We start from the raw sequence: 276,591 nt of genomic DNA, 5'->3' as shown, positions 1-276,591 counted from the left end.
TTTTTTTTTTTTTGAGACAGAGTCTTGATCTATCACCCAGGCTGGAGTGCATTGGTGCGATCTTGGCTCACTGCAAGCTCTGCCTCCCAGGTTCACGCCATTCTCCTGCCTCAGCCTCCCGAGTAGCTGGGACTACAGGCACCCGCCACCACGCCTGGTTAATTTTTTTGTATTTTTAGTAGAGACGGAGTTTCACCGTGTTAGCCAGATGGTCTTGATCTCCTGACCTCATGGTCCGCCCACCTCGGCCTCCCAAAGTGCTGGGATTGCAGGTGTGAGCCACTGTGCCCAGCCGTCAACCAGTACGTGCCTGTGGTCCCACCTACTCGGGAAGCTGAGGCACAAGAATTGCTTGAACCTAGGAGGTGGAGATTGCAATAAGCCAACATTACACCACTGCACTCAAGCCTGGGCAACAGCCTGAGACTGTCTCAAAAAAAAAAAAAAAAAAGAATTTTACTATATCAATTGTTTCTAAAATTGGTCTTGTCTATATAACCTTCCCCTACTTTCTGCATTCTCTTTAATTAAACTGATAGCAGGTCACCTATCAGCAAAGGACACATATATATACACACACATATATATACATATATACACACATATATATACATATATACGCACACATATATATACACATATATACATATATATACATACACACACACATATATACACACACACATATATACACACACATATATACACATATATACACATAGATACACACACACATATATACACAATACACATATACATATACATACACACACATATATACACACACAACACACACACACACACACACACACACACACATATATATATATATTTTCTTTTGAGACGAACTCTCGCTCTTGTCCCCCAGGCTGGAGTGAGATGGTGCCATCTCAGCTCGCTGCAACCTCTGCCTCCTGGGTTCAAGCGATTCTTCTGCCTCAGCCTCCCAAGTAGCTGGGATTATAGGCGCCTGCCACCACACCTGGCTAATTTTTGTATTTTTAGTAGATACAGGGTCTCACCATGTTGGCCAGGCTGGTCTCAAACTCTTGACCTCAGGTGATCTGCCCGCCTCGGCCTCCCAAAGTGCTGGGATTACAGGCATGAGCCACCATGCCCAGCCACAAAATACATATTTTATGCAAAGTTTATCTAATGAGTGATGAGAAATGGGGAAGGGAGAAGAATTAAAATCCTGTTCATAATCTGAGTTTTCAAATTTCAGAAAAATTTTGAGTCTTCGGAAGGGGCTGAACGGAAGTAGACTGTAAAGGGGCCCTACAGTCGCTCACAGAAAGGCAAGGATGGTTCCACTGATGGTCTCTGCTCTCCTTGCACACTTGTCTGTGGGCATCGCAGGAGGGAACAGCATCCACTTTATTCTCCGCTATATCCCTTTAACACCACCGCACAGGAGTTATTCAAGTCTCTGAGCAGTGACTGACTTCGTACAAAATTAATATTGTAAAACTGTCTTGAATTTAAAACGTACATGCTAGGCACGGTGGCTCACGCCGGTAATCCCAGCACTTTGGGAGTGCTGAGGCAGGAGGAGCACTTGAGGCCAGGAGTTCAAGACCAGCCTGGCCAACATAGTGAGACTCCATCTCTAATAAAAAATTAAATTAAAAAAAAAACATGCAGATAAAGAGAAAGGAAATAAGGCCATTCCAAAACGTCATCAATGTATGTAATCATGGCTCATAGCTTCATTTGTGTCTGTATTACTCTACATTTTTCTTCTGCCCAATTTTTCTCTCTACAGTAGAATTATACTGTATTTACTATTTTCAAATGTGGTTTTTGACTGAACAATATATTACGGACATCTTTCTAAATTCATGCACACTTTTCATCATAAAACCCTATGCTATTTATTAAACATTTTTTTTTGAGACAGAGTCTCATTACTCTGTGGCCCAGACTAAAGTGCAGTGGTGTGATCTTGGCTCACTGCAACTTCTGCCTCCCAGGTTCTAGTGATTCTCGTGCCTCAGCCTCCTGAGCAGCTGGGATTACAGGCGTGCACCACCACACCTGGGTAATTTTTGTACTTTTAGTAGATAGAATGTCTCACCATGTTGGCCAGGCTGGTCTCGAACTCTTGACCTTAGGTGATCCGCCCACCTTAGCCTCCCAAAGTGCTGGGATTACAGGCGTGAGCCACCACACCTGGCAAAACCCTATGCTATTTAATTGAATGGATTTATCATTATATTATTCACTTTCTATATTTGCCCATAGTAAACATTTGCTGACATCCAAGGTTTTTTGAGACAAAATTCATAAGCAAGGTTATTTAAAACTGATGATTCATGCCTGTAATCCCAGCACTTTGGGAGGCCGAGGTGGGCAGATCATGAGGTCAAGAGATCAAAACCATCCTGCCCAAAATGGTGAAACCCCATCTGTACTAAAAATAGAAAAATTAGCTGGGTGTGGTGGCGGGCGCCTGTAGTCCCAGCTACTCAGGAGGCTGAGGCAGGAGAATGACGGGAACCCGGGAGTTGGAGGTTGCAGTGAGCTGAGATTGTGCCGCGGCACTCCAGCCTGGGCGACAGAGTGAGACTCCATCTCAAAAGAATAGAAAAAACAAAACAAAAAACCCTGATGATTTGTCATTATTCATGGTACATCTACTATGTACCAGAAATGTAGGCACCAAAGATACAATAATTAATAAAAGATAAAATCTATGCGTTAAAGGTTTTTTATTAAAGGCAAGAGAAATGAAGCCTTTGACCCCTATTTCCAGCAACTCAGCTGACAGTGCTCAGTGGCTGGCTCTCATTCTCTTACAAACAATGAAAAGGTCACCTTAAAAATATTCATGTCGGCGGGGTGCGATGGCTCAAGCCTGTAATCCCAGCACTTTGGGAGGCTGAGGCGGGCGGATCACGAGGTCAGAAGATCGAGACCATCCTGGCTAATACGGTGAAACCTCATCTCTATTAAAAATACAAAAAATTAGCCGGGCGTGGTGGCAGGTGCCTGTAGTCCCAGCTACTCAGGAGGCTGAGGCAGGAGAATGGCGTGAACCCGGGAGGTGGAGCTTTCAGTGAGCCGAGATCGTGCCACTGCACTCCAGCCTGGGCGACAGAGCAAGACTCCATCTCAAAAAAAAAAAAAAAAAAATCATGTCCTATCTTAGAGATGAAATATAACATTTAGGACCTCAGTGTCTGAAGTGAGAAACTCTCAGTTCAGACACTGACTCGGTCATTTTTTTCATCTGCCAACACAGAACATTAATCAGCAGAAAAGTCAAAGACACAAACCACACAGATAAAGAAAACTGCCAGGTGTGGTGGCTCACACCTGTAATCTCAGCACTTTGGGAAGCCCAGGCAGAAGGATCATCTGAGGTCAGGAGTTTGAGACCAGCCTGACCAACATCGGGATACCCCATCTCCACTAAAAATACAAAAATTAGCTGGGTGTGGTGGTGCATGCCCGTAATCCCAGCTACTCGGGAGGCTGAGGCAGGAGAATCACTTGAACCCGGGAGGCAGAGGTTGCAGTGAACCGAGATCACGCCACTGCACTCCAACCTGGGCAATAGAGCAAGACTCCATCTCAAAAAACCAAAAACAAAACAAAACAAAAAAGCAAAAAAAAAAAAAAAAAGTCCCCAGAAACAACAAACTAACACAGCAAGCAACTCCAAAGCAAATAAAATACCCTCAAGCATGTGGGGATATGAAATAAGGTCTCAAATTAGAATTACCAACACAAAGAAGAAACATGAACAAAACAGAAATTAATGTAATAGAAGCTGATTGAACTCAAAAGTAAAGGGAGAAGATAGCAATCATCAGAAACAAATGCTAATTACTAGATGCCTAATAGGGAATATATTTAGTTTTTCCTAAGTATCCCCCCAGAGGAGGGTGTAGACCCCATCAATGAGTCCAGCAGAACTGGTTTGGAGTCAGATCTGCCACTTTTGGGAAAGTCATGGAACACATGGGAACACGGTTTTGTCCAGTTTTCTCACTTGTAAACCTTTCCTGGGTTGTGATGAGAATGAAAAGACATTATGCAGAAAGAGTGCTTCCAGGACGTGAGGGCAACCTGGCTGTGATGTCTGGCACCCCACTGATCACCAGGGCTATTGGCTGATCTGGCCAGCTGGGTGGGTGTCTACTTCCTCCCTCACTGCTCCATGTGCATCCGTCCTGAAGGTCTGCCCTGGGTCAAAGACGATGACAACCTTCCCCCATAGAGGAAGGTCCTTCCATCACGGGCAGAAGAGAAGCTATGCTCCCCTACTAGAACCTCCAAACAAGCCCGCAAGAATGCTTCCTGTAGTACCCGGGACATACGCTGTCTGTGATTGTCTTAAGATTCTGCTTACTCCTTGGCACACATCTGGTCAGAAAGGACAGGCAGTTAGGCATGGTGGCTCACTGCTGTAATCTCAGCACTTTGGGAGGCCTAGGCAGGTGGATCACTTGAGCCTGGGAGTTCAAGACCAGCCTGAGCAACATGGCAAGACCCTGTCTTAAAAAAAAGAAAAGATAGGCAACTACCATACTAGAATTCCATCTCAGTAGACCTGGCAATGCAGACACTAACTGGTCACTCATCTCCCATAACAACGACTCTACTTGGGGTGGAAGAATGGGAAGACACTCCTTAGGTGAACGGTTGCTATCAGGACGCCATCTGTCCCCGGTTCATCACTGGCCCACATATGAACAGCCCTGGCCTGCAACTCTTTTCCTACCTCCAACTCTCACCTTGACCCACACACATTCTCATCTGATGGAGGGGGTGGCCACTCATTCAACAACGATATCACCTCGTTCCCAGTACACCAGGCTTCCCCCATGGGTCCCCACCCCTTCATCCAGCACTTACTTCTCATCTCTTCCTGAGCCTTTGTCCAGAGATCTTTCCTATTGATCTGTAGAAACAGGTTCAGTGTCACCTCCCATGCCTGCTTTCCTGGGTAATGTTTGTCCAATAGCTTTGCTACATCTTCTTTGGAAGCCTTCTTCAGCTCAGCCCAGGGGATAGGCTTGAGTTCAAATTTCTCCAAAGGTTGTTTGAGGAGCTCCTTAAACTTCCAAAACTCTTCCTTTCTGAGCTCCTTCAGATACCACAACAAGCCAAAATCCGAAAAAAAAGATTCCGCCATATCGCCCCAGGATTGTGAGCTCAGGTGTCTCCAGAGGGAAAAGAAAGATCCTCAAACATAAAGAATAAATGATACCTGGAGAAGAATGATATGATTACAGAGTTAAGTTTCAGCAGCTGAAAGCAGCTCAAAATTATTGATATCATCATGCGTAGCTTGCATCAAACATCTAGGGAAGAAGCTTCATCTTTTTCCAAAGAAATGCATGTGAATGGTAGAGTTGGCTGCCACTTATGTGTCTTGTTTTTGTCTGACATAAATGATGCTTCCATGAACAAGCGTTTCTGTGTGGTTTGGTGCATATAAGCACACATTTCTCTAGATTTATAAATTATAGGTCAAACAGCAAACACAGGTCACCATGTTTGCTGCGTAACACTGAACGGTTTTCCCTTGTGGATAAAATAACTGACATTCCTACCAGCATTCTATGAGTCTGTTTGCTCTATAGACCTTCCCATAGTTAGTATAGTGTAACCCGATTTTGATAATGAAAAGAATGAACTGATATTAAAATTACAGATGCTCACATTCAGGAAGATGAAAATAAAGGAAGAGGATATAAAAGCAAATTTAGATTTTTTTTGTCTTGTTTGGTGGTATAAGCCTTTTCATTACAGTATATAAGGAAAAAGTTAGATTTACTATAGGTTAGCATCTGCAGACTAACAGCTCGGGCAGAAACAGAGCAGTGAACTTTCCCACTGTTAGAAACCCTTCAGATAATCATTGCAATTCAGCAAAAGACAGGAAATGAAGTAGAAATATATGCTAGACAAAAGAAGACAGGTGGCAAAAATAATACCATATATATATATACATTTTGAGACGGAGTTTCACTCTTGTTGCCCAGACTAGAGTGCAATGGTATGACCTCGGCTCACTGCAACCTCTGCCTCCCAGGTTCAAGTGATTCTCCTGCCTCTTCCTCCTGAGTAGCTGGGATTACAGGCACCTGCCACCATGCCCGGCTAATTTTTTTTTTTTTTTGTATTTTTAGCAGAGACAGGGTTTCACCATGTTGGCCAGGCTGGTCTTGAACTCCTGACCTCAGGTGATCCACCCGCCTCGGCCTCCCAAAGTGCTGGGATTACAGGCATGAGCCACTGCGCCCGGCCTAAATATAATTTTAACACATATGAATGAAATAAAATTGCTCACTAATAGACTCACATTGGATAAATAAAAATCCTGCTATATGTTGTTTATAAGAGAATCCTAGAAAATACACAGAAAAGTAAAACAGAAGAAGGAAAAGCCTAGCAAATTCTTACCCAACAAAGTATTAATAATATAAAATATCAGCATTGAAAAACGCTCAAGCTAGAAAGCACTAAATGGACTAAGAATTTTTGAACACCAAGATTCAGTTCCCCAAGATCTAGAACTCACGAGCGTATGTGCACCTGGCAATATCACTTCACACACAAGGAGATGATGACAAATACAGTATCATTGTATCTGAGCTAATATACCTTTCAGATAATTACAAACGATTAGCAAAGGTCACACACCATCTATGGCCACATGCCAAAGAATAAATTTAGACCCTTAATACCATAAACAAAAATTAATGCAAAATGGATTGAAGATCTAAATGGAAGGCCCAAAATATAAAACTCCTAGAAGAAAATGTAGGGCAAAAGCTTCCAGACACAGATTTGGTGATTATTTCTTGAATATGACATGACACAGACAAAAGAAAAAAATAGACAAACTGGACTTTATAAAAATTTTTAAATTTTGTGCATCAAAAGACAATATCGAAAAAAAAAAAAAGACAGTATCGGCCAGATGCGGTGGTTCATGCCTGTAATCCCAGCATTTTGGGAGGCCAAAGCAGGTGGATCACTTGAGGCCAGGAGTTTGAGACCCCTGGCCCACATGGTGAAACCCTGTCTCTACTAAAAATACAAAAATTAGCCAGGCGTGGTGGCATGCACCTGTAATCCCAGCTGCTCAGGAGGCAGAGGCTGCAGCAAGCTGAGATCACACCACTACACTCCAGCCTGGGTGACAGAGTGAGACTCTCTCTCAAAAACAAAGATGATATCAAAAGAGTAAAAAGTCAACCGACAGAATGGGAGAAAATACTTGCAAAGCATATACCTCACAGGGATTAAAATCCAGATTACAGGGAATGCCTAAAACTCAATAACAAAACAATCTTATTAACAATGAGAAAAGGACCAGAATAGACATTTCTCCAAAGATATACAAATGGTCCCTAGCCAATAAGCACATAAAAAAAGGCTCAACACTAACCACTAGGGAAACACAAATCACAACTACAATGAGATAATACCTCACATCCACTAAGAAAAAAAAATCAAAACAAGTGTTGATGAGAAGGTAGAGAAACTGGAACCCTTGTATCCTAGTGATGTATAAATGTTAAATGGTTCAACCATTGTGGAAAACTGTATCGTATTTTCTGAAAAATATAAAAACAGAATTACTGTAGGATCCAGCAACCCAAAAGAATTGAAAGCAGCGTCTCTCAAACAGTTATCTGGACACTCATGTTTAACAGGAACATCAGTGACCCAAGTGTTCATCAACAGATGAATGGAAAAGCGAAATGTGGTCTATAAATAGTGTTATACAGCCTTAAAAAGGAAGGAAGCCATGCGCAATGGCTCACGCCTGTAATCCCAGCACTTTGGGAGGCTGAGGGGGGTGGATCACCTGAGGTCAGGAGTTCGAGACCAGCATGGTCAACGTGGTGAAACCACATCTCTACTAAAAATTAAAAAAAAAATTAGCTGGATGTGGTGGCGGACGCCTGTAATCCCAGCTACTTGGGAGGCTGAGGCAGGAGAATCGCTTGAACCTGGGAGTCGGGAGGTTGTAGTGAGTGGAGATTGTGTCACTGAACTCCACTCTGGGTGACAGAGGGAGACTGTGTCTCAAAAAAAAAAAAAAAAAAAAAGGAAGGAGATTTTTTTTTTGAGATGGAATCTCACTCTGTCCCCAGGCTGGAGTGCAGTGGTACAATCTCGGCTCACTGCAAGCTCCACCTACTGGGTTCACACCATTCTCCTGCCTCAGCCTCCTGAGTAGCTGGGACTACAGGCACCTGCCACCAGGCCCAGCTAATTTTTTGTATTTTTAGTAGAGATGGGGTTTCACCGTGTTAGCCAGGATGGTCTCGATCTCCTGACCTCATGATCCACCCATCTCGGCCTCCCAAAGTGCTGGGATTACAGGCGTGAGCCACCGTGCCCGGCCTAGGAAGGAGATTCTGACATATGCTGTGACACGAATAAACCTTGAGGACATTATGCCAAGTGATAGAAACCAGTCACGCGGCGCGGGCTACGAATCCAGATGAGCCGAGGCGGACAAGAGAGACAAATAACCCGTCTACAAAAATACAAAAATAGGGCGTGGGGGGCGTGAGTATCGGAGGGGAGGAGGGGGGGGGGGGAGCTGCAGTGAGGATGAGCATACAGTGGTACAGAGATACTAAAAAAAAAAAAAAAAAAAAAAAAAAAAAAAATACTGCTCAATTAAACGTATATGAGGTACTTAAAGTGGTCAGAATCATAGAGACAAAGTAGAAATGATGGTTGCCAGGGGCTGAAGAAGAAAACGGAGAGCGATTGTTTAATGAGGACAGTTTCAGTTTTACAAGATAAACAGTTATGGGATGGATGTGACGATGCTCGTACAACATTATAAGTGTATTTAGTACCACTGAACTATACACTTAAAACGGTTAAGATGGTACGTTGGGTATTATATATATTTTACCACAATGAATTTTTTGAGACAAGGTCTTGCTCTGTGCCCAGGTTGAGTGCAGTGGCCCAATCACAGCTCCCTGCAGCCTCGACCGGTCCCCCACCCACACCCACCGGGGCTCAAGGACCTCCTCAACCTCCCCACCTCCGCCTCCCGAGTAGATGGGACTACAGGCACACACCACCAGGCCCAGCTAATTTTTTTAGATTTTTGTAGAGATGATGTCTCACTATGTTGCCCAGGCTGGTCTCAAACTCCTGGCCTCAAGTAATCCTCCCACCTCGGCCTTCCAAAGTGCTGAGATTATAGGCAAGAGCCACCACACCCAGCAAAAATAATAATAATAATAATATACCATTTAGTTATTGCACAAGAAAGAGTTTGTGGCATATGTATGTGAAATATATGTATATATTTTTTTTAAAGGGAAAGTGCTTTGATTCCAAATCAAATATGTACATTCCATTCAAACACACATGGGACATTTACTAAACTTGACCTTATCTTGGGCATAAATAAAAACTAAAAGAGAAACAGGCATTCTAAATCAGAGATCACTGGTCTCATTCAACAATCACAATAAAATTAGAAAATAAAGGCAAAAGCATGGAAATCCATTTTTTTTTTTTTTTTTTTTTGAGACGGAGTCTTGCTCTGTCACCCAGGCTGGAGTGCAGTGGCATGACCTCAGCTCACTGCAAGCTCCGCCTCCCAGGTTCAAGCAATTCTCTGCCTCAGCCTCCTGAGTAGCTGGGATTACAGGCACCTACCACCACACCCGGCTAATTTTTTTGTATTTTTAGTAGAGATGGGGTTTCACCATCTTGGCCAGGATGGTCTCGAACTCCTGACCTTGTGATCCACCCACCTTGGCCTCCCAAAGTGCTGGGATTATAGGCATGAGCCACCACGCCCGGCCTCCATTGTTAAATTTTAAGTGTACATTTTAATATAACAAGCAAGTAAGAAGCTAATTTAACTTACTGAGAACGGAATGGACGAACTTCATGAAATAAACTACAACGGCTGTTAAAAATAGGAAAAATTTTCTAGAAGCTCATTTTCCATCCAGATTTGAAATATATAGGGTGGGTACGGTGGCTCATGCCTGTAATCCCAGCACTTTGGGAGGCTGAGGTGGGTGGATCACCTGAGGTCGGGAGTTCGACACCAGCCTGCCCAATATGGTGAAACTCCAACTCTACTAAAAATACAAAAAATTAGCGGGGCGTGGTGGCAGGCGCCTGTAATCCCAGCTACTTGGGAGGCTGAGGCAGGAGAATCGCTTGAACCCAGGAGGCGGAGGTTGTAGTGAGCCGAGATCACACCATTGCACTCCAGCCTGGGTGACAAGAGCAAAACTCAGTTTCAAAAAATAAATAAATAATATACGTAATTTTCATCATAATATATGGGGAAATGGATGTTAAACACTGGTGGAATAGAAATGCATGTAATTTTGGAGGAAAATGTGGCAACCTCTATTAAAATGGAAAAGGAAGATTTTTTTCAACCCCACAATTTTACTCCCTCGTATCCATTCCAAAGTAGCATTTGCAAATGTGCCCAGAGTTTTGTGTGCACAAATGGTCACTGCAGGTTTTAAATAATTGTTGAAAGCAAAAATCTAAATATTCATAAGTAAGAGAACAGTTAAGTAATGGCACGATATTATGGTACAATCGGACCATTATATGGAGTCAGAGGGAGGCTAGAGGGGCTGGAGAAGATACGGGGAGTTGTGTGGACATTGCGTAGAGTTTCAGTTTGGTATGAACAGGTTCTGGGGATGGTGGTGATGATTGCACAGCAATGTAAATGTACTTAATGCCACTGAATTGTACTCTTAAAAATAGTTAAGATGGTAAGTTTTATGTATATTTCACCAAAGCTTTTTTTTAAGAAAACCCTCACACCCCTTCAATCTCTTCTCCGAACATTCCTTTCTCCTCCCTGCTCTAGGGGAAGCGTTCCGCTGCAGATACTGAGTCTCCCGCGGCTCTCCCATGCCGACGGTTTCACCAGCCCCATTCTTCATGCTGCAGAGTCCAGATAAGGGATAGATACCCTCACTGGTGCTCCCTAACACTTCACGGACTTTAGGCCGACACTAGGCTCCACCACCCATTACCACTTCGTGTTGTTGCCATCCAAGGTCCCTGGCACGATCTCCTCATTCCTCCCAGATTCTACCCCCTGGCTCACCCCTACTCTCACGCTATTCTTGTGGGCATGCAAAGCAAACATTACTGACAACGTGATGAATATGTCATTTAGCATAAGATTAGGACATTTTAGAACTGGCTGATAAAAGATTACTTCAAAACCAGCCAGCCAAGTCATCAGATCAACAGGTCTCAGACTTCCTTCTCTCCACTTCACTCTTTCTCACTGCCAGAGATTTGGTGTTTTATTATTTGTCTCCCCAGGTTACATGAATCCCCCAATCAGGACCAATAGACCAAGTCTGGAAAATGGACCTTCAGTTTTCGATATTTTCACCATTTCTCCTCAGCTCTGCAAGACCTCCAATTTTCTGTATCTCTAATTCAATTTCAGAAAAAAAAAAAAAAAATGAGGAGACGATGCCTTCTGGAAGATTCCTGTTCTCTCACCCAATTTAGAGTTGGGAAACACAAAAGTTAACAAGTGAAAGTGCCGGGTACACAACCTCTCTGCAAATTTATCTGGTTTTCATTACAGGCCGGGAACAGTGACTCTCACCTGTAATCTCAGCACACTGGGAGGTCGAGGCGGGCGGATCACTTGAGGTCAGGAGTTTGAGACCAGCCTGGCCAACATGGCGAAACCCCGTCTCTACTAAAAATACAAAAATTAGCCGGGAGGGGTGGCGGGCGCCTGGAGTCCCAGCTACTCAGGAGGCTGAGGCAGGAGAATCGCTTGAACCCGGGAGGCAGAGGTTGTGGTGAGCCGAGGTCGCGCCATTGCACTCCAGCCTGGGTGACAAAGCAAAACTCCATCTTAAAACAATAAATAAATAAATGGTTTTCACTACAACGCATCTTGCCAAAACAAAAGGTCAAGACTTGATCATTTCTGGTGCCCTCTTACCTGTTCCTTCTGCACTCCAGACCTTCACGAAGCACTGAGACTTTAGGGAAATGAAGAAGAAAGAAAGGTCGGGGGAAGACTTACCCAACCCAGCCCCTGGTCCTCCTGGCTGGAACTCAACAAACAACAGCTGTGGAAACTTAGAATAAAAGGCCCTGGCTGCTCTGTGACTGGCCACAGAATCTCTCCTTTTCATTGGCTGTCATGGATATTGATGACTAGACCCAGAGGGCAATTGTTTAGGTTCTTTTTTAACTCCTCAGGTGTGACTGCTTTTCCCCCAGCTGGATAGTTCCATGCTGCTGTTAGTATCATCTCCCTACGTAATATAATATGATCACAGGGCTTTTGCGAACTATCTTCTCCTGACCAATAAGAGCTGGTTTGGAGACTAGTAATGGGAACCACTCTGCTCATAATCTGAGTATCTGACTCCTCCTGTGAACTTCCTAAGGGAACCTATTTTGTGCATGTCTCAACTTCCGCTTTAAAAGTTGAGCACTTAAAAAGGAGCATTTGTATATAAGGAAATCAATGAATATGCTTGAATAACTGGCTTTGGATATAAAGAGCAGAAGTCAGAATCTGCAGGTGTCTCCAAATGCCCTGTTACCCTCATCATTGACTCCTGTGCGAATGCTGCCCCGTCTTCATGCTCATCCCCATTATCCCCCCCCCGCAGCTGCCGTTCTTGTCTCCACCCTCTTTAACATTAATTGAATGCTAATGGTGTAAAAGCCCTACCGCTAAGTGCATTTTACGCAAGATCTTTCTCTTCACAGCCCTCTGAAGTAGATAGCATTATTATTCCCATTGTCAAAGATACTTGAGGCCATCAGGGTGGAGGCTAGGGTTGAGAACATTCCTACTTGGTCAGCCCAAATTTTAACCACAGCATTGTGCTGCCTCCCAGGCATCATTGATCCCAGTGAGGCTTAGAAAGGTCTGTGTTGGATTTACGGGAAGATGTGGCTCAGTTCTGCCTAATGAGACTGAGCTAAGAGACTCAAAGAATCTTTCCTCTCCAGGATCTTGGCCTTTCTTTAACCAGCTACTCACCATTAAAATTCTGACCTGACCTCTTTATCCTGACTGATGAAACCATCCTTAGCTGGCCCGGGGTGCATCCATTAGAGGGCTGTGTCTTGATCTCCCTTTTTTCAGTTTTTCTGATAGCCGCCACAGGATCTGGCATAGAAGGTTAGAAGTGGTTAAGCACTTGAGCTGGAACAGCAACCTCTGTTCTAGATTGTTGGTGTGGCTATGGGCAAGTATTTATTAACTTCACTTTTTTTTCCTCCTCTGTGAAATGAAGAGGATGATGATGGTGATGATATTGATGATGATGGTGATGACGATGATGATGATGACGGTGATGGTGAAGATGAAGATTATGATGATGGTGATGGTGATGATAGTGATGATGATGATGATAGTGATGGTGAAGATGAAGATGATGATGATGGTGATGGTGAAGATGAAGATAATGATAATGGTGATGATGGTGATGATGACGGTGATGGTGAAGATGAAGATGATGATGGTGATGATGGTGATGATGACGGTGATGGTGAAGATGAAGATTATGATGATGGGGGGCAGAAAGGGTCGCCAGGCTGTCACTTGGTTTCTCTTTTGTGAATTGCCTGTTTTTTTCCTTAAAGATTTACCTGACTTTATGTATTTTTTTGTGTATATTTATGCAAAATACAATTTGCTGGTTAACACAAAATCATAAATCTTTCTAAAATTTGGGATTTTCTATTTATTGTTTATGGTATTTTAGGGGTAGAGTTGTTTTAAAATGTATTAATGTCTATTTTTATTAATCTTATCATCTGTGGGTGATATAAATACTTCCTATCCTGAAAGCCAACTATTTCCCTATATTCTCTTTCACACATTAATATCTCTTTTTACATTTTCAACTCGCTTATACATAATAAATCTTCATAATGTGATGTAGTGGTTCAGTTTTATCTATTGATACCAGTTACTTCAACACATATATTGCATAGCCTATCTTCCCATACCAATTTTCTGGCACCATCCACTAGATGTGAAACATCTACCTGTTGCCTTGGTCTCTTTCTGTAACTTTTGTTGTACTTTGTCTATTTTCTGTTACTGCTACAATATCATACCACTTTACAAATATTGAATATTGGCTGGGCGCAGTAGCTGATGCCTGTAATACCAGCACTTTGGGAGGCTGAGGTGGGCAGATCACCTGAGGTCAGGAGTTCGAGATGAGCCTGGCCAACATGGAGATACCCCGCGTCTACTAAAAATACAAAAATTAGCCAGGTGTGGTGGCACATGCCTGTAATCCCAGCTACTCAGGAGGCTGAGGCAGGAGAATCCCTTGAACCTGGGAGGTGGAGGTTGTGGTGAGCTGAGATTGTGCTATTGCACTCCAGCCTGGGCAACAAGAGCGAAACTCTGTCTCAAAAAAAAAAAAAATGAATATTTCTGTATTACGTGGGTTTATAGTAATATATTTCCATATGCATTTTTATAGTTTTATCATGCATACCATTTTAATAATATTAAAGTTATTGCAGAGTGCCTTTTAGAGTGTTGAGTATCGGGACACACATTCTCACGTTGTGTCACTGATTCTTGCTCATGGGAAATTGTTTCCAAGTGTGTCTTGTAGTTATTTTGAAGCAATGAATAAGGAATATTTTCAATTTGGTATGACCATATGGCTTCACTTGCAAAAGGTAACCAAAAGTGTTCAATTCTGCTTCTGGTAGGTTCATCCAAGTAGCGCTTGTCTCGGATAAGTGCGAGGGTTAATGTGTTGGTTTCGTATTTTTTCTTTTTTACTATCCTTCCAGGAAATTCCTGGGACTGCCTTTGGCTTTCAATTCCTAATATTTTGAAATTGCTGAGAAACAATTGTCCTCTGGGGGAAGTGATTGGCTTACTTTCTCTACTGGCATAGAGGTAAGGATTCTGTTGCTGAATCGCTAGAATTTCAGCACTGCAAGAATCTCCTGTGAGTGAAGAGCTCAGTTTCTGCGCCTCACTTCGCCAGTGGCAATGCTTACACCCGTCCCTCCCTGCCAGTGGCAATGCTTACACCCGTCCCTCCCTGCCAGTGGCAATGCTTACACCCGTCCCTCCCTGCCAGTGGCAATGCTTACACCCGTCCCTCCCTGCCAGTGGCAATGCTTACACCCGTCCCTCCCTGCCAGTGGCAATGCTTACACCCGTCCCTCCCTGCCAGTGGCAATGCTTACACCTGTCCCTCCCTGAGTGTTGAGTCTCTGGGCCTCAAAGGAATCCAACTCATTTCTAACTCTGACCCTCCGACCGTGCCCAAAGCTCATAGTGGCATGGACTTGAGAGGGAACGCTCAGAATTCCATTTCACTTTCGTATACACGTCCTGGAGATTTCCTTAGTTTTGTTGAAAGTTCGCCTTTCATTATTATATTGATGAAATTAGAGTTAATCGTGTTAGACATCGTTATGCCAATTATAATGAAGGTGAAATTTTTCTTTTAATTTCAGGAAATTCTGCAGGCAGTTATCTCTTTCTCTTTTGGAAATATATGAGTTCTTCAATGAATCGCATTATGCCTTATTTCGTTCTGGCTGAAACTGAATTTCCCATCCTGGCTGAATATTATATTAGTTAGACCATGCCTATGAAGAAGTCCCTTGGTGTCTGGGCACCGTGGCTCACACTTGTAATCCCAGCAGTTTGAGAGGCCGAGGTAGGTGGATCACCTGAGATCAGGAGTTCGAGGCCATCCTGGCCAGCATGGTGAAACCCCATCTCTATTAAAACTACAAAAATTAGCTGGGCGTGTTGGTGGGTGCCCGTAATCCCAGCTGAGGCACGAGAATTGCTTGAACCCAGGAGGCGGAGGTTCTAATGAGCCGAGATTGTGCCACTGCACTCCAGCCTGGGTGACAGAGTGAGACTGTCTCAAAAAAAAAAAAAAGTCTGTTGGCAAAAAGTTAGAAGTTGCATCTTATCCACATGTAACAAATATGTAGTTAGAGACCCTTTTGATAAAGCCTATTCACAAGTATTCCCTAAAAGCTCACTCAGAAGATAAAATTGTCTCTTCAGATATATTTTTCTAATTTCAGGGATTTATTTTCAGAAGTCTTTTTTTTTTTAGATGGAGTCTCGCTCTGTCGCCCAGGCTGGAGTGCAGTGGCGCAATCTTGGCTCACTGCAAGCTCCGCCTCCCGGGTTCACGTCATTCTCCTGCCTCAGCCTCCCGAGTAGCTGGGACTACAGGTGCCCACCAACACGCCCGGCTAATTTTTTTGTATTTTTAGTACAGACGGGGTTTCACCGTGTCAGCCAGGATGGTCTCGATCTCCTGACCTCGTGATCCGCCCGCCTCGGCCTCCCAAAGTGCTGGGATTACAGGCGTGAGTCACCACACCCGGCCTATTTTCAGAAGTTTTTTAAACAAACTGGAAATTGTCTTGAAATGACTTGTAAACTAAACAAGAACCTTTTTGAACATTTTTTTTTTTTTTTTTTGAGACGGAGTCTTGCTTTGTCGCCCAGGCTGGAGTGCAGTGGCGCAATCTCGGCTCACTGCAAGCTCCGCCTCCCGGGTTCACGCCATTCTCCTGCCTCAGCCTGTCCGAGTAGCTGGGACCACAGGCGCCCGCCACCACGCCCGGCTAATTTTTTTGTATTTTTAGTAGAGACGGGGTTTCACCGTGGTCTCGATCTCCTGACCTCGTGATCCGCCCGCCTCAGCCTCCCAAAGTGCTGGGATTACAAGCGTGAGCCACTGCGCCTGGCCCCTTTTTGAACATTTTATTTGCCAAAAATAGTAACCAAAATAAATGATATTTTAATTTCTTTTTTATTAACAGATTTTCCCCTAGCTTTATTGAAATATAATTGACAGGTAAAAATTGTATATAGTCAGTGTGTTTGAAATGATAATTTGATGATACATAGGCGTTGTGAAATGATTACCACAACCACATCAACACATCGTCACAATTACTTAACTTTTTGTACTTGCGTGGGATAAGAACACTTAAAATCTACTTTCTTCACAAATTGTAAGTAAACTGTACAGTAATATTAACTATGGTCATCTCATTGTACATCAGGGCTTCAGAATTTATTCATCTTATTGTTAAGAGTTTGTACCCATTGACCAGCATCTTTTCATTTCCTCTTCTCCCAGCCCCAGGCAGCCACCTCTCTAGTCTCTGCTTCTATGAGTTTGGCTTTAAAAAAAAAAAATTCCACATACAAGTGAGATCATACAATATTTGCCTTTTCGTATCTGGCTTATTTCACTGAGCACCACGTCCTCCAGACTCATCCATGCTGTCACAAATAGCAGAATTTTCTTGTTTCTTATGGTTGAGTAATATTCAAATGACAGTTTTATAACTTCATCATTTCTTCTATATTTATTAGCTGACATTTTAATAGAGGGAAGAATTTTATTCACTTGTTCGTTTAATTTTTTCTGTCAGAATTTTAAAATTTTTCCTTTAAGTTATTGGGGTACAGGTGGTATTAGGTTGCATGAGTAAGTTCTTCGGTGGTGATTTGTGAGATTTTGGTGCATCCATCATCTGAGCAGTGTACACTGCACCATATTTGTAGTCTTTTGTCCCTCGCCCCCCTCCCACCCTTCCCCCCAAGTCCCCAAAGTCCATTGTATCATTCTTATGCCTTTGCATCCTCACAGCTTAGCTCCCACACATCAGTGAGAACATACGATGTTTGGTTTTCCATTCCTGAGTTACTTCACTTAGAATAATAGTCTCCAATCTCATCCAGGTCGCTGCAAATGCTGTTGATTCATTCCTTTTTGTGGCCGAGGAGTATTCCACCGTATAAATAAAAGTAGAACTACCATTTGATCCAGCAACCCCACTCCTGGGTATCTACCCAGAGGAAAAGAAGTCATTATATGAAAAAGACACTTGCACATGCCTGTTTATAGCTGCACCATTCGCCATTGCAAAATCGTGGAACCAACCCAGATGCCCAGCAATCAACGAGTGGATGAAGAAACTGTGGTATATTTCACTTGTTCATTTCGCCAGTATTGATTCATTGATTCTCATTTCATTCTCAAGGTTATGTTATTGTAATTATTTAGTTTGGTATTCAAATTCGTCCACGTTCGGCAAGTGAGACCCACTTCAATTTCATTTTCATTTCAAGATCCGGTGACACGTCCCCATCACTGATCCTTTTCTTTTTTCTTTCTTTTCTTTTTTTTTTTGAGACGGAGTCTCACTCTGTCGCCCAGGCTGGAGTGCAGTGGCACAATCTCTGCTCACTGCAAGCTCCGCCTCCCGGGTTCACACCATTCTCCTGCCTCAGCCTCCCAAGTAGCTGGGACTACAGCTGCACACCACTGCCCCTGGCTACTTTTTGTATTTTTAGTAGAGACGGGGTTTCACCATGTTGGCCAGGCCGGTCTTGAACTCCTGACCTCAGGTGATCCGCCTGCCTCAGCCTCCCAAAATGCTGGGATTACAGGTGTGAGCCACTGCACCCAGCCTCTTTTAGTTATTTTTTAAATGTACGTTAAATTACTTTTTACTATAGTCACCTGGTTGTGCTAGCAAATCCTAAGTCCTATTCTATTTTTTAATACCAATTAACCATCCCCACTTCCACCCCAAGTCCCCTCCACTACACTTCCCAGCCTCTGGTAATCACCCTTTTACTCTGTCTCCGTAAGTTAAATCACTTTAATTTTTAGCTCCCACAAATAAGTGGGAAGTTGGTCTTTCTGTGCCTGGCTTATTTCACTTAACGACTGGAGGACATTATGTTAGATGGAATAAATCAGGCACAGAAAGACAAATATCACATGGTCTCACTTCTATGTGAAATCTAAAAAAAAATTTGATCTCAGAAGTAAACAGTAGAGTAGTGGTTATTAGAGGCTGAGGAAAGTAGGAGGAAGTAAGGAAATAAGAAGGGGTGAGTTAATCACTTGAGGTCAAGAGTTCGAGACCATCCTGGCCAACATGGCGAAACCTCTTCTCTACTAAAAATACAAAAATTAGCCGGACGTGGTGGTGGGAGCCTGTAATCCCAGATACTCGGGAGGCTGAGGCAGGAGAATCACTTAAACCCGGGAGGTGAAGGTTGCAGTGAGCCGAGATAGCACCACTGCCCTCCAGCCTGGGCAGCAGAGTGAGACCCTATCTCAAAAAAAAAGAATTGACAGAAGGAAGGAATTCATAATAAATGTGGGTTTCCATGTTAAGCAAAAACATTTGTGGTAACCTCTCTATATATCATTAGTAAAACTCTTATTTCTGCCTAAATTAAAATATGATTGGATTAAGAAGGTGTGGCCTGATGTGATTAAGGTGGGAAGAGGTACCTCTTCGATAAAGGCCTCTTGCCCATGGATGTCACTCCAAAACCAAGTTATTTCAGAAGGTTCGAGGCCAAAAAAAAAAGCCAAAGCAAAAAAAGTCATAATGGAAGAAAGGTAAATCCAATTTTATATAATTTACATTTCTACAAAGGGCAGAGAGAGCAAAGTCCAGGGAATTGGGTAATTTATTAATTCAGCAAGTGCTGTGTGAAGCCGTGAAGCCAGCTCCGTGCCAGGTACGGTGTGTGCACGTGGGGACACTGAGCCCTCTGCCCTGGCAGGTATTGGCAGGACTTCAATTTCAAAACCCAGGCTGGTGAACTGACAAGGGCCTTCATTTTCCCTAATCAAATCACAGATTCACAGACTCTGCAGGATGGTGGTGAGTTGAGTTTTAGCCATTAACTTACTCCGTTTCTCAGGTCTCGTTAGTTTTTCGCACAGTCATATTAGACCAGCTGGGGGAGTCAGAGGGTCTTTGAGAATAGACCAGCGCTGTTCATAAGAAATATACTGTGACCCATATATGTAATGATAAATTTTCTAGATACACTAAATAAAATGGAAACATGCTGAATTAATTTTAATATCCAAAATATTTGTCATTTTAACATGGAACCAATATTACACAGCTATGAATGAGGACTTTTTTCATCTAACATCATCACAATCTAGTGTGTATTTTATACTCACAGTATGTCTCCATCCAGATAAGCTCCATTTCAGGGGGTTGCTAGCCACATGCTGTTGATGGCCACCATACTGGACAGCCCGGGTCTAGACGCTTTTACCACTTCACCTCTATGTCGAATAATGAACGATATTCTTCATTCCAGCTAGCATTTGAAATTCAGAAGTCAGCAGCCATGACTCTTCATGTCTGTATCTGTATTGCCTGGTACAAGGGATGTTACATAGCAGGTACGCAATCCCTAAAGAACCCCAGTTCATTCGTCTCGTGAAATCTCCACGAAGAGGCACATTTTCCCCCCAAGGCAGCAGCCACGGCTGAACATTTGTGAGAAGCGAGATATCTTAACTGTCTGGCCTGTCTTGAGAAACCTGTATTCTTGAGATGTAGATACACCAGCTGCGTCAATTCACTGGAGATGGAGCCCCAAGCGGAGGGTGTATGGTGCCCTTTCTGTACCATGGTCACTCAGAAGAATGAGATCAAGATCAATTGTCAACCGGGGAAGCCAGCTTCCAAGATCAAGGAACTGGAGCCACACCTGAGATCTGTTCTACAGCTGAACCAAGGATGCTGAAGTTCCAAGGTAAAGTATCTGCCCCACCTAGACCCTCCCTACAAAGGGCCTAGGGAAAAGCAACTGGGCAAAGGCCTCTTCACTTAATATTAGCAGGATTCTGGCTCCTAACATTGTATGCACCTTTGAGCATCAGTGGTTCTTGCCTCTGAGTACCACCTGGAGATTTTTAAGCAAATGTAATATTCAGGTCATGCCCTAGCCCTGTGCTGTCCAACAGGGTAGGCACTAGTGGCTCTGGACCACGAGAAATGCAGCTGGTACCTAGTGGAAAGGATGCTATTCTGTACATATCGGGTTCAATGAAATATATTACTGAAGTTAATCTCACCAGATCTCTTTGATGTTTTTGAATGCAGCTACTAGTACATTTACAACCAGACATGCGGGTCATGTTACATTTCTTCAGGCAGCACTGGCCTACAACTTGAATATTTGTTAAATTATCTGAGAATCTTATTAAAATGTGTATTTTGGTACCACAGCTCTGGGATTTCCGGAGACTCTGGATTTCTGACAAGAGCCCAGAAATTTCTGACAAGAGCAGCTGATGCTGCTGGTTCCTGAACCATATGTTGTTTTGTCCCCCCACCCCCCCCACTTTTACTAAGTTCTTTTTTTTGTTCCTTCCAACTTGTATTTTAGGTTCATGGGGGTACATGTGCAGGTTTGTGACATGATAAACTGCATGCCTCAGGGGTTTGGTGTACAGACAGTTTCATCAGCCAGGTAATGAGCACAGTACCTGATAGGTAGTTTTTTGATTCTCGCCCTCCTCCCACCCTCTACCCTCGAGTTGCCCCCAGTGTCTCTTGTTCCCTTCTTTGTGTCCATGTGACCTCAATGCTTAGCTCTCAGTCCTAAGTGAGAACACATGATACTTGCTTTCCTGTTCCCGTCTTATTTCACTTAGGACAGTGGCCTCCACCTGGATCCATGCTACTGCGGAAGACATGGTTTCATTCTTTGACTGTGTAGTATTGCATGCTATATGGGGCCACATTTTCTTTATCCAGTCCACCACTCATGGCCATCTAGGTTGATTCCACGTCTTTGCTAGCGTGGATGGTGTTGTGACGAACATTTAAGTGCATGTGTCTTCATAATATAAAAATAACAATCAAAATTTACACATTACATTGGTGCAGATTGTTTTACTCTAATTAGATTTTTTTTTTCAAGTTGGAGTCTCTGTCACTCTGTCATCCAGGCTGGAGTACAGTGGCACAATCTTGGCTCACTGCAACCTCTGCTTCCTGGATTCATGTGATTCTCCTGCCTCCGCCTCCCAAGTAGCTGGAATTACAGGTGTGAACCACCATGCTGGGCTAATTTTTTTATGTTTAGTAGAGACGAGCTTTCTCCATGTTGGCCAGGTTGGTGTTGAACTCCTGACCTCAAGTGATTCACCCGCCTCATCTCCCCGAAATGCTAGGATTACAGGCAAGATCCGCCGTGCCTAGCCTTGAATTAGATTTTAATAACATTTGTAAAAAAAAAAAAAAATTGAAAAACTTCTGTCGAACCTCTGTAGTGAGTTTTCATTTCAGTTATTTTACTTTATGCCCCTCAATTTCTAATTAGTTCATTTTTAAAATTTCTATTTGGTTACTGATATTTTCTATTTTGTGAGGTGTTATTCTTCTAATTTACTTCAGTTCTTTGCCCGTTGTTTTCTTTAGTTCTTTTGGTCCTATTTAGACAAGAAATTTAGTCTGTGGAGAGGAAGCCCAATGTCTTGACTTCTCATAGATATTTATTTCATTTTGTGACTTGTAGACATTCTGTTTTCTTTATGTGCCTCAATTTGTTTTTGTTGAAAATTGGAAGTTTTATGTGGCAAACGCAGGAGATCAGATTCTCAAACTTCACAGGTTTTTTTGTTATACTTGTGGGCTGTAGTTTTTTTGTTTTGTTTTGTTCAGACTTAATGAAACTATTTTGCAGAAATTCTGTTTTTTTCTCCTCTGCGGTCTCAGCTCATCCTGACTGATGCTTCTCCTCACAGAACTTGGTGACAAGACGACTCAGGGGAGTGCTTCCTTATATTCTGGGGAAAACACAGAACTTAAGGAATCGTGAACAAAAGAATTCAGAGCCATGCTTGAGCAATAATATGCCCTGCCTGGTTCTGAGCCACCTCATCCATGCCCGGGCTGGACTGACAGTGGGGCCACGTGCTGGGCAGTGGCTCAGGGTCAGACCACAATGTCCAGGTTCACCTCAAATCCCTTTGCTGTACCGACACTGACAGTGAGAGAAAGGAAGACAGTTTCCTTTAGAAACTGAGCCAAGCCCTGGGTTGTCAGAAACTCTGAGCTTGTCTTCATTGTTAAAGAAGAAAATGTGGCACATATACACCAAGGAATACTATGCAGCCACAAAAAAGGATGGCTTCATGTCGTTTGCAGGGACATGGATGAAGCTGGAAACCATCATTCTCAGCAAACTATCACAAGATTGGAAAACCAACCACCGCATGTTCTCACTCATCAGTGGGAGTCGAACAGCGAGAACGCATGGACACAGGGAGACGAACATCACACACCGGGACCTGGCAGGACGTGGGGGGTTAGGGGAGGGACAGCATTGGGGAGAAATACCTAATGGAGGTGACGGGTCGATGGGTGCAGCAAACCACCAGGGCACGTGTCTAGCTATGTAAGCAACCTGCACGTTCTGCACATGTACCCCAGAACTTAAAGTATAATTAAAAAAAAAAAAAGAAAAGAAAAGTGGGCTTGTGACAGTGAACAGGGCCTGGGGATCAGAAGCCACCGACGCCAACCATTTACGTCAGGTTCTGTGACCCGCCTGCAGGGACAGAGGAATGGAGAATACAGTCCTCGCTGACCAGGATGTTGAAAGACAGGTTTATTCAAACTCGGAAGACCCTTAAAGTACCGAATTGTACATGAGAGCAGGTACGGAAAAGTTTACCACTGTCTTAATAGAAGCCAGCGGAGCTTCTTTCTGTGAAAAGACGCAACTGGAAAAGACGTGGAAAGTATCTGACACCCAAACCAACCCCACGAGTGTGCTGGCGATCCTAGTACCCTATCCCCTAATTCTGAATGGAAAAGTTCCTCTCCCAAGACATGAGCATGAATGCAATTCCAGGCCGAAAGATATTCTGGGAGAATATTCCAGAGGCAAATCAACACGCTGGGCTCGGTGGTTTCCACAACTGAGGCCACCTGGTATTCCCAAAGAGAACATCAATTGTGTTCATGATTCACTCAAAGCAGATAAAATGTTTAAAAATGTTAGGGATCAGTGCTCCATGAACATGGGTCAGTAAAATTACAAGCTGGAGAATAAACACTCCCACAAATGTGAGGAGAATTGAAAAGGATTTACGTAAGAAAACAAACAAATTAGAATGATGCAAGAAGAGATAAGCATTTTCTCTCTGCATGTACGTGTGTAGATAAGGTATGCGTGTATACACAGACATACACGTGGCGGATCCTATTACAGATCCCAATCAACGAAGAAATGTAATGTGCAAGGATTTGAAATACTATATGCATCACAACGTAGAGTTTTGTGTTTCTCAATTTGCCTTCAGGAGACGAAAGCAATTGAGAACTGCCTTGGCTTTGAATGTGAAAGAAGAGAATCTAGCAACCACCAGAGAATGATTACTGTGGAGATGATTAAATTAAAGACCATTAACCTAATCACATTAATGTAATCAAGTCCTTTTCCACCCTACCTCCAGTCTCCCACTTTCACATTCTTATCCATGAACTCTGATCACCTATAATATATTTAATACACGAGGAACCCATTTTGTACATTTTTAAAAAAGAAATGAATCTGATTTGATTTACGTTGTGATGTAAGGGAAATAGTAAGATTGTCACAATATCTTTTACCTTTAATTTCAGATGCTATCACTAAAAAGAAAAACAGGACTTTCACTGGCTGACTGATTGTCTGGAAACAGTTTTGGGATTTCTTTTCTAAGCTTCTTAAGTGAAATCTTTACATTGTAGAGAAAATGTTTTTGAGAGTTGAGTGTGGTCCCTGGAGTGTGCTATTAGTAACAACTTCTGAGTAGGTTTAATTCAACTCTTTATCGAAATGTGAAAAGGTGTTCCATTTATAATAAACAACTATCTGAAAGTAGCACCATTCATTTTAGAGGAATTTTAAATGGCACCCCAATTTTTAAAATTCTAATTAAATTTAATTAATTTCCAAATTTTAATCAATAGGCATCATATTCAAGATCGCATCAAAAATTATTAAATGGCAATACTTTGTCCTTGTTAATGAAAAAATAACACTGTGAAAACAATTGTCTTCCTTTATCGTAAAAGCCTATCCAACAGTAACAATCTCAACGACGCCGGAATTCAATCAAAATCTGATTGGATTAAAAAGGAGGGCAAGGGTGTGGCTAAGGTGGGTGGAGAGACCCTCTCCTCTAAAAGCCCCTGGCAGCCAGCTCTCACTCCAGATCTGAGCTGTCCGCAGAAGCAGGTGGAGGCCAGGGGAGAAACTCCGGAAGGAGAGGTGAGTTCAATCTTCTGGAATTCATTTTTACAAAGGGCGTATGAGAGTCTAGGGGAAGGCAATAATTTCTTGACTCCACAAGTGTTGTGTGAGGCCAACCCCATGACAGACACACTGTATTTCTGGAGGATAACGGGGCCTCTGCCCTGGTAGCAGTTAGGTGAGTCTTAGATTCTCAATACCAAGGCTGGAGAAATGACAATGTCCATTTTCTAGAATTTCACCAGAATTTGGTAGACTTTCTGAAATGATGGACAGAGGTTCGGTGGCTGGGTTATTCAGTGTCAGGTTTTCCTACGGGTTGGGTAATGTTTTCCTATTCTCCGCTTCCCACAACCCCTGGCAACCATCATTCCTCTCTTACTTTTTGATTTTTTGTTTTCAGTTTTCTGTTTCTTTTAATTCAGAAAGAGAAAGGGAAGGAATAAAAAGCCAAGTTTGTTTCAATTACTATTGCAGAAAAGATCTGGCTGGATGCTGGGACCCACCTCTCAAAGGATGGGGATTCACTATTTACTTAATTATTTTGAGACGGGGTCTCGCTCTGTCGCCCAAGCTGGAGGGCAGTGGCTATTTTCCGATTCTGTGAGATCAGTCAACTCAGATTGCACAGAAGTGAGATGATACCCTATTTACTTCCCTCAGCCTCACTTCCGTCACTTCCCATAACGCCCTCAGCCTTCATCCATGTTGGTGCTAATGCCAGGATTTCCTTCTTTTTTGTGGTGGCATAGTTCATGTGTATACCACCATTTCCTCATCCATTTCTCTCCCACAGACTCTGGGGTTGTTTCCATGGCTATTGTAAATCACGCTGCACAGAACCTAAGAGTGCAGATATCTCTTTGACACGCTGACCTCTTTCTTTCACAGAAGTAGGGTTGCTGGCACATAGGCGGTTCTATTCTTAATATTTTCAGAAAACTCCCTACTGTTTTCGGTAGTGGTTGTATCAGTTTCCTTTCCCATCGACAGTGTACAAGTGTTCCCCTTTCTCCACATCCTTTCCCAAACGTGTCTTTTGTCCTTTTGATCATAGCCATCCTAGCAGAGGGGAGGTAATATGTCATCGTGGTTTTGTTGCTGGAGGGCTCAGGAGGGTCTCTGGATGCCAGAGGGACCCCGGTCCCAGCCAGTTTCCAGGTTCTTGATGCTGTCAGGAGAACGAATTCAGGGATGAGCCAGAATGAAGTGAAAGGCAAGAAGCTTCTATTCCAGAGCAAAAGTACACAGTTAGGAGAGAAGTGTGGGTGTGATTCTGAGAGCTGGTGGCGTGCAAAGGAGTTCGGGTTTTCTATTTTTACGAGCTCTGCTAATTAGGAGGTGAACTAATCATTAGGTTTTCTAGGAAAAAAGTGGAGATTTTGTAGAATTGGGGAGGCACTCATTTTTATACTACATAGGGGCATCCTGGGGTCAGCCGTGACGCTGGAGAGTGTGTGATTTAGTGTGGTAACGACCACGGCAATTACTGTGGTAACGGTTTCAACCAGCTGAACTCCCTCCTGTATTTTTTTAGCACCTCATCAGTCCAGGGTCCTCCTTGTCCTTGTAATTTTAGTGACAAGTGGCTAATTTTAACAGCCACTGTTTTGGTCTTATATGAAATTGTCACTGGATACGTTCTCGGATGCCTTGTGACCACACAGTGTTCCCGTCTCAGTTGAAATTGCATTTCTCTGATGGTGAGTGAAGTTGAGCTTGTTCTTCAGTACTTGCTGGTCATTGGTGTGTGTTTTTCAGAGAAATGTCTATTCAGGTTTTTGCACATTGGAAATTGGATTATTTTGGCTTTTCTTTTCTTTTTGCTATTCCCTTGAAAATATTCCTTATATATTTTGGATATCAATCCATTGTCATATACATGGCTGCTTGTTTGTTTCTTTCAGTTCCGTTTTTTGCTTTTTCTTTTTTTTCTGCTATGCAGAAGATTCAGTTTGACCTGGTCCTACTTATTTGTATTTTGTGTCTTGTCCTTTTGGTGTGCTATCAGGTTTTTCACCACATCCAGTTTGCACAGCTGGGGAAGTAGAAGGTCTTCAAATGGACTCCAGCACTGTCCAATAGAAACACAAGATAACCCATATATGTAACTGTGAATTTATTTTCTGGTAGTCACATAAAATGTCACAAAACAAGCCTAATGAATTTTAACTCAAAATATAATCATTTAACACGTGAGCAACTTTAAACTTTCTCAAGCAGGTACTTTACATTCTGTTTTCCCCATTATGTCTTCAAAAAGAAGAGTGTGTTTGGCTCACGGCACATCTCCATCCGGATGAGCCCCATTTCAGGTGTCAATAGCTATTTGTGACTGCCGGCTACCATCTCAAACGGCTCAGGTGTCGTCTCCTTTACTATTTCCACTCAAAGTCTTTCGGTGAATCATGCCCTTTATTCCAATGAGTATGACAGATACGAGAATTTCAGGGCCTCGAGTCATTTACATTTGTATTCATGTTGTGTCTTCATCGCTAGCAGTAGTGATTTTCAGTATCGTGCCATGATAGCTCTATGCACGTCAAGATAAAAGTCTCAAGCACTCTCAGCTGTTCATTCAGCTCATGGAAATTCTAATACCACGTTCATTTTTTTTTCTACAGACATTTGCCATGGCTCAACACTTCAAACAAGTCATTAGATGTCCAGTCTGTCTAAAAGATCTTGAAGACGCCGTGCAACTGAAATGTGGATATGTCTGCTGCCTCCCGTGCCTCAATTCACTCCAGAAGGAGCCCGATGGGGAAGGTTTACTGTGCCGCTGCTGCTCTGTGGTCTCTCAGAAGAATGACATCAAGCCCAAGTACAAGCTGAGGGCGATGGTTTCCATCATCAAGGAACTAGAGCCCAAGCTGAAACGTATTCTAACGATGAACCCAAGGATGAGGAAGTTTCAAGGTAAGGAATCTATATGACCTGCCACAAGCCAGCAAAGGCCCTGGGAAAACGACTTTCAAACATTTCTTCATAGACACTAGCAGATCTCTAGCATCTAAAACTTCTATGCTTCACCAACAACAGCGGTTCTCACCTTTGCGTATAGATTTTCATGGAATCTGTGCAAGTTTGTACAATACTCTGGAGAGCAAGCTACTGTCTCCTTTCATGTATCATACGTGCTAAATGGAAAAATAATTTTAATCAAATTATCCGCTAACTTAGTTCGAAAGGAATTTCTGATATGAATAAGGTGGACTGGTGAACAATTATTCTATTCATGGAATCTAGAGATAAAATTTAGCCTCAACAGGCGGTGAAACAAGTTTCCCCGGGAAATTTGGATTTGGGAAAGAAAGCAGAATAAAAGTAAAAGTGAATAGTGTACGTAAGCGTTTGCAGTCAAAGGGCAGAGGGAGTCTGTAGCGTGTGTCTTTGCTCAACTACTGGTTCTTATTTCCACAGTGGATATGACCTTGGATGTGGACACAGCCAACAACTATCTCATCATTTCTGAAGACCTGAGGAGTGTCCGAAGTGGGGATTCCAGCCAGAACAGGAAGGAGCAAGCTGAGAGATTCGACACTGCACTCTGCGTCCTGGGCGCCCCTCGCTTCACTTCCGGCCGCCATTACTGGGAGGTGGACGTGGGCACCAGCAAAATATGGGATGTGGGCATTTGTAAGGAGTCTGTGAACCGACAGGGGCAGATCGTGCTTTCTTCAGAACAGGGCTTCTTGACTGTGGGTTGCAGAAACGGAAACATCTTTGCTGCCAGCACTATGCCTATGACCCCTCTCTGGGTGAGTCCCCAGTTGCACAGAGTGGGGATCTTCCTGGATGTAGGTATGAGGTCCATCTCCTTTTTCCATGTTGGTGATGGGAGCCATATCTATACATTCAGCAAAATTCCTGATTGCGAGCCATGGCGTCCATTTTTTGCTCAGAAACGTGGAACTCAAGATGATCAGAGCATCCTGAGTATCTGTTCTGTGAGCAACGCAGCCAGCGCCGGTGCCCCAGTTGATTCTGGGGAAAGGAAATAAACACTTGAACATAATCATCTTTAGGAAGTTTCTGTGCACCCATAGCCATAGCTGAGAACTTTTCTGCTAGAGACACACAGGTGGTACAAAGGGATAGAAGGCAAAGATCCATCATCATTCTGTAAACCATGAACAGAAAGCAATTATAGGAATTAGGGGAAAATTACATTTTACTGAAAGTTTGTCATGTTATTTTCTTTGGGGCTTATGTTTACATTTCTGTTGAATAAATACTTTGAAAATTCAGATTCATTTGCCAATGTTTTCTATTTTCTGCAAGATGAGTGGACTGTGTGGTACGGAAGTTATGAACTAAATACTAATTTGAATGTGACCCAACACAGTAACTGAATTTCAAATGATTTAAGGACCTATGAACACAGCAAAATTATATATGCCTGTGTATTCAGTTTCACCCAACAACTGAACACTGACATCCATTTCAAGTGCACACTGAGTGTTTGCCACAAATATGTGTGGTCTTAGAGAGAACTCATTAGCTTTAAAACGGAAAAACTATACACCCTCTTGTATGATGGCGACAGAGTCCAATTAGAAATAAATAACAGGAAGAAATCCATAAATTCCTGCATACATTGAAATGAAATAACCACCTCCTAATACAACGATCAAATATGAAATTACAATGGAAATTACAGCTCTCCTGAGTTGAATGAAAAGCAGACATTTACAAAATTTGTAGATGCGGTTGAAGCTTAGTGAGAAACTCATAATAGGAAGGAAATACCATAATCAGTCATCTTAATTTCTCCATTAAGTTACTTCACTAAGAGCGATCCAATCGTCAGCATTTTGGTCAGAGCCACCTCATCCATGCCCGGGCTGGACTGACAGTGGGGCCACGTGCTGGGCACTGGCTCAGGGTCAGACCACAATGTCAAGGTTCACCTCAAATCCCTTTGCCGCACCGACACTGACAGTGAGAGAAAGGAAGACAGTTTCCTTTAGAAACTGAGCCAAGCCCTGGGTTGTCAGAAACTCTGAGCTTCTCATCGTTGTTAGAGAAGCAAATGTGGCACATACACACCATGGAATACTATGCAGCCACAAAAAAGGATGACTTCATGTCGTTTGCAGGGACATGGATGAAGCTGGAAACCATCATTCTCAGTGATAACAAGATTGGAAAACCAAACACTGCATGTTCTCACTCATCAGTGGGAGTCCAACAGCGAGAACGCATAGACACAGGGAGGGGAACATCACACACCGGGACCTGGCGGGGCGTGGGGGGTTAGGGGAGGGACAGCGTTAGGGAGAAATACCTAATGGAGGTGACGGGTCGATGGGTGCAGCAAACCACCAGGGCACGTGTCTAGCTATGTAAGCAACCTGCACGTTCTGCACATGTACCCCAGAACTTAAAGTATAATAAAAAAAAAAAAAAAAAAGAAAAGAAAAGTCTGCTTGTGACAGTGAACAGGGCCTGGGGATCAGAAGCCACCGACGCCAACCATTTACGTCAGGTTCTGTGACCCGCCTGCAGGGACAGAGGAATGGAGAATACAGTCCTCGCTGACTGGGATGTTGAAGGACAGGTTTATTCAAACTCGGAAGACCCTTAAAGTACCGAATTGTACATGAGAGCAGGTACGGAAAAGTTTACCACTGTCTTAATAGAAGCCAGCGGAGCTTCTTTCTGTGAAAAGACGCAATTGGAAAAGACGTGGAAAGTATCTGACACCCAAACCAACCCCACGAGTGTGGTGGCGATCCTGGTACCCTATCCCTTAATTCTGAATGGAAAAATTCCTCTCCCAAGACATGAGCATGAATGCAATTCCAGGCCGAAAGTTACTTTGGGAGAATATTCCAGAGGAAAATCAACACGCTGGGCTCGGTGGTTTCCACAACTGAGGCCACCTGGTATTCCCAAAGAGAACATCAATTGTGTTCATGATTCACTCAAAGCAGATAAAATGTTTAAAAATGTTAGGGATCGGTGCTCCATGAACATGGGTCAGTAAAATTACAAGCTGGAGAATAACCACTCCCACAAATGTGAGGAGAATTGAAAAGGATTTACGTAAGAAAACAAACAAATTAGAATGATGCAAGAAGAGATAAGCATTTTCTCTCTGCATGTGTGTGTGTAGATATGGTATGTGTGTATACACGGACATACACGTGGCGGATCCTATTACAGATCCCAATCAACGAAGAAATGTAATGTGCAAGGATTTGAAATACTATATGCATCACAACGTAGAGATTTGTGTTTCTCAATTTGCCTTCAGGAGACGAAAGCAATTGAGAACTGCCTTGGCTTTGAATGTGAAAGGAGAGAATCTAGCAATCACCAGAGAATGATTACTGTGGAGATGATTAAATTAAAGACCATTAATTTAATCACATTAATGTAATCAAGTCCTTTTCCACCTTACCTCCAGTCTCCCACTTTCACATTCTTATCCATGAACTCTGATCACCCATAATATATTAATACACGAGGAACCCATTTTGTACATTTTTAAAAAAGAAATGAATCTGATTTGATTTACGTTGTGATGTAAGGGAAATAGTAAGATTGTCACAATATCTTTTACCTTTAATTTCAGATGCTATCACTAAAAAGAAAAACAGGACTTTCACTGGCTGACTGATTGTCTGGAAACAGTTTTGGGATTTCTTTTCTAAGCTTCTTAAGTGAAATCTTTACATTGTAGAGAAAATGTTTTTGAGAGTTGAGTGTGGTCCCTGGAGTGTGCTATTAGTAACAACTTCTGAGTAGGTTTAATTCAACTCTTTATCGAAATGTGAAAAGGTGTTCCATTTATAATAAACAACTATCTGAAAGTAGCACCATTCATTTTAGAGGAATTTTAAATGGCACCCCAATTTTTAAAATTCTAATTAAATTTAATTAATTTCCAAATTTTAATCAATAGGCATCATATTCAAGATCGCATCAAAAATTATTAAATGGCAATACTTTGTCCTTGTTAATGAAAAAATAACACTGTGAAAACAATTGTCTTCCTTTATCGTAAAAGCCTATCCAACAGTAACAATCTCAACGACGCCGGAATTCAATCAAAATCTGATTGGATTAAAAAGGAGGGCAAGGGTGTGGCTAAGGTGGGTGGAGAGACCCTCTCCTCTAAAAGCCCCTGGCAGCCAGCTCTCACTCCAGATCTGAGCTGTCCGCAGAAGCAGGTGGAGGCCAGGGGAGAAACTCCGGAAGGAGAGGTGAGTTCAATCTTCTGGAATTCATTTTTACAAAGGGCGTATGAGAGTCTAGGGGAAGGCAATAATTTCTTGACTCCACAAGTGTTGTGTGAGGCCAACCCCATGACAGACACACTGTATTTCTGGAGGATAACGGGGCCTCTGCCCTGGTAGCAGTTAGGTGAGTCTTAGATTCTCAATACCAAGGCTGGAGAAATGACAATGTCCATTTTCTAGAATTTCACCAGAATTTGGTAGACTTTCTGAAATGATGGACAGAGGTTCGGTGGCTGGGTTATTCAGTGTCAGGTTTTCCTACGGGTTGGGTAATGTTTTCCTATTCTCCGCTTCCCACAACCCCTGGCAACCATCATTCCTCTCTTACTTTTTGATTTTTTGTTTTCAGTTTTCTGTTTCTTTTAATTCAGAAAGAGAAAGGGAAGGAATAAAAAGCCAAGTTTGTTTCAATTACTATTGCAGAAAAGATCTGGCTGGATGCTGGGACCCACCTCTCAAAGGATGGGGATTCACTATTTACTTAATTATTTTGAGACGGGGTCTCGCTCTGTCGCCCAAGCTGGAGGGCAGTGGCTATTTTCCGATTCTGTGAGATCAGTCAACTCAGATTGCACAGAAGTGAGATGATACCCTATTTACTTCCCTCAGCCTCACTTCCGTCACTTCCCATAACGCCCTCAGCCTTCATCCATGTTGGTGCTAATGCCAGGATTTCCTTCTTTTTTGTGGTGGCATAGTTCATTGTGTATACCACCATTTCCTCATCCATTTCTCTCCCACAGACTCTGGGGTTGTTTCCATGGCTATTGTAAATCACGCTGCACAGAACCTAAGAGTGCAGATATCTCTTTGACACGCTGACCTCTTTCTTTCACAGAAGTAGGGTTGCTGGCACATAGGCGGTTCTATTCTTAATATTTTCAGAAAACTCCCTACTGTTTTCGGTAGTGGTTGTATCAGTTTCCTTTCCCATCGACAGTGTACAAGTGTTCCCCTTTCTCCACATCCTTTCCCAAACGTGTCTTTTGTCCTTTTGATCATAGCCATCCTAGCAGAGGGGAGGTAATATGTCATCGTGGTTTTGTTGCTGGAGGGCTCAGGAGGGTCTCTGGATGCCAGAGGGACCCCGGTCCCAGCCAGTTTCCAGGTTCTTGATGCTGTCAGGAGAACGAATTCAGGGATGAGCCAGAATGAAGTGAAAGGCAAGAAGCTTCTATTCCAGAGCAAAAGTACACAGTTAGGAGAGAAGTGTGGGTGTGATTCTGAGAGCTGGTGGCGTGCAAAGGAGTTCGGGTTTTCTATTTTTACGAGCTCTGCTAATTAGGAGGTGAACTAATCATTAGGTTTTCTAGGAAAAAAGTGGAGATTTTGTAGAATTGGGGAGGCACTCATTTTTATACTACATAGGGGCATCCTGGGGTCAGCCGTGACGCTGGAGAGTGTGTGATTTAGTGTGGTAACGACCACGGCAATTACTGTGGTAACGGTTTCAACCAGCTGAACTCCCTCCTGTATTTTTTTAGCACCTCATCAGTCCAGGGTCCTCCTTGTCCTTGTAATTTTAGTGACAAGTGGCTAATTTTAACAGCCACTGTTTTGGTCTTATATGAAATTGTCACTGGATACGTTCTCGGATGCCTTGTGACCACACAGTGTTCCCGTCTCAGTTGAAATTGCATTTCTCTGATGGTGAGTGAAGTTGAGCTTGTTCTTCAGTACTTGCTGGTCATTGGTGTGTGTTTTTCAGAGAAATGTCTATTCAGGTTTTTGCACATTGGAAATTGGATTATTTTGGCTTTTCTTTTCTTTTTGCTATTCCCTTGAAAATATTCCTTATATATTTTGGATATCAATCCATTGTCATATACATGGCTGCTTGTTTGTTTCTTTCAGTTCCGTTTTTTGCTTTTTCTTTTTTTTCTGCTATGCAGAAGATTCAGTTTGACCTGGTCCTACTTATTTGTATTTTGTGTCTTGTCCTTTTGGTGTGCTATCAGGTTTTTCACCACATCCAGTTTGCACAGCTGGGGAAGTAGAAGGTCTTCAAATGGACTCCAGCACTGTCCAATAGAAACACAAGATAACCCATATATGTAACTGTGAATTTATTTTCTGGTAGTCACATAAAATGTCACAAAACAAGCCTAATGAATTTTAACTCAAAATATAATCATTTAACACGTGAGCAACTTTAAACTTTCTCAAGCAGGTACTTTACATTCTGTTTTCCCCATTATGTCTTCAAAAAGAAGAGTGTGTTTGGCTCACGGCACATCTCCATCCGGATGAGCCCCATTTCAGGTGTCAATAGCTATTTGTGACTGCCGGCTACCATCTCAAACGGCTCAGGTGTCGTCTCCTTTACTATTTCCACTCAAAGTCTTTCGGTGAATCATGCCCTTTATTCCAATGAGTATGACAGATACGAGAATTTCAGGGCCTCGAGTCATTTACATTTGTATTCATGTTGTGTCTTCATCGCTAGCAGTAGTGATTTTCAGTATCGTGCCATGATAGCTCTATGCACGTCAAGATAAAAGTCTCAAGCACTCTCAGCTGTTCATTCAGCTCATGGAAATTCTAATACCACGTTCATTTTTTTTTCTACAGACATTTGCCATGGCTCAACACTTCAAACAAGTCATTAGATGTCCAGTCTGTCTAAAAGATCTTGAAGACGCCGTGCAACTGAAATGTGGATATGTCTGCTGCCTCCCGTGCCTCAATTCACTCCAGAAGGAGCCCGATGGGGAAGGTTTACTGTGCCGCTGCTGCTCTGTGGTCTCTCAGAAGAATGACATCAAGCCCAAGTACAAGCTGAGGGCGATGGTTTCCATCATCAAGGAACTAGAGCCCAAGCTGAAACGTATTCTAACGATGAACCCAAGGATGAGGAAGTTTCAAGGTAAGGAATCTATATGACCTGCCACAAGCCAGCAAAGGCCCTGGGAAAACGACTTTCAAACATTTCTTCATGAAACATAGACACTAGCAGATCTCTAGCATCTAAAACTTCTATGCTTCACCAACAACAGCGGTTCTCACCTTTGCGTATAGATTTTCATGGAATCTGTGCAAGTTTGTACAATACTCTGGAGAGCAAGCTACTGTCTCCTTTCATGTATCATACGTGCTAAATGGAAAAATAATTTTAATCAAATTATCCGCTAACTTAGTTCGAAAGGAATTTCTGATATGAATAAGGTGGACTGGTGAACAATTATTCTATTCATGGAATCTAGAGATAAAATTTAGCCTCAACAGGCGGTGAAACAAGTTTCCCCGGGAAATTTGGATTTGGGAAAGAAAGCAGAATAAAAGTAAAAGTGAATAGTGTACGTAAGCGTTTGCAGTCAAAGGGCAGAGGGAGTCTGTAGCGTGTGTCTTTGCTCAACTACTGGTTCTTATTTCCACAGTGGATATGACCTTGGATGTGGACACAGCCAACAACTATCTCATCATTTCTGAAGACCTGAGGAGTGTCCGAAGTGGGGATTCCAGCCAGAACAGGAAGGAGCAAGCTGAGAGATTCGACACTGCACTCTGCGTCCTGGGCGCCCCTCGCTTCACTTCCGGCCGCCATTACTGGGAGGTGGACGTGGGCACCAGCAAAATATGGGATGTGGGCATTTGTAAGGAGTCTGTGAACCGACAGGGGCAGATCGTGCTTTCTTCAGAACAGGGCTTCTTGACTGTGGGTTGCAGAAACGGAAACATCTTTGCTGCCAGCACTATGCCTATGACCCCTCTCTGGGTGAGTCCCCAGTTGCACAGAGTGGGGATCTTCCTGGATGTAGGTATGAGGTCCATCTCCTTTTTCCATGTTGGTGATGGGAGCCATATCTATACATTCAGCAAAATTCCTGATTGCGAGCCATGGCGTCCATTTTTTGCTCAGAAACGTGGAACTCAAGATGATCAGAGCATCCTGAGTATCTGTTCTGTGAGCAACGCAGCCAGCGCCGGTGCCCCAGTTGATTCTGGGGAAAGGAAATAAACACTTGAACATAATCATCTTTAGGAAGTTTCTGTGCACCCATAGCCATAGCTGAGAACTTTTCTGCTAGAGACACACAGGTGGTACAAAGGGATAGAAGGCAAAGATCCATCATCATTCTGTAAACCATGAACAGAAAGCAATTATAGGAATTAGGGGAAAATTACATTTTACTGAAAGTTTGTCATGTTATTTTCTTTGGGGCTTATGTTTACATTTCTGTTGAATAAATACTTTGAAAATTCAGATTCATTTGCCAATGTTTTCTATTTTCTGCAAGATGAGTGGACTGTGTGGTACGGAAGTTATGAACTAAATACTAATTTGAATGTGACCCAACACAGTAACTGAATTTCAAATGATTTAAGGACCTATGAACACAGCAAAATTATATATGCCTGTGTATTCAGTTTCACCCAACAACTGAACACTGACATCCATTTCAAGTGCACACTGAGTGTTTGCCACAAATATGTGTGGTCTTAGAGAGAACTCATTAGCTTTAAAACGGAAAAACTATACACCCTCTTGTATGATGGCGACAGAGTCCAATTAGAAATAAATAACAGGAAGAAATCCATAAATTCCTGCATACATTGAAATGAAATAACCACCTCCTAATACAACGATCAAATATGAAATTACAATGGAAATTACAGCTCTCCTGAGTTGAATGAAAAGCAGACATTTACAAAATTTGTAGATGCGGTTGAAGCTTAGTGAGAAACTCATAATAGGAAGGAAATACCATAATCAGTCATCTTAATTTCTCCATTAAGTTACTTCACTAAGAGCGATCCAATCGTCAGCATTTTGGTCAGAGCCACCTCATCCATGCCCGGGCTGGACTGACAGTGGGGCCACGTGCTGGGCACTGGCTCAGGGTCAGACCACAATGTCAAGGTTCACCTCAAATCCCTTTGCCGCACCGACACTGACAGTGAGAGAAAGGAAGACAGTTTCCTTTAGAAACTGAGCCAAGCCCTGGGTTGTCAGAAACTCTGAGCTTCTCATCGTTGTTAGAGAAGCAAATGTGGCACATACACACCATGGAATACTATGCAGCCACAAAAAAGGATGACTTCATGTCGTTTGCAGGGACATGGATGAAGCTGGAAACCATCATTCTCAGTGATAACAAGATTGGAAAACCAAACACTGCATGTTCTCACTCATCAGTGGGAGTCCAACAGCGAGAACGCATAGACACAGGGAGGGGAACATCACACACCGGGACCTGGCGGGGCGTGGGGGGTTAGGGGAGGGACAGCGTTAGGGAGAAATACCTAATGGAGGTGACGGGTCGATGGGTGCAGCAAACCACCAGGGCACGTGTCTAGCTATGTAAGCAACCTGCACGTTCTGCACATGTACCCCAGAACTTAAAGTATAATAAAAAAAAAAAAAAAAAAGAAAAGAAAAGTCTGCTTGTGACAGTGAACAGGGCCTGGGGATCAGAAGCCACCGACGCCAACCATTTACGTCAGGTTCTGTGACCCGCCTGCAGGGACAGAGGAATGGAGAATACAGTCCTCGCTGACTGGGATGTTGAAGGACAGGTTTATTCAAACTCGGAAGACCCTTAAAGTACCGAATTGTACATGAGAGCAGGTACGGAAAAGTTTACCACTGTCTTAATAGAAGCCAGCGGAGCTTCTTTCTGTGAAAAGACGCAATTGGAAAAGACGTGGAAAGTATCTGACACCCAAACCAACCCCACGAGTGTGGTGGCGATCCTGGTACCCTATCCCTTAATTCTGAATGGAAAAATTCCTCTCCCAAGACATGAGCATGAATGCAATTCCAGGCCGAAAGTTACTTTGGGAGAATATTCCAGAGGAAAATCAACACGCTGGGCTCGGTGGTTTCCACAACTGAGGCCACCTGGTATTCCCAAAGAGAACATCAATTGTGTTCATGATTCACTCAAAGCAGATAAAATGTTTAAAAATGTTAGGGATCGGTGCTCCATGAACATGGGTCAGTAAAATTACAAGCTGGAGAATAACCACTCCCACAAATGTGAGGAGAATTGAAAAGGATTTACGTAAGAAAACAAACAAATTAGAATGATGCAAGAAGAGATAAGCATTTTCTCTCTGCATGTGTGTGTGTAGATATGGTATGTGTGTATACACGGACATACACGTGGCGGATCCTATTACAGATCCCAATCAACGAAGAAATGTAATGTGCAAGGATTTGAAATACTATATGCATCACAACGTAGAGATTTGTGTTTCTCAATTTGCCTTCAGGAGACGAAAGCAATTGAGAACTGCCTTGGCTTTGAATGTGAAAGGAGAGAATCTAGCAATCACCAGAGAATGATTACTGTGGAGATGATTAAATTAAAGACCATTAATTTAATCACATTAATGTAATCAAGTCCTTTTCCACCTTACCTCCAGTCTCCCACTTTCACATTCTTATCCATGAACTCTGATCACCCATAATATATTAATACACGAGGAACCCATTTTGTACATTTTTAAAAAAGAAATGAATCTGATTTGATTTACGTTGTGATGTAAGGGAAATAGTAAGATTGTCACAATATCTTTTACCTTTAATTTCAGATGCTATCACTAAAAAGAAAAACAGGACTTTCACTGGCTGACTGATTGTCTGGAAACAGTTTTGGGATTTCTTTTCTAAGCTTCTTAAGTGAAATCTTTACATTGTAGAGAAAATGTTTTTGAGAGTTGAGTGTGGTCCCTGGAGTGTGCTATTAGTAACAACTTCTGAGTAGGTTTAATTCAACTCTTTATCGAAATGTGAAAAGGTGTTCCATTTATAATAAACAACTATCTGAAAGTAGCACCATTCATTTTAGAGGAATTTTAAATGGCACCCCAATTTTTAAAATTCTAATTAAATTTAATTAATTTCCAAATTTTAATCAATAGGCATCATATTCAAGATCGCATCAAAAATTATTAAATGGCAATACTTTGTCCTTGTTAATGAAAAAATAACACTGTGAAAACAATTGTCTTCCTTTATCGTAAAAGCCTATCCAACAGTAACAATCTCAACGACGCCGGAATTCAATCAAAATCTGATTGGATTAAAAAGGAGGGCAAGGGTGTGGCTAAGGTGGGTGGAGAGACCCTCTCCTCTAAAAGCCCCTGGCAGCCAGCTCTCACTCCAGATCTGAGCTGTCCGCAGAAGCAGGTGGAGGCCAGGGGAGAAACTCCGGAAGGAGAGGTGAGTTCAATCTTCTGGAATTCATTTTTACAAAGGGCGTATGAGAGTCTAGGGGAAGGCAATAATTTCTTGACTCCACAAGTGTTGTGTGAGGCCAACCCCATGACAGACACACTGTATTTCTGGAGGATAACGGGGCCTCTGCCCTGGTAGCAGTTAGGTGAGTCTTAGATTCTCAATACCAAGGCTGGAGAAATGACAATGTCCATTTTCTAGAATTTCACCAGAATTTGGTAGACTTTCTGAAATGATGGACAGAGGTTCGGTGGCTGGGTTATTCAGTGTCAGGTTTTCCTACGGGTTGGGTAATGTTTTCCTATTCTCCGCTTCCCACAACCCCTGGCAACCATCATTCCTCTCTTACTTTTTGATTTTTTGTTTTCAGTTTTCTGTTTCTTTTAATTCAGAAAGAGAAAGGGAAGGAATAAAAAGCCAAGTTTGTTTCAATTACTATTGCAGAAAAGATCTGGCTGGATGCTGGGACCCACCTCTCAAAGGATGGGGATTCACTATTTACTTAATTATTTTGAGACGGGGTCTCGCTCTGTCGCCCAAGCTGGAGGGCAGTGGCTATTTTCCGATTCTGTGAGATCAGTCAACTCAGATTGCACAGAAGTGAGATGATACCCTATTTACTTCCCTCAGCCTCACTTCCGTCACTTCCCATAACGCCCTCAGCCTTCATCCATGTTGGTGCTAATGCCAGGATTTCCTTCTTTTTTGTGGTGGCATAGTTCATTGTGTATACCACCATTTCCTCATCCATTTCTCTCCCACAGACTCTGGGGTTGTTTCCATGGCTATTGTAAATCACGCTGCACAGAACCTAAGAGTGCAGATATCTCTTTGACACGCTGACCTCTTTCTTTCACAGAAGTAGGGTTGCTGGCACATAGGCGGTTCTATTCTTAATATTTTCAGAAAACTCCCTACTGTTTTCGGTAGTGGTTGTATCAGTTTCCTTTCCCATCGACAGTGTACAAGTGTTCCCCTTTCTCCACATCCTTTCCCAAACGTGTCTTTTGTCCTTTTGATCATAGCCATCCTAGCAGAGGGGAGGTAATATGTCATCGTGGTTTTGTTGCTGGAGGGCTCAGGAGGGTCTCTGGATGCCAGAGGGACCCCGGTCCCAGCCAGTTTCCAGGTTCTTGATGCTGTCAGGAGAACGAATTCAGGGATGAGCCAGAATGAAGTGAAAGGCAAGAAGCTTCTATTCCAGAGCAAAAGTACACAGTTAGGAGAGAAGTGTGGGTGTGATTCTGAGAGCTGGTGGCGTGCAAAGGAGTTCGGGTTTTCTATTTTTACGAGCTCTGCTAATTAGGAGGTGAACTAATCATTAGGTTTTCTAGGAAAAAAGTGGAGATTTTGTAGAATTGGGGAGGCACTCATTTTTATACTACATAGGGGCATCCTGGGGTCAGCCGTGACGCTGGAGAGTGTGTGATTTAGTGTGGTAACGACCACGGCAATTACTGTGGTAACGGTTTCAACCAGCTGAACTCCCTCCTGTATTTTTTTAGCACCTCATCAGTCCAGGGTCCTCCTTGTCCTTGTAATTTTAGTGACAAGTGGCTAATTTTAACAGCCACTGTTTTGGTCTTATATGAAATTGTCACTGGATACGTTCTCGGATGCCTTGTGACCACACAGTGTTCCCGTCTCAGTTGAAATTGCATTTCTCTGATGGTGAGTGAAGTTGAGCTTGTTCTTCAGTACTTGCTGGTCATTGGTGTGTGTTTTTCAGAGAAATGTCTATTCAGGTTTTTGCACATTGGAAATTGGATTATTTTGGCTTTTCTTTTCTTTTTGCTATTCCCTTGAAAATATTCCTTATATATTTTGGATATCAATCCATTGTCATATACATGGCTGCTTGTTTGTTTCTTTCAGTTCCGTTTTTTGCTTTTTCTTTTTTTTCTGCTATGCAGAAGATTCAGTTTGACCTGGTCCTACTTATTTGTATTTTGTGTCTTGTCCTTTTGGTGTGCTATCAGGTTTTTCACCACATCCAGTTTGCACAGCTGGGGAAGTAGAAGGTCTTCAAATGGACTCCAGCACTGTCCAATAGAAACACAAGATAACCCATATATGTAACTGTGAATTTATTTTCTGGTAGTCACATAAAATGTCACAAAACAAGCCTAATGAATTTTAACTCAAAATATAATCATTTAACACGTGAGCAACTTTAAACTTTCTCAAGCAGGTACTTTACATTCTGTTTTCCCCATTATGTCTTCAAAAAGAAGAGTGTGTTTGGCTCACGGCACATCTCCATCCGGATGAGCCCCATTTCAGGTGTCAATAGCTATTTGTGACTGCCGGCTACCATCTCAAACGGCTCAGGTGTCGTCTCCTTTACTATTTCCACTCAAAGTCTTTCGGTGAATCATGCCCTTTATTCCAATGAGTATGACAGATACGAGAATTTCAGGGCCTCGAGTCATTTACATTTGTATTCATGTTGTGTCTTCATCGCTAGCAGTAGTGATTTTCAGTATCGTGCCATGATAGCTCTATGCACGTCAAGATAAAAGTCTCAAGCACTCTCAGCTGTTCATTCAGCTCATGGAAATTCTAATACCACGTTCATTTTTTTTTCTACAGACATTTGCCATGGCTCAACACTTCAAACAAGTCATTAGATGTCCAGTCTGTCTAAAAGATCTTGAAGACGCCGTGCAACTGAAATGTGGATATGTCTGCTGCCTCCCGTGCCTCAATTCACTCCAGAAGGAGCCCGATGGGGAAGGTTTACTGTGCCGCTGCTGCTCTGTGGTCTCTCAGAAGAATGACATCAAGCCCAAGTACAAGCTGAGGGCGATGGTTTCCATCATCAAGGAACTAGAGCCCAAGCTGAAACGTATTCTAACGATGAACCCAAGGATGAGGAAGTTTCAAGGTAAGGAATCTATATGACCTGCCACAAGCCAGCAAAGGCCCTGGGAAAACGACTTTCAAACATTTCTTCATGAAACATAGACACTAGCAGATCTCTAGCATCTAAAACTTCTATGCTTCACCAACAACAGCGGTTCTCACCTTTGCGTATAGATTTTCATGGAATCTGTGCAAGTTTGTACAATACTCTGGAGAGCAAGCTACTGTCTCCTTTCATGTATCATACGTGCTAAATGGAAAAATAATTTTAATCAAATTATCCGCTAACTTAGTTCGAAAGGAATTTCTGATATGAATAAGGTGGACTGGTGAACAATTATTCTATTCATGGAATCTAGAGATAAAATTTAGCCTCAACAGGCGGTGAAACAAGTTTCCCCGGGAAATTTGGATTTGGGAAAGAAAGCAGAATAAAAGTAAAAGTGAATAGTGTACGTAAGCGTTTGCAGTCAAAGGGCAGAGGGAGTCTGTAGCGTGTGTCTTTGCTCAACTACTGGTTCTTATTTCCACAGTGGATATGACCTTGGATGTGGACACAGCCAACAACTATCTCATCATTTCTGAAGACCTGAGGAGTGTCCGAAGTGGGGATTCCAGCCAGAACAGGAAGGAGCAAGCTGAGAGATTCGACACTGCACTCTGCGTCCTGGGCGCCCCTCGCTTCACTTCCGGCCGCCATTACTGGGAGGTGGACGTGGGCACCAGCAAAATATGGGATGTGGGCATTTGTAAGGAGTCTGTGAACCGACAGGGGCAGATCGTGCTTTCTTCAGAACAGGGCTTCTTGACTGTGGGTTGCAGAAACGGAAACATCTTTGCTGCCAGCACTATGCCTATGACCCCTCTCTGGGTGAGTCCCCAGTTGCACAGAGTGGGGATCTTCCTGGATGTAGGTATGAGGTCCATCTCCTTTTTCCATGTTGGTGATGGGAGCCATATCTATACATTCAGCAAAATTCCTGATTGCGAGCCATGGCGTCCATTTTTTGCTCAGAAACGTGGAACTCAAGATGATCAGAGCATCCTGAGTATCTGTTCTGTGAGCAACGCAGCCAGCGCCGGTGCCCCAGTTGATTCTGGGGAAAGGAAATAAACACTTGAACATAATCATCTTTAGGAAGTTTCTGTGCACCCATAGCCATAGCTGAGAACTTTTCTGCTAGAGACACACAGGTGGTACAAAGGGATAGAAGGCAAAGATCCATCATCATTCTGTAAACCATGAACAGAAAGCAATTATAGGAATTAGGGGAAAATTACATTTTACTGAAAGTTTGTCATGTTATTTTCTTTGGGGCTTATGTTTACATTTCTGTTGAATAAATACTTTGAAAATTCAGATTCATTTGCCAATGTTTTCTATTTTCTGCAAGATGAGTGGACTGTGTGGTACGGAAGTTATGAACTAAATACTAATTTGAATGTGACCCAACACAGTAACTGAATTTCAAATGATTTAAGGACCTATGAACACAGCAAAATTATATATGCCTGTGTATTCAGTTTCACCCAACAACTGAACACTGACATCCATTTCAAGTGCACACTGAGTGTTTGCCACAAATATGTGTGGTCTTAGAGAGAACTCATTAGCTTTAAAACGGAAAAACTATACACCCTCTTGTATGATGGCGACAGAGTCCAATTAGAAATAAATAACAGGAAGAAATCCATAAATTCCTGCATACATTGAAATGAAATAACCACCTCCTAATACAACGATCAAATATGAAATTACAATGGAAATTACAGCTCTCCTGAGTTGAATGAAAAGCAGACATTTACAAAATTTGTAGATGCGGTTGAAGCTTAGTGAGAAACTCATAATAGGAAGGAAATACCATAATCAGTCATCTTAATTTCTCCATTAAGTTACTTCACTAAGAGCGATCCAATCGTCAGCATTTTGGTCAGAGCCACCTCATCCATGCCCGGGCTGGACTGACAGTGGGGCCACGTGCTGGGCACTGGCTCAGGGTCAGACCACAATGTCAAGGTTCACCTCAAATCCCTTTGCCGCACCGACACTGACAGTGAGAGAAAGGAAGACAGTTTCCTTTAGAAACTGAGCCAAGCCCTGGGTTGTCAGAAACTCTGAGCTTCTCATCGTTGTTAGAGAAGCAAATGTGGCACATACACACCATGGAATACTATGCAGCCACAAAAAAGGATGACTTCATGTCGTTTGCAGGGACATGGATGAAGCTGGAAACCATCATTCTCAGTGATAACAAGATTGGAAAACCAAACACTGCATGTTCTCACTCATCAGTGGGAGTCCAACAGCGAGAACGCATAGACACAGGGAGGGGAACATCACACACCGGGACCTGGCGGGGCGTGGGGGGTTAGGGGAGGGACAGCGTTAGGGAGAAATACCTAATGGAGGTGACGGGTCGATGGGTGCAGCAAACCACCAGGGCACGTGTCTAGCTATGTAAGCAACCTGCACGTTCTGCACATGTACCCCAGAACTTAAAGTATAATAAAAAAAAAAAAAAAAAAGAAAAGAAAAGTCTGCTTGTGACAGTGAACAGGGCCTGGGGATCAGAAGCCACCGACGCCAACCATTTACGTCAGGTTCTGTGACCCGCCTGCAGGGACAGAGGAATGGAGAATACAGTCCTCGCTGACTGGGATGTTGAAGGACAGGTTTATTCAAACTCGGAAGACCCTTAAAGTACCGAATTGTACATGAGAGCAGGTACGGAAAAGTTTACCACTGTCTTAATAGAAGCCAGCGGAGCTTCTTTCTGTGAAAAGACGCAATTGGAAAAGACGTGGAAAGTATCTGACACCCAAACCAACCCCACGAGTGTGGTGGCGATCCTGGTACCCTATCCCTTAATTCTGAATGGAAAAATTCCTCTCCCAAGACATGAGCATGAATGCAATTCCAGGCCGAAAGTTACTTTGGGAGAATATTCCAGAGGAAAATCAACACGCTGGGCTCGGTGGTTTCCACAACTGAGGCCACCTGGTATTCCCAAAGAGAACATCAATTGTGTTCATGATTCACTCAAAGCAGATAAAATGTTTAAAAATGTTAGGGATCGGTGCTCCATGAACATGGGTCAGTAAAATTACAAGCTGGAGAATAACCACTCCCACAAATGTGAGGAGAATTGAAAAGGATTTACGTAAGAAAACAAACAAATTAGAATGATGCAAGAAGAGATAAGCATTTTCTCTCTGCATGTGTGTGTGTAGATATGGTATGTGTGTATACACGGACATACACGTGGCGGATCCTATTACAGATCCCAATCAACGAAGAAATGTAATGTGCAAGGATTTGAAATACTATATGCATCACAACGTAGAGATTTGTGTTTCTCAATTTGCCTTCAGGAGACGAAAGCAATTGAGAACTGCCTTGGCTTTGAATGTGAAAGGAGAGAATCTAGCAATCACCAGAGAATGATTACTGTGGAGATGATTAAATTAAAGACCATTAATTTAATCACATTAATGTAATCAAGTCCTTTTCCACCTTACCTCCAGTCTCCCACTTTCACATTCTTATCCATGAACTCTGATCACCCATAATATATTAATACACGAGGAACCCATTTTGTACATTTTTAAAAAAGAAATGAATCTGATTTGATTTACGTTGTGATGTAAGGGAAATAGTAAGATTGTCACAATATCTTTTACCTTTAATTTCAGATGCTATCACTAAAAAGAAAAACAGGACTTTCACTGGCTGACTGATTGTCTGGAAACAGTTTTGGGATTTCTTTTCTAAGCTTCTTAAGTGAAATCTTTACATTGTAGAGAAAATGTTTTTGAGAGTTGAGTGTGGTCCCTGGAGTGTGCTATTAGTAACAACTTCTGAGTAGGTTTAATTCAACTCTTTATCGAAATGTGAAAAGGTGTTCCATTTATAATAAACAACTATCTGAAAGTAGCACCATTCATTTTAGAGGAATTTTAAATGGCACCCCAATTTTTAAAATTCTAATTAAATTTAATTAATTTCCAAATTTTAATCAATAGGCATCATATTCAAGATCGCATCAAAAATTATTAAATGGCAATACTTTGTCCTTGTTAATGAAAAAATAACACTGTGAAAACAATTGTCTTCCTTTATCGTAAAAGCCTATCCAACAGTAACAATCTCAACGACGCCGGAATTCAATCAAAATCTGATTGGATTAAAAAGGAGGGCAAGGGTGTGGCTAAGGTGGGTGGAGAGACCCTCTCCTCTAAAAGCCCCTGGCAGCCAGCTCTCACTCCAGATCTGAGCTGTCCGCAGAAGCAGGTGGAGGCCAGGGGAGAAACTCCGGAAGGAGAGGTGAGTTCAATCTTCTGGAATTCATTTTTACAAAGGGCGTATGAGAGTCTAGGGGAAGGCAATAATTTCTTGACTCCACAAGTGTTGTGTGAGGCCAACCCCATGACAGACACACTGTATTTCTGGAGGATAACGGGGCCTCTGCCCTGGTAGCAGTTAGGTGAGTCTTAGATTCTCAATACCAAGGCTGGAGAAATGACAATGTCCATTTTCTAGAATTTCACCAGAATTTGGTAGACTTTCTGAAATGATGGACAGAGGTTCGGTGGCTGGGTTATTCAGTGTCAGGTTTTCCTACGGGTTGGGTAATGTTTTCCTATTCTCCGCTTCCCACAACCCCTGGCAACCATCATTCCTCTCTTACTTTTTGATTTTTTGTTTTCAGTTTTCTGTTTCTTTTAATTCAGAAAGAGAAAGGGAAGGAATAAAAAGCCAAGTTTGTTTCAATTACTATTGCAGAAAAGATCTGGCTGGATGCTGGGACCCACCTCTCAAAGGATGGGGATTCACTATTTACTTAATTATTTTGAGACGGGGTCTCGCTCTGTCGCCCAAGCTGGAGGGCAGTGGCTATTTTCCGATTCTGTGAGATCAGTCAACTCAGATTGCACAGAAGTGAGATGATACCCTATTTACTTCCCTCAGCCTCACTTCCGTCACTTCCCATAACGCCCTCAGCCTTCATCCATGTTGGTGCTAATGCCAGGATTTCCTTCTTTTTTGTGGTGGCATAGTTCATTGTGTATACCACCATTTCCTCATCCATTTCTCTCCCACAGACTCTGGGGTTGTTTCCATGGCTATTGTAAATCACGCTGCACAGAACCTAAGAGTGCAGATATCTCTTTGACACGCTGACCTCTTTCTTTCACAGAAGTAGGGTTGCTGGCACATAGGCGGTTCTATTCTTAATATTTTCAGAAAACTCCCTACTGTTTTCGGTAGTGGTTGTATCAGTTTCCTTTCCCATCGACAGTGTACAAGTGTTCCCCTTTCTCCACATCCTTTCCCAAACGTGTCTTTTGTCCTTTTGATCATAGCCATCCTAGCAGAGGGGAGGTAATATGTCATCGTGGTTTTGTTGCTGGAGGGCTCAGGAGGGTCTCTGGATGCCAGAGGGACCCCGGTCCCAGCCAGTTTCCAGGTTCTTGATGCTGTCAGGAGAACGAATTCAGGGATGAGCCAGAATGAAGTGAAAGGCAAGAAGCTTCTATTCCAGAGCAAAAGTACACAGTTAGGAGAGAAGTGTGGGTGTGATTCTGAGAGCTGGTGGCGTGCAAAGGAGTTCGGGTTTTCTATTTTTACGAGCTCTGCTAATTAGGAGGTGAACTAATCATTAGGTTTTCTAGGAAAAAAGTGGAGATTTTGTAGAATTGGGGAGGCACTCATTTTTATACTACATAGGGGCATCCTGGGGTCAGCCGTGACGCTGGAGAGTGTGTGATTTAGTGTGGTAACGACCACGGCAATTACTGTGGTAACGGTTTCAACCAGCTGAACTCCCTCCTGTATTTTTTTAGCACCTCATCAGTCCAGGGTCCTCCTTGTCCTTGTAATTTTAGTGACAAGTGGCTAATTTTAACAGCCACTGTTTTGGTCTTATATGAAATTGTCACTGGATACGTTCTCGGATGCCTTGTGACCACACAGTGTTCCCGTCTCAGTTGAAATTGCATTTCTCTGATGGTGAGTGAAGTTGAGCTTGTTCTTCAGTACTTGCTGGTCATTGGTGTGTGTTTTTCAGAGAAATGTCTATTCAGGTTTTTGCACATTGGAAATTGGATTATTTTGGCTTTTCTTTTCTTTTTGCTATTCCCTTGAAAATATTCCTTATATATTTTGGATATCAATCCATTGTCATATACATGGCTGCTTGTTTGTTTCTTTCAGTTCCGTTTTTTGCTTTTTCTTTTTTTTCTGCTATGCAGAAGATTCAGTTTGACCTGGTCCTACTTATTTGTATTTTGTGTCTTGTCCTTTTGGTGTGCTATCAGGTTTTTCACCACATCCAGTTTGCACAGCTGGGGAAGTAGAAGGTCTTCAAATGGACTCCAGCACTGTCCAATAGAAACACAAGATAACCCATATATGTAACTGTGAATTTATTTTCTGGTAGTCACATAAAATGTCACAAAACAAGCCTAATGAATTTTAACTCAAAATATAATCATTTAACACGTGAGCAACTTTAAACTTTCTCAAGCAGGTACTTTACATTCTGTTTTCCCCATTATGTCTTCAAAAAGAAGAGTGTGTTTGGCTCACGGCACATCTCCATCCGGATGAGCCCCATTTCAGGTGTCAATAGCTATTTGTGACTGCCGGCTACCATCTCAAACGGCTCAGGTGTCGTCTCCTTTACTATTTCCACTCAAAGTCTTTCGGTGAATCATGCCCTTTATTCCAATGAGTATGACAGATACGAGAATTTCAGGGCCTCGAGTCATTTACATTTGTATTCATGTTGTGTCTTCATCGCTAGCAGTAGTGATTTTCAGTATCGTGCCATGATAGCTCTATGCACGTCAAGATAAAAGTCTCAAGCACTCTCAGCTGTTCATTCAGCTCATGGAAATTCTAATACCACGTTCATTTTTTTTTCTACAGACATTTGCCATGGCTCAACACTTCAAACAAGTCATTAGATGTCCAGTCTGTCTAAAAGATCTTGAAGACGCCGTGCAACTGAAATGTGGATATGTCTGCTGCCTCCCGTGCCTCAATTCACTCCAGAAGGAGCCCGATGGGGAAGGTTTACTGTGCCGCTGCTGCTCTGTGGTCTCTCAGAAGAATGACATCAAGCCCAAGTACAAGCTGAGGGCGATGGTTTCCATCATCAAGGAACTAGAGCCCAAGCTGAAACGTATTCTAACGATGAACCCAAGGATGAGGAAGTTTCAAGGTAAGGAATCTATATGACCTGCCACAAGCCAGCAAAGGCCCTGGGAAAACGACTTTCAAACATTTCTTCATGAACATAGACACTAGCAGATCTCTAGCATCTAAAACTTCTATGCTTCACCAACAACAGCGGTTCTCACCTTTGCGTATAGATTTTCATGGAATCTGTGCAAGTTTGTACAATACTCTGGAGAGCAAGCTACTGTCTCCTTTCATGTATCATACGTGCTAAATGGAAAAATAATTTTAATCAAATTATCCGCTAACTTAGTTCGAAAGGAATTTCTGATATGAATAAGGTGGACTGGTGAACAATTATTCTATTCATGGAATCTAGAGATAAAATTTAGCCTCAACAGGCGGTGAAACAAGTTTCCCCGGGAAATTTGGATTTGGGAAAGAAAGCAGAATAAAAGTAAAAGTGAATAGTGTACGTAAGCGTTTGCAGTCAAAGGGCAGAGGGAGTCTGTAGCGTGTGTCTTTGCTCAACTACTGGTTCTTATTTCCACAGTGGATATGACCTTGGATGTGGACACAGCCAACAACTATCTCATCATTTCTGAAGACCTGAGGAGTGTCCGAAGTGGGGATTCCAGCCAGAACAGGAAGGAGCAAGCTGAGAGATTCGACACTGCACTCTGCGTCCTGGGCGCCCCTCGCTTCACTTCCGGCCGCCATTACTGGGAGGTGGACGTGGGCACCAGCAAAATATGGGATGTGGGCATTTGTAAGGAGTCTGTGAACCGACAGGGGCAGATCGTGCTTTCTTCAGAACAGGGCTTCTTGACTGTGGGTTGCAGAAACGGAAACATCTTTGCTGCCAGCACTATGCCTATGACCCTCTCTGGGTGAGTCCCCAGTTGCACAGAGTGGGGATCTTCCTGGATGTAGGTATGAGGTCCATCTCCTTTTTCCATGTTGGTGATGGGAGCCATATCTATACATTCAGCAAAATTCCTGATTGCGAGCCATGGCGTCCATTTTTTGCTCAGAAACGTGGAACTCAAGATGATCAGAGCATCCTGAGTATCTGTTCTGTGAGCAACGCAGCCAGCGCCGGTGCCCCAGTTGATTCTGGGGAAAGGAAATAAACACTTGAACATAATCATCTTTAGGAAGTTTCTGTGCACCCATAGCCATAGCTGAGAACTTTTCTGCTAGAGACACACAGGTGGTACAAAGGGATAGAAGGCAAAGATCCATCATCATTCTGTAAACCATGAACAGAAAGCAATTATAGGAATTAGGGGAAAATTACATTTTACTGAAAGTTTGTCATGTTATTTTCTTTGGGGCTTATGTTTACATTTCTGTTGAATAAATACTTTGAAAATTCAGATTCATTTGCCAATGTTTTCTATTTTCTGCAAGATGAGTGGACTGTGTGGTACGGAAGTTATGAACTAAATACTAATTTGAATGTGACCCAACACAGTAACTGAATTTCAAATGATTTAAGGACCTATGAACACAGCAAAATTATATATGCCTGTGTATTCAGTTTCACCCAACAACTGAACACTGACATCCATTTCAAGTGCACACTGAGTGTTTGCCACAAATATGTGTGGTCTTAGAGAGAACTCATTAGCTTTAAAACGGAAAAACTATACATCCTCTTGTATGATGGCGACAGAGTCCAATTAGAAATAAATAACAGGAAGAAATCCATAAATTCCTGCATACATTGAAATGAAATAACCACCTCCTAATACAACGATCAAATATGAAATTACAATGGAAATTACAGCTCTCCTGAGTTGAATGAAAAGCAGACATTTACAAAATTTGTAGATGCGGTTGAAGCTTAGTGAGAAACTCATAATAGGAAGGAAATACCATAATCAGTCATCTTAATTTCTCCATTAAGTTACTTCACTAAGAGCGATCCAATCGTCAGCATTTTGGTCAGAGCCACCTCATCCATGCCCGGGCTGGACTGACAGTGGGGCCACGTGCTGGGCAGTGGCTCAGGGTCAGACCACAATGTCCAGGTTCACCTCAAATCCCTTTGCCGCACCGACACTGACAGTGAGAGAAAGGAAGACAGTTTCCTTTAGAAACTGAGCCAAGCCCTGGGTTGTCAGAAACTCTGAGCTTCTCATCGTTGTTAGAGAAGCAAATGTGGCACATACACACCATGGAATACTATGCAGCCACAAAAAAGGGTGACTTCATGTTGTTTGCAGGGACATGGATGAAGCTGGAAACCATCATTCTCAGTGATAACAAGATTGGAAAACCAAACACCGCATGTTCTCACTCATCAGTGGGAGTCGAACAGCGAGAACACATGGACACAGGGAGGGGAACATCACACACCGGGACCTGGCGGGGCGTGGGGGGTTAGGGGAGGGACAGCATTAGGGAGAAATACCTAATGGAGGTGACGGGTCGATGGGTGCAGCAAACCACCAGGGCACGTGTCTAGCTATGTAAGCAACCTGCACGTTCTGCACATGTACCCCAGAACTTAAAGTATATGTAAAAAAAAAAAAAAAAAAGAAAAGTCTGCTTGTGACAGTGAACAGGGCCTGGAGATCAGAAGCCACCGACGCCAACCATTTACGTCAGGTTCTGTGACCCGCCTGCAGGGACAGAGGAAGGGAGAATACAGTCCTCGCTGACTGGGATGTTGAAGGACAGGTTTATTCAAACTCGGAAGACCCTTAAAGTACCGAATTGTACATGAGAGCAGGTACGGAAAAGTTTACCACTGTCTTAATAGAAGCCTGCGGAGCTACTTTCTGTGAAAAGACGCAACTGGAAAAGACGTGGAAAGTATCTGACACCCAAACCAACCCCACGAGTGTGCTGGCGATCCTAGTACCCTATCCCCGAATTCTGAATGGAAAAATTCCTCTCCGAAGACATGAGCATGAATGCAATTCCAGGCCGAAAGTGATTTTGGGAGAATATTCCAGAGGCAAATCCACACGCTGGGCTCGGTGGTTTCCACAACTGAGGCCACCTGGTTTTCCCAAAGAGAACATCAATTGTGTTCATGATTCACTCAAAGCAGATAAAATGTTTAAAAATGTTAGGGATCAGTGCTCCGTGAACATGGGTCAGTAAAATTACAAGCTGGAGAATAACCGCTCCCATAAATGTGAGGAGAATTGAAAAGGATTTACGTAAGAAAACAAACAAATTAGAATGATGCAAGAAGAGATAAGCATTTTCTCTCTGCATGTATGTGTGTAGATATGGTATGTGTGTATACACGGACATACACGTGGCGGGTCCTATTATAGATCGCAATCAACGAAGAAATGTAATGTGCAAGGATTTGAAATACTGTATGCATCACAACGTAGAGATTTGTGTTTCTCAATTTGCCTTCATGAGACGAAAGCAATTGAGAACTGCCTTGGCTTTGAATGTGCAAGGAGAGAATTTAGCAACCACCAGAGAATGATTACTATGGAGATGATTAAATTAAAGACCATTAATTTAATCACATTAATGTAAACAAGTCCTTTTCCACCCTACCTCCAGTCTCCCACTTTCACATTCTTATCCATGAACTCTGATCATCTATAATATATTTAATACACGAGGAACCCATTTTCAACATTTTAAAAAAAGAAATGAATCTCATTTTATTTACGTTGCAATGTAAGGGAAACAGCAAGATTGTCACAATATCTTTTACCTTTAATTTTAGATGCTATCACTAAAAAGAAAAACAGGACTTTCACTGGCTGACTGATTGTCTGGAAACAGTTTTGGGATTTCTTTTCTAAGCTTCTTAAGTGAAATCTTTACATTGTAGAGAAAATGTTTTTGAGAGTTGAGTGTGGTCTGTGGAGCGTTCTATTAGTAACACCTTCTGAGTAGGTTTAATTCAACCCTTTGTTGAAATGTGAAAAGGTGTTCCATTTATAATAAACGACTATCTGAAAGTAGCACCATTCATTTTACAGGAATTTTAAATGGCACCTCAATTTTTAAAATTCTAATTAAATTTAATTTATTTCCAAATCTTAATCAATAGGCATCATATTCAAGATCGCATCAAAAAATTATTAAATGGCAATACTTTGTCCTTGTTAATGAAAAAATAACACTGTGAAAACAATTGTCTTCCTTTATCGTAAAAGCCTATCCAACAGTAACAATCTCAATGACGCCGGAATTCAATCAAAATCTGATTGGATTCAAAAGGAGGCAAGGTGTGGCTAAGGTGGGTGGAGAGACCCTCTCCTCTAAAAGCCCCGGGCAGCCAGCTCTCACTCCAGATCTGAGCTGTCCGCAGAAGCAGGTGGAGGCCAGGGGAGAAACTCCGGAAGGAGAGGTGAGTTCAATCTTCTGGAATTCATTTTTACAAAGGGCGTATGAGAGTCTAGGGGAAGGCAATAATTTCTTGATTCCACAAGTGTTGTGTGAGGCCAACCCCATGACAGACACACTGTATTTCTGGAGGATAACGGGGCCTCTGCCCTGGTAGCAGTTAGATAAGTCTTAGATTCTCAATGCCAAGGCTACAGAAATGACAATGTCCATTTTCTAGAATTTCACCAGAATTTGGTAGACTTTCTGAAATGATGGACAGAGGTTCAATGGCTGGGTTATTCAGTGTCAGGTTTTCCTACGGGTTGGGTAATGTTTTCCTATTCTCCGCTTCCCAGAACCCGTGGAAACCATCATTCTTCTCTTACTTTCTGATTTTTTTTTCAGTTTTTTCTTCCTTTTAATTCAGAAAGAGAAAGGGAAGGAATAAAAAGCAAAGTTTGTTTAAATTACTATTGCAGAAATGATCTGACTGGATGCTGGGACCCACCTCTCAAAGGATGGGGATTCACTATTTACTTAATTTTTTTGAGACGGGGTCTCGCTCTGTCACCCAGGCTGGAGTGCAGTGGCTATTTTCCGATTCTGTGAGATCAGTCAACTCAGCTTGCACAGAAGTGAGATGATACCCTATTTACTTCCCTCAGCCTCACTTATTTCACTTCCCATAACGCCCTCAACCTTCATCCACGTTGGTGCCATTTCCAGGATTTCCTTCTTTTTTGTGGTGGCATAGTTCATTGTGTATACCACCATTTCCTCATCCATTTTTCTCCCACAGACTCTGGGGTTGTTTCCATGGCTATTGGGAATAACGCTGCATAGAACCTAAGAGTGCAGATATCTCTTTGACACGCTGACCTCTTTCTTTCATGTATAAACACAGAAGTAGGGTTGCAGGAACATAGGCGATTCTATTCTTAATGTTTTCAGAAACCTCCCTGCGATTTTCTGTAGTGGTTGTACCAATTTTCTTTCCCACCAACAGTGTACAAGTGTTCCCCTTTCTCCACATCCTTACCAACACTTATCTTTTGTCTTTTTGATCATAGCCATCCTAGCAGAGGGGAGGTAATATCTCATCGCAGTTGTGTTGCTGGAGGCCTCAGGAGGGTCTCTGGATGCCAGAGAGACCCTCGTCCCAGCCAGTTTCCAGGTTCTTGATGCTGTCAGGAGAACGAATTCAGGGATGAGCCAGAATGAAGTGAAAGGCAAGAAGCTTCTATCCCAGAGCAAAAGTACACAGTTAGGAGAGAAGTGTGGGCATGATTCTGAGAGCTGGTGGTGTGCAAAGGAGTTCCAGTTTTCTATTTTTATGAGGTCTTCTAATTTGGAGTGGAGCTATCAGTCGTACCTGGAAGAATTTGGAAGCCAGAAGGGACCCTATAGGGGAAAGGTGAGTTCACGCCTATGGAATTTAATATTACGACTCAGATTTCTGCAAGGGCAGAAAGAAGAGAGTAGTCTGGGAATGGAGCCATTTCCTAATTAAGCAAGTGTTGTCTGAGGCCAGTGGCAGGCCATGAACATTGTATAAACCTGGGGACACTGGGACCTCTATTCCTACCGCAGTAGGTAGGATGTGGATTTTCTCTACCCAGGCTCAAGGAAATGACAATTTTTCTTGAATATAATCAGAACTTGGCCGACTTCATGAGATGGTGCATAGAGTTTCTGCCACTGACTCATCGAACCCCTCAGATTCTGCTATGGGTTTCGCTTTGTTTTATTTTCCAAATGTCCCCTCCCTCTTGCGCCTGGTCAGCACCATTTTAATTCCACTCTCTAATTTTATGACTTCAGTGTTTTAGGTTCCTATTAAGTTAGATCATTCAGTATTTATCGCTTTCTATCTGACTTATTCCACTTAGCAAAATGCCCTCAAGTTTCATCCATTTTTTTTAGGGTTTACAATATTTCATTGTATATATAGCACAATTTCTTGATCTATTCTTCTGCCAACATTATCGAGTAAAAGGGATTCGCTGTCCAATGCTCTGGGAGTGAATAGAATGACATGGGGATGTTTGAGAAAAGAAAAGCATTGCATTGAAATTCGAACCGTAGGGAGACAGGAGTCCACCTCTAATCTGTCATCTCACACTGGCTTCAAGTTAGCATTTATTAGAAAAGGTTCAGAGGGCCTGGCATGATGGCTCATGCCTGAAATCCCAGCAATTTGGGAGGCTGAGGCAGGTGGATCACTTGAGCTTAGGAGCAGGAGACCAGCCTGGGCAACATAGTGAGACCCCATCTCTCCAAAATCACAAAAATTAGCTGCGCATGGTGGTGCAGGCCTGTGGTTCCAGCTACTCGCGGAGGCTGAGACAGGAGGATCATCTGAGCCCAGGAGTTTCAGGCTGCAGTGAACCGAGATTGAACCACTGCACTCCAGCCGGGCTGATTAGAAAAAAAAGGTTCAGGGGATGGATTCTGAGATCAGTAAGTAATTGATGGAAGGAAAGGGAGGTCTGGAAAGTCCATGGGCATGGGCAGTTATCTTTTCATGCTTCCTCATGGGTCGACTGTGCAAATTCAAAGGCTGTTAATGTACAACACGCAGTGGAAATTCGGGCTGTGACCTCAGCAAGCTTGTTCTGCACAGACTCCAGCTGGCCATATTGGTTCCAGCCAATTTCAGCCAGTTCTTTTGTTTCCTGAACAGAGGGAGTTTCAGTGTTTCAGCAAAGTTGCTTCTTTTCTTTGTTTTCTTTTTCTTTTTTTTTGTGAGACAGGGTCTTGCTGTTGCCTGGGCTGGAGTGCAGTGGTGCGGTCTTGGCTCACTGCAGCCTCTATCTCCTGGGCTCACGTGATCATCCCGTATCAGCCTTCTGAGTAGCTGGGACCACAGGTATGGGCCACCACACCCAGCTAATTTTTAAAATTATTTGAAGAGACAGGTCTCACGATGTTGCGCTGGCTGGTCTCGAACACCTGGGCCCAAGCAATCCTCCTTACTCAGCCTCATGAAGTGCTGGAATTTACAAGTGTGAGCCACCGGCACCAGCCAAGTTGTTTCCCTTCTTATCTGCCATCCCGTACACTCAAAAATTTCTGTTAGTTACTGGTTTATCTCTTTTATTTTTATTTATTTATTTTTAGATGAAGTCTCACTCTGTCACTAGGCTGGAGTACAGTGGCACGATCTCGCCTTTGCCCATTTTATAATCAGTTTGTTAGTTTTAGGGTTTTTTTTCTATTGAGTTATGAGTTCCTTATATATTTTGGATATTAATATCAGATACATAATTTGCAAACATTTTTTCCATTCTGTAGGTTTTCTTGTCATCGTCTCCCTTGTTTCCTTCACTATGCAGAACATTTTTTGTTTGACGTAGTCCAACTTATTTATTTTTGCTTTTTGTGTAATATAATGCTATAAGTTTCATGCCACATCCGGGTGGAACAAATACTATGCCATGGGAGTTTTTGAGAAAAGAAAAGCTTTATGTTGAAATTGAACTCCCAGGGAGACAGAAGTCCAGCTCTAATCTGTCTCTTCATACTGGCTTCAAATCACCATTTATCAGAAAAGGTTCAGAGGACCTGGCATAGTGGCACCTGCCTGAAATCCCAGCATTTTGGGAGGCTGAGGCAGGTGGATCACTTGAAGTCAGTAGTAGGAGATCAGCCTGGGCAATATAGTGAGACCCCATCTCTCCAAAACACAAAAATCGACCAGGCTTATTATGGAGGTTGAGGGTCTCCAGTGCTGTCCAATATAAACATAATGTGATCAACATATGTAAGGATAAATTTACTGTCTAATAGCCACACAAATCAAGCAAAACGAAATAAGCCTAAGTAAGTTTAACAAAATATAAGCATTTCACGTATAATACATTTTTAAGATTCTCTAACAGATAGTTTACATCTCCTTTAGGTCTTCAAAATTTAGTGTATATTTTATACTCACAACACATCTTAATTTAGATAAGCCCCATTTCAGGTGCTCAGTAGCCACATGTGGCTGGTGGCTACCATATTGGATAGCTCAGCTGTAGACCCTTTTGCCACTCAACTCAAAGCCTCATACCAAGCCATGGCCTTCATTCTAGCCAGTATTTCCAATATTGGAAGGTCAGGGCCCTGATCAGTTATCTTTGTACTTATATTGTATCTTCATTTCCTAGTACTAGTGCTTTACAAAGAGTAGGCGATGATGTCTTTATCCAGGTAAAGATGAAAGTGTCCCAAGAACTTTACATGAGTCCCATTCCACTCATGTAAAATCTAATACCCGTGTCCACTTATTCCCAGACAGTGGCCATGGCTGAACACTTTAAAGAAGCAAGCAGTTGTCCTATCTGCCTGGATTATCTTGAAAACCCTATGCACCTGAAATGTGGATACATCTGTTGCCTCCGATGCATGAACTCACTGCGGAAGGGGCCCCATGGGAAGGGGGTCCTGTGCCCTTTCTGCCCTGTGGTCTCTCAGAAGAATGACATCAGGCCCGCTGCCCAGCTGGGGGCGCTGTTGTCCAAGAGCAAGGAACTAGAGCCCAAACTGAGAGCTGCTCTGCAGATGAATCCAAGGATGAGAAAGTTCCAAGGTAAGGAATCTGTACTACCTGCTCCAAGCCCATAAAGGGCCTTGGAAAAAGCAGCTTTTAAATGTCTTTCCGTTCAATACGGGCATTAGCTGAAGTCTGCAACCTAAAAGTTTTGTGATCCCAAACATCAGCTGTTATCAGCACGCAGTATAGATTTTCACAGGATCTGTGCCAATTTATAATTATGAGAGCAAACTATCATCTCCTCCTTCATCCATCCTATGCACTAAGAGGGAGAAAAACCTTTAATCAAAATATTGAATAACTTAAACAAGAATTTTTACTATGACAAAGGTGGGCTTGTTGCAATTATATTCATACATTCTATACATAAAATTTGACTTAATCGGGGGGCCAGGGAAATTCCTAAAGAAAGTTCGGATCTGAGAATGAACGTGGAATAAAAGAAGTGACAGTGAATAAAATATTTGGGTCTGTGCAGTAGAAAGGCAGAGGGAGTCTTTAGTGTGTGTCTTTGCTGAACTACTGGTTCTTCTCTGCACAGTGGATATGACCTTGGATGTGGACACAGCCAACAACTATCTCATCATTTCTGAAGACCTGAGGCGTGTCTGATGTGGGAATTTCAGACAGAATAGGAAGGAGCAAGCTGAGAGATTCGACTCCGCACTGTGCGTCCTGGGCGCCCCTCGCTTCACTTCCGGCCGCCATTATTGGGAGGTGGATGTGGGCACCAGCAAAGTGTGGGATGTGGGCGTGTGCAAGGAATCTGTGAACCGACAGGGGAACGTTGTACTCTCTTCGGAACTCGGCTTCTGGACTGTGGGTTTGAGAGAAGGACAGATCTACTTTGCCAGCACTAAGCCTGTGACGGGTCTCTGGGTGAGCCCAGGTCTACACCGAGTGGGGATTTACCTGGACACAAAAATGAGGATCATTTCCTTCTATAATGTCAGTGATAGGTCACATATCTTCACATTCACGAAAATTTCTGCTACCGAGCCACTGCGTCCATGTTTTGCTCATGCAGATACAAGTCGCGATGATCACGGATACTTGAGTGTGTGTGTGTAATGAATAATGGCATTGCCAGTTCCCCAGTTTATCCTGGGCAAGGCAACTATACACTTGAACACAGAAAACATCCACAGTAAGTGGCTGTGTGCTCGTGACCAAAGGCGAGAACTTCTCTGCTTGGTCCACTTATGGTTCAAAGGTATGGAAGAAAAATGTGGGTCTTTCAATGAATTCTGAGCTCTACTTGTATTGCTGATGAAAAGTTGCATATGAAATATAGTGTCTTTTTTTGTAACTCATGCTTATGTTTCTTTTACAATAAACGTATAACATTTTCAGATGAATTTGCAAATGTTTTTCTTTTGCTTTGCTGTAAGATCAAGTAAATGTGTTATGGAGGTTATAAACTATAATAATATAAATATGACCCCCAAAATTAATTCACTTTCTAAATGACAAGGAAACACTGCCTGTTAAACTGGTAAAAGTATGTGCCTGTATGTGTTCAGTTTTACCCAACAACTGGAAACCACACATTCATCTCCAGTATACATTGAACATTCGCTAGCATAGACAGATGTGGCCATAAGACAAATCACATTGACATGAAAATTGAAATAATATACACGCTGTTCTCAAATGCCAACAGAATTAAATTATAAATCAGTAACAAGAAGAAATCTGTAAAATCTCCACATACATGAAAATTAAACAACCACTTCAAAATAAAATACAAATCAAAGGTGAACTTGTAAAGGAAATTATAAAACACCTTAAGCTGAGTGAAAGTAAATGCACAATATCACAACATTTGTAGATGTAGTTGAGGCTTAGAGGGAAATTTATAGAAATAGACACTTACAGAATCAAGGAAAATACCCTCATCCGTGATCTAGCTTCCTTTTTTTTTTTTTTTTTTTTTTTGAGGCGGAGTCTTGCTCTGTCGCCCAGGATAGAGTGCAGTGGCCTGATCTCTGCTCACTGCAAGCTCCGCCTCCCGGGTTCACACCATTCTCCTGCCTCAGCCTCCCAAGTAGCTGGGACCACAGGCGCCTGCCACTACATCCGGCTAATTTTGTGTATTTTTTTTTTTTTTTTAGTAGAGACAGGGTTTCACCATGTTAGCCAGGATGGTCTCGATCTGACCTTGTGATCTGCCCGCCTCAGCCTCCCAAAGTGCTGGGATTACAGGAGTGAGCCACCGTGCCCGGCCGATCTAGCTTCCATTTTTAAGTGAGCAAATGCAGTGGCAAATTAGGTAAAAAACAAAACAAAACAAAGACTACAGTAGTAGTCAATGAAATAGAAAATGGATAAATGTTATATAGAATTTTAAAAATTCAAGACACATTTTTTCAGGATCAAAGTAGTAAATCTTCAGCTAGAGTGAAGGAGTGAGGAAGGGATGAATTAAAACAATGAGTAAGCAAGAGAAAAGGAAGACAGGGCAAAATCAAGAGAGGTAGAGAAAGAAGAGACAGAGCCCATTGTGATGGCTCAAGCCTGTAATCCCAGCACTTCGGAAGGCCGAGAAGGGAGGATTGCTTGAACTCAGGAGTTTGAGACCAGCCTGGGCAACATAGCAAAACCCCATCTCTACAAAAATAATTAAAAAAAAAATTAGCTGGGTGTGTTGGTTTGCACTTGTGGTTTCAGCCACTTAGGAGGCTGAGTTGGGAGGATTGCTTGAGCCCCAGGAAGTTGAGGCTGCAGGGAGCCATGAGCCATGATCATGCCACTGCACTCCAGCCTGGGCTACAGAGTGAGACCCTATCTTCAAAAACAGAAAAGAAAATGTGACATATATACACAATGGAATAGTATTATCCATAGAAAAGAAGAAAGTTGTCATTTGCATCTACAGAAATGAACCTGGAATACACTATGCTTAGTGAAACATACAGCCACAGAAAGAGAGTTATCACATGATCTCATTCACATGGAGAATCTTAAAAAGTGATCTCACAGAACTAGAGAGCAAGACCGGGTGCAGTGGCTGACGCCTGTAATCCCAGCACTTTGGGAGGCCGAGGCGGGCGGGTCACCTGAGGTCAGGAGTTCAAGACCAGCCCGGCCAACACGGTGAAACCCTGTCTCTACTAAAAATACAAGAACTAGCCATGCATGGTGGTGCACACCTGTAATCCCAGCTACTCGGGAGGCTGAGGCAAGAGAATCACTTGAACCCGGGAGGTGGAGGTTGCAGTGAGCTGAGATTACACCATTGCACTCCCGCCTGGGGGACAGCGTGAAATTCCGTCTCAAAAAAAAAGAAGGGAAAAAAAGAGCTAGAGAGCAAAATGGGGTTGCCAGGGGCCGGGGCCGGGACTGGGGCTGGGGCTGGGGCTGGGGCTGGGGCTGGGGCAGTGAGGAGGGAGGGTTAGGGAATGGTTGGCCAAGATACATACAATTTCAGCTAGACAGGAGAAATAAATACAACATGGCAACAATAGTTAATAGTATAATATTCTTGAAAAATACTAAGGGAGGCAATTTTCAGTGTTTTCATAAAAAAGATGACAACTTTTCGAGGAAATGCATATATTGCATAACTAGATTTACCCATTTGGCAATGCATCTACATTGCAAAACACCATGATGTACACAACCATTACATACAATTATTCTGACAATTTAAATAAGAATCAAACTTTACGTGTTCAAGATGTTCCATTTTACCTTAGTGAGATCTCAAAAAATTTTTTTAATAAAAAATAGTTCTGTTGAAACTCTCTCGTGAATTTTCCTTTCAGTTATTGTACTTTAATGCCCTTAAATTGCTTACTGGTTCCTTCTTAAACTTCCTCTTTATTCATGTTCTCTATTTGATGAGGAGTTATTCCTCTGGTTTATTTTCGTTCTTCTGCCCTTGGTTTTCTTGAGTTCTTTGTGCATATTTAATTTAGCATTTGGAGAGGAAGCCCAATGTCTTGGCTTGCTCACAGCGTTATTTTTTCTTACGACTATTATACTTTCTTGTGTGCGTGCCTCCTATTTTGTTGTACGAAAAAGTGGACGTTTTGTGTGGCAAACCCTGGAAATCAAATTTTCAACCCTGAGCAGGCTTTTCTGTTGCTGCCGGTTGTGAGTTGGAGTCTTCTGTTTTTGTTTTCATTTTTTGTTTTGTCTGAACCTTTGTAAACTGTGAAAAGGTTTTACTTTTTCCTGTGTGCCCACTGAAGTCTCTGCCTTCTGGTCTACTAACAATTTGATGGAAATGAAAAAAAAAAAATGCCCGAGCCCAAACACAAAATTCTCTCAAGCTCTTTGCCATGGGATCCCTCTAGGGGGTTAGCTAGGATTTTTTTTTTTTTTTTTTTTTTTTTTAGATGGAGTCTAGCTCTGTCGCCCAGGCTGGAGGGCAGTGGCGCGATCTTCGCTCACTGCAACCTCCGCCTCCAAGTTCACTAGCCAGGATTTTTACAACTCTCATTTCAGCCTTCATTTCCTGCTTGCATGGAGCCTCAGGATCATCAGAGGTAAAATATACGGTTTCTCAGATTTTTATAACCTTGCATGGGCATGTATGATTGGACTCAATCCTTGGTATACCTCAGTGCTATTCAAAGCCCTCATTATCTCATGTAATTCTTCCCCCCGACTCTTCCTTAATAGGCTTTTCATTCTGTCATCTGTTTTCCCTGTTATCCCTTACCCAGGCCACTTCAGCAAGTATATTTGTCTTTGTGTGCTTTTAATGACACTGGCACCCCCAAGAAATCGGCTTTAGTCTGTGTAGATCTAAAAAGGGTGAAATAAAGGCAAGCCCTTGAGCCAACCCTTCAAGGAAACACTAAGATAGATGGAGGCACACAACCACAATTCTTTGAGAACAAAGATTCTTCATCCTGTGGCATCAGCACCCTGGCCTGAGAGTGAGGGACGCCATGTTCTCAGTAGCCTGATCAAGCTGCAGAGTGGGTAAGAGTAGGTGGGTGAGTTAAAATGCCACAACTCAGCCAGGCACGGTGGCTCATGCCTGTAATCCCAGCACTTTAGGAGGCCGAGGCGGGCGGATCACCAGGTCAGGAGATCCAGACCACCCTGGCCAACATGGTGAAACCCCATCTCCACTAAAGATACAAAAATTAGCTGGGCGTGGTGGCGGGCACCTGTATTCCCAGCTACTTGGGAGGCTGAGGCAGGAGAATCGCTTGAACCCGGGAGGAGGAGCTTGCAGTGAGTTGAGATCGTGCCACTGCGCTCCAGCCTGAAGACAAAGCGAGATTCCGTCAAAAAAAAAAAAAAAAGCCACAACTCTCTTCCTGAAATTAAGCAGCTTCCTTCTTCACTCATGGTTCCCCTGGAGGTTGTAAATTATTAGATTCAAATTTTCCACAAAGGTTGATTTTGACAGTTATTTCCCAGTTTAATTCCTGCTTTACCAAAGACTACTTTTAAAATTCCCTACCTTGAAACTTACAGTGGAATCACTCCATTAATTTTAAACCAAATTTTGAAATTCTGATATTATTGCTCTATATGCTCTAAATAGGGCTTTTCTCTATTTGTAGGAATGCTTCCTCTTAGTGCAAATTATCTAGAGTAAAGAAGGGAAGTCTGTTTCTCCAAGGAGAGGCACAGGAGGCAGGGCTATACAGGTAACCTAGATGACCAATTACAATATGCCATGGAGTATGGAGACATTAAGGATACACAATACTGAGGTGGGAAGATGGCTTCAATGACTTCAGAATTTTCAGTCATGGGAAAACAAGAGGTTTCCTTAAATTGTGATAGTCTGGCCGGGCGCAGTGGCCCACACCTGTAATCCCAGCATTTTCAGAGGCCGAGTTGGACGGATCGCTCAAGACCAGCCTGGGCAATATGGTGAGACCCCTTCTCTACTAAAAGTACAAAAAATTAGGGGGGCATGGTTGCGTGCATCTGTGGTCTCAGCTACTAGGGAGGTTGAGGTGGGAGGATCACTTGAGCTCAGGAAGTCAAGGCCGCAGTGAGTTGTGATCGTGCCACTGCACATCAGCCTGGGCGACAGAGTGAGACCCTGTCTCAAAAAAAAAAAAAAAATGTGATGATCTTATTTTAAAAACACGTCAGAAAAATCGAAGAACATGTCCAGTTGAAACTACAGTAAGAGATACTTTGATTCACCTTCAAGGTTTCCTTCCACAGCTCATTATGACTTGATTCTGAAGTCAGAGTTTTGTAAAGGAACATAGAAAACACTTTTAGCCAGTTATTTTGCTACTCATCAGGATCTTCACATCATTTCCAGAAGCTGCATTTATCAGAAGTGGCTGAGGAGGTTTTGCATTGGGAATAAAATGTTCTCATCAGAGAAGCCCCAGACTCACTGCGCCAATGTCACTGAGAGATACTACAGATGACATGATCATGACATCTCTGTGGGGAGATCAGGTCCAGGAGCCTGTCTCTAACTAGGGACTCAGGTGCCCCAGCTTATGGTGACTGACACTTCCCTGTACAGAGCCTGTTGCCAAGACCACCCCAGTGAGTGCTTCTGTACATTTAGAGCAAAAGGCAGAACACAAAGATCTCAAACAGGAGAAGAGCTCAGAGCTGAGGGTGAGCAATAGCATTGGGCAAAATAGGTTTACCCCTGCCTGGCTCTGAGCCACACCATCCATGCCCCGGCTGGACCAAGACAGTGGCACATTGAGCCAGGTGCTTGGCTTGAGCTCCTGGCTCAGTGTGGGACCAGAATGCTCAGGTTTACTGTGGGCGGCAAGCCACCCAGGCGCCGAGGCAAGAGACCGAGGACACGAGCTGTTCCAGTATAATAAAATATAAAACAAGAATAGTCATACCAGATATAGATCTTAGATATGATTATATATGAATATCATTAATCATTAGTTTGTAGCAATTACTCTTTATTCCAAGATTATAATAATCCTCGCTCTATAATCATAACCTAGGAAAAACCAGGCCATACAGGGATAGGAGCTGAGGGGACATAGTGAGGTGTGACCAGAAGACAAGAGTGCGAGCCTTCTGTTATGCCCAGACAGGGCCACCAGAAGGGCTCCTTGGTCTAGTGGTAACACCAGCGTCTGGGAAGACGCCCGTTGCCAGGTGGACCGTGGTCTAGTGGTAGCGTTAGTGTCACGGAAAAACACCGGCTACTTAGCGGACCGGGAAAGGGAGTCTCCTTTTCCCCGGGGGAGTTTAGAGAAGACTCTGCTCCTCCACCTCTTGTGGAGGGCCTGACATCGGTCAGGCTCGTGCACGGTTATCCAGAGGCCTAACCGTCTCCCTGTGATGCTGTGCTTCAGTGGTCACGCTCCTAGTCCGCCTTCATGTTCCATCCTGTACACCTGGCTCTGCTTTCTAGATAGTAGTAGTAAATTAGTGAAAGTACTAAAAGTCTGATATGCACAAATAATGGCGTAAGCTGTCTTTCTCTTTGTCTCCTCTCTCTCTGCCTCAGCTGCCAGGCAGGGAAGGGCCCCCTGTCCAGTAGACACATGACCCACGTGACCTTACCTATCATTGGAGATGACTCACACTCTTTACCCTGCCCCTTTTGCTTTGTATCCAATAAATAACAGCGCAGCCAGACATTCGGGGCCACTACCGGTCTCCACACATTGGTGGTAGTGGGCCCTCGGGCCCAACTGTCTTTTATCTCTTTGTCTTGTGTCTTTATTTCTACACTCTCTTGTCGCCGCACACAGGGAGAAGGCCACCGACCCTGTGGGGCTGGACCCTACAGTTTACTGTATACCCCTGTGTCCTAGAAACACTGTCAAAGGGAGAAATTAGGACAGTTCTCCTTAGAAACCGAGGCAAGGATCACTTGAGGTCAGGCGATCCAGACCACCCTGGCCAACATGGTGAAACCCCATCTCCACTAAAAATATAAAAATTAGCTGGGTGTGGTGGGGGGTGCCTGTAATCCCAGCTACTCAGGAGGCTGAGGCAGGAGAATCGCTTGAACCCGGGAGGCGGAGGCTGCAGTGAGCTGAGATCACACCACTGCACTCCAGCCTGGGCAGCAGAGCGAGACTCCACCTCAAAAAAAAAAAAAAAAAAAAAAAAAAAGAAAAAAAATTTTCAGCACATAAAGACCCTAAAACCTACCCAACTTGAGTATGTTCCCCTCACCTATGGAGGCCTATCAGGTACAGCAACCAGATGCTTAGCAATGGGGCATTGTAAATACAGTCAGGGTTGGAAACATTATCAGAGGATGCCCAGTTCAACTCCCTCTTCTGAAAGAAGGTGAAAAGGAGAGGCTTTTTCTGAGGCCACACATCTCTGACATTTCTCCACAGCTTAGAGAAGTCACCCTTCATCCCATGGAACACGCACAAGTTTGTGAGCAGAGCTGGCTAAGAGAGGGGGAGATACGGAAATGAATGCCAGTTACGGTGTTAGGTAGATCCGGGATGAACAGGGTGCAGCAGGAATACAAAGTCAGGAGGGAAGGTGAGATGAGGATCTCATTTCAAAGGATTCCTAGGGTTACCTTCTAACAACTCTCCCTACTTCTAACAACTCTCCCTAGACCAAAACAAAAACAAAAACAAAAAACAAAACTCAGAAAAAACAAAAACAAGAAACAAACCATGAAAGGATCATAGTTTTTTCAGTGTTACTCCACAACGCCCACTGATGCATCATGCTTCACAGCTTTTTCCAATGCATTTTATCCTTTATTACTTCATATAATCCTTTTAATACTCTTGAGACAGTGTAGGAATTTGAAGTGGTTGACTGGATCAAGCTTACGCGCGCGCACACACACACACACACACACACACACACACATCAAATAGGAAAATTATAGTCCTCATTCTCTTGCATTCCAGTCACGGTAGTAATTTATAACAAATACTGTTTACGTAGAACATGATCAAAGGGGTTGCCTAGATGCTGTATTTGACGTTCTCATGGCTGCAGACATTCTGGGAAATTTGAAAAACATGTAATCTAAATTAGAATTAGGTATTATTGAACCTGGCTGAGAAGCAGGTGTCACACCAATTTCTCTGCCTTCCTTTAAAGACCAAGTTTCAGACAGAAAGATCAAATTGGGTTTTCTTTCCTTTACAGTCATCAGCAACTGCTGGGTTTGTGTGCTCAGGCCAGTTAATGGAAGCCTGAAGGAAAACAGAGAGAGAACTCCGTTAATGCTACATGTGAGGCCTCAGCTTTGTTGCATCAATGACTAATTCCCCATATGGCATCCTTTGGGCATTCTTGGGAGTATCTCAAGCCATCTCTGAGGAAACAAAAATCTGTTCCAGACTGAAAACCCTGAGATAGCGATTTCTCCATTAAGTATTAGAATGTAAGACAAGATTTCCACTGGGAGAACTGTTTGAAGTAATATTAGTAGTAACCAACACTACTATGCACTCAATGCTTTCCATGCATCTCACATTACATCCTCACAATGGGTGATGCCATTCAAGACTTTATAGGTTCCAATACTGAGGGTCAAAGTTTCCAACTAAAATATGTTTACAGGCTGGACGCAGTGACCCATGTCTAATCCCAGCAATTTGGGAGGCTGAGGCAGGCAGATTACCTGAGCTCAGGAGTTTGAGACCAGCCTGGGCAACATGCCAAAGCCCCATCTCTACCAAAGATACAAAAACTTAGCCAGGTGTGGTGGTGCTTGCCTGTGGTCCCAGCTATTTGGGAGGCTGAGGTGGATTACTTGCACCTGGGAGGTCAAGGCTGCAGTGAGCCATGATCACACCACTGCTCTCCAGCCTGAGTGACAGAGCAAGACCCTATCTCAAAAAAAAAAAAAAAAAAAATTTACATAGCTAGAGAACACAGGCACACTTACACCACAGCCCATGCTCACGTTTCTTTCTCCAAATCAAAGAGGGGAATTCAGCCACTTATTTTGTGCCCTCTTTGCATGTGAGTGTCCCAATTAGCATGTAGGCACAAATACCTTTATAACCTGAAATATGGTCATTTCTGCAGTTTACTTTTTTTTGAGCACCTATAATACTGAAGGAAAAATATCCCTGGCATCATGGAGCTCATGTTCTAGTGGAAGGAATTAGATAATAGAATAAATACATTATATATTTGAAGGTGAAAAGAGCCCTGGGGTGGGGGGGAAATAAAGAGAATAAGCAATTTGGAAAATTTGTGATGTTTATGGGTTTTTCTATGCATCTGAAAGTTTGACTCAATATCCATATTGATGAAAAAATTATTTAGAGATGACAAGAGAAAATAACTCATAGTAGGGTCTCCAGCATATTGAGTCTGTGATCTCATTTAATCTTTAAGAGTTCTGAGATAATTATCCCCATTTTCCATTTGAGGAAAATTGGACATGACTGGGAAATGAGTTGCCCCGCCTGCATTTTTCAATGGGTCACCAGGATGCTTATACTTAGTCTCTAATTGAATGCTCAGTAACCTGAATGATTTTCCTTTAAATGAGGCAGGTAGAAACGGAATGCTAGATATTGCCAGACCTTTCTACATATGTGACAGTCTGAATGGAAGCTGACAGGCAGCTTCTAAATGGCTTCTAACAATCCTCACCTTGTATCAATCACACCCTTGTATCATCTTCGCCTCTAGCGTAGGCAAGGCCTGTGATTTGCTTCCTTTGAGACGGAGTCTTGCTCTGTCGCCCAGGCTGGAGTGCAGTGGTACAATCTCGGCTCACTGCAAACTCCGCCTCCCGGGTTCAAGTGATTCCCGTGCCTCAGCCTCCTGAGTAGCTGGGATCACAGGAATGCACCACCACGCCGGGCTAACTTTTGTATTTTTAGTAGAGATGGGTTTTCACCATGTTGGCCAGGCTGTTCTCAAACTTCCGACCTCAAGTGATCCACCCGCCTTAGCCTTCCAAAGTGCTGGAATTACAGGCATGAGCCAGAGCACCTGGCCAAATTTGCTTCTATCCAATAGGCAAATATGGTAAGATGTCACTTTTTTGGTGAGCCTACATAGAATTGCTACTTCTGCCTTGCTAACAACTCTATTGCCTTGAAAAACCTGACAAAGAGTTGCTGTTCGAGAGTTGGAGAGCGAGTCTTTTCAGTGTTTCTTGCCGATAACTGAGCCAATAGCTGTCAAGGTACTAAGACCCTTAGCCCAACAGCACTACAGGAACTGAATTCTGCCAACAACCACATGATTTTACAAGCAGGCTGATTTTTCCTTTCCCAGATAGACCTTCAGATTTGACCCTAGCCCTGGATGACATCTTGGCTGCAGCCTCATGAGAGATCTCAAGGATGACCAACTAAGCTGGAGTCCTGACACTCACAGACTGTGAGATAATGTGTCATTTAATCCAAGTTGGTGGTGACATACTTGGCAACAGTTAGCTAACACAGAAAGGAAGAGAACTTTTGCTTTATGAGAGGAATCTAATGGATTTGGGAACATGAAATAGACTGAGAATTGCCTATTTTTATTCTCTACTAATGAGGGGCACATCCAAATGGAGGAAAGAAAATAGAAAATATTCAAACATAGAACTCTTTTTGTCTATATCAAGTATAATATCAACTGTCATCTTTTACTCACCATTGAGTACATCCTCTGCTTTAAGAACTAGGCATACATTTTCAATCTCCCAAGAGGAACGACTTTTTTTTTTTTTGTATTTGAAACTGGCAAGAGGGTTTCTCATCATCTCATAGGTCCTAGATCATCTTAACACAGAATTTTCCCCATCATAGCCAGGCACGGTGGCTCACGCCTGTAATCCCAGCACTTTTGGAGGCCAAGGTGGACGGATCATGAGGTCAGGAGATTGAGACCATCCTGGCCAACATGGTGAAACCCCATTTCTACTAAAAATAGAAAAAATTAGCCGGGTGTAGTGGCGGGCACCTGTAGTCCCAGCTACTCAGGAGGCTGAGGCAGGAGAATCGCTTGAAGCTGGGAGGCAGATGTTGCAATAAGCCAAGATCACGCCACTGCACTCCAGCCTGGGCGACAGAGTGAGACTCTGTCTCTCAAAAAAAAAAAAAAAAAAAAAAAAAAAAAAATTCCCCATCACCAAGGAAAATAAGCAACTTACCCAACTACCTTTAGTACACAATCTGGGCGGATCAAGCTCTCAAGAAGTTTTACAACTCCTTCATTGCCCAAGTGATTTTGAAGCAAGTTGAGTCTTTCTAATGTTTTGTTGGTGGTAAGAACAGAGGCAAGAGATCGACAGCAGGCGCTGGTTAACATGCACTCCTCTAGCCTGCAACGAATATGCACAGGTAAGATAGGGCCAAATCCTTGAGGAAAAATGGCAGCTGAGATGGGTGAGAACTGGACATCTACTAGATCCCTCCAAGTTTTGGGCAAAAGAACTAACTGTGCAATAAAAGCCCCATTTCAAACACTAGACCATTATGTCCGAGGTATTGTATTTCCCAATCCACTTCCTCTTGTGCTTTTCTTCAGCTGTTCCTAGCTAAAGGCAGGGATCTTTCTCCACCAGGCACCTACCCAATATTCACCAACATGCAGTTGGGGTGTCTCAAACCACCACATAGCAGCTGCATTCCTGCATCTTCTATGCTGTTGCTCCCAATCTCCAGGCTTCTCAGTTTTTCATTAGTAGCAATAACTATGGCAATATATTGACAGATATCGCTGCTGAAGAAACAGCCAGACAGACTGCAAAACAGAAACATGAGCTAGAGTCATGACCACCTGTCTCCAAAGGTTTATTTCACAGAGCATTAAGCATTCTTGGACCCGTCTTGTGACATTCATGAATAAGGGACTGGTTACAGAAGCAAGAGCGGTGTTAACATCTACAGGTCACTTACAACATACCAGGTATTGTTCAAAACTCCTAATGCACATTAAACTCAGTGATCACAGGGCTCTTATCCTGGTTTTACAAACAAGGAAACTGAGGCCAGAATGTTTTAAGCATTTTTGTCCCGGGAAGCCACATACATTCAACCTACACCTTTGCGATCCTGAGCTTGGATTCTGAAGAATTATGTTAGGCAACATCCTCTGACATTCACGTTTCTGCCTTTCAGTACTCATGTCAAAAGCCAACATTGAGAAGGGCTGAATACATTCTTTCTATAAAGAAAATTTTACCAAATAGTCCTTCTTCTCAAAGCAAGCAAAGTACTCACGATTGTCCATGTTCTCCCACGTGACCTGCCATCTTGTTTTTCCATTCACATCTCCCCCATTATCTACTCCTACAATCCTACTTCGTTGCCTCACCACGTTGGCCTTCATGCTGATTCTCGAGCATAGTTGGCCGTTTCTATGTTAACGGCTCTGCACCGACTATTCATTCTGCTTGCAAGCCCCATTCTAGTGATCTGTATGACGCCATCCACAACCTTCTCCAAGTCTTTGCTCAAATGTCCCCTTGTCAATGAGGTGACATTGACCTTGTTTAGAGATGGCCATACCCTATCCTCAGCACTCCTGATTATGTGCCCTTAGTATTGAATTAAAAAAGTTTCCATAGCACTTTTTACTGCCTGATACAGGAGTTGACAGCCTTTTTCTATAAGGGGCCAGATAATAGTTTAGGCTTCACTGGCCATGGTGCCTCTGTCACAACTACTCAATTTTGCCACTGCAGCACAAATGCATGCATGAAACACGTGTAGATGAATGTCTACGTTCCAGTAAGATCTTTATAAAAAACAGGCAGAGGGCCAGATTTGGCCCCTGGGTAATATAGTTTGCTGACCTCTGGTCTAACAATACATAAGTTTCTCATGTTTTATTTCCCATCTCCCCCAGTGCCAATACAAGATCCATTAATACATGGATATTTATTCTGTTCATTGATGCATCCCAGCGGCCTAGAGGAGTGCCTGACATTTAACATACATTCTACCTTTGTTACAGAATGTATATTAAATACTGAATAATCAGATATTAAAGCAGATTCCAGAAAATCCTATTTTTCATTTAGTAGTTATAAAAGCTGGGTGGTGCATGCCTGTAGTCCTAGCCACTCAGGAGGCTGAGACAGAAGGATCACTCGAGCCCAGCAGTCTGAGACTGGGCCGGGCAGTACAGCAAACCTCTGTCTGTGAAATATATAGAGCATTAATGATGTGCCAACCACATCCATGCTTTCAAACTTAGAGGAAAATAAAGGGTGACAAATAATGCGGGGTTTCACATGCCCTATGGGAGCTCAGAGAGGGGGTCCCTACCCAGGTTTGGGTAGGTAATAGACAAAATGGACAGTTATACTTGAGAAAATTTTTGAAGGATGACAGAAGAATGTGTTTGGAGCCTACAGCAAGGTTCAAACTGTGGTCTGGGAGCCAAATCTAGACAACTTTGTTTTCTATTTCTAAAGTTGTATTCGAACATAGCCACACCCATTCGACATCTTTCATGGCCTCTCTTGAGCTATGGGAGAGTTAAAAATAGTTGTGACAGGGGCCGGGCGCGGTGGCTCACGCTTGTAATCCCAGCGCTTTGGGAGGCCGAGGCGGGCAGATCATGAGGTCAGGAGACCGAGACCACGGTGAAACCCTGTCTCTACTAAAAATACAAAAAATTAGCCGGGCGTGGTGGCGGGCGCCTGTAGTCCCAGCTACTCGGAGGGGCTGAGGCAGGAGAATGGCGTGAACCCGGGAGGCGGAGCTTGCAGTGAGCCGAGATCGCGCCACCGCACTCCAGCCTGGGCGACAGAGCGAGACTCCATCTCAAAAAAAAAAAAAAAAAAAAAAAAAAAAAAAAAAAAAAAGTTGTGACAGGGACATTATGGCCCACAAAGCCCAGAGTATTTACTGTCTAGTCCATTATAGAAAAAGGTTTCTAACCCCTGTTCTACAGCATGAGTGAATTTGTCTCAACCTAGTAAGTACAAACTAAGGGCCATGAGAAAAAAGGGAGGGTGGGTTATATTATTTTCCCCAAGGCAGTTTTCCCTAAACTGCCTTGTCAAAGGAGCAAGATTCTAGAAAGAAAAGATATCCCTACAATTTCCTATTTTACCTGCCCATTTGTACCGAATTACAACGGTAGCATGGATTTAACTTATAACTACAAGACGGAAATAAACTTAAGATACCATAGGGCTGAGCATATTCTTATACAGTCTAGTAAGCACTTCAGTTCAGGAGCTCACAAGCCACAGTGTTGCCATTTTATAAACAGGAGATGCTTTTAGGTTATCAGTTTCTCGTATTTCTGAGCCAAAAAAAAAAAAAGACATTTGAGGTAGAACATTTTCAAGAGAGTTCAAAAATTAAACAACTCCAAGGAATTTTTTAAACTTTTTTTTTTTCAGGCAAGTGGGAGAGTCATTACTTCTGAGAAAATACGAGAAGTTTGATTATTCAGCATTATTGATGAGGCACACTCAGAAAGCTGTAGTGGCTTGTTACCTATTTTTTCCTGGAAGTTCAGTCAGAGGCCATTGCATCATGCCTAAATTGGACGTCTCTGGCCGGTACCAGTGGCTTGGATATGGCCACCTCCCCCAATGCATCCCTTTTCCAATAAAGCTATTTCCCAACAGAAAGATGCCCCTATGATCATCCACCCCAAAAGATATTCACTGCCTCAGAAACTGTAAGCCAGGCCAGGGCGGGATCTTTGAGTCCCTTCTCTGTGGCATTTTCCCATGCTACGTCCACCCGGGGGCAGGGGGAGGGGCCCGGCCCAGGCACCCTTCTCCGTGTGATAAGGATCTGAGGGATTTTGTGAACTCTGCTCCTTCTGAGCTAAAAGGTTTTGCCAATGAATCTTACCATGCTTTCATGTCGCCTACTCTGGGGAGCCCATGCTCCCATACCCCTGTCACCCATGATGCCATCACTGGAATCTTATCCCTGTCACCAACCCCACCACCCAAGCCCTTATGCAGTAGAAACACGGTCATCCAGGACAACTGTGGGAGACTTACTGCAGCTCCTCTAACTGACAGGTTGGAAATATCAAGGGAAACGTCACATGCAACACGCCGTAATTTTTTAAGTGATTCACACACAGGTCTAGTTGTTTTAGAGTTGGGCTGAGCAGAAGCACTCTTCCAAGGGAGCTGCAGCAATTTTCAGTGAGACAGCAGAAGACTAACCTGCACGGGGACCACACACACAGAGAGAAGAATGAGTCAGTAACACAGTGTGAGCGCCAGGAGGGGAGCACCTGAGACCACCCACCCCACGCCCACAAGCGCCTCGATGCCTTCTACCGCCATTGCCCCAGATCTCTACCAATGACTTTCTTATTTGGAAAAGGACATTAGAAGTACCCCAAATAGTGCAGAGGGCGAAATATAGAACGGATGATGCAGAACAGGGCATGAGAAAAATCTAACTCCAACTTCCACTAACGGAATCATCTTATAGAAGTTATTTCTGGAACATGGTTTCTCCCATCATTTGATGAAGTATATGTGGCTAAATTAAATCTTAAGATTTTCAGTTTAAAAACTCACTTTGAAAGAGTTACTTTGTTATTTATAAGTGAATATAGGAATTGTTGAAGATTTTATAAACTGGGAAAAAGTGAAGACAGACGGCACACCAGAAGCCCATTTTGTGGTATCCCGTTTTGTCTGTCCAGGTTTAGCTCATTGCCAGTAGGTGGAAGTTTACTCAGTCCTAATCTGGATTTCCAGCCTCTATCTTTTTTTCCATTATTTATTTTTAAATAATTTTTTAAATAGAGATAGGGGTCTGTGTTGCCCAGGCTGGTCTTGAACTCCTGGGCTCAAGTGATCCGCCTGCCTTGGCCTCCCAAAGTGCTGGAATTACAGGCGTGAGCCACCACACCCGGCCAAACCTCTATTTTTTTTTAACCCATTTTCTGTTTGCCCTGGGAATACTGCACTGGCAGTGAGCTGCACTTTTTTCCAAAACAGGGAATGGGTTAAAAAGTTGGAAATAGGCCGGGCATGGTGGTTCATGCCTGTAATCCTGGCACCTTGGGAGGGGGAGACGGGAGGATCACCTGAGTTCAGGACTCCGAGACTAGCCTGGTCAACACGGTGAAACCCCGTCTCTGCTAAAAATACAAAACTTAGCCAGCATGGTGGTGTGCACCTGTAGTCCCAACTACTTGGGAGGCTGAGGCAGGAGAACTGCCTGAACTGGAGAGGCGGAGGTTGAAGTGAGCCGAGATTGCACCACTGCACTCCAGCCTGGGCAACTGTCTCAAAAAAAAAAAAAAAAAAAAAAAAAAAAGGTTGAAAATAACCAATTTATTGGTTGGAAATACTGAATCCTGGCTCTGGTATGGGAAAAGGGTAGGCTAAACCAGAGGTTGGCAGCAGACCAAACCTGGCCCCTCCTTGCTTTTGCATAGCTGCAAGCTTAGAATGGTTTTTGTGCTTTAAAATGATCAGAAAATGTATATGTAGTTATTTTAATTTGGGTTTGACAAGTGAAATGGGCTATGTTTTCCTTTGTGTACTAATGCGTGCTTATTTTAAATTATATGTATAAGTAACAGTTAAGACTGAGAATGAGTTAGAGAAGTTCCCTGTTGTCCTCACAGAAACCAGCGCTATCAACTCATTTGCATACTATTTTCCAGCTGTCAGATTTGGTCACGACCATAAATTTGGCCTTCTACAGGTGTTTTCCTCAGACTACTGGGATTTCTTTCATGTTCTTAGGCTTAGAAATTCCTTGCCTACTTAAGTTACCAAAACAAACATTTTTTGCTTAGTATATCTGGATTATTTTAAATACAGGTATGAGCTATGAAAAGCTCCATGCCAACAATCTAAGGTGATAAAAATGTCCTAAAATTATATTGTAGTATTGTACAACTCTAAATATGCATTAAAAAACATCGAATGTACACCTTAAGTGGATGAATTTTCTGATATGTAAATTATACTTGGAACCAGTGGAAAAAAAAAAAAAGAAAAAATCTAGCAGGAAACAAAAAACTTGTAGATATGAGATGAAAAAAATACGTATTTGGAGTCTGATTATTGAACCAATGGTCTGTCCCTTTTTTCGTGAGACCTTCTTTTACAACAAAATCAGCTCATATTGACAATTACTTACTGGATTTATCTGGGGCCAGATAGATCCTAGAACAAGTTGAGATTTTAAAAACATGGCCGGGCACAGTGGCTCACGCCTGTAATCCCAGCACCTTGGGAAGCTGAAGCGGGTGGATCACGAGGTCAGGAGATCGAGACCACCCTGGCTGACATGGTGAAACCCCGTCTCTACTAAAAATACAAAAAATTAGCCGGGCGTGGTGGCGGGCGCCTGTAGTCCCAGCTACTCGGAGAGGCTGAGGCAGGAGAACGGGGTGAACCTGGGAGGTGGAGCTTGCAGTGAGCTGAGATCATGCCACTGCACTCTAGGCTGGGTGACAGAGCGAGATTCCATCTCAAAAAATAAATAAATAAATAAAAACAGATAATGCGATATTATATAATATGAACAGGAGTTTGTGGTGTTACCCTGCAATCAAACAAGTATTTTTACAGAAAATATATAGAGAATATAAACAATATTATATCGGTTTGTATTATGCTTTGGAATCTAGCAAGTCCTAAAAAGGGGGTAAAAAGGGCTAAAGGGGGCCAAAAAAGGGCAAAACAAAAGCAAAAGATGACCTACTGCATTCTTTTGTCTTTTTGGAATTTGGAATTGTGAACGGGGAATCGCGTCCTTAAATACACCGAACTACTTACTGTTTTGTTTTCTGACCATGTTTTACAGATCCCCACGCTTCGTTTTTGTACCTTTTTGCCTCACTTTTGCCACTTTTTTGCCGTCTTTCATCGTGTTTGTCACGCCCCAACCTTCCAGAAGTCTGCCTTTCTAGCCACTTTCCCAGAGCAGACAGAGCTTACCTACAAGTAACCCACAGGAGGTACACCTGCAGGGAGAACCCATCTTCCACCTTCTTGAAAGGAGACTCGGGGAAAAAATCCGATCTCAAGGCAACCTAGCACCAAACCTTTCCTTTGCTTTCGTCTTTGTGTTCTCAGTTACATCTCATCCTACACGACACCCAGTCACGTGTTCACTGTGAGAACAATGTAAGTTACCTGTTCTTAGAAAGTCAGTTGCTATGGCCTAGGTGTTGTGTTCGGAATGTTGTGACCACCATTTTTTCTTTTTTTTTTGAGACAGAGTCTTGATCTGTCACCCATGCTGGAGTGCAGTGGCGCAGTCTCGGCTCACTGCAAGCTCCGCCTCCTGGGTTCAAGCAAGTCTCCTGCCTCAGCCTCTCAAGTAGCTTGGACTACAGGCGCCCGCCACCACGCCCGGCTAATTTTTGTATTTTTAGTAGAGACGGGGTTTCACTGTGTTGGCCGGGCTGGTCTTGAACTCCTGACCTCGTGATCTGCCCGCCTCGGCCTCCCAAAGTGCTGGGATTACAGGCGTGAGCCAATGCGCCCGGCCGTGACCACCACTTTTAACTCTCTCTCCTAAGATGTATGTTTGGTCGTGTTATGACCCCACTGCCCAGCTTGAGAAATACAAGTTGAAAAAAAATCCAGAAACATTTTTGCCAACGTTTCGCAAATCAGCTGTCAACCCAGAGTATTAACCCAGACCTACTGAACTCCAAAGCCTGTGCTTTCGGCTGCTTTGCTTTGCTTTGCTGTCCCTTTCCCCGCCACTGCTCTTTGATCGTGTGCTTAGATATTCAAGTCAGTCTGAGCTTCTACGTGGTGAGCTCGCCTAAGCCAACTTACACCAGTGATATAAGAGTGCAGTTGGGATGAAGCAAGGCATCGCACAGTATGTTCACCCCGTCACTCCTCAGCGGATTGTTGGATAAGGTCAGTTTTCTCAGACTCCCGCCGTTGACAAGGAGAGAGGCGATTTCTTCGCATTCGCTGGCTCGCAAATCACATTTCATCAAGCTGGAAGAGGAATTCAGAAATGAAAAGAGGCTCCCCCGTTTAAGCTATCCCCTCTTTTAAATTAAAAAAAAAAAAAAATCAGACCCAACCAAGTGAGATGATGTCTACTTGGAGATAAATAGATGCCTCTGCTTCTAACCTTTCTCTCCCTACGCCACTTCTCAGAGTTCAAATTTGGGCAAGCTTACAGATTCAAGAAGGGCTGTGCGCAGGCAGTTCCTTCCTCTTCTGCATTCATCTCCATGTGGCTTCCAGGGTGATGGTTCAGAACAGTAAGTCAGGTATCAAGCAGCCCACCTGACCACAGGATGTGGGTACGATCATATTTATAAATCTGATCAAGACGCTCAACTTACCATCACATTTACAAGGATGTCTGATGTTTTTTCTGCATAGCCTTGGGTGCCCCACAGGCTCTGGCTCTCAAGTATCTCTGTCTACTTTTTTTTTTTTTTTTTTTTGAGATGGAGTCTTGCTCTGTCGCCCAGGCTGGAGTGCAATGGCGTGATCTTGGCACACTGCAACCTCTCCCTCCCGGGTTTAAGTGATTCTCCTGCCTCAGCCTCCCGAGTAGCCAGGATTACAGGCATGCGTTACCATACCCGGCTACTTTTTGTATTTTTAGTAGAGACCAGGTTTCACCACGTTGGCCAGGCTTGTCTCGAACTCCCGGCCTCAGGGGATCCACCCGCCTCGGCCTCCCAAAGTGCTGCGATTACAGGCGGGAGCCACTGCATCCGGTCTAACTTTCTATTCATTACTCATTCTGTACCATCCTCCCTGGTCTCCTCACTCTCCCTCAAGTCCACAAGCACATTTTTGCTTTAGTGTCTAGTACCTTCATCTCCACTTAGTGATTTTCTCCGTGGGACCCTATTTCAAAAAAAAAAAAAAATTTTTTTTTCCTTAAACTATCCAGGAGTGGTGGTGCACGACTGTAGTCCCAGCTACTTGGGAGACTGAGGTGGGAGGATCACTTGAACTCAGGAGTTCGAGGCTGCAGTGAGCTATGATCATACCAGTGCACTTCAGCCTGGACAATACAGCAAGACCCAGCTCTAAAAAAAGAATAAGCAAAATAAAAATAAGTGATCTTTCCCCAGATAGCTGCATGGTTTGCTGTCTCACTTCCTTCAGCTTGTCACTCAATATTCTCTTCTTCAATGAGGATTTTGCTAACCACCTTTCAACTAACAAATATTGTTATTTTCAGGCATTGTATGAAGTTCCTGGGATACAGCAGAGAACTGGAAGAAATATGATGGAATTCTAGCATTGTAAAGACAGGGCTGAACGTATAATGTGCCTAGTGGATGATCAGTTCTTTATAGAAAGTGAATCAGAGTAGGTCATAGAGAAAGAAAAGGATGTATTCTACTTCCTTACGGGGCAGCCACTGAGAGAAGTCTCTCTCACTGAGCCATCATTCTTGGCCTGTGTATTCTATTTGGAATGAAAGTGAAAGCCATTGAGGGTCTGAAGATTAAAGGACAGAGTCACAAGATCTGACTTAGATTGTCATTATCCTTAGCAAACTAACATAAGGGCAGAAAACCAGATACCACATGTTCTCACTTATAGATGGGAGCTAAATGATGAGAATACATGGACACACAGAGGGGAACAATACACACTGGGGCCAACTTGAGGGCTGAGATTCAGAGGAGAGGATCAGAAAAAATAAAAATATCTGTGAGGTACTAGGCTTAGTACGTGGGTGATGAAATAATCTGCACAAACTCCCATGACACAAGTTTACCTGTGTATCAAATCTGAACACGTATCCCTGAAGCTAAAAGTTAAGTAAACTAAAAAGAGTTAAGTCTACCCTTGTAGTAAAAGTGATATATCAAAAAATAAAGCTATGTTTTGCTTCAAACACACACACACACACACACACACGAAAACAAAACAATCCAAACTAGATGAAAGTTGCCCTTCTACACTCTTTTCCATGTAGCAAGCGAAGGTGTGGACAGGTAGGAAGATGCTGAAGGACTGCAGGTAGGTGGGAGATGGGTTGGTCTATCATGCTTAGCAGTAAAGGAAGCAGGAAGGAGTCAGATGGATCCACTCTAACAACAGACCTAGAAATTTGTTTAAGCCAAGCCACAAGAAAATCTGTATTTGAAATGCCTATTTAAATATCAAAGTAAGCGTTGGGATTCCAGGCATGAGCCGAGATATCAAAGTAAGAGGTTGAGGTTGGCAGATCACGTGATGTCAGGAGTTTGAGACCAGCCTGGCTGACGTGGCAAAACCCTGTCTCTTCCAAAAATATAAAAGTTAGCTGGGTGTGGTGGTACACCCCTGTGGTCCCAGCTACTTGGGAGGGTGAGGCACGAAAATTGCTTGAACCCGGGAGGCAGAGGTTGAAGTGGCAACAGAGTTGGATTTAGCTGAGAGAATGTGATAAGGAGAAAGGATGCTGAGTGAGGTGGAAGGCAATGACGCTCAAGAACCATGGAATTTGAACTACGTCAGAAAGAAAGTGAGGGGCTGGGTGCGGTGGCTTCCAGCACTTTGGGAGTCTGAGGTGGGTGGGAGATCAGCCTGGCCAACATGGTGAAACCCCATCTCTACTAAAAACACAAAAATTAGCTATACGTGGTGGCAAGCTCTTGTAATGCCAGCTACTCAGGAGGCTGAGGCAGAAGAATCGCTTAAACCTGGGAGGTGGAGGTTGCAGTGAGCTGAGATCACACCACTGCACTCCAGCCAGGGCAAAAAGAGTGAAACTCTGTCTCAAAACAAAAATGAAAACAAGAACAAAACAAAACAAAAAACAAAAAGAAAGGGATGAAGGGGGTGAAAGGGTGGGAAGCTGCTGCTCAAATGGCTGAAGGACGCAGCAGGATTAAAGGGTGGGAAGATTTGCTTACAAGACAAAGTAGCTTGAGAATACAGGAGGTGCCATTAGAGCATGAGGTACTTGAAATTGAGAGTACAAGCGAAATGCACTTATTGGAGATGAAGTCTAGCAAATAGCATTATCCAATATTGAGTCACTACCAAATAGAGCTACTGAGCACTCAAAGCGTGGCTAGCATGACTGAGGCACTGGATTGTTAGTTTTACTACATTTACATTGGAATTTATTATTTATTTATTTATTGAGATGGAGTTTTGCTCTTGTTGCCCAGGCTGGAATGCAGTGGCACCATCTCAGCTCACTGCAACCTCTGCCTCCCGGGTTCAAGCGATTCTCTTGCCTCACCCTCTCGAGTAGCTGGGATTACAGGCACCTGCCGCCATGCCTGGCTAATTTTTGTATTTTTAGTAGAGGTGGAGTTTCACTATGTTGGCCAGGCTGGTCTCGAACTCTCGAATTCCTGACCTCAAGTGATCCACATCCTCTGTCTCCCAAAGCGCTGGGATTACAGGCATGAGCTACCAGGCTTGGCTAGTTTAAATTTAAAGGTTGATTCCAAATTATTGGAAGATTTAAGTATGTTTAGGACGTGGGCATGTGAATTAGTTCTCTCAATTGTAAATTTTATGAAATCAATATGGAGGTCAAACATTTTTGATGAAAATGTGCCTGAGTGGCGATGTTCTGTGTGAAATACTGGGTTCTGCAGTCTTTATACAAAAAAGGGACTACAAAATCACATCAATAGCTTTTTGCATTAATGACATATGGATATAATTTGATATGCTGGGTTAAATACTGTTAAAATTAGTTTCAAGGCTAGGCACGGTGGCTCACGCCTATAATCTCAGCACTTTGGGAGGCTGAGGCCTGTGGATCACCTGAGGTTGGGAGTTCGAGACCAGCCTGACCAACATGGAGAAACCCTGTCTCTACTAAATATACAAAATTAGCTGCGCATGGTGGCGCATACCTGCAATCCCATCTACTTGGGAGGCTGAGGCAGAAGAATCACTTGAACCTGGAAGTCGGAGGTTGCGGTGAGCTGAGATCGTGCCATTGCACTCTAGCCTGGGCAACAAGGGTGAAACTCCATCTCAAAAAAAAAAAAATTAGTTTCACTTGCTTCCTTTTACTTTTTAATGTGGCTACTGGAAAATTTCAGTTTGTGGCTTGAATGATTTCCACTGGACAGTGTTTTAGGGTTTGACCAGCAGTCTACTTCAGAAAGACCAGAGGAATTAGATCATTAGAGAAATATCAGTCAAGGGAGGGAGAAGCCATGTTATATGAAATATCAATGTAGAAATTGAAATCAAAAGGCAGGAATAATGTTGGTGAAAGAGAAACAAACCACATGCTAAAAAAATCGAGGAATGAGTGACATCAAAAGGTAGGAGCAGGTAGTGTTATTGAAGGGGCACCTCTATCCACCAACATCCAGCCATTCCCCTCACATGCACTAAGCTTTCAGCCGAGCAACAACTCACCTCAGATGACTTATCTGGCACGTGGGCTCATCCAGGATCTCATGCAGAAGTGAAAACATATTTACGGAAATGGACGTACAGTTGAGACTCAGGTATGTCAGGCTCCGGTTATGAGCCAAAGCCTTGAGTAACTCTTCAAAACCAGAAGCAGTCGAGACATAAGACAACCTGTGGAAGACACAGTAGCAGGAAAGCGCTAGTGAAGGTCCGAACATCTTCTCCACAATTTCTCCTGCCTGCCTCACTTCATCCTGTAACAAAGATTCTCAGTGGATTACGTCCTCACACATGGCTCTCGATATTAAATTTCTAGTCAGGTCAGAAGACTATTGCTAATTCCAACGTCAGCCTGTTGACTTTGAAGTAATTCCCTGGGTCTTTATGGTGTGTTCACCTCATGACCTTTCTTAAGCAGGACCCACAAGTGGGATACTAAGAATACATCCACATGCACAAAGATACTAAGATACATCCACATGCACAAGTCTAACCATGTTTTTCTACACTGAGAGCAAAAGACAAAATATGCTGGTGGCTGATAATAGCCACAGGATCAACCACATGTAAATTATTCCATTTCAGCAGTCCTAGCCCGAGCAATCAGGCAAGAGGAAGAAATAAATGGCATCCAAATAGGAAGAGAAGTCAAACTATCCCTGTTTGCAGATGACATGATTCCATATCCAGAAAACCCCATAGTCTCGACTCCAAATCTTCAGCTGATAAACTACAAAAGTTTCAGGATACAAAAAGAGAAAAATAAAATCAATGTACAAAAATCACTAGCATTTCTATACACCAACAGCCAAGCTGAGAGCCAAATCAGAAACGTAATTCTATCCACAATTGCTCACAAAGAATACCTAAGAATACAGCTAACCAGAGAGGTGAAAGATCAAAGAGAATTACAAAACACTGCTCAAAGAAATCAGATGACACAAACAAATGGAAAAACCATTCCATGCTCATGGAGAGAAGAATCAATATTGTTAAAATGGCCATACTGCCCAAAGCAATTTGCAGATTCAATGCTATTCCTATCAAATTACCAATGGCATTCTTCACAGAACTAGAAAAAACTATTTAAAGTTCATATAGAACAAAAAAAAGAGCCCCAATACCCAAGACAATCAATCCTAAGCAAAAAGAACAAAGCTGAAGGCATCATGCTACCTGATTTCCAACTATACTATAGGGCTATGATAACCAAAACAGCATGGTACTGGTACGAAAACAGATACATAGACCAACAAACTGAATAGAGAGCCCAGAAATGAGGCCACACAACTACAACCGTCTGATCTTCAACAAAGCTGACAAAGACAAGCAATGGAGAAAAGACTCCCTTTTCAATAAATGGTGCTGGGATAACTGGGTAGTCATATGCAGAAGACTGAAACTGAATGCCTTCTTCACACCACATACAAAAACCAACTCAAGATGGATTACAGACAACATGAAATGCAAAACTATTAAAACCTTGGAGGGGCTGGGCACAGTGACTCATGCCTGTAATCCCAGCACGTTGGGAGACTCAGGTGGGTGGATCACAAGGTCAGGAGTTCAAGACCAGCCTGGCCAACATAGTGAAACCCTGTCTCCACTAAAAACACAAAAACTAGCTGGGCGTGGTGGTGGGTACCTGTAGTCCCAACTACTTGGGAGGCTGAGGCAAGAGAATCACTTGAACCTGGGAGGCAGAGGTTGCAGTGAGCTGGGATCGTGCCACTGTACTGGGGAACAGAGCAAGATTCCATTATAAAAACAAAACAAAAACTAGGCAACATCATTCTGGACATAGGAATGGGCAAAGATTTCATCATGAAGATGCCAAGAACAATTGCAACAAAAGCAAAAAATGACAAATGGGATGTAATTAAACAGAAGTGCTTCTGTACAGCAAAAGAAACTATCAGAGTAAACAGTCAACCTACAGAATGGGAGAGAACGTTTGCAAACAATGCATCTGACAAATATCTAATACCCGCATCTATAAGGAATTTAAATTTACAAGAAAAAAATAACCTAATTAAAAAGTGGGCAAAGGTTATAACAGACAGTTTTCAGAAGGTGACATATATGCAGACAACAGGCATATGAAAAAAAGCTCAATATCACTGATCATTAGAGAAATGCAAATCAAAACCACGAGATACCATCTTACACCAGTCAGAATGGCTACTATTTAAGAATCAAAAAGTAATAGGCTGGGCGTGGAGGCTCATGCCTGTAATCCTAGCACTTTGGGAGGCCAAGGTGGGCGGATCACTCGAGGTCAGGAGTTTGAAACCAGCCTGGCCAACATGGTGAAACTCCGTCTCTATCAAAAATACAAAAAATTAGCCAGCATGGTGGTGCACGTCTGTAATCCCAGCTACTCAGGAGGCTGAGGAAGAAGAATCACTTGAACCTGGGGAGCAGAGGTTGCAGGGAGCCGAGATCGTGCCACTGCGCCCTAGCCTGGGTGACAGAGCAAGACTCCACCTTGAAAAAAAAATTGTGTGAGTGTGTGTGTGTCTGTATAAATAAAACAGATGCCAGCAAGGACGTTCCCACTGTTGGTGGGAGTGTAAATTAATTCAATCATTGTGGAAAGCAGTGTAGTGATTCCTCAAAGAGCTAAAAGCAGAAATACCATTTGACCCAGCAATCCCATTACTGGGTATATACCCAAAGGAATATAAATTATTCTACCAAAAAGATACATGCAAATGAATGTTCAATGCAGCACTATTCACAATAGCAAAGACATCAATCAACCTAATGCCTGTCAAGATTGGATAAATCTGATACATATATACATGGAATACTATGCAGCCATAAAAAAGAGCATGTTTTTGGTGGCTTTTTTGGGGGGAGGGGCAGGAATATGAATGGAGTTGGAGGCCATTATCCTTAGCAAACTATCACAGGAACAGAACCAAATACTGCATGTTCTCACTTGTAAGAGGGAGCTAAATGATGAGAACTCATGGACCTGAAGAGGGGAACAACAGACACTGGGGTCTACTTGAGGGGAGGAGGGAAGAGGATCAGGAAAAAAAGATGAGTCCTAAGCTTAGTACCTGGGCATACAATCTTATAGTCTATACACAAAATATGTCAAACCTGTGACACAGGTTTACCTACATAAACAAACTTGCACATGTACCACTGAACCTGAAGTTAAAAAAATAACAATTCACGGCTGGGTGCAGTGGCTCACCCCTGTAATCTCAGCACTTTGGGAGGCCGAGACAGGCGGATCACGAGGTCAAGAAATCGAGACCATCCTGGCTAATACAGTGAAACCCTGTTTCTATTAAAAATACAAAAATTAGCCAGGCATGGTGGCACGCACCTCTAGTCCCAGCTACTCAGGAGGCTGAGGCAGAAGAATCGCTTGAACCCAGCAGGTGGAGGTTGCAGTGAGCCGAGATCACGCCACTGCACTCTAGCCTGGGTGACAGAGCAAGACTCTGACTCAAAAAATAACAAATAACAATTCACAATTTCACTGAGGAAAAAAAAGCTGTCCTAGAGTCCCACCACCACCACTGGCCCTCACCCCCAACCCTGAAGAACGTTTTTCACTACTCCCTTGGAGCTGAAGCAGGACATCAGGGCAACAGCTTTGGTCATTGTCTCTAAGGGCCACCTAGAGAGAAGAGTTAGGAATCTCCAACTCAACATTAAAGGAAAGAGATGGGAAGGGAAAGGTGGAAGCTGGCCAACCCTTGGAGGACTGAGGATCTTATAGCAAATCCAGAGGTAGAACACATGGGAAGCCCTTTAAATTTCCTTCCCAGCCTGTGTGCTCACTCGGCTCACTCATGGATGTTTTCCATGTTGCTGTGTTTCCAGAGTCCTTTACCTGGCGATTCTCTTGATCTCCATTTTACACAAACAACTTCTCTCCCATGTCTTTGTCCCGTGTTGCAACAAAACTGTTTAAGGTTTTTTTTTTGTTGTTGTTTGTTTTTTTTAAATACACACAATGGAGTCTCACTCTGTCACCCAGGCTGGAGTGCAGTGGCACGATCTCAGCTCACCGCAGCCTTCGCCTCCCGGGTTTAAGCGATTCTCCCACCTCAGCCTCCCAAGTAGCTGGGATTACAGTTGCGTGCCGCCACACCCGGCTAATTTTTGTATTTTTAGTAGAGATGGGGTTTCACCATGTTGGCCAGGCTGGTCTCGAACTCCCAACCTCAAGTGATCCACCTGCCTCAGCCTCTCTAAGTGCTGAGATTACAGGCGTGAGCCACTGCACCTGGCCTAAAATTCTTCAGTTCTCCTCTCATCATTTTCAGTTAGGCTTTCCTGCTCTCACTACCCTTCCAGAACTGTTCTTGGCCAACAGTGACTTCCACCTTGCTAATGTCATTGGCCAATTCTCCGTCTTCAGTCTCCTTGAGTAAGGACTGCCATCTGACATGGTTGACCTTTCCTTCGTTGGTAAACTTACCTCACTGGGATCCGAGGATACCACGCCCTTTACTTTACCTTCTAGCCTAATGACTACTCCCTCAAAGGCCTTCGCTAGTTTCTGCTTTTCTCCCCAACCACTTTATGTGGGAGAACTCCAGGCATCAGTCTTTGGATCGTTTTGCTTCCTGAGCAACATTCCTATCCTTGGTGAACTCAGTCCTTGGCTTTAAATAGATATTTGTGTTATACACACGTATATACGAATGACACCAACATTTTACCTGCAGTCCAGAAACATTCCACACTGCTCTTTGACATCACAACTTTAGCTCAAACAACTTTAGACTGACCTTCCTCACATTCTGGCTCTTGCCATCATTTCCCATCTCAGTGGCAACTCTCACATGGCAGTTTTCAAAACAAAGATCTTGGGGCAATTCTCTCTCCTAGTCTAGATTTAATCAAGGAATCATCCTTTGTCGACATATGTCCCGGAGTTCGCACCTCACCAACCTCTACTATTCACACCCTCAGAGGCACCATTGATTCTCACCTGGCAAACACCAAGAAAAAGAGCCTCCTCTGAGCTTTCAGATTCTGCCCTACGCTCCCCTGATTGGCCATTTTTAAACACAGTATCCAGAATGAGTTTCTTAAAATGCAAGCTAAATTATGGCATCTCTGCTCAAAACCCCTCAAAACGCCTCACCTCACTCCAGAAAACCCAGTCCTGACACTGGTTTACAACACCATGATCATGCCATACATACTTGTGACCCATCTCCGTAATACCCTTCCTGCCTCACACTGGTCTAACCACGTAGGTCTCTGAACACAAAGCCTTTGTTTCATGGATCCCTCCCATCCTAGGGGATGACCAACAGTTTATCTGGCTCATTCTTTCACCTCATTCAAGTCTTTGCTCAAATCTCACTTTCTCTGTGGAACTTATTACTACAGCCTGTACCCTCCCACACCCCTAAATACGCACTTATGCACCCTGACCTTGCCCTTCTTTTCCCCCCTTAACACCATTATCCTAAAATCCTTTAAAATGCAGGTACTTATTATGTCTGCCTATATTCTGTCTCATCAGATAGCAAGCAAGGAAATTTGTCTTTTTTCCCCCATTGATATATCCTAGTGCTTAGACTAGCACCTCAAACAAAGTAGGCATTCTTCTTGAATGAAAATAAAGCTAACTCCTGGGCTTCCAGAATCCTAAGATCATATATGCTGATGTGTACTGAATATTTGAGTGACATTTCCTATAGAGCTATTATAAACTCAGATAAATACTAATTTTCCCAATAACTGTTCAGGCAAGTACAGCTGATTTTCACCTGATTCTAATGCATTCTGTAGGAAAGAAACTGCTAGATTCCTACCCTGACCCATTTTTGCTTTCTTCCTTAGGATAAATCCACTTGTTACTATTTCTTCCTGACTGCAAGAGACTACTTTCCCAGTCCCCCTTTGTAGTTATATGAAGCCGTATGAAGACAAGGTAAACAGGCCAATGAGATGCAAGCAGAAATGATACAAGAAAGAGTTTGAAAATGCTCCATCAAGGAAGCTCCTGAAGCTTTTAGATAAACCTTTCCTTCTCCCTTCTGTTGCTTCCTGCCTTGAAGGCAGCCATGATGGCTGGGACCTCAGACACCATTGTGGCCTAAGGTCGTCTTTATCATAGACACACTAAAGATGGTTGAGAAGTACAGAAGGAACCTAGGCCCTGATGAGCCTGACCTGAAAGTGTGTTTTGTATATTGTCTTCTCCCAGAGAAAGAAAAAGATCACCGTTATTCCTAGGGGAACCTCTAAGGCAGAGGTTGATATAGTACTTACTTGAGTGTGCGAAGTTTACAGCTAGAGTGTTCCAGGGCTTTAGACAGAATCCTTTCTGAAATATCATTAAGGTCATTGTCAAAAATATGCAGCTCCCGGAGGCTCTCCATTGTATAAAAAAGAGAGCAGATCTCTCTCCAGTAGACAAGGCTCTTCATTTGACTACATAGAAGAAAAATTGAGTTTTCCAATGGAATCGATTCAACTCCAGCAATTTGTAAAACATGTAAATTAAAGTATGTTTTGAGAGTGCCTGTTGTCTGACTCAGATTTAATACCATGCAGCAAGAAATAAAGTAGGGTCAAGCATGAATGAACAACATTCAGATCCACCAAAGTAGCTGGTGATTCCATATTCTTATAAGATACATCTGAGTGCAGGGCCTTTAAATGCGAGATTATTAATTATTTTTAAACTTCAATATTAAAAATCAATGTTGCATGTTTTGTGCTATCATGAATACTTCTATAATGTAACAATACAAGGTTTATTTCTTTTTAATCTATACAACAGATCTGAAGAAATTAGGTTAAACCACTGGTTTGCAATGAGGCAATTCTGCCGCTAAGCAGACATTTGGTGATGTATAAGATTTTTGTTGCTGTCACAACCGGGGAAAAGGGGACCCTACTGGCCACAGGAGAGACCAGAGATACTGCTAAACCTCTTACAATGTGCAAGATAGACCCCCACCACAAAGAATAGCTGGCCCAAAATGTCAACAGTGCTGAGGTTTAACTCAAACTTTGAGTTCAAACAGAAGCAGAGAGATTTAAGTCACTGGTCTAATTAGAAGCTAGATTGGAAATCAAGTTCTCAATGGCCCCAGGTTTGTCTTGTTCTGGTCAGCAAGCTCTAGAATTATGGGCAGGTCTTAGGAAGACAGGAAAGAGGATTTATTTTTTAAAGACTCACCTAGAAGTTGGCCTTACAAGTGGCTCTTTGTTTTGAAAGATGCGCTGAACACTCAACTTCAGTGTCCTCAGGTGACAGCAGTACTCCAGACAGTATAACGAGACCATCATATCCTTGTCTGATTGAAGGTAAACTGTAACCTCCTTGAGAGTGTCCACAATCTTCTTCACAAATTCTTCTTCCCGATTCTCATACAGACAGTAAAACAAAGGCATATGGTGCGTCAATTTTTCCAGGCCTCGGCCCGAATGTTTCATGTATCCCACCGAGTACCACCTGAAGCTGTCTACCAACGGTAGCTGGTAGCCAAAGGATGTCTCAAGAATCTTTCTCCTGTTTTCATTTAGAAGACCAAAAATGAAAGTAAACACTTGATTAAAGTCAGAGCATTGTTCTCTCTTCTCTTTATACTCTCTGCCGCCTGAGGGGATCAGACAGTTGGGTACTGCCATTAGAAATGCAACGGCTGCACAAAACTCCTGGACGTTCAAGTGTATGAACTTGTAACGGCTTTTATGAGTGCTGCTCGGCAAAAGAATATTCGCGGCCTGCAACACGGAGACATCGGCCTCAGTAAGCCCAACACATCTGAGGTCTTCACCACTGAAATTGAGGGTGCTCAGAAACAGTCCTCCTGCAGCCAGCAAACACAGACGTTTTAGGAGACCTAGGTGATACTGATTGGCAGTAAGTCCAGCCTCTGATGTCAATGCATCCGCAAGAAAGTGGGCATGTAGATCAGTGGGTGTTTGGCAGCAGAGTTGGAAGTCACGCCCCTTGTCCATCTGCCGATTCAGGACAGTACACGTGATCCAGCATAAGATGGCGACTCGGCACAGGCCGACCAGTATTTCATCCTCATGTACAAGCTTGAGGGCTGCCGACGCCCTCTGGCGGTCTTTAAAGAAAGAGTTAAAATATATCTCCCTCTTCTCATTCGACAGCTGCAAGGTCGTGTAGCAATCTGTCTCTTTCAAGAACAGTTTTACGTTATCCTTACTTGTGGGCCTTGAGGAGATGAGGAACCAGCAGCCTGGAGCCATTTTTCTCTTCAGCAAACTGACCAGAAGAATTGGAATGGGAACTTTCTGGGTGCTGTTACTACACAAAGCACTTTCATTGACATTTAACTCGAATCGTACGTTGTCCAAGTCCTCGATGATGAAAAGGAGTTTCTTGGGATCAGACAGGATGTCTGCAATGGGAGCCTGGCCTTCAGGCCAGTCCTTGGCGATTAGCTCAGCCAAGCTGCTGTTGGGCATCTGGTTTATTTCGTGAGAAGTGAGGTGAACGACGTACGAGATCATGTTCTGCCACATCTCACCCTTGATCCACCTCGACACGGCCAGATATATAACCATAGTTTTTCCAGATGCTCTATCTCCCACCAGGAACACATTGAGATCGTTTGCTGAGTAACAGCTGGTAGAATCATAGGCTAATTGAAGTATGTAGAACACATCTGACGTAACGTCACAAAAAAATTTATAATGAAATTCTCCAAAAGTGTGACTTTCCCATTGCAGCATGAATTTTCTCCTCATGAGAGCTTTGCATGTCTCCTGATTGCCTAATCCAGTGAGTACAGGGCAGAAAATACAGAACAAAGATAAAAGTTCGAGATGTAAAAACAGTTTTAGCTTCTTTTCATGTTTACAGTAAAAGTATAGTAGAAATTTTTACTTACTACTCCTTATCACAAAGATATAGGTACAACGATATTTACCATCATGTTGCTTTGTTTTTGAGATGGAGTTTTGCTCTTATTGCACAGGCTGGAGTGCAATGGCACGATCTGGGCTCACTGCAGCCTCCACCTCCCAGGTTCAAGTGATTCTCCTGCCTCATTTTCCTGAGTAGCTAGGATTACAGGCGCGCACCACCACGCCTGGCTCATTTTTTGTATTTTTAGTAGAGACAGGGTTTCGCCATGTTAGCCACGCTGGTTTCAAACTCCTGGCCTCAGGTGATCCACCTGCCTTGCCTTCCCAATGTGCTGAGATCATAGGCTTGAGCCACTGCGCCCGGCCCATATTGCTTTAAAGGAAAAAGTTGAATAGAATCTATTCACCCATACAATGGAGTCGGCAGATCTGTTTTAGCATTGTTCTTTATCCTTCTAGGGCTTCCCTCACATATCTTGGCATCAAGAACATATTTCTTTCCTTTTTGGGGTTACTTAGCGTTTTATGTAGCCTTCAGTTATGTTTCGTTTCACACCCAGTTTTTCCTTTGAGGCAATAACTCGAGTTCAGGGACTGTTTCCTGGTATGTATTCAGCTTAAAGTATCTATTACATCTTGGCCCATCAGTCACGAGTTACATGTTCATCTTTCCATCTATTTTCTTGTTTATGCATATCATTACTTAAATCCTGATCCTTTAATGAACTACTTAAGATAAATGAAATTGTATGGAATAAAGTTAAAATTTATTGTAAGGGGAGTCTTATTTCTTGAGAATACACAAGATTGCACTCCCACTGCAAAAACAACAAAAATGTTAAGACATAAGTATAAAGCTGTCATAGAAGTACGATACAGAAATGATCCAAATAAGTGAATTCCTCGAGGGGGATGACTCCTTCCTTAGTGAGCAGATACTTGAAAATGTTTTTGTCCCTGGGTAAGGGCAGGCAAAAGAGGGAGCCTGGCAGCGTGGAAGAACTTTGATGGGATAAATAAAAGCCAATGATTAACAGCTGCAGCAGGCCTGGTATGGTGGACCTGAATGTACTGGAATGTGGCACACTGGCTCCCCCCAGTGGAGATGAGCCTGATTGATAAACGGGCCTGATCCCACCCTCAAGACTACCAGGGCTGCCCAGTTCCGACTTCGCACACCTCAACAGCCTGGCAGAGACAGGACTTTCTCCTTACTGTTTTGATATATGACGTTCAGTATACAATAAGAAATTGAGATTCAAAGAAGCAGAAATCCATGATGATGATTATGAGTATGGTTCATGATTATAAACCATGATTCATAATCAAGAAAAAAAATCTTTGGAAGATGTCTATTTAGGTGTTTTTCTTTTTGTCAATTTATTGATTGGGTTATCTGTTTTCTTGTTATGCAGTTTCTTATATATTTTGGATATTAGTTCCATATCATGCACAGTTTACAAATATATTCTCCCAATCCAGGAGTCTCTTCACTCATTTCCTTTGCCATTCAGAAGCTTTCCAGTTTCACACACGTACACACGTACACACGTACACACACACACACGCGATAATAAGTATGTGAGATAATAGATTTGTTAGCTTCATGTCAACATTCCACAATGGAAGCATATCGAAACATCACATTGTCCCATATAAGTATGCATAACTATTTGTCAAAAGTAAAATTTAAAAAACTGAATAGAAGCATATGTACATATAACCCAGCTTTTGGAATTAGGAGGTAATTTTATAATAAGTTTCATATTACATATATATCCCCATATATTAGGTATATAGAGTATAAGAATCACGTAGATGCTCTGTAACTTAAAATATACACTATGCAAAGCAAAGAATTCATTGGAATGGCTGAATGGCAGATGGCACACACAGAAGAAAGGATGAGGGGGCACCAGCACAGATCAATAGAACTGGCCAAACAAGGACAGAGGAAAACAATCACAAAACCAATCAGACCATCAGGGAACTGTGATACAATATCAAAGGACCAGTATAAAATACATGTAATTACAGTCCCGAAAGGAGGGGGGATGAAAAGGTATTCAACATCACGAATCAGAAATGCAAATAAAAATCACGATGAGATATTCCCTTCACACCTGTTAGAATGGATATTATCAAGAAGACAAAAGGTAAGTGGGGGTGAAGATGTGGAGAAAAGGGAAGCCTTGTGCACGGTGTGTGGGGCTGTCAATTAGAGGAGTCATTACAAAAAATGATGTGGAAGTTCCTCAAAAAATTAAAAATAGAACTACCTATGACCCTGAAGCTCTTTCTTGAGAATCCTTTGTGGTCAGAAAAGCCTGTCAAGGACGTTTTTATTTTCTATAAACTTAGTTCAAAACCTTAAGTTTATTCTTCAGTCCATTTCTCCCTCGTCACCTTTTGTGATGAACAAAACCACCACCACCAGGCTGCATCTTTGTTGTCCCCCTAAATCTCCTTATCTTCAAGTTAATAATGTGCATTTTCCACTGTTATTTCAGGGAACAACCTTGCTAAACTTTCCACCAGTTAAGGTTCCCACCTGATAAAGTCCACTGAAGGTCAAAGGCATGTTGAAAACTTATTAAAATGGTAGAGGATGGCCAGGCACAGTGGCTCACACCTGTAATCCCAGCACTTTGGGAGGCCGAGGTGGGCAGATCACCTGAGGTCAGGAGTTCGAGACCAGCCTGGCCAACATGCTGAAACCCCGTCTCTACTAAAAATACAAAAATTAGCCCGGCATGGTGGCAGGCGCCTGTAATCCCAGCTACTCGGGAGGCTGAGACAGGAGAATCACTTGAACCAAGGAAGCAGAGGTTGTAGTGACCCAAGATTGCACTACTGCACTCCAGCCTGGGAGAAAAAATTTTAAAAAGCAGAGGAAAGCTACAGATCAAGTAGTTTCTCGACCTGTACTTTCCTCTACCCTTTAACTACTTGACTTGTAGTTTCTTTCCCCATTGAAAATTTCAAGGCCCATCAGGCATCTACCAATTCCCTGTCCCAAATTCCAAAGCTCCATTTGAGTTTTTTTTTTTTTCCCACTGGGAGCAGTCTATGTAAGTACTAAGACCTTTTGCAATTAGTACTGCAATATGTCAAGCCATCCCAGAAGAGGTACTGCATGAAGAAAGTGAAGAAAAGAAACGATGTCTGACATTCTCTTAAATATCCATGGTTTGGAGAGAAGTAAACAGAGCAGGTGAGCATGTACCTCATGAGGAAGGGGCAGCACAACAGTCTTGAGAATAAGATGATCAAGAGAAGCAGGAAGGATTTCTATTTTCTCAGGGCCCTGGGCAGAGGCGGAGGGGAAAGACATTGCAACGTCCATGAAGTGAGCAACTCACTGAATGGACTGAGCCCTGCTACCGACATTTAAAGGGTCACCATGGAGGACACAGCCACGGTCTCCAGGAAAGATTTCTCTCAAACTCGGATTAATTTCCCCCTCATTGACGCCCTCAGTAGAGAGTGGGAAAAATGTAAAGGGTAACAAGAGATTACAACGTGGCCTAGGAGGCATGTTCAGTAGACTTTACGCGAGACTGATAGCAGCCCGTGGCCTGTTAGGAACTGGGCCCCACAGCCGATGGTGAGTGATGGGTGACTGAGCACCCCTCTGTATTTACAGTCACTCCCCATCGCTCACATTACCGCCTGGGCTCTGCCTCCTGTCGGATCAGTGGGAGCATTGGATTCTCACAGGAACGTGAACCCTATTGTGAACTGCACACGGGCAGGATCTAGGTTGCACCCTCCTTATGAGAATCTAATGCCTGATGATCTGTCGCTGCCTCCCATCACCCCCAGATGGGACTGTCTAGTTGCAGGAAAATGAGCTCAGGGCTCCCAGTGATTCTACATCATGGTGAGTTGTAGAATTATTTCATTATATATTACAATGTAATAGAAATAAAGTACACAATAAATGTAATATATTTGAATTATCCCCAAACCATCCACCCCCTTCTAGTCCATGGAAAAACTGTCTTTCGTGAAACTGGTGCCAAAAAGGTGGGAGATCACTGCTTTATACCAGGACAAGCTATACGTTTTGGATACAGTTGTCCATAAGCTTGAGCTAGTTAAGAAAAGAGAAGTGAATAACAGGATAACCATGCAATGTAAAAAAAAAAAAATTACTAATTCTGAAAGAAAACACTCAAGGAAGGAAAACAAGTTTACCACCATGTTGAGGTACTTAAAGTGTGATTTTTAAAGTATCTAAAATATAAAGTGAGGCATGGTTAGAGAAGATGGTAGACCAGAAGCTGGTAGTGTGCACCGCTCTCACGGAGAGCAGGGACAGAGTGGCAACACCAGCTCTTCAACTGGATTATCTAGGACACATGGGATTCATCAAGGAAGCCACACAACCCATGGAGAACAGAAGAGTGAGACAGGACAGCCACCAGCCCAGGACTGGCACACGGCACAGGAAGACTCCTGACCACAGGGAGATGGTGAGTGAGCGAGACTCCCCACAGATCGTTATTTTACAGTGTATATCAAAACATCAAGTTGTATACCTTAAGTATATGAAATTTTCATTTGTCCATTACATTACAATAAAGCCAGAAGCATGTAGGTATGGAAGGAAACGGTCTAAGAAAAATGTATGGCCTCAAAATAGAGAATATAGACAGAAAGATCAAATTCAGGTTACAGAAAAAAATCCTTATAATTATGGAGTATATAAATATGGGTGACAAATGTTTTAAAAAGAGAAAAGAAAGAACATTCATATGCACCCCTATTAAGCTTTTGAACTTTAAGGATAAAGAAATTATTCAAGAATTTAGCAAAAGGCTGGGCACGGTGGCTCATGCCTGTAATCCCAGCACTTTGGGAGGCCGAGGCGGGTGGATCACCTGAGGTCAGGAGTTCAAGACCAGCCTGGCCAACATAGTGAAACCCCATCTCTACTAAAAACACAAAAATGAGCCAGGCGTCATGGTGGGCACCCATAATCCCAGCTACTCAGGAGGCTAAGTCAGGAGAATCACTCGAACCTAGGAGGTGGAGGTTGCATTAAGCCGAGATTGTTCCACTGCATTCCAGCCTGGACAATGGAGCAAGACTCCATATCTCAAAAACAAACAAACAAACAAACAAAAAAGAATTAACAATAAATAAACATGAAAAAGGAAAACAACTCTTAACAGGTTAACATTTCTCCAAACATATTCAGTGCCAGAAGACATGGAAGGAATTTATACAATATTAAAAAGGAGTGGCTGGAGAGTATTACGTCCAGTAAAATTCTCATTTGTGTATAAAGACTTGCAAAGAGTTTTAGACATAAAATTAAGGAATTCACTAAGGAATTCACTCATGAATCCTTCTCAGAGGCAGAGATGGAGGAAGCAACAATGAAGTCCAGTTAACTAAGGCAATGAAATGAATTATTCATCACATCAGGGACAGAGGTATGCGATAAGCCAGGTATAGCTTTAAATATAGAAAGAAGCCTAAACAAAAAGATACTTGTGATTGCCATCAACAGCCGAGGTTATGAGCCTTGACTCCATAAAGTATATATAAGCCATAGGTCGGAGGAGGAGAATAGCAAAGGAAGGCCAGAAGCCTGTGAGTCATAATGATGAGTGAAGACATGCTATACTATTTAATTGGGAAGATATGAGTTTAACCAAGTTAATATTTCATAAAAGTTGTCTTCAATATTAGAGGAATTTGAGGACCAAACTACTTCTTCATTCTAAAGAAGATCTACTGCTCACCTGTAAGACACATAGACTGAAAATAAGAGGGAGATATTCCATGCCATTGGAAGCCAAAAAAGAGGAGTAGCTATGCCTATATCAGACAAAATAGATTCCATGACAAAAACTATAATAAGAGACAAAGAAGGTCATTATGTAACGATAAAGGGGCTGATCTAGCAAGGGGATGTAACGATTGTAAGTATATATGCACCCAACACTGGAGTACTCAGTTTAGCTCTAATAATTGCTTTATGTAAGAGAGACTCTAATACAATTATCGTTGTAGACTTCAACACCCCATTTTAGTGTGGTATGCATGATCTTGGTAAGTTCTCTTAACCCCTCAGGTATTCAGGTTTTCAATTGGAACACATGATTATATCTATTTTAGAGATATTCGGGAGGGACGAAATGAGCCAATGATGACCACCTGCAAAGGAGTGTACCCAGAATGCTAACTCTCCGTGATCTTTACACAGAGCCCCCTACATTTCTGTAGCTGGGTCTTATGGTAGGAGTGTTCCCGGGTGTTAACCCTCCATGATCTTTACACAGAGCCCCCTACATTTCTGTAGCTGGATCTTATGGTTCTAGGACAGAGCTCTATGCTGGGAAATCTGCTCTAGCTTAAGTACTTTCTTTGAGTCTAATCCTTTGGCTGGCTACTTTCATATAAGCTGGTTAGCATAATAACAGAAAATAAAGGTAGGATCAGAAAGCCACAAAATAGAACATGACCCATATCCAATCTATCCCTGGTCCTCAAGTGATTTCCAGGTCTGAAGACTGGTTCTTTGGGGATGGAAAAGTCATGTATCAAAACCACCAAGCTAAACAATTCCATCAACAAGTGGACTAAGGACACAAATAGATGCTTCTCAAAAGAAGATACACAAATGGCCAATATCTGATAGTCCTTGAAAAAATGAATGTGAAAAAAATGCTCAACGTTGCTAATGATCAGGGAAATGCAAATCAAAACCACAATGCGATCCCACCTTACTCCTGCAAGAATAGCCATGATAAAAAAAAAATTTAAAAAGATAGATGTTGGTGTGGATGTGGTAAAAAGGGAACACTTTTACACTGCTGATTGGAATGTAAACCACTATGAAAACCAGTGTGAATATTCCTTAAAGAACTAAAAGTAGAACTACCATTTGATCCAGCAGTCCCACTACTGTGTATCTACCCAGAGGAAAAGAAGTCATTATACAAAGACACATGCACACACATTTATAGTGGCACAATTCGCAACAGCAAAAATATGGAACCAGCCCAAATGCCCATCAATCAACAAGTGGATAAAGAAATTATGAACACACACAGACACACATGAATACTACTCAATCATAAAAAGAAGCGAAATAATAGCATTTGCAGCAAGCTGGATGGGATTGGAGACCATTATTCTAAGTGAAGTAACTCGGGAATGGAAAACCAAACACTGTATGTTCTCATAAGTGGGAGCTAAGCTATGAGGATGCAAAGGCATAAGAATGATACACTGGACTGCAGGGACTCGGCGGGAAGTGTGAGAGGGAGGTGAGGGATAAAAGACTACACACTGGGTACAGTGTGCACTGCTCAGATGGTGGGGGTACCAAAGTTTTAGAAATCACCACTAAAGAACTTACTCATGTAATCAAATACCACCTGTTTCCCAAAAACCTATTAAAAAAAAAAAAAAAAGGCCCAACACCCAGCTTCCTGTGAAGTGCCCTGATTTCTGCCCACCCTTCTCATGACCCCACTCACGGTTTCGTCTGCGAATGATCTTCCTACAAAGATCTTCCTTACGCATCATTAAAAATATGCTGTATAGCATATTCCATATATACTGTCCCTCATAAGAGATTGGCAAGACGTTAGCCAGTTCTTCTTTTGTCATCTGTATCACTGGAACCTGTGGCAGTTTGAAATCAAGAATCTTGCGTGCCAGATACTTCTTAAAACTCTGAAATTCCTTTTCACTGAGATTCTCTAGATACCACAGCAGGTCAAAGTCAGTAGAATCCGATTCTGCCATCTTGCTTCTCCAGGGAAGGCAGACTTCAGAGAAGGGATTTTGAGGCACAAGAAATATGAGATCTAAAAAATAGATGTGGAATCAGACAATCAAACCACACAGCAATGCCAATTCATCTGAAGCTAACATCTTAGACAATTCCTGTGGTGTGATAGAAGCTCTTTTCTGATAGGCCATCAACGATAAGTCTGAACTCTTTCTGTCTGGGTCAATGGCCTTGTCGATTGATCTTGGCAAATTTCTAGGTTCTGTTAAGGTGGAACATCAGTTGTGTTAAAAGGCAACATTCTTACGGTAAAAGTTATCCCTGATTAGCAAATAGCATATAGGTTGAGAATTGAGTATCATATAGAAACTTTGGAGGGGAAGTGTTTCTTTTGAAATCGTCACCCCTGTGCCTATTGGAAATCTATGCTTATGGTCTCTTATGAGATATGCTGTTGTATATGAAACTCCTCTATGCTATAATAATCTGTATAGCAATTGGCTGTATTTACAATGACTATACTCCTTGGAGGTATGTCATTGATACGTAGAAGGACTCCTAATGAAGAGGCAACTGTTATAATAAGCAAACAGGCTGTTTGTGGTCTTGTATGCTGCTGAAAAGAAATGTAAGTTATGATGTACTCTGTTCTGTCTTGTTAGTATATAAATGAGTCAAAGACAGCCCCTAGGTTATTTTTTCACTCTAGGCTGAAATCTGTTAGTGCATAAAGCCCATTGGCTTCAAACTTAAGTTTTTTATACATCCAATTGTTTTAAACACAGCCCAAATAAGCAGATGTTTAGCCATGTAGAGCCTGCCTGCTTTGCATACTTCACAGAACTGCTCTCAACATCTGTCGCAATAGGTAAATCCCCAGGGTCAAGATGACTGCAAGGTGCTACTGCCCTTTGGAGCTGTCAGACCCAGGAGATCTTCCTCCCCGCTGTACTGAGTGGTCTTGCCTACACACACACACACACACACACACACACACACACACACACGCACACACGCACACACACAGGTTGCCTCTCCAATTCTACCCCACCTCTTCCTCTCCTCCTGAGTAGGGAGCCACACACTGTAGCCCCTGGCCAGGCTCCTGCTGGGAGAGACACGCCCCACACACAAACCTGCGAAAATGCCACCCAAGAAAGCATGTGTGCAACTGCCACCCCTTGGTTATCTTTTCCCTTGACCAGTTTCTAAACCCTGTGAGCCCCCTACACCTGTAAGTTTCAATGTCAGTCTAATCCTGGTATCATCACACTCAGTCATGGGAAGTTGAGATTGCAGAGTTGTGACTAAAGAATCCATCCCAGAGCCTTGACCCAACACAGTCAAGGCACTCAGAGTTTATGACAAAGGTGGAGAAAGAAGATCTGATCAGATATGAGGGGATGTGGATTGGCTAACATCTCCATGGTTTTACGGCAAATGCTTTGACACAGAGAACAAGGGATAAATAGTCCCTTTGGGGGCGTAAATGAATGTTGGAGAATGGCAGGTATCTGCTCGAGGCTAGACTGCTCGATCTCCAACCATGAAATAAACCTAACTAGATACTCAACTGTAACTAGGTTGTTTGGTGTAAAGAAACCACCGGTGAAGCTGATAAGATGTACCAAATACAAGACAGAGTCACTGGTATTATAGACACACTCAACAGTGATGCCTACCTGAAGGGCAGAAGTAGGCACATTAAGCTTGCAGACCTCACATACCAGGTACTGTGTTAGAAGACAGAGCCACTGGGTTGGATCTGACTCCACCGTGGCCATGAAGTACATGGAAAGATACTCAGGATTCCCCAATAAAGGGGTAAAAAAATGGGCATACTGACATGCACCTATGGTACCTGAGGTTTGCAGCAGTGCTATGCAAATCCCCAATGCCCAACAAGGTAAGAGCTATGACACCCCTTCCAGAACATTTTCATTTTCCCTAAAGGACCTGTAACTAGTAACAGTCACTCCCTGTTTCCCTCTCCAACCCTAAAGGAGCTTTTAAATGCATGGTTGAGCTGGCAGTAAAAAACAAGGGAGTTCCCAAGTTCTAGAAGGCAGGCATGCACCCAGGGAATAGTGTTAATGTTAGGTCAGGTGAAGTCAAGCAAACTTTGGCAGCCTAGAGCTCAGTTTTAAGAAACCATATACAATTTTAGGGCAAAGGAGAAGACAAACCCTGGGGCACATTGAGGTGGGAGGACAGATGAAAGGCCACCACTCAGAGGCAGGGGATGGACAAATGAGAAGGTTAACTAGAAAATCTCACTGAACAGAGGGTGGTGTGGAATTCTTACTCTGCTCAGTATCGGGTCTGGAGGAGGAAAGGGGAAGCAATCACGCCCTTTGAGTTTCTAAACCTAAGCTGGACTTCGGAGAGTAATCATTCCATAGCTTTTCGTCTCATGTATATTTTTGTATCCTGGACCTAAACTCACAAACATGCTAAGAAATCTTTCCAAAACTTAGTTTTTAAAAAATGTCTTAATCTCTCAACTCAGAAAAAAAATTGTTGCATGAATAAGATGGAACGTGAAGCCATAAAGACTGGTCCTAGGTCTATATTTGCTGGACCCAGAAAGATATTTATAATATACTATTGAGATAAAAAGCAATGAATGGGACCAGTACCCTGACATATGTACATACAGCTGTCGTGTCGGCTGAAGCCAGGATTTCAGGGTGTACAGAAGAGAGCTAACATGACAGGTCCGAGACTGCCGTCTTTAGGATCTGCCTGCTACATTGGCCGTTGGCTAGCATCTGGAACTTCGATGTGGAGGGCACCCCCCACCCACATTCCCAGAGCTGATAAGAGTGGCTTACATGCCTGTATGGCTTGTACAGACAACATGGCTTATGCTGAAGCTTTGCAGTCCTTCTGGGAGCCTGGAAGCTTGCATTTTCCTTCCATCTGAGCAGTGAGCCACTTTTCTCGGCACTGTTTAATGCATATTTTGGATTATGCTAGGGAGAGGATGCCTATGTGACCAGCTCTCTCTCTCTCTCACACACACACACACACACACACACACAAACCCGAGCACTGAGTTTGTAATGATCTTCCACAGTAGACAACACCTCATGTGTGTTTTTTACCACTTGCTGCTGGGGGAATTCCACACGTCCTGGGTGACTCTGCCAGGAGAGGACACTCGGGAGGCTGGTTTCCTCTGGATTTTGTCCCATGTGCCTCTTTGCTTTGCCAGTTCTGCTTTGTAGTCCTCACTGCAATAAGTCACAGCTGTTAACAGTACTGTGCCAAGTCCCAAGTCGTCCCACCTAACCCAACTAGGGGATGGCATTCAACACCTGACACACAGGGTAACGGGAAATAACCTCACGACATCGAATGATGTCCTCCTAAACTCACATGACCATCTCTTACCGTGCAGCAGGCAACCCCATTAACATTGTTAGTGATGGGAGATTTGCTTTCAGGTCTAATTACTCCCTTAAATTGAAGTCTCCATCAGGGCAGGACCGCTGTTTCTCTTTCTCCCTGGTGTTCTCAGCCTCTGCATCCATAATTGACACTTAGCATATTTGCCAAGAGGTCAGTTCTTTTCATGCTCATATGGTTAACAAGATTGCCTTAGTCGGCCGGGCGCAGTGGCTCATGCCTGTAATCCCAGCACTTTGCGAGGCTGAGGCGGGCGGATCACCTGAGGTCAGGAGTTCGAGACCAGCCAGGCCATCATGATGAAATCCCATCTCTACTAAAGACACAAAAAATTAGCCAAGCATGGTGGTGGTGGGCACCTGTAATCCCAGCTATTTGGGAGGCTGAGACAGGAGAATCACTTGAACCTGGGAGGCAGAGATTGCTGTGAGCTGAGATAGTGCCACTGCACCGCAGCCTGGGAAACAGAGCAAGACTCTGTCTCAAAAAGAAATAAAAAAAGATTGCCTTAGTAGTCTCAATGGAATTTCTCTTCTCTCTCACCCTGAAATGATATCTTTATGTCATGACTGAAGATGTCAAGAGAAAAATTTTAGAACTGAGGCTTAGAATTTTATCAGACTGCAAAATTAGTAATCCCATCAATTAAAGTAGATCTGTACTTCTCATGGAGAATACTCATTGCAACAAATTTTAAATCCCATGAGAGCTAAGCATGCACATGTGTAAGGCCACTGAAGCCCCATTTAAGTATATCATAATTATGGTACCACATATCCACATTGATACGAAATATGCATTAAATGGTGCTGAGAAAATTGGCTCACTGCCTAGATGGAAGGAAAATGCAAGCTTTCCATCACTATACAAACAAAATTCAGTAAATAAGATTGGGTTGTATTTTTTAAGGAATGATTGGGACTTAATATTTAATTAAGAAATATTTAATCATGCCCTTGTTTCTGATTTTATACTTATAGAATAAGGAATGTTCCATAAGCTTTATGCATCGTGACTCTGGGGCTTAATAAAAACAGATGTATATCTGACCTTTGAAGAAAAATATGTAGACAGAAGAGATGAAGATAACAGAGAAGATTTTAAAGTTATTGATTTAAGAACTCTATTCACAATCATTGAGGAAATATCAATTAGATATAGAACTTGAAGAGACAAGAAGTTATAAATGGCTAACGCATGTATATACAAAATTGGCACCTTGTAGTTCAGTCAACAGCGACTTCCAGCAATCAATTTAAAAAGCATTGCACTGTGGTCAGATGAGAGTATGAAATGTTGGTTTAAAACACTGTTTTGCCTTTTGAGAAAAGTAACAAGAGCTTTTAATATACATACACACGCTGACTCAATATTGCATTTTTTTTTTTTGAGGAACTTAAGAAGCAGAGTCACTAGGCATAAAGCTTATGGAATACTCTTTAAATCATCCTATACAATAGTATAAAATCAGAAACACCTGAAGCCTGACAAGGACCTGATTAGACATTTCTGGTGCATTATTATGTATTATCAACCCACTTAAAAAATCATACTTTAGGCCGGGCATGTTGGCTCACGCCTGTAATCCCAGCACTTTGGGGGGCTGAGGAGGGCAGATTACGAGGTCAGGAGATCGAGACCCCCTATCCTGGCTAACACGGTGAAGCCCTGTTTCTACTAAAAATACAAAAAATTAGCCGGGCATGGTGGCACATGCCTGTAGTCCCAGCTACTCGGGAGGCTGAGGCAGGAGAATCGCTTGAACCTCAGAAGCAGAGGTTGAGTGAGCCGGGATTGCGCCACCGCACTCCAGCCTGGGCAACACGGCAAGACTCCGTTTCAAAAAAAAAAAATCATACTTTAAAGAACACAAGAAAAAGCTCATACAACAGTGTTTAGAGAAGTATGAACTGTTTGAATCTAAAGGTAACTCCACTTTCTTAAACATATTGGAGGGAAATACAGTTGACTCCTGAACTCAGAAGTCAAAAATCCACGTATAACTTTTGACTTCCAACACTCATAGCCTACTATTGACCAGAAGCCTTATCAACAGTCAAATAACACATTAAGTAGACTAACATCTATATTGATTGCATTCATGACATATCTGACTTTAATTTTTTAAGTATTTCTAGGCTGCCTGGTTCATCTACAAGTTGTCATACATCTCCCCCAAAATTCTCCAATATATTTATTTTTGAAACTTCATGTATAAGTGGACCCATGCAGCTCAAACCTGTATTGTTCAAGGGCCCACCGTAAATCTGTTAAACACACTTGTGTAACACAAGTGTTTTCTTCTTTTAAATCTTGTATCTAGGTGTTTTCCCCCCCTAAGCAAACAAGTAGATTAGGGATTAATAAGTGAAGCCTCACCAAGTCCAACCCTTCCCCAAATTCCCAAACTCTTCCTTCCTTTGACTTCTATTTCACCACTGCCTTTCTTTGAACCCCGTCCTTGTAACTGAGACTTATTCTGAGAGACTTCTGAGTTCAGGAGTCAACTGTATTTCCTTCTAGTGATATGTTTGTCTAAGAAAGCAGAGTTACCTTTACACTCAAACAGTCCATATTTCCCTAAACACCGTTGGATGAGCTTTGTTTGTGTTCTTTAAAGTATGATTTTTAAGTGGGTTGGTAATAATGCACCAGAAATATTTAATCACGCCCCACTCAGTCTTCAGGCGTTTGATTTTATACTGTGACATAGGATAATTCAAGGAAAATTCCATAAGCTTTATGCCTAGTGATGGCTTCATAGCTTCCTCAAAAAAAAAAAAAAATGCAACGTTGAGTGTGTGTTAAAAGTTTTTATTACTTTTTCCAAAGGGCAAATGTTTTACACCAACATTCCATACACTCATCTGACCACACTGCAATGCTTTTTAAGTTGGTTGCTGGAATTTGCTGTTGACTGAACTATGAGGTGCCGAGCTCCAACACCTGCACAAAAGCTGACGCTACAGCATTGCACGTCCCGAGACGGTGTTGCATCAGAATAGCTGATCACCGCACAGTTGGGCACTTCGAGCACCTGTGACCAGACTTTCTCAAGCACTGAGACACACGGGAATCACTTGGGGAGTCCTCAAAAACCCCAGTGTCCTGAAATACGGACACTGATTAGAGACTTTGGAGGTTGGGCCCAGGAATCAGTGTATTGTTCTAATCCCTCCTGTAAATTCAGCAAAGTTAAGAATCAATTTGTAAACTAAAAATAACATGTTAAGACCCCCTCCCCCCCGACCCCCCGGCCACAACCAACTGAGCGGACCCCCTCCTGGCCAAGGGGACCTGAGAGATACTTGATAAAAAGAATTATTGACCATGGCAGGAAGAGAGGTCAAACCTCCTCCTATCTCCTTCCTGTCGGAGCCTAGGCACAACTGACTGGCATTAACATTAAAATAGAGCTCAGGGCTGGGTGCAGGGGCTCACGCCTGGAATCCCAGCACTTTGGGAGGCCAAGATGGGCAGATCACCTGAGGTCAGGAGTTTGAGACCAGACTAGACAACATGGCAAAACCCCATCTCTACTAAAAATACAAAAATTAGCCAGGTATGGTGGCGTATGCCTGTCATCCCAGCTACTTGGGAGTCTGAGGTGGGAGAATCGCTTGAACCCGGGAGGCAGAGGTTGCAGTAAGCTGAGATCGCGCCACTGCACTCCAACCTGGGTGACAGAGTGAGACTCCATCTCAAAATAAAAGTGCAGAAGATGGACAGAATAGATTCTTTGTGGCAATAAGATACCAGATTATAAACAAGACCTAAGGCAATGCCAGGCAAGGATTAAGTCATTCTCAAATGAAAAAAATCTCATTAAATGGCTAAGAAGAAAAGAAAAACATCTAGTGTAATTGTCACACGCGTCTGTGTGAAGAGTCCATCAAACAGGCTTTGTGTGAGCACCAAGGCTGTTTATTTCACCCGGGTGCAGGCGGGCTGAGTCCGAAAAAGGAGTCAGCAAAGAGGGTGGTGGGATTATCATTATTTCCTATAGGTTTTGGGATAGGAGGTGGAGTTAGGAGCAATGCCCGCCTGCACCCAGGTGAAATAAACAGCCTTGGTGCTCACACAAAGCCTGTTTGGTGGTCTCTTCACACGGACGCGAGTGACTGTCATGTGGGTTATGTTCCAACCTGACTCTGGTATCGCATCACGTGACAGACCGACCAACTCCCTACCCCAGCTGAAGCATTCCTTTCTACTGACTCCAAGTCTCTACACAAAGCTCAACTCTTTCAACCAACTGCCAACTAAAGAATCCCTGAACCCACCTGTGACTTGTAAGCTCCCACTTCAAGACATCCCACCTTTTTGGGCCAAACCAATGTACAACCTCCATTTATTGATTTGTGATGTTGCCTGTAACTTCTACTTCCCTAAAATATACAAAAATAGTTGTGACCTAACTGCCTGGGAACCGCTTCCTCAAGGCTTCCTGTGTGTTTTTCCCTGGGCCACAGTCACTCACATTGGCTCAGAATAAACCTCTTTAAAGTATTTTACAGAGTTGGTTTTTCCGTTAACAAATCAATAGCTTAGAGTTCCGTTGAGCATTCTTAAAAGCAGGGAAGCTACCTGAGTGTTTAAAGTATCCTTTCCCCCCACCCTTTGCAGCAATGTGGGTGGAACTGGAGATCATGACGTTAAGTGAAATAAGTCAGGCACAGAAAATAAATGTCACTTGTTCCCACTCATATGTGAAAGCTGAAAACGTGGATCTCATGAAGGTAGAAAGTGGAGATAGTTACCAGAGGCTGGAAAGGATGTGAGGACGCAAAAGAAGTTGGTTAATAGGCACAAACGTGCAGTCAGACAGAAGGAATAAGTTCTAATGTTTGTTAGCAGAGAAGGCTGACTGTAGTGAAGAATTTATTATATATTTCAGAATAACTAGAAGAAATTGAAATATTTCCGGCACATAAAATACTTAAGGTGATGGATATTCTAAATACCCTGACTTGATCATTACACATCCTATATCTGTAACAAACATCACATGTACCCCATAAATATTAAATATTATGTATCAATTTACATTTTAAAAAATTCTTGGCCAGGCCCGGTGGCTCACACCTGTAATCCCAGCACTTTGGGAGGCCAAGGCAGGCAGATCACGAGGTCAGGAGATCAAGACCAGCCTGGCTAACACAGTGAAACCCCATCTCTATTAAAAATACAAAAATATTAGCTGGGCGTGGTGGCGGGTGCCTGTAGTCCCAGTTCCCCAGGAGGCTGAGGAGGAGAATGGCGTGAACCTGGGAGGCAGAGCTTTCAGTGAGCCGAGATCGTGCCACTGCACTCCAGCCTGGGCAATAGAGTGAGATTCTGTCTCGAAATAAATAAATAAAAACATTCTTTTCGTCTCTAACACTTTATACATCACATGGAAGAATGGCATCCATAAGGTTATGATGATGTGGTAGCTAGGTTTAACCACTCCACCCACAATGCACATACACTTCAGAACATCATGCTGCACACAACACATGCAATTTTATCTGTCAACTAAGTTTGCAAAAAAAAAAAAAAGCATGACACAAATTTACCCATGTGAACTTGAAAAAGGTAACACAGCTTGGCCTGCCCTTTGGAACTTTAGTCATTTTATTCCCTCACCATATTATTTCCAGCTCCTAACCAAAGAGAAAGCTAAAGAACCAATGTTACGTAACAAAAAAGACCTTAAAATCCAAAGAAGCAAATCGGCCAGAAAGGTGACTCACCAACCCTGCCACCAGGTCTCCTTGGCCGGTCGAAAGCAAACAAGCCAGGAAGCGGGAAGAAAAAGGCGGTGCCTGCCCCGTGATTAGCCAGCTGACTCCTCTCTTGATTGGCCAAGGTGGGTTCTTGTTGACCTTCGCGATGGAGGGGAAATACTGCTGCACCTGCGTGTTTCTGCCCAGAGGCCCCAGTTGTCTTTCTCCACCCAGGACTAAGCAGGGTCTGCTGATTAGAAGACAGTCCACACCCCATTTATGATGTTGGAGCTCATGGGGCTTCTGAGCAAGAACCCCCAAAACAATTGATTTAGGCAGTTCTGGGGGAAAGAAGTTCTCCACCAATAATCTCAATTTTGGATAACCATCTATACAGTAAGCTCCATGAGGGGAATACGCTGTCTCGTCTATATCACCACCTGGCAAGGATCCTTTCAAATCTGAGGGAGGCCATAACTATTTGTGGAACGAATGCAACCAAAGGCATGTTTAACAGGTGATAGAATTTGCAGAAGCACTTCCTAGATCCTCCACCCAGGGGGCCCGTCTTGGCTGCCTATTGGAATCACCTGGAAACTTTTAATGAAGACTGATCATTCACTCCTATGCGCAGGTATCTGCTTTAGTCAGGAGGGCGTATGCTCTGGGTATATCTGATAAATATAGCTCCTCATACTGAACAGATTACAGAAAAACAGGGGCATCTTCATAGGTGCAAAAGGGGAAATACAAAAGAGTCTATATCTCTTCATGCTTTTAGATGTATCTTTGTAAATTAGGAAATAAAAGAATTTCCTTCACCCAGTAAAGGGTTCCAAAAAACCAAGAGCAACCAAAAATCTCATAACGGATGGGAAAGTGATGAAAGAATACCTTTTACAATAAGACACAAGACAAGCCCTCCGTCACCACTTTCATTTCAACATAGTGCATCTGTTCACTGGGACAAGAAAACGGATCTGAAAGAAAGAGGCGAAATTATCACATTGGAGATAATCTGAATATTCATGCAAACTCTCCCCCCTTAAATCTATTGATAAATTGTTAGGATTCAAAGCAGCTTTGGTGAATATAAATCAATGTACAAATCTGATTGTATTTCTCTAAAAAAAAAAACTAATTGGAATTTAAAATTTTAAAGGATGCCACGTGCAGTTCCAAGAAAAATGTAAACTGGAAACAATTCTTATAAGAGATTGTAAATCTTATTGAATGTGATATACAATATTATTGCCATATACAAAATCCTTAAAAATGAAGCCTAACATTATATTCTTGTACAGGAATTATTATTATGAAGATGTCAGTATGCTCCCAAATAGACCTTTATATTCAGTAAAACAATAAAATCCCAATAGAAATTTTCATATCAAAATATAATTCTGAAATGTATGTGGAAAATAGAAGGGACTAGTACAAGCCAAGAGATGCCTGAAGCACATAGGTGGGTGGGAGGTGGGAATGATGATTGAGTTGGACCTACCCTATAAAGATTTAATTAAAATACTATGGTAATTAAGACTTATTGGTTGGCCGGGGGCGGTGGCTCACGCTTGTAATGCCAGCACTTTGGGAGGCCGAGGTGGGCCGATCACGAGGTCAGGAGATCGAGACCATCCTGGCTAACATGGTGAAACCCCGTCTCTACTAAAAATACAAAAATATTAGCCAGGTGTGGTGGCGGGCGCCTGTAGTCCCAGCTACTCGGGAGGCTGAGGCAGGAGAATTACTTGAGCCCAGGAGGTGGAGCTTGCAGTGAGCCGAGATCATGCCACCGCACTCCAGCCTAGGCGACAGAGTGAGACTCCATGTCAAAAAAAAAACAATAACAACAACAAAAAAACTTACTGGCACATGGATGAACAAATAAATAGTGACACAAAACATAGAACCCAGAAACCAATGTAGGCAAATATGAAAAGCTGGTTTACAACAGATTGCTGGGCAGTGGAATAGCTGAACTATTCATTAAATGGAGCTGGTGCCATTTGTATTTAAATGGAAAAAAAAATGGATCCCTTCTCCCTACCTTAGAGAAAAATAATTACGAGTGACTTAATACTTCCGTGTGAAATTCAAAACTCTATCATATTTTAAAAGATAATATTATATATCTTCATGAGTTGGAGTAGGGAATGATTTTTGTCAACAAGACCTCAAATTTATAAAACATAAAGTACATTTTGATCAATTTTATTTCATTTAAAATACAAACTGTTCAGTGAATGGTTCTTATATAACAAAAGCTACAAACCACAAACTGGGATGAAAATACGTGCATCACACATAACTGACCAAACCACTCTTTCAGAATATGTAAAGCACTTCTTCATACAAATAAAAACAGAAAACAACCAATAGAAATACAAGGGGCCGGGTGCGGTGGCTCACGCTTGTAATCCCAGCACTTTGGGAGGCCGAGGCGGGCGGATCATGAGGTCAGGAGATCGAGACCACGGTGAAACCCCATCTCTACCAAAAATACAAAAAAAAATTAGCCGGGCCTGGTGGCGGGCGCCCGTAGTCCCAGCTACTCGGGAGGCTGAGGCAGGAGAATGGCGTGAACCCAGGAGGCAGAGCTTGCAGTGAGCTGAGATTGTGCCACTGCACTCCAGCCTGGGCAACAGAGCGAGACTCCGTCTCAAAAAAAAAAAAAAAAAAGAAATACAAGGAAAACAATGAAAAGTTATTTCACAAAAGAAGCAACAAATGGCTCACAAACATGAGAACAATGCTCAAGTATATTAATAATCATATAAAAGCAAATGAAAACAACAAAATACTTTTTCCAACCAATATTTGGTGACTACTTTAAAATGTCAACAACGTCAGGAGTAGGCAGTGAGGTGCAGCTATGGGGATATTCACCTGTGCCTGATGCTAATGTAATTGGTGAAGCCACTTGTGAAGAGGCAACCGAAGTCACCTGTGCCTCAGGGACTCAGCCATTCCACTCGGGTAATCCAAAAATCCTGTGGGCTCACAGATGCGTGCAAGAAGGTTCAAAACAGCCTTGTTCATATTGGCAAAAACTGAGAAACCACCCAACCACCTATCACTGACAGAATGGATCATTAAATGGTGACCTATTCATACATTTAAATACTGTGAGGCAAGACCTAGAAATGAACTGCAGCTAAAACAAATTAGCATTGATTAATCTCAAAAACATAAGTGAAAAGAATCAAGTCACAGAATGATACACTACAATTCGAAAATGAGGAAAAAAACATATCTCTTAGGGGAACATATATCACCAGGAAAAATAAAAATAAAATCGAAGGGAATGAAGTTCACTTCACAACTGGAAATTCACTTTGGTGGCAACCCCTGAGGATGGAACAGGCATGCTGTTATGGCTACACGAGTCTGCGAAGGTCCCCATCATGTCTGCTTCTCAATCGAGGTTCTGGACCACAGAGCCTTGCGTTATGATTACAGTAATTCCTTAAAGTTTTCATTATGTTTCTCTACACTCCTTGATGTGTATATTTCAAAACCAGGATCATCATTATCATAACACTGAACTCAGGATTCTTATAAGGAGGAAGTAAAATGGTGATTGTAAAAGGATAGCTCCTAGGACACTGAGGTTTGGCATGAACTCAGAAGATGACTGTAATGATTGTAGGGAAGCTGGAATAGAAGGAAAACCATGCCCAATGACGAAATCGCGACCTTGAGACTAAAAAACTTAGCGCCTTTTCTGCCTACGCAGAAAGACAGTAGCCGATATTCATTAAGTTCTTCTTGCAGGCCAGGCACAGTGGCTCATGCCTATAATCCCAGCACTTTGGGAGGCCGAGGCGGGCAGATCACTTGAGGTCAAGGGTTCGAGACCAGCCTGGTCAACACGGTGAAACCCTGTCTCTACTGAAAATACAAAAATTAGCTGAGGCCAGGCACAGTGGCTCATGCCTGTAATCCCAGCACTTTGGAAGCCCGAGGCAGGCAGATCACTTGAGGTCAAGGGTTCGAGACCAGCCTGGCCAACACGGTGAAACCCTGTCTCTACTGAAAATACAAAAATTAGCCAAGCGTGGTGGTGTGCATCTGTAATCCCAGCTACTCAGGGGGCTGAGGCAGGAGAATCTCTTGAACCCGGGAGGTAGAGGTTACAGTGGGCCGAGATGACGCCACTGCACTCCAGCCTGGGCAACAGAGTGAGACCGTATCTAATAATAATAATAATAATTTCTTCCTGCACGACAGGTTTAGTTACGGCAGAAAGATGTGCCACACGAACATTCTTCAAGGAGTTTAGCACGTAGGAAGGAATTAAGCATTTAAATTATGAACAGAGTCACCCCAACTCTCCAAATGAACCATTTTGGAGAGACTGGAGGAGCATCCCTGCAGCCGGGAGCCCTGGGAATTCTAAATAGGAACCTCAGCCTGAAATATCCCCCGCTCAACACGACACCAGGAGCAAAGGTCTAGAACGGCCCCTCAAGGGGCGGTGGGCGTTTCGCTTCACATATTTTCTGGATCTGTTCATCAAAAGCCCTCTGAGCCAATGGCAAGGGAGCAATTCATTGGCCAATCAAATGGCACCACGGATCTTTTCTTCCCGCTTCCAGCCGCCAATCATTAAGGACCAGGAAGGCGTGGAGCGGTGAGTCAGCGCGTCATGCTGGGCTGTGTTCTTCTATCTGCTGATTTCCTGGGTTACTTTGGGTCTTCGTTTTCTTTCTCCCTTTTACCCTGTCTCCTTTCTTGATGCTGATCGATCACAGCCAGGCCTCTCCATTCTATTTACCCAGCGTTTTCCTTCTCTCCAGTTAGTGGGGTAGACGAACACCCTGTATTTATAAGGTGCCTCCCAGTTGAGCCGCGTAGAGGTGGGGGAGACTCGTCACGAAGGGGGAGACCTTGGAGCTTCGAGGGTGGGAATGTTCTTAGATTCTTCATCTCTGTTGACACAAACATGTAGGAGAAGCTGGAGAACATAGACAGGGATGAGGTAAGGGGGGGACTTCCCAGGAAGGGTGAGACCCAAGCCCCCTCTGCCCTTGTGAGCTTGCTCTCTGACCTAGGGCAGAAACATCTTTGATACTATAATTCCAGGACGTGATTTAAAAAGAAAATCACACTTTTAGTTGACTCATACTAATTGTGTATATTTATGAGATGCAGAGAGATGTGTTGGTACATGTATACGTATCATTAAATCAGGCTAATTAGCATATCCATCTCCTCATACATGTATCATTTGTTTTAGGAACATTCAGAGTCCTCTCCTTAGGTGGGAGGAGGGAGAGGGTCAGGAAAAGATAGCTATGGGGTCCTATTCTTAGTACCTGGGAGATGAAAAACTGTACGCCAAACCCCTGTGACACGAGTTTACCTACATAACCGGTGTACATGTACCCCTGAACCTAAAATGAAAGTTAGAAAAACCCTCGAAAATACACAATAAGATATTAACTATCTTCAACCTGTAGTGCCACTGAACACCGGCACCCATTCCTACCTCCAGGTGTAATTTGGTATCCATTAGCCAACCTCTCTTCATCCCCCTTCTCCAATTATGCCATTTGTTTAGACTATGAAATAAACGTATATAGAAAGAATATCTATCTTTCTATATCAATAAAAGTTGGCTTTTACTGTTAAGGGTTGAATTGTGTCCCAACCCTAAAAACACACACAAAAAACAAAAACTAAAGTCCTAACCCCTTTATAGGGTGACAAAATAAGGTTGTTGCAGATGTAATTAGCTAAGACGAGGTCATACTGGAGGGGGTGGCCCCCCTAACTTAATGACGGGTGTCCTTATGAAAATGGCCACATGCGGCCGGGCGTGGTGGCTCATGTCTGTAACATCAGCACTTTGGGAGGTTGAGGTGGGTGAATCATCTGAGGTCAGGAGTTTAAGACCAGCCTGGCCAACATGGTGAAACCCTGTCTCTGCTAAAAATACAAAAATCAGCTGGGTGTGGTGGCAGGTGCCTGTAATCCCAGCTACTCAGGAGGCTGAGGCAGGAGAATCGCTTGAATCCGGGAGGTGGAGATGGCAGTGAGCCGAGATTGCACCGTTGCACTCCAGCCTGGGTGACAGAGCGAGACTCCGTCTCCCCCCCCCCCCCCAAAAAAAAAAAAAAGAAAAAAGAAAATGGCCACAAAGCTGGGTGCAGTGGTTCACGCCTGTAATCCCAACACTTTGGGAGGCTGAGGCAGGTGGATCACCTGAGGTTGGGGGTTTGAGACCAAGTGTGGTGGCGGGCGCCTGTAATCCCAGCTACTCGGGAGGCTGAGGCAGGAGGATTGCTTGAACCTGGGAGGCGGAGGTTGCAGTGAGCCAAGATTGCGCCATTGCACTCCAGCCTGGGCAACAAGAGTGAAACTCCTTCTTAGAGAAAATGGCCACATGAAGATAGAGACAAGCAGAATGGCACGTGACAAACTCAGAATGGAATTACGTAGCTGCAGACCAAAGAATGACACAGGTTGCCAGCAAACCACAGAAGCCAGTAAGAGGCAAGGATGGGGTCCCCTGGGTTTCAGAGAGAGCACCACCCTGCCAACACTTTGATTTTGGACATCTAGGCTCCAGAACTGTGAGACAGTAGGTTTCTGTTTTAAGTTACCCAGTTGGTGGTGCATTGTCATGCCAGCCCAAGGAAGCTAGTACACCATTAAAAGAAAAAAAGATGTGATTTTATACTTAGAGAACAGCTTCAAGAATATATCCTTAGGGCCACCAAATGTTAAAAGTTTTACCTTATATGGTGTCCCTCTACTCTTACATAAGTATTTTTCCTGATTGGTTCAAGATTCGTACACGTTGTACAAACTTACATCTAATGCTTTACCCTAAATGCTTCAGGGTTTATGTTCTAAAAATAAAAATAAAAGTAAGCTCTTTTGATAACCACACTATATAAAAAACAGGAAATTAATAGAATGATATTATCTAATGTACAGATCTTACACTTAATGGACTTTTTAATTTTTGCAATTGTTTTCACAAGTGAACTGAACGTGGAAATTCTTACACTAAACCTGTTTTTTTTTTTTTTTTTTTTTAATTTAAGTTCTGGGATACATGTGCTGAATGTGCAGGTTTGTTACATAGGTATACATGCGGCATGGTGGTTTGCTGCACCTGTCAACCGGTCATCTAGGTTTTAAGCCCCGAATGCATTAGATATTTGTCCTAATGCTCTCCCTCCCCTTTCCCGCCCCCCACCCACGGGCCCCAGTGTGTGATGTTCGCCTCCCTGTGTCCGTTTATGTTCTCATTGTTCAACTCCCACTTATGTGTGAGAACATCCAGTGTTTGGTTCTCTGTTCCTGGGTTAATTTGCTGAGGATGATGTAAATGTGTTTTCATTATCTAACCTATGCCTCAGTTTGAGAGTGTGTGTTTGTGCTCTTTCACACACATATACACACATGCTCACGCTCTCTCTCACACACACACACACCCACCTACACACATGCTCTCTCTTAGATTCTGGGAAAATAATTTTTATTTAAATTTTGACATAATTTGCTGATGAAGATGTTTGAGCCTGAAGTCTTCTCTGGGGGAAGAGTTTAAAAAAAAAAAGCTTTCAAAACTTCACACACACAAAATAGATGAAAGTTGTCATTTTCTAAGAATTTATATATTTGAACAAAATTATCAGTTTTATTGGCATAAAAATGGTAATAGTCTCAATTTTTGATATCTTAGGATATGTAGTGGTGTCTCCTCTGTTTCTGGTATTTGTTGCTCGTGTCTTTTTTTTTTTTTTTGAGACGGAGTCTCACTCTGTCACCCAGGCTGGAGTGCAGTGGCACGATCTCGGCTCACTGCAAGCTCAGCCTCCCGGGTTCACGCCATTCTCCTGCCTCAGCCTCTCTGAGTAGCTGGGACTACAGGCGCCCGCCACCACACCCGGCTAATTTTTTGTGTTTTTAGTAGAGACGGGGTTTCACCGTGGTCTCGATCTCCTGACCTCGTGATCCACCCGCCTCGGCCTCCCAAAGTGCTGGGATTACAAGCGTGAGCCACCGTGCCCGGCCTCTCATGTCTTCTTATTCATCAGACTTGTTGGGGGTTATCCAGTTTGTTTTTTCAAAGAATCTACTTTTGACAGAGTCTTGTATTTTAATTTTTATTTCATTGATTATTTTTTCTACTTTCTTTTGGTGTGTTTTGCTTTTTATCTAAATGTATAATTAGTTTATGAATTTTCAACCTTCCTTATGCCTTTGAAGTAGCACATTTTTCCAGCTCGTGATTTAGCTGTATTTCAGTCACTTCATATGCAACATTAAATATTCGGTTCAAAATCTTATATCTGATATTTTCTCTTTATTCATAGATTACTTAGAAGTATGTTTCTTAATTTTGGAATGTCCTTCATTTCATTGTCAATTTCTGACATAAATTATGATCAGAATATTCTGTGTAACTTATATTATTTGAAATATGTTGAAGCTTGCCCTGAGGATCAGTATATAGCTGACATTGGTAGATGATTCGTCTATCTTAATGTGTTTTTTCCATTTATTGAATGAAAAGTTCTGTGTCCACAAGGTAAAATTTTTCCATTGTCTTTAAGCCCTTTATTTTCTTTTTAACTTGTTTATTTAATTGTGGAACAAATTGATAAAATATCCTGCTATGATTAGGGTCTTACCTAATTCTCCTTATGGTGCTGACCACTGGGGTGTGTGTGTGTGTGTGTATATATATATTTTCTTTTTCTATTTTTTGAGACAGAGTCTTGCTCTGTTGCCCAGGCTGGAATGCAGTGGTGCCATCTCAGCTCATTGCAACCTCTACCTCCCGGGTTCAAGCAATTCTCCTGCCTCAGCCTCCCGAGTGGCTGGGATTACAGGTGCCTGCCACCACGCCCAGCTAATTTATTATTTTTTATTTTTTGGTATTTTTAGTAGAGACGGGGTTTTACCATGTTAGCCAGGCTGGTCTAGATCTCCTGACCTCGTGATCCGCCCACCTCAGCCTCCCAAAGTGCTGGGATTATAGGCGTGAGCCACCGCACCCGGCTGACCATTGGTATATTTTAAGGCCGTGTTATTGTTGCATGTATGATTATAATTGTTCTCTCTTCCTGGTAATTTGAACCCTGTGGTTATGCAGCATCTAGATTTACCACCAATGTTTTGGCTTGGGGTCTGCTCTTCTGATATCAATATTCAACAAATTTTTTTAAAAGCCTGGAATAATTTAATATCTTTTGCTTCTAATTCAAGTCGTGCAATAAATGGAATGGATAAAGAGTTTGGTGAGTGAGATTGGTTAGCATACCTTACGTATGCATGACATGCTATTTTGTTCAGATTTCCCATCTAAGAATCTTTTAAATTGACATATAATTGTACATATTTATGGGGTACAGCGTGATGTTTGGACGAATGTATCCTTCGTATAATGATCCAATCGGTAATTATCATATCTGTTTAGACACATTTCTTTGTGGTGATACTCAAAATCTTCTAGCTATTTTGAAATATCCGCCACACTGTTATTTGCTTCAGTTACCCTAATGTGTAAGAGAACACTAGATCTTGCTCTTTCAAACTGTAAGTGTGCCTGTTGACCAATCGCTCCTGGTCTCCCGTTACTCTCCCATCCCTTCCCCAGCCTCTAGTAACCACTATTCTACTCTCTACTTCTATAAGTTCATCTTTTTAGATTCCCCATATAAATGAGATCACATGGTAGTTTTCTTTCTGTGCCTGCCTTATTTTACCTCATGTCCTCCGTGTTCATCCAGGTTGCCGCAAATGGCAAGATTTCATTATTTTTTATGGCTAAATAATACTCCACTGAGTATATATTACCACATTTTCTTTATGCGTTCATTTATTGATAGGCACTTAGGTTGTTTCTATATCTTGGTTATTAGTAATAGTGCTGCAGGCCGGGTGCGGTGGGTCACGCCTGCAATCCCAGCACTTTGGGAGGCTGAGGCAGGTGGATCATGAGGTCAGGAGATTGAGACCATCCTGGCTAACATGGTGAAACCCCATCTCTATTAAAAATACAAAACAAAGCCGGGCATGGTGGCAGGCGCCTGTAGTCCCAGATACTTGGGAAGCTGAGGCAGGAGAATGGTGTGAACCCAGGAGGCAGAGGTTGCGGTGAGCCGAGATTGTACCACTGCACTCCAGCCTGGGTGACAGTGCGAGACTCTATCTCAAGAAAAAAAAAAAAAAAAAGGTGCTGCAATAGGCATGGGAGTACAGATATGTCTTTGACATATGGATTTCCTTTTTAGAGAGATATATACCCAGCAGTAGAATTACTGGGTTATATGGTAGGTTCTATTCTTAATTTTTTTAGAAACCTCCATACTGTTTTCCATAGTTGTTCTGCTAACTTACATTCCTACCAATGGTGTATAAGAGTTGCCTTTTCTCTGCATCCTTGCCAACATTTGTTACTTTCTTTAGCCATTCTAACTGGGGTGAGTTACTCCAGATTTTTTTAGGTTCAATTTGCATGTTTAGTCTTTCAACTTTCATTTTTCATTCTTAGTTACCTCTTTAAAGAGCAAGTATTTGGTTTTTGTATTTAGTCTCACCATCTTTGCCCCTTTGAGGCAATTATTTTGTGTAATTACTAATGAGTTTAAATCGACCATCACTTTTTTATTTACCCTATCTGTTCTACGTTCCTATTTCTGTCCTTCTTTATTTTTGGGATTAGTTTGTCATTTTTCCTCTTCTCTATTTACTTTGGCAGACAAACTTTTTTTATGGTTATATCAGAATTCTATCAGTGGGCTTATCAGAATTTCATATCAAATTTTTACTTCTGTCATCTTCCCAGAGAAGAATATTAGAGCGCTTGATGGCCTTTTTCTTTTTTTTTCAGATTTATGTGCCAGCTGTGATAAATTTTAATCCTATTTGCTGTCTCACAAGACTGACTCTATAAAGCAACTTTTCTTCTAATTGACTGTGGCGTCTCTTAATTTTCACCTGGAATAATTTTCCTTCTCTCCAATGGTCAATTTTCAAAATTTCCCATAGTGCAAGTCTTCTGTTGGAAAATTTGTCATTTATCTGCAAGTGTCTATTTTTATTTCTTTTTATTTTATTTTTATTTTTGACGGAGTCTTGCTCTGTCGCCCAGGCTGGAGTGCAGTGGCGTGATCTCGGCTCACTGCAAGCTCCGCCTCCTGGGTTCACGCCATTCTCCTGCCTCAGCCTCCCAAGTAGCTGGGACTACAGGCGCCCACCACCACACCCGGCTAATTTTTTCTTTTTTTGTATTTTTAGTAGAGACTGGGTTTTACCGTGTTAGCCAGGATGGTCTCGATCTCCTGACTTCGTAATCCACCCGCCTCGGCCTCCCAAAGTGCTGGGATTACAGGCGTGAGCCACTGCGCCCAGCCTTATTTCTTAAAGATTATTTTATTCTGGTTAGACTTGAGTCAGCAGCTATTTGTTTTGAGCAGCTTTCATGGTTGCTTCTTTAGTTTCTTCTTTCTGTAGCATCTGATCAGGTCAGCTGTCAACATAATGGCTCAACCTTTCAAACAAATTATTGCCCTCTCCTTGCCTTACTCCCACTCTGGAATGCTTTCAAGATTTTCCCTTTTGTCTAAATTCTTTATGTTCTAATGTCATTATGTTTCCCTGTAGTGGGTGAGGTGAGGGTTTGTTATTTATACTCTTGGACTTTATTGGGCTTCTTAATTAGTGGATTGATTTTTTTTTCATTGGTTAATAGAAACATCCAGGCCAGGCACAGTGGCTCATGCCTGTAATCCCAGCACTTTGGGAGGCAGAGGCAGGTGGATCACCTGAGGTCAAGAGTTTGAGACCAGCCTGGCCAACGTGGTGAAACCCCGTCTCTACTAAAAATACAAAAAAATTAGCTGGACATGGTGGCGGGCACCCACCTGTGATCCCAGCTGCTCTGGAGGCTGAGGCAGGAGAATCACTTGAACCTGGGAGGGGGAGGTTGCAGTGAGCTAAGACTGTGCCACTGCACTCCAGCCTGGGCAACAAGAGCGAAACTGTTTCAATTAAAAAAAATTATAAAAAGAAACATCCTAGTAGCAATCTTATTTTAGATTGGTGCAAAAGTAATACAGTTTTTGCATTATTTTTCATGGCAAAAACCACAATTACTTTTGCATCAACCTAATAAAACATACTACATCTGGTCCACAGTCTCTTTTCTCCTTTTGGGGAGCCAGTAACAAGTGTTAGCCCTTTACATCCTCAGTCTCTTGTCCTCTCTTCTGTGCTTTTAGTCTTTTTCTCTCTAATGCTTCTTGGATGACTTCTCTTTACGTGTCTTCCAGACCACTAATTATCTCTGTCAAATCTGATACTAACACATTGTATTAGCTTCCTGGGGCTGCCGTAACAACGTACCACAAAACAGCTTAAGCAACAGAAACTTACTGTCTCACAGTTCTGAAGGCTAATAAGTCCAAAATCAAGGTGCTGGCTGGCGTAATTCCTTCTGAAGACTGTGAGGGAGAATCAGCTTATTCCTCTCTATTAACTTCTACTTGCTTTAGGTGTGCTTTGGTTAGTAAGTGGCATTTTCCCTGTGGCATGATACCTTCTTCCCTCTATTCATACGTGTCCAGATTTTCCCCTTTCTTTTTTATTTTTATTTTTTGAGATGGAGTCTCACTTTATTGCCCAGGCTGGAGTGCAGTGGCGTGATCTTGGCTCACTGTAACCTCCACTTCCCAGGTTCAAGCAATTCTCCTGCCTCAGCCTCCTGAGTAGCTGGGATGACAGGCACATACCACCACTTGGCTAATTTTTGTATTTTTGGTAGAGATAGGATTTTACCATGTTGACCGGGCTGGTCTTGATCTCCTGACCTCAGGTGATCCGCCCACCTTGGTCTCCCAAAGTGCTGGGATTACAGGTGTGAGCCACTGCGCCCGGCCAGATTTTCCCCTTTCAATAAGGTCACCAATCATATTGGATCAGGGGCCCACCCTGCTTTAGTATGACCTCCTCTTACATGTTCCAGTACAGCTAATTGCATCTGCAAGGATGCCTTTTCCAAACAAGCCCAGTCTTCAGTTGCACTTTGTGACTCATTGTATCTACGAGTATGCTATTTTCAAAAACTTCATACTTCAGCGTGTAACTTTTGCAGGGGGACATACATTGGATGCAGAAAAGATTCCCTGGTGATTTTTCTGGTGGTAGTGCTGGTAGAGGAGTGTGTGTGCGTGTGTGTGTGCATGTGTGTGTGTGTTTGGGGGAATATTTAAAGTTCCATCTGTAGCAAATCTGAATGCAGTCTTTCCCCTAACTTTCAGAGGGTCTCTTCCCAGAGCAGGAGGTATTAATATTTCAGCCTGTGGCAAGAGGCTACACTCTTTTTTAAAAAATTATACTTTAAGTTTTAGGGTACATGTGTACAACGTGCAGGTTTGTTATATATGTATCCATGTGCCATGTTGTTTTGCTGCACCCATTAACTCGTCATTTAACATTAGGTATATCTCCAAATGCTATCCCTCCCCCCTCCCCCTACCCCACAGCAGTCCCTGGTGTGTGATGTTCCCCTTCCTGTCCCCATGTGTTCTCATTGTTCAATTCCCACCTATGAATGAGAACATGCGGTGTTTGGTTTTTTATCGTTGGCGATAGTTTGCTGAGAATGATGGTTTCCAGCTTCATCCATGTCCCTACAAAGGACATGAAGTTATCCTTTTTTATGGCTGCATAGTATTCCATGGTGTATATGTGCCACATTTTCTTAATCCAGTCTATCATTGTTGGACATTGGGTTGGTTCCAAGTCTTTGCTATTGTGAATAGTGCCGCAATAAACATACGTTTCATGTGTCTTTATAGCAGCATGATTTATAATCCTTTGGGTATATACCCAGTAATGGGATGGCTGGGTCAAATGGTATTTCTAGTTCTAGATCCCTGAGGAATCGCCACACTGTCTTCCACAATGGTTGAACTAGTTTACAGTCCCACCAAGAGTGTAAAAGTGTTCCTATTTCTCCACATCCTCTCCAGCATCTGTTGTTTCCTGACTTTTTAATGATGGCCATTCTAACTGGTGTGAGATGGTATCTCACTGTGGTTTTGGTTTGCATTTCTCTGATGGTCAGTGATGATGAGCATTTTTTCATGTGTTTTTTGGCTGCATAAATGTCTTCTTTTGAGAAGTGTCTGTTCATGTCCTTTGCCCACTTTTTGATGGGGTTGTTTTTTTCTTGTAAATTTGTTTGAGTTCATTGTAGATTCTGGATATTAGCCCTTTGTCAGATGGGTAGATTGCAAAAATTTTCTCCCATTCTGTAGGTTGCCTGTTCACTCTGGTGGTAGTTTCTTTTGCTGTGCAGAAGCTCTTTAGTTTAATTAGATCTCATTTGTCAACTTTGGCTTTTGTTGCCATTGCTTTTGGTGTTTTAGACATGAAGTCCTTGCCCGTGCCTATGTCCTGAATGGTATTGCCTAGGTTTTCTTCTAGGGTTTTTATGGTTTTAGGTCTAACATGTAAGTCTTTAATCCATCTTGAATTAATTTTTGTATAAGGTGTAAGGAAGGGATCCAGTTTCAGCTTTCTACATATGGCTAGCCAGTTTTCCCAGCACCATTTATGAAATAGGGAATCCTTTCCCCATTTCTCGTTTCTGTCAGGTTTGTCAAAGATCAGATAGTTGTAGATATGTGGCATCATTTCTGAGGGCTCTGTTCTGTTCCATTGATCTATGTCTCTGTTTTGGTACACTCTGATCTTGACACTGTCTCCACATCAAGAAAAGTCCAACTCTAGTTGCCTGCTTCTCCAAGATGATCTCAGAGCAAAGCACCAGCAATGTTCTTGCCCAAAGTCATTCTTTAAGTCAGTGGTTTTCAAACCTGGGCATGCATCAAAACCAACTGACATTATATATAACTGATGTTATATGACAGATATATAACTGATATTATATATCTAATATCATCACTAACTATTTGCCCAAAATTAACAGATGGCTGTGCCCTACCCTCAGCATTTAGTATGTCTAGGGAAGGACCTGTGGATTTGCATAGCAAGTTGCCAGTTGGTGCTGATGTTGCTTGGAGAAGCATTGCCTTAGGCCCTGCTCAGTGGTGGCGTCAGGACTCAGATACAGGTTCCTATAATTAAGATTTTACTAAAAGTAGGCTTTTTAAAACTATTGGCAAAAGCACCCAGGGGAGAAGCCATGAAGGTCACCTTTCCATCATCATATTCTCATTCTGAATACTGCTTAATAATTTTCCCTAATTTTTGTGGGATTTATTTATTTAGTTATTTATTTATTTACAGTCTTGTTCTGTCACCCAGGCTGGAGTGCAGTGGCACAATCTTGGCTCACTGTAACCCCCACCTCCCAGGTTCAAGAGATTCTCCTGCCTCAGCCTCCTGAGTAGCTGGGACTATAGGCGCCTGGCTACTTTCCCCTAATTTTTGGATCTTAGATGCTATTAAATTTGTTTTTAATTTTTCTCCAAATTACCTAGTTTATTTGGGGGGGCAACATTCTGCCTAATGGCCACCCATGAATAAAACAGCTTTATTTTTATTTTCCACTGTATAACTTAACCCTTTTATTGACTTTGCTATTGATCTCTAATTTCATTGCCCTCAAGACAAAGAAGATGACTTTGCTGCTGTTGGCTTTTTCTTTTTGAATTATGATTTCCTTTAAAGCTCAGAGCATAATTGATTATCATGAGCATAATTACAAGCTAATTGATTATCATGAATGTTCCACATATGCTTGAAAATAATGTTCTCTTGTGTGTAGGATTCCATAAATATTCATAAAATGTGTTGATTTTTATATATCTAATATCAGTAACTATTTGCCCTATGTTTTTAGTATCTTTTAAATTTTTAGACTGGTTTTAGACACAGAAAAGTTTGCAAAAATACTGCAGAGAGTTCGCCTAAATCCTGTGCCACGTTTCTCTAGTAACCACTTTTGCTACCATGGTACATTTGTCATAACTAATAAACCAGTATTAATAGATCATTAACTAAGATTGATTATTCTTCAGATTTCCCCCCTTTTTACCTAATATCCTTTTTTTTTTTTTTTTTTTTTTTTTTTTTTTTTTGAGATGGAGTCTTGCTCTGTCGCCCAGGCTGGAGTGCAATGGCGCGATCTCAGCTCACTGCAACCTCCACCTCCCGGGTTCAAGTGACTCTCCTGCCTCAGCCTCCCGAGTAGCTGAGATTACAGGCACCTGCCACCACGCCCAGCTAATTTTTTTGTATTTTTAGTAGAGACGGGGTTTCACCATGTTGGTCAGGCTGGTCTCAAACTCCTGACCTCGTGATCCGCCTGCCTCGGCCTCCCAAAGTGCTGGGATTACAGGCGTGAGCCGCTGCACCCGGCCCCTAATATCCTTTTTAGGTGCCTGGACCTCATCTAGGATCCCCCATTAGGTTTCGTTGCTGTCTCCACTGAGCTCTCTAAACTAGGACCACTCTCAGGATTTCCTTGTTTTCAGTGATCTTGAAAGTTTTGAGAAGCACTGGTCAGGTATTTGTGGGACATCCTTCATGTTGGGTTTGTGTGATGTTTATCTCATTGCGAGACTGGGGCTTTGGGGAGGAAGACCACGGAGGAAAGGTGCCTTTCCCATCATATCATATGCTGTCACTACCACTTGCTACCCATGTTGGCCTTGATCTCCTAGCTTAGGTGTCTGGCTGGTTTTTCCACTCTGAAGTTACTCCCTACCCCTTTTTATACTATACTATACTGTAATATACTGTACTGTACTATACTATACTATACTATACTACACTTATACTATGCTATACTTATGCTATACTTATACTATACCATACTTATACTATACTATACTTATACTATACTATACTATACTTATGCTATACTATACTTATGCTATACTATACTTATGCTATACTATACTTATGCTATACTATACTTTTATGCTATACTATATTAATGCTATACTTATACTATACTTATACTATACTATACTTATACTATACTATACTTATACTATACTATACTTATGCTATACTATACTTATGCTATACTATACTTATGCTATACTTATGCTATACTATACTTATGCTATACTATATTAATGCTATACTTATACTATACTTATACTATACTATACTTATACTATACTATACTTATGCTATACTATACTTATGCTATACTATACTTATGCTATACTATACTTATGCTATACTATACTTATGCTATACTATACTTATGCTATACTATACTTATACTATACTATACTTATACTATACTATACTTATACTATACTATACTTATACTATACTTCTATACTATACTATACTATACTATACTATACTATACTATACTATACTATAATTTACTGAGATGGAGTCTCGCTCTGTCACCAGGCTAGAGTGCAGTGACATGATCTCGGCTCACTGCAACCTCCACCTCCTGGGTTCAAGTGATTCCCCTGCCTCAGCCTCCTGAGAAGCTGGGACTACAGGTGCCCACCACCACCCCCGGCTAATTTTTTGTATTTTAGTAGAGATGGGGTTTTGCCATGTTGGCCAAGATGGTCTCGATCTCCTGACCTCGAGATCCGCCCACCTCGGTCTCCCAAAGTGCTAGGATTACAGGTGTGAGCCACTGTGCCTGGCTATACTATATTCTTTAAAAAGAAGTCTCTATGTACAACCCACATGATATGGTTTGGCTGTGTCCCCACCCAAATATCCTCTTGAATTGCAGCTCCCATAATTCCCACATGTGGTGGGAGGGACCTGGTGGGAGATCACTGAATCATGGGGGTGGGTCCCCCCATACTGTTCCCTTAGTAGTGAATAAGTCTCATGAGACCTGATGGTTTTATAAGGGGAAACCCCTGTCGTTTGGTCCTCTCTTGTCTGCCGCCATGTAAGATGTGCCTTTTTGCCTTCTGCCATGATTGTGAGGCCTCCCCAGCCACATGGAACTGTGGGTCCGTTAAACCAGTTTTTCTTTATAAATTACCCAGTCTTGGGTTATGTCTTTATCAGCAGCATGAGAACAGACTAATACACCACACTTAAGAGGTGGGGAGTTATGCCGCATCTCCTTAAAGGGGAACAATCCATCCATCTAAGCTACTTGGAATTCTTCTTCTTGCTCAAGTTGTTACAGTTTTAGCTCTTGGAGGCTCTTTCAGCCTGCCCTGGGTATCTTTTGTTAGGAAGTGGTCTTAGAAACCAAGATCTGATCTGGACACTGGGTGGATCGATTGCCACTAGGGTGTCTGTTATGCTTCCAGGCCTTTGCATGAGTGGGACCGTAACAAAGTACCATAGACTGACTGTACTTCCACGGATCATTGACATAGTTCACTGCAAAATACTGCAGACTGGATGGCTTACCAACAGAAATTTATTTCCTCATAGTCTGGAGGCTGGAAGTTCAAATCAAGGTCCAGCAGAGTCCGTTCCTGATGAAGACTCTTCTGGATTGTACACGGTTGCCTTCTGTGTCCCCACATAATAGAGTCAGGGGAAGAGATGGGCAGAAAGAGCTAGGGAAGGACTTCCAGTTGTTCCAGCACCATTTATGGAAGAGAGGATCCTCCTTCATTGTGCCTTTGTCAAAATCAGTTGGCTACATTTGTGGGGGCATGCCTTCTCTATTGTTTACTGAGAAAAATGTAATTTCTATATTTACAATGTAATTTCTATATTGAAATGTAAAAATGTGATTTCCATATTTACAGTGTAATTTCTATGTTTAAAAGTAAAAATGTAATTTCCGTAGTTACAGTGTAATTTCTAAAAATGTAAAGTCTATATTTGCCTGGATATTGAGGCTATGTCAGGTGACTATAGGATTCTCGTATCTTCTGGATTATTGTATCTGTGGTTCCCCCATCTATTACTGAGACTTTCATGACCATTTCAATTAGAAGGTGAGATGAACGTAATTAAATAACTTTCCGCCTTCATTGCCATCACCCCAGTACTAGCCAGATAATATGCAATGGTAATCTTGATCCATTTATTTGTAATAACTTAGCACTATCCTGAATTTTCCACAGGTTTTATTTATTTATTGTTCCTGGTCACTGTCTCTTTGAGGATTGGTGTCTCTGCTCCAGACAAGATGGCAGCCTCTTTTTTCTCCGATTTTGGTCTTATGTGGTATCTGGAGGAGCTCAAAAAGGAGGAGTTCAGGAAATTTAAGGAACATCTGAAGCAAATGACTTTGCATCTTGAACTCAAGCAGATTCCCTGGACTGAGGTCAAAAAAGCATCCCGGGAAGAACTTGCAAACCTGTTGATCAAGCACTATGAAGAACAACAAGCTTGGAACATAACCCTAAGAATCTTTCAAAAGCTGGATAGAAAGGATCTCTGCATGAAGGTCATGAGGGAGAGAACAGGTGAGGGAGTCTGGGAAGGGGGAAGGCTTCTTATAATGAGGACTATATCCTAATTTTGGTAAGTGGTCTCTGTCTGTCTACAACAGGACCAGAATGTGCTATGGGAAAATATTAACTCTTTTTTTTTTTTGTAGATGGAGTCTCACTTTGTTGCCCAGACTGGAGTGCAGGGCAGTGGTGCGATCTTGGCTCACTGCAACCTCCACCTCCCAGGTTCAAGCGAGTCTCCTGCCTCAGCCTCCTGAGTGGCTAGAATTACAGGCACCTGCCACCACGCCTGGCTAATTTTTGTATTTTTAGTAGAGATGGGGTTTCACCATGTTGGCCAGGCTGGTCTTGAACTCCCGACCTGAGGTGATCCACCCACCTTGGCCTCCCAAAGTGCTGGGATTATAGGTGTGATCCACCATGCCCAGCCTGAAAATATTGTCCTTGTAGGCAGGAAATGGTCTCTTAGACCTGGTGGTTATATGTGGGTAAAATATCGGTGGCTATGATGTCCTAACCTGTATTGTACCTTTATCTGGGTCACCAGTGATTTTTACCCTAAGCTGAGAACTTGCAGCCAAGCCAGAAAGACTCTCTGAGGTGAAGTTGTAGCATAGGAACTATGCACTTGACTTATTTGCAAGAGCAATTAACACCTGCGGTGGGGGATACAGTGAACTGAGGTTGACTGGTGTAATCTTGTATTTAGCCAAAGTTCACATCAGACAAGCAATGATCTATAAGCGATATGGCTTTTAGAGTCACATTTGTATTTATCCTGGCATAAGGTGTTAACTGTTACTTTGCACATTTGCGATATCAATGGCAGGAGATAGCTCTTTTGACTTTACTGCTAAATTGTTCTTCTTTGTTGTTGTTCAGTGTCTTACTGTGATGTGCGTGGACGTGGCTTTGTTTTCATCCTGATTGGGATCCTTTAATACTCTTGCATCTGAGGTTCAGTAACTGTCTTCAGTTCTCAATTTCAGCCGTTGTCAGTGTATTCCATTCTTCTGTTTATTCTTCTGGGACTCCAGTTACACCTACTGGACTTTCTTGTTTGTTCAAGATAGGGTCTGGCTCTGTCACCCAGGGTGGAGTGCAGTGGCATCATCACGGCTCACTGCAGCCTCAACTTCCTGGGCTCAAATGATCTCCCCCTCAGCCTCCCAAGTAGCTGGGACTACAGGTATATACCATCATGCTTGGCTAATTGCACACCTGACTAACTTTTAAAAATTTTGTAGAGACAAGCTCTCACTATATTGCCCAGGCTGGTCTCAAACTCCTGGGATCAAGTGATCCTCTTGCCTTGGCCTCCCAAAGTGCTGGGATTACAGGCCTGAGCCACCATACTGGCCTAGACTCACTCTCTTTCTTCCTCTCTCTCTCTCTCTCTCTCTTTCTTTCTTTCTTTTCTCTTTCTTTCTTTTTCCTTCTCTCTCTCTTTCTTTCTCTTTCTCTTTCTTTCTTTCTCTGTCTCTCTTTCTCTCTTTCTTCTTTGATAGAGTCTCGCTCTGTCGCCCAGGCTGGAGTGCAGTGGTGCAATCTCGGCTCACTGCAGCCTCCACCTCCAGGGTTCAAGTGATTCTCCTGCCTCAGCCTCCTGAGCAGCTGGGATTACAGATGCCCACCACCACACCTGGCTAATTTTTTGTATTTTTAGTAGCGACAGGCTTTCCCCATGTTGGCCAGGCTGGTCTCGAACTCCTGACCTCAGGTGATCTGCCCACCTCAGCCTCCCAAAGTATTGGGATTACAGGCACGAGCCACCGTGCCTGGCCTTGATTTCTTAAATTTAGTTCACATGTTTTATTTATGCAGTTTGCCTTTTTCACAGACTTCCATTTTTTCTTCAATATTTATTCCATCTTCTATTTTATTGAGCATTTTAAATTATTTTAAAATTTGCCTGAAGATTTTAACATTTATAGGTCTCTTTCTACTGTTTCTTTTTCTCTTTATCTGGTCATACAGTCTCCTCGTATGTCTGGTAATTTTGAGTGCCAGATTTTGAATATGAGACATTAAAAAGATTGAGGATCTGTAATATGTTGTTCCAGTGAAATTGGAATTGGTTCTGGTAGTAGTTAGGGGGAAATTTCCTTAATATTGAGGATTAAAAGAATTGGTTTGAAATAAAATAATGTGAGAGTTTCCATTTTTGGCGATGCTAGCCTTTCTTGCACATTTTCTTGATTTGGAATATTACTTGGAAAAAACCCTTCCCAGTCCAATTTTTTTTTCTTTGAGACGGAGTTTCACTCTTTCACCCAGGCTGGAGTAAAGTAGCATGATTTTGGCTCACTGCAACTTCACTGAACCCCCCAGGTTCAAGCGATTCTCCTGCCTCAGCCTCCGGAGTAGCTGGGATTATAAGGCGCCTGCCACCATGCCCAGCTAATTTTTATATTTTTAGTAGAGACAGTGTTTTGCCATGTTGGCCAGGCTGGTCTTGAACTGCTGACCTCAGGTGATCCACCCGCCTTGGCCTCCCAAAGTGCTGGGATTACAGGTGTGAACCACCATGCCCGGCCCCCCAGTCCAAATTTTTAAACAAATTCCCCCATGTTTCCTGGAGTGTTTTGGTGTCACATGCCTCTGTCTCAGCTAAACTGGAAGCTGAGGCAGGAGGACCACTTCAGCCCAGGAGGGTGAGGCTGCAGTGAGCTGTGTTTGCACCATTGCACTCCAGCCTGGGTAACAGAGTGAGACCCTGTCTCAAAAAAGTAATTTATATAAAGAAGAACATTCTTTGCACATGGAACCATTTTAGAATATTGCTAAAATAAAATGTAAGCAGGTCTGAAGATAGATCTTCCACTGGGTACTTAACGCCTCTATCTCTTTTCACAGTTGGTTTGAGGTTGTACCCACTTAATTCCTCTTAACAAGCAACCAAACATGTCACCGAAATCTCCAGAACAGCTGAGAAGACCAGGAAAGCAGGAAGCCATTGGGGAATGGGCGAACAACTTAGCTTAAGATGCTAATTTGATCTTCACCAATGTCAGATGGCATTTTCACCAGTTAGGAACTTCAGGGGACTGAAAGAGTAGGGGAATCCCTTGTTCTCCCCAGTAACTTAAGGTAGCATTACCTACTGTCAGCAGTCTGTGGGCACTGGATTATATCTTTCACCTGCATCCAATCAAATCCAGTAACTATTATGCGGCGCATAGGGAAAATTGCCCGTCTACAACTGCCCCCTACATCTCCAGTTCATCAGCAACCACTCACTTGCAGAATATAAACATCATACTAGTTATTTAAGGAACAGATAACTGTAAAGGAGTTTTTGGCCTGGCGAAAGGATCAGGCTCTAGGCTGGTGCTCCAGAGATGACTCTAAGAACTGTAGCATCAGGGAGCTGCTGCCTCCTGCAACGAGGAAGGTGGGAGATGGGAAGCCCACTGTTAGAACTGTGGCTTTAGAAATACACCACGACAGCTATGATTCAGAAATTGGGAAGCTCACCAGTGCAGCAGCTGCTTAAAATCAATGACCACAGCAACTGGTTTTTGTTTTTGAGACAGTCTCGCTCTATTGCCAGGGCTAGATTACAGTGGTGTAATCTCTGCTCACTGCAACCTCCACCTCCTGGGTTCAAGTGATTCTTCTGCCCTGGCCTCCCAAGTAGCTGGGATTATAGGCCTGTACCACCATGCCCAGCTAATTTTTGTATTTTTAGTAGAGATGGGGTTTCACCATGTTGGCCAGACTGGTCTCAATCTCCTAGCCTCAAGTGATCTGCCTGCCTCAGCCTCCCAAAGTGCTGGGATTATAGGCGTGAGCCACTGTGCCCAGCCAACTACAGCAATGGGAGACAAGCTTTCTGTTACAGAAGAGCCCAGCGTCTGTGTGTTCATGGAAGCTGGCAGGAAAACAGGCAGAAGATAGACTCCACTCCCCTTCCCCTTCCAGTATCATGAGAGTGAGGGCCAATCGCAGAACTTAATCTGTATCTTAGCTACGAGGGATTGTGGGGTGTGTAGGGCTTGGTCACCATTTTTGCTGGATTTTTTTTTTTTTTTTTTTTTTTTTTTTTTTTTTGAGACAGAGCCTTGCTCTGTTGCCCAGGTTAGACTGCAGCGGTGCCATCCCAGCTCACTGCAACCTCTGCCTCCCAGGTTCAAGCGATTCTTCTGTCTCAGCCTCCCAAGTAGCTGGGACTACAGGCACGCACCACCAGCCCCGGATAATTTTTGTATTTTTAGTAGAGACGGGGTTTCACCATGTTGGCCAGGATGGTCTTGATCTCTTGACTTCATGATCTGCCCACCTCAGCCTCCCAAAATGCTGGGATTACAGGCGTGAACCACCGCACCCGGCCTGTTGTTGGATTTCTTGACTGGCTTTTCTTTTGAGAATTCTGCCATCGAAAGAAAGCTCACTGGCATAAAGTTGGAATGGATGCGAGGTGCCATTCTATCCTCTCTACTGCATCTCCTTTCTCTTCTGGAGGCAACTGCCTAGGTCAGGTCCTTCTTAGGTGGACTTTCAGATCTAGTCCCTATATGTGAAACCTATATCTGTATCTAAATCCCTTGTTTATAGAAATTGAGTACATGCTATAGACACTGTCCTGTTATTTACGCATATGGAGAGATTATTCCATACTTTTAATATCTGTATAATAGCTTGTGGTTTCATAAATTATTTAACTGGTCTTGATAGTCATATAGCTATTTTCCAGTTATTTTGCTATCATAGTAGCAACGAATACCTGTATATGTGTCTATTGAAAGCAGAAGCTGTCAAACTTTACATAGTAGCAACGAATGTGTTTGTGTGTGTGTGCGTGTGTGTGTGTCTATTGAAAGCAGAAGTTGCCAACCTTTTTGTGTAAAGGACCATATGGTTTCCATTTTAGGCTTTGTGGGTCGTACAGTCTCTCACAGCTATTCAGTTCTGCTATTGAATCAGGAAGGCACCTGTAGACAACACACCCATGAATGGCGTAGTGAGTTCTAATGAAACTTTATTTACAAGAGAAGACTGACCAGGTTCGGCCTGGGGGCCACAGTGCGTAGACCCCTAGAAAGATACATCCTGAGAAGAAAAAAAATGTCGGAGCAAAGAATATATGCAGGAATGCTTACCTTTGTGTGTTTTTTCTCCTCTTGCCCTCACTGACTCAGGATACACAAAGGCCTATCAAGCTCATGCAAAGCAGAAATTCAGCCACTTATGGTCCAGCAAGTCTGTCACTGAGATTCACCTGTACTTTGAGGAGGAAGTCAAGCAAGAAGAATGTGACCATTTGGACCGCCTTTTTGCTCCCAAGGAAACTGGGAAACAGCCACGTACAGTGATCATTCAAGGACCTCAAGGAATTGGAAAAACGACATTCCTGATGAAGCTGATGATGGCCTGGTCGGACAACAAGATCTTCCGGGATAGATTCCTGTACACATTCTATTTCTGCTGCAGAGAACTGAGGGAGTTGCCGGCAATGAGCTTGGCTGACTTGATTTCCCGAGAGTGGCCTGACCCTGCTGCTCCTATAACAGAGATCGTGGCTCAACCGGAGAGACTCTTGTTCATCATCGACAGCTTCGAAGAGCTGAAGGGCGGCTTGAACGAACCCGATTCGGATCTGTGTGGCGACTTGATGGAGAAACAGCCAGTGCAGGTGCTTCTGAGCAGTTTGCTGAGGAAGAAGATGCTCCCGGATGCCTCCCTGCTCATCGCCGTCAAACCCGTGTGCCCGAAGGAGCTCCGGGATCAGGTGACGATCTCAGAAATCTACCAGCCCCGGGGATTCAACGAGAGTGATAGGTTAGTGTATTTCTGCTGTTTCTTCAAAGACCCGAAAAGAGCCATGGAAGCCTTCAATCTCGTAAGAGAAAGTGAACAGCTGTTTTCCATATGCCAAATCCCGCTCCTCTGCTGGATCCTGTGTACCAGTCTGAAGCAAGAGATGCAGAAAGGAAAAGACCTGGCCCTGACCTGCCAGAGCACTACCTCTGTGTACTCCTCTTTCGTCTTTAACCTGTTCACACCCGAGGGTGCCGAGGGGCCGACTCCGCAAAGCCAGCGCCAGCTGAAGGCCCTGTGCTCCCTGGCTGCAGAGGGCATGTGGACAGACGCATTTGAGTTTCGTGAAGACGACCTCCGGAGAAATGGGGTTGTTGACGCTGACATCCCTGCGCTGCTGGGCACCAAGATACTTCTGAAGTACGGGGAGCGTGAGAGCTCCTACGTGTTCCTCCACGTGTGTGTCCAGGAGTTCTGTGCCGCCTTGTTCTATTTGCTCAAGGGCCACTTTGATCATCCTCACCCAGCTGTGAGATGTGTACAGGAATTGCTAGTTGCCAATTTTAAAAAAGCAAGGAGAGCACATTGGATTTTTTTGGGGTGTTTTCTAACTGGCCTTTTAAATAAAAAGGAACAAGAAAAACTGGACGCGTTTTTTGGCTTCCAACTGTCCCAAGAGATAAAGCAGCAATTTCACCAGTGCCTGAAGAGCTTAGGGGAGTGTGGCGATCCTCAGGGACAGGTGGATTCCTTGGCGATATTTTACTGTCTCTTTGAAATGCAGGATCCTGCCTTTGTGAAGCAGGCAGTGAACCTCCTCCAGGAAGCTAACTTTCATATTATTGACAACGCGGACCTGGTGGTTTCTGCCTACTGCTTAAAATACTGCTCCAGCTTGAGGAAACTCTGTTTTTCCGTTCAAAATGTCTTTGAGACAGAGGATGAACACAGCTCTACGTGAGTCCATCCTATGACTTTTCATCTCTTCTCAGAATCTGTCTGTATTCCCAAGTGGGTTTTGCTGATGGAGTGTTTAATATAGGATCATGGTTAGAAACTCACTTTTTCTACCACAAAACCTCAGCTCACATCCTGGCCCAACCTTTTAGGAGCTCTATGACTTTGTCTATGAGCCTTGCCCTTTTGTGGCTGCAGTGGCCCCATTACAGAAGTGGGAATAATAATTGTATTGTGAGGAGTGAATATGAGGACCTGTGTGAAGAGTGTTTCCTACTTTCTCAAGTATTAGCTGATCAGTATTAAAATCGATATTTTTCCATAGCACCACACTCACTGTGTCTGGACCTCTCAGCTGCAAGTTACCTTTGAAAACTTAGTCTAAAAAATCATACAGCCCGGGCGTGGTGGCTCATGCCTGTAACCCTACCACTGTGGGAGGTCGAGGCAGGTGGATCACTTAAGGTCAGGAGTTCAAGACTAGCCTGACCAACATGGTGACACCTCGTCTCTACTAAAAATACAAAAATTAGCCGGGTGTGTAGCATACACCTGTAATCCCAGCTACTCGGGAGGCTGAGGCGGGAGAATCACTTGAGCCCGGGAGGCAGAAGTTGCAGTGAGCTGAGATCACACCACTGCACTCCAGGCTGGGTGACAGTGAGACTCTCATCTCCAAAAAAAAAAAAAAAAAAAAAAAAAAATACAAATTTTGTTCTTCTTTTTTTTTTTCTGAAACGGAGTCTTGCTCTGTTGCCCAGGCTGGAGTGCAGTGGCGAGATCTCGGCTCACTGCAAGCTCTGCCTCCCGGGTTCACGCCATTCTGCTGCCTCAGCCTCCCGAGTAGCTGGGACTACAAGTGCCCACCACCACACCCGGCTAATTTTTTTGTATTTTTAGTAGAGACGGGGTTTCACCGTGTTGGCCAGGATGGTCTCGATCTCCTGACCTCGTGATCTGCCCACCTCAGCCTCCCAAAGTGCTGGGATTACAGGTGTGAGCCACTGCGCCCGGTCAAATCATATAAATTTTAACTTATGGCTCCTGCCTGTAATCCCAACACTTTGGGAAGCTGGGCAGGAGGATGCTTGCAGCCAGAGGGCTAAGACCAGCCTGGGAAAAATAGGACCCCACTTCTACAAATTTTTTAAAAAATTAGCCAGGTGTGGTGGCATGTGCCTATAGCACAGCTACTTGAGGGGGGCTGAAGTAGGAGGATTGCTTGCTTCAGCCCAGGAGTAAGAGATTGCAGTGAGCCATGATCATGCCACTGTATAACCCAGCCTGGGCAATACAGCAAGACCCCATTTCAAAAACAAACCAAAAGAATCATATGAGGTGGATCCTATTATCCTATTACAGGTGAGGAAACTGGGGCAAAGAAGTCAAGTGAGCTGCCAGGATCCTATATTTAGGATGTGGAGAGTTTTAGGGCTGCGCCTAGGCTGAAGACGTCGACTTAATGGCTGGGCTGTGCTGCCTCATCTTTTACTGTACACCAGCCTGGCCAACATGGCGAAACCCCGTCTCCACTAAAAATACTAAAATTAGCTGGGCATGGTGGTGGGTGCCTGTAATCCCAGCACTTTAGGAGGCTGAGGCAGGTAGATCACCTGAGGTTAGGAGTTTGACACCAGCCTGGCCAACATGGAGAAACCCTGCCTCTACTAAAAATACAAAAATTAGCCAGGCATGGTAGCACACACCTGTAATGCCAGCTACTCAGGAGGCTGAGGCGGGAGAATCACTTGAACCTGGGAGGTGGAGGTTGCAGTGAGCCGAGATTGCGCCATCGTACTCCAGCCTGGGCAACAAGAGTGAATCTCCATCTCAAAAAATAAACCTGTTTTGGATGTAAGACAGGGTTTCTCAGCCTGGGCACTGGTGATGTTTTGGGGGCTGGCTCTCCTGTTACAGTGGGGGGCTCTCCTGTGCATTGTAGGATGTTCAGAAACATCCCTGGTCTCTACTCACTGGACACCAGAAGCACCCCTCCCTTAAGCTCTAACATCCAAAAAGCCCTGTAGACATCCCCAAATGTCCCCTGGGGGGAAACGTCACCCCAGGTTGAGAACCACTAACATAAGGTGAGCTTACCTGAAGGGTCCCGTTCCTTCTGACTGAGGGAGACTCTGCCTCAGAGGTCTTCTGTTTGAGAAGACAGCGTAGCGCGTGTGTGTGTGTGTTACCAGTGGCTTGTGTTGACCACCTGCCCATGGAAAGCGCATCCTTTCTTGACCACAGGTCGGATTACAGCCTTGTCTGTTGGCATCACATCTGCTCTGTGCTCACTACCAGCGGGCACCTCAGAGAGCTGCAGGTAGAGGACAGCACCCTCAGCGAGTCGACCTTTGTGACCTGGTGTAACCAGCTGAGGCATCCCAGCTGTCGCCTTCAGAAGCTTGGGTAAGTCGAGAATCGACCTTGACTCGTATGTCACGGAGATGACATATTCATCTCACTTCTAGCTTTCAGTCGAGGCTAACTGCACAAGCAAAGAATTAACATCCAGAGCAGTTTCTCAACCTCAGCACTTATGGACGTCTCATTGCAGATCATTCTTCATCACGAGGGCTGTTCTGTGCATTGTAGGGTGTTAAGATGCATTCCTGGTCTCTACCCTCTAGATCCTAATAGCATCCCCTTGTCCAGATAACCAAAATAGTTCCAGACACTGCCAGCTGTCCCTTGTGGGGGCAAAATCTCTGAAGTTGAGAACCACTGAGGTGTGTCATTGGGCTATGAAATTAGAGAGTGAAATCAGAGAATGAGTTCATGAGGGATGATGAGAGACAAACACAGGTGTGCAGGCTGTGCTCCCATTAGATGAAACTCATCCAAAAATTTCTTTGTTTTTGCAGAATAAATAATGTTTCCTTTTCTGGCCAGAGTGCTCAGCTCTTTGAGGTGCTCTTTTATCAGCCAGACTTGAAATACCTGAGCCTCACCCTCACGAAACTCTCTCGTGATGACGTCAGGTCCCTCTGTGATGCCTTGAACTACCCAGCAGGCAACGTAAAAGAGCTAGCGTAAGTCTCCGTTTATTGAGACCGCTGATTGGGTTTCAGAGAAGACTATGTATTTCTTTTCGGGGGGAGGGGCTGCATATTTTTTAACACATCCACTTTTTCCTTCTATGATTTATATGCAAACTTAGTTTCCCGAGAACTTGGATAGGGAAGTTAAAGTTTCCCAATTGATGCAGCCATTTTGGAAAACTCTGTGTATTCAGCCTTCGTGGATTCTGGCAGATTATGTAACCCAGTAATTCCACCTGGAGGTGCACATTCGACAGAGGGACCTGTCTCAGTTTGCTGAAAGACAGGCACTAAAGCATTCCCAGCAGGTGTTCATAACCTCTGAGAAGTGGAAGTACCATTGACAGTAGGTTGGATAAGAAACCTGTGGTTACATGGTCCTGTTCCATGAGAATGAATGCTCTCGGCCATATGCAAAAACCTGGACGAATCTCAGACATTGTTGATGGCAATGAGCCAGACTCAAGAGTACATCCTATGGCTTTATTCCTGTAAAGTTCAAAGATGGGCAAGGCTCTGGTGTTGGAGGTTCGGGCAGTGTATTCCTACGTTCTCGTGCTGCTATAAAGACACACCTGAGACTGGGTAATTTATAAATAAAAGAGGTGTAATTGGCTTATGGTTCTGAAGGATGTACAGGCTTCTGCTTCTGGGGAGGCCTCAGGAAACTTAAAATCGTGGCAGAAGGCAAAAGGAAAGCAGGCACGTCTTACGTGGGGGAGCAGGAAGAAGAGAGAAGGGGAAGGTGCTACGCGCTTTCAAACAACCAGATCGCATGAGGACTCTATCACAGGAACAGCAGTAGGGGATGGTGCTAAATCACTAGAAACCACCCCCATGATTCCGTCACCCCCCAGGCCCTTCCTCCAACACTGGGATTACAGTTCGACATGAGAGTTGGGTAGGGACACAGCCGAACCATATCAGACAGCAGTTACCTTTGTTAAGATAGTGAAGGAAAGGGGTACAGAAGAATGATGAAACCCGCTCTGTTTCTTGACCTGGATACTGGTAACTCAAGTGCCTTAAATTCATGACAATCCATTGGCTGGCACTTAACCATTGTGTGTACTTTCTAGTATTAATGTTTTAATTCAAGCATTTTTATTTTTGCAATTAAATAAGAGTTTCCTCTAAATACTTACCCTCTACTTACCTTCATTGGTACCCGCACATTCAAATACTTCTCTATACTAGTCTTTATCTGCCGTTTTTCTGAGCTTACATCAACCAAGCACAAAGACCCAAACCCTTTATTTAAAAAATAACAACCTTATTGTGACATCCACATACCATAAAACATATACTTTTAAAGTATGTACTTCATACACTTTAAGAAATACTTTTAAAGTATAACTATGCTTTAAAATGTACAGTTTAGTGATCTTCACATATATTCATGAGGATGTGCAACTATCATGACTGATTTTAAAATGTTTTCATTACCTGAGAAAGAAACCCCATACCCATTAGCATTCACTCCTCACTCCCTTATCTCTCTCGTCCCTGGGAATTACTAACATAGTTTCAATCCTATTGGATTTTCCTATCCGAGGCGTCTCATGTAAGTTGAATCACATGTGGCCTTTTGCGAATGGCTTATTTCCACCTACCAAATGTTTTCAAGGTTTATCCAAATTGGACCACGTATCAGTACTTCATTCCTTTTCTTGGCTAAATAGTATTCCACTGTATAGATATTCCTCATTTTGTTCTTCTAGTCCTCTAGTGATGAATACTTGGGTTGTGACCAACTTTTAGCTATTCTGAATAGTGCTCTATGAACACTCATGTTTGAACACCTGCTTTCAATCCTTTTGGACTTGTAACCAGGAGTAGAATTGCTAGGTCATATAGTAATTCCATATTTAACTGTTAGAGAAACCACCAAGTTATTTTCCTCAGTGACTGCACAATTCTGTATTCCCACCAGCAATGTATGGGAGTTCTAATTTCTCCACATCTTTGCTTATTTTTTACTTATTTACTTATGTTTTATTATTACTTATATTTACTTATTTTTTATTATACCCATCTTAGTGGGTGTGAAGGAGCATCTCATTGTGGTTTTGATTTGCTTTTCCTGAATGACTAATGATGTTAAGCATCTTTCCCTGTGCTTTTTGATCATTTCTATAACTTCTCTGGAGAAATGTAGATTCAAGTCCTTCGCACATTTAAAAATTTTTTTTTTACATTCAGGGATACAGGTACAGGTTTATTATAAAAGTAAATTGCATGTCATGGAGGTTTGGTGTACAGATTATTTCATCACCCGTTAATAAGCATAGTACCTGATAGGGAGTTTTTTCTTCCTCATCTTCTTCCCACCCTCTGCTCTCAAGTAGGCCCTGGTGTCTGTTCTCTTCTTCATGTCTATATGTACTCAGTGTTTAGCTTCCACTTGTAAGTGAGAACACGTGATATTCGGATTTATGTTCCTGTGTTAGTTTGCTAAGGATAATGGCCTCCAGCTCCATCCATGTTGCTACAAAGGACATCATCTTACTCTTTTTCATGGCTGCATAGTATTCCGTGGTGTATATGTACCACATCTTCTTTATCCAGTCCACTGTTGATGGGTATTTTGGTGAATAGTGCTGTGATGAGCATACAAGTGCATGTGTCTTTATAGTATAATGATTTATATTCCTTTGGGTATATACCCAATAATGGGATTGCTGGGTTGATGGTAGTTGTGTTTGAAGTTCTTTCAGAAATTGCCAAACTGCTTTCCATAATGGCTGAACTAATTTACATTCCTACAAAAACGTGTAAGTGTACACTCTTCTCTGCAACCTCACCAGCACGTATTATTTCTTGACTTTTTAATAATAGCCATTCTGACTTGTGTGAGATGGTATCTCACTGTGATTTTGATGTGCATTTTTCTATTGATTAATTAGCATTTTTTCATATGGTTGTTGGCAACACCTTTGCACATTTTAATTGGGTTTTTTGCCTTTTTGTTGAGTTGTAAGTGTTCTTTACATTTTGTGATTACAAGTTATAAATGAGACATACTTTATGAATCTTTTCTGCCATTCTGTGAGTTCTTTTCACTTTCTTAATGGTGTCCTTTGAAGCACAAAAGCTTCTAATCTGATGAGATGCACTTTATTTTTTTCTTTTGTCTCTTGTGCTTTTGGCGTAATTGCTACAAAACCATTGCCTAACCCAAGTTCATTAAGATTAACTTCTTTTTCTTTTCTTCTCTTTTTTTCCCCCAAATTTGAGACGAGCCTCACTCTGTCACCCAGGCTGGAGTGCAGTGGTGCAATCTCAGTTCACTGCAACCTCCGCCTCCTGGGTTCAAGTGATTCTTCTGCCTCAGCCTCCCGAGTAGCTGGGATTACAGGTGTGCGCCACCACGCCCGACTGATTTTTGTATCTTTTTTTTTTTTTTTTTTTTTTTTTTTTTTTTAGTAGAGATGGGGTTTCACTATGTTGGCCAGGCTGGTCTCAAACCCCTGACCTCAGGTGATCTGACTGCCTGGGCCTTCCAGAGTGATAGGATTACAGGTGTGAGCCACTGTGCCTGGCCCTTTGTTTTCTTTTAAAAGTTTTGTTTTGCCTCTTATATTTAAATCTGTATGATCCATTTTGAGTAAATTTTTGCAAATAGTGTGAAGTAGGCCACATTCTATTTTTTCACTCCTTGAAAATAATATTGGGTTGGTGCAGTTTCTGCCATTAATGGCAAATTACTTTTGCACCCACACACACACACACACACACACACACACACACACACATATATATATAATATAACATTTTTTTTTTTTTTAAGATGGAGTCTTGCTGTCACCAGGTTGAAGTGCAGTGGTGCGATCTCTGCTTACTGCAAACTCTGCTTCCCAGGCTCAAGCGATTCTCCTACCTCAACTTCCCAAGTAGCTGGGACTACAGGCGCCTGCCACCATGCCCGGCTAATTTTTGTATTTTTAGTAGAGACAGGGTTTCACCATGTTGGCTAGGATGGTCTCGATCTCTTGACCTCGTGATCCGCCCTCCTTGGCCTCCCAAAGTGCTGGGATTACAGGCTTGAGCCACCGCACCCGGCCGCACCAACCTATATCTTAAATCTAGAAACAACATTAAAAGCATGCATGGCCACAGAGCCCTCCTGCAGAGGCGTGAGGACCCATGGACTTGGTGACTTGCCAATTCCACGTTTATTTCTGGAGAACTTCCATAATGGCTTTCATCTTTATTCTGTTGTCTCTGAGCTTAGTTTATTTTTTGTGGCAAGCAGAGGTAAGGAGAGTGGTTGAGGTAACAGAAAACCACAATTACTGGCAACACAAATCAACTCAAGCCCCCAAAAAAGGGAGTCCTACGGGACTCGGGTTCAAGGCTTCCTTCATATTCTTTGAGGAGATATTACTTGAGCAGAGACCTGAGTGATAAGGATGTGTCTAACCACAGGCCAGAAAAAGAGCATTCCACTTGGGGTGCACACATGCAAAATAGCCTAAGTTTGGTAAAGGAGCCACTAGAGATGAGTTTGGGGAGGATCAAACGTGAGTAATACCTTAGAGAATGAAACCTGTGTTGTCAGGCAACTGAAAAGAACCAGGGTGGCTTGGACACGGGGACTTGGGAATGGGTAGGACCCTTGTGGATCATGTTGTATATTTTGGGATTTTCTCCAAGTGCAGTGAGATAAGTTACTGGGGGAGGCTAAGCCAAGCATGCATATAACTGAGACTGTGCATCTCAGGTTGGCCATCTCTGTACCCCAGAGACTGTAAGCCAAGCATGCATATAACTGAGACGGTGCATCTCAGGTTGGCTGTCTCTGTACCCCAGAGACTGTAAGCCAAGCATGCATATAACTGAGACGGTGCATCTCAGGTTGGCTGTCTCTGTACCCCAGAGACTGTAAGCCAAGCATGCATATAACTGAGACGGTGCATCTCAGGTTGGCTGTCTCTGTACCCTGGAGACTATAAGTCAAGCATGCATATAACTGAGACTGTGTGTCTCAGGTTGGCCGTCTCTGTACCCCAGAGACTGGGTTGACAGGGATCAAGAACAGGGTTGGGAGGCAGTGAGTCTCTCAAGGACGGCAAATGTGGGCTTCCCGACTCTCATAGGATTAGCAAGAGGAATGAGTCCAGGAACTAGAAACCAACAGAATGTGACATTTTCCCTTTCCTGCAGGCTGGTAAATTGTCACCTCTCACCCATTGATTGTGAAGTCCTTGCCGGCCTTCTAACCAACAACAAGAAGCTGGCGTATCTGAATGTATCCTGCAACCAGTTAGACGCAGGCCTGCCCCTTTTGTGTGCAGCCCTGTGCAGCCCAGACGCGGTCCTGGTGTACCTGATGTGAGTGGATGTTGGGGGTGCCTACTGTGGAGGGCCATGGTGGCAGTTCAAACCTGGGCCTATTGATGACAATCTGCTCATTGATGGAGGCCACATAGCAGAGGTTTAAAAGCTCACGCTTAGGAATCAGAAAAGCCTTGAGTTCTAGTTCAGGATTTACCACGTATGCACTGTCTTCTTGAGCAAAATATTTAACTTTGAAGCAGGGGAAAATCCTGTCTTAGAGGTCTTACGGCTGTCAAGGGAGACTGTCTATACAGAACACGTACTACGTTTCGAAGCTGTTAGGTTGGATTAATGCACCTGCAACACACATGGTACTTCCCGTGTTGATAACGGTTATTTCGAGCATGTAGAGTGGACTTGGTGGGTACTTGGGACAGTAGCAGAGCGAATTGTCTATGGGCCTGCTGACCCCAGTTACTACTATAATACATGTGATGTTCTCGCAGTAATAGGATGAGAAGAGACTATTCAAGCCAGTTTTTAGGGTACGTAAAACACAGAAGGAAGACAGATGGGTAAGTATTAAAGGCCAGTTGATTTACCTATTAATGGAATTCTACTATCTTTAGGCGATACTTATAAAAAAGGGGTGAGGACAGGAGAATATATAGGCATTTGTGTCTTTTCTTTTTCTTTTTTTTTTTTTTTCTTGAGTTTTGAGTTTTGCTCTTGTTGCCCAGGCTGGAGTGCCATGGCATGATCTTGGCTCATCGCAACCTCTGCCTCCCGGGTTCAAGCAATTCCCCTGCCTCAGTCTCCTGAGTAGCTGAGATTACAGGCATGTGCCACCATGCCCGGCTAATCTTGTATTTTTAGTAGAGATGGGGTTTCTCCATGTTGGTCAGGCTGGTCTCGAGTGTGTCTATTTTTTTAATACACAAATATCATTGGAAGAAATGGTATTATAATATAGGCTGCCTGTGAGAAATAGAACTGGGAAGCTGGGAGATAGGGGATGACAGAGATTTTTCCCTCTTTATACTTTTGGGCATTTTGAAATATGAACAACATGAAAGTAAGAGTATTCTGAAAATGTCAAGAAAATGAGAGGATTTATACCTCGAGCTAAAATAGAGGGACAGGGACAGGAGTTAACCTCCCACCTAAAACAACCAAAAATAACCAACTAAATAAAACAACTGTTTAAGACTTCAGACATCAGGCAATGAAGGACAGTGGTGCCTGAGTGATAAGGGACAAACAGGTGAGTCCTAGAATTGTCCCAGGTTACTATCTGGAGAGAGAGTTCAGGATGCACTTCAGGAAGGGGAACCCAGATGGAAGCTGATAGACTCCCTGAGTTGGTGAAACCCCCTCTCTACTAAAAATACAAAATACAAAAATTAGCCGGGCCTGGTGGTGCATGCCTGTAGTCCCAGCTACTCTCGAGGGAAACTGAGGCTGGAGAATCGCTTGAACCTGGGAGGCAGAGGTTGCAGTGAGCCAAGATCGCACCGCCGCACTGCAGCCTGGGTGACAGAGCAAGACTGACTTAAAAAAAAAAAACAAACAAAAAAAAACCCACAAATGCCTGGATATGCCAGAAAATTGAGATCCATGAGAGAAGCAAGCTGGGTGAGGCCTCCGTGGAAATGCAGATCTTGTGTCTGTCAACAGGAAGCAGTTGGCCGTTCTGTCCTAGCCTGTTGGATTTCCATGTGGGAGTGTGGCTCGTTATTGCCAGATATCCCAGTTTTCAAGAGGTTGAAATCTAGATTTTATGTAAAATTTTACTGATGGTTATATATTGCCAACTGATTTTGTTAAACATAAAAGTGCCAGAAAATTTAAATATCTGTAAGCCATATGTGGTTCATTCATCACTAGCTTGCACCCTCTGCTTTTTTGTTTTTCTCTACTACACACTTTTTTTTCAAAGCGAACATGGATCCTTAAAAAAAAAAAATTCATAAACTGGCTGAGAGTGGAGTCTCACACCTATATTCCCAACACTTTGGGACGCCAAGGCAGGTGAATTGTTTGAGCCTAGGAGTTCAAGACCAGCCTGGGCAACATGACGAAACCCTATCTTGACAAAAAAAAATACAAAAATTAGCTTGGTGTGGTGGCACACACCTGTAGTCTCAGCTACTCAGAAGACTGAGGTGCTGAGGTGGGAGGATCCCTTCAGCCCAGGAGGTAGAGGCTGCAGTGAGCTGTGATCGTGCCATTGCTCTCCAGCCTAGGTGACAGAGCCAGACCCTGTCTCCAAAAAAAAAAAAAAAGTTTTGAACCTATTATGATTTTAAAGAAAAATGAAATTGAAAAAGTTGAGGATTCTACACATGAGGTAATCAATACACTTTACCAGCCCATGAGGGAACAGTCTCAGAAGGTCCGTGTCTTGTCCAAGGACATCATCCGATGAAGAATTAGAACCAAAATTAAAGCCCTGTTAGAGTATTAGCTATGCCATATTACACGATACTTTTTCCTTCTGCGTTACCCTCTTATTTTCTAATTCTTCTATCATGCAAGTAAGAAGAAATGAGAGGGCCGGACGCGGTGGCTCACGCCTTGTAATCCCAGCACTTTGGGAGGCTGAGGCGGGCAGATCACCTGAGGTCAGGAGTTCGAGACCGGCCTGGCCAACATGGTGAAACTCTGTCTCTACTAAAAATGCAAAAATTAGCCAGGTGTGGTTGTGGGCGCCTGTAATCTCAGCTACTTGGGAGGCTAAGGAAATAGAACCACTTGAACCCGGGAGGCGGAGGTTGCAGTGAGCCCAGATCGTGCCGTTGCACTCGAGCCTGGGTGACGAGAGCAAAACTCCGTCTCAAAAGAAGAAAAGAGAGGAGGTGTTTTCAGATAATCCAGAACTTCATCTCAGTTGGGGAGTTTGTAAGATTATAGAAATATTACCCCGAATGTGAAATTAAACAAAGCTCCCTGAGACACCACGTCCCTCTTCACTCTCCTTCTCGTGTTTCTGTCCCCATAGGTTGGCTTTCTGCCACCTCAGTGAGCAATGCTGCGAATACATCTCGGAAATGCTTCTGCGTAACAAGAGCGTGCGCTATCTAGACCTCAGCGCCAATGTCCTGAAGGACGAAGGACTGAAAACCCTCTGCGAGGCCTTGAAACGCCCAGACTGCTGCCTGGATTCGCTGTGGTAAGCTTTGTGCTGTTTCTTTGAAGACCAAGCCGTCTTTTCAAGCGCGTGCACTGCTGAGAATGGGGCATCTGGAATTGAGGAAGGCCGTAGTGTCTGTGCCTGGGCATGTGAAGGTTTAAAAAATACTTGCTTCAGATTCTTGTCGAGACGTTCGTGTAAAGAAATCAGCACCCTGACTTCTATGTCACGGATTTAATATGTTGCAAATAGTTCCCCAGTGGCATATAGGTAGAGGACTGAGAGAGCTGGAATCAGGTCTGGGACCTGAGGGGCAATTTCATGGCTAAGGTGATATTTGGTGTGAGTTCTACAACATGAATGCACTTCATCAGGTGCAAAAATAAAGCCAAAATTCCAGGTAGAAGGGTAAAACGTGAAGGTGGGAGATCCAAAAATACGCGTGAGAGTTAATGTGTATAATAGAGAATGCTTTAGAAGAAGGCAAAGGGTAGCATGAGATCAGCCAGAAAGGAGATGGTGAAAAGACTTAATTTCATGTTATCAAATAGAGAAATTTCTGGGTAACCCCTGTAGCGGCGGTGACAGTGTTTTTAGAATTACCAGTTAGGATAACATGTTGTTATGCACTTTCCCTGAAAATTACAGAGACTTCTGAAATGTGGCAGCGTGATTTTTACCTAATCCATTAGGAAATCAGTTTAGGATTTTGTATTCCTCACTTGAAGAGTATGTTAAATAACATAACAAAAACACCAAATGCATTCTTTCTCTCCCAGTGGTGCGTTAGGCTATCTGGGCCAGTCATTGAAACTGAAAGACACCAAAAACATCAGATACAATATCAAGAAAAAATTTAAAAGCATCTAGAAGCTAAACAGAAATATTCTTTTTTTTTTTTGGAGACAGAAGAGTCTCGCTCTGTCAGCCCAGGCTGGAGTACAGTGGCACAATCTCGGCTCACTGCAAGCTCCGCCTCCTGGGTTCACATCATTCTCGTCTCAGCCTCCCGAGTAGCTGGAACTACAGGTGCCCGCCACCACACCTGGCTGATGTTTTTTTGTATTTTTAGTAGAGATGGGGTTTCACTGTGTTAGCCAGGATGGTCTCGATCTCCTGACCTCATGATCCACCCACCTCGGCCTCCCAAAGTGCTGGGATTCCAGGCGTGAGCCACCATGTCCAGCCCAAACAGAAATATCCTTAAGCAGCAGGCTAAGTAGATAGCACTTAAGGCCATCCAAAACTCCTTAAGACATATTAAAAACACAACATAACCTTAAACTAGTACTGAACAGATGCCTGAAAGAAACAAGAGCAAATCGTCTCAGGAGATAGGTAATAGGATGACATGATCCTTGACCTCAGCTTATTCCTAAAAGGATTTTTTAAGGTCAGTAAATACCACACAGTTAAAATAACCCAAACCACAAGGAAATAAAGCTCGTTGAGCCAAGGACAAGTCAAAATACAAATAGCTACCAAACTATCTAATTATCTATAAAGCTATTATACTTACTATGTTTACAGAAAAATAACAAGTTTGAATCTTAGGGAAAAGGAGATGAAATGAGCAAATAATACAACTAGAAATTATAAATATAATAATTGACTATATGGGGTGAATAGTAGATTAGACATAATTAAAGAAAAAATTAGTAAAATAGAAGATAAGTTACAATTACCTAGAAAGCAGCGTGAAAACAGAAAAATATGTAAACCATAGAAGAGCGTATAAGACTTAGATGATTAAGACATTCTAACACACTTACTGGGAATCCCGGAAAGATAAAATATTTTAAGAAGGCTGAAATTTTTCTGTAACCGATGAAAGATTCCAATTCAGATTCGAGCATCCAAATAAGCGCTTAACAGGATAAATAGTGGAGAAACTGTTGAACACCAGCTACAAAGATGTTGGTCTGTAAAGATTTAACAAGGGGCTGGGAGCTGGGGGAAGTGATATCTACAAGAAAGGAGACAGACTTGGGTGAAGAGTAGCAGCGGAAACCAGAGGGCAGTACAGTGAGATATTCAGTATGGTGGGGAGATGGGAGGGTGGATTGTCAACCTAGAATTCTATAGCCACCAAAAACTATCAAGAATGAGGATAAAAACACATTTTCAAATAAATACCAAGTTTCTTACCACCAGATCCTTCCTAAAAGTAATTCTAAAGACTGTTTCTTAGACAGAAGTAAATCGTTCCAGATGGAAGAGAGATAGAGCGAAGAAAGGGGTAGATCTCTGGATAAATCTAAACAAAATGTGGATTGTGTATAAAAATAATACCATCTTGAAGATTTGATGGAAAAAATATACAACAGCCATAACAAAATATAAAGGGGTAAATTAAGGTGAATACTCAAATTAGCAGAAAAGAGGAGACAGAATGATTAAAAAATTCCCGATCCAAAAAAGAACAAGGAAACAAAAATTGAACAGATAAGAAAATATAAAACAAGATATATATTTGAATTCAAATATACTAGTAATTAAACATAAACAGATTAAATGTTTCAGCTGAAAGATTGCCATATTAAAACGTAACTAATGTTTATACGTTACTTATTAAAACGTAAGGTTGGGTTGTATGACATTGTGAACTGTAGTAAGTGCCACTGAGCTGTTCACTTTAATATAGTTAATCTTATGTAAATTTTACCTCAAGAAACGATGAAAACGAAAAGATAGAAAAAAAGAACATGCAAATGTTAAAGAAAAGGAAGCTTATGCAACTGTATGAATCAGACAAAATAGAATTTAAGACAAAGTATTATTTGATTCATTATTTGGTTCATGCTAATTTTTAAATTATCTTCCTACTTAATTGAACTTTAAATCTTACAAGGTGAACATAATTACTTCCCATATAGAGTCCAGGAATCTAAGAGAAATCGTAATGGAAATTAGAACATATGTTGAAATGAAAAAAGAATATACTTTGCAACAAACTCAGATGGAGCTGTAGGGCATGTATATATTTTAAAAGGCATCTAAAGAATAATGAACTTAAGGGGTTTTTTTGATATTATGTATACATTTTAATTGAAATATATTATTCTAAAGTGTATTATACACACAGAAGGGCACATATACCACACATATACAGTTTGATGTATTTAATTTTCACAATTGGAAGATAGCTGTGTACCCATCACTTTGTATTCTTTATTTTTATTTTCATTTTATTTTATTATTATACTTTAGGTTTTAGGGTACATGTGCACAATGTGCAGGTTTGTTACATATGTATCCATGTGCCATGTTGTTTTCCTGCACCCATTAACTCGTCATTTAGCATTAGGTATATCTCCTATTGCTGTCCCTCCCCCCTCCCCCCACCCCACAACAGTCCCCGGAGTGTGATGTTCCCCTTCCTGTGTCCATGAGTTCTCATTGTTCAATTCCCACCTATGAGTGAGAACATGCAGTGTTTGGTTTTTTTGTCCTTGCGACAGTTTACTGAGAATGATGGTTTCCAGTTTCATCCATGTCCCTACAAAGGACATGAATTCATCATTTTTTATGGCTGCATAGTATTCCATGGTGTATATGTGCCACATTTTCTTAATGCAGTCTATCGTTGTTGGACATTTGGGTTGGTTCCAAGTCTTTGCTATTGTGAATAGTGCCGCAGGAAACATATGTGTGCATGTGTCTTTATAGCAGCATGATTTATAGTCCTTTGGGTATATACCCAGTAATGGGATGGCTGGGTCAAATGGTATTTCTAGTTCTAGATCCCTGAGGAATCGCCACACTGACTTCCACAATGGTTGAACTAGTTTACAGTCCCACCAACAGTGTAAAAGTGTTCCTATTTCTCCGCATCCTCTCCAGCATCTGTTGTTTCCTGACTTTTTAATGATCGCCATTCTAACTGGTGTGAGATGGTATCTCACTGTGGTTTTGGTTTGCATTTCTCTGATGGCCAGTGATGATGAGCACTTTTTCATGTGTTTTTTGGCTGCATAAATGTCTTCTTTTGATAAGTGTCTGTTCATGTCCTCTGCCCACTTTTTGATGGGGTTGTTTGTTTTTTTCTTGTAAATTTGTTTGAGTTCATTGTAGATTCTGGATATTAGCCCTTTGTCAGATGAGTAGGTTGCAAAAATTTTCTCCCATTCTGTAGGTTGCCTGTTCACTCTGATGGTAGTTTCTCTTGCTGTGCAGAAGCTCTTTAGTTTAATTAGATCCCATTTGTCAATTTTGGCTTTTGTTGCCATTGCTTTTGGTGTTTTAGACATGAAGTCCTTGCCCATGCCTAGGTCCTGAATGGTATTGCCTAGGTTTTCTTCTAGGGTTTTTATGGTTTTAGGTCTAACATGTAAGTCTTTAATCCATCTTGAATTAATTTTTGTATAAGGTGTAAGGAAGGGATCCAGTTTCAGCTTTCTACATATGGCTAGCCAGTTTTCCCAGCACCATTTATTAAATAGGGAATCCTTTCCCCATTTCTTGTTTTTGTCAGGTTTGTCAAAGATCAGATAGTTGTAGATATGTGGCATTATTTCTGAGGGCTCTGTTCTGTTCCATTGATCTGTGTCTCTGTTGTGGTACCAGTACCATGCTGTTTTGGTTACTGTAGCCTTGTAGTATAGTTTGAAGTCAGGTAGCATGATGCCTCCAGCTTTGTTCTTTTGGCTTAGGATTGCCTTGGCGATGCGGCTCTTTTTTGGTTCCATATGAACTTTAAAGTAGTTTTTTCCAATTCTGTGAAGAAAGTCATTGGTAGTTTGATGGGGATGGCATTGAATCTATAAATTACCTTGGGCAGTATGGCCATTTTCACGATATTGATTCTTCCAACCCATGAGCATGGAATGTTCTTCCATTTGTTTGTATCCTCTTTTATTTCATTGAGCAGTGGTTTGTAGTTCTCCTTGAAGAGGTCCTTCACATCCCTTGTAAGTTGGATTCCTAGGTATTTTATTCTCTTTGAAGCAATTGTGAATGGGAGTTCACTCATGATTTGGCTCTCTGTTTGTCTGTGATTGGTGTACAAGAATGCTTGTGATTTTTGTACATTGATTTTGTATCCTGAGACTTTGCTGAAGTTGCTAATCAGCTTAAGGAGATTTTGGGCTGAGACAATGGGGTTTTCTAGATATACAATCATGTCATCTGCAAACAGGGACAATTTGACTTCCTCTTTTCCTAATTGAATACCCTTTATTTCCTTCTCCTGCCTGATTGCCCTGGCCAGAACTTCCAGCACTATGTTGAATAGGAATGGTGAGAGAGGGCATCCCTGTCTTGTGCCAGTTTTCAAAGGGAATGCTTCCAGTTTTTGCCCATTCAGTATGATATTGGCTGTGGAAGGGTTTTTTTTTTAATGGTAAAATAAACCCCCTAAAGGATGGAAGGAACTGGCCGGGCACGGTGGCTCATGCCTGTAATCCCAGCACTTTGGGAGGCCGAGGCGGGCGGATCACGAGGTCAGGAGATCGAGGCCATCCTGGCTAACGCGGTGAAACCCCGTCTCTACTAAAAATACAAAAAATTAGCTGGGCCTGGTGGTGGGCACCTGTGGTCCCAGCTACTCCGGAGGCTGAGGCAGGAGAATGGCGTGAACCCGGGAGGTGGAGCTTGCAATGAGCCAAGATCGCGCCACTGCACTCCAGCCTGGGCGACAGAGCGAGACTCCGCCTCAAAAAAAAAAAAGGATGGAAGGAAATAAAAATAAGGACGGAAACTAATGAAACAAAAATCACAGTGGAAAAGATCAGAAACCTGCAAGGTGGTTCTTTGCAAAAACAATTTTTGTTAATGCCGTCCTGTAGAATATAAAGCAAGCCACACATGGAATATTAAATTTTCAAGTGGCCATATTAAAAAATGAAAGTAAACATTTGAAACGAATTTTAATAATATAGTTTATTTAGCCATATATCAAACATCACTTCAATATGTAATCAGTACAAAAAATTATTAATGAGATATTTTACTTTTTTTTTGTAGCTCTTTAAGATTCACTATGTATTTTATACTATGGCACATCTAGATTTAGACAAGCTACATTCCAAGTGCTCAGTGGTCACACGTGGCTGGCTATCACACTGAACAGTGCAGGTCTATATCAAGCATGGGACAAGAAACATTACTACAGATGCTACAGATATTTAAAAGATTACATATAAGCACCTTTACACAATAAACTTGAAAATTTAGATATTTTGAAGACTCAATAAGCTTCTAAAATAATATAACTTAAATGTACTCAAGAGAAATGAAAAATGAATCAGTCAAATCTTTTTATATAGAAAATTCCAGGCTTAGAAGCCTTCATTGGTGATTCTTACCAGATATTCAAAGAATAAATAATTCCACTCTTACATCAGCTTTTTCAGGATCAGAAGAGAAGAAACTCCCCACCTTTTTTTGTGGCTAGCATAATCTTGATGCCAGAAGCCAATAAGAATTTTATTGGTTTTAATATAATCCTTACAATTTTTGTAAGAAAGCAGAATTAAAAGCTAGTGTCATTCATGAAATGCAAAAACACTAAACAGAATATTAAGCAGAATCCGTAAATGTATTAAAAGAATAAACATAATAACTAAGTTGGGCTTATCCCCAAAAGGTAAAGTTGCTTTAACATTACAAAGATTAGTAAAAAAATCAATGTCGTCCAGGCGCGGTGGCTCACGCTTGTAATCCTAGCACTTTGGGAGGCCGAGGTGGGCGGATCACGAGGTCAGGAGATCGAGACCACGGTGAAACCCCGTCTCTACTAAAAATACAAAAAAATTAGCTGGGCGTGGTGGCAGGTGCCTGTAGTCCCAGCTACTCAGGAGGCTGAGGCAGGAGAATGGCGTGAACCCAGGAAGTGGAGCTTGCAGTGAGCCGAGATCGTGCCACTGCACTCCAGCCTGGGTGACAGAGCAAGACTCCGTCTCAAAAAAAAAAAAAAAAAAAAATCAATGTAAATCACTTTACAGGTTAAAAATAAAAATCATGATCTAAAATGCAAAAAAGTTTGAATTAAAACATACAATTCTTGAAAAACTATTTGGGAACTTCCTTGATGATCTAAAGAATATGTTCAAAAAAATCTAAAGCAAACATTTGTCTAATGATGAGAGAAAAGCTTTCTCTTCAATATCAAGAAAAAGATAAGAACGGTGGCTATAATCACTTCTAGTCAACAATGTCCTGAAAATCTTAGCAAATGCTTCAAGGTAAGAAAAACACTAAACCTGTAATCGTTGGAGAAACACCTAATTCTATGCGGATGATTTGAATGTACATAGAAAAATCCAAGAAAATCTATAGCTAAATTATCAGAATTAGAGTCTAACAAGCTTGCTTGAAACAATATATCAAAAACAGTTACTGGTATACCAACAAGAAGTAATAAGCTAGTGGAATTAAATAAAAGTACCACTTACAGTAACACAAAAAAGAAATTACCTAGAAATAGCTACTGTGATATATGTGAGACTTTTCTAGAGAATATGATCAAATTATGGTATAAAACAGAATGTTATATTCAAAGATTGAAATATTCAGTATCTAAAAAGTCAGTTTTCTGTAAGTTGAATTCATTTGCTTTCAGGAAATTCCAGTGAAAATGCGATGTTTTTGTTTGGTGATTGAATTGAACTTGAAAAGTAAATTTTAAAATGTGTATGGAATTTGCAAGAGGCCAAGAATACCTAAGAAGCACCTAAAATATAAAAAGTAGGGCCGGGCGCGGTGGCTCACGCCTGTAATCTCAGCACTTTGGGAGGCTGTGGCAGGTGGATCACCTGAGGTCAGGAGTTCAAGACCAGCCTGACCAACATAGGGAAACTCCGCCTCTACTGGAAAAAAAAAAAAATTAGCTGGGTATGGTGGTGGGTGCCTGTAATACCAGCTACTCAGGAGGCTGAGGCAGGGGAATCACCTGAACCCGTGAGGCAGAGGTTGCAGTGAGCTGAGACCATGCCATTGCATTCTAGCCTGGACAACAAGAGTGAAACTCCGTCTCAAATAAAAATAATGTAGAAGCCCTTGCTCTAAATGTGTCAAGACTTTCTAAAGTTTTAGAAATTAAAAAAGTATGAGATTCACACAGGTATAAGCAGACAGACCAGAGACACAGAATAGAGATCTCAGAAACAGATGGATCCACGCATGTTCAGATGTTGCATCATGGAATAGTGTATCACTGGTGCCGAGAGAGGACAGACCTTCAACAAACGATGCTGAGACAATTCAGTTGTCCCTTCATATCCACAGGAGGTTCGCTACAGATTTCCCCTGAGGATTCCAAAATCTGTAGATGCTCAGGTTCCTTATGTAAAATGGCATAGGGTTTGTTTGTTCTGAGACAGTCTCTCACTTTGTCGCCCAGGCTGGAGTGCAGTGCTGCAATCTCAGCTCACTGCAACCTCTGCCTCCCGAGTTCAAGTGATTCTCATGCCTCAACCTCCTGGGTAGCTGGGACTACAGGCACGCATTGCCATGCCCAGCTAATTTTTTGTATTTTTTTTTTTTTTTTTTTTTTTTTAGTAGAGATGGGGTTTCACCATGTTGGCCAGGCTAGTCTCGAACTTCTGACCTCAGGTGATCCACTCACTTCAGCCTCCCAAAGTGCTGGGATTACAGGCGTGAGCCACTGCACCTGGCCTATAGTGTTTGCATATAATGTACAAGCATCTTCCCATAATACTGTAAATCATCTTTAAGTTACTATGATATGTAATACAATGTAAATGTTGTGTGAAAAGTTGTTATACTCTATTGGTTTTTTCATTTGATTTTTTATTGTTTTGTTTTAATTCTTGAATAATTTCAATCTGCCACTAGTTGAATCTGGATATGGAGGACTGACGGTGCCTATCCACATGAATTACAAAGGCTGTCGTGCTTTGGTGTCTCTTTTCCTGATATTAGACCAAGTTGTAATAGCCTTTAAGCATGGTACCCTTACTCTTTTGCAGTTTGGTAAAATGTTTTATCACCGCTGACGGCTGTGAAGACCTCGCCTCTGCTCTCATCAGCAATCAAAACCTGAAGATTCTGCAAATTGGGTGCAATGAAATCGGTGATGTGGGCGTGCAGCTGTTGTGTCGGACTCTGACGCATCCAGATTGCCGCTTAGAGATTCTTGGGTGGGTATCGCCAAACTCCTGGTTATGTTTTCATGAGTGGCAAAGACGGAAAATGGATGGGAAGAAAGAGAAAGATGAAAACTCCAACAGGACCACATAGCAGCTAGCTGTGGTTGCATCATGAACCGTTGTAAAACTTCAGGGCTTAAGGCAGTGAGAAGTTAGATTGCTGCTGGCTCTGCTTGTCTGGGCAGGCGTCACTGACCTCAGCCAGGTGTGCTTAGGAAGCCATGGTTAACTGAGGGATTGGCTGGTTTGGGTTGACCTCGCTATATGGTATGGAGGTTGGCTGGCTGGGTTGGCTGTCCCCTTGGGGATGACAGGTGTAACTGGCCCATGTCTCATTATTTAACTGGTTGGCCTGGGCTCATTGACATGGCATCTGTATCAGTTTGCCAGGGTTTAAAAAGTACCATGGACTGGGTGGCTTAGATAATGAATTTATCACTTCACGGTTATGGAGGCTGAGAGTCTGAGATCGACGTGTCAGCAGAGTTGGCTCCTTCTGAAGGCCATGAGGGAGAATCTGCTCCAGGTCCTTCTCCTTGTCTTGCTGATAACCATCTGTCTTCTCCCTGTGTCTTCATGTTCTCTTCCCTCTATGTGTGTGTGTCCCAATTTCCTCTTATAAGAACACTAGTCATATGATTAGAGTCCCCCCAGTGTCCTCATTTTAGCTTAATTGCCTCTATAAAGACCTTGTATCCAAGTATGATCACATTTTGGGGTACTGGGGGTTAAGACTTCAACATATAAATTTTGGCAGGGAGAGAATTGAGCCCATAGCAGCATCTCAGGAGTTCAAGAGATGAAGTATAGAAAACATCCAAGATCACCAGGTGTGATAGCTTATTCCTGTAATCCCAGCACTATAGGAGGATGAGGCAAGCCAATAGCTTGAGCCTAGGAGTTCAAGACCAGCCTGGGCAACATGGTGAAACCCCATCTCCACAAAAATTAGCCCCCAGGCATGGTGCATGCCTGTAGCCCCAGCTACTCAGGAGGCTGAGGCAGGAAAATTGCTAGAACCCAGGAGGTCAAGGCTGCAGTGAGCCATGGTCATGCCGCTGCACTCCAGCCAGGATGACAGAGACCCCATCTCCAAAGAAGAAAAACATCCAAGATGGTGGCTCATAACTCCCCTAACCTTGATTCCATTGTGTTATATTATTCAAAGCAAGGTATGAAGCTGGCTCAGATGTCATATTATCCAAAGCAAGGTGTGAAGCTGGAGATAGACTCTGTTAGTGGAGTGAGCTGCAAAGTCACATTGCTGTGGGCAGGGATACAGAAGAATGGACACTTATGGCCACTTTTACTGACTACCCACAGATGCATGATCTGATGTCGTAAACACTGGACTGTGAGAGATTGCACTTGAGGCAGTGGGGTGTGCCTCAGCTAGATGCCTAGCTCACATCCCATCCTACCTCCACCCTGAGGCTGGGGCCGCTTCTTACCATGTGTCTTTTTGTTGCAGGTTGGAAGAATGTGGGTTAACGAGCGCCTGCTGTAAGGATCTCGCGTCTGTTCTCACCAGCAGTAAGATGCTGCAGCAGCTCAACCTGACCTTGAACGCCTTGGACCACACAGGGGTTGTTGTGCTCTGTGAGGCCCTGAGACACCCAGCGTGTGCCCTGCAGGTGCTGGGGTGAGCTGGGGTCTGTTGTGCTCTATGGGCAGAGTGCCTCGGGCTAAGAAGGGATTGGCTGGGACCTGCAGTGTAATCATGTTGCATTTAAAATGCAAATGATATTCCTTGTCTCAGGGTTGTTGCAGGAGTAAGAACCAAGCAGGTGAGTATAAAACTGTTACCACAGTAAGTTGTGAACGGTGAATGTCCAACAAATGGAAGTACTTGTGAAGTGGCCTCATTGTCTAGGGGTAACACCGGAAGTTCGTCGTCCCAGGGCCTTGGAGATCCAAGGACGCAGACACACAAAGAGTGAGGTTAAGAGCAGAAGTTTAATAGGCAAAAGAAAGAAGAGCTGTCTGCTACAGAGAGGGGTCTCGGAAAAATGGATTGCTGGATCCATGGTGAAATGCAGAGGGTTTTATAGACGAGCTTGTGGGGAGGTGGTGTCTGATCTATACAGGGCATGAAAAACTGGTTAGGACCAGGTGTGCTATTTGCATAGGGTGTGAATTTCTGGCAGCTGCCACCCCAGTCCTTTATTAAGCAGGCAGGTTCTCTGCCTGAGCTGCACCATGTTGCCCATTTCTTTCTTACTGTACCCATGCTAATAAAAAAGGGAAGATGGTGCTTCTGTGGTGAATAGGCCTGGCCCCCAGGTAGCTCTTTTCACTGGCGCAGCTGCTGTCATTCCCCTGGTGCAATCTTCTAGCTCCCTTATGTTTGCAGCTCAATTTTTCAGGATGCTCTTTGTTAGAAAAGAAATGATTTCTTGGGCTGCTTTTTGTTAGAAGGGAAGCTCTGCTGAGGACTTTTGCCCTCACTATCTGCCTAAATAATTTTTTACCTCCTATATCTACTTGTTACTATTGTAATACAAATTATGATACATATTTATATTTTAAATATTTATTTGTAAATACAAGTTATATGTATATTCATAAGTATAACATTTATAAATATAAACTTATATTTTATATAAACATATAATTAATATTTTAATTTGTTATATTTATAATTACATATAATCCTACAAACATTATTTTACTAGATAACTATAGAATCCTTAATATTTATTTTTCTCATTCATTTTCCCCTACTGTTTTCAAACCTACATGAGATCAAGGCAATCATAGGCAGTTATTAGGCTGTTCATTTCCAGAAAAGGGAAATACAATGGGTTAAAACTATTATAACTCTAACACTAAAGAACATTCACTGATTTTTTTTTTTCCGTTTTGTGAAGATACAGGTTTGTTTTCTTGAAGTCCATCCTTATAAATCTCCACCTGGAAAGGCTGAGTGCTCGGCATTATCACATTCTTATGTTAATGTTTGCGAAAGATTCAGAATGTAGACTACCAAAGTAGACACGTGATTAAGGGGAAGGACTCGAATTGTCTGTATTCTGAGTCACAGAGGTCTGTGTTTGTCTCCCAGCCTTGCCATGTTTGGCCCTGTAAGCCATTTGTCCTCTTTGATTATCAGCCTCCTATCTACAAAATAGGGGTGATTATTTGGCATGGTAATTATGAAAATATGCATCAGATAATGTGATAACTATGATAGAACTAAATAAGTGAGTTTTCATCTTCCTCTAGCTCCCACCATAGATAGTCTCACAAGGATGTGTATTAAGATACATAGTTGCACTAAAGAACGTAGCTTACCCCAACAGTGTGGGACAGCTGCACGCAAACAGATGCCAAATAGAGACGAGAGATATTATACGTAAAAGGAAGGACCAAGACATGGTGATACTTAATCCTTCTGTCTGATTCAAAGCAATGATACAATGTATGGGAGCTCCAGAAACAAATTGCTTGAATTTGTATCCAGACTACCACTTTCTGGTTTTGTGACCTTAACATTGTTCTGTTGTCTTCATCACAATTATGCTACCTCATAAGGCAGTTGTGAACATTTAATGAGATAGGCATGAAAAAGCCTTAACAGAGGGCCAGGACCCAGGTACTTGGATAATGGAAACTATTAATAATTTATCTTTGAAAAAAATAGCTTCAGGCTTTCTCCCTAACTCCCACTGACTTCTTGTTGCAAATCCAAATGTTTATGTGGAGTTCATGCCTTCTATTACCAATTCTGGACATTTATTTATGTCCAGTGACATGTTGGAGCCAGCTCCTACAAGCTGGTGAGAGCCGTGTGTGTGTATGTGTGTGCACCTGTCTTTGTAACTCTGTTTAGTGACAGCAAGTGGGCAACTCGAAACTGGCCATGATTGGCTTGGAGAATTTACACCACAGAAATTGGCAAAGCTGTAAATTTGGACTTTATTTATTTATTTATTTTCTGGAGATCCAGGGTTAACATTTTATCCTCTTAGAGGCAACACCAGGGTTTCCTAGGCTTGTCCTGGGATGAATTAGGGAGAAAGATGAGCTGCAGAAAAGGGAAAAAGTATGTGAATTAAAAATAGAACCTCTTAAAATATTTTACCAGGCTGAGAAAAACTGATTTTGATGAGGAAACCCAGGCACTTCTGATGGCTGAGGAAGAGAGAAATCCTGACCTGACCATCACAGACGAGTTTGACACAATCACAAGGGTAGAGATCTGATTGCGAGGAACCTGGGCAAAGGACAGGGACTGGGACCATTACTTACATGACGCTGCACCCAGGAGATACAAATCATTGACACTCTGAGTTGTGAGATTTCTGGCACCCCATTCATAGATTTTATATGATATATGTGGTTTTTATGTGCTCTGTGGCCTTGGATGAGCCACTGAAAGGCCTTCATGGTCTCTCGGTCTCACAAGGACATCTTAACCCCTCAATAAAGTGTTATATTTCTAAACATTGGAAAATCTTCTTTTGCCTTTTTTATTTGTATAAATTTAAGGGGTATGAGTACGGTTTTGTTACATGTATATATTGTGTGGGAAAATCTGGGCTAGTATAGCCATCACACAGATAGTGTACATTGTACCCATTAGGTCAGTTCTCACCCTGCACCTCCCTCTCACCCTCCTCAGCCTCCAATGTCTACTATTCCACACTTTTTTTTTATTTTTTTATTTTTTATTTATTTATTTTTTTTTTTTTTTGAGATATAGTTTTGCTCTTGTTGCCTAGGCTGGAGTGCAATGGCGCGATCGCAGCTCACCACAACCTCCACCTCCTGGGTTCAAGCGATTTCTCCTGCCTCAGCCTCCTGAGTAGCTGGGATTATAGGCATGCACCACCATACCTGGCTAATTTTTTTTTTAAAGTAGAGACGGGGTTTCTCCATGTTGGTCAGGCTGGTTTTGAACTCCCGACCTCAGATGATCCACCTGCCTCTGCCTTTTACAGTGGTGGGATTACAGGCATGAGCCACTGCACCCAGCCACTCTTTATATATTATTTAGCTCTCACATACAAGTAGGAACATGCATTATTTGACTTAGTTTCTGAGTTATCTCACTTAAGATCATGGCTTGAGTTCCATCCATGTTGCTGCAAAAGACATGATTTTATTTTTATGGCTGGATAGGATTCCACTGTCTATAAATCATGTTTTCTTGATCCACTCATCTGCTGGTGGACACTTACATTGATCCCATGACTTTGCTATTGTGGAGAGTGCTCCAGTAAACACATGGATGCAGGTATCTTTTTAGTATGATTTCTCTTGCTTTGGGTAGAACTCGGTAGTGAGGTTGCCGGACAAAATGGTAGCTCTACGTTTAGTTCTTTGGGAAACCTCCATACTGCCTGGAAAATCTTGAAACGGTGTTTGCTACTGATGGAATGACTGGAATAGGAGTGCAGGTTGAAGAAACTGTGGCCCCATCCCTGTGTTGACCTGGAAAGATGCTGGCCGCACTGAAAGCACTAGAAAGGCTGGTCTGACTTGGGCACTCTTCTTTCTGCCAGTCCTACTAGGATTCCAGGTTGGGCTCCTGATCTGTTCTTGCCTGATGAAAGCACCTTTTGGTACATAATAGTGGTATATATTTTGGGGTTCACGTGAATGTTTGGGTAATTTCCATGGCATTGCTAATATTACCTCTCCTCATGGTCTTTGCATCTCATATTCTTCCCCAGACTCCCCTCTGGCTCTCCTTTCCTCACTGGGCCTCGACTTCTGAGGCTACCCTGTCTCCCCTCCCTTTGAATAAAGATCTCTTGGGGTTGGGAGCTGAAAGGAGATTTTAGGAATGGGGGTATTTCATGTCTGAACTTTTTTTTTTGAGACAGAGTCTCGCTCTGTCACCCAGGCTATATTGCAGTGGCATGATCTTAGCTCACTGCAACCTCTACCTCCCGGGTTGAAGCGATTCTCCTGCCTCAGTCTCCCAAGTAGCTGGTATTACAGGCGCGTGCCACCACACGTGGCTAATTTTACTATTTTTAGTAGAGATGGGGTTTCACCATGTTGGTCAGGCTGGTTTAGAACTCCTGACCTCGTGATCTGCCCACCTTGGCCTCCCAGAGTGCTGGGATTACAGGCATGAGCCACTGTGCCCGGCCTCACTTCTGAACTTCTATGCCGCTGATTTCGGAGTGAAGATTGAGAAAATCAGCAACCTGAATGTCCATCAATGGATGAATGAATAAACAAAATGTGGCATATACATAAAATGAAATACTGAGTCTTCAAAAGGAAGGACATTCTGATATATGACACAACATAGATGAACCTTGAGGATATTATGCTAAATGAAATAAGCCAGTCACAAAAGAACAAATACCATATATTCTTCTTCTATGAGGTACTTACAGTAGCCAAATTCATAGATGCAAAAAGTAAAATGGTGGTTACCAGAGGCCAGGGGAAGGAGGAGAAAATGGAGTTATTTAATGAGTACAGAGTTTGTTTTGCAAGATGGAAAAGTTCTGGAGATGGATGGTGGTGATGGTTGTACAATGTGAGTGTGCTCAAGGCCACAGGGATGTATACTTTAAATGGGTTAAAATGGCAAAATTTTGTCATGCATGTTTTACCACAATAAAAAGAAAGTGGGGAGGCTGGGTGCAGTGGCTCATGCCTGTATTTCCAGCACTTTGGGAGGCCGAGGCAGGTGGATCACCTGAGGTCGGGAGTTTGAGACCAGCCTGACCAACATGGAAAAACCCTGTCTCTATTAAAAACACAAAAACTTAGCCGGGCGTGGTGGTGCATTCCTGGAATCCCAGCTACTTGGGAGGCTGAGGCAGGAGAATTGCTTGAACCTGGGAGGCAGAGGTTGCAGTGGGCAGAGATCATGCCATTGCACTCCAGCCTGGGCAACAAGAGCGAAACTCCATCTCAAAAAAAAAAAAAAAAGTGTGGAAAGAAAAATAACAAACAGGAAAATCTGGGAAGTCATTTAGTCTGTCATCTGTAAAATGGTGATGATTAAGGACTTCCTACCTGGGTGCAATAGACATGATAAAATATAAAAGCAGCTTGAGGAACCAAAGAACCAATTCTCCAACTACTTTAATTCAGCTACCTTAATTATGTTCATGAGATGTCCATTTCCACCCCCAGCAGGAACATTAACATTTTTCTCCTAACAGTTTTCCCTCCACTAAAAGTAGAGGTCAGTAGAAAAGAGGGAGAAGGAAGTGCTGATAGAGAACAGGTACTGAGCTGCCCAGCACGGCAGCTTATGCCTGTAATCCCAGCACTTTGGGAGGCCAAGTCAGGAGGATCACTTGAGCCCAGGAGTTAGATACCAGCTTGGGCAACATATTGAGACCCTACCTCTACTATATATATATATATTTTTTTTTTTTTTTAATTATTTGGGCATGGTTACTCATGCCTGTGGTCCCAGCTACTCAGGAGGCTGGGGAAGGAAGATCACTTGATCCTGGGAGGTTGAGGCTGCAGTGAGCTGCGATCACACCACTACACTCTAGTCTGGGTGACAGAGCAAGGCACTGTGAAGAACTTTTTTTTTTTTTAAATCACAAAAAAAGAGATACTGAGCTATAAAAAGTCTAAGTTACAAGTAAAGAATCTTAATGACAGAATTGAAGGAGATTATTCACTTAAGAGCAATTAACGCATTGACAGGTGCTTACCACAAGCTGAATATTTTATATGTGTTGTTTCAATTCTTGCAAAATCTGAGGTTGATGCTATATAAGACCCTCCTTGTAATGGGAAAATTGGCTTAAAGGGTCCAAGTAACTGCTTCCAAGCTAAGAAGCTGTCACTCCGGCTGCCTTCACCCTGGGAATCCTTTTCCACCCAAGTCCCTCCATTATCCCTGGAATTCCATCTCTGTCTCTTCTTCAGTCCAAGAATCTCCTGGGCTGTTTCAGCACTCTACCACCTCTGTCTCTTATAACCTGAGCTGTGCACCAGGCTTGACTCACCTCAGCCACACATTAGTCCTGGGCACATCTAGCCAAGCTTTTAAGATTGCATGGTAGGCCGGGTGCAGTGGCTCACACCTGTAATCCCAGCACTTTGGGAGGCTGAGGCGGGTGGATCATGAGGTCAGGAGTTCAAGACCAACCTGGCCAACACGGTGAAACCCTGTCTCTACTAAAAATATAAAAATTAGCCGGACGCAGTGGCACACACCTGTAGTCCCAGCTACTGAGGAGGCTGAGTCAGGAGAATCGCTGGAACCCAGGAGGTGGAGGTTGCAGTGAGCTGAGACCGCACCATTGCACTCCAGCCTGGGCAACAGAGCGAGACTGTCTAAAAAAATTGCAAGGTGGTAGGTGAGTGTCAAAAAAGACAGCAAGCAGGGTGGGTAAAAGAAGGAGAGGGAGGAAAGGTGAATGAAGCTGGAGACACAAATAATCCATCTACCTTCCTCATAAGTATAGGCTTGAAGTTAGACAATTGGTCACAAGCTAATTGGTCTGTCTTGGTTCACCGGCTTCATAATTTGGAGGCAGCCTAGAAGAAAGTTGAGCAGTCAAGGTACACTGGAATCCCTTCTATCTCATCTCTTCTCTTTTCCTGAATCACAAATTACCCCTTCCAGAACCCCTCCAAGACCTATTATGGACCCCCCAAGTCCTACAAAGTAACATTGGCCTGACTGTACAGTGGCTTTGAAATCATCTCTCTACTCTAAAAAAAATGTTGCTTTAAGATACTTTGATGTAATTGAATTCTAGGACAAACTTAGAAATTGTAGAATTACAAAAAATTGCTAAAAATTTAGTAACTGAGTAGACTAAATATGATTGACTTGAATATTGATCAATAAATTGAAAATTTAGTAATTGAGAATTTGTGGATCAAGCATCAAACAGAGGACATCCCTGTGTTTTTGTTTGTTTTTTGAGATGAAGTCTCACTCTGTCACCAGGCTGGAGTGCAGTGGCGTGATCTCAGCTCACTGCAACCTCCGCCTCCCGGATTCAAGCAGTTCTCCTGCCTCAGCCTCCTGAGTAGCTGGGACTACAGGTGCCCGCCACCATGCCCAGCTTATTTTTGTATTTTTAGTAGAGACTGGGTTTCACCATGTTGGCCAGGATGGTCTCGATCTCTTGACCTTGTGATCTGCCCGCCTTGGCCTCCCAGAGTGCTGGGATTACAGGCGTGAGCCACCATGCCAGGCCATCCCTGGTTGTTTGTTTGTTGTTGTTGTTGTTTTTTCCTGAGAGTCTCGCTCTGTCACCAGGCTGGAGTACAGTGGCATGATCTCTGCTCACTGCAACCTCCACCTCCCGGGTTCAAGCAATTCCCCTGACTCAGCCTCCTGAGTAAGTGGGACTACAGGCGTGCACCACCACACCTGGCTAATTTTTTTGTATTTTAGTAGAGACGGGGTTTCACCATGTTGGCCAGGATGGTCTCAATCTCCTGACCTCGTGATCTGCCTGCCCCGGCCTTGCAAAGTGCTGGGATTACAGGTGTGAGCCACTGTGCCCATCCCAGCCCATCCCATCCCTGTTATTTTTAAAGAAACAATGGAGAAATCTTGGGATAGTCTTTATTTATCTTGTCAGATTATCAGAAATAACATGGCTGGCCAGCTGTAGTGGCTCACGCCTGTAATCCCAGCACTTTGGAGGCCAAGGCTGGAGGATTGGTTGAGCTCAGGAGTTTGAGACCAGCCTGGGCAACATGGCAAAACCCCATCTCTACTAAAAACATTACATGGTAGCACATACCTGTAGTCCCAGCTACTCGGGAGGCTGAAGTGGCAGGATCCCTTGAGCCTAGGAGGCAGAGGTTGCAGTGAGCCGAGATGGTGCCACCGCACTCCAGCCTGGGTGACAGAATGAGGACCTGTCTCAAAATAAAATATGGCCCATTTTAATAGCTGGTAACTGAATATGAATCAATGAGATGAAGATTAAGGCAATTAACCTTTGATTTTATTTTTAACCTTTATTGCCCTGACAATATTTTCTAAATTAGTTCACATACGTCTCCCACTCTTTCTATCCCAGATTTCATCTACAAAGGGCAGTAAAGATATAGAAAAAGGAAGAGAATGAAGTATTTGTTTCAAGGACTCTGGGTTTTACTATGTCTAATAGTGAGAACATGGATGGATAGAAGGATTATAGCCTTCAACTTATTGAAAGATCCCATCAGGTGTTGTAAAGTGGGTCAGATCTTAAAATAGAAAAGTTGGATTTATAGGCCAGTTTGACTTACTATCTCTCTAATCTGTTGTAAAGTATTTTCTTTTGGTATCTTTGCTTTTAAATCAGTAAAGTAAGGCTATCCTATCTTACAGGGCTTTGATGGGGATTTAGACCCTCTAGAAAGGTGTTTTATAAGCTGTGAAATGCTAAATGGATCTCCAGCTATTCTGTAAGACTGCTTCTGATAGCGTCTGCGTATTGAATAATAAAATAGTACAAGAAAGACTCTTGGTGTTAGAGTGGGGGAGAGAAAATTGCAATTTAATAAGATCTTATTCTTCATAGAGATTTCCATCTGTGACACATCGATTTCACATATCCTGTGCAGGATACAGTTTTATATTTTCAGGTGAGTGAAGTACATTTTAGAAATGTTACTTAGCCACAGAGCTCACCAAGGCAGAAGTGAAAGCCAAAATTGGGTCTAATTTAATTACAAATTGTTTCTGCCCTCATCGTTTTGAAGATGAGGTAATTAGGTCCAGAGAGGGGAAGTGACTGAACTAAAAGTAACAACATAAGGAATTATCCTGGGGTGTAAAGACAGAGTCTGTGGCCAGAGGCAGACCATATTTCTGTGCAAGTGGGTAGGACAGAGTTGTGGTTAGTTCATGGAGGAAGGACGGAAGACCACATTGTTGGCATCTAACAACCAAAATGATTAAGAAAAATTTTATTTTGGCTGGGCGCAGTGGCTCACACCTGTAATCCCAGCACTTTGGGAGGCCAAGGTGGGCGGATCAGAAGGTCAAGAGATCGAGACTATCCTGGCCAACATGGTGAAGCCCCATCTCTACTAAAAAAAATACAAAAATTGGCTGGGCATGGTGGTGCGTGTCTGTAATCCCAGCTACTCGGGAGGCTGAGGCAGGAGAATCGCTTGAACCCGGGAGGTGGAGGTTGCAGTGAGCCAAGATTGCACCACTGCACTCCAGCCTGGCAGTAGAGCGAGACTGTGTCTCAAAAAAGAAAACAAAACTATTTCAGATGGATAAAATAAGTGAAAGGGAGGTGGTCCTTACGATGGTTTTGTATTAACCTGAATATTATGATTCCTGTAGACAGGGTCCCATTCTACATCTGCAGAATAGAGAAGGAAGACTTACTTTACAGAGAAAATTTATTTCAAGTCTCCTTGAGCAGCAGTCTTAAGGCTCAACCCATAGCATCCAATCCTTTGTGTATTAGAGGGTTTGCCTCTCTTGTCCTGCAGCTAACTCAGGTTGACACTTTCTATGTCTCAGAGCCTTTATTTTTGTCTTATCAGGGTACAGATGCTGGTAGATGTGGCAGTGGGTACTTGTGGAAGATCCTGATTCTTATTTCTTCAAGAAATATGTAAAATCAACTGAGCATGAAAATGGAGAACTGTGAGGACAACGGAAGTTGAGTAGAATGGGTTGAACCAGTAGGTTACAGTATCGTGTGCAACAGTATCATGACCAACGGTAAGAAAACTCTTAGGATTAGCCATAAATTTAAGCAGGGTTGAGCATCCTTCTTCAGCATGTTCAGCTATCTGGATACAAGTGTGGAATATGTAGAACGTTGGAAAAAGGTTTGTGGTTTTAAGTGCATAGGACAAAGTGAGAGGGGCAGGCAGAGCATGGAAGATGTTGACTAGACAAATTTGAGGGGCCGTTTGGAGTACTGTCAGCTAAATAGATAAACTCTAAGTGGGGTGAAGTATAGTGAAAAGGCAGCTGTCTTCAGGAACTGAGAAGGGTTTGGGATTTTATTCTACTTATGAGCCAAAAAGCTAGCCTGTTCCTGTTTCATGGAAGCTAGCAGAAGATATGAGACTCCTGGCCCAGAAACAAATAACTTTATGATCCATGACAAAAGCATGAGTCAGTATTTCTTGTTGCTTTTAATCAGTTCCTCATACTTCCCAAGTCTCACAAGTTTGCGTGCTATAAAGGGTCCATGATGGATGACTGTACCTTCTGTAGACTGGATTAAGAGAAGCACGCTGAGCTTAGGGAATCTGCCGATTTTCCGTAACCAGAACGAGCCTGCTTTTTGTTTGGGGTAGAAAGTTACCTTATCCCTCAAGTTTGCTCAGTGCAAACAACCTGGCAAAAGTCCTTGGCAAAAAAAAAAAATTAAAACAAAATTTAAGTCAGGTTCCGACATTTTTTGCATACCCATAAAGAATGTACAGGGGTATTTAGGGCCCATGATAAATAGCCTCTTGCTATAGTATATCAGTTATCAATGGAATCTACAGATTAAACTCTGGTTAGAAAGACAGTAAGTCAGGAAGATATGAGGTGGTGGTTGGAAGAGGCAAATACTAATTAAAAGTGAAACTACTAGGCCAGGCACGGTGGCTCACGCCTATAAACCCAGCAGTTTGGGAAGCCGAGGCGGATAGATCACGAGGTCAACAGATCGAGACCATTTTGGCCAACATGGCGAAACCCCATCTCTACTAAAAATACAAAAAGTAGCCGGGTGTGGTGGCGCATGCCTGTAGTCCCAGCTACTCTGGAAGCTGAGGCAGGAGAACTGCTTGAACCCAGGAGGTGGAGGTTGCAGTGAGCCGAGATCACACCACTGCACTCCAGCCTGGGTGACAGAGTGAGACTCCATCTCAAAAAAAAAAAACAACGAAATAATTGCAGTCATGAGTAATAAGAATTTCTGGGGTTTGAGCATGAAAGAGGCTTAGATACAGCAGAAGATACTGTCATTGAAGATGCAGTCACGCAGGGACGTCCAATCTTTTGGTTTCCCTGGGCCACTTTGGCAGAATTGTCTTGGGCCACACACTAATGATGGCTGATGAGCTAAAAAAACAAAAAAAGTCCATGCATACGAAAGTTTATGAATTTGTGTTGGGACCTCATTAAAAGTGGATCCAGGCCGTGGGTTGGACAAGCATGGAGATTAACATTAGGTGTAAGGAATACAGGTTGAACATCCCAAATCCAAAAATCCAGAATATAAAATGTTCCTTTTGAACACTGAGATGATGCTTATAGGAAATGTTTACTGGAGCATTTCAGAATTCAGCATTTTAGATTTTGTGTATCCAGCCAGTAAGTACAATGCAAATATTCCAAAATCTGAAAAAATGCAAAGTCCATGCATTTCAGATAAGGGATACTCAACTTGTACCACTGGAGGGGCTGACGGGGGGCCAGGAGCTAAAGTCTTTTAACTGAAGTCTAATTTGGCAGTCCAGAAGTGGCTTCGAAGAACAAAGGGTCTAAATCTAAAGACACGAGGATAGAGGCTGAGAGGGAGACAGAGGGGTGAAGAGAACGGTCGCAGAGCAGAAGGTGAGGAAGAGACCACCCACCCGATTAACCACTAGGCTCCCTAGACAAGACAGCCACACCCGAAAGTGGTGTAAGAGAAGCAATGTCCTCAGAGGAGATGCAGGTTTCAGAGAGAGGGAGATAAAAGGGACCGTTTCAACCTATTCTCTAAATATAGGTTTGCTGGTTTCCAAAGAGCACAGTGAGGTTTCGGGTGAAGAAAGGCAGGAGATGGAATAAACTCAGAAAAGTACATTGTAATGAAGAGTGGGAGATAGGAATCAATCCAGGCCAGATGTGGTGGCTCACGCCTGTAATCCCAACACTTTGGGAGGCCGAGGCAGGTGGATCACTTGAGGCCAGGAGTTCAAAACCAGCCTGGGAAACATGGTAATACCCCATGTCTACTAAAAATACAAAAATTAGCCAGGCCTGGTGGTACATGCCTGTAATCCCAGCTACTTGGGAGGCTGAGGCAGAAGAATCACTTCAACTCGAGAGGTGGAAGTTGCAGTGAGCTGAGATGGTGCCACTACACTCCAGCCTGGGTGACAGAGTGAGACCCTGTCTCAAAAAATCAATGCAGAGTCTAATACTTCTTGGGGGAATCAATATAAGTGAAGATAAAGGCATATGAGGAGTTCTGGATGTCTATGTGGTTTAATCACAGTATAATAATTATGGAATTATAAACACATCGATCCCACTTCTGAATCCATGAGAAATGAGGCTTTGGGCTTTCCTGAGATATTTTTATATTCTTTGCTTTATTGAATTCTCTCAACACCTCCAAGAATTAAAAACACTACACCAAGGAGGACATAGAAAAGACTGAAGGCACAGCCAACTTATGATCTTGGGACCAGACACAGTATTAGACTAGGATTCCGGACCTGGGCGTGTAGTGGGCTGCCTCCAACAACCGTGACAAAGCCTCCCGCAGGGAACAGCTCATTTGTCCCCACAAATGGTGACATCGGAGCGACACACAGGCCAGGACGTCCTGGTGGCTTTCTCCCAAGATCCATGGTCAAGCCATGTGGCATCCAATCCGTGGGATCACCACCACCACTTGTCTTCAAAGTCATTAAAATCCCAAGCACACTTGAGTTTCAGACACAGCTCCTCCTGTGAGGTCTGTATCTCCTCTCTCACTACATTATGCAAGTCTTTCTGAAGCCTGCAAAATAAGAAGTACTGCAGTTAAGAAGCAGTGAAGAAGTTTAGAGTAATTTTTTTTTTAATTTTTAAGGTTCAGGGGAACATGTACAGGTTTGTTACATGGGTCTATTGTGTGACATGAAGTTTGGTGGGTGAAGGATCCCATCACCCAGGTAGTGAGTATAGCACCTGAAAGTAGTTTAACCCTTGCCTCCTTCCCACTTCTCCTCCCTCTAGTAGTCCCCAGTGTCTGTTGTCAACAAATATATGTGTATATATGTATATATACACACATACACACACATATACATATTTTTTGAGACGGAGTGTCACTTTGTCACCCAGGCTGGAGTGCAATGGCATGATCTCAGCTCACTGCACCCTCCACCTCCTGGGCTGAAGCGATTCTCCTGCCTTAGCCTCCTGAATAGCTGGGATTACAGGCGCACACCACCATGCCCAGCTAATTTTTGTATTTTTAGTAGAGATGGGGTTTCACCATGTCGGCCAGGCTGGTCTCGAACTCCTGACCTCAGGTGATCTGCCCACCTCGGCCTCCCAAAGTGCTGGAATTAGAGGCGTGAGCCACCATGCCTGGCCTACTGTCACCATCTTTAAATCCACATATACTGATTGTTTAGCTCCAACTTGTGAGAACATGTGGTATGTGGTTTTCTGTTCCTGCATTAGTTCACTTAGGCTAGTGGCCCCCAGCTGCATCCATGTTGCCACAAAAGACATGGTTTCATTCCTTTTTAGGGCAGTGTAGTACTCCATGGTGTATATGGACCACATGCATGTGTGTGTTCCTCACAGCACAGTTCACAATAGCATTGACATGGAACCAACCTAGGTGCTCGTCAGCAGTGGACTGGATGGAAGCAGTGAAGTACAGGCAGGGTGCAGTGTAAAGTGGCAAACTGACATAAAGCAAAATAAAGGTTGAGGCAAAAGTAGTTGCCATTTTTGCCATTAAAAGTAATGGCGGCCAGCCACGGTGGCTCACACCTGTAATCCCAGCACTTTGGGAGGCTGAGGCAGGTGAATTACCTGAGGTCGGGAGTTCTAGACCAGCCTGACCAACATGGAGAAACCCCGTCTCTACTAAAAATACAAAGTTAGCCGGGCGTGGTGGCATGTGCCTGTAATCCCGGCTGCTCAGGAAGCTGAGGCAAGAGAATACTGCATTAAAAGTAATAGCAAACACAATTACTTTGGCACCAACCTACAGAAAGACTAACAAATGAAGGGTAACTTTTGTTTACCCTTTGACTGGGACCTCCCACCACCCTAGCCTTACCCACAGAGGTCAGGGAGAAGATTTGATGGCACAGGAACCCCTTTCCATAGAGAAAAGGCACAACCACAAAGGTAGCGGATGAGAAAACCATGGCGCAGATGACACAAGGGACCTTGTGGGCAGGCCAGGGTAACTCAGGCCATTGTCACTTTGTATGAATAAATCTAAGAACTTCTCATTAATCTGCATCTAGCAACTTTGAAAAATAAAATCTGAGCATTCTACAAGAGGCGGCGAGGGTCTGGGCACCCAGTCAGAAGCCCCTTCTGCACACATGCATGATAGACAGCAGAGAAGCTTCATCTTTAACGGTTGCTGTCCCAGACCCTTTTTAAAACGCACCACTGAGGTGTGACATTGGCAACATCAAATCTTAAATCTAAAGGTGCAGATTGTGACTCACTTCCTAAAGTAGGCAAGGTTCCTTGGCATCTGGGATGATTTCTGCTGAAATGCACCTGGTAACAACTGTTAACTCTTTACCTTTCTCCATGCCTCAACTTTTTTTTTTTTTTTTTTTTGGAGACAGGGTCTTGCTCTGTTACCCAGGCTGGAGTGCATGATGATAGCTCACTGCAGCCTCGAACTCCTGGGTTCAAGCAATCCTCCCACCTGTCTCCCAAGTTGCTGGGACCACAGGTGTGTGCCACCATGCCAAGCTAATTTTTTAAAATTTTTGTAGAGACAGGATCTCCCTATGTTGCCCATGCTGGTCTTGAACTCCTGGCCTCAAGTGATCCTCCTGCCTTGGCCTCTCGAAGTGCTGGGATTATAGGCATGAGCAACTGCAGCCAACCTGCTTACCTTTCTGATTTCCTCCCAGAATACTGAATGGGGTGGAGAGTGTTCTAATTAAATGCTCTTCTCTCAGTGCCTCAACGGGGCAACATAAAGCTTGGTGCAACCTCAGGGCCTTTGCACATGCTACTGTGAAACATCCTTTGTACATTCCACCCTTCATCTCTAGTCACCTCTCATGTTCCCTTCCTGATATAGGGACTCCTCCTTCCAGCCTCCTTGGGACTCAGGATCAATGGTACCACCTCAGGCAAGCCCGTTGCTATTCTGGCCACCCTCCTGTCTTATCTCAACCCAGAGTTTCTTTCACAGCATTCATGACAACAGAGATTGCTTTTATGTCTCGGACCTGTCGTCTCCTGGAGGAGAACTCAAGACTCACGAGGACAAGCTCATGTGCATTTGTTTCCCCGCTGTCTACCATGCCATGGTGCTTGGCCCAGAGTCAGTATTGAAAAAGAAGCCATAAGTTAATGGCTATGGAGTGACATGTAGAGTAGGTACAAGAATGATAAACACTAGCGGGCTCTCAAAATACCCAGAAGTCTCCAGGACTGCACCATCCAGGTAGTCATTAGCCACAAGTGGCTGTTAAGATTTAATTAGTAGGTTGATGCAAAAGTAATTGCCGTTTTTGCCATTAAAAGTGATGGCAAAAACCATTACTTTAAAACCACTGCATTAAAAGTAATAGCAAACACCATAATTACATTGCACCATCCTAATAAAACTAAAAATTTAAATTTATATTAAAGGCTGCTAGCCAGGAGCCATGAGGTCAGGAGTTCAAGACCAGCCTGGCCAACATGGTGAAACCCTGTCTCTACTAAAAATACAACAACAACAAAAAATTAGCCAAGCATGATGGCATGCACCTGTAGTCCCAGCTACTGGGGAGGCTGAGGCAGGAGAATTGCTTGAACCAAGAGGAGGAGGTTATAGTGAGCTGAGATCGTATCACTGCACGGCAGCCTGGGTGACAGAGCGAGACTCCATCTCAAAAAAAAAAAAAAAAAACAATCTGGGCACGGTGGCTCACACCTGTAATCCCAGCACTTGGGAGGCCAAGGCAGGTAGATCACCTGAGGTCAGGAGTTCAAGAGCAGCCTGGCCAACATGGCAAAACCCTGTCTCTACAAAAATACAAAAATTAGCTGGGCATGGTGGTGGGCACCTGTAGCCCCAGCTACTCGGGAGGCTGAGGCAGGAAAATTGCTTAAATCCGGGAGGTGGAGGTTGCAGTGAATCAAGATGACACCACTGCACTCTAGCCTGGATGACAGAGTGAGACACTGTCTCAAAAAAAGAAAGAAAAAAAAAAACTAATTCAGTTCCCAGTCACACTAACCATATTTCAAGTGCCCAATGATGAGATGCCGCTAGTGGCTACGCGGCAGGTGCACAGCACAGATGGAGATCACTCCCACCCTCACTGGAGGTTCCATTGGCCAACACTGCCCGAGGAAGCAGAGTGCAATGGAAACCTGATGCAAGCTCTAGAAGCCTAGTCAATCTAGCCTTGTCCCTGTAGGTTCTTCCCCGTGGAAAAGTCAGCGAGGATTACCCGAGTTTCTGCAGCCTGCATGTCGACTTTCTCAAAGCCTTACAGAGCATCTTGACACCATCAGGATCCAATTCATTGCCTAGAAGGTTCAGATTGACCAGGCTCTTTCTGCTGCTGAGAACAGAGAAGAGATGCTGGCAGCAAGCAGTCGTCAGACTGCATTTCGCCAACCTAGGGGCGGGCAGGAAGAAAGCACAACAGATAGTCCTCTGAGACTGGGAAGTTAGAAAAGAGATAACACATCTACAGGAAAAAGCTATTACTAAAGCAGACTGCTTAAGGGTGGAGCACTTGGCCGGGCGAGGTGGCTCATGCCTGTAATCCCAGCACTTTGGGAGGCCGAGGTGGGCGGATCACGAGGTCAAGAGATGGGGACTATCCTGGGCAACATGGTGAAACCCTGTCTCTATTAAAATACAAAAATTAGCCAGGCGTGTTGGCATGCATCTGTAGTTCCAGCTACTCGGGAGGCTGAGGCAGGAGAATTGCTTGAACCCGGGAGGCGGAGGTTGCAGTGAGCTGAGATCGCCCCACTGCACTCCAGCCTGGCAACAGCAAGATTCTGTCTCCAAAAAAAAACAAACAAAAAAACGGACTGGGCGCGGTGGCTCACACCTGTAATCCCAGCACTTTGGGAGGCTGAGGTGGGTGGATCACAAGGTCAGGAGTTCAACACCAGCCTGGACAAGATGGTGAAACCCTGTCTCTACTACAAAAAAATACAAAAATTAGCCAGGCGTGATGGTAGGCGTCTGTAATCCCAGCTGCTCGGGAGGCTGAGGCAGAGAATTGCTTGAGCCCGTGGGGTGGAAGTTGCAGTGAGCCGAGATTGTGGCACTGCACTCCAGCCTGGACTTCATCTCACAAAAAAAAAAAAAAAAAAAAAAAAAAAGTGGAGTACTTACTCCATGCCAGGCACCTTTTAAATACTGACACGTAACTCATCTAACCCATCTATCAATCTTATCAAAGGTAGATACTATTTTACACTGTATTCGATGGAGGAGGAAACAAAAATTTAACCTGCCAGAATGTGAAACAAACCATTTTAGCATACAACAGATATGAGTTTATTAGATCTTTGAAAGAACTGAAATAGCACTATTATTCCTTCATTACACTTTTTTCCATCTTATTTCTAAATTCAACAATACAAAATTTGAACATATGGTTGGCTAGCTACTAGAAACACAAAGACAAAAGTGAGAAAGTACATTAGATCAGTTTAACACATCAGAGATCTCCACCTGAGTTCATAAATAACTATTACACGCTGGCCAGGCGCAGTGGCTCCTGTCAGTAATCCCAACATTTTGGGAGACTGAGGCAGGCAGATCACTTGAGCTTAGGAGTTTGAGAACAGCCTGGGCAACATGGTGAAACCTCATCTCTATAATAAATACAAAAAAATAGGTGGGTGTGGTAGCGTGCATCTGTTGTCCCAGCTATTCAGGAGGCTGAGGTGGAAGGATTGCTTGAGCCCAGGAGGCAGAGGTTGCACTGAGCTGAGATCGCACCACTGCACTCCAGCCTGGGTGACAGAGTGAGACCCCATCAAAACAAACCATAAAGCCCTTCTTTTAGAAAGAAAAAAGAATGAGTCTCTCTCTTAAGAAAATAGTTCGGTAAGTTGCTTCATTAACTGATTTTTTTGAAGATGAACTTGATTCAGAATGCATTTATGCCAAACTATCTTAAATTTGGCACTGCAGATAACCTTAACCTATTCATTCTTTCAGGCCTATGAGAGAACAAGTCTAGTTTATGTTTAAACCAATAATTTAATTTGTGGTGTCTATACAGATTTAACAATCTCTGAATAGAGGTTTGAGGTGGCTGGTAAACCCCAACAATGCTGGAGGTGGTTTACACTTTGAGTCAGTTCATTTGATACTAACAAATCCTAACAAACATCTTTTCTGAAAACATCACTGAGCTATCGTATTAACGAACCCTGGAACCATTCCCTACATGAGAAATTGCTATCATTTAAGCCACATGTAGCAAAAAATCCTGCATTTCAGAGCAACTCATCTTAGTCTGCTGAGTACACGTTGCATGATGGTTAACAACAGTGAAGTGGAGATTCACAGTGCAGAGAGCAGGCTGTATCCGCACCCCCTCCTCCACTCCAGCATCTGGCACCCACCATGGGCAGATTGGGAGAAACAATATTTACAATGTACCAAGGATGGTGGTAACAAGAGTAAAACACTTCTCTAAACGTGAAAAACTTCAAGCTTATCATCTAGCAGGAGAGTTTTTGTTTGTTTTGTTTTGTTTTGTTTGAGATGGAGTTTTGCTCTTGTCTCCCAGGCTGGAGTGCAATGGCATGATCTCAGCTCACTGCAACCTCTACTTCCCGGGTTCAAGCGATTCTCCTGCCTCAGCCTCCTGAGTAGCTGGGATTACAGGTGCCCACCTATACACCCAGCTAATTTTTGTATTTTTAGTAGAGACGGGGTTTCCCCATGTTGGCCAGGCTGGTCTTGAACTCCTAACCTCAGGTGATCCACCAGCCTCGACCTCCCCAAATGCTGGGATTACAGGTATGAGCCACTGTTCCCACCTAATTTTTATATTTTTAGTAGAGACAGGGTTTCCCCATGTTGGCCAGGCTGCTCTTGAACTCCTGACCTCAGGTGATCCACCCACCTTGGCCTCCCAAAGTGCTGGGATTACAGGCATGAGCCACCGCGGGCGGCCGAGATTTCTTAGAGGAGGACTTACCTCCTTTGCCTCACTTTCTAACCCCTGATGGGATCTGATCATTCTATCTCCCCACCCGCAAAAGTAGAGAAGGGAGACTCTGCGAGAACAGCATCAACTCACCCAAGTGTGTGCAACGCACGAGGTGAAGGTTTCAGAGCCTCACACAGTAGCTTCACTCCATCATCCTTCAGATCATTTTCTCCCAAATCCAAGATTTTCACATTATGATTATGCCTCAGGGCATTAGCCAGCTCTCGACAGCCCTCTCTTGTGAAAGAACAACCTGACAAACTGCAAAATAAAAACATACAAAAGAGGGGAAAGTAATTGCGTCCCAAAGCTGTACTGTGTTTACACCTGCCCATCTCACTTCCAAGGAAAGGAGACACCCTGAAGCCAGAGTTCTGTCCCAAGCCTTGAATGAGGAAGGTGTGAGTCAGCAGGGCCGAGATACCTCCAGGTGCTCTATTTACCTGAGATAGAAAGAAAGCCGAGGGCACAGCAGCACAGCCCTCTCCCTCCCACGCCCCCCGCAGGTGCATGAGCGTGAAGGGCCTCTCTGTGGTGTTTACCCCCCCAGCACCCAGAGCTGGCTTGGTTATCACAGCGCACAATTCTCAGCCTTCGAGCTCAACAGTTGAGCTGAAGATACCAGGAATCTCCCATAATGGCAGGTCTGAATTTCCCAGAATAAATTACTATACCATAATAAGTTCAAAATAGTTAATCCAGGTGACTATTTGGAGAAAATATGGGATGAGGCGGGGAGGGATGAGGAGAGGAGGGACAAGGAAGACAGGAGGAGAGAGAGGAACATTGGAAGGTGATACCCTTATGCAGAGAAGGCACATGGCAATCCAAAATCCTTAAGCCTCCCTCTCCCTGCCAAAAAAAGGTTTGGCCTGGCATGGTGACTCACGCCTATAATCCCAGCAGTTTGGGAGGCCGAGGTGGGTGGATCACGAGGTCAAGAGTTCGAGACCAGCCTGCCCAACATGGTGAAGCCCAGTCTCCACTAAAAATACAAAAATTAGCCAGGCATGGTGGTGGGTGTCTGTAATCCCAGCTACTCAGGAGGCTGAGGCAGGAGAATCGCTTAAACCCAGGAGGCGGAGGTTGCAGTGAGCCAAGATCACACCATCGCACTCCAGCCTGGGCGACAGAGCAAGAGTCTTAAAAAAAAAAAAAGTTTTGTCTATGTGAAAAATGTCCATGTGGCTAACCCATCAAAGGCCAAGTGTAAGAGAACTGCCAGCCTGATAAATGATACATGCAAATCAGACCAAAGACAGTCAGATTTCCCTGGAGTTTAGACATGGTGGTCAAAGCGTACAAAAATCTCAACAGGAATATAATTGTTGGCTTTGTGTTTTTTCTTTTTTTTTGAGATCTATTCCACGGGATGGCAAATGTACTTAATAGAATATTGTACCTTTCAAAATTGCTAACATAATAAATTTCAAATATTGTCACCACAAAAATAGTGTTAAGTATTTGAGGTGATGGACACGTTAACTAAATTATTCCACATTGTATTCATAATCATAATACTTTGTACCCCCAAAACATATACAGATGGCACATTTACAATAAAAAGATTAAAGTCCTAAAAACAAAGAATTCCCTGCAAGTGACTGGGGAAAAACAAAATGTAATAGTTTAAAAAAAAAAAATCAGCAAATGGTATCAATAGGCTTTTTTTATCTGGAAGTTTTTGTGAATGGTTGTCAGCATCTGAAAACATACTCAACTTCATTCTTATAAATGCAGATGCAAATATAAAACTACTTTGTGTTTACAAAGGAAGAGATATGACCCACAGGATGAGCCTCAAAATAATTTTAGAGGGAGAAATTAGTTCAACCATTGTGGAAGACAGTGTGACAATTCTTCAAGAATCTAGAACCAGGCCGGGTGCAGTGGCTCACGCCTGTAATCCCAGCACTTTGGGAGGCTGAGGGTGGTGGATCATGAGGTCAGGAGATCGAGACCATCCCTGGCTAACATGGTGAAACCCTGTCTCTACTAAAAATGCAAAACATTAGCCAGGCATGGTGGCAGGCGCCTGTAATCCCAGCTACTCAGGAGGCTGAGGCAGGAGAATGGCTTGAACTCAGGAGGTGGAGCTTGCAGTGAGCTGAGATCGTGCCACTGCACTCCAGCCTGGGCGACAGAGCAAGACTCCATCTCAAAAAAAAAAAAAAAAAAACTAGAACCAGAAATCCCATTTGACCCAGCAATCCCCATTACTGAGTGCTGGTGAAGCTTTAGATGAAAGGAGATAGGCCATAAATCAGTAATGGTTGAAGTTTGAGCATGGATTGGAATATATGCTCTTCTCTCTACTCTTTTTTTTTTTTTTTTTGAGACAGAGTCTCGCTGTCACCCAGGCTGGAGTGCAGTGGCGTGATCTCGGCTCACTGCAGGCTCCGCCCCCCAGGGTTCACGCCATTCTCCTGCCTCAGCCTCCCGAGTAGCTGGGACTACAGGCGCCCGCCACCACGCCCGGCTAATTTTTTGTATTTTTAGTGGAGACGGGGTTTCACCGTGTTAGCTAGGGTGGTCTCGATCTCCTGACCTCGTGATCCGCCCGCCTTGGCCTCCCAAAGTGCTGGGATTACAGGTGTGAGCCACCGTGCCCGGCCTCCTCTCTACTCTTTTCAAATTCCCCTGGAAAAATAAATCCGTTGGGTCAGGCGTGGTGGCTCACGTCTTGGTACATGCTAGACCGCACATAACCAGCACCCAGTAAAAACCCTGGGCTCAGGGTCTCTAACGGGCTGCCCTGGTAGACCACACTTGGCATGATTGCCACAGCTGGTGGCTGGAGGAATTGTGTGTCTTGTGTGACGTCAGAGACAAAGCTTGGAGTCTTAAGGAAAAGACACACTCACACAAAGGATTTCTCAGCAAAGCAAATTTACTTCTGCACAGAGGGTGCTTTTTCTCTTTGGCCAGTCGCCACGAGAGCACATAGAACAAAGGAGAATGAAAGTTTTTATCCCTGATGCGAATCCTGACCCCGTGCCCTTTCCCCATTGGCTGGGGTCGGACCGCACAATCTTAACTAGACCCGATTGGCTAAATGTTTGAACTTTTTCTTAGATAATGTGGGCACATCAGGGAGAGAGGGGAGAGTAAGGGAGAGAGGGGAGAGGGGGAGAAGGTAGTCTGTGATGAGCTGGAGAGCTAGTTTTCTTCCCAAATAAGGAAAGGAAGGTGAGCTAATACTGATAAGCCACTGGTGCTGTCAGCATGCCTGGGCATGTAGTAAAGGCAGAAAGAAAGAGAAGGAAAGGGAAGGGGAGGGGTACTGTAGATTAAAGAATAAAGGATTGATCAGGCTATTTGAAGAGAAACCTTGTCATATCCCACACGTGACTGCACGGGGAGAGGACTCCTGGGAGCTTATGTCTGGTTTCCTCTGGACTCTGTCCCAAGCCCCTTTCCCTTTGCTGATCTGCCTTGTGTCCTTTCACCCTGATGAAGTGTAGCCGTGAATACACTATGGGCTGGATCCCGAGTCCTCCCAGTGAAACATCAAACCTGGGGGCTGGTCTCGAGGTCCCCCAGACACACACATATTCACAGTCCTCCCACTTTCCCCATCCCACACCCCCAACAAAACCAGAAGCTCCTCCCAGTGAAACATCAAACCTGGGGCTGGTCTCGAGGTCCCCAGACACACACACATTCACAGTCCTCCCACTTTCCCCATCCCACACCCCCAACAAAACCAGAAGCTCCTCCCAGTGAAACATCAAACCTGGGGGCTGGTCTCGAGGTCCCCCAGACACACACACATTCACAGTCCTCCCACTTTCCCCATCCCACACCCCCAACAAAACCAGAAGCTCCTCTATGGCAAAGAGCTTGTCCACACCTCACTCAAACCCCATCAGGAACTCAGCCATTGGTGGGTCAATTCCCATCGCTCTGCTCCATCCGCGAACTCAGAGGGAGCCAAGAAAACTTACTTCAGGCTCTGCACGTTACAATCTGGGCGACCCAAGGCCTCACACAGGAACTTGACTCCCTCGTCTCTCAGGCAGTTCTTGCTCAGATTCAGGTGCATCAGGCTCCTGTTCTGCAGGAGAGCATCTGACAAGTGCTTGCAAGCGGGTGCTCCCAGCTGGCAAAACCAGAGCCTGCAGGGTGAGAGCCACAGAGATGGACACTTCAGGGAAGCAGCCCAGACCCAGGCTCCCGGGACAGAGCCTCAGGCCCCCTCCGAGTCTACACATGCAGCAGAGCTCCCTGGACGACACGGTCTTTCTTTTTAGCTGGACACCAACCCAGGCTATGCCGGTATCTCGCGTACCATAACCCTCCCTTGGTCCAGATTTCTACAGTGAGCACACCAAGTCTGTGGTTCTCACTAGTGATTGGTTTAGGAAAAAATAGAGAAAAAAAACTTCCAAGGCTCCAAGGCTCTGGAGCCAGTTGGGCGTGGGTCCAAATGGGCTTGTCTGTCAGCAGCTGGGAGACCCTCAGCAAGCTCCCGCACTCCTTTCAGCCTTCATTGCCTTCCATTCAAAAGTGCAATAGGATGGTCTGGCAGAGAGCTGCCAGTGAGCCCGTGAGCAGTGCACGTGCTTGGGACGGCACTTGGCAAACAGGCAGTGTGCAGGTTATAGAAGATTATTACATCACAAATAGAGACGGCATATATTAGATATGCGTGTATTGCATAATATGTGTTAACATATAAGTTTTATGAAAATATATGTAGTTACATAATAGTATATCATTAATATATTAAATATTAACTATATTACATACATATATTGCATAATACATATATCATAATGTAAATATATAATGAAATATATGTTACAATTATACATGTATATACATATAATTACAATTACATTATAAATTATAACTAATAATTTGTTATAATATGTAAATAACTATATAGTTGTAATTATATAATTACAATTATAAGTGGTTAAAATTACAACATATATGTGTATGATGTTACAATGTGTAGAATTATAACAGTTATAATTATACTAATTATTAAGGTTGTAATAGAGTTGTAATAATATATTAGGGTTATAATACTAATTAGTTATAATGGTGCTACAATTCTACGCATTGTATGATTATCATACACGTATAATTACACATGTATGATTAACTCACATTCTATGTATGAATCACCTATCAATATTCCTGCTCTTGGAGGCTCAGTGCTGAATGAGCGCTGGCCCTGTGCTCCTTGGCCAGTTCAGAGTCTGTGCTTCTCCAGGATAATCAACTTGGTGACACCTAAAGGCCCTTGGCCTTTTCTATGCTTTTTATACTCACCTGACAATTGTCCAGTCTCAGGAAAACCCACCCTTCCCTCTATTCCACACCTGTACCAGAGCAGCACGAAGCAGCTAGACAAGAGGAGACCTAAAGAATCTCACCGTGCATCCATCGCTGTACAGGGTCTCTCATCCCCACACGGCAATCCTCTAGATTCCCGCAGTCCTGCCTGCAACTGCTCACATCACATCTCTGAATGGCATCTCAAGCTCCTATATCCCCAACCCAAACTCTTCTTACCCAGACCCTGCTCTGCCCCCAATCTCCCGTGTGCTGGAGAATGGTCCCACTCTTTACCTAGCTGCCAACCTCACCCTCTGGGAGGTGTTCTTGGTACCCTCCCTCCTAACCCACCTCGAATCCATCGGCAAACCCCATTGGCTCTACCTTCCGATCTATCCTGAAATCCTATAACTCCCCATAGGCCACTCTCTCCTGGATGATAGGAGCCCCATCTCTTGCTCATAGTGGTATTTTTGTCCTGACTGTAGTCCACCTAGCCACAGCAGCCTGCGTGATCTTTTGAAGCAGGTCAGATTAAGGTAATGTCCCACTTTCAATCCAAGGATGACTTTCCATCTCATCCCAGACAAAACACGAGATTCCTACACAGCCCAGCATATCCCAGGCACTGCCATCTCCTACCACTATCGCCCTCACTCTACTCCAACCATGCTAGCTTCCTCATTGTTCCTCCAACAGGCTGTGCTTGTTCCAACCTCAGGCCTTTTTTTTTTTTTTGAGATGGAGTCTCACTCTGTCATCCAGGCTGGAGTGTAGTGGCGCGATCTCAACTCACTGCAACCTCCACCTCCTGGGTTCAAGCGATTCTCCTGCCTCTGCCTCCTGAGTAGCTGGGATTACAGGCACCATGCCCCGCTAATTTTTTGCATATCTTTAGTAGAGATGGGTTTTGCCATGTTGGTCAGGCTGGTCTTGAATTCCTGACCTCGTGATCTGCCTGCCTCAGCCTCCCAAAGTGCTGGGATTACAGGCGTGAGCCACCTTGCCCAGTCCAACCTCAAGCCTTTCACTCTGCTGTTCCTTCTCTGCATATGGCTGCCTCCCTTGCTTCATCTGAGTCTCCAAGTATCACCTCTTCAAATAGGTTAGTGAGAGAAGACCTGCTGGGAAATCAACCCCATCCCTGTCACTCTACTCTCATTCTGTTTTGTTTTTCTTCATATCTATTGTTTTGTTTTTATATGTCACTCATAAAACTATATCTTCCACATGGGCAGGAAGTACATCTGTCATATCTACCACCCCAGCCTTGAGGCCTTGTTCTCTCTCTGCTAGGCGCTCACATATGGGTTGACCAAAAAATTCATTACTTCCTGGGGTCCTCGTGGAAATTAAGTTTCTTGGCAAAAGCTCCAGAGATGGAATCAACAAATCCAGGATGCTACTCAGAATCTGTTTTAGAGCAATTCCTGGCACATAGTAATTACTCAATGAATGTTACTTTTTAATAATATAAATAGATATCAAATGAAGAAACCATTGTTCTTGATATCTGTGCCCAAAGAGTCATTTCTAGAAATGGAACCAGGGAAAAACTTACTCCAGTCTCTCTAAGGCACACTTGGGGTGAGTCAGGGCTGCACACAATAGCTTTATGCCGTCGTCTTGGAGCCGATTAAATCCCAGACACAATCGAGTTACGTGTTGGATGCTGGTGAGAAACAAGGCCAGGTCCTGGCAGGTGGCCGCTGACAGGTTGCATTTCTCCAGGCTGTGGAAGGTGCAGGTGCAAGGTGAGCCTCAGCCATGGTGCCCAGTTTCCTCTACTTTTCTCTCTCAACCACTTGATCCCTGAGACCCAAACATCATGGGAAGATTAAATTGGAGAAAGAACAAAAGCTTAAAGAAGGAGAAAAAGGGCAAGGCGCAGTGGCTCACGCCTGTAATCCCAGCAGTTTGGGAGGCCAAGGCGGGTGGATCACCTGAGGTCAAGAGTTGGAGAGCAGCCTGGCCAACATGGTGAAACCTCATCTCTACTAAAAAAAGAATACAAAATATATATCCAGATATATATATATGTATATATAAATATATACACATATATTATATATATTTTGTATATATATATATATATATATATTTTATATATCTGGGCATGGTGGCGCGCATCTGTAGTCCCAGCTACTCAGAAAGGCTGAGGCAGGAGAATTGCTTGAACCCAAGAGGCGGAGGTTGTGGTGAGCCAAGATTGCGCCACTGTACTCCAGCCTGGGTGACAGAGTGAGACTCCATCTCAAAAAAAAAAAAAAAAAAAAAAAAAAGAAAAAGGTGAGTCAAGGTAGGGTTTTCTCAGTCCTATTGAGGTGTGGGCTGGATCACACTTAGTTGCAGAATGAGAGGACTGCCCTGTGCATTACAGGATGTCAATAATAACTGACCTTTAGGCACTAGGTGTTACCCACTAGTAGCAACCCCCCCCCCCACCATCAGGACAACCAAGTATGTTGTCCAGGCATTGCCAAATGTCCCCTGGGGGACAAAACCAAATCATCCCAATTTCAACTAATTTAATAGAATCCAGTTGAAAACCCTTGGATTTGAGGAGGATCAAAGAAGCCTAAGGAAATTATGCAAAGAAAGGCTGCCGGGTGAGATAGCCATGATCAAAGTGAGGGGAAAGCTGGCTGGAACTGAGACCTAAGGTGGTGGGAAGAAAGAAGAGGCCAGGCATGGTGGCTCACGCCTGGAATCCCAGCACCTTGGGAGGCCAAGGCGGGTGGATCACCTGAGGTCAGGAGTTCGACCTGGCCAACATGGTGAAACCCCATCTGTACTAAAATTACAAAAATTAGCTGGGGATGGTGGTGTGCGCCTGTAATTCCAGCTATTCTGGAGGCTGAGGCAAGAGAATCGCTTGAACCCAGGAGGTGGAGGTTGCAGTGAGCCGAGATAGTGCCACCATACTCCAGCCTGGGTGACAGAGTGAGACTCCATCTCAGTTAAAAAAAATAAAAAAAAAGACAGAACGACAGACAGAACGACAGACAGATAGATAGAAAAAGAAAGAAAATAAGTATATCAATGTGATAAGTAAATGCAGTAGGGGGATCCCCGAGGTTCCCCAAAACATACCCACTGCCACCCCCACTGTACCACTCCAACTAGAAAAGAAGATGCTTTGAGAAGGCCGCAAGACTTACGACAGCTCCTTCAGGGGACACGTTGGCAGCGTGGAGGACTCCCTCAGGCTTCTCACTTCAGAGAGATCATTGTCCCCCAGGCTGAGGAAGTTGAGACTTGTGTTCTCAGTGAGATTGAGAAAAAGCTGACAAATCTGGTGGGTAAGTCCACAGGACTCCAACCTATCACAGAGGCCCCAAGACAGACCGTTACTCTTCGAAAGTGATCTGCGTTTACAGACCCCCCTGCTCCATGAATGACAGCTGACTTTCTCCCTTTTCCTCATCCCTTTCAGAGGTTGGACGGCCCGCATGTCAACGCTACTCAAAGTGTGGGCCACGCTCCAGCAAGAGCAGCATGACATGGTAGCCTGTTAGAATAGCTCATTCTCAGGTCCCACCCCAAACGTGCGGGATCTCTGCAGTTGAGTTCCTGGAATCTGCATTTCTTTTTTGAGTTGGAGTCTTGCTCTGTTGCCCAGGCTGGAGTGCAGTGGTGTAATCTCAGCTCACTGCAACCTCCGCCTCCTGGGTTCAAGCGATTCTCCTGCCTCAACCTCCTGAGTAGCTGGGATTACAGGCACGTGCTACCACGCCCGGCTAATTTTTGTATTTTTTAGTAGAGATGGGGTTTCACCATGTTGATCAGGCTGGTCTCAAACTCCTGACCTCATGATCTGCCCCGCTCGGCCACCCAAAGTGCTGGGATTACAGGCATGAGCCACCACGCCTGGCCTGGAATCTGTATTTTAAAACACCCGCTAGGTTGGGCCGGGCACAGTGACTCATGCCTATCTATCCCAGCACTCAAGAGGCCGAGGCAGGCAGATCACTTGAGTCCAGGAGTTCAAGACCAGCCTGGGCAACATGCTAAAACCCCATCCCTACAAAAAGTACAAAAATTCACTGGGTTTGGTGGCATACACCTGTAGTCCCAGCCACTCGGCAGCTGCAGTGGGAGGATTGCTTGAGCCAAGGAGACAGAATTTGCAGCAAGCAGAGATCACATCACTGCACTCCAGCCTGGGCAACAGAGTGAGACCCTGTCTCAAAAACAACAAAATAAAAAATAACCTCCCCCAAGGTGAGGCTGATATACGTTAAAATTTGAGAATCACAGCTCTACACATAGGAACATTCTCCTTTGCTCATCCTTCTCTGTCTCCTTCTGCTACAATGCCGAATGATGTCAGCCCTCCCAGTGGATCGTGGAAGCTATGGGTGGTCTTGCAACCCCCCTTGACAGATCTAGGGAGCCAAAGACTTACCACAGATACTTGAGGTTACAATCTGAGTGTCTCAAAGCTTTAAGAATCAGGGGGACAGTCATTCCCAGCTTGTTAGAGCTGAAGTTCAGATGGGTCAGCTTGCTGTTACCCTGAAGGACAATAATGAGGTCCTGCAGAACCCACTCAGGAGTTACCGATTTACACCTAAGGAAGGGAAGGGACATGAAAGCTGGACTGGGGGAGAAGACTGGTTTCCAGGATCCCATCTGCCTCCTCACCCTGCCTTCTACCACTCACACTGCCAAGGTTATACAGGAATCAAGAACAAGGGCTGAGCCATAGTACTGGACCTTGAAAATAAAAACTAACATATACTCCCCCGACCCCCGCAAAAAAATCAGTAAGCTCAGTTGCAAGTACGAAGTCAGGAATCCCTCCCTCCCTCCCCAACTCTCCTAGAGACCTGCCATGAAGAGGTCCTGGGGCCACCTACTCTTCTAGGAAATGACCTCCCCATACACACATACAATCCAACCTAGAAAAGCCCAGCAAGAATAACTCTCTTGCATTTTCTTGAACTTCTTTCTCTACCTTGAGAACTAAAAACCAAAATTTTAATATTAAAAGAAAAATTTAAAAAGAAGACTGCCCAATCCCATTACTGGGTATATGCCCAAAGGAACATAAATCATTCTATTATGAAGACACATGCATATGTATGTTCATTGCAGCACTATTCACAATAGCAAAGACAGGAAATCAACCTAAATGCTCATCAATGACAGACTGAACAAAGAAAATGTGGCACCCATATACCATGGAATACTATGCAGCCATAAAAAAGAATGAGATCATGTCCTTTAAAAGCACATGGATGAAGCTGGAGGTCATCATCCTTAGGAAGCTTATGCAGGAACAGAAAACCAAATACCACATGTTCTCACTTGTAAGTCGGAGCTAAATGATGAGAACACATGGACACATGGAGAGGAACACTGGGGCCTGTTGGAAGGTGAAAAGTGGGAAAAGGCAGAGGATCAGGAAAAATAACTAATGGGTACTGGGATTAATATCTGGGTGATGAAATAATCTATACAACAAACCCCATGACACACATTTACCTATGTAACATACACTTGTACCCCTGAACTTTAATGTATTTTAAAAAAATAAAGGCCGTGGCCCCCTATGCCTGCCTCTCATGAGCTTGGTCCAGCTCACTCAATACACTGAGGTTTGAGGAAAATTATGATCAAACCTTTCACTCTTAACTGGTTGAATCAATGCACGCATCTAGGCTTTAGACCTTGAAAAGTAAGACCTAATGGTGGGGGAAAAGCAAGGCAGAATTCACTGGCCTAGACACCAGATCATTCAAACAAATCCCACCTCAGATTCAATGCTACACATTACTCTCCCCCCTATAGTTTTTCCCCCCCTTAATTGTTATACAAAGTCCACCTCCATTTGCTAATTCCTTCCTATCTTCAAGCCAGATCTGAGACCCTGTCATTCATTCCTCCTTGGATCATATTAGCAGGGGACCAATACACTTTAGTCCACAGCTGTGCTCCAGCTCCAGAGAGGACCCTCCCCCTGCTCACCTTTATTTTAAAAGGTTCTATTTTTAATTCACATACTTTTTCCCTTTTCTGCAGCTCATCTTTCTCCCTAATTCATCCCAGGACAAGCCTAGGAAACCCTGGTGTTGCCTCCAAGAGGAAAGACATACACATCAAATGCAGTGGTATGCTGATAAATGTTACCTCTGGATCTCCAGGAAAAAAAAAAGTCCTAATTTATAGCTTTGCCAATTTCTGTGGTGTAAATTCTCCAAGCCATTCATGGCCAATTTCGATCTGCCCACTTGCTGTCACTAAACGGAGTTACAAAGATAGGTACACACACAAGTGGCTCTCACCAGGTTGTAGCAGCTGACTCCAACATGTCACTGGACAGAAATAAATGTCTAGAATTGGTAATAGAAGGCCTGATGGCTTTGTTGATATCATTTGAATATACTAAGTACATTCTCCTCATGGTGCCTTCTATCTTGTTTTCTTGGCTTGGAATGCTCTTTTTCCCCAGGTATCCACCGGCACAGTCCCTCCTCCTTCCCTACACTGAGTCAAGTCGGTATTTACCCAAATACCTTTCCAGTGAGGCCCTTCTGCCTTTCCTACCTAAAAAATGCAAGCCACCTTCCTCCTCATACATCCTTTCTGAGCCCCCAGTTTTCTTTGGGAGATGCCACCCTCTTGGGTCCTATTCTGATGATTTTGTTTGCTTCCCTGACACAATGTAAGATCCCTAATGGCAGGAGTTATCTGTTGGCTTCACTGCTAGAACCTCAGAACTGAGAACAGAACCTGGCACACAGGAGGTGCCCAATACTCACTGAACGCAGGAGTGACCCATCAAACACTACCTACTTTTGCTTAAGACACGAAACAGTCTCAGACTACACGTGTCTGTAGCTCTTCTCGAGTGCTTTGACTCCACCATACCCTAGAAGTTTTCTACTCCTTCAAATCCAGCTCACAACAGGACTGAGGCCCTAGGGAAAAGTTACTTTGTCTACAGGTGCCTCTAATGCGAGATCATTCTTGATAGATCAGCATTTTAAAATTTCAGCCTACTTTGCCTAAGTAGCAGTTTCATAAATACAAGCACAGTTTATTTTATCCTCCTGAGCACGTAGCTTGCCTTCTGGCAAATAGATAGCCAACCGCACTCATCAAAAGGGAGAAGTTGGGAGATTCTCCTAGGGTATCTTCTTGAGCTGCTGGCGTCTCACACTTACGTCAGTTTCTGGACTTTGCATCTTGGATTTTTCAGTGCAAGACAGAGACCCTTCACAGAGGAAGCATGAAGTTTGCTGTTACTCAGGTCTAGCTCATGCAGATTCTCATTTGTGACCAATGTAGAGCAAATATTGTTCCATGCGTGCATCCTGGAATCAACCTTGCTTGTCCTTCATGAGACAGAACACGGGTAAGAGCAAATTAGCCTCAAGCAACACCCAGAACACAATTTATGGGACACAGAAAGAAGCCCTAACAAAATTATTAGAATTTTCCTCATGTGGCTGGGTGCGGTGGCTCACGCCTGCAATCCCACCACTTTGGGAGACCGTCAGGAGTTTGAGACCACCATGGCCAACATGGAGAAACCCCATCTCTACTAAAAATACAAAATCAGCCAGGCATAGTGGTGCATGCCTGTAATCCCAGCTACTCGGGAGGTGGAGGCAGGAGAATGGCTTGAACCTGGGAACCTAGATCTGTCAGGGTATGGGGGTTGCAAGACCACCCCTAGCTTCCATGATCCATTGGAAGGGCTGACAGTACTCAGCATTGTAGCAGAAGGAGACAGAGAAAGATGAGCAAAGGAGAATGTTCCTATGTGTAGAGCCATGATTCTCAAATTTTAATGTATATCAGCCTCACCTTGGGGGAGGTTATTTTTTATTTTGTTTTGTTTTTGAGACAGGGTCTCACTCTGTTGCCCAAGCTGGAGTCCAGTGATGTGATCTCTGCTTGCTACAGCCTCTGTCTCCTTGGCTCAAGCAATCAACCTACCGCAGCCCCCGAGTAGCTGGGACCACAGGTGTGTGCCACCACACCCAGCTAATAACCACTCAGTCATGGACATTCAGTTAGATACAAGTAGATGTCTTAGCACAATGCCTGGTACTTAAACCTTCCATATTCAATGCCTAAGATATAAAGATCTATCTTTAAGTAGATCAATTAAATTAGCTAGGAAACAAGATGATGCCTAAAGGAAAATATTCTTTCAAGTTAGAGCTGCTCCAGACCATTTGGTCGGAAATAAGCACGAATACATAATGACAACACATCCCTGGTTTTGCATGAAAGAATTTGCACAGAGCCTGAGAAAATAGGAGAAAGTTGAGAAAGAAATGATTTGTAATACTCACTCCAGAATTTCCAAGTCCCTTTCAAGGATGTGACTGCTAACAGAAAGCCTTAGCTTATTTAACCTTTTACAGTGCTTTAGGCAAAATGAAGAAGCTTGGAGTTCTTCATCCCCCAAGATATTAAGGTCAACTTCAAAGATATGACCCAACATCTTCTTTGCGAAGTCTTCCTCCTGGGACTCACGTAGGCAGTGAAAAAGTTGTAGAATGTGAAATTGGAGAGAGGCACTTTCAGCCTTACCTAACTCTTCTCCCCACTTTAACAATTCCTCCGTTACCCTGGGAGATATTTTACAATGCAAAGTATCTTCCAGTTCTCTTGCTATGTTTTTATTTAAAAGACCGAAGAAGAACAGAACCACTGAAGTCCAGTAGTCTTCTTTGTTAAGCAAGACGTCTCGCAGTAACATCTTCATCTCTTGTGGCTTTGTGGAATGGGAAAGGAATTCTCCAGGTTCCTCTAGCACAAAGGACATGGCTGCAAAAAACTCCTGGAAACTTAGGTGGGTGAAAGTAGTGCAACCCCCACGGTCATTGATCTTTTGAAGAATATTGAACTCGTAGAGAGAATCAATGAAAGGCACTTCCAGGCCCTCGATCTCAGTGTCTACTTTGTTAAACGTGAAGTTCATAGACCACAGCCCTTCTATGGCCAGACTGCAGAGGGCCTTCCATTGTCCTGGCCAGCTGTCATCTGCCAAATCCACCTCTGCTGTGGAGAACAAGTTGGAGAAAAAACAGGCATACAGACTGGTGGTGGTCTGAGTGATTGACTGGAGATCGTAATACCTCACCTTAGGCTGCTTCAGACAGGAACATACGGTCCAACACACCATGGGGGCACTGCAGGAATGAAAGAGAGTTTCGTTTTTTCTTATCTGCTGCAGGATTTTCTCAACTTCACTTGAGTCATCAAAGTGTCTCATGAAATATACCCATAGGTCTTCCCCTGTGAACCCTGTAATTTGTACAAAGCATGGATTCACTAATGAGGCCTTAAGATCTGTCACAAACCAGGTCTTGATCGTGATCAGTAAGGTAGCCAGGGGAACCAATTCTTTCTTCAACAAGCTGTGTAGGATTTTGGTCACCGGGAGCTCCTGGTACCAGTCTGTACATGGCGAGCCATCATCCAAGCTCTCAGAGTGTGACTCAGATATGAGTATTTCCTCAAAGCCATCAATAATAAACAGGAGCTTCTCTGGTTGAGACATGAACTCTTCAATGGGGGCATCAAAATCGGGCCAATCCAAAGAAATCAATTCAGCAAAGGTAGTTTCCTTCATGTACCTTATTTTATGGCAGCTGAGATAGAAAACATAGGAGAACCTTTGCTGAAAGAGAACTCCACTTGCCCAGTGCAGCATAGCCTGCATTGCCAAGGTGGTCTTCCCAACCCCTGCACTCCCCACCAAGACTATCGTCTGGGCCTGGGCTCTAGTCCTATTAGGATCCAGTAGGCGCTGCAGTTCCTCGTGTTCATCCTTTGATGTATTACGGATATATATGTGGTCTTTAGGCCAACTGATGTTGTCCCATGTCTCCAGTAGTTCAGCCTTCATCTTCTCTCTGTATTTTCTTCTGTAGTCTAGAGAGGGCGGAGTGGGGAGAACAATGGTAAGAATAAATTTCAGAGTTAGGAATGATTCAGTTACAAAGTTCCTACCCCAAAGACTTGAATAAGAGAAACTCTGCCTTCCAGGGTTTTGTGGGAATGCGGTGGTAGAAAGTTGCAAAAGGAGGCTGAGGCAGGAGAATGGTGTGAACCCCGGAGGCGGAGGTTGCAGTGAGCTGAGATGCACCACTGCACTCCAGCCTGGGTGACAGAGCGAGACTCCGTCTCAAAAATAAAATAAAATAAAAAATAAAAAAGTTGCAAAATATGAAGACAAATAATTTGACGATATATACAAATGAAAAATACAGAATAACATAAGAGAGATCAAGAACACCTTTCAGAGAAGGCAGAGAAGGGATCATAGTGAGAAGCCTTTCACTAGAGGATTCTACACTGAGAGTAGAGAAGAATCATCAGAAGAGAAGTCAGTCTGGGGTACTTTCAGGCAGGGTGGAAGGCGAAGGTGAATGCCCACCCAGAATTTTTTTCTGCAAGCCTCTTGAGGGGGCCCACCCCATTGCCTGACCAGCTCAGCACCCCAAAAACACCTTCTAGCCAATAGAGGGGGCCCATGAGCCCTCTTCTCTCACCAGCTATCAGGTTTTTCTCACTTCCTCGAAACACTTGAGGGCAACAAGGGATTTGGGCAGGTGAGAGTCCCCCACTCACCAAAGGCTGACCCGACTCGACTCACAAGGGAATCGGTAACTGTAGAGCCTGCCGGTTTCCCTGGTCCCTGTGCGCAGACAGCTTCAGCTGGTGAGGGCTTGGACTCCAGGTTGCCCTGAAGATCAAGGCTTTGTGTCTCTCCCATTCTCCCCATTCCTGGGTTTCTTCCCAAAATGACTACTGTGGGGCCAGTCACAGCACAAGGGCCAGGACCTCTAGAGAGGCTGGGGTGAGGAGGGATTGAGCTAGCGATTCTTAGAGGCCTTCTGGGGCCTACTAAGTATGCTGAGACAGAAGTGAGCATTCTAGAGTATAGTGACCAAGGCACGTGGTAGGAGGCTGGATCGTGATTATCTTTGCTTCGAAAACCAAGGAATGAGACGCCGTATTTTTAAAACTCCAGGTTTTATAAAGAATAGATTATGATGCATCAGTGTAGGAAAGGAGGCAGAGAAAACAGGTAGAAAGCTACTACTATCTTCATCTAAGTGAAAGTGGGCACCTGGCAGACTAGAATGTATTTGTAGAATATACCCCATAAGTATATGTAACTATTACATATCTGCAAAAAATATAGGAATGAATGGTAATCACCATTCCACTTTCTACTTCTATGAGTTCAAGATTTTTAGATCCATATGTTATTGAGATGGGGCAGTAATTGCCTTTTTGTGCCTGACTTATTTCACTTGCCATAATATCCAGGTTCATCCATGTTGTCACAAATGATAGAATTTCCTTCTCTTTAAAGGCTGAATAGTATTCTATTGCATCTATAGGCCTTATTTTCTTTATCCATTCATCTGTTGATGGATACTTAGGCTGAATTCTTATCTTGGCTATTGTGAATAGTGCTGCAATGAACATGGGAGTAAAAATCTCTTTGACATACTGATTTCTTCTTGCCAAGTGAAATAAGCCGGACACAGAAAGACAAATGCCAGGTGATTTCACTTATATGTAGAATCTAAAAAAGTAAAACTCAGAAGTAGAGAGTAAAGTGGTGTTTACTAGAGGCTGGGGAATGACGTGGGGAAAAGAGAGGGAAAAGAGAAATTTTGAGCAAAGGATACAAAGAGGAATGAGTTCTGTGATGTATTGCATAGCAACGTAACTGTAGTTAATAACAATGTGTCATATAGTTCAACATTTCAGATAGAGTAGATTTTAAGTGTTCTTGCCACAAAGAAAAAGTAAGTATTGTGGATTGAAGAGGTTCGAGATGGCTGACTGGAGACATTGGGTGCCAGTTCTTAGAACCAAAATTACAAATAGGTAATTATAGCCATGTATGGTGGCTCATGCCTGTAATCCCAGCACTTTGGGAGGCCGAGGCAGCTGGGTCACCTGAGGTCAGGAGTTCAAGACCAGCCTGGCCAACATGGTGAAACCCCATCTCTGCTAAAAATACAAAGATTAGCCAGGCGTGGTGGCAGTGGCACACGCCTGTAATCCCAGCTACTCGGGAGGCTGAGGCAGGAGAATCGCTTGAACCTGGGAGGCGGAGGTTGCAGCAAGCCAAGATCGCACCACTGTACTCCAGCCTGAGCAACAAGGCAAGACTCTGTCTCAAAAACAAACAAAACAAATAGATAATCACAATTCAAATAGAATATCAGGAGAGAATACTCAAGCCCAACAGAGAACTCATAGGAAGTAGCTGGGGCACAGAAAAAGGAAGAGAAGCCAACTTGGCCAGCAAAGATCAGCTGGGATGGGCTTGCTTGTCCAGCTTCACCCAACTTCACTCCCACCCCTCCATGGCTGATCATGGAGCCCGAGCCACTATGCCTTCCACAGACCAGCCCATTGCCTGATGCACAAGAAAGTTTCTCCTGGTAAACAAAGATCAAGCATAAAAGCTACTGCAACTGCTGCAGCTGGCTCTAACCTGCAAGTGTCATCTACTGGACTAGATGTCAAACTATACAACCCAATACAAAAGCTGCTGACACAAGTAAACAGTGCTTGGGAACCAGATAAGCTTCAAGACCTCAGCAAACTGGCTCCAAAGGAGACCAAGAGCCTACTCACACACCTAGTAAACCACTACTAAAACCACATTTAGAAAGCCACTGCACTAATACTGTCTATAACCAAAGAATTCATACAGAGTCTTTGTCATTGAAAGCACTCAGAAGAAAAGCCAAATGACCCTACTAAACATACATTATAGTCACATCCTCATGGGAAAAACAGTCCCATCTAAACAACAGTAAAGGCAAAAATAAGAAGTGATAGTTTCTTCAGGTAAGAAACTAATGTACAATTCTTGGCATATGAAAAAAAACCCATGACACCCCCAAAGGATTGTACTAACTCTCTAGCAATGGATCCTAACCAAAATGAAAATGTAAAAATGCCAGATAAATAATTTAAAATATTGATTTTAAAGAAGCTCAGTGAGATCCAAGAGAAATCAAAATCTGTACAAAGAAATCAAAAAACAAACTCAGGATATGAATGAGAAATTTATCAAAGAGATATTTTTGAGAGAAAAATCAAATATAACTTCTAGAAATGAAAAATTCATTGAAGAAATTACAAAATATAGCTGAAAGTTTCAACAACAGATTAGACAAAGAAGAGGAAAGAATCTCAGAACTTGAAGGTCTTTCAAATTAATTTAGTCTGACAAAAATAAACAAGATTTTAAGAAAATGAACAAAGTCTTCAAAAGGTATGGGACTACATACAATGTCGGAACCTATGAATCATATGTATTCACGAGGGAGAAGAAAAAGTAAAAAGTTTTAAAAACCTATTGTGGAAATACTTGAGAAAAACTTCCCTACTCTGGCAAGAGATCCAGGCATCCAAATATAAGAGGCTTAATGAACTCCAAAAAAATGCATTGCAAGAAGGGCCTCACTATGTTATTTATTCATCAGACTAAGTTTAATGTGAAGGAAAAAACCTAAAAAAAAAAAAAATCAGTAAGAGAAAATAATCTAGTCACCTATGAAGCAAATCCCATCAGACTAACAGCAGACTTCTCAGCAGAAAACTTACAAGCTAGAAGGAATTGGAATTCTATTTTCAAAGGTTTTTTGTTTAAAGAAATAAACTGTTAACCCCAAGTTTTGTATCCTTCTACAATAAGCTTTATAAATGAAGAAATAAGTCTTTCTCAGACAAGCAAACACTGAGGGAATTTGTCACTACTAAACTTGTACTACAGGAAATACTTGAAGGAATTCTAAACATGGAAGTAAAAGGTTGATACTTGCCATCACAAAAACACACAAAAGTATAAAATACACCAGTCTTATAAAGCAATTACACAAAGGAGAAAGAAAAATCAAATTATAGCATGACAGAATTCCATCAAATCACAAAGAAAAAGAACAACAAAAAAATCTGCAAGGCAACTAGAAATCAACATTGTAACTGGAAAAAAGGTCATATATCAATATTTACCTTCAATATACATGGATTAAATGCTCTTCTTAAAAGATATAAATTGGAGGAATAGATTTTAAAACATAAGCCAAATATATGCTGCTAAAAAAAAAAAAACTCATCTTACTTCACTATAGACTGAAGGTAAAGGGTAGAAAAAGATTCTACTTTTCCCACTTTGCTTCACAAAAAGCAAACTGGAGTAGCTATACTTATATTAGTTGAAAGACTTTCAACCAACAACAGTTTAAAAAAAGGCAAAGAAGGTTATTATATAACGATAAAGGGATCAATTCAACAAGATATAATAATCCTAAATATATATACGTCCATACCAGAGTACCTAGATTCATAAAACAAATATTGGGGGGTGCGGTGGCTCATGCCTGTAATCCCAGCACTTTGGGAGGCCGAGGCAGGCGGATCACGAGGTCAGGAGATCGAGACCATCCTGGCTAACACGGTGAAACCCCGTCTCTACTAAAAATACAAAAAATTAGCCGGGCGTGGTGGTGGGCGCCTCTAGTCCCAGCTACTCGGGAGGCTGAGGCAGGAGAATGGTGTGAACCCGGGAAGCGGAGCTTGCAGTGAGCCGAGATTGTGCCACTGCACTCCAGCCTGGGCAACAGAGCAAGACTCCATCTCAAAATAAATAAATAAATAAATAAATAAATAAATAAATAAATAAAACAAATATTATTAGACCTAAAGACAGCAAACAATAATACTGGGAGACTTCAACACCCCACTGACAGTACTAGACAGATCATCAAGACAGAAAATCAACAAAGGAAGTCTGAACTTAAATTGGACTTTAGACCAAATGAACCTAACACACATTTACAGAACCTTCTACTCAACAACTGCAGAATATACATTCTTCTCATCAGTGTATGGAGCATTCCTTGAAATAGACCATATGTTAGGCTACAAAACAAGGCTCAATAAATTTTTTAAAAATTGAAATTATATCAAGTATCTTCTCAGTCTACAGTGAAATAAAACTAGAAATCAATCTCAAGAGAAACTCCTGAAACTATGCAAATGCACAGAAATTAAACAACTGCTCCTAAACAGTCTTTAGGCCAATGACAAAATTATGACAGAAATCAAGTTTTTTGAAACTAATGAAAATGGAGACACAACATATCAAACCTGTGATACAGCAAAAAAAAAAAAAAAAGTTTATAGCATTAAATGCTTACATTTAAAAAAAATCACAAATTAACAACCTAACAATGCAACTCAAGGAAAAAGAATAAGAACAAATCAAACCCAAAGCTAGAAGAAAAATAACAAATCAGAGCAGAACTAGAGACCAAAATAACAATACAAAGGATCAATAGAACCAAAGGTTGGTTACCTTAAAAAATAAACAAGATTGATAGATGGCTAGCTGTACTAACTAATGAAAGAAGAGAAGATTCAAACAAACAATCAGAAATTAAAAAGGAAACATTACAACTGAGACCACAGAAATACAGATGATCAGAGACTACTATGGACAACTCTATACTCACTAACTAAAAACCCAAGAAGAAACAGATAAATTTCTGGGAACATACAACCTACCAAGATTGAATCAGGAACAAATATAAATCCTGAACAGATCAACGACAAGGTGTGAGTGAATCAGTAATTTAAAAAATTAATAACAAAAAAATCCCAGTACCAGATGTATTTCACAACCAAATTCTACAAGACATACAAAAAAGAACTGGCACCAATCCTACTGAAACTGTTGCAGAAAAAGAAGTGCAAGAGGAGGGAGTGCTCTCTAATTCCTTTTATTAAGCCAGTATCATCCTGATGCCAAAGCTCAACAAGGACACAAAAAGACCACTATCCCTGATGAACATAGGTGCAAAACTCTTCAACAAAATACCAGAAAAACGATCTAAGAACACATAAAAAAGATAATATGCCATGACCAAGTGGGTTTTAACCCAGGAATACAAGGATGGTTCAACACTCACAAATCAATAAGTGTGATTCACCACATAAACAGAATTAAAAACAAAAACTATATGATCATCTCCATAGATGCATAGAAGCATTTCATAAAATTCAGCATCCCTTCATGATAAAAACCCTCAACAAACTAAGCTTCAAAGGAACATATGTCAAATTAATAAAAGCCATATATGACAAATCCACAGCCCACATTATACTGAATGGGAAAAAGTTGAAAGCATTCTCCCCAAGAACTGGAACAAGACAAGGATGCCCACTTTCACCACTCCTATTCAACACAGTACTGGCTAGTCATAGCCAGAGCAATCAGGCAAGAGAAAGAAATAAAAGATATCTAAATTGTAAAGGAAGAAGCCAAATTATCTGTTGATGATATGATCTTATATCTAGAAAACTCTAAAGACTCCTCCAAAAGACTCCTAGATTTGATAAATGAATTCATAAAGTCTTAGTATTAAAATAAAGCAATGTACAAATATCAGTAGCCTTTCTATACTCCATAATGATCAAGCCGAGAACCAAATTAAGAAGGCAATCCATTTACAATAGCTTTAAAAAAACACCTAAGGAATATATTCAACCAAAGAGGTGAAAGATCTCCACAAGGAAAACTACAAAAAACTTAAGAAATTATAGATGACACAAGTAATGCTCATGGATCAGAAGAAAAAATGTCATTAAGATGAACATACTTTCCAATATATCGATTCAATGCAATTCCTATCAAACTCCCAGCAACATATTTCACAGAATTAGAACAATCTCACAATTAATATGGAACCAAGAAAGAGCCCTAATAGCCAAAACAATTGGAAGCAAAAAGGACAAATCTGTATGCATCACATTACTTGACTTCAAATTATACCACCAGGATATAGTAAACAAAACAGCATGGTACTAGTACAAAAATAAACATATAGATCAGAATAGAAGAGGCCAGAATAGAGAGGCCAGAAATAAAGCTACATACCTACAGTTAGCTGATCTTCTGCAAAGTCAATAAAAACACACACTGGGGAAAGGGCACTCTATTCAATAAATGGTGCTGGGAAAACTGGCTAACCATATGCAGAAGAATAAAACTGGACCCTGTCTCTCACCATATTCAAAAGCTAACTCAAGATGGAATAGAGATTTAAATGTAAGACCCGAAACTGTAAAAATCCTAGAAGAAAATGTAGGGAAAAGTTTTCTGGACATTGCCTTGGCAAAGAATTCATAACTAAGACCTCAAAAGCAAACACAAGAAAAACAAAAATAAACTGATGTGACTTAATTAAGAAGTTTCTACACAGCAAAAGAAGTAATCAAGTGAACAGATAACCTGCAGGATAGGAGAAAATATTTACAAAGTATACATTCAAAGGGCTAATATCCAGAACCTACAAGGAACTCAATTTAAACAACATAATCCCATTAAAAAATGGAGAAAGGACATAAGCAGACATTTTTTAAAAGAAGACATACAAGTAGTCAAGAAACGTAAAAAAAAAAATGCTCATTACCACTAGGCAGAGAAATGCAAATTAAAGCCACAGTCAAAAAACCCAAATGTTGGCAAGGATTCAGAAAATGAAACACTTGTACACTGTTGGTGTGAAAGTAAATTAGTACAAAATCTATGAAAATATTAGATTTCTCAAAGAGCTAAAAATAGAACTACTATTTGATCCAACAATCTCACTACTGGGTATCTACTCTAAGAGAAAAAATCATATGATAAAGATACCTGCACTCCTGTGCTTATTGCAGCAGTATTCACAATAGCAAAGATATGGAATCAACCTAAGTGTCCGTTAATGGATGACTGAAGAAAATGTGGTGTGTATGTGTGTATTTATGTATACGTATATATACACACCCAGGAGTACTACTCATAAAAGATAATATATCTTACAGCAATATGGATAGAACTGGAGGCCATTATCTTAAGTGAAATAAGTCTGACACAGAATAACAAATACCGCATGTTCTTACTTATAAGTTGGAACTAAATAATGTGTAGATATCTACGTATAGAGCAGAATAATAGATGTCAGAAGGGTGGAAAGGTAGGAGGGGGTTGAGGGACGAAAAATTCCTTCAATAGGTACAATGTAGACTATTCAGGTGATGGCTCCACCAAAAGCTCAGACTTTACCACTACACGATATATCCGTGTAACAAAATGGAATGCAAACCACATATTTAGTCAAGATAGTATTTCTGTTAATTTGGCAAATATTTGGAAGAATTTTTATTGATACTTGGAAGGAAAAAGACACCCACAATATCATAGTGGATGACATTTTGTTACAGCCTTTTAGAGGATCAATTTGACTATAAACTTTAGATTATATATATATCTTTTTGTCTAGGAGTCCTAGTTTAAGAATGTCTTCTACAGAAATATTTGTGGATATGCACAATATGATATGGACATTTATCAAAGTATTGTTTAATGTTTTTTAAAAAGCTGGAAGCCTAGATTTCTGACAACAGGAAAAGGTTAAATATAAACCATGACATATCCATTCAAAGGTATATGGCAAAAGAATAATAAATATTACCTGATATGATCCCAGAAAAAGTGATTAAGTTAAGGATCTGGAGAAGAGGAACTTATCCTGGATTATCTGGGGGGCTAATACAATTGCACATATCATCCTAAAGTAGGAGCAGAGGGAGATGAGGCACAGACACCCAGAGGAAAAGACATAGCAGGTGGCAACGAGGCCACAGAGGTGGAGATGAGAGTCATGAGGCCACAACCCAAGAAATACTGGCAGCCACCAGAGCTGGAAGAGACCAGAACAGATCTTCCCCTAGAGCCTTTCTACTGACATGTTGATTTCAGTTAATTGGTATATTAGTCTGTTCTCACGGTGCTAGTAAAGACATATCCAAGACTGGGTAATTTATAAAGAAAAAGAAGTTTGATGGACTCACAGTTCCACATGGCTGGGGACGCCTCGCAATCATGGCAGAAGGCAAAGCAGGAGCAAAGACACGACTTACATGGTGGGAGGTGAGAGGGCGTGTGCAGGGGAACTCCCCTTTATAAAACCATCAGATCTCAGGAGACTTACTCACTGTCATGAAAACAGCCAGGGAAAGACCCACCCCATGAATCAGTTACCTCCCACCAGGTCCCTCCCATGACACATGGGAATTACAGGAGCTACAATTCAAGATGAGATTTGGGTGAGGACACAGCCAAACCATATCATTTGGCCTGTCTCTCAAAGAGGTTTTTTTTTTTTATTGTTTTTTGAGGTGGAGTCTTGCTCTGTCACCAGGCTTGAGTGCAGTGGCACGATCTTGGCTCACTGCAACCTCTGCCTCCCAGGTTCAAGCAATTCTCCTGCCTCAGCCTCCCAAGTAGCTGGGGCTACAGGCACACACCACCATGCCCGGCTAATTTTTGTATTTTTAGTAGAGACAGGGTTTCACCATGTTGGCCAGGATGGTCTTGATCTCTTGAACTCGTGATCCACCCACCTCAACCTCCCAAAGTGCTGGGATTATAGGCGTGAGCCATTGTGCCCAGCAGAGTTGTTTTAAGCTATCCAGTTTGTCATACAATTGGTTAACCGCGGCCCTAGGAAACTACTGTAGCATACAACCTTCATTGCAAGACTCAGCATCAATTTATATGCCCAGGATACTGAACGCTGATGCTGCTACACACAGGAGAAATGATAATGTTATGGGAGGATAGAAGGGAAGAGAGATACCTACACCATGACAAGAAGTCAGTAGATAACCAATCAGAAAACTAAGAAATAGCAGGAAATATTAATCACTTACAACCATAGAAACAAATATCAGAAGTAGCCCCCAAGAGCAGTGGGTAGATGTCTCTGTAGAGCAGACCTCAAGAGCTGGCTGGGAGGAGTCACGCTTTGCATTACAAGCTCTATATCCCTGTGACTCTTTGGGGCTTGTATACATGCACATGTACTTCTTTGATAAAACTAAACTTAGAACTAGAATGTATGTTTTACTTTCTCTGTGTGAAAATCTCCATAGGGCCACTGGTACAAAAACTACAGATGCCTATTAATTCACCTGTTAAAAGGTAATCTCAGTATCAGTTATTTAACAAAAGCACCAAGTCCAGAAGCAGACACCAGTGTGTGAGAACCTACAGGAAAAACAGAGAATCCCATTTATAGTAACCTATTTTTCTGTAGGAGATCAGTCAGGGTGGTGGGAGAAGTTGTAGGAAAAACACAAACCTTCTTGGAAGGCCAGGCGAGAGGGTGTTGCAAAGCTTCGGGAAAGAATGAGCTGAAGGCGTGGTTCTTACCCTGGGGCAAAGGCCAAGAAGTAGGTACAGAAGAATGCAGGGGAGTTTATCTGAATAGCTTGTTTATCATGTCGCCAGAAACCTTGCCTTTCATCACCCACGCGCAGGAGTAGGGGGTGGAAGGGGCACAACCATGTGAATTGCCCACAAGTGTGTTGACTCAAGGCCTCTGTCATTAAATCTGTTCTAAATAAATGCCCGCAGTGCCGGCTTGTCAGGGCAGTAGCTGCTGACTCTTCACAGCACCCTCCTCAGTGTCTGTGGGCAGCCTAGTCCCCTAGCCTGCTCTTTCGCTGGATATCTGTCTGAGTGCATTTTTTCATCCATTGTCCGGCCAGGGTCTGCGGGTTGGACCTGGCATTTTTCAATAAATTGTACTGGAAGAACCAGTCGGGAAGAGCTTTTAATTTCTTGCATAACATAAATTGAAGAAAATGTCAGTAGGAGGCAACTGTACTCTGGACCTAGTAAAATCAATGCTCGTTGAGCAACCTGTCCATTATCAACATAGGGTACACACCTGCTTCTTCTAGCATCTCTGGTTCTTCTTGGTTTGGATCTTGGCATTCCTGGGCCTGTACATTCCCTGAAATAAACAGTGACGATGAGATATGAAAATACCCCAGACTGAAAATGGGCCACAATGATAAAGGTTCTCAGTAGAACCAACTCTTTCTATGGCAAACTTGAGAGTGAAGAGACTGGAGGAATCAGAATGCCCAGTTTATATTTTTTATTTATTTTTAAGAGATGGAGTCTCACTCTGTCACCCACGCTAGAGTGCAGTGGTACCATCTTGGCTCACTGCAACATTTGCCTCCTGGGTTCAAGAGATTCTCCTGCCTCAGCCTCCTGAGTAGCTGGGATTACAGGCACACACCACCAGGCCTGGCTGATTTTTGGATTTTTAGTAGAGATGGGGTTTCAGCATGTTGGCCAGGCTGGTCTCAAACTCTTAACTTCAAGTGATCTGCCCACCTCGGCCTCCCAAATTGCTGGAATTACAGATATGAGCCGCTCTACTCAGCCATAAGTTATTATTTAATAAGAAATACTGGAAGAACTAGATGGAAAGAGTTTTTAATTTTTTATGTACCATAAATTCAAGAAATTTCAGTGTAGGCAGCAAATGTGGACCAATGAAATGAGTGCTCCATCAAGCAACCTGTCAATTATTGACAAAGTAATGTACACACCTGTTTCGTCTTCTAGCTCCTCTAGTTCTTCTTGGTTTGGATCTTGGCATCCCTGGGTCTGCATGTTCCCTGAAATAAACGTTGATGATGATATGGAAAACACCCCAGAGTGAAAATGGGCCAGCAATATTGGAAGCTCCCAGTAGAACCAACTTTTTCTACAGCAAACGGGATTGAAGAGACTGGAGGAATCAGTATGCCCAGTTTACAGTAAGTTATTATTTAACAAGCAATACTGAAATAATTAGTTGGAAAGTTTTTAATTTTTTATGCACTATAAACTCAAGAAATTTCAGAGTAGGCAGTGGATATGGACCAGTGACTGAGTGCTCCATCAAGCAACCTGTCCATTATCAACTTAAAGTAGTGTACACACCTGCTGCTGCTTCTAGCATCTCTACATCTTCTTGGGTTGGATCTTGCAGCTCTTGGGTCTGCACATTCTCTGAAATAAACAGTGATGATGACATATGAGAATACCCAGACTGAAAATGGACCAGCAATAATGGAAGCTCTCAGCAGAACCAACTCCTTCTATGACAAACTGGAGTTTAATGGTCTGATTCCTCCAGTTTTCTCAAGCTCCATTAGCCCAACTGAAGATGCAGTGTGCACTCTGGAAAGTCCGCAGCACACGCTAAGCACATTCCTGCCTCAGGGCCTTGGCTCCAGCCCTCCCCACTGCCTGGATTCCCAGACATCTGCTTAGCTCACTCTCAAGGCTCTGCTGAAATCTTACCTCCACAATGGTACCTGATAAGCCTAATCATGACTACCACCTATATCTTTAATCACATACCTTAGCCTCTTCCCATCTGCCTTGTCCCACGTTTGCACTTGTCACCTTTTAACACACCATGTGATTTATACATTATGTCCATTTCATGTCTAGGGAGATGGCTAGTCTGTTCACGGATTCATCCCAACTGTGTAGAACAGTACCCCACACAGAGAAGCCACTCTAATATCTTTGGAGTAGAATACCATAGGAATAAAAGCACCAAGAATTGGGTTCAAACCAAGTCTCTCAATTTGCTGCACATCACCACTCTGAATGTCCCCTTCCTCATGAGCTAGAAGACCTCTTCTATGACTCACAGTGGCCAAACTCATTTTACTGTGTAGTACATAGCTGCTATGGGACAATACCTTGTAAGGGATTTGCATCTAAAGAGATATGGCTCTAATATTTACAACTCCATTGCTTGTCACTGTTTACATGGCTTGTACTGGTTAGCAAGCTGAGTCCTGCACTTCCTCCAGATGTTCCATGTTCCTTCAAAGAACAAGAACTCATCATTCTCCACCCATGTTAGCCTAGGCCAAATAATCCCAGCTCTCTGAAGCTCCACAGACCCTACCTGTGGAGTCTGAGCCCTACGTCCACATACTTCAAGCTGAAGTCTGTCCTGAATTCTAACCCTCCTGGAAGCAGGGAACTGGAGTGGGAACCTTTTCCTAGGCATAGCCCAAGCAGAGGAAAAGTAGACGATTTTTCCCCTCTTCTCTGGCTCTGTTTATCCAAAAGCCAACTGTTTGACATGTGTCATTCCTCTGTTGCAAATGAATCCAATGATGTGAGCCTTCCAGGTTATAGCTTTACTGTCAAGTATCAGGCATCACCATCTGGATCTTCATAGATTAAATTTAAGACTCTAGATGTAGCTGGGACCACCTCTCAGAAAAGCCAGGCTGTTCCAGAGGAACAGCCTAGCAGGACTAGTACATAGCTTCAAAGAGAAAACAAAGGTTAAAAATTAGTAAGTTTTTGCTTATTCTCCCTCATACTCAGGGAACTTTGCAAGGACATGAAGGAAGAGCGAAGAACAGGCATATGGAAGTTCCATCGGTCACTCACCAGGCCTAGGCATTCCTCCACTCTCTGGTGAGGCACACTAATCTGAGAATGTTTTAAATGCCAGAGGAGCATGTTTTAGGTAACCAGCCTACCCTTCCTACACCCAGCATTACTCCTTCAGGCTCCATAGACTTACTTAGTGGTGCCTTTATCCTAATCCTAGCAACCCCTGAATGTAGGGAACACTGGGGATTTACACATAGATATGCACTTAAGTCAATGTGGTCCCTGTTCCCATTGCATGTTAAACCTCACTGCCGTGTGGAGGGTGGTGGGGGAAAGTTTGGCCTTGTCTTAAGGGTCCCCCCCAAAAAACTGCTTTACTGGGAAATGATTCCTACATAATTAAAAATGCAATGCATGAAGAATATAATTTTAAACTTTTATGTATATAATGAAATAACTGAAAAGTATGAATTCTACCCACGCATGGTCAAATGATTTTTGACAAAGATGCAGAAGCAATTCACTAGAAAAAGAGCTCTTTTCAACAAATGGTGCTGGAGCCAGCGGATATCTATAGGTGGAAAACATAAAAAGGAAAGGGATAGCAACCTCAACTTTACACCTTATACAGGAGAAAAAAAACCAACCCCAAAGAGAGAATAGATTTCAGTATAAAAGGTAAAAACCAGCCCAGCACATTGGCTCACACCTGTACTTCCAGCACTTTGGGAGGCTGAGACCTCACAAGGTCAGGAGTTTGGGACCAGCCTGTCCAGCATGCGGAAACCCCGTCTCTAATAAAAATACAAAAATTAGCTGGGTGTGGTGGTGGGCGCCTGTAGTCCCAGCTACTTGGGAGGCTGAGGCAGAAGAATTGCTTGAACCCAGGAGGCAGAGGTTGCAGTGAGCCAAGATCATGCCACTGCACTCCAGCCTAGGCAACAGAGCGAGACTCCATCTAGGGAAAAAAAAAAAGTAAAAACTGTATGACACATTTGCCTTTGATTATTCTCTTTTGTCTATGAAATAAAGTCTAATTCCTTAAAAAAAATTCCTAATTCTGACTTCCATTTGTACACCTATGGAAGCCTGAAATAGCTTCTTCCACCGCAAATTTGCAGACATATCCTTGGGTGGGGTAGAGGGAGTGTGTGTAGTGAGGTGACACTCTCCCATCTCTGATACTGCTGGCCAGGCACCATGCTTAAACAATCATCCATAAACCACCAGGGCAAGTGATGCTTTCAGATAAAAAACCACCCCAAAGATCGACTGACATGCGAGTTCCTACTCTGTGCCCAGTGCCTTTTAAGCATTTCGCCCTAGAAATATAGAGGGTGGAACAGTGACCCCAGTTTAAGAAAGAATTGTGGCCCCGTGTTAAAATCACTTGTCCAAGGTTACAGTTGTCAGATGGAACTAGCCTTTAAATCCAGGCATCCTGACTCTAGAACCTGAGCCCTTAAGCCAATAATCCCCAAAAGACAATACGTGGGTCTTTGTATACACACGTGCGTCCGCAAACTCACTCTCAAATGCATATCCCACAGCACTGGTCAAGTACAGAGATACTCATGGTACAGTTTCCTAGATGACGGGGCTAACAGGGCACAAAGAACCACCTGATCCACCTGCTGAGCTTTTATCGTCCCCTGCGTGGCGGGTGAGGTGGATGTGACCCAGGGATTTCTCCTACTTGAGAGGCATCTTCCACATGCCCCATGCCTTTAGAAAGGAGGAACCAGACAAGGACCAGCGAAACAGGGTCCTTCGATGTGCTCCTGTGATGTGCCCCGCCTGGCCCTGCAGCCTTCAGGCAGGAAGTTTATGCTGCCATTTGAAGTCAGCAACAAGAAACAAAGGATAAATGCTTGAGGGGAGGGGCACCCATCTACCCTGATGTGGTTATGATGCATTGCTTGCCTGTATCCAAATATCTCATGTACCCCATAAATATATCCAACTACTATGTATCCAGAATTTTTAAAATTTAAGTTTAAATTTTAAAAACATCAGTGACAAGAAACAGGATAAATGCGTGAGGTGATGGACACTCCATTTACCCCTGTGACTATTACCCAATGCATGCCAGTATCAAAATATCTCATGTACCCCATAAATATATATACCTACTATGTATCCAAAAACCTTTAAGTTTATATTTTTAAAAATCAGCAACAAGAAAGTTCTTCCTTTGAGAGCATTCTCCTCTGTGCTAATTCCTCTCTCCAGGTCTCTATAAAGAGAGATATTCGGTTGGAAACAGAATTTAAGAGTTCTAAATCTCTATTTTCAATCTCTGATATCCTTTGTTCATGACTAAAACACCAAAAGCAATGGCAACAAAAGCCAAAATTGACAAATGGGATCTAATTAAACTAAATAGCTTCTGCACAGCAAAAGAAACTGTCAGAGTGTACAGGCAACCTGCAGAATGGGAGAAAATTTTTGCTATCTATCCATCTGACAAAGGGCTAATACCCAGAATCTACAAAGAACTTAAATTTACAAGAAAAAAAAAACAACCCCATCAAAAAGTGGGCAAAGTGTATGAACAGACACTCCTCAAAAGAAGACATTTATGCAGCCAACAAACATGAAAAAAAGATCATCACTGGTCATTAGAGAAATGCAAATGAAAACCACAATGAGATACCATCTCACGCCAGTTAGAATGGCGATCATTAAAAAGTCAGGAAACAACAGATGCTGGAGAGGACGTGGAGAAATAGGAGCGATTTTACACTGTTGGTGAGAGTGTAAATTAATTCAACCATTGTGGAAGACAGTGTGGCGATTCCTCAAGGATCTAGAACTAGAAATACCATTTGACCCAGCAATCCCATTACTGGGTATATACCCAAAGGATTATAAATCATTCTACTATAAAGACTCATGCACATGTATGTTTATTGAGGCACTGTTCACAATAGCAAAGACTTGGAACCAACCCAAATGCCCATCAATGATAGACTGGATAATGAAAATGTGGCACATATACACCATGGGATACCATGCAGCCATAAAAAAGGATGAGTTCATGTCCTTTGCAGGGACATAGATGAAGCTGGAAACCATCATTCTCAGCAAATTAACACAGGAACAGAAAACCAAACACTGCATGTTCTCACTCATAGGTGGGAGCTGGACAATGAGAACACATGGACACAGGGAGGGGAACATCACCCGCTGGGCCTGTCGGTGGGTGGGGGGCTAGTGGAGGGATAGTATTAGGAGAAATACCTAATGTACATGATGGGTTGATGGGTGCAGCAAACCACAATGGCATGTGTATACCTATGTAACAAACCTGCATGTTCTGCATGTGTACCCTAAAAAATAAAAAAAGTAGAAAGAGGAAAATAATAAAGATAAAATCAGAAATCAATGCAATACAAAGCATGCAATAGAGTCAAATCAATAAAGCCTAAAGTTGGTTCTTTGAGAAAAAAAAAATTAAGACAGTAAAAAAAGAAGAATTCTAAATCGCATTCTCTAGTTTTCTGCTTTACATCTGCCTATTCCAATCAAGGGCATCTGGGGGCTTTAAAAATGAGAGAAGGACAGGGAAAAAGGGTGGAGTGGCGTTCTAGTCTCCATCCCATCCTCCTTTCCACCAGAAGATACACAAAGCCCGAACTTGTATGACTCTGAATGCCCCGTGTCCAGGGTTCTGATATGGAAGACTCAGTATTGTCCACTCTCCTTCCTTAGAACTCACTCATTTGGGGGTAGGAGAAGCTGTACATGGTCAAGCACAGAGCCTTTGGAGACACACTGCCTGGGCTCATGTCCCAGCTCTCCTGATCACCAGCTCTGTGACCTTGGGAAATTTACTTAAGCTGTCTGTGCATCAGTTTCCTTCTCTGTAAAATACAAATAGGACCTCCTTCTTATAAATATAGTGAAGAATCAGTACGAATGCATAGACAGCATTAAGATAAATGCCTGGTTTATGACCAGGCACGGTGGCTCACACCTGTAATCCCAGAATTTTGGGAGGCTGAGGTGGGCAGATCACCTGCGGTCAGGAGTTCGAGACCAGCCTGGCCAACATGGCAAAACCACATCTCTACTAAAAATACAAAAATTAGCCAGGCATGGTGGCGGGTGCCTGTAGTCCCAGCTACTTGGGAGGTTGAGGCAGGAGAATCCCTTGAACCAGGGAGGTGGAGGGTGCAGTGAGCCAAGATCACACCATTGCACTCCAGCTTGGGTGACAAGAGCAAAACTCCATCTCAAAAAATAATAATAATAATAATAATAATAATAATAATAATAATCAATGTCTGGTTTATAACAGGCACCAGGAAACATGATTATTTTCAACAGATCTCATAGGCAGTCAGTTCTGCTATAAAGTGACATATGCATTCTGAAAACTCACCACAGCAGATTAAATGGTGCACTAAAACCACAGGGCTTATGGGAAATAGAATCAGTGATTATATATATTAAATATAAATTATATATAATTATATATTTATATATTACATATAATTTTATATATAATATATATAATATATAAGTTATATATATTAAAATTATATATATAATTTTAAGCAGAAGCTTAAACAGCACAGTTTTGTACTTGCTGATTAATTATAAAACACTTTATTACCACAGTAAACACTGCACAATCCTACAGCACCACAATCGGCCCTGCAACACCTCAGTAGGTCTTGCAATGCCACAGAAGATGTGGCATGAAACTTTATCTTGAGTAAAACATGAACTTTGCTTGTGAACATGGGAAGTGTTACAGCTTGTGAGTTTTTGTGAAGTGGAAGAACAATGATGTGAAGTCAAAGTGTAGAATGGGCAAGGCTCGTACTGAGGAAGCAGGTAGATGTTTGAGGTATATGCCTGTGTGCATTGTGTACAATCCTACATGGCTCTGCTCAGCTGAGTGCAGGGTTGGTGGGTCGGGGGGCGGCGGCGGGGGGGGGCGGGGATTGTTGTGGTTTCTTAATATTTCTCTTGGATAAAACCATGCATCAGCTAACATGAAATTTGTGCTGCACTCAAACTGTTCCCCACTACAGCAATCGCATTGGGACAAATTTGCATTTTTAAAAGAAGCCTGGGCTGGGCGCGGTGGCTCACGCCTGTAACCCCAGTGCTTTGGGAGGCCGAGGCGAGCAGATCACGAGGTCAGGAGATTGAGACCATCCTGGCTAACACAGTGAAACCCCGTCTCTACTAAAAATACAAAAAAAATTAGCCGGGCATGGTGGTGGGTACCTGTAGTCCCAGCTATTCAGGAGGCTGAGGCAGGAGAATCGCTTCAACCCGGGAGGCAGAGGTTACAGTGACCTTCGATCGCACCACTGCACTCCAGCCTGGGTGACAGAGTGGAGACTCAGTCTCAAAAAAAAAAAAAAAAAAAAGAAAAAGAAAAAAAGAAAAAGGCTTATAACATAACTGAATGTGCCTCTTCCGATTCCCTTTCTTGCCTTTGCTACTGCTTCCCAGGCTAGAGCACTAAATATTTATAGCCTTGATGCCTCTAAACATCATACTGTCACAGCTTATCAAGGAGGATTTGTAGGGGGAGATCGGCAGTGTGCAATGACCCCATGAAAACCCAGCGGCTACCTCCTTGCTCTCAGGAGTACCAAGCAGCCCTCCCGCCTTCCTTCTTGAGGACTCTCACCTTTCATCTTGGCTGTAACTTTCTCACACAGTGAGGTCAGATTCATCGTCTGGAAGATGCCGAGGACCACTTTCCATGCCTGACCTTTTGGGAAGTGTTCGTCCAAAAGAAAGGACAGATTCAAGGGGTCGGCAGCTCTCAAGTTTGCCCAGGGGATACACGGGAAGTGCCCCTGGGGGGCCGACCAGAAGTCCATCAGCTGCCGGGGTTCCAAGCAAAGCTTGAATTCCTCTAGCTGATACTGATCCAGGGCCATCAGGTAAGGCAGAAGCCCTTGGATAGTATCACCACCGGCACAGGTGGTTACAGAAAAGTTCATCTTGCCCAACACGTGCAATTTCTCACTTCAGCAAAGGACTCCTACATCCACAGGACACTTGGGACCTGTGGAAAAGGAGAGAGTTGAAATCATAAGCCATAAATATCACCTCCTCTCACTGTCTTGCCTACACATTTGAGTATTTTCACTTCACAGTACTTCCTGCTACTTGTGTTAGTACACTTTTTTGTTGTTTTTATGAGACAGAGTCTCACTCTGTCCCCCAGGCTGGAGTGCAATGGTGCAACCTCGGCTCACTGCAAACTCCACCTCCCGGGTTCACGCCATTCTCCTGCCTCAGCCTCCTGAGTAGCCGGGACTACAGGCTCCCGCCACCACGCCCAGATAATTTTTTTTTTGTATTTTTAGTAGAGACGGGGTTTCACCGTGTTAGCCAGGATGGTCTCGATCTCCTGACCTTGTGATCCGCCTGCCTCGGCCTCCCAAAGTGCTGGGATTACAGGCGTGAGCCACTGTGCCCGGCCTCTACTGGGTATTTTCTCTGGCAACCTTACCTAGACTCGAGATCACTGGCTTTCATCCCATCCCAGAAGGAACAATGCCATCAGCACCTGATTTATCTGCCTTACTAAAACAGTGACAGCTGTCCTAGAAAAGTTACAGGTGCCTGATGGTACTTACCAACTCACATTCAGAGGGTTCACCTGAAATGTGAATAAGAAGAACATTGAAGTGAATTAGTCACAGTAAAGATCAAAGACATTTGAGAGATGGGAATGGGGGAACTAATCAGGGAGAAGAGGTAACAGAGAAAATAGAAGTTTCCGCCCATCACGATTTTGGCCACCAGGCAGCTAACGGTGATTGAGACAGATCTGCCACGATTCCCCCATAGAACCTGGTCCGGCATGTATGCTGGGTCATCTCAAAATACCAGGTAGCATTGAAGGCAACAGAAAGACAGCAGAACAAAAGACTGTATTTTTGTGATGGAGTTTCGCCCTCATTGCCCAGGCTGGAGTGCAATGGCTGGATCTCGGCTCACTGCAGTCTTTGCCTCCCAGGTTCAAGTGATTCTCTTGCCTCAGCGTCCGAGTAGCTGGGACTACAGGTGCACACTGGCCTTGGCCTCCCAAAATGCTGGGATTACAGGTGTCAGCCACCATGCCTGGCCCAAAACACTATGCTTGAAGCTACTGGTGTGTGACCCCCGCCAATGTCTCCCAAAGAGAAATCTCCAGAAGAGATGTATGTTAGGAACTACCCTGGCAGCCCAAATTTACTGGACTACTCCAGAAATTGTTGGAGAAAAGATGGGGAAGGGCATACAGGGGAAAACTTGAAACATCGTGGAGAAAAACCCTTTCAGGTATTAGCAGGGAGGATAAAGACTAGGGGAAAAGCTTATTTGAGAATCAGATGACATTGAGCTATCATCGAACACCCAGTAGAAGCCGAGCAAGGGGGCTGGGCGCGGTGGCTCACACCTGTAATCCTAGCTTTAGGAGGCCAAGGTGGGCAGATCACATGAGGTCAGGAGTTAGAGACCAGCCTGGCTAACATGGTGAAACCCCACCTCTACTAAAAATACAAAAATTAGCTGGGCACGATGGTGGGTGCCTGTAATCCCAGCTACTCAGGAGGCTGAGGCAGGAGAATAGCTTGCACCTGGGAGGCAGAGGTTACAGTGAGCCGAGATGGCACCACTGCACTCCAGCCTGGGCAACAAGAGCAAGACTGTCTCAAAACAATAAAAAAAAAAATTACTCCATGCTGCACTTCTTTGGTTGTATGTCTCTTGTTTAAATTTTTAAACCAAGAAGATAGGAACTGAGGTATCACAGCAGCCACCAACAAACTCCTCCAAGATTATAGGGTTAGGTTCCCGTGAGCCTCTCGTCACATTTTCATCCACTAGTCAATACATAACCTTGCTTTTTATGTGTCTCTGTTTAAGGACCCCTAATACATATTGTTGATTCATTAACATTGAGCCCACCGCCACCAACACTATACCTCATGCCTGAAAGCTCATCTAACGCATGCATTGTCTTCAGAACCCACATCCCAGCCTTCTTGTGTGTAGAGCACCAGACAGAACTTCCACACTACACAAGGGGAGATTTAGACAGCAAAGTCACCAATGAAAAGCCCAAAAATGCAAAAACAGGGCACTAAATAGACTGACCAGCACTGCCTTATCTGACCTCAGCTCGAATTTTCCCTGGCTCTGTGCATGTCTGAATGACTTTGCAAGCTCTGCAAATATTGATTTGGGGGTTGCCAGCAGATCTTAGCGAGTAGATGAATTCACAGACATGGAATCCACAAATAAAGAGGATCAACTGTAATTAGGATGAAGCATGTTGGGTATGAGGCCCACGTGGTGCCATGAAGTTATACAGCAAGTAGGCCAAGTACATAGGACTCGCAAGGAAATCCCTCCAAACTTGAAGCATGCATCAGATTGAGCCAAGGAGGGCGGGAAGAGGATTGGGGGTAGAGCGGTCAGTGAAAACAGCAAGTGCAAAAGCCCTGGAGGGAAAAAAAAAATACAGGAACAGAGAAATTCAGCTAGAAAGTCTCACACAACTGCGGAATCCCTGAGGTTGAGGAGGTGGAAAGCTCCTAATCAAAGCAGGAAGTGTGTGCAATCAACTTTTGCTCCTAAGAAAACACCGGCAGGATACAGTGGAGGGAAAGATCCCAGAGAAAGATGAAACCTTAGAACAGAGAGAGGAGACGTCTCTTACCAACCAGACCCTGAATCTCACATGAGTTTCCAGAGGCTCTGATTCGGGACACCCCATGGAAGTAGTCACTGCCACCCCCTCCTCACCCGTGAGCAGCCCTCGGGTCCGTCTGCCTCCTCTTAGCTGTGTCTTGGGGCCTCCTGGTTTATAGCTCTCTTCCCACTCCCTTTCCCCAGCACAACTCGAGGTCAGTTGAGAAGCCGACAAGACTCAGCTGTGACATACAATCTCTGGTTTTTCTCCTCCAGATCTAGATAATCACAGGATTATTCAGGCTGGGAGGCAGAACTGCGTTTCTAATTAAAAACCATACTATCCTGGCGTAAATGGAGCCATCCACGTCGGCAAAGAGCCACAGATGTGAGTAATGCCTGTGATTACCCCTCCTGCCATCTGGGAGATCGCACAGGGCAATGAAAGATGAGAGGGAGAAAGAGGTCGTGAGACACTAAAATCACGGTTGCCGCCACTTACAGGACTGTGTCTTCTTCCAGGTGCAGGAGAAATGCTCCTTCCATCATTCCATCATGAACACAGAGGATGTTCCACCGAAGTCAGAAACAAGATGAGAATAGTCGTAACCCTGCTGCTATTCAACAGTCTGCTGGAGACGTCAACCAATTCTATCAACAATGTTAGCTCGCTTTAGACTCAGTTTACAGGCTTTAAACTGGCAATTGGAAAGGAATTAGACAGAGGTATAATAATTGGAAAGCAACAGGTAAAACTACATTTGCAAACTTGATTATGTACCTGGACAACGCAAAAGACTGCATGGGAAAACTCCTACCAGCAACAAAAGAAATTGGTAATACAGCAGGTAATAAAATAAGTATTCAAAAATCAATAGACTCCAAATATGCAAACTAAAATAAAACACTGGAAAAGAATACCCCCATTTACTATAGCAAAAAAATTGAAAATAAAATGCTTACTTAAAAACTTCAGAAATATCCAAAACTTATGTAAGAAAAACTATAAAAAACATTTCTGCAAGACCCAAAAGTGGATTTAAGCCTTAAATAAATAAATACCACGTTTTTGCATGGAAAGTTCAACCTCATAAATATATCACTTCTCTCTAATACAAATACATCAAGGTTTTACCTGGAGGTGCAGAAGTGGATTATAAAATTCAACTGAACAAATCGAATTTGTAGCAATGGCCTGGAAAATCCTGAAAAGGAGGAATGAGGAGTGACTAAACCTAGCAGATATTAAAATATACCATGAGGCCTTTATGATTAAAATATAGTATTGGCACATGTGCAAACAGACTGCGCAAAGGAACAGACTAGAAAATCCAGAAATAGGGCTGGGCACGGTGGCTCACGCCTGTAATCCCAGCGTTTTGGGAGGCCGAGGTGGGCAGATCACAAGGTCAGGAGATCGAGACCATCCTGGCTAATACAGTGAAACCCCGTCTCTACAAAAAATACAAAAAATTAGCTGGACATGGTGACGGGCACCTGTAGTCCCAGCTACTTGGGAGGCTGAGGCAGGAGAATGGTGTGAACCTGGGAGGCGGAGCTTGCAGTGAGCCAAGATGGCACCACTGCACTCCAGCCTGGGCGACAGAGTGAGACTCCATCTCAAAAAAAATTAAAAAAAAACAAAAGGAAAAAAGAAAATCCAGAAATAGAATTATTAACATATATAAATTTGATAAATATTGCATCACTCATAAGTGAGGGAAATTGATTTTAAATAAGCAGTGATGCTAGATCTGTTTCCTATACAACAGAATAATTTTCAAGCACATCAGAGATTTAAAGGCATAAATAAAACTTTAGAAGCACCAGAAGAAAACAATTGAATTCCTCTCAAACCTGATGGGGAGGGGGAAGCTTTCTTAGCTAAGATTTAAAATTCAAAAGCAATTACAGAAAAAATAAACAAATTTTATTACAAATGTTTTTTAAGCATTCATAACAAAAGATGTGTTAAGCAAGGTAAAAAGACAAACTATAAACTGGTAAATATATTTGCAGCTTATATCAGAAAGTTTATATGCCTAATTTTTATTTATTTATTCATTTTTGAGATGGAGTCTCACTCTGTTGCCCAGGCTGGAGTGCAGTGGTTACATCTCCACTCACCGCAACCTCCGCCTCCCAGGTTCAAGTGATTCTCCTGCCTCAGCCTCCCAAGTAGCTGAGATTACAGGCATGTGCACCCATGCCCAACTATTTTTTTTTTTTTTTGTATTTTTAGTAGAGACAGGGTTTTACCATGTTGGTCAGGCTGGTCTCGAACTCCTGACCTCAAATAGTCTGCCTGCCTCGGCCTCCTAAAGTGCTGGGATTACTGGCGTGAGCCGCCATGCCCAGCCTATATGTCTAATCTATAAAGAGCTTTGAAAAATTACCAAAATGAAATGGAGAAATTAACAATTGTTTGTAAGCAAAGAAATGCTAATGACTCTTAACCATCTGAAAACATGCTGAATCTCCTATACAATAAGAGAAATGCAAGTTCAAAATTATACACATTCTTGGCTATTTCCTATAAACCTAATGAAAACAACTTTACCTTTGATTTTCTCTCTGCTGATGTCTGAAGACACATCATCATAACCTTTGTGAATATAAAACTCATACATGGACCGGGCATGATGGCACATGCCTATAATCCCAGTACTCTGGGAGGCTGAGGCAAGAGATCCCTTGAGGCCAGAAGTTCAAGACCAGGCCAGGCTGTTTAACATAGTGATACCCCTGTCTCTACAAAAAATTAGCCATGAGTGCTGTCATGCACCCATGGTCCCTGTCGTCAGAGGCATGTGAACCAAAGCAACTCCATCTTGAAAAGGAGCTGGGTAAACTGAGGCTGAGAACTACTGGGCTGCATTCCCAGATGTCTGAGGCATTCTAAGTCACAGGATGAGATAGGAGGACAGCAAAAAATACAGGTCATAAAGACCTTGCCGATACAATGGGTTGCAGGAATGAAGCTGTCAAATCCCACCAAAATCAAGATGGCCACGACAGTGACCTCTGGTTGTCCTCACTGCTACCTCCCACCAGAACCATGACAGTTTACAAATGCCGTGGCAACGTCAGGAAGTTACCCTATATGGTCTAAAAATGGGAGGCATGAATAATCCACCTGTTGTTTAGCATATCATCAAGAAATAACCATAAAAATGGGCAACCAGCAGCCCGAGGGCTGCTCTAATGGGTAGTCATTCTTTATTCCCTTATTTTCCTAATAAACTTGATTTCACTTTATGAACTCGCCCTGAATTCTTTCTTGCAAGAGATTCAAGAACCGTCTCTGGGGGTCTGGACCAGGACCCCTTTCCTGTAATGCCGTTTACTCGAGAGGCTGAGGCAGAAGATTACTTGAGTCCAAGAAGCCGAGGCTGCGGGGTGAGTTATGATCTCACCACTGCACTTCATCCTGGGCCATGGAATGAGACCCTGTCTCAAAAATACACAAATAAAATTGAAAAAAATTTAAAACTCCTATGTAAAAACTGCTGATATTCTATCATGAGTTGATGCAAACTTGATAAAGTTGGTTATCTTGTGGGTTTTCTCCCCTTCGACTATAGGTGATTTTTTTTTTTTTTTTGGAGTCTCACTCTGTTGCCCAGGCTGCAGTGCAGTGGTGCGATCTCGGCTTACTGCAACCTCCACCTCCCGGGTTCCCACCACTCTCCTGCCTCAGCCTCCCGAGTAGCTGGGACTACAGGTGCCCGCCACCACGCCCGGCTAATTTTTTTGTATTTTTAGTAGATATGGGGTTTCACTGTGTTAGCCAGGATGGTCTCGATCTCCTGACCTTGTGATCCACCCAACTCAGCCTCCCAAAGTGCTGCAATTACAGGCATGAGCCACCATGCCCAGCCAACTAGAGGTAATTTTTTTAAAAGAAAATTCCTCAAGCCAGTCCTTCCCAACGCCCCCTCCCTTGTACTCTCTGCTGGTGAGTTTTCCTTCTCCCACAAGCTCTGTCTCTGGGTCTCCCTAAGACTGGGCCCGTTGTATGTGGGACCTAGACTGGACCCTGATGATCTCGAGACCCTCCTTTTGCTTGATGCAATTATATCCCAAGTAGAAGAGATGAACATGTAAACAAGATGAGCCAGTGAATGACTCTGGATGTTTCCAAATGGGAAGTGGCACTTTTGGACTGAACACGTTGTTAGCCTTCTAAGGAGACTGGGAAGCTTTCCAAACATGTAATTTTCTGTTGCTTGTTCTTCTAGACCTAAGAGGCAAGGGAAGAGTTTCCTTTACAAATCGGAAGCACCTGTAGGATCAAGACCTGCAGCCCATTCATTCTGAATCAAGGGAGCTAAATGCCTTCCAATCGGTGCAATGCAGAGGAATTCTAGTGAGCCAGCCCCCGCCAATGGGAAGAGAAGGTGCCAATTGCCTGAATTCCCCGGCACCTATAAGGGTTGGGGGGTGGGGCAGACCAGGCGATGTCCGCTTTGGGAGATGCTTTTGCCAGGAAGGAGCAGGAAGAATAATTCTCTGCAGGGGTGAGTTTTGTTTTGTTTTGTTCTCTTCTCTTTTCTACCTACTCTTTTCCTCATCATTCACTTCCTTGCAGTTACAATGGCTAGAGCCTTGAGTTGGCCGCACCCAGTGGGCCCATATTGAAAATCAAAAGTGAGAGCTAAAGATTCAGCTGCAAACATAACCAGCTCTCACTCATAACATCCTTGCCAATCTCTGAAACTCAGCTTTCCTGGCCCCGAAGTGGAGTCCTAAATTCCCAAGTTTTCTTTCGGCTCTGAGGGTCTGAGAGCCAGGAGACTCATAGCACTAGCAAAATTTTAAGACCTGAAAGAGATGTCGTGGGGTCTCCAGGTGTCCAGAGGTCTAGGGTAGCCACTGGCAGATGTAGTCAGAAAAAAATCAAAATAGCTGTAGACGCGAAGAAGAAATCGCGAGGCACAGAGAAAGAAAGCCGCAAGGATTAAGCAGCACTGACTTTGACACTGCCCCTCTGCAAATACTCCTCAATAAACGCAGATGTGTCACCCACATGGCTCAGCTCGTGGGCTTAGGAATTTGGTCAGGTTCCACCTGCTGGTTTCCAACACTCACAGCTTGGGCTGAATTTACTTAGTTCAACTTCCGTTTTCTCCTTTGTAAAATGGACGGAAAAGGATTCATGGGATAGAATTCTTACCAAAACTTGAAGTTATATGGACTCTAGGGTGATCAAGACTCGGCCACAGAACCAGATGGAGATGACAGACTTTTATCTTTTAAAAATGTTTACCCGTTAGAATAGCTATGTTTAAAATGGAAAATAATCAGTGTTGGCAAGAATGTGGAGAAAATGAAACTTTAGTGCATTGTTGATGGGGATGGGGATGGGGATGGGAAATGGAAAACAGTATGGCGGGTCCTCCTGCTGGCCTCAGGTGATCCGCCCGCCTCGGCCTCCCCAAGGGCTGGGATTACAGGCATGAGCCACCGCACCCGGCCTGCTTTTTAATTCCTAATTTTTCTGGGTACATAGTAGGGGTATATATTTATGGGGTACATGAGATGCTTTGATGCATGCAATGTGTAACTACCGCATCATGGAGAATGGGGTATCTGTCCCCTCAAACATTTATCCTTTGTGTTACAATCCAATTATACTATTTTAGTTATTTTTAATGTATAATTAAATTGCCTTAGACCATAGTCACCATGTTGTGCTATCACATACAAGGTCTTATTCAGTCCTTCTAATTTTTTATGCGCATTAACCGTCCCCCACTTTCCTCTCCACCCCCTACAACCCTCCCCAGCCTCTGGTCACCATCCTTCTACTCTCTATATCCATGAGTTCAATTGTTTTGATATTTATTTATTTAGAGACAGGTTCTCGCTCTGTCACCCAGGCTGGAGTGCCGTGGCATGATCTCAGCTCACTGCAACATCCACCTCCCTCCCGGGTTCAAGCAATTCTCGTGTCTCAGCCTCCCGAGTAGCTGGGATTACAGGCACCCGCCATCACAGCCGGCTTATTTTTGTATTTTTTGTAGAGACAGGGTTTCGCCACGTTGGCCAGTCTGGTCTCGAACTCCTGACCTCAAGTGATCTGCCCACCTCGGCCTCCCAAAGTGCTGGGATTACAGGCGTGACCTACCGTGCCCAACCCGTTTTAATTTTTAGATCCCAAAACTATGTGAGAACATACAATGTTTGTCTTTTTGTGCCTGGCTAATTTCATGTGTAGATGGTCCTGATGTACTTCTGTAGAGGAGGAAATCCTTTTCCCTCTCTCTTTATTGATCTTAGATTCCTTGGCTGGAGCCTGTGCATTAGGCTCATGAAAGACAGATTAACAAAAGCACAGCAAACAGAAGTTTATGTGTGCATACCCACAGGAGCACTCCTTGATGAGAACACTAAGGGGTGGTTAGAACTTACGCTTATATGTCATGCTAACGAAAGAACAATACATTCTTTTTTTTGAGACGGAGTTTCACTCTGTCGCCCAGGCTCACTGTAACCCCCGCCTCCCGGGTTCAAGTGATTCTCCTGTCTCAGCCTCCCAAGTAGCTGGGATTACAGGCGACACCACCACACCCAGCCAATTTTTGTACTTTTAGTGGAGACCGGGTTTTGCCATGTCCGCCAGGCTGGTTTTGAACTCCTGACCTCAGGTGATCCGCCCGCCTCGGCCTCTCAAAGTGCTGGGATGACAGGCGTGAGCCACCGTGCCTGGCCAGAACAATACATTCTTAGAGAAGTGAAAAGACAAATGAGAAAGACCTCGAATTCCTGAGGGGTAAATTGTGAGAAGGTAAATGTATGGGGGAGAAAATGGAGGATGAGGGCTAGTTCATAAGGTTTCTTGTGTAGATTCGTTGGGTGCCCTCGCATGGCTCTACGTGTCTGGAGCTTGTCCCTGGTGATTAACTTCTGTGTTTCCTCGTAGAGAAGGGGAAAAGGGGCACCTTTACAAACTGATGTCTTGCTTTTAGGCAAATCAAGGGAAGGCAGAGAATTTTTCTTGTGTCTGCTCCTTCTCAATTATCTTCAGCTCAAAATAGTCCATTTGAAATATACAATAAATTATTATGAACTATAGTCACGCTACTGTGCTATCAAACACTAGAGCTTACTCCTTCTATCCACTGTATTTTTGTGCCCATTAACCAACCCCTCTTCATCCAACCCCTCCCACCTGCCTTTCCCATCAGTATGTACAATTATCATGTACCAGTTTTTAAAAATGAGTACAACAAACTGGAATATTTGGGGGTGGCGTATTCTGCCATCCCTCATTTGTCTGAAAGGCCAGGGACTCCTTGCTCAGACCCATCAACCCACCTGCATCTGGACCTGTGCTCTCCACGTTCTTCCTGCCAAGAGTGCTTCAGACCCAGCCTGTGTCCTCAATTATCCCCCTTCTCCTGCTGTTATTTCCTCACTTGCCAACACTACTTTTCTCTTCTCCTCCCTTGAATATACAGACATCCCACAGCATTCCCATCTTTAGGAAAATCTTTTTTTTGTTTTGTTTTGTTCTGAGATGGAGTCTCTCTCTGTCACCCAGGCTGGAGTGTAGTGGTGTGATGTCGGCTCACTGCAACCTCCACCTCACGGGTTCAAGCAATTCTCTGCCTCAGCCTCCTGAGTAGCTGGGATTATAGGTGCCCACCACCATGTCTGGCTAATTTTTGTATTTTTAGCAGAGATGGGGTTTCAACATCTTGGCCAGGCTGGTCTCAAACTCCTGACCTCAGGTGATCTACCTACCTCGGCCTCCCAAAGTGAGGAGGGATTACAGGCGTGAGCCACTGCGCCTGGCCTGATTTTTTTTTTTTTTGATGCATAATAACTGTGTGTATTTATGGAAAGGGGGGCAGGGAGGAGGGATAAAGAGAGGTTGGTTCGTAGATATTAGAAAGGGAAGAGGGAATGAGACAGAAGATGCCCCACTGCTGCCTTTGAAGAAGGAGGAAGGAGCAAAAATCTAAGGACGGCGCGTAGCTTCTAGAAGCTGGAGAAGGCCAGGAAACAGATTCTCCCCCTAGAGTCTCCAGAAGGAACCAGCCCTGCCAACACCTCAATTTTAGTCCAGTGATCTTAGCCCATTTCAGGCTTCTAACCTCCCTAACTGAATGTTTTATCTTAAAAATACTGTGTTGTCAGCCAGGTGCAGTGACTCCCACCTGAAATCCCAACACTTTGGGAGGCTGAGGCGGGTGGATCACGAGGTCAAGAGATCGAGACCATCCTGGCCAACATGGTGAAACCCCGTCTCTACTAAAAATACAAAAATTAGCCGGGTGTGGTGGCAGGTGCCTGTGGTCCCAGCTGCTTGGGAGGCTGAGGCAGGAGAATTGCTTGAACCTGGGAGGCGGAGGTTGCAGTGAGCCAAGATCACACCACTGCACTCCAGCCTGGGTGACAGGGTGAGACTCCATCTCAAAAAAAAAAAAAAAAAAAAAAAAACAACTGTGTTGTCTTAAGGCACAAAATTCGTGGTAAATTTGTCACACTAGTGCAACAGGTCACAATTCTTCTTTCCAGGATTATGTCTATAGCTCCCTACCCTTGTTCTCAGTAGGAGAGCCAGCCAGAAGGATCCTTCTAAAAATTATAGCCGTCCCACGCCAGTCCAATCAGGTCCTGTGTGACCTCTTGAGGTCACCTCCACTGTCTTCTTCTTGCCCATTCACCTCCACTCACCCTGGTCCTGCTGTTTCTCAACAGCTGCAGGCACGTCGTGGCCATAGGGTGGTGGTCCTTGCCCTTCTGTCTGGAACTCCTCTGATAGCCTCACAGCCCATTCCGTGACCTCTTACCAGCCTCACAGCCCATTCCGTGACCTCTTACCTCCTCCTCTCCTCCAAGCTTTTGCTCAGACACCCCTGCTTCAGTGAGCCCTTTCGTCAGTCTTCTACAAATCGCAGTAGGCTATTTCTCACTTCCTGTTCTCTCTCTTGCCTCTCCTTCTTCCCAAGGTGTGTACAGTCTTCCATTGCATCAGTGTGCTCCCATGGGCATGCACATATAAATAAACTTCTGTTTGCTGTGCTTTTGTGAATCTGTCTTTCATGACCCCAATGTACAAGCCTCCAGCCAATGAATCTAAGATCAATAAAGGGACAGAGAAAAGCTTTTCCTCCCCTACACTTTATTTTCATCCACTGAAATGTTAGCTGCATGAGAACAACAATTTTTTGTGTATCTTTTGCTCACCAACGTATCCCCAGTGCCAAAAACAGAGAGCTCGGCATAATATTTGACACTGGGATATTTCAGTGAGTGAATCCGGAAGGACTGTGTTATGAACTGAATGTCTGCGTCCCCCCAAAATCCACAGGCTGAAACTCTAACCACCAAGGTAACGGTAGAAGAAGGCGGGGACTTTGGGACCAGAGCCCTCATGACTGGGATTCTAGCCCTTATGAAAGAGCCTCCAGAGAGCTCCCTCACCCCTTCCTCCATGTGAGGAGGACACAGCAAGAAGGTGCTCTCTATGAACCAGGAAGCTGCCCCCACCAGACACTAAATCTGCCAGCACCTCAATCTTGGACTTCCAGCCCCCAGAGCAGTGAAATATCAATGTCTGTTGTTACTAAGCCACCCAGTGTACGGTATTTGTTACGGCAGTCCAAACAGATTAAGACAGACTGGCTTGTGCACACACCATCTCACATGAGCAAGTGTATCTGTAAGGTGCAGTTTTTTTGTTTTTGTTTTTGTTTTTGTTTTGTTTTGTTTTTTGAGACAGAGTCTTGCTCTGTCACCCAGGCTGGAGTGCAGGGGCACAATCTTGGCTCACTGCAAGCTCTGCCTCCCAGGTTCATGCCATTCTCCTGCCTCAGCCACCCAAGCAGCTGGGACCACAGGCGTCTGCCGCCACGCCCAGCCAAGTTTTTGTATTTTCAGTAGAGACGGGGTTTCACCGTGCTAGCCCGAATGGTCTCAATCTCCTGACCTTGTGATCTGCCCGCCTCGGCCTCCCAAAGTGCTGAGATTACATGCGTGAGCCACCGCGCCTGGCCTTTTTTGTTTTTGTTTTTTTTGAGATGCAGTCTCACTCTGTTGCCCAGGCTGGAGTGCAGTGGTGGGATCTCGGCTCACTCACTACAACCTCTCCCTCCTGGTTTCAAGTGATTCTCCTGCCTCAGCCTCCCAAGTAGCTGGGACTACAGGTGCACACCACCACACCCAGCCAATATTTGTATTTTATTTTATTTTATTTTTTTAGTAGAGACAGGGTTTCACCATGTTGGCCAGGATGGTCTCAATCTCTTGCCCTCGTGATCCTCCCGCCTCGGCCTCCCAAACTGCTGAAATTACAGGCATGAGCCACCACGCCCGGCCTCAGGTTGCAGTTTTAGAAGTAGAACCACTGGATTCCATGGCAGTGCACACATGACTGGTAGATATTGTGAAAAGGCCTTTCAGAGAGGTTCCCCCTGCTTATGTTCCCTTCAGCAGTGAATGAAAGTAAAGCAAAACGATGATGTCATTGCCAACATCCTCCCTTGCCCTGCAAATTTCTTTTCTTTTCTTTTCTTTTCTTTTCCTTTCTTTTCTTTTCTTTTTTGAGACAGGGTCTTGCTCTGTCACCTTGGCTGGAGTGCAGTGGCATGATCTCCACTCATTGCAAACTCTGCCGTCTGGGTTCAAGCAATTCTCCTGCCTCAGCCTCCCGAGTAGCTGGGATTACAGGCACCCACCACCATGCCCGGCTAATTTTTATATTTTTAATAGAGGCAGGGTTTCACCATGTTGGCCAGGCTGGTCTGGAACTCCTGGCCTGAAGTGATCCACCTGCCTTGGCCTCCCAAAGTGTTGGGATTACAGGCGTGAGCCACCGCACCCAGCCAGTTCTGCAAATTTCTTTTTTTTGTTTTTTTTTGAGATGGAGTCTCGCTCTGTCGCCCAGGCTGGAGTGCAGTGGCGCAATCTCGGATCACTGCAAGCTCCGCCTCCCGGGTTCATGCCATTCTCCTGCCTCAGCCTCTCCGAGTAGCTGGGACTACAGGCGCCCGCCACCACGCCCGGCTAATTTTTTGTATTTTTAGTAGAGACAGGGTTTCACCGTGGTCTCGATCTCCTGACCTCGTGATCCGCCCGCCTCGGCCTCCCAAAGTGCTGGGATTACAAGCGTGAGCTGCAGCTCACTGTGGCTGGAACGTGGTCAGCAATGGTCATGGAATAAGTAGAGGTAGAAAATGTGTGACTGTGTTAGGCTCCTCCATGCAGCGCCACCCACTGGACGGGAGGAGCACTAGCAAGAGTCAGCCACCCAGGAGCACATCACCTTTGTCCTGGGACCAAGCCCAGCTACTCTGGGCCCAAGGGAGGACTGAGTCAATTAAACAGGTTTATCCAGAGGTGTGGTTGTCACATAAGTTATAAGAGGGCGAAGTGTTAAATAAGAAGCTATTGGCCAGGTACAGTGGCTCACACCTGTAATCCCAGCACTTTGGGAGGCTGTGGGTGGATCACTTGAGGTCAGGAGTTTGAGACCAGCCTGGCCAACATAGTGAAACCCCGTCTATACTAAAAATACAAAAGAATTAGCCAGGCGTGGTGGCAGGTGCCTGTAATCCCAGCTACTCGGGAGGCTGAGGCCAGAGAATCGCTTGAACCCGGGAAGTGGAGGTTGCAGTGAGATCACATCACTGCACTCCAGCCTGGGAAAGAGAGTGAGACTCCATCTCTAAGTAAATAAATAAATAAATAAACTACTATTGGAAGTTGGGGCAGGGGGGACAAAAATACACCCCCCATGATCCTTTTTTTAAATTTCTTTTTAACGTTTCTTTTAGATACAGGGGTACATGTGCAGGTTTGTTATATAGGCAAATGTGTTATGGGGGTGGGTTTGTTGTACAGGTTATCTCATCACCCAGGTATTAATCCCAGTACCTATTTAGTTATTTTTCCTAATCTTCTCCCTCCTCCCACCCTCCAGCCTCTAGCAGACTCCAGTGTGTGGTGTTCCCTCTATGTGTCCATGTGTTCTCATCATTTAGCTACCACTTATAAATGAGAACTTGTGGTGTTTGGTTTCCTGTTCCTGTGTTAGTTTGCTAAGGAATAATGGTCTCCGGCTCTGTCTATGTTCCTGCAAAGGTCATGATCTCATTCTTTTTTATGGCTGCATAGTATTCCATGGTGTTTATGTACCACATTTTTTTATCTGGTCTATCACTGATGGGCATTTAAGTTGATTACATGTCTTTGCTATTGTGAATAGTGCTGCAATGAACATACTCAGGCATGTGTCTTTATAATAGAATGATTTATATTCCTTTGGATATATATCCAGTAATGGGATTGCTGAGTTGAATGGTAGTTCTCTTTTTAGGTCTTTGAGGAGTTGCCCCACCATCATCCATAGTAGTTGAACTAATTTACACTCCCACACACAATGTATAAGTGTTCCTTTTTCTCTGCGACTTCGCCAGCATCTGTTATTGCTTGACTTTTTAATAATCACCATTCTGACTGGTGTGAGATGATATCTCATTGTGGTTTTGATTTGCATTTCTCTAATACATGATCTATGTTTTAAGAATAAAAACTTTGTTGAATTTGAGATCACTTTTAATCTAATGGAGCCTTCTAACCAACCACATATTTTCTAGATTTTAGCTTCACTGAATTATTTTACCTGCTTCTAATTTTTCTTTTTGCTAAACCTTTTGTGAAGGCTTTGATATTTTGCTTGCCTCTTCCCCAAAAGGAGGCATAGAGAATAAAAACTACAAACAATCCATTAGTCTAATGGACTAATCCCAAACATTCAATGCATCTTCAGTTTTTCCACAAGGCAGAGAATCTTTGAGGAAAGGAGGTAAAGGGAGTGCCTGGCACGCAGAATACCTGCCAAGTAAGCATTACATGAATCTGTCTTCTTGGGTGGTGTTTTCATCTTCTTGTTTTATTGTTTTATGTCTCCACAGGTCTCGTGTTTCTCTCTTCCTATCGGTTGTCTTTATCGTGGACACTGAGGTGTTCTCTGCCTGGACTAAAGATGAGTGATGTGAATCCACCCTCTGACGCCCCCATTCCCTTTTCATCCTCCTCCACTCACAGTTCTCATACTCCACCCTGGACATTCTCTTGCTACCCTGGCTCCCCATGTGAAAATGGGGTCATGCTGTACATGAGAAATGTGAGCAATGAGGACCTACAATGGTTCAAGCAGTTCTTACTGAATGAGCTCAGTGCTGGCACCATGCCCATCACCTGGGACCAGGTCGAGACAGCCAGTTGGGCAGAGGTGGTTCATCTCTTGATAGAGCGTTTTCCTGGACGACGAGCTTGGGATGTGACTTCGAACATCTTTGCCATTATGAAGTGTGATAAAATGTGTGTTCTAGTACACAGAGAGATAAATGGTGAGTGTTGATCTGGTGGATAAAGTGGAGGTGGGCTTGGCTGCTGGGCAGCTAAATTACTCTAGTCGCCACCCCCATCACTTATTGGCCATCTGAGCAAGAATGCAAATAGTGGAGGAAGTTAATGGATCTAACCCAAAGGCAAAGACTGTCATACAGGCATTTTTTTAATTTCATTTTTTGAGATGGGGTTTCGCTCTTCTTGCCCAGGCTGAAGTGCAATGGCACAATCTTGGCTCACTGCAACCTCCGCCTCCCAGGTACAGGCGATTCTCCTGCCTCAGCCTCCTGAGTAGCTGGGATTACAGGCACCTGCCACCACACCCGGCTAATTTTTTTGTATTTTTAGTAGAGACGGGGTTTCACCATGTTGGCCAGGCTGGTCTCGAACTCCTGACCTCAGGTAATCTGCCTGCCTTGGCCCCACAAAGCGCTGGGATTGCAGGTGTGAGCCACCGCGCCCAGCCCATATGGGCCTATTTTTAAAAAACTTAACTGAATACTGCTTATATGAGGTGAACGTTAAATGAAGACATAGAGAAGTAGAAAGTAAAATAGTGGAAAAGCAAATGTTATGGGAACAGTAAGCAGAAGAAAGCTGGTATAGCTATGGTGATGTCAGGAGTGCTGACAAGCAAGAAGGTTAAAGACTTTAAAAAGCCATTTCGCAGCAACAAAGGGTGAATCCCACAGGAGGATATTGTAATCCAAAACCTCATCTTCAATATGTATAAAGCAGAGCTGGACTACAGTCGTCCCCTTATCCAAGGTTTTGCTTTCTGAAGTTCGGGTCGATCATGGCCAAAAATAGATGAGTACAGTACAGTGAGATATTCTGAGACAGAGAGAGACCACATTTACATACTGTTTATGACAGTGTAGTATTATAATTGTTCTATTTCATTATTATTGTTAATCTCTTACTGTACCTAATTTATAATTTAAACTTTTATCATAGATCAGTATGTATTTTTTTTCTATTTTGAGATGGAGTCTTCATTCTGTCACCCAGGCTGGAGTGCAGTGGTGTGATCTCAGCTCACTGCAACCTCCACCTCCCAGGTTCAAGCAATTCTCATGCCTCAGCCTCCCTAGTAGCTGGGATTACAGGTGCGCACCACCACGCCCGGCTAATTTTTGTATTTTTAGTAGAGACGGGGTTTCACCATGTTGGTCGGGCTGGTTTCAAACTCCTGACCTTAGGTGATTTGCCTTCCTCCGCCTCCCAAAGTGCTGGAATTACAGGTGTGAGCCACCACGCCCGGCCTAGATATGTATTCTTAAAAAATCAGTATCTACATGGTTCAGTACTATCCACAGTTTCAGATATCCACCGGAGATCTTGGAACATAGACCCTGCAGAGAAGGGGGAACTACTGTATTAAAGGAAAAATACACCAATCCAGAAACGTGATAGGAGCTGTGAACCCGCCTGTCCCAATAGCTGATGTTACAAGTAGTCAGTCTCATCAGTAAGAATGGAGAAGACGTCAGCTCCACAATTTTAAACATAAACAACAGGAGAGTGGGTGCCCTATGTCTCCTTAGCCACTGGCACCCCAGCAGCTGGCTCAGCACCTAGCATGTCATAGGTGCTCAAATATCAGATGGCTAGAGAGTGATTGATTGTGAAAAGGGACTTTCTTTTGATAAGGCAGCCCGGGAAGTCCTCTTTGAGGAAACGATGCTAAGGTTGAGACCTAACACAGGAGGAATTAGCTCATCGTGTATAAAGGAGAGAGGGTCAATGGACAAGAAAATCAGAGGGGATGGAAACCCCGTGACCCAGTGGTAGAGAAAATCTTAGTGTTAAACAGAAAATGTTACTATTTACTAAAACCTGATGAAAAATACACAGAGAGGCCGGGCACGGTGGCTCACGCCTGTAATCCCAGCACTTTGGGAGGCAGAGGTGGGCGGATCACCTAAGGTCAGGAGTTCGAGACCAGCCTGGCCAACATGGTGAAACCCGGTCTCTACTAAAGTACAAAAAAAAAAAATTAGCTGGGCGTGGTGGTGGGCGCCTGTAATCCCAGCTGTTCGGGAGGCTAAGGCAAGAGAATTGCTTGAACCCAGGAGGCGGAGGTTGGAGAGGGCTAAGATCACGCCACTACACTCCAGCCTGGGTGACAAAAGCAAAACTCCATCTCAAGAAACACACACACACACAGATACACACATACACAGTTGATCCTTATTATTCATGGATTCTGTATTCGTGAATGTGCCTACTCATTAAAATGTATTCGTAACCCCCAAATCAATACCTACAGCACTTTCAAGATCATTCCCAGACAGCAACGCAGCAAAAACATCGAGTTGACCTCCCAGCCGAGGTCAAACAAGGCGATGCTCTGCCTTCTGGCTTTAGCTCTCACCCTGTAAGCCGGTGTCATTTCCATGTCTATTTAGTGCCACACTTTTGTGCTTTGAGTTGGTGGTTTTGCTGTTTAAAATAGTACCCAGGCCGGGCACGATGGCTCATGCCTATAATCCCAGCACTTTGGGAGGCTGAGGCGGGAGGATCATGAGGTCAGGAGTTCAAGACCAGCCTGGCTAACATGGTGAAATCCCGTCTCTACTAAAAATACAAAAATTAGCCGGGCGTGGTGGTGCATGCCTGTAGTCCCAGCTACTCGGGAGGCTGAGGCAGAAGAATCGCTTGAACCCAGGAGGCAGAGGTTGCAGTGAGCTGAGATCACACCACTGCACTCCAGCCTGGGCGACAGAGTGAGACTTCGTCTCAAAAAAAAAATAAGAATAAAAATAAAAGTAAAAATGGTACTCAAAACCAGTGCTGATGTGCCTTTCCGTGTTCCTCAGGGCAAGAAGGCCGTGCTGTGCCTTCGGGAGAAAATACACGCGTTAGCTGAGCTTCCTTCAGGCAGGATTTATCAGTGTGGTTGACCATGAGTTCATTGTTAATTAATCAATAATATATACTAAATAAGGTGTCTTTAAACAAAAACACATGTAAAACAAGTTTTTATATTGATCAGTCAATGAAAATGTAACCAGAGACTAGCAGGAAACGAACCCTGCGTTTTCCTGTGAGCAATGGTTCAGTATTAGTGAATTCCGTGTTCACAAGAATTTTATAGACGAGAACTACCACACATAACAAGAATCAATGACTATATGTGTATGTGTGCGCAGAGATATACACGTGTATGTACACATATGTGCACACATACATAGATATTAAGCTAGAAGTTCCTTGATATCCATGGGGGATTGGTTCCAGGCTGTCCCTCAAGGGTACTGAACAAATTCATGGGCGCTCAACTCCTTCACGTAAAATGGCATAGTATTTGCATAGAACCTATACCCATCCTCCGCAGACTTAAAATCACTCTAAATTACTTATAATACCCAGCACAATGTAAATGCTCTGTAAATAGTTGTTATCCTGTATTGGGTTTTTTTATTTTTTTGAGACAAGGTCTTAACTCTATTGCCCAGGTTGGAGTGGAGTGGTCCGATCATGGCTCCCTTCAGCCTCTGCCTCCTGAGCTCAGGCAATCCTCCTGCCTCAGCCTCCTGAGTGGCTAGGACTACAGGCATGCCACCACGCCCGGCTACTTATTTTTTATTTTTTTAGTAGAGTTGAGGTCTTGCCATGTTGCCCAAGCTGGTCTCGAACTCCTTAGCTCAAGCGATCCTCCTGCCTCAGCCTCCCAAAGTGCTCGGATTACAGGCGTGAGCCACAGTGCCCAGCCTTGTATTGGTTTTTTAATTGTATTATTTTATTGTTGTATTTTTATCAGGTTTTTAGTTTATTTTCCATCCTCAGTTGGTTGATTCCACAGATGTAGATCCCGTGGATCTGAAAGGCCGACTGGACACACAGATACACCCCTATGTAGATATTGAACTGTGTATGGATTTTACATACACATATGTGTGTGTGAGTATGTGTGTATTTGTATTTCTCCCTCAGTGTCTGGCGGGGCTATCCATTTATAACATGTTATTGATCACCTTACTCAGTGCATCGTAGAACAACACCTTTTCTCATTTCCTGAAATTGCTGTGATAGAGATAGATCTAGGTGATTTCCTTCTCCCTGAACGGAGGCGCTGAGAGGGTGAGACTCAAGCCATGTGGTTGCTTCTGTCCTGAAAAGGCCATTGGCCCCATGCTGTTTCCCTGCTACCAAGATCTTATCATTCCCGTGGAACAGCCTCCTTTTTTCTGTTCCAGCCATTCTGCCTACCTTGGAACCAGAGGACTTGAATGTGGGAGAAACACAGGTGAATCTGGAGGAAGGAGAATCTGGTATGTGCCTGCATCATGCAGACCCTGGTGAGCAAATGGGCTATGGACTAGGATGAACTGCTCAGTTGCTAGGGCAAGGCAGGTTGTAAGTTACCATGCCCAGTGCTTCTTCTACAATCAGAACCAACATGGCGAAACCCCGTCTCTACTAAAAACACAGAAACTAGCCGGGCATGGTGGCAGGTGCCTGTAATCCCAGCTACTTGGGAGGCTGAGTGAGAAGAATCGCTTGAACCCGGGAGGCGGAGGGTTGCAGTGAGGTGAGATAGCGCCACTGCACTCTTGGGTGGCAGATTGAGACTCCATCTCAAAAATAAAAAATAAAAAAAACAGACACAAACCATTAGCTCAGGGGTCCCCAACCCCCGGGCCATGGACCAGTACCAGTCTGTGGCCTGTTGGGAACCGGGCCACACAGCAGGAGGTGAGTGGCAGGCGAGCGACCGAAGCTTCCTCTGTATTTACAGCTGCTCCCCGTTGCTCACACTGCCTCCTGAGCTCTGCCTCCTGTCAGATCAGCAGCGGCATCAGATTCTCATAGGAGCGCAAACCCTCTCGTGAACTGTGCATGCAAGGGATCTAGGCTGTGCGCTCCTGATAATCTAATGCCTGATCTGTCACCATCTCCCGTCACCCCTGGATGGGACCATCGAGTTGCAGGAAAACAAGCTCAGGGCTCCCAGTGACTACATTATACTGAGTTGTATAATTATTTCATTACATATTGTAATATAATAATAGAAATAAAGCACGCAATAAACGTAATGCACTTGAATTATCCCAAAACCATCCCCTGCCACCTGGTCCATGGAAAACTTGTCTTCCACTTGGGAACCACTTCAATAGAGTGTATCTCTCTTTCTTTCTTTCTCTTTTTTTTTTTTTTTTTTTTTTTTTTTTGAGATGGAGTCTCGCTCTGTCACCCAGGCTGGAGTGCAGTGGCGCGATCTCAGCTCACTGCAACCTTCTGCCTCACGGGTTCAAGTGATTCTCCTGCCTTAGCCTCCTGAGTAGCTGGGATTACAGGCACATGCCACCATGCCCAGCTAACTTTCGTATTTTTAGTAGAGATGGGGTTTCACCATGTTAGCCAGACTGGTCTCAAACTCCTAACCTTGTGATCTGCCCGCCTCGGCCTCCCAAAGTGCTGGGATTACAGGTGCGAGCCGCCGCACCCGGCCCTCCCAAGTATTTCTGATTTGAATGCAGATAACACGGCTAACACTACAGCAGCTGTCTTCTATCTGTGAGGCAAGAAATACAAAGAAAGGGCTGAGAGAATCGTGATGCTGCTGGACCTGAAACTATGGCGCCACTGAACTTAATTTCAACAGCTTTACGCCCGCCATACTTCTCATGTAGAAAACAGTCCTTGTTTTGTTTAAGCCACTTCAAGTTGAGTTTTCTGTTCATTGCTGCTTCCTCATTGACGCAGCAGTATCAGGAAAGGATGCAAGGGCATCACGGGGCCTCAAGTAGACATCGAGACTGGTTTTCTTATTGCTCTGTTAGTTCTCACGATTCACTCTGATGTCATACCCTTTATTTCTCCCATCTCACAAATCTAGATAAAATATGGCAGTACAAATTGAATGTGATGGAAAAGTATTTCCCCATACGGGACACAATGACTTGGCCTGGAAACCAGAGGGACTTCTTCTACCAAGATGTACACAGGCACGAGGAGTACTTCCCATGCCTGCTTCTGCCCAAAAGACCCCAGGGTAGACAGCCCAAGACCGTGGTCATACAGGGAGCTCCGGGGATTGGAAAAACAATCCTGGCCAAAAAGGTGATGTATGAGTGGGCCAGAAACAAGTTCTACGCCCACAAGCCCTGGTGTGCTTTCTACTTCCATTGCCAAGAGGTGAACCAGACGACAGACCAGAGCTTCTCCGAGCTGATTGAGCACAAGTGGCCTGGATCACAGGACCTCGTGTCAAAGATTATGTCCAAACCCGACCAACTTCTGCTGCTCTTGGATGGCTTTGAGGAGCTCACATCTACCCTCATCGACAGACTGGAGGACCTGAGTGAAGACTGGAGGCAGAAATTGCCTGGGTCTGTCCTACTGAGCAGTTTGCTGAGCAAAACGATGCTTCCAGAGGCCACGCTACTGATCATGATAAGATTTACCTCTTGGCAGACATGCAAGCCTTTGCTGAAATGTCCCTCTCTCGTAACCCTTCCGGGGTTTAATACGATGGAAAAAATCAAGTATTTCCAGATGTATTTTGGACACACAGAGGAGGGAGACCAAGTGTTGAGTTTTGCCATGGAAAACACCATTCTCTTCTCCATGTGCCGGGTCCCTGTGGTTTGCTGGATGGTCTGCTCTGGTCTGAAACAGCAAATGGAGAGAGGAAACAACCTCACACAGGCATGTCCAAATGCCACCTCTGTGTTCGTCCGGTATATTTCTAGCTTGTTTCCCACCAGAGCTGAGAACTTTTCCAGAAAGATCCACCAAGCGCAACTGGAAGGTCTGTGTCACTTGGCCGCAGACAGCATGTGGCACAGGAAATGGGTGTTAGGTAAAGAAGATCTTGAGGAAGCCAAGTTGGATCAGACGGGAGTCACCGCCTTCCTTGGCATGAGTGTTCTTCGAAGAATTGCAGGTGAGGAAGACCACTACGCCTTTACCCTCGTGATTTTTCAGGAATTTTTTGCGGCCTTGTTTTATGTTCTCTGTTTCCCACAAAGACTCAAAAATTTTCATGTGTTGAACCACGTGAATATCCAGCGCCTGATAGCAAGTCCCAGAGGAAGCAAAAGCTATCTCTCTCACATGGGAGTTTTCTTATTCGGTTTTCTGAACGAGGCCTGCGCTTCGGCCGTGGAACAGTCATTCCGATGCAAGGTGTCTTTCGGCAATAAGAGGAAACTGCTGAAAGTCATACCTCTGTTGCATAAATGTGACCCACCTTCTCCGTGCGGTGGGGTCCCGCAGTTATTCTACTGTCTGCACGAAATCCGGGAGGAAGTCTTTATAAGCCAAGCCCTAAATGATTATCATAAAGTTGTCTTGAGAATTGGCAACAACAAAGAAGTTCAAGTGTCTGCTTTTTGCCTGAAGCGCTGTCAATATTTGCAGGAGGTGGAACTGACCGTCACCCTGAACTTCATGAACGTGTGGAAGCTCAGCTCCAGCTCCCAACCTGGCTCTGAGTAAGTGCTTCCGTCTCTCCTTGGGTAGCCCGTCCTACCCAGGGGCCTTGACTACAGTTTCCCGGGTGTTTAGGGGTTCAATCTGCAAACCTTTCTGATCTCTTCCCTAACCTAGTTTGCACGGTACTTCTGTTGTTTTGTTTTGTTTTGTTTTTTGAGACAGAGTCTCACTCTGTTGCCCAGGCTGGAGTGCAGTGGTGCAATCTCAGCTCACTGCAACCTCCGCCTTCTGGGTTCAAGCGATTCTCCTGCCTCAGCCTCCCGAGTAGCTAGGATTACAGACACGTGCCACTGCACCCGGGTAATTTTAGCATTTTTAGTAGAGACGGGGTTTCACCATGTTGGCCAGGCTGGTCTCGAACTCCTGAGCTCAGGTGATCCACCCGCCTCGGCCTCCCAAATTGCTGGGATTACAGGCATGAGCCATCACACCCGGCCAGTACTTCTGTCTTAAGACAAACATGTGTCTAGGGTGATACACATTTGTTTTACAAACTGTCCCAGTTTGTTTAGGATTAAGGAGATTTCTCCGACCCAGGACTTTGTTTTACTGCCAGGACTGAAGGTGTTCCTCCGATATAGGACTTTCCGTGCTAAACTGGGAGAATTCAGGGCAAAACGAGATACCTTGTTCACCCTCCCTCCCTCTGTGCTGCATGCCCATGAAGATGGGACCTTGCTTCATCTATCACTCCTACTTCTGTTTTTGAGACAGGGTCTCTTTCTGTCACTCAGGAGGGCAGTGGTACGATCGTGGCTCACTGCAACCTCAACCTCCTGGGCTCAAACGATTCTCCCACCTCAGCCTCCCAGGTATCTGGAATCGCAGGCATGCATCACCATGCCTGGCTAATTTTTAATTTTTTTGGAGAGACGAGGTTTCCCTATGTTACCCAGGATAATCTCCAACTCCTGGCCTCAAGCAATCTTCCCACCTTGGCCTCCCAAAGCACTGGAATTACAGGCATGAGGCACTGCGCCCAGCCTCACTCCTACTTTTGTGTATCAGAAGCTTTTGGTCTCAAGGAAAGTGCTGTCTAATGGAACTTAACGTGATGATGGAGACATCCTGAATCTGTCTTATCCAATATGGGAACCACCGGCCACAGGCAACCACTGAGCTCTTGGAATGTGGCTGGTGTGACCAAGCGAATGAACGTTTACATTTTATTTAACTTTAGTGAATTTAAATGTAGATAGCTACATGCAGCTAGCAGCTACCATATCAGACAGCACACCTCTAGAGGGTCTTTCTTTCCATGTAAAAATATATTTTCCACCTTGAATTAAAAGAGACAGGCTGGGTGCCATGGCTCATGCCTGTAATCCCAGCACTTTGGGAGGCCGAGGCAGGTGGATCACTTGAGGCCAGGAGTTCCAGACCAGGCTGGCCAACATGGCAAAACCCCGTTTCTACTAAAAATACAAAAATTAGCCAGGCATGGTGGTGGGCACCTGTAATCCCAGCTACTCGGGAGGCTGAGGCAGGAGAATCACTTGAACCCAGGAGGCGGAGGCTGCAGTTAGCCAAGATAGCGCCACTATCTCAAAAAAGAAAAAAAAAAAAAAAAAATATATATATATATATATATCATAAGGTTGTTAAATGTGTTAAAATCTACAACACACTGAATAAATCCAGTCCTTCATTTAGTGCTCAGCAGATACAAACTGTTAGCACTCATGTAATTCCTCATCCCCTTCACTTGACCAAAACTCTTCCGGAAGATCTTTATTTTGGCAAATGTAATGGATTTCTTTTTCTTAAGAAGTGTCCAAAAGCACTGACTACTCATTTCTTCATATTGGTTGATATTTATTTGGCATTTGCCATATAGCAGACACAATGTCAAGCACTTGCTTTATGTGAATTATTTCTCCCTTCAACTCCATGATGCACTGGAGGTCAGGTGTGTGAAGCACCTTGTCCAAGGTCACACATCTGGTCGAAGCTAAGATGAGCTAAAATTTGACCCCAGTGGCTGTGATGAGAAGAGAGAGGCGATTTAGACTGACGCCTGGCAGGAGAGGGGACATCGTCCTTCTGCTGCACAGTGGAAATGCCTTCTTGTTCCTTAACTGCTCTGCATAAAGGAGCCACAATCTCTTCCAGATTCCTGTCTTTCCATGAAAGACTGCATAAGTCTTCAGCATATGGATTTGTAGCACTAATGTTCATCCTAGACATATACTGGTCTAGTGTGTGGATAGATAAGTAAAAGTTGATCTCTCCTTATGTGATGAGACATTTAAATTTTAAGTAATTTAAGTTCTGTTCCGTTCTTCAGCATGACAAGCAGTGTGCAGGGGCTCCTCAGCCATGGCTGAGTTTCTCCAGGGCAGAGGTAAGCAAGCTACAGCCAGGAGGCCAAACCCAGCTTTCTGCTTGTTTAGGTAAATACAGTTTGACTGGAGCCCGGCCATGCTTGTGACGTATTGTCTGTGACTGTTACCACACTGCCGCGGCAGGATTGAGTCATTGCCAGGAAATTCACGGCCAGCAAAGCTGAAAATATTTGCTACCTGGTCAATTACAGGAAAAGTTTGCCAACCCCTGCTCTGGCGTATATTTTTATCTATTGTCTTATTATTTTTTGTAGAGATGGGGGTCTCACTTTGTTACCCAGCCTGGTCTTGATCTCCTGGGCTCAAGCGATCCTCTCGCCTCTGCCCGCCAAAGTGCTGGGGTTACAGGCGTGAACCACCGCATCCAGCCAGGGCCTATTTTTTGTTTTTTGTTTGTTTGTTTGTTTGTTTTGAGATGGAGTCTCGCTCTATCGCCCAGGCTGGAGTGCAGTGGTGAGGTCTCGGCTCACTGCAACCTCCGCCTCCCAGGTTCACGCCATTCTCCTGCCTCAGCCTCCCGAGTAGCTGGGACTACAGCTGCCCGCCAACACGCCCAGCTAATTTTTTGTATTTTTAATGGAGATGGGGTTTCACTATGTTAGCCAGGATGGTCTCGATCTCGTGACCTCATGATCTGCTTGCCTCGGCCTCCCAAAGTGCTGGGATTACAGGTGTGAGCCACCGCGCCCAGCCAGGGTGTATTTTTTGTTTTTTGTATATATGTTTGTTTGTTTGTTTGTTTTGAGACAGTCTTGCTCTGTCGCCCAGGCTGGAGTGCATTGGTGCAATCTCAGCTCACTGCAAGGTCCACCTCCCGGGTTCACACCATTCTCCTGCCTCAACCTCCTGAGTAGCTGGGACTACAGGTGCCCGCCACCACGCCTGGCTAATTTTTTGTATTTTTTAGTAGAGATGGGGTTTCCCCCTGTTAGTCAGAGTGGTCTCGATCTCCTGACCTCGTGATCCGCCCTGCTCGGGCTCCCAAAGTGCTGGGATTATAGGCTTGAGCCACCGTGCCCGGCCAGGGTGTATTTTGGTTTTTTTTTTTTTTTTTTTTTTTTGAGACGGAGTCTTGCTCTATGCCCCAGGCTGGAGTGCGGTGGCGCGATCTTGGCTCACTGCAAGCTCCGCCTCCCGGGTTCACACCATTCTCCTGCCTCAGCCTCCCGAGTAGCTGGGACTACAGGCGCCCGCCAACACACCCGGCTAATTTTTTGTATTTTTAGTAGAGACGGGGTTTCACTGTGTTAGCCAGGATGGTCTCGATCTCCTGACCTCGTGATCCGCCTGCCTCGGCCTCCCAAAGTGCTGGGATTACAGGCTTGAGCCACCGCGCCCAGCCGTATTTTGTTTTTAAAGGAATTGCTGCATCATGAGATATGTGCACATCACATCTCTAACTTTATCAGCATGGATATCACTTCATATTTCTTGGGTATGTCCCTGAACCAAACTGAGGGTCAGGCTGCTTATTCTCACAGCCCAATAACGAGACGCAGATGAACTGGGAAAGAAGAGAGTTTATTTCTGTAACTGGGTGCACAGGGAGAAGGCCAAGAAATATCGCCAGACCAACTAAAAATTACAAAGTTTCCAGAGCTTATATGCCTTCTAAGCTATATGTGTACGTGTAAGTGTGCATTCCTCTAAAGACATAAGTGATTAGCTTCTTTTAATCTATAACTAAGGTCTGAGTCCTGAAGACCTCCCTCCAGAGCCTTAGTAAATTTACTTAAATAGATGGGTCCAGGTGCTGGGGTGATTACCCTTATCTTGTCTCCTGCTAAATCATGGAGACTTGGGGAGTTCCTTCAGACCCCAGTAAAACTTGTTTGTGGAGGTCTGGGGAGTTTCTTCAGACCCCCGATAAAAACTTGCTTAATCCTGAATAGGTCCTGTTGAGAATTCCTTCATTATCTTGTCATACCTCAAGGCCCAGGAAAGGCCTGGGCAAAACTCTTGATGGGCTTTTGTTATATTCCAGCCTCTGTGTGAGGGCACTGGCTCTGTCAGCTTTTAATATTTAACTTACCCACTCAGTCAGTGCTGAAACAGTTGTGACGGAGGCCCTGCCCGCTCAGCTGCTGGCGAGACCTGGCCTGCCACAGGTAGGATGAATTCTGTTCACTCAGATATTGAATGGCTACATCAGACCGTGTTTTTTTCATGTCTACTCCCAACTTATGTGGGCAATTCCAACACACTCCACAAAATCACATTCAAGGGGCCCTCCAGTCCCTGAAGACCTTTTATTAGGGAGGGGAAGAAACACCAGAGCTTGATGTTCAACCTGGTGATAACTGTTGGTCACCCGACTAAGACCTCAAGCATCTAACCACAATGAATCACAATGTCTTTCTGTGATGCTGCGTAAAGACCTGACATCCGTGGAAATCTTAAGACACGACATATTTCTTTCATGTTGTTTAGTCCATTGACCACTTTTATATGGGTTCCTGCAGGGAGTTGATATCATTCTTACTTATTTGCATTTCTATGTATTTGACAGATGTGAAAATGGATGAATCTATTTCATGGGATTTAAGTTTTATGCAAAAATTACACACTAGTGTAAATATTCCAAAAATTGCTTTTTCATCTCATGTGTCTTGGCAATGTCCATACATGCCATTTTCAATGAAGTATTCTTTGAAAAATAGGTGTGCTAGAGATGACTAAACTACTTCCCCCTTGACATACTTTTGGGTTGCTTTCAACTATTTCTTTTTTTTTTTTGAGACAGAGTCTCGCACTGTCACCCGGGCTGGAGTGCAGTGGCACAATCTTGGCTCACTGCAACCTCCGCCTCCCAGGTTCAAGCAATTCTCTTTGCCTCAGCCTCCCAAGTAGCTGGGATTACAGGTGCCCACCACCACACCTGTATAATTTTTTTGTATTTTTAGTAGAGACTGGGTTTCACTATGTTGGCCAGGCTGGTCTCAAACTCCTGGCCTGGTGATCCACCAGTCTTGGCCTCCCAGAGTGCTGGGATTACAACGTGAGCCACCGTGCCTGGCCACTTTCAACTATTTCTTTAATGCAACCAACAACAATCTTCACATGTGTATCTCGGTCAGCCAACCTGAAAGAAGGTTGGGGGAAGGATGAGAGATAGTCAGCAGGTCCTTCTGCCGCCAAACTACATGCCAGTCTAGCTCTGGATTTTTCTTTCTTGTACTCACTGTATCAAAAAGATTAATTTTTCCTTTATTCTGATCCCATTTTTTAAAAAATAAGAATTATATATACACAGGGTAAGAATGTAGATACAGAATGTAATTCAATCTCTGCCCTCCACATAAGTCTCATGTAATTAAAAAAGCAATTCCTGGCTAGGCACGGTGATTCACGCCTGTAACCCTAGCATTTTGGGAGGCCAAGGCAGGAGGATCGCTTGAGCCCAGGAATTCAAGACCAGCCTGGGTAACATGGGGAATCCCTGTTTCTACAAAAAATACAAAAATGAGTCAGGTGTGGTGGTGTGTGCCTGTAACCCCAGCTCCTCAGGAAGCTGAAGTGGATCACCTGAGCCCGGGAGTTAGAGGCTGCAGCTAGCTGTGTTCAGACCACTATACTCCACCCGGGGTGGCAGAGTGATACCTTGTCTCAAATATAAATAAATAAAAAATAAAGGCAACTTCCTTTTTTCCAAGTCATGGGAAAATACAAGGCTCTTATTTGCGACCACGAGTCTTCCTGGAATGAAATGAGAAACCTCGTGATGGTTTTTCTGAGTGCTTTATTTTAATGAGGATGTCTTAGAGTCACTAGGGGCCTATGGCCCTAACCAGGGTAGGGAGCACCAGCCCTGGGGTTTCCTAGTAGATTTTCTCCAGTTTAACAAAGAGGTGTTTTCTCTCTTCTCCCTTCCATGTAGAGCACCAGAGAGCAATGGGCTCCATCGCTGGTGGCAAGACTTATGCTCTGTGTTTGCAACGAATGATAAGCTGGAAGTCCTGACTATGACCAACAGTGTTTTGGGGCCTCCTTTTTTGAAGGCTCTTGCTGCCGCACTGAGGCACCCTCAGTGCAAACTGCAAAAGCTACTGTGAGTATAGCACAAATCCCACCGGAAGGAACTTCATGGAGATGGTCTGTTCCCCATCTACTTTCTTCATTCCCTCTCCACTCACACTAGACTTCCGGAAGGCACCCATGTCCAGCCTTGGATGGAGGCACAGGGGGAGTGAGTCATGGGGTGCGTGGTGAGGGAAACCCCACATGGGAGCCAGGCTGACGGCTCGACCTGTCTCTAGTTACTATTAGCTTGGTGCAAATGCCATTGCAGTTTTTGCCACTAGTGACACTTCCACCAACTTAACAGCTCTGTGTCCTTAAGTGAACGGTGTACACAGTGGCTCATGGAATTCCTGACATCTCCCTGGTGCACTTCAATGCGCCCATCCATAAAACGATCAGCCTGGTGCTGTGGCTCACGCCTGTTCACTTCCGCTCAGGTATTCGAGACTAGTCCCAGCTACCTGGGAGGCTGAGGTGGGAGGATCACCCGAGCCCAGGGGGCAGAGCTTGCAGTGATGGTGAGCCGTGATCTGGCCACTGCACTCCAGCCTGGGCGACAGAGCGAGGCCCTCTCTCAAAACAAACAATAAATAAAATTAAATGATCATCACGACGGAGAGATGAAATGCAGTCCCGCACGTGAAGCCTGCAGGACCGTACCCAGAGCAGAATCAGCACTGTGTAACCCAGGGTGTGGTGGTTACTCTCTGGAGGGACACCGCCTTACAGAAGCCACGTGTGACCTGAGCACTGAGTAGGGCTCACCACTGCATTCCTTTGAAGTATTAATATGTACTATTATCCCCCGCTTTTTTTTTAAACGGAGTCTCATTCTGTTGTCCAGGCTGGAGTGCAGTGGCTGGATCTCTGCTCACTGCGATCTCCCCCTCCAGGGTTCAAGCAATTCTCTTGCCTCAGCCTCCCGAGCAGCTGGGACTACAGGAATGCACCACCATGCCCGGCTAATTTTTGTATTTTTAGTAGAGATGGGGTTTCACCATGTTGGTCAGGCTGGTTTCGAACTCCTGACCTCAAGTGGTCTGCCCTCCTCGGCCTCCCAAGGTGCTGGGATTACAGATGTGAGCCACATGCCCAGCTCCCATTTTTTAGCAAAGTGAGAGCTGGAGAGGTTAAGTGATTTATCTAAGATCCTGCGGCTGACAAGCCTTAGGTAAATCACTCCACCACAGACAGCCTGAAGCTCATCTTCACCAACACTGTGTGCTTCTCTAACACACCACTGTTAGCAGGTGCCTGCATGGGGTAAGCCTCACCAAAGAGGGCACATTTGAACTGGGTTGGAAAGGATGAGATTTACATGGAGGAGGAGAAACACTATTTCATTTTTTTTCCAAGTAGGGTCTTGCTCCTTTGCCCAGGCTGGAGTACAGTGGCGTGATCATGGCTCACTGCAACCTTGACCTCCTGACCTCAGCCTCTCGAGTAGCTGGGGCCACAGGCATATCCCACCATTGCCCAGCTAATTTTTTTTTTAATTTTTTGTAGAGACAAGGTCTCCCTAGGTTGCCCAGGCTGGTTTCGAACTGCTGATCTTAAGTGATCCATCTGTCTCAGCCTCCCAAAGTGCTGGGATTATAGGTGTGAGCCACTGCACGCAGCCACTATTTTTTATAAGGTAAGAGTGAGCGTGTATGCATTGCCCACCATCTGCTAGGCTATCTTAGGTTCTTTGCACATGAATGCTCTTAAAAGTCATCCCAAGCAGTAGGTGTCCCTATTTCACAGATGAAGAAACTGAGGCATGAGGTTACATCGTTACTAAGCGGTAAAATCTGGCTCTAGAATCAGTTCTCTTAGCCACCACTCCACGCGCCATCTCTCCAGAGTTTTTAAGATCCAAAAACCCGATAATTCACCGTGTGAACCACTGGCCCCTTCCTTGAAATAAGCCACCAGGCACCACATGGCCCCTGGCCATTATCAGATATATTTTCTCTCCTGTTATTATAATAGTTATCATTCGCTCCTGCTTACTGAGTGCCTACTATGTGACAAGTAATGGGCTGAGAATTTCATGGGATTAATTCTCACAGCCATTCTAAGGAGAAAATGTCATTTGCTCTCCCCTGTAGACCTGAAACTGAACTTTAGAGAGGTTACGTGACTTGTGAAAGACGATGCGACTAGGGATACTGAGCTGAGCTGAGAACTCAGTTCTGAATTCCATGTTGCACAGAAGGGGCCCCTCCTTATGGACTCACTGAATGTAGATGAAATAGCCGGTCGGGTGCAGTGGCTCACACCTGTAATCCCAGCACTTTCGGAAGCCAAGGTGGGCAGATTGCCTGAGCTCAGGAGTTCGTGACCAGCCTGAGCAACACGGTGAAACCCCGTCTCTACTAAAAATATAAAAATTAGCTGGGTGTGGTGGCACGCATCTGTAATCCCAGCTACTTGGGAGGCTGAGGCAGGAGAATTGCCTGAACCTGGGAGGCGGAGATTGCAGTGAGCCAAGATTGTGCCACTGCACTCCAGCCTGGGTAACAAAGCAAGACTCTGTCTCAAAAAAAAAAAGAACTAGTTAGCCACCTCCACTGTGGTGATGGCGTCACGAATATATGCATAGTCCAAACTCATCAAATTGTATATGTTAAATATATGCAGGTTTTTAATATCAATTATACCTCAAGAAAACTGTTTTTAAACAACTAATTAGAAAGAAAGAGATGCAGCAGCAAACATAAGCTTTAGAGGTGCAGGGCAAATCTGTGTCCCTGGTTTTAGAAAAGGAGCGTGATGGCCAGGAGTGGTGGCTCATGACTGTAGTCCCAACACTTTGGGAGGCTGAGCCAGTAGGATCACTTGAGGCCAGGAGTGGAAGAGCAGCCTGGACAACATAGTGAGACCCCATATCTATAAAAATTTTTCAAAAAAGAAAGTAGATCAGAAAGTTGAGCTTTGTAGGCCGGGTGCAGTGGCTCATGCCTGTAATCCCAGCACTTTGGGAGGCCAAGGCAGGCAGATGACTTGAGGCCAGGAGTTCAAGACCAGCCTGGCCTACATAATAAAACCTTGTCTCTACTAAAAATACAAAAATTAGCCAGGCGTGGTAGCGGGTGCCTGTAGTCCCAGCTACTTGGGAGGCTGAGGCAGGAGAATCACTTGGGAAGGAGAGGTTGCAGTGAGCTGAGATGGCACCACTGCACTCCAGCCTGGGCAACAGAGTGAGACTCCGTCTCACAAGAAAAAAAAAAAAAGCTAAACTTTGTTATTAAAATAAAGAAACCAAAAGCATGATTTTAGGAGAGTGTGGGAAAACCAGTCCTCCGAATCCTTCAGGAATTGGATGACGTTGCCTTTGCTTTAGGAAAGCCTTCACAGACCTCAGCCCAATCGAATTCTGATCCTGTGAGTCACTGGAAGTTTTTAAAATTTTTTTATTATACTTTAAGTTCTGGGGTACATGTGCAGAACGTGCAGGTTTATTACACAGGTATACACGTGCCATGGTGCTTTGCTGCACCCATCAACTCATCATCTACGTTAGGTATTTCTCCTAATGCTATCCCTCCCCTAGCCCCCCACCCCCCGAGAGGCCCCAGTATGTGATGTTCTCCTCCCTGTGTCCGTGTGTTCTCATTGTTGAACTCCCACTTATGAGTGAGAACATGCGGCGTTTGGTTTTCTGTTCTTGTGTTAGTTTGCTGAGAATGATGGTTCCAACCCAAATGCCCATCAGTGATAGACCGGATAAAGAAAATGTAGCCATTCATTTTGACTTACAGTTTTCCCGGGATAGGACCTGAATAATCACAGGTTTGTGTCACTCTTTAATGTCTGCGTCCTGAATTCAGTTGTAAACCCCCTGAGGGTGGGACTGCACCTGTCCCACGCGCAGCTGTAGCCTCGTTTGTGAGGCCACAGAATTCTACGACTGTGGACGGGACCCCATTCCAAGGAGACGCTCTTCCCTCTCCAGCTTAAGGCGTGTGAATAGCACCATGTTGAACCAGGACTTAATCGGTGTTCTGACGGGGAACCAGCATCTGAGATACTTGGAAATACAACATGTGGAAGTGGAGTCCAAGGCCGTGAAGCTTCTAAGCAGGGCGCTGAGATCCCCCCGGTGCCGTCTGCAGTGTCTCAGGTGAGATTTGAGACGGGGTAAGAGCAGGAACCCCGGGGTACCCGGATGGTCTTTTCAAGGGCGGTGATGAGAGGCTCAGCTTCCCTCCGTCCTTTCCTTTGATCTACTGTTGGCTTTGTTCAACTAAAACAATAAAAATAAAAAGTACAATTTGACTATGCTCTAGATCCGTCTGATACCAGGAAACCTGAGCCCCAGCTCCTACTGGATTGCAAAAGCTGGATATTTTCTAACTTTTTATTTTTGTGAGTACATAGTAGGTGCATATATTTATGGGGTACATAAGATGTTTTGGTTCAGGCATGCAATGTAAAATAATCACATCTTGGAGAATGGGAGATGTAGCCCTTCAAACATTTATCCTTTGTATTACAAACGATTTATACTTTTAGTTATTTTGGAATGTACAATTTATTATTAACTACAGTTCCTCTGTTGTGCCAGCAAATACTAGGTCTTACTCTTTTTCAACCTGTTAACCTGTTTATGCCTGAGGCTGCAATTTTTTGAATTTTTTCAGTCAGACTTTGGGGATGACCTTGAGCAGTGAGATATAAATAACTCCCACGTGCTTAGCGTTCCAATAATGGAATCCTAGGCATAAATGGTTTTAACTGTCCTGACCTTCTGCTGCTCTCCACCCTCCCACTACCCTTCCCAGCCCCTGGCAACCACCCTCCTACTCCATATGTCCATGAGTTCAATTGTTTTGGTTTTTGGATCCCACCAATAAGTGAGAACATGCGGTTTGTCTTTCTGTGCCTGGCTTATTTCACTTAACAGAATGGTCTCCAGTTCCATCCATGTCGTTGCAAATGACTGAATCTCATTCTTTTTCATGGCTGAATAGTACTCCATTGCGTATATGCACCACATTTTCTTTATCCATTTGTCTGTTGATGGACGGTTGTTTCTGAATCTTAGCTATCGAGAGCAGAGCTACAACGATCACGGTAGTGCAGACATCTCTTTGATGGACCGATTTCCTTTCTTTGGGGTAATACCAGTAGTGGATGGCTGGATCACATGGCAGCCTGCAAGAGCTGATTTTTCATCATTCAGGAATTTCGTGAGCCAGTTGTTAAACAACGTTTTTAAAAATTAAATCATAGGCTTACAAATATATTAAACAACAAAAGTCATAGATTATCAAAATGCATTGTTTCCTAATCATTTTATGGTTCATTATTGTCACTGCCAGCATTCCGCAAACTTTTTCTATGACCGGCCAGATAAGAAACACTTCTGGCCTCTGGGGCCATGCCGTCTATCATGGTGACTCCACTCTGCCACTGCAGTGCCAAGGCTGCCAGAGTTCATAGGTAAACAAATGGATACAGCTGTGTTCCAATAAAACTTTATGAACACTGAAACATGAATTTAATATAATTTTCATATGTCACAAAATATTCTTTTAATAATTTTTTTAACCATTTAAAAATTTTTGTGGGGGCTGGACATGGTGGCTCATGCCTGTAATACTAGCCCTTTGGGAGGCTGAGGCAGGTGGATCACCTGAAGTTGAGAGTTTGAGACCAGCCTGGCCAATATGGCAAAACCCCCTCTCTACTAAAAATACAAAAATTAGCAGGGTGTGGTGGTGCGTGCCTGTAATCTCAGCTACTCAGGAGGCCGAGGCAGGAGAATTGCTTGAACCTGGGAGGCGGAGGTTGCAGTGAGCCGAGATCACACCATTGCACTCCAGCCTGGGCGACAGAGCAAAGACTCCATCTCAAAAAAATAAAATAGGCCAGGCATGGTGGCTCATGCCTGTAATCCCAGCACTTTGGGAGGTCGAGGTGGGTGGATCACCTGAGGTCAAGAGTTTGAGACCGGCCTGGCCAACATGGTGAGATGCTGTCTCTACTAAAAATACAAAATTAGCCAGTCGTGGTGGCACACGCCTGTAATTCCAGCTACTCAGGAGGCTGAGGCAGGAGAATCACTTGAATCCAGGAAGTGGAGGTTGCAGTGAGGCAAGATCATGCCATTGCACTCCAGCCTGGGCAACAAGAGCAGGACTCTGTCTCAAAAAATAAATAAAATAAAATAATGTTTTATTTGAAAACATTCTTAGTTGATATGCTGTAGAAAACCAAGTGGCGCTCCAGAGGAGGCCCACGAGCCACGGCTTGCCAGCTCCTGACCACTGCCCTGGGGCTGCCACTGTCTACTGTACCGATTTGGTGGAAACATGAGTCATGGTGTACTGCTCTGCACCTCCTCCCAGCTCCTCGCTCAGTGACCTCCCACTCTGAGCTGAAAATCAGCCATGGCAGAGGCATTTACACAACAGGCACTGGCAAACACTGCGCACCAGGACTCCCTTCTCCAGAACGGCAGTGGTTAGACATTTACTGCCACGCACCTACTCAGACTCGACTTTTTTGGTTTGTTTGTTTATATTCATAGGTTTTAGGGTACAGGTGATTTTTGGTTACGTGGATAAGTTCTTTAGTGGTGATTTCTAAGACTTTAGTGCGCTTGTCACCCGAGCAGTGTACACTGTACCCCATGTGTATTCTTTTATCCCTCATCTCCTTCCAACCTTCACCCCAACCACAAGTCCCCAGAGTCTATTACATCATTCTCATGCGTTTGCATCATCATAGCGTAGCTCCCACCTGTAAATGAGAACATACGACATTTGGTTTTCCCATCCCTGAGTTACTCAGAATAATGGCCTCCAGCTCCATCCAAGTTGCTGCAAAAGACATCATTTCATTCCTTTTTCATGGCTGAGTAGTATTCCATGGTGTGTCTATACCACATTTTCCTTATCCACTCTTTGGTCAATGGGTACTTCAGTGGGTTCCATATCTTTGCAATTGTGAATTGTGCTGCTATAAACATGCATGTGAAAGTGTCTTTTTCATATAAAGACTTCTTTTCCGTTGTGTAGATGCCCAGTAGTGGGATTGCTGGATCGAATGGTAGTTCCACCTTTAGTTCAGACCCCAATTTCCAGCCTTTCCATGTGCAAACCTTCTCTCAACAGAATTTGTATGACCTCTTGTTTTGTTTTCATCTGCCAGCGTTGCTCCTTTACATCCAACAGAGTTGAATGTAGCTTGGATAATCTCTGCATTTCATTATCTTTCTTGCACAGAACAGAAAGCTCAGGTGGCTGGAACCTGGAGGTGGTAAGCACAATGCTTCACTGGATGTCTTTATGTAAACAGCCCACCTTGAGGCTGAAATCCAGCCTGAGAAGACAGTAGCTGTGAGACTCGAAAAATTCTCAGTTCTTCACCTTGATGATGATGGGCAAATAAATGCACAAAGTGTGAGTTAGACAGGAGAAATAAGCATTGAGGTCTATTGCACAGCAGGGTGACTGTAACTAATAATAACCTATTATTTCAAAGTTGCTAAAGGAGTAGATTTTTAACATTCTCACTACAAAAAAAATTAAGTTGGTGAGATGATGGATATGTTAATTAGCTTATTGACTCTTTCTATAATGTATACATAAATGAAAATATTACATTGGACCCCATAAATATACACAATTATCTTTTTCCAACTAACTTTTTTTGAAATTTGTATTTCAAGGAGCTGAATGGAGATAGTGAGAGCTCAGTCGTTATTGTATTCCAGTTGATGACAGCCCCAAGAGTGTGCTGTTTTCTGCTGATGACTTGGTAGGAAGTTCCTGAGCTTGGTGCAGGTGTGCTGGCCGGAAAGTTGGAAATAATCCCCTGAGTCTCTGCTGTGAAGACTGAGACGTGAGACAGTGGGATCCAGGAGGCTCTACACGTACCATTTTCCCCAGAGCCATGGCTCAGCATTTGTGTCTGGCTTCTACAGGTTGGAGAACTGCTTGGCCACCCCTAGAATTTGGACCGATCTTGGCAATAATCTTCAAGGTAACAGACATCTAAAGACTCTCATACTAAGAAAAAACTCCCTGGAGGACTGTGGGGCATATTACCTGTCCGTGGCCCAGCTGGAGAGGCTGTCGTAAGTCTCCTTTCTAGTGGCTATGGCTGTGGCTGTGGTTGTGGTTGTGGTTGTGGTGATTGTTCGGTAGATTTAGTGCTTCTGTGAGAAAAGCAGTCACAGGGAAGGTGCATGTAAAGGAGCAAACCTAAGTCTTGTGATCGATGTAATTATATAGATAGGTCAATAAGGGTCCAGCCAAGAATGAAAGAGAAATAACATACCTACATGAAAGTATGGATTTATACCTAATATTCTATATCAAGCATAATGAGTCCTATGTATCCATCATCCCGTTTATGAAATAGAACTCATCAGTTCTGTTTTCCTCTGTCCTCACTGGTTTTATTGACCCTGCCCCCGACCCCACTGTGATGACATATCGAATCAGGTTGATCAGGCTCCTTAATTTATGTACAGTATTAATATTACTACCCGTGTATCCTTAAACAGGCATCACATCGTTTTGCATTGCTTTGAATTTTACATAAAAGGGCCGGGCATGGTGGCTCATGCCTATAATCCCAGCACTTTGGGAGGCCAAGGTGGGTGGATCACCTGAGGTCAGGAGTTTGAGACCAGCCTGGCCAACATGGTGAAACCCCATCTCTACTAAAAATACAAAAATTAGCCAGGCGTGGTGGTGCGCACCTATAATCCCAGCTACTCGGGAGGCTGAGGTAGGAGATTCCCTTGAACCCAGGAGGCAGATGTTGCAGTGAGCCGAGATCGCACCACTGCATTCCAGCCTGAATGACAGAGTGAGACTCGTCTCAAAAAAAAAAAAAAGGATTTTACATAAAAGTATCACCTGCGATGTGTTTTTTTCCTGATCTATATCTTAGTGTTCATCTGTTTAGTTGCTTCTATAGTTAATTCCTCTTCGCTACAGAATGATATTGATATGAAGATCCAAGAATTTAGTTATTCATTCTACTCACAGTTGAGGTTTGGGCTGCTTCCAATTGTTGACTACACACAGACACACACACACACACACACACGCACATGCACACACACTGTGATGAACATTCTAAGAAAAGAATTGCGAGGCCGTGGTGAGTATTCATCGGTTTTAGTGGGTTTGTTTCCAGAGTGTACCAATTAGCCAGAGCAATGGGTATGAAAGTGCCCCAACTCCAGATTCTTACCCAAGTCTTATTATTATCAGTATTGTTGTTACTGTTGTTGCCAATCTGTTGGGCAGGAAATGGTACCTTACGGTTTTAATTTGCATTTCCTTGATTACTAGTGACGATTTTTATATCATCTAACTGTTTATCTTAGTTTACCTAATTTGCATGTCTTCCCATGTATTTAATGGGTCTTTCCTTTTTTATAACTTCCGAAATTATGTCTCTTCCTCGGCCATCTCCTTGTCTGCTATTTATTCTTTGATGGTCTCTTTCTCTTCCCTCTTAATCTCATATATTTATTTTTTATGTTTTAATTATTTTTTTTGAGACAGAACCTTGCTCTGTTGCCCAGGCTGGAGTGCAGTGGCATTATCTTGGCTCGCTGCAAGCTCTGCCTCCTGGCTTCAAGTGATTCTCCTGCCTGAGCCTCCTGAGTAGCTGGGATTACAGGTACCCACCACCACACCTGGCTAATTTTTGTATTTTTAGTAGACACGGGCTTTTGCCACATTGGCCAGGCTGGCCTTGAACTCCTGACCTCAGGTGATCCACCTGCCTCGACCTCCAAAAGTGCTGGGATTACAGATGTGAGCCACTGCACCTAGTCTTTTTTTTTTCAGGTTTTAATTTCTATTTCAATAAGTTTTGGGGGAACAGGTGGTGTCTGGTTACATAAATAAGCTTTATCGTGGTGATTTCTGGGATTTTAGCATGCCCAACACCCGAGCAGTGTACACTGTACCCAATGTGTAGTCTTTTATCCCTTGCCACCCCCCACCCTTTCCCCCAAGTTCCTAAAGTCTAGTATGTCATTCTTATGCCTTTGTGTCCTTATAGCTTTGCTCCCACATATGAGTGAGAACACACGATGTTTGGTATGTTTGGTTTCCATTCTTGAGTTACTTCACTTAGAAAAATAGTCTCCAATTCTACCCTGGTTACTGCAAATGCCATTATTTTGTTCCTTTTTTATGGCTGAGTAGTATTCCATGGTGTGTGCGTGTGTGTGTGTGTGTGTGTGTGTGTGTGTGTGTCATTTTCTTTATCCACTCGTTGATTTATGGGCATCTGGGCTGGTTCCATATTTTCACAATTGCAAATTGTGCTGCTATAAACATGTGTGTGCAAGTATCTTTTTCATATAATGACTTCTTTTCCTCTGGGTGGATACCCAGTAGTGGGATCGCTGCATCAAATGGTAGTTCTACTTTTAGTTCTTTAAGGAATCTCCACACTATTTTCCATAGTGGCTGTACTAGTTTACATTTCCATCAATAGTGTAAAAGGGTTCCCTTTTCACCAACACCTTTTTTTATTGTTTGATTATAGCTATTCTTGCAGGAGTGAGGTGGTATCGCATTGAGGTTTTGATTTGCAGTTCCCTGACACTTAGTCATGTCAAGCATTTTTCCATTTGCTTTTTGGCCATTTGTATATCTTCTTTTAGGAATTGTCTATTCATATCCTTAGCCCACTTTTTGATGGGATTGTTTTTTTTTTTTCTTGCTGAATTGTTCTTTGTAGATTCTGAATATTAGTCCTTTGCCAGATGTACAGATTGTGAAGATTTTCTCCCACTCTGTGGGCTGTGTGTTAACTCTGTTGATTATTTCTTTTGCTGTGCAGAAGCTTTTTAGTCTATCAATTTTATTGATCCACAATGCCTTCATCCCACCATTCCCACATCGAAGCTGCTGTCCTTTCCTTGAAAGCTTGGAAGTCCTGAGTGGTGATGACAGAGGTGTGAGGATGCTTCTGCCTCCAGAGGGAGAGCCCTGACTGAGAGGATCACCCTTCTGTGTGAGACAAAGACCCCTCTCCATTCAGTCGTCTGTGTGCTTCTCTCCCATAGGATAGAGAACTGCAACCTTACACAGCTTACTTGTGAAAGCCTTGCCTCCTGTCTCAGGCAGAGTAAGATGCTGACCCACCTGAGCTTGGCGGAAAACGCCTTGAAAGATGAAGGGGCCAAGCATATTTGGAATGCCCTGCCACACCTGAGATGTCCTCTGCAGAGGCTGGTGTAAGTCCCAGAATGCTTTCTTCTCAGAACTCCCTGGAGCAGAACAGGGTGATGAAGAGAACCTGCTATATATTCACTCATGTCACACATTTATTAAATGCCTACTGTGTGTTAGGCATGGTGCTGGCGCTGAGGGGAAAAGCGCAATAAAGAGGAGGGTTATTATTTCTGATTCAGAGGCAAATGATCTAGAGGCAGGGTTCTCAAACTGTGTACCAAGACACCCAGGAGTGAACTCAGAGGGATTGCAGGGTATTTTAAATATAAGGAATATTGACATCTATCTGTTCATCACTGTAAGAACGACTACCTCGAGGTATAAGAATTAAAGAAAGAGGAAAGAAACACAAAAAGTGGCTTGACAGTTAAGGACAGGTTTATTTTAGAGAAAATAAACCTGAGAGGGGCTTCTGGCCGAGTTAGGTCAGAGCTACACTCTCTTATAGACTAAGAGCTTTTAAGGATTCGGGGTGGGAATGTTTATCAGAGACTTGGACTGCTTCTGTGATGCTTGGTTGTGCTTATCTGGGAGGGAGAGTTGTGTGTCTGTTCCCATACATCTTTCTGCAGCTGCAGGCATATCCCCTGAGTCTGCTTTTAGCTTCCCTATCCTAGTGCACCTGAAGGGAAAGGAATGTGCTATTAAGGCCCACTGTTTTACTGGGGTTCATGGCATGAGGGGGAAGTTTGGCAATTACCCAAGAGACTTTCCCTCCACCTCCCTCTGTGCCAGAGCTGTCTTATCTGTGTTTTACTGTCTGCTCTTTCTGGCTGCTTGTAATTAGGAGAGAAGTGATTTCCTTGAAATGCATGAGGCTAGAAAGGGAGCTGGAACTAAAAGTGGCGGTGTCTGTCCAAGATGATGGTGTTCCTGCTCTGTCACGAGGTAGTTCATTTCCACAGCTTGAAATCAGCCATGGCAGAAGTGTTTGCACCATGGAAACTGGCAATCACTACACATGAGGGCTTTTGTTTGTTTGCTCTAGAGAGCTGGTTTACTAGGACATCACTGAACCATAAACATCGAATCCCCTCTGTATTTCTTGTCTCACATGAGAATATCAGCTGCTAAAAGGCAGGGGCCCTGTCTGCGTGAATTCCCATCCCCTAATTCAATGCCCCAAGCCTAGTAAATCTCAGCAAATGTTTGTGAAAGGCATGAGGTGGTGCAAAATACCCCCTGAAACACTGATACTTTTAGCTCCCCAAAAAGAAGCAGGGAACGGTGCCACTGCTTTGGAAAGCAGCTGTGGCAGTTCTTCAAAAGGTGAAGCACAGACTTAATCCGTGAGCCATCAGTCCCGCTTGTGGGTGTATCCACAAAAGAAATAAAAACCCACCTCCACATGAAAACCTGCACACAGTTCACAGCGGCATTATTCATAATACTCATAATACCCAAGACCTGGAAACAACCTGTGTCTTTGCCCTGATGAAGGCATAAAGAAAGTATGGTGTATTCATGTGATGGAATGTTATTTAATTTTTAAATGAAATACTGATTCATGCTACAGCACGGACGAATCTTCAAAATATTATGGTAGATGAAAGAAGCTAAACGCAAAAAGTCACATATTGTATGATTCCATTTAAATGACACGCCAAAAATAGGCAAATCCAGAAAAAGAAAGCAAATTCGTGGTGTTAGGGTTGGGGTGGGTTGGGGGAGGAAGTGAGAAGTGGCTTCTAAAGTGTCCAGGGTTTTCCTTGGGGATGACGAATATATTCTATACCGAATTTACAAAAATATTCTAAAATTGTGGTGATAATCGTACAACTTTATAAATAGACTGAAAACCAATATTTGGTACACTTTAAATGGGCGAATTGTGTGGTATATTAATTGCATCTTGGTTATGCTGTTATGCAAAAAAACAAACAAACAAAAAACAAACAAACAAAACAAACAAATAAAAACAGAAACCAAAAACAAAGAAGTAAAACGTAAGGGTGTTTTTGTTGTTGTTGTTGTTTAACCTGTGTTTCTTTGCAGGCTGAGAAAGTGTGACTTGACCTTTAATTGCTGTCAGGATATGATCTCTGCGCTCTGTAAAAATAAAACCCTGAAAAGTCTTGACCTGAGTTTTAATAGCCTGAAGGATGATGGGGTGATCCTGCTGTGTGAGGCCCTGAAGAACCCTGACTGTACATTACAGATCCTGGAGTAAGTGGCCCCTCGTCTCCTCCTATGAGACCAGGAGAATTGTATATAAGCGTCTCTCAGGATGGAACATATAACAGGAAAGGGCTGTCTTTTTAAGTTTCTGGATTGTTGCCTCCATTGAATTGGAGAGCTGGGAAGCTTCTGAGCCATGGTTCTCAAAGTGTGGATCAGCAGCAGTTTCGCCTGGGCAGGACACATACAAATTTTGAGGCCCCACTTCGGACCTAGGGAATCAGAAACTCTGAGAGTGGGATGCAGCAATCTGTGTTAATAATTGTTTTAGAAAATATTCTTCCAGTTGAATAAAAGATAACAAAGAGTTTGTCAATTTTAGACTGATACCTGAGATGACTGGTCTTCTGAAATTGAATTTTACACTTAGGAGATATATATATATACACATATATGTATATAAAGACACATATATACGTATATATGTATATAAAGCCACATGTGGCCAGGTGCAGTGGCTCACACCTATAATCCCAGCACTTTAGGAGGCCGAGCGGGGCGGATCACGAGATCGGGAGATCGAGACCATCCTGGCTAACACAGTGAAACCACGTCTCTACTAAAAATACAAAAAATTAGCTGGGCGTGGTGGCAGGCGCCTATAGTCCCAGCTAATTGGGAGGCTGAGGCAGGAGAATGGTGTGAACCCAGGAGGCGGAGCTTGCAGTGAGCTGAGATCACACCACTGTACTCCAGCCTGGGCCACAGAGCGAGACTCTGTCTCAAAAAAAAAAAAAGATACATACATGTATATATGTATATAAAGATACATAAGATACGTATATACATATATACTTATATGTATATAAAGATACATAAGATACATATATATGTATATACATATATAAAGATACATGATACATATATACGCATGTATGTATATAAAGATACATAAGATACATATATAGTATGTAAAGATACATAAGATATCTACATATATGTACACATATATGTACAGACACATATATACTTATTTTATAGATATTATTTATATGTAGATACTTATTTTATATATTATACATATAAGTATATATTATTTATATATAAGTATATATGAATAATATATAAAAATAAATATGAATATATTATATGTATATATATGTAAATATACAATATATTATACATTATATACTTACATATTGTTATATATTATATATTTATATATACATAATTTATATTATATAAATATATGTATTATATTTTATATATGTATAATATTAAAATATATATTAATTATATTAATATATTTATATATGAAAATATATAATGTATATATTTCCCTGTTTTTTATGGTCTCTTTGCTAACATGTATACCAGCCAGTGATATAAAAGCATTCATTCTCTTTTTAATTCTTTGGTTACCTTAAGTATTTGGAAAAGACTTGTAAACATCTCTTCTCTCATGATCAAAAAATGAATCTAATTTTACCTCTTTCAATCCAAATTTTTTGCTCTCCATTAGCATAATCTTGGTATTTAATCTAGCTCATTTAAATTATTGTCTTGGCCGGGCGCGGTAGCTCACGCCTGTAATCCCAGCACTTTGGGAGGCCGAGACGGGCAGATCACGAGGTCAGGATATCGAGAACATCTTGGCTAACACGGTGAAACCCCGTTTCTACTAAAAATACAAAAAATTAGCCGGGCGTGTTGGCGGACGCCTGTAGTCTCAGCTACTCGGGAGACTGAGGCAGGAGAATGGCGTGAACCCAGGAGGCGGAGCTTGCAGTGAGCTGAGATCACGCCACTGCACTCCAACCTGGGGGACACAGCGAGACTCCGTCTCAAAAAAATAAATAAATAAATAAATAAAAATAAATAAATAAATAAATAAATAAATTATTGTATTGTAGAACATCTTTCATTTCCAGGATTAGTTTGGATAATGGTATTCCTTTTTGTTGATGAATTGCTTCTCAAATTAAATTCAGTACGAATTCACTGCCAGTCATGATTCTTTGATGCCTCAAATCTAGTTTGGGTTTTAAATGTTGATTTATCTCTTAGATTGAGTGAAATATATTTTCAGGTAGAAAAGAACTTTCTATACTTGAAAGTGTTTATGCAGTATTTTCTAAGCCTTTGCTTGTATGAGATTTTTTTTTTTCAGATCACAAAATTAATTTTATGTTTCCAGTATACCTGTGGGGCTAACAAGACAATTATCTGCTTTAGGTCCTTTTCATCCACCTGTCCCCTTTGGGTTTGCTGTTTTCTTTTTTTTATTATTTTTATTTTATTTTATTATTATACTTTAAGTTTTAGAGGGGGGAGGGATAGCATTTGGAGATATACCTAATGTTAAATGGCGAGTTACTGAGATTATTTTTTTAATCTAGTTTCGGCCATGAGCAGTAACTTGGCTCAGTGTAAAATTCATGGACCCTATCTGTCTTAGTCTATTTTCTGTTGCTTATAACAGAATACCTGGAATTGCATGACTTATAAAGAAAAGGACTGTGGAGGCTGAGAAGTCCAAGGTGGAGGGGCTGCATCTGGTGAGAGCCTTAGTGCTGGTGGGGATTCTCTGCAGGGTCACTAGTGAGTCACGGAGCATGCTGTATACTGGCTCAGATCTCTTTCCTTCTTCTTATACAGCCACCCATCCCACTCCCATGATAACCCATTAACTGATTAATAATCCATGAATTTTACTCCTTGTTCAAGGACTCTCATGGGCCGGCATTGTATTTATGATACACGGCACCTCTTTGAGACATGGTCACTTATTTGTAGATGTGCCTCCCCAACTTTTCAGTGAGTACTGTGTGGGAGGGCAAAGTGACTTACTCATAGAAGGATTCGAGCTGGGTGTGGTGTGGTGGCGTGTGCCTGCAGTCCCAGCTGCTAGGGAGACTACTAGGTAGTAGGATTGCTTGAGCCAAGGAATTTGAGGCTACAGTGAGTCAGGGTCACACCACTGCACTCCAGCCTGGGCAACAGAGTGAGACTTAGTCTCCAAATAAAATTTTTTTAAAAAAGATCCAAACACCTGGCCCATTAGGACAATAAAACCATGCTATATGAATACATGTATTTTGTTACCTGTCTCCTCCCTCAATACCCTGCCCAGTCAACTGTGAGTTACAGGAAGGCAAGGATGGTGTGTGTTGCTCACTTTTGTGTCAAAAATGTCCACTAGGTGGAATCAAATACCTTTTGAATGAATGCAGATAAGTAGGTACAAGCCATTTTCAAAAGATATACTTGGCTCATAAATTCTTAGAGTGAGGAATTCTATAGCCTGCTCTGAAATCACCGAAAGGACACAAAGAAACTGATTGACTACAGGTGAATAGACCATAGCTGGAACAACATTACGCATTCCTGTCAGTGCGATCTCTAGGCTGTAAGGTGTCACACCAGCTAAGCTCTCAGATGAGTCGTGATGACTTCTCTGCTGTCTGTTTCTGTGTCACAGGCTGGAAAACTGCCTGTTCACTTCCATCTGCTGCCAGGCCATGGCTTCTGTGCTCCGCAAAAACCAACATCTGAGACATCTGGACATGAGCAAGAATGCGATTGGAGTCTATGGTATTCTGACCTTGTGTGAGGCCTTCTCAAGCCAAAAGAAGAGAGAAGAGGTCATTTTGTAAGTCTCCACCAGGTTTCCTGTGCAAAACCAATCACTCCTTGTAAAACGTGAGATGCTGGACTGGGTGTAGTGGTGCATGCCTGTAATCCCAGCACTTTGGGAGACTGAGACAGGCAGATCGCTTGAGTCTGGAGTTCAGACCAGCCTGGGCAACATTGCAAAACCCTGTCTTCTACTAAAAAATAGAAAAATTAACTAGGTGTGGTGGTGCATGCCTGTAGTCCCAGCTACTCAGGAGGCTGAGGTGAGAGGATCTCTTGGGCCCAGGAGGTTGAGGCAACAGTGAGCCATGATCACATCACTGCACTCCAGCCTGGGCAACAGAGTGAGACCCTGTCTCTAAAAATAGAAAGTGAGATGGTGGACCTGGAATGCCATTGTTTCAGGTGTTGCTACCATTCTGCTTTTGTTTCCTGGGGATTTATAGTTCCCTTAATGTAGCTGTTCAAACCCCCAACTCCCACTTTTACCTAAAGGAACCATTAACTGGGATTCTCCTATCTGATATCTTCTTTCTTGTCTTTGTCTTCTCTTTTCTTCATTTCTTCACCTTTTCTTCCTGAACAACTGAGTTTGTTATGACTTACCAGCTATATAGCCGCGAACAAGTTAATCTTTCTGAGCCTCGATTTGCTCATCTATAAAATTGGGATGGTGTCTTCTCCCATGGAGATTTTATGATGACTGAGAAAAAGTCACACATACAGCACTTAGCACAGTGCCTAACACGTGTTCTCAACCAGTGGTAGGTTCTGGGTGAAAGATGCAATTTTTCCTGGTGTGTTAGTCATCTATTGCTATGCAGTGAATTACCTCAACGCTTAGTAACTTAAAGCAATGTAAAGGTGTATTGTTTTACACAATTTCTGAGGGTCAGAAATACGACAGCGATGTGACTGGGAGGTTCCAGCTTGTGGTATCTCCCGAGGTCTCAGTTGAGCCACTGGCTGGGGTTTGATGAGGGCTGTTGAATCTGCCTCCAGGCTCACTTGTGTGGCTGTGGGCAGGGGGCCTCAGTTGTTCTCCAGGGAGTTGCTCATGACATTGCAGCTGGCTTCCTCCAGAACAAGAGGCTGAGAGAGGCAGAGGCAGAGGGAGGCGGTGGCAGAGAGAGATGACTGACAGCCCAAAACAGAGCCACAGTCTTTTATTACTTAATCTTGAAAGTGACGTCCCATCACGTCTGCCTTGTTTTATTGGCCACAGTCCAGCCCTGGTCCAGTGAGAGAGGGAGCCATCCAAGGGTGTGATTCGTAGGAGGAGGGATCATGGGGGCTGTCTTGGTTGAGCCCCAAGGCACTTTGAATTCATTCCTGAGCTCCTAAGAGTGCCCCTATTCATCTTGACCTACTGCATGGGGCCATGGTGGTCTCCTAGGTAGTAAATTTCTGTTCTAGAAGTTCTGTCTCCTTGTTTCGGGGCTGCAAAAGAAAACTAAATGTAAGAAAACAAAACCTTGTTTTTATCCTTCCAAGGGAGAAGAAAGACAGTAATGAAGTGGATATGCTGGCAAGACTGGAGGGCCCTGCAGTGGAAGGAGACTTCCTGAAGATAATACAGGACTGGAATTCTTAGTGCTGTGATGAAGCAATAGAGATGAATCGATCTGGACCCTCTGGTGACTGATCTGGTGGCCCTCTGGGTATTTTTTTTTCCCAATGAGAAATTGGGACACAGTTGCCTATTTTGTGGGCCGTCCTGACTCTGGAATGGCTCCATTCGTTCTGGGAACTGGTGTAGAGCATGACCTCCAAATAGCTCCATCAACATTATGGAGTGTCATGTGTTAACACATAGATTAGTCACTGCATTGGGGGCACCAAGGTAAGGTGAGTTCCAACCCACATCTACTCCTGGCTAGCAGAATGTCTTTGAATATGTCATGTAAACATCTCTTGGAGATATGTCTTCATATCTTCAAGGGTATTAGAAAAATTTAATTAAAAATATGCATGAATGCAATTTGAAATTTTTTAGAGTGTGATTTATTTACCAATAGACTGGTCCATCAGCTGTTAAGGAAGAAACCTTTTCTTAACGTGTCTGGGGAAAGTGTGCACAAGGAACTTCTAAGGAAGATAATAAATGTAGCAAGTACTGGAAAAAAGAAATCACCTCATGTTTAAGGGCTCTAAAAATGAAGTGTAACTCTCAACTTTTTAAGGTCCTAACTAACTACTACATTCTTAAATTAGTTATGGCAGCATTTAAAACTCAAAGATCTAGAAAGCAATCACAATAGTTTTTTTTTTCCTTCTGAAACAGCCGTCTTTTTACAACGTAACGATCAGGTATCATCCAGGTTGGTTTCTTTTCTTTTTTTTTTTTTTGAGATGGAGTCTCACTCTGTCACCAGGCTGGAGTGCAGTGGCACGATCTCGGCTCACTGCAACCTCTGACTCCTGGGTTCAAGTGATTCTTCTGCCTCAGCCTCCTGAGTAGCTGGGACTACAGGTGTGCACCACCACTCCCAGCTAATTTTTTTGTATTTTTAGCAGAGACGGGGTTTCACCATGTTGGCCAAGATGATCTTGATCTCTTGACCTCGTGATTCGCCTGCCTTGGCCTCCCAAAGTGCTGGGATTACAGGCGTAAGCCACTAAGCCCGGCCCAGGTTGGTTTCTTAATTCTGAAGACATTTTATTTCAAAAGCCAGAGCAGTTGGGATCTTCAACCTCCACCCTAGCAATCCCACTGCTAGGTATATACCCCAAAGAAATCAGTAAATCAGAGAGATATCTGCACTTCCATGTTTATTGCAGCACTATTCACAATAGCCAAGATTTGGAAGCACCTAAGTGTCCATCAACAGATGACTGGGTAAAGAAAATGTGGTACTTATACACAATGGAGTACTATTCAGCCATGAAAAAGAAACTTAAGTGTAGAAACAATGGTATCATAGAAACAGCACACTGGTGCTCAGGTATTGTTTTCTAAGCACCGTTCCTCATTAAAGGAACCAAGAATCTTCAGAGAAAGAGCTGACTCCATCGTTGGTGCTGGGAATGTACAGAATGGGCCTGGACCCTCTTGTGCCAGAAGTAAGACAATGCTCAGAGAGCAATGGGGGCCAGGCCAGTGGCTTGCACCTGTAATCTCAGCACTGTGGGAGGTTAAGGTGGAGGGTTGCTTGAGCCCAAGAGTTAGCGACCAGCCTGGGCAACATAGGGAGTCCCCATCTACATTAAAAATGTTTTACAAATCACCTGGCATGATGGCGCATGCCTGTGGTCCCAGCTATTTGGGAGGCTGAAGTGGGAAGATCACTTGAGCCCAGAAGTTCAAGGCTGCAGTGAGCCATGGTGCATCACTGCACTCCAGCCTGGGCAACAGAGTGAGACCCTGTCTCTGAAAAAATAATAATAATGGGGACATAGCAATAGGAACAAGGAGCCTGATTGAATGAGTTCCCACTGGCCAAATCTGGAATAATTTAATCATCAAACCAAATAATGATAGAAATGTGGATGACAGTTGTGAGACCTCAGTTCTTGTCTTTGTTTAAAAGAATTTAAGCAAAAGACACACAGCAAAGGAGATACAGCATAGGGCAGTTGCAAAAGAAAAAGAATATTTTGAAAGTAGGCCAGGTGCGGTGGCTCACGCCTGTAATCCCAGCACTTTGGAAGGCTGAGGCAGGTGGATCACCTGAGGTCGGGAGTTCAAGACCAGCCTGGCCAACATGGTGAAACCCCGTCTCTACTAAAAAATACAAAAATTAGCTGGGTGTAGTGGTGCATGCCTGTAGTCACAGGTACTCAGGAGGCTGAGGCAGGAGAATCACTTGAACCCAGGAGGTGGAGGTTGCAGTGAGCTGAGATTGTGCCACTGCACTACAGCCTGGGTGACAGAATGAGACTCCGTCTCAAAACAAACAAACAAAAAAAGCAAATAAATGAATGAAGAAATGTGGTATTAGAGAAACCATCAGAAGATGCTGAAACCAGTAGATGGAGACTTGATGTACTCACGAGTCTTTAAGGTTCTCCCCAGAAACTACATGTGAATTACAAAGTAAGAGCAGTGGGAAAACAGGGCAGATGGTGCCTTAGCCAAGTGCTCAAAGTTAACATCACTAATGAAACAAATGAATATCATGTGCCTGCGGATGGAACGTACTGAGATAAACACGGCAGGGCCTCAGTGACATGACAGAACAAAAACACAAAGTCGGCAGGAACTATTTCAGATTCAGGAAGACCGACCCAGTAGACGTAAAAAAAAAAAAAAAAAAGTTGATAAAATTCAGCATCAGTTTATGATTTTTAAAAACCCTTGGCAAACTTGGAACTGATGGTGACTTATTTAATTTGAGGAAGGGCTTTAAAAAATTACTGCTAACATGTTCGTTGGAGAATAGTGAAAATACTTTCCCTAAGATAAAAATGAGGGCAAAAAAACCCAACCAGTATTACAACTTTTATTTAACTTTGCACTGGAGGTCCTAGTCAGTGTAACAGGGCAACAAGAGGAATAATAAACACAACATTATAAAGATGGGAATAAAACTGTCATTTTCCACAAACAATATGATTACATACATAGAACGAGAACTGATAATCCTGGTAAACCTTAGGGATTAAAAAATAATAATTAAAAAGTGAATTTAATAAGATCCCACACAACTCGATATATGAAAATAAAATGTATTACTATGTACTATTAAGCAGTTTTTAAAAGCATAAAAAAATTTATTTTATACTGGTGTCAATAATCTCAAATAGGAATAAACAATCACAGTTGCGGCCAGGTGCAGTGGCTCATGCCTGTAATCCCAGCACTTTGGGAGGCCGAAGCGGGCAGATCGCCTGAGGTCAGGAATTTGAGACCAGCCTGGCCAGCATGGAGAAACCCCGTCTCTACTAAAAATACAAAATTAGCCGGGCATGGTGGTGCATGCCTGTGGTCCCAGCTACTTTTGAGGCTGAGGCAGGAGAATCCCTTAAACCCAGGAGGTGGAGGTTGCATTGAGCCGAGATCGCGCCATTGCACTCCAGCCTGAGCAACAAGAGCAAAACTCTGTCTCAAAAAAAAAAAAAAAAAAAAAGTTGTGCCATGGCCAGGTCCAGTGGCTCATGCCTGTAATCCCGCCCCTTTGGGAGGCCAAGTGGGGAAGATCACTTGAGCCTAGGAGGTCGAGGCTGCAGTAAGCCATGCTTGCACCATTGCACTCCAGCCTGGGCAACAGAGTGAGACCCTGTCTCAAAAGAAAAATTTAAAGAATACCTAATAAATGGAAAAATATACAAACTTCATGAATAGGAACACAGTCTTTCAAAGATGACAATTTTCCTCGGCTGTATTCATAAAGTTATTGCAATTACCATAAAATTCCCAAAGTACTCTAGTGGAAATTTACAAGCAAATTCTAAAGTATATGAAGAAATGTGGCCAAGTGTGGTGGCTCACACCTGTAATCCCAACACTTTGGGAGGCCCAGGTGGGCGGATCACAAGGTTAGGAGTTGAAGACCAGCCTGACCAACATGGTGAAACCCTGTCTCTACTAAAGATACAAAAAATTAGCCAGGCGCGGTGGCAGGCACCTGTAATCCCAGCTACTAGGGAGGTTGAGGCAGGAGAATCGTGTGAACTGGGGAGGCGGAGGTTGCAGTGAGCTGAGATCATGCCATTGCACTCCAGCCCAGGCGACAGTGTGAGACTCCGTCTCAAAAAAAAAAAGGAAAAAGAAGAAATGCAAAGAGTTCAGGATAGCTAGCACAGTATGGTATTTTCCATGCATTTAATTAAAGATTGGAGAAATATACTAGGGAAACAGAATAGAGTCCAAAACAGAAGGTCACAAATATGATCACGTGACTTCTGACACGCTGACATTACAAAAGACTAGGGAAAGGGTGGTATTTTAACAAATGGTGCTCAATTGATTGGTCATACATAGAAGAAAAAAATCTGAATTCCTACCTCAAACCATATACAAAATTAATTCCAAGTATAGTATAAATCTAAATATGAAAGGAAAGACACTACACTTTCTAAAAGTTAACTAATCAGAAGACCTTCATGACCTAAGGAGAGACCATAAATTTTAAAATGCATTCACCATAAATTCTTCAAATGGAATTTTCAAACACAGTTGGCCAGGCGCAGTGGCTCATGCCTGTAATCCCAGCACTTTGGGAGGCCGAGGCGGGTGGATCACCTGAGGTCAGGAGATCGAGATCAGTTTGGCCAACATAGTGAAACCCCATCTCTACTAAAAATTCGAAAATTAGCCGGGCGTGGTGGTACACACCTGTAGTCCCAGCTTCTCAGGAGGCTGAGGCAGGAGAATCCTTTGAACCCAGGAGGCGGAGTTCGCACTGAGTACTCCAGCCTGGGTCACAGAGCAAGACTCCACATCAAAAAAACTAAAAATAAATACATGGGACTTTATCAAAAGTATACACTTCTGTTCCAAGATTGCTAAAAGAGTACATTTCAAGTGTTCTCACCACAAAAAAAATAAGTATTCAAGGCAACGGATGTGTTTGTTAGCTTGATTTAATCATTTGACATTGTATACATAGAAGATCACATTGGACCCCAGGAAAATATACAATGATAATTTGTCAATACACAAAAATAAAAAAATGCCAAGGGCAACTTCCGGATTATGTAAAATAAGGGCACCCAACACACACACACACACACACACGCTCTCTCTCTCTCACACACACTCTCTCATACACACTCCCTCACACACACTCTGTCTCTCACACTGTCTCTCTCACACACACACACATACACTGTCTCACACATTCTCTCACACACACACACGCATACACTGTCTCACACACATTCTCTCACACACACACTGTCTCTCACACACATGCAGTCTCTCTGTCTCTCTCTCTCACACACACACTCTCTCTCACATACACATACACACACACACACACACACACACACACACATACACTAATTGCTCCGGGACAGCCAGCTGAAGGCTGTCAGCATCTGGGCGCCCTCAGCACAGGTGTGTGGGGGTGAAGGCAGCCTCTTGCCAGCAGCAGCACCTGTAAGTGGCGCACACAGGTGCAGAAAAGTGCCTGTTCCCTGGGGCTGGTGGTTCAGAGCCGGTTGCAGCCAATGAGCAGCAGCAACATCACTGGCTCAGCGCTCCCCAGGAACTACCGTCACGTGGGCGTGGAGCTGGGCGTGGCCTTCTTTTTTCCGTGATTGCCAGCTGACCCAGAGCTGGGCCCGCTCTTGGCGGTGAGGTGTGCAGTTGGTGAGTATCCTCCTGTCTTCTCTGCCCTTCCCGCTTTTGTTCTCCGCTGCTGATTAGAACCTGCATATTGAGCTTACTAGGTGCCCCCAACCTCTCCCTTCTGGCTGCTCAAAGCCCAGGACCAAAGGATTCCTCGAAAGAACAAAGTCCAGTTACCCCATTTTGCTGAAAAGATCTTCCTCTAAAACCTCACATTTACTCGGGATATTTAGGTACGTCTCTCGTCCTTTTCAGACATTCGGTCTAAAATACTGTACAGAGGGCTGGGTGCAGTGGCTCACGCCTATAATCCCAGCACTTTGAGAGGCCGAGGCAGGTGGATCATCTGAGGTCAGGAGTTCAAGCCCAGCCTGGCCAACATGGTGAACTCCTCATCTCTAATAAAAGTACAAAAATGAGCCGGGTGTGGTGGCATGTGCCTATAATCCCACCTTCTAGGGAGGCTGAGACAGGAGAATCACTTGAAACCCAGGAGGCAGAGGTTGCAGTGAGCCAAGATCACGCCACTGCACTCCAGCCTGGGTGACAGTGAGACTTTGTCTCAAGTAAAAAATAAGAGTACAGAGTAGGGGGTACTGCGACTTGAACGTCGGGATTAGCTAATGTCTGGTCTGCATTTGGTAGGAGTCCAGAGGGTGTTATGGTGCTAATTGTGCAAATACTATGGTTAACCAAAACTTGGTTATTGAAATGTCATATAATTCTGATGGTGTTGTTTGTCCTGTTTACCAAGAAAGGAAGCTGAGCCCCAGATAAGTTAAATGGCTTGCCTGGGGTAGAAAGTGGCAAATCATTCAAAGCTGGGTCTGAGACTTCAAGCGCTATAATCTTAACTGCTTCTTTCTAACCATTCAGGACACCTGCGTAGAAAGGTGAGGTGGGAGGGGTACGGTCTGTAGGAAAAGCATAGAGACAAAATGCAAGCTTAGGGAAGTCACTCATCCTCAGAAAATAACCTCAACTAGCAGCCTTCCTTTACCTCCCTCCAGCTGTAATCCTGCCTGGACTCGAGTAACTAGCTTCTCCCCAACTCCTCACCCATCCGACTTCACGGGAAAAAGTGACTGTGCCTATCCCAAATTAATCCTTATGCCATCCAGTCATCTGTCTCTGGGGCTTGTATTGATCAGTTCCCACTCTGTGACAACTGGGCGTTATCACCCCGTATGCGTTAATGCACTTTCCCCCTGAAACAGAGCAACCCAGTCACACCACGGAACCTCAGCTTCGGACCCTGGCGTGAGGACGGTGATGCCCTTTGTATATTAATATGCTATGTAAGGCCGGGCGCGGTGGCTCACACCTGTAACCCAGCACTATGGGAGGTCGAGGTGGGCAGATCACCTGAGGTCAGGAGTTCCAGACCAGCCTGGCCAACATGGGGAAACCCCGCCTCTACTAAAAAAATACAAAAAATTAGGCGTGGTGGTGGGCCCCTGTAATCCCAGCTGCTCGGGAGGCTGAGGCAGGAGAATCACTTGAATCTAGGAGGCAGAGGTTGCAGTGAGCTGAGATCACGCCATTGCACTCCAGCCTGGGTGACAGAGCAAGACTCTGTCTCAAGAAAAAAAAATACATTTACACAAATATATATGTATATATATATATATATGCTATATAAAGTTTAAATGAAATGCTTTGAGTCACCTAAGACAGGATATAGACAAAGTCTTCATCATCTTCTTGCTGCTTCTACCTTTATTTATTCTCAGCTCTGAACGTATGAACCTGCTCAGTCACCTCATCCTAAAAATAAAATCACCGGCCCTAGACTATACTCATTTCCTTACCCACCCCTGAGGTTTTTGTTGGTTTTTACAGCCCTGGTTCACGTCTTGGTCCTCCAGCCCCTTTAAAGGATTGTGTAGAGCGGTACGGGAAATGTTTAATTCAAATTACGTGTATATAGAAGTGTTTAGATATGACGATCCAAAATTCATTCTCTCTTAAATAACCTTCCTTCCTAATTTCATTGCCTAAGTTGAGAGTCTTTGTCTTCTGTGTTTTGCTTTCAATTTCCATGTGTCCAGGTGGTTTGTGTTAACTTAGAAAGGGGGAGAAAAACCTAGAAAAATCTTAATTGTTCTGTGGTTGGGATGTAAGCTTTTAAACATGTGCTCAGAAATAAGTATTTTTCCATTTACCAATAGTCAATACTGTCCCTAAATATAGGAATGTGTAGAAAAGCTTATTTTCTTGCTATGGTTCTATTTTGAGTAATACAGCACATAAACTTCAATGTTCTATCAGTGCTCACGTGTACCTAGTTTTTTGGTCTTCCATGGATGGGTAATGTTAAGAATACCTCAATTTTGGTGAAATTCATTTATGTCTACTTAGCTTCTACTAAAATGATTTTTTAATGGGAGGACTCTTTAGTATTTGGTGGTGTGTGTGTGTGTGTGTGTGTGTGTGTGACCAAGTCTGCCTCTTTTGCCCAGGCTGGAGCACAATGGCATGATCTCTGCTCACTGCAACCTCTGCCTCCCGGGTTCAAGCAATTCTCTTGCCTCAGCCTCCCGAGTAGCTGGGATTACAGGCACCCGCCACCACGCCTGGCTAATTTTCATATTTTTAGTAGAGACAGGGGTTTCCCCATGTTGGCCGGGCTAGTCTCGAACTCCTGACCTCAGGTGATCCACCCACCTCAGCCTCCCAAAGTTCTGGGATGACAGGCGTGAGCCACTGCGCCCGGCCTTTTTCAGTATTAATTTGAAAGAGTAGCAATAGGAGAAGGTGTGGCGGGAAGTGTGTCCTTCCCTGCCCCCATAGTGTCTCCTCCCTATTTTCTGCTTTTCACCCAAAGACGTTCTGTGCACGTGTGTGGTGTTAAGAGCCTTACAAATGGGGCAGCTTTCTGTGCTGATTCTTGTGCATTTTTAAGGGTGCAGGGTACTTTGCTTAAGTTAACCCATCTGTTATTAATCGACTCCTAAATGGTCTTCAGTCTTGCTGTTTTACACAAGGCTGGGTCTAATTGTATTTAAAATGGATAAAGATTACTAAAGTACCGTCCAAAAAGATGGCACCCATTTACACTTCCACAAATGTAGGAGCACCTTTGCCTTCACCCATCACAAAGCAGGGTCCAGTCACGTATCATGGACATTGTCAGCCTCACATGTCAAACGTGGTACATCATTTTGGCTATTTATCTTATCAGTAATAACATTGTTTTTTTAAAGTACATTTAAAAGTCATGCAGTTTTTTTTTTTTTTTTTTGGAGACAGTGTCTTACGCTATGCCCAGCCTGGAGTGCAATGAATGGTGTGATCTCAGCTCACTGCAACCTCTGCCTCCTGGGTTCAAGCGATTCTCCTGTCTCAGCCTCCCGAGTAGCTGGGACTACAGGCACACGCCACCATGCCCAGCTAATTTTTGTATTTTTAGTAGAGATGGGGTTTCACCATGTTGACCGGGCTAGTCTCAAACTCCTGACCTCAGGTGATCCACTTGCCTCAGGATCCCAAAGTGCTGGGATTACAAAAGTCATATGTGGTTTTTTTAACTCTTCAAAATCCTTCTAATAGGCTGGGCACAGTGGCTCATGCCTATAATCCCAGCACTTTGGGAGGCCGAGGCAGGTGGATCATCTGAGGTCAGGGGTTCGAGACCAGCCTGACTAACATAGCGAAATCCCCTGTCTACTAAAAATACAAAAATTAGCCAGGCATGGTTGAGGGTGTCTGTAATCCCAGCTACTGGGGAGGTTGAGGCAGGAGAATCACTTGAACCCAGGAGACGGAGGTTGCAGTGAGCTGAGATCATATCACTGTACTCTAGCCTGGGCAACGAAAGCAAAACTCCATCTCAGAAAAAAAAATCCACTGAGCTGTTGATCATTATCACGGGTTGGAGGAGCTGTTGACGTAATGCATTCTTTGTCATAGTCTCAAATTTATTTGCAGCAGTTTTTTCAGGGGGACTTTAAAGATTTGTTTGTTTTTCTGGAGTGAGGAGGGTACTGTATTGAATTAATCTGTTGTCTTGTCTCTTATACCATTCAATTGAGACCTTCTATTTGCTCATTATTTGGGGGCTAAATGTAAAGTAGGAATTCATGAACATAAATATTTCAAACTTTAGCACATCTGTGTGCACCCTGGAAATGGTGACCTTCTATCATAGACGTTAAAGTGCAGCCTAGAAATCAACAGAGTGAATATCATTCTTCTTAGAATTCTCTTGTCTAGTTTTGGCTTTTCATAGAAACACTGAGTTTCTTGTCCTGATAAAAATATCAGCAGGACTTCTTGGATGATATTCTACTGATGAAGGATCACTGATGTATTGGGAATCTGCCTCTGCCTCACCACATCAAGGCTTTTATCTAGCAGCAGCATTTTAAAGCTCTCAAAACAGATATGCTGCTTTTCTAAATTATGCGCATTTTTTACCTCTATAGTTGCTGTTCATTTGATCTCACGTTTAACTGGTTATTAGATTTTGTGTGGGATTTTATAGTTACATTTGTTACCATCCCAATTTAATAACTGCATATAATTTAAAATTGTTCGAGTAATTCATTAGGCATACATACCTACATACAAATGTTAATTTTCACCTTTTTTCCACTTTTATACCTCTTTATCTGATTGCTTTCCTACCAAATATAAATTAGGTACATATAAATAATAGTGGAATATCAAATATAAAGAATAGTAGAGTACAAAACTGAACGGAAGTGCTGACAGCTAACGTTCTTTTTTTTACCTTTTAGTTTTGGGGGTACATGTGAAGGTTTGTTACGTAGGTAAACTTGTGTCATGGGGGTTTGTTATACAGACTATTTCCTCACCCAGGTATTAAGCCCAGTACCCAGTCGTTATTTTTTTCTGCTTCTCACCCTCCTCCCACGCTCCACCCTCAAGTAGACCCCAGTATCTGTTGTTCCCCTCTTTGCGTCCATGTGTTCTTATTTAGCTCCCACTTATAAGTGAGAACATGTGGTATTTGGTTTTCCGTTCCTGTCTTAGTTTGCTTAGGATGATGGCCTCCAGTTCCATCCATGTTCCCGCAAAAGACATGATCTCATTCTTTTTTATGGCTGCATAGTATTCCATGGTGTATGTGTACCACATTTTCTTTATCCACTCTGAGCTCGATGGTCATTTAGGTTGACTCCATGTCTTTGCTATTGCAAACAGTGCCACAGTGAACATTTGCGTGCATGTGTCTTCATGGGAGAATGCTTTATATTCCTTAGTATATATACCCAGTGATGGGATGACTGGGTCCATTGCTACTTCTGCTTTTAGCTCTTTGAGGAATCTCCACACTGCTTTCCAAAATAGCTGAACTGATTTACACTCCCACCAGCAGTGTATAAGCATTCCATTTTTTCCCACAACCTCAGCAGCATCTGTTTTTTGACTTTTTAATAATGACACCTAACATTCTTATGGGATTCTCTGTAGAGCTTGTGTGTCAAGTCCAGCCCACTGCCCATTTTTGTACATATTTGTTGGAACACAGCTTTTCTCCTTTGTTGACAAATTGTCTACAACTACTTTCACAGCACAGGAGCAGCTAAGTAGTGGTGACAGAGAGCAAATGGCCCCAAAGCCGAAAACGCCTGGCTCCTTCTGGGAGATTTGCTGACCGCTGATGTTTGTTAGAAATAGACATATTTGCTGCAGTTTTTCCTTTGTTTTGGTTGACACATAACTGTACATATTTACAGAGATTTTTTTTTTTGAGATGGATTTTCACTCTTGTTGCCCAGGCTGGAGTGCAATAGCATGATCTTGGCTCACGGCAACCTCTGCCTCCCAGGGTCAAGCGATTCTCCTGCTTCAGCCTCCCAAGTAGCTGGGATGACAGGCGTGTGCCACCATGCCCAGCTAATTTTGTATTTTTGGTAGAGACTTCTGATAGTTTCACCATGTTGGTCAGGCTGGTCTCGAACTCCCCACCTCAGATGATCCACTCACCTTGGCCTCCCAAAGTGCTGGGATTACAGACGTGAGCTACTGTGCCCGGCCCGAAAGTGGTATTTTGATACCTGTATACAATGTGACATGATCAAATCATGGTACTTAGCATATTCATCGCCCCAAACATTTGTTGTGAACACTCAGTCCTCCCTTCTAGCTTTTTGAGAATAGACAATAAGTTATAGTTCACCATATTCACCTGCAGTGCTGCAGAACACCTGCACCCGTTTCTCCTGTCTACCTGTAATCTTATCACCCATGAACCATCGTCTCCCCATCCTCCCCTCCTCCCCTTCTCCCCTTGCCAGCCTCTAATACAATTATATCCCCTACTTCCATGGTCCCATTTGCTCCGTTTAACTCCCACATATGAGTAAAATACATGAAGTGTTTCATTTTCCGTGCCTGGTTTATTTTGCTTCACACAATGAACTACAGGCTCATCCGTGTTGTCACAAATGGCAGGATTTTTTGAAGGCTGAATCGTGTTCGCTTGTGTGTGTACCACATTTTCTTTATCCGTTTGTCAGTTGATGGACAGTTAGGTTGATTACATATCTTAGCTGTTGTGAATAGTGGGGTGGTAAACGTGGGAGTGCACACATGCTTTTGATATACTTTGGGTAAATCACCAGATCGCTGGATCATAGGGTATTAATAATTCTATTTTCAGTTTTTTGAGAAACCTCTACGCTGTTTTCCATAATGGCTGTGCTAATTTACATTTCCATCAACAGTGGAAAGGGGTTTCTTTCTCTGCATCCTTCCCAGCATTTATTTTTTTGTATTTTTTGATAATAGGCATTCTAACTAAAGGGAAATGCAAATCAAAACCACAGTGAGAGTGTGATGATGAGTAATGCTGAATCTTTTTTCATATCTGTTGGTCATTTGGATGTTTTTTGAGAAATGTCTGTTGAGGTTTTTACCCACTTTTTAATGGATTACTTGGAGTTTTGCTATACAGTTGTTTGAGTTTCTCATATATTCTGGGTACTAGTCTCTTGCCAGACCATTATTTTACAAATACTTTCTCCCATTCTGCAGGGTTTTTTTTCGGAGGGGGGACAGGGTCTTGTTCTGTCACCAGGTTGGAGTGCAGTGGTGCCATCTCAGCTCACTGCAACTTCCAACTCCCTAGTTCAAGCGATTCTCCTGCCTCAGCTGGGATTTCAGGCACGTGCCGCCACACCCAGCTAATTTTTGTACTTTTTAGTAGAGATGGGGTTTCACCATGTTGGCCAGGATGGTCTCGATCTCCTGACCTCATGATCCACCTGCCTCGGCCTCCCAAAGTGCAGGGGTTACAGGCGTGAGCCACCGCGCCCGGCCAGGTTGTCTGTTTACTCTTGGACTATTTCCTTCACTGTGCGGAAGCTCTTTAGTTGGATGTATTCCCATTGGTCTCTTTTCGCTTTTGTTGCCTGTCCTTTTGAAGTCTTAGCCACAAAATATTTGCCTCGACTAGTATTCAGAAGAGCTTTCCCTATGTTTTCTTCTGGTAGGTTTATTGTTTCAAGTCTTATGTTTAAGTACTTAATCTATCTTGAGTTGATTTTTGTATATGGTGAGAAACAGGGGTCCAGTTTCATTCTGCATATGGTTATCCAGTTTTCCCACTTATTGAACACAGTGTGCTTTCTTGGTCAAGCCTTTGAAAATGAGTTGGATGAGTTCATGCCCTTTGTAGGGACATGGATGAAGCTGGAAACCATCATTCTGAGTAAACTATCGCAAGGACGGAAAACCAAACACTGCGTGTTCTCACTCCTGGGTGGGAATTGAACTATAAGAACACTTGGACACAGGGCAGGGAACATCACACACTGGTGCCTGTCATAGGGTGCAGGGATGGGGAGGGATAGCATTAGGAGAAATATCTAATGGAAATGATGCGTTAATGGATGCAGCAAACCAACATGGCATATGTATACATATGTAACAAACCTACACATTGTGCACATTTACCCTAGAACTTAAAGTATTAAAAAATCTTGGCTGGGCGCAGTGGCTCATGCCTGTAATCCCAGCACTTTGGGAGGCCGAGGCGGGTGGATCACGAGGTCAGGAGATCGAGACCATCCTGGCTAACACAGTGAAACCCTGTCTCTACTAAAAAAAAAAAATACAAAAAAATTAGCCGGGTGTGGTGGCAGGTGCCTGTAGTCCCAGCTACTCAGGAGGCTGAGGCAGGAGAATGGCGTGAACCTGGGAGGCAGAGCTTGCAGTGACCCAAGATTGCGCCACTGCACCTCCAGCCTGGGCGACAGAACAAGACTCTGTCTCAAAAAAAAAGAAAATCTTAAAATATTCTAACAAGTCATAAGCAATACATTAAAAAAGAGTTGGCTATAAATATATGGATTTCTGAATTATCTATTCTGTTGGTCTATGTCTGTTTTCATGACAGTGCCATGCTGTTTTGGTTACTATAGCTTTGTGAAGTCAGGTAATACGTCTCCAGCTTTGTTCTTTTTGCTCAGAATTGTTTGGGCTATTTGGGATCTTTTGTGGTTCTATACAAATCTTAGGATTGTTTTTCTATTTCTGTGAAGAATGTTGTTGGTGTTTTGATAGGGATTGCATTGAATCTGTAGATTGCTTTGGGTAGGATGGCCATTTTAACAACATTCTTCTAATCCGTGAGCATTAGATCTCTCCATTTTTATCTATCCTCTTCAATTTTTTTCAGTATTCTGTGGTTTTTAACTATAGATATTTCTTACCTCCTTAGTTAAATTTATTTCTAGGTACTTTTTTGTAGCTATTATAAAGGACATTGCTTTCTTTTTCAGCTAGTTCATTATTGGTGTTTAGAAATGCTACTGTTTTTATGTTGATTCTTGCATCATACTGAGTTCATTTATTATACAAAAACTTGCATCATACTGAAAAATTTATCCAAAAATCAACATTTTTGTATGTTGATTCCGCAACTTTACTGAATTCCTTTATCAGTTCTCCGTCTTTTGGTGGAGACTGTAGGCTTCTCTAAATGCAAGATTATATTGCCTGCAAACAAGAACAATTTGACTTCTCCAATTTTGATCCCCTTTGTTTCTTTTTCTTCCCTTATTGCTCTGGCTAAGACTTCCAGGACTGTATTAAATAGGAGTGATGGAAGTGGGCACCCTGTGTGCCAGTTCTTAGAGGAAAGGCTTTCTTCTTTTCCACATTCAGTAGAATGCTAGCTGTGGGTTTGTCATATATGGCCTTTGTTGTTCTGAGTTATGTTTCTTCTGTGTTTTATCATAAAGGGATGTTGAATCTTTTTTTCTTCATCTTTTTTTTATATACTTTAAGTTCTAGGGTACATGTGCACAATGTGCAGGTTTGTTACATATGTATACATGTGCCATGTTGGTGTGCTGCACCCATTAACTCGTCATTTACGTTAGGTATATCTCCTAATGCTCCCTCCCCCACCCCACAACAGGCCCTGGTGTGTGATGTTCCCCTTCCTGTGTCCATGTGTTCTCATTGTTCAATTCCCACCTATGAGTGAGAACATGCAGTGTTTGGTTTTTTGTCCTTGGCGATAGTTTGCTCAGAATGATGGTTTCCAGCTTCATCCATGTCCCTACAAAGGACATGAACTCATCCTTTTTTATGGCTGCATAGTATTCCATGGTGTATATGTGCCACATTTTCTTAATCCAGTCTATCATTTATGGACATTTGGGTTGGTTCCAAGTCTTTGCTATTGTGAATAGTGCCGCAATAAACATACGTGTGCATGTGTCTTTATAGCAACATGATTTATAATCCTTTAGGTATATACCCAATAATGGGATTGCTGGGTCAAATGGTATTTCTAGTTCTAGATCCTTGAGGAATTGCCACACTGTCTTCCACAACGGTTGAACTAGTTTACAGTCCCACCAACAGTTTAAAAGTGTTCCTATTTCTCCACATCCTCTCCAGCGCCTGTTGTTTCCTGACTTTTTAATGATCACCATTCTAACTGGTGTGGGATGGTATCTCATTGTGGTTTTGATTTGCATTTCTCTGATGGCCAGTGATGATGAGCATTTTTTCATGTGTCTGTTGGCTACATAAATATCTTCTTTTGAGAAGTGTCTGTTCATATCCTTTGACCACTTTTTGATGGGGTTGTTTTTTTTCTTGTAAATGTTGAATTTTATCAAATGCTTTTTCTACATGTCTTGATGATCATGTGGTTTTTGTCCTTCAGTCTGCTGATGAACCACCCTTGCAACCCTGAGATGAATCCCACTTGATCATGGGGAATTATCTTTTCGATGTGTTCTTAGATTTGGTTAGCTAGAATTTTGTCGAAGATTTTTGCATCTATGTTCATGAGAGATATTGGCCTGTAGTTTTCTTTTTTGTGTGTCCTTGTCTGGTTTTGGTATCAGGACAATGCTTGGTTCATAGAATGAGGAAGAATTCCCTCCCCTTCAATTCTCAGAATAGTTTGAGAAGAATTGGTATAAGTTCTGTAAAAGTTTAAAAGGCGGCTGGGCATGGTGGCTCATGCCTGTAATCCCAGCACTCTGGGAGGCCAAGGTGATGCAGATTACTTGAGGACAGGAGTTCGAGACCAGCCTAGCCAACATGGTAAAACCCCATCTCTACCAAAAATACCAAAATACCAAAAATTTTGGTTAAAATACCAAAAAATTAGCTGGGTGGGGTGGCGGGCACCTGTAATTCCAGCTACTTGGAAGGCTGAGGCAGGAGGATCAGAGCCCAGAAGGCAGCAGTTGCAGCGAGCTGAGATTGTGCCACTGCACTCCAGCCTGGGTGACAGAGCGACACTTATCTGAAAAAAAAAAAATTAATTTGAAGGATAGCTAGTCCTAGTTTGTAAAGTGTTTCTGTTGATACTATTAATATATCCATTGAAGCTATTTTTTTTTATTCTCTGAATGTTCGAGGTAGGGAGCAGGAAGTACTATCTACTCTTACAAATGGTTTTATCATAATCAAAATAATCAAAACAACCATGGTAGCACACACACAAAAAACATCTTTTCCTAGAGGATAAGGTAGATTAATGAAAACCTTGCCTCTTTTAATGAAATTAAGTAGGAATTCCAAAGATTGGATTAGATTTATTTTATCTCAGTCCTGAATTTCAGACATTCTAAAATTATAAAAATATAAGAAACCAGGTGTGGTGGTGTGCGCCTGTAGTCCCAGCTACTTTGGGAGTCTGCGGCAGGAAGATCACTTGAGCCCAGGAGTTCAAGGCCATGGCAAGCTATGATAGTCACCACACTCCAGCCTGGGCGACAGAGTGAGACCCTGTCTCTAAAAATATATATGAGGCTGGGTGTGGTGGCTCACGCCTGTAATCCCAGCACTTTGGGAGGCCTAGGTGGGCGGGTCACAAGGTCAGGAGTTCGAGACCAGCCTGGCCAACCCAGTGAAACCCCGTCTCTACTAAAAACACAAAAAATTAGCCGGGCATGGTGACAGGTGCCTGTAATCCTAGCTACTTGGGAGGCTGAGGAAGGAGAATTGCTTGAACGCAGGAGGCAGAGGTTGCAGTGAGTTGAGATTGTGCCGCTGTACTCCAGCCCGGGTGACAATGTAAGACTTCATCTCAAAATATATATGTTTGTGTGTGTGTGTGTGTGTGTGTGTGTGTGTGTGTGTGTGTGTATATATATACACACACACACACTTTAGCCTCACCTGCAGATTCACAAATTGAAGCAATCCTAAATCCACTTTTATTTTTAATTGACAATAATTGTATATATTTGCAGGGTACAATGCGATGTTTTGATATATGTATATATTGCAGGAAAAAGCTAACATGTCTATCACCTTAGTTATTTTTTGTGGTGAGAATGTTTAAAATCTACTTTTAGCAATTTTGGAGCGTATATTAATAATACATCTTTTCTTGAATTCCATGGCAGGTTAAATACATCATTATTAACTCTAGGTGCCATGCTGTGCAGGGGATCCCTAAAACTCATTTCTCTGATCTAACTGAAACTTGTTTGTACCTTTTCATCAGCATTTCCTTTTTCCCCATTTTATCCCCCAGTCTCTGGCAACCACCATTCTACTCTCTGCTGCTATGAATTTGATTGTTTTAGAATCCACATAATTGAGATCCTACTAAATCTTT

General features: G+C 43.3%; 8 protein-coding genes and 1 pseudogene across 10 annotated transcripts; 7 read left to right on the top strand and 2 right to left on the bottom strand.

The window, feature by feature from the left end:
• Positions 1-25,082: 25,082 nt before the first annotated feature.
• Positions 25,083-29,097, top strand: LOC100592041 (ret finger protein-like 4A). The gene is made up of 3 exons (XM_003277324.2): positions 25,083-25,111; positions 27,718-28,012; positions 28,517-29,097. The coding sequence occupies exons 2-3, from the start codon at positions 27,727-27,729 to the stop codon at positions 29,095-29,097; spliced, it is 867 nt and encodes a 288-aa protein (XP_003277372.1). The 5' UTR covers positions 25,083-25,111; positions 27,718-27,726.
• Positions 29,098-32,278: 3,181 nt separating this feature from the next.
• On the top strand, positions 32,279-36,301 carry LOC100582825 (ret finger protein-like 4A). The gene is made up of 3 exons (XM_030820015.1): positions 32,279-32,307; positions 34,915-35,209; positions 35,721-36,301. The coding sequence occupies exons 2-3, from the start codon at positions 34,924-34,926 to the stop codon at positions 36,299-36,301; spliced, it is 867 nt and encodes a 288-aa protein (XP_030675875.1). The 5' UTR covers positions 32,279-32,307; positions 34,915-34,923.
• Positions 36,302-39,482: 3,181 nt separating this feature from the next.
• LOC115836937 (ret finger protein-like 4A) lies at positions 39,483-43,505 on the top strand. The gene is made up of 3 exons (XM_030820009.1): positions 39,483-39,511; positions 42,119-42,413; positions 42,925-43,505. The coding sequence occupies exons 2-3, from the start codon at positions 42,128-42,130 to the stop codon at positions 43,503-43,505; spliced, it is 867 nt and encodes a 288-aa protein (XP_030675869.1). The 5' UTR covers positions 39,483-39,511; positions 42,119-42,127.
• A 3,158-nt stretch (positions 43,506-46,663) lies between these two features.
• Positions 46,664-50,950, top strand: LOC115837046 (ret finger protein-like 4A). The gene is made up of 3 exons (XM_030821803.1): positions 46,664-46,715; positions 49,323-49,617; positions 50,128-50,950. The coding sequence occupies exons 2-3, from the start codon at positions 49,332-49,334 to the stop codon at positions 50,466-50,468; spliced, it is 627 nt and encodes a 208-aa protein (XP_030677663.1). The 5' UTR covers positions 46,664-46,715; positions 49,323-49,331; the 3' UTR covers positions 50,469-50,950.
• A 7,228-nt stretch (positions 50,951-58,178) lies between these two features.
• Positions 58,179-59,499, top strand: LOC100592379 (annotated as a pseudogene).
• A 7,559-nt stretch (positions 59,500-67,058) lies between these two features.
• On the bottom strand, positions 67,059-113,116 carry NLRP11 (NLR family pyrin domain containing 11). Of its 2 annotated transcripts, XM_030821801.1 has the most exons (12): positions 112,694-113,116; positions 109,178-109,263; positions 108,311-108,442; positions 98,908-99,240; positions 89,745-91,314; positions 88,829-88,990; positions 82,574-82,741; positions 78,041-78,211; positions 74,270-74,440; positions 70,864-71,034; positions 70,442-70,612; positions 67,059-67,529 (listed from the first exon to the last, which is right to left on the bottom strand). In XM_030821801.1, exons 4-12 carry the CDS (start codon positions 99,176-99,178, stop codon positions 67,283-67,285), a joined length of 3,102 nt encoding a protein of 1,033 aa, XP_030677661.1. In that variant the 5' UTR covers positions 99,179-99,240; positions 108,311-108,442; positions 109,178-109,263; positions 112,694-113,116; the 3' UTR covers positions 67,059-67,282. The 2 variants fall into 2 exon arrangements, with proteins under 2 accessions (XP_030677661.1, XP_030677662.1); XM_030821802.1 differs by lacking the exons at positions 98,908-99,240; positions 109,178-109,263; positions 112,694-113,116 and having other exon boundaries at positions 108,311-108,436.
• Positions 112,897-159,375, top strand: NLRP4 (NLR family pyrin domain containing 4). The gene is made up of 10 exons (XM_003277208.2): positions 112,897-113,267; positions 127,309-127,653; positions 132,783-134,358; positions 136,603-136,764; positions 137,220-137,387; positions 142,563-142,730; positions 145,678-145,848; positions 154,740-154,910; positions 156,391-156,561; positions 159,007-159,375. The coding sequence occupies exons 2-10, from the start codon at positions 127,374-127,376 to the stop codon at positions 159,122-159,124; spliced, it is 2,985 nt and encodes a 994-aa protein (XP_003277256.2). The 5' UTR covers positions 112,897-113,267; positions 127,309-127,373; the 3' UTR covers positions 159,125-159,375.
• A 9,747-nt stretch (positions 159,376-169,122) lies between these two features.
• On the bottom strand, positions 169,123-210,486 carry NLRP13 (NLR family pyrin domain containing 13). Of its 2 annotated transcripts, XM_030821800.1 has the most exons (12): positions 210,149-210,486; positions 203,065-203,133; positions 202,689-202,757; positions 202,013-202,078; positions 189,539-191,126; positions 188,399-188,569; positions 185,635-185,799; positions 182,788-182,958; positions 179,885-180,055; positions 176,028-176,198; positions 173,239-173,366; positions 169,123-169,552 (listed from the first exon to the last, which is right to left on the bottom strand). In XM_030821800.1, the coding sequence occupies exons 1-12, from the start codon at positions 210,465-210,467 to the stop codon at positions 169,527-169,529; spliced, it is 3,114 nt and encodes a 1,037-aa protein (XP_030677660.1). In that variant the 5' UTR covers positions 210,468-210,486; the 3' UTR covers positions 169,123-169,526. The 2 variants fall into 2 exon arrangements, with proteins under 2 accessions (XP_030677660.1, XP_030677659.1); XM_030821799.1 differs by lacking the exon at positions 169,123-169,552 and having other exon boundaries at positions 173,192-173,366.
• Positions 210,487-226,150: 15,664 nt separating this feature from the next.
• NLRP8 (NLR family pyrin domain containing 8) lies at positions 226,151-265,720 on the top strand. The gene is given in 11 exon segments (XM_003277209.2): positions 226,151-226,517; positions 230,721-230,795; positions 232,364-233,963; positions 240,187-240,357; positions 244,270-244,437; positions 248,248-248,400; positions 251,368-251,538; positions 253,532-253,702; positions 257,136-257,306; positions 265,535-265,610; positions 265,613-265,720. Coding segments are annotated over 11 exon segments (3,231 nt in total).
• Positions 265,721-276,591: the final 10,871 nt, after the last annotated feature.

This window comes from Nomascus leucogenys, chromosome 10 (assembly GCF_006542625.1).
Source record: "Nomascus leucogenys isolate Asia chromosome 10, Asia_NLE_v1, whole genome shotgun sequence".
Classification (NCBI taxonomy): Eukaryota; Metazoa; Chordata; class Mammalia; order Primates; family Hylobatidae; genus Nomascus; species Nomascus leucogenys.
The sequence above is the reverse complement of the archived record's forward strand: the minus strand, read 5'-3'. Positions and strand labels throughout refer to the sequence as shown.

Bases quoted from the DNA above. Each gene is read 5' to 3' on its own strand.
- LOC100592041 (XM_003277324.2), top strand. From the start codon at position 27,727: ATGGCTCAACACTTCAAACAAGTCATTAGATGTCCAGTCTGTCTAAAA. The intron at 28,013-28,516 runs GTAAGGAATCTA...TTATTTCCACAG, and splicing joins AAGGATGAGGAAGTTTCAAG to TGGATATGACCTTGGATGTG.
- LOC115837046 (XM_030821803.1), top strand. From the start codon at position 49,332: ATGGCTCAACACTTCAAACAAGTCATTAGATGTCCAGTCTGTCTAAAA. The intron at 49,618-50,127 runs GTAAGGAATCTA...TTATTTCCACAG, and splicing joins AAGGATGAGGAAGTTTCAAG to TGGATATGACCTTGGATGTG.
- NLRP11 (XM_030821801.1), bottom strand. From the start codon at position 99,178: ATGGCAGAATCGGATTCTACTGACTTTGACCTGCTGTGGTATCTAGAG. The intron at 91,315-98,907 runs GTGAGTGGGGTC...TCACTGGATTAG, and splicing joins GATCATTCGCAGACGAAACC to GCAATCAGGAGACATGCAAA. The intron at 78,212-82,573 runs GTGAGTTGTTGC...TTCCTCTTCCAG, and splicing joins TGCCAGATAAGTCATCTGAG to CTTGATGAAATGTGATTTGC.
- LOC115836937 (XM_030820009.1), top strand. From the start codon at position 42,128: ATGGCTCAACACTTCAAACAAGTCATTAGATGTCCAGTCTGTCTAAAA. The intron at 42,414-42,924 runs GTAAGGAATCTA...TTATTTCCACAG, and splicing joins AAGGATGAGGAAGTTTCAAG to TGGATATGACCTTGGATGTG.
- NLRP4 (XM_003277208.2), top strand. From the start codon at position 127,374: ATGGCAGCCTCTTTTTTCTCCGATTTTGGTCTTATGTGGTATCTGGAG. The intron at 134,359-136,602 runs GTGAGTCCATCC...TCTTGACCACAG, and splicing joins GAGGATGAACACAGCTCTAC to GTCGGATTACAGCCTTGTCT. The intron at 142,731-145,677 runs GTGAGTGGATGT...CTGTCCCCATAG, and splicing joins GCGGTCCTGGTGTACCTGAT to GTTGGCTTTCTGCCACCTCA.
- NLRP13 (XM_030821799.1), bottom strand. From the start codon at position 210,467: ATGAACTTTTCTGTAACCACCTGTGCCGGTGGTGATACTATCCAAGGG. The intron at 191,127-202,012 runs GTGTGTACCCTA...CGCCCTCTCTAG, and splicing joins AGAGATGCTAGAAGAAGCAG to ACTACAGAAGAAAATACAGA. The intron at 182,959-185,634 runs GTAAGTCTTTGG...CACCTTCCACAG, and splicing joins TGTAACCTCAAGTATCTGTG to CCTGGAGAAATGCAACCTGT.
- LOC100582825 (XM_030820015.1), top strand. From the start codon at position 34,924: ATGGCTCAACACTTCAAACAAGTCATTAGATGTCCAGTCTGTCTAAAA. The intron at 35,210-35,720 runs GTAAGGAATCTA...TTATTTCCACAG, and splicing joins AAGGATGAGGAAGTTTCAAG to TGGATATGACCTTGGATGTG.